Below are 288,358 nucleotides of genomic sequence, written 5' to 3'. Positions count from 1 at the left end.
ACCACAGGGCCAGGTGTGGAGGCTTAGGATGTACTCATTCCATTGGTTTTTGCATTAGTGGGGGCCCCCTAGCGGCTCAAGCGCAAGGAGGATGGTCAGACGTGGAGACCTGGCTTCTCTGACATAGAACGATAAAACTAAGGGGCCTTGAAATCTTCTGATTCAACACTCTCATCTGACACACGAGGAAACTGAGACTCAAAGGGGGCTCAGCAAGCACAATAAGCCCAGAGCTTGGCCCAGAACCCAGATCTCTGAGCCCCGGGTCGCAGCTTTGCCAGTGTCAAGCCACTTCATATATGGTGTAACCTCACTCCCGGAAACGTGTGGCAAGTTACAGTTGTCTCAAAAGCCTGACCAAATAAATCTTGCATGTACTTAGTGTCTCTAGGTTATCATCCAAGGAAAAGAGTGGACTGCTGCAAGCCCTTCCTCCCTTCATCTCTTCTCTGTCCTTAGTTTCTTTTGTGGGAGAAACAGCCTCCCTTTTGGGTGCATCTCCCCCGCCCCCCCCCCCCCCCCCAGCATAGACCAACCATGATGGGGCTGGAGTGGGGCCTGGGGATTGGAGAAACACCAGCCCTTAAAAGGCAAGGCAGCCAAAACTCAGAAAGGCACATCTGTGTTGCTCTAGCATTTCTCTATCAGGGGGCCCTAAGGGACAGCCAGCTGGTGAAAAGGCTCTGGGAAACTCTCCTGGACCTGTGTTTACATTGACAAGCACACAGCTTTAACTAAACCTCTGTTTATTTAGTTCAAAAGGTTTGTCCTGTCTCACTAACTACGGTATTGGCTTCCTGAGTACAAAAACTAGATCTGATACTTCTTTGTAGCCTTCTGGGTCTCAGCACATTGCTGCACGTTCAGTCAGCTTCTGTCTCTCTCCAAACCACTGGGGCAGATAGAATCTTTATGTCAAAATTCAGTAATTATTCTCATTTGGCAATGAGAAAGAATGAAATCTGGCCATTTGCAGCAACGTGGATGGAGCTGGAGGGTATTATGCTAAGTGAAATAAGTCAGGCAGAGAAAGACAGACACCATATGCTTTCACTCATATGTGGATCCTGAGAAACTTAACAGAAGACCAGGGGCGGCGGCGGGGGGGGGGGGGGAGGGGGAAAAAAAGTTACAGAGAGGGAGGGAGGCAAACCATAAGAGACTCTTAAATACTGAGAACAAAGTGAGGGTTGATGGGGGGTGGGGGAAAGGGGAAAGTGGGTGATGGGCACTGAGGAGGGCACCTGTTGGGATGAGCACTGGGTGCTGTATGGAAACCAATTTGAAAATAAATTATATTTAATATAAAAATAAATAAAATTCACTAATTATTCTCCTGCAATTGCATTGTTTAGTCCAATCAGTTTAATGGCTGTTGGTCTTGTCCCTCCAGTGAAATTATAAGCTCTTTACAGCAGGATTTGCATTGGGTTCCCTTCCACTGAAACTTCCTAATCATCTTGCTTTATTTACACAGGTACAATCTCACCCATTCTCACCTGCTCTCTTCCAAAGAGAGCCTAGATTCTGGGGTCTCCTCTATCAAAGAAAGGAAAGTTAATATTTTAATCTTATACCTTTGGTTTAATCTTATACCTTATACCTTTGTTAATTTCTTATTCTGATTCTCATAAAAGCCTGAGAAAATGTCATTCCCACAGTTGGGGGCAGACTTAGATTTCAAAGCTGTTTCTATTACCCAGGGAAAGGGATGAACTCTTACAAGAAAATAAGAATTTCTAGGGAGAAACCACCCCTCTCTCTTCCTTCCCTTTCCATGTCCATTTCTGGAGCCTAGAACTGGGTTCTGCTAGCATCCTCTTACTGGCTAACAAAGGGTTCAAGGATTATCAAAGCAGGAATGTGTCGTGAGTAAGAGTACTTTGAGCACTTATAGCAGAGCTGGCATGGGAGAATCCACATCTCTCAAGCCCAGGGTAGGAGACGGACTTTCCAGGGCACCACATGAGGCCTTACAACAAGCTAGGCATACCTAGAAATCCAGTCTAAGATGTATGCTTTGCTAACAAAAGATCCAATGTATGCAGGTCTACACCTTCTGGGGAATCTTTGCTTACCTGTACTGGCCCTCTTCTAATCAAAAGGCAGGAACATTCTGGATTTTATTCAGATTGTGATAGGGAGAGCACTCCAGATATGAAAATCACAATGTCTACACAGGTTGTTTCTGCCTTAGATTTTCATAGGAAGAAAAGTGGGATGATGTATACTTGAGATTGATTTACAAGCAGAAGTTCCAGTCAGGTGAACAGAAAAGTGCTTATTTCTGTGTCTAGGTAGTTTCAGGGGGGAGGGCAGAATTCTAATCTCAGCAAAATATTCATGAAACAGAGAACAGGAAGTTGCGGGGTCTGAGTCTGACCTTATGAGCAGGCTCAGACAAAAGGGGAGGTCTTTACCTGGCCTTGTCAAAGGTGAACAAAGGGTCAGGAAAGAGTGGAGCGTGAGTTTTATCTAGGTCATAGGCAGAAGAGTGGTTCTTCACAGTAAGCGGTTGCGAGATAACTGATAAGTCAGGAAGTTTCTTAACCATTGCTATTCACCAAGGGCATGGGACTCAAGTAAAGTTTAACAATGTCTTTTATCAGGGGACCTATCTGGAAGCAAAAACTTGTACTTCCTATTGTTGACCAAATGGCTTCTTAAGACGGAAACTGAGTCGTTAAAGATACAAGAAAGGAAAAAAAAAGATGCCTTGCAAGTCGGCCCTTTCAATCACGCCAGTTAGTAACGCACCAGCGCTCCCTGGGCTTTGAACTACAAGTCCCAGAAAGCAATGTGCCACTTCCTTCCCGTACTAAGGGCGGGAATCAAGCGCCTCGCTGCATGACGGGAACCCTGATTATTTGGCCGTAGGATGCAGATGTAATTGTAGCGTGTCTTCATTTTCCAAAAGCGTAACTCAGAAGATCCTGAACCAAGGCGCGCGAAAAGAGAACCAATAAAGTAACATAACATCTCAGCGGGGGACAGACCCGATCCCTCTAAAGGAAGGTATTTAACTGAAGCCAGTGCGCCCGCTCAATTTACCCAGGAGTCTCCTTTCCGGCCACGCTGTGCGTCATTACCGTTGCGTCTTTTCATTGGCCAGATGGCAGGGGACGACGCCTGCGCGCTGCATCCCTTTGAGGGTCGTGGGCAGACGCCATTTTGGCCCCAGAGGTGTTTCTGGGAAGTAGATCGCCGAACCGCACGCCTGCTGGCCTGCCGGGTGCGGCCTCTTGTGTCGCGGCTTTTAGTGTTTGCGACTGCTGCTGCTGCGGTTTTATTCTCCTCATCCTCGAAACCCTCTAGTCGAGCGGGAGCCTCTGAGCACTGGGCCGCGCCATTGGGGTTCACACCGCCAGGAAGGAGGTGACGGGGGCGGCGCGGGGCGCGGACACTCCCCGCCGAGAGCCCGCCTGCCATGGATTCGGAATATTACAGCGGCGACCAGTCAGGTGGGGCAGGGACTTGGGGGACAGGGCTGGGGGGTCGAAGTGGTTATTCCGCGGGGCTTGATCTCTCACCCCCGTGGGGTAGGGGAGGGAGGCTCTGGAGAGGTTCCCTCCCCGACGGAGCCCTCCGAGGACAGTGAGGTGAAGCTCAAAGAGGCCGTCGGTCTGCTGCGACCCCGAAGTTAGAACCTTGGAGAGGGGATTCTAGACGGAGAGCCGTCTTCTGAATCGGCGAAGGTTTTTGCTGAAACTGGGAAGCTACTTTCATACAAAAACCGCTTCTGTGTGCCTATCCTAGGGAAGGTCTCTCCTGTTAGGGGATTTTTTTTTCTTTTTTTCGGGAGTTGCGAGCGTCTTGCGAGAATTGAAGGGAGCGGTTCGTTGGGGGGTGCGGGATCTTTCCTAGACTTCTCACTTGGAGTTAGGGCTAGCTTAATCTCGCTTGCAACATTGGTTTCCAAGTAAGGAAAACGTAAGACCTTTGTTTGAGTTGTATAAGTATTTTAGGGTCAGGCGTGTACGACTGGCACTCACTGGTGATTTTGTGCCTTTACTTCACTTGAGATCTTTCCTCTTTGTCCTCACTTAAGTTTGATCTCCTTCCTCGTCCTGTTTATTCGGTAAACACTGGGCACCCCCTTTGCTAACACTGTGCTAGGCACCGGAGATCGAAAGACAAATAAGGAGTTATCTAGTGGGGAAGAACGTTATGTTTCCTTTCACTTTGCATCCAGGTTCCATTAGGTATTCTCTCTCAGGAGTGCCTGAATATCCAAATGTTAATAATCTCTTTTCTGTTTCGAGTTCGCTTCGATTCCATACGTATGATAGCGAATAGTAGTAGGACTACAAACGCCTTTCCAGGCATGCACTGCTGTTTTGCCTAAAATGTTTGCCTGGTGTTTTCAGTTCGTTCTAAATTACTTTTAAATTATTTTTCAAGTAAGGAAGTACGTGTAATACATGTATATGAACTAAGTGCTATAGAAGACTTGAAAAAAATTAACAGTTCCCTGATTTTTCATACTTTAAAAAATACTTATCTCCATATTCTTAACTTGTGCTCTTTCTTGTTGCATCATTTTTAGGTATTCCATAATGATTTCTTATTGTGCTAGGACAGGATTTTAGCCTCTTATGTGCCCTCTTCCCCACACTCTCACTAGTGTAGCCTAATTGTTCGTTACATTTCAGAATTATTGTTTGTAATTTGACTGTAAATATTCTTTACTCCTTAGCCAAGTAGAGTAGCTCATTAGTACGATAGTGATTTCATTCTTATACTTTTTTGGTTTTCCTGTAGTTGACTGTTTCATTTTTAAAGTTTTGTTTATTTTTATTAAACTTCTAACCGAGTCTTCCCATATTCTCCAACAGCCCTAAATCCCTCTCACAATACAATTTTACTTTGTTTTTAAAGTATTGGGTAAAGGTAGGTAGCAACTCATTTTTACCATTTTGCAATAGCACAGTGTATGCGTTACTTTAAGGAGTTTATACTGTTTCTGTACTGGAGTTCCTTGTGCTCTTCATTCATAAATAAATATTTACTGTACTGTACCAGGCAGTGTTCTGGGCTCCAGGGATTCAGCAGTGAACCAAAATCCTTGCTCTTTTGGCCCTTTCATTCAAGTGAGGAAAGACCCACATTAAACAAAATAACTTGGTAAGTCGTGTAGTACATTAGAAGGTGGTAAGTAAGGGCTGTGGAGAGAATAGAGTCAGTTTTTAACATAAAGTTGAAATAGTCAAAGAGCACACTGTTATTTAGAGGTTGTTGATTTGGCCCTTAGTGATGTTTCTTCAGCCTCACGTTTCTTTTATGACGTATTTTCTGCTGCCACATGCGTCACAATACACGTTCTGATGGTGTTTATGTAAGCATTATACTTTTGCTTTGTTCTCAACATTAGTCTCATTAGTTATGCTTCGTCAGTGGTAACCTTTGCTCTTACATTACTCTTGATGCATTGTGTTCATTTCGGTTGTAGATGTTCTCCATCTTACACCTTAAGTGGGTTTTTGTTTTATTTTTAAGCAGATGATGGTGGCGCTACCCCAGTACAGGATGAACGGGATTCAGGGTCAGACGTTGAGGATGATGTAAATGAGCAACACTCTGGATCAGACACTGGAAGTGTAGAACGTCATTCAGAGGTATTGGCTAAACAACATCTTTGGGGAGGCTTTTCCCTTGCATTCTGTGAGACATGTTTTATTTAGGAGTTGTAGAGCTCCTGTCACGTGGTATAGGCTTCAAACCCTGGGAGTAAAGGGTTTTAAATTAATAGAGAACTGCTTTAAAAATAAACAGGGATAGTCTGGTTTGGTAGGAAATCACAGGGAAATAATTTCTGATTGGATCCACTTTCAGATATTAGGCAGTTTTCAAATGTGCATATTGATTCAGAAAATGAGCCAGGGCCTTTGATATTTGACTAGGCCTCCCCATTCCCAAAATGATGTCTTAGGGGGGCAGTGAGCATTTACAAGCTGAAGAGATGCCAGTTGAAATAGAAAATTAATGGGGTTTTCATCACCTATTGGGATTTGACTTTCTCAATCTGAACTTTTCCAGCATAGAATGCATTTGACAAGCAAATATAATTTAAAAAGCTGTTTTTGCATAATACAGAGTTGTATTGGATCTTATTTTTAAAACTATTTAATTTGCTTCCCTGGTTATACAGTCTGGACTATACAGTGTTAATAAAGTTGAGACAGTTTACAATAAGTTTGTTATAAGTTTTTGTTAAACACAAACTGAAACTCATGGGAATGATAAGATGACCAAATTTTTTTTTTTAAGGAGTTCATTTGGCATATATTTTGCTTGATTACAGAAGAATGGAAAATTGTCCAGTTTTGAGATTGTATTATTGATTCTGTCCTTTAATAATGTCATTAGTGTATTTATATATCTAACAAATATTTATTGAGCACCCATTATGTGTCAGGCTCTTTTGACCTACCTGGGACTAAATGAGGTCTCATCATCACCAAAATGCTTCTCTTCTTAGATATATTTTTCAGTAGGGGGAGAAAGACATTAAACAGTATTCATTTTGGGAGCACCTGGGTGGCTCAGTTGGTTAAGCATCTGACTCTTGATTATGGCTCAGGTCATGATCTCATGGTTCATGGGATCGTGCCCTATGTCAAAGCTCCGTGCTGACAGTGCAGAGCCTGCTTGGGATTCTCTCTCTGCCCCTCGCCTTGTGTGTGCATGTGTGCTCTCTCTCTTTCAAAATAAAAACTTTAAACAGTATTCATTTTTTAAAAATGTGCAGTTTGTTAAGAGATGATAAGTGCTGTGGAGAAAGAAGAATGTTAGAGCAAGGTGAAGGGTGCCAGAATAGAAGGCAGGTTTTGTTGTTAAATAGGGAGGTACATGTAAGCCTTATTAAGAAAGTGACTTTCAGATCAAGGCGTGAAGGGTGGTAAAGGAATATCCACATGGCTGTGTAGAGGAACACACACACACACACACACACACACACACACACACACACACCATTCCAGGCAAAGACTCTAAGGTGTGAATGTGCTTGATGTCTTCAAGGAACACCAAGGAGCCAGAGGGGCAGGGTAAGTAGGGGGCACTCAAGATGAGAGGCTAAATGGACTGGGAGAAAGGCTTATCTTTTAGTTATGTTTAGTTTTTTAGTGGTTATGATGCCCCTCAGTTTTTTGTATGCTCCTACGCATTTAGACTAAATTCTAATAATGTATTGATTGATACGTAGAAACTACTTGATAATGTAAACGTTGTTACAGTTTATTTAGTGTGTAGCTTCTCATTAAGATTTCCACTTTGGAAACTAGCATGAGAAGATTGGCTCATGGCTTCGTGCTTTAGTTATAAGTGTAATGTAGGCTTACCTTTAAGCATCTTCAACTACTTTTTTGTAATCAACTGGATTCTAAATAAATATGCATGTTAAAAATTTGGGAACTATATTAAAGCTTAAAGAAGATCCTGAGGCAAAAGGAAAAATCGGGGGCTCCTGGGTGGCTCAGCTGGTTAAGCACCCGACTTTGGCTCAGGTCATGATCTCATGGTTCGTGGGTTTGAGCCCTGCATCAGGCTCTGCACTGACAGCTCAGCCTGGAGCCTGCTTTGGATTCTGTGTCCCTCTCTTTTCTCTCTGCCCCTCTCCCACTTGTCCTCTCTTGCTCTCTCTCTGAAAAATAAACATTAAAAAAAAAATAAAGGAAAAATCAGTAATACTTACCCTATTTTAAAAATCTTGGTATTTTGTTCATTTTGGTTTTTTCTGCATCCTCGGATCTTGAAAACTATCACTTGTCTTTTTTTAAAAACCACTTATTGAGATAAATTTACATACCATACAGTTCACCCATTCAAAATACGCACTTCAAGGGTCTTTAGTATATTCACAGTAGTGCAGCCATCACCGTAGTCCATTTTAGAGTATTTTTATCACTTGAAAATGAAACCCTATAGCTGTTACCTGCTTATCACTCCCTGCCCCCATTCTTCCCTGTTCTGGACATTTCATATGAATGAAAATATATAATATGCAGTCTTTTGTGATTGGCTCTTTTACTAAACATGGTATTTTCAAGGTTTGTTGTAAACCATATATGTTGGGTATATGTATATACCATATCCATATATATATATATATATATATATATATATATATATAGTAGCATGTATTGGTACTTTTTGTGATAACATTCCCTTATATAGATAAACCACATTTGTTTATCCATTTGTCAGTTGGTGGACATTTAAGTTTTTACCTTTTGGCTATTAGGTGAAGTGCTTCTGTAAACATTTATGTAGAAGTTTTTGTGTAGACATATGTTATTTCTCTTGGGTATGTTCCTAGGAGTGGAATTACTGGGCCATATGGTAATTTTATTCTCAGTTGAAGAACCCCTCAAGCTGTTTTCCAGGTTGGCTGAACCATTTTACATTCCCACCAGTAGTGTATGAAGGTTCTGATTTCTCTATCCTTACCAACTCTTGTTATTACCTGACTCCTTGGTAATAGACATCTTAGTGGATATGCAGTATTATCTCATTGTGGTTTTAATTTGCATTTCTCTGAAGAGTAATGATGTTCAGTGTCTATGTAGGTGGATCTTCTTGGAGAAATGTCCATTCAGATCCCTCATTCATTTTTTAGTTGAGCAATTTTTCTTCTTATTGAGCTGTAAGAGTTCTTTAAATAGTATGGATACAGTCCCTTATTAGGTGACTGATATGCACATATTTTTTCCTGTTACATGAGTTACCTTTTCACTTTAGTGTGCTTTCACACACAAAAGTTTCTTATTTTAATGAAGTTCAATTTATGGGGTTTTTTTCCTTGTATTGCTTGTGTTTTTAGTGGCATGTCTAAACATTCTTTGCCAAATCCAAGGTCATGAAGATTTACCCCTATGTTTTAAGAGTTTTATAACTTTAGCTCTTACAGACCTTTGGTTGATTTTGAGTTAATTTTTGTATATTCTATGAGGTAAGGGTCAGGTTCCATTCTTTTGTATGTGGATGTCTAGTTGTCTCAGCACTATTTGTTGAAGAGAATTTTCTTTCCTCATTGAATGGTCTTGGTGCCCTTGTCAAAAATCAGTTGGCTATAGGGGCTCCTGGGTGGCTCAGTTGGTTAAGCGTCCGACTTCGGCTCAGGTCATGATCTCGTGGTTTGTGAGTTTGAGCCCCATGTGGGGCTTGTGCTTGCAGCTTGGAGCCTGTAGCCTGCTTGCAATTCTGTGTCTCCCTCTCCTTCTGCCCCACCTCCACTCAGGCGCGCTCTCTCTCTCTCTCTCTCTCTCTGTCTCTGTCTCTGTCTCTCTCTCTCTCTCTCTCTCTCTCAAATAAACATTAAAAAAAAAAATCAGTTGGCCATGGATGTAAGGGTTTATTTCTGGATCTCCAGTTCTAATTCATTCATATCTGTGTCTGTACTTACACCAATACCATAGTACCTTGAGTAAGTTTTGAAATCAAGGAGTGTGAATGCTACTTTGTTCTTTTCTAACATTTTATCTCTTCTGGGTCCCTTGCAATTACATATGTATTTTATTTAAAAAAAATTTTTTTATTAATGTTTATTTTTGAGAGAGAGAGAGAGAGGGAAACACCAAATCTGAAGCAAGCTCCAGGCTCTAAGCTGTCAGCACAGAGCCCAACGTGGGGCTTGAACCAACGGAACTGTTAGATCATGACCTGGGCCTAAGTTGGACACTTAACCGACTGAGCCACCCAGGCTTCCCATTACATATGTATTTTAGAATCAGCTTGTCAATTTCTGCAGGGAAGGGAGCTGGGGTCCTATTAGGGATTGCATTGAGTTGATGGTTTTGGGTAGTGTTGTCATCTTGACAGTGTAGATCCATGAATATAGGGTGTTTTAAATTTCAGTTTCTTTTGACACTGCATTGTAATTTTCAGTGTACAAATGTTGTGTTTCTTTTTAAAATTTATTCCTAAGTGTGTTATTCTCTTTAATTCTTGGTAAGTGGAATTGTTTTATTTTCATATTCAGATTGCTACCATTTTTCCTACTCTGATTGCATCGTGGTATGAGAGCTACTCTGTATAATAATATCTATCTTTTTAAATTCATTGAGGTTTGTTTCGTGGCCTGGTGTATGGTTTGTCCTGGAGAATGTTTCATGTGCACTTGAGAAGAATGTACAATCTGTCTTTGATTCTACAGTGTGTCTCCTGTAGACAACATGTAGTTGGATCTTTTTTTAAATCCAGTTTCTATCTTTTGATTGGCTTGTTTAATCCGTTTACAATCTAATGTTTTTAAGGGAGTTGGAGTCTGCCATTTTACTGTGTTTTTTCTGTAGTCATGTCTTTTTTAACATATTTGTCATTCACATATTTATTTTGGTGAGTACATTTAAGTTCTACAATAGCAGATTTCAGTAACAGGATGGAGTCCTCAGTTACAGTCACCGTGTTACATGTTAGATCCCCAGATCTTATTCATCTTATAGCTGAAAGTTTGTATTCTTTTATCTCCCCATTCCACTTGCTCACTGAACCTTTGACAACTACTTTCCTACCTTGTTTCTCTGAGTATGACTTTTTTTTTTTTTTTTAAGATTCCACATACAAGTTATACCATGCAATGATTATCTTTCTCTAACTTATTTTACTTAGCATAACACCTTCAAGGGCCACCTGTGTTGTCACGAGTGGCAGTTTTTCCTTCTTTCCTGTGGCTGAATATCCCATGGTGTGTATATACATACGTATATAATATATATTTATATATATTTTCTTTATCCGTTCCTCTGTTTGTTTTTTTGAGAGCCACTAGTTAGTTGGGGAGGGCAGAAGTTGAGGCAAAGAGAATCTTCCACACTCAGTGCAGACCCCAATGCAGGGCTCAGTCTCACAACTGTGATATCAAGACCTGAGCCAAAATCAAGAGTCTGGATGGATGTTTAATCCACTGAGCCACCAGGTGCTCCGGTATCCATTTATCTGTTAATGGACACTTAGATGGTTTCCATATTTTAGCTCTAGTGAATAATGTAGCAATAAATGTAGGAGTGCAGGTATCTCTTCAGTATCTTCTTTTCTTTCATTTCTTTTGGATATATGTCCAGAGGTGGGGTTGCTAGATCATGTGGTCTGTTTTTTGAGGAACCACCATCTGTTTCCCATAGTGGCTGCACCAACTTATGTTCCCACCAGGAATGTACATCTTTGCCAGCACTTGTTATATCTTGTCTTTTTATGACATTCATTGTAATAGGTGTGAGGTGATATATCATTGTGGTTTTGATGTACATTTCCTTAATGATTAGTGATATTGAGCTCCTTTTCATGAACTTGCTGACCATTTGTATGTCTTCTTTAGAAAAATATTCAGCTCTTCTGCCTATTTTTTAATTGGATTGGGTATTTTTTGCTGTTGAGTTGTGTCAGTTCTTTGTATATATCAGATATGTGGTTTTTTATGTAGGCTCTATACCCAACAGGTAGCTTGAACTCAATGACCCCAAGATAAAGAGTCGACACCAGGCACCTCTCAGATATATGTTTTGCATGTATTTTATTCAGTTCCTTAGGTTGTCTTTTCATTTTGTTGATAGTTTTTTTTGTTATGCAGAAGCTTCTTAGTTTGATGTAGTCCCACTTGTTCATTGTTGCTCTTGGTGTCAAATCCAAAAAATCATCACAAAGGCTGATGTCAAGGAGCCTATCCTCTATTTTTTTTCTAGGAGTTTTATGGTGTACAATCTTAAATTTAAGTCTTCAATGCATTTTAAATGGAAATTTATGTATGGTGAAAGATAGGGGTCCAGTTTTCCCAGCACCATTTATTTTAATTTTTAAAAAAATGTTTATTTCTTTATTTGGGAGTCGGGGGGGGGGGAGGTGTGTGTGTGAGCAGGGGAGGGGCACAGAGAGGGGGAGAGAAAGAATACCAAACAGGCTCCAAACTGTCAGCACAGAGCCCAATGTAGGGCTCGATCTCATGAACCGAACCATGAGATCATGACCTGAGCCGAAATCAAGAGATGGACACTTAACCAACTGAGCCACCCAGGGGCCCATTCCAGTACCGTTTATTAAAGAGACTGTTATTTATTGGGTATTCTTGGTGTCTTTGTCATAAATTAATTGACCATGTATTTGTGGATTTATTGCTGGGCTCTCTTTTCTGTTCTGCTGATCTGTGTATCTGTTTTTATGCCAAAACCATACTGTTTGGATTATTGTAGCTTTGTAATACAGATTGAAGTCAGGGAGGGTGACACCTCCTGCCTTGTTTTTTCTCAAGATTGTTTTGCCTGTTTGGCTATTTTGTTCCATATAAATTTTAGGATTGTTTGTTGTATTTCTGTGAAAAATGCCATTGCAATTTTGACAGAGATTGCATTGAGTTTGTAGATTGCTTTGGGTACTATGAGCATTTTAACACTATTAACTTTTCAAATTCATGAGCACAAATCTTTCCATTTTTGTCTTCAGTTTCTTTCATCAGTGTCTAATGGTACTCAGTGTTTGGGTCTTTCATGTCTTGTGTTAAATTTATTCCTGGGTATTTTATTCATTTTGATGTATTATTAATGAGATTAGTTTTTATTTCTCCTTTTGAGGTTTTGTTGTTAGCGTACAGACATGCACCAGATTTTGTATATTGATTTTGTATCCTGCAGCTTCACTAAAATCGTTGACTAGTTTTAACAGTTTTTTGGTGGTCTTCTGTATATGTTATCTGCAAATGATGGCAGTTTTGCTTCTTCGTTTCTGATTTGGATGCTTTTATTTCTTTTTCTTACCTAATTACTGGGGCTAGGACTTGTACCACTTTGGAATAAAAGTGTCGAGAATGAGCATTCTTGTCCTGTTCCTGATCTTAGAAAAAATGCTTTCAGCTTTTCTCATTGAGTAGGATGTCATCTGTGAGCCTGTCATATATGACCTTTATTATGTTGAGATATGTTTCCTCTTTACCAGTTTGTTGAGAGTTTTTATCATAAGTGGATGTTGGATTTTGTCAAATAGTTTTTCTGCAACTACTGAGATGGCCATATGATTTTTAGCCTTCATTTTGTTAACATGGTGTAGTGTGTTGATTGATTTGTTGAACTGTCCTTGCATGTCTGGAATAAATAACCATTTGGTCATGGTGTACTGTTGAATTTGGTTTACTCGTGTTTTGTTAAGGATCTTTGCACCTGTGTTCATCAGGAATATTGGCCAGTAATTTTCTTTTCTTGTAGTATCTTTGTCTGGTTTTGGTATCAGGGTAATGCTAGCCTCTTAAAATGAGTTTGGAAGTGTTCCCTCAACCTCCTCTTTTCCTTTTTAGAGGAGTGAGAAGGATTGGTATGTATTCCTATTTAAGTGTTTGTTAGAATTCAGTTATGACTTACTAACATCTTTTTTGACTAGGTTCCTAAGAGGAATGTAAGCATCAGTGGAATTTTCATCAAGAATATTTGTTCTTTGTAGAGCACTTTGAAAACTCAGAATCTTCACCCACCTTTTGTGCTCTAGCAGATAGCAGAAAGGGGAAAGTTTAAAAAAAAAATCTCTTTGAATGGTTAACACCAAAATCACAATTTTTTAATAAAGAAATATGAGTACAAATGTGACCTAGTTATAACTAGTTGCTAGTTCTGATTTTTGTTGTTTTACTTGAATATTCTCTTGGACAACATGAAATTAGCTTTGTGGCTTGTAGTCAGCTGGTTTCTGTTCCATGAAAAGTACATTGAAGGAAATGTGTATTTTAATATCCAGAAACCTACAGATTTCATCTGTGTAGAAAGGTAGAAGAGGGTCTCACACACAGAAATAGAATGTAGGACTATTGAAGAATTTTGGAAATGGAGCCTAGCTTCTCATTGCTTTCTAACTGTAGGCAAACCATAGTGGGCCCATATCCATCTACTGTTGAAGTTGGGGGACAGCCACATTAGCCAAGTCTCATGTTGAATTGAATAAAGATGGCAGTATGCTATTGTTTGGATCCTTCCACAGAGAAGTTGTGCTAATATGAGAAAAGCATTCCTATAGGGAGTACATCAGAGCAGCTAGAAGATTCTTTTTGGCCATTGCTGTACTTGTTTACCCTGTTTCTTACCAGTTCTTTAGATTCCATCTATACTTTCCTTTCCTTTCTTTGTGTTAGTTTCAGGCTTTGTCATTTAGTCTACCAAGCTAAGGAGAAACAAATTTTGTGTTGGTTCTTTCCTGTTAAGCATTATTTTATGGGGTTTCTGTTTCATTTTGGTGAGTGTGAGTGTCTTGTGTATACTGAAAGTAAGAGATTTTTTTTTTTTAATTTTGTTTTTTTCAACGTTTATTTATTTTTGGGACAGAGAGAGACAGAGCATGAATGGGGGAGGGGCAGAGAGAGAGGGAGACACAGAATCGGAAACAGGCTCCAGGCTCTGAGCCATCAGCCCAGAGCCCGACACGGGGCTCGAACTCCCGGACCGCGAGATCGTGACCTGGCTGAAGTCGGACGCTTAACCGACTGCGCCACCCAGGCGCCCCAAGAGATTTTTTTTTTAAAAAATGGGTCTCCGATCTTAAGGTCAGTGTGTTATAAAGATAATTGTGTAAACATCATCTTTCATTGATGTAAAGGTAGAAGATGCTATGGGGGTATGAAGGAAAGAATAGCTAAGTGGCTCAGCCATTTCAGATGATCTGTTTGGGCTGAGTCTTGAAGGGTGAATATTTTGTAATTAAATAATCAGGTATTTTGATATGAATGGCTAGTAGCATTTATCGAGAGTTTAGAGGCACTGTGCTAACCACTTTTCATTCTTTTGATCCTCAAAACAGCTCTCTTAGTATAGATACCATCCTTAACTCCATCAGATTGAGAACACTGAGGCTTTGAGAAGTTAAGAAAATTCCCTAGAGGACGGAGTAGAAAATGGCCGAGCTAGGGTTTGGACCCAGATCTTTCTGACTCTGGAGTCTGTGTTCTTAACTGTTTCGTTACGTGGCACACAGCCCATTCTGTCTAGAGAGGCTTCAGGAAGAGGCTGTTTTTGCCTGGTTTTGAGGTATCATAAGGACAAGGTGGGAGGGAAGTATTCGAGGCAAGGGGAACAGTATTTGTAAAGACATGAAGGTAGCAGTAGTGAAATTAGTAGTTCCATGTGCCTGCAGAAGAATTTTAACATGCATTTACAATCACTGGGATTAGATGTCAAAATGCAGATTCTTTGACCTCTTCTTCAGACTTACTGGATTAATATCTGGAGGTGAGAAGCACAAAAATCTGTATGTTTTTCACCAAAGCTCCCCAAATGATTCTTACATACACTAAAGTTTGGGAACTGCTGGTGCAGTTGGTTGATGTTGGAGAGAGGGCAGAAGTGAGCCTGGGGAGGAAGGCAGGAGTAGGAGTTTGCTTCATCATTATGAACTTTTAAGCTTTGTGTACAATTTGCTTTTTCCACTTGTCATGAGGAGTGCTTTTGTTGATTATCTGATTCTAAGGTCAACTATCTTTTGACAGACAAAGGACACTGGTATATAGTTACATTTTATTATAATGCTAGCTGTAAAATTGGAGTTTTCTCAAAGTCAAAGCCTTGCAGCACTCCAGGAGCTACACTGGATTAACAGCATTGTGTAATTTTGTTGCCGGATTTCTTAGTTTCTTTCACACACTAATAAAGGTGATATGTATTGACAAATTCCCAAGATGGGGACTTCAGATGTATCTTCTGGAACTAAGAGCCAGTGAAACAACATGGTTTTGAAAATCTGTAGAAATTTCCTCATGATATTTTACTGTGTGACTTGGTGTTGGAATGTTTTACCAATTTATATTGGTAGTTTAGTATGCATGTTCAACAGTTTTATTTGACTCTTCCAATGGATAAGAAAGAAACAAGTATCCTCAGTTTAGTTCTTTACAAGGATTTCTATTTAACGTTTATATACTTTGAAATTTACAAATTGATATTTGCTTTATGGCAGTTTTATCATTTACTTTGTAATTTTAAAACGTTAATCATCTCTGTGCACGCGTATTGGAGTATTGTGGCCTCGGTCCATAAGGAGTGTGGTTACTATTTGTATGCTGAGACAAACGACCACATCATTCATTATGGGTAATTATTTGGATCTACAGTGTGAACGATTGTAAGCAGGAGGTATGAGGTATTATAGACATTTCTAAAGCTTCTGAGAAACCTCAGAATGGTCAGTTTCCCTGGCAATTAGCAATTAGGGAATTTTTTAAATTATTAAGAACATGGCATTTAAAATGGCAATTTCTACTATTGATTTGTTATATTCATACCTGACTTTTAAAGAACTGTATTTTGGATTTTTGAAGTTTGCAACTTAAACTAATTGTTGAAACCAGTCTAAAAATATTGAATATTGTCTTGATGACTTTTAAGCATAATTGTATCATTTCTAATGGATTCTTTTCCTAAATCCTGTGATGTCATTGCCTAAGTGAATTCTCTAACTTGAGTCTGTCGACTAGCACTTTCTTACTGCAGTAATTTCTCACTTTTTTGTCTTCACCATGTTACATATAATGAATAGACATCCAGTTTTTATGAAACTCCTCAAAAATTGATGAGAATTCATGTTTCACAAACCTTAATGTATGTAATGTCCTTGTCATGGTTGCTTATTTTAGAATGTATACACCGTGTGTCTAGAAATCCAGGGTAGAGTGCAGCAGGTAAGTTTGAGAATGACTGTCCAGTTCATGGTATCTCTTCCCTCTCTGGCATCGGCTCCCAATACTGTGTCCCTGCTGTAGCTGTAACCCAGTGAACACTGAGTCACAACATCTGATGTTGCCATGGCCAATTGGATCATCTGTCCTGGGAGGTTAAAATTTAGAGCCCAGACACAGAAGTTTGGCATGGTTAGAGTGAATCATGGTATTGATTGTGCTCTAGCAGAAAAGTCCTCAAGTTCCCTTTTCTAAGCTCTCTGAGCTGCCTTGGTTCCTACCCTTTCTGAGTCTTTAGTCAGTTGCACTTACATTCTGGGAATATTGTTCTTTTGTTCTTTTTTTCTGAAGATAAGCCAGAGATGGTTTCTGTTGCTTACAGAGAAAATAAATTGAGTCAAACACAAACAAACTGTTAGAATTCTGTCATAGGCATGTCATGGAAAGCATTTCGAAAGCCGGTTATAGTTTTCCCTTTGCCTCCTGCTTTAGTGGCCTCTTCTGGTGCCTGTATGTCTTGCTTTCCCTCAATAATCTCGTTAATTTTTTTTTTTTAACTCTGTCATTACAAACTAGTTGTAAATACTTTTGTCTGCATACTTACTAAAGCCCAGTCTCCTATAGATCACTTCCTGTAGGCTTTCACAATATTGTGCATACCTTCATGACAGCACATACTACTTTATGTTGTTATGATACATTTGGCTGGCTCATAGAAAGCAGCTTCAGGCACTGAGACATGTTCATCCTTGACTCCTACCACCTTGCACATAGTTAATTATTCCTCACTTTAAATTATAGTTGGCCCTTGGACAACATGGGTTTAAAGTGCGTGGCACCACTTGTGTGTGTGTGTGTGTTTAAAATTTTTTTTTAATGTTTATTTACCTTAGAGAGACACAGACAGAGGCACTAGTTGAGGGGGGGCGGGGAGCAGAGAGAGGGAGACACAGAATCTGAAGCAGACCCCAGGCTCTGAGCTGTCAACATAGAGCCCAGTGTGGGGCGTGAACTCATGGACCATGAGACCATGACCTGAGCTCAAGTCAGATGCTCAACGGACTAAGTCACCCAGGGACCCCTATATATGTTTTGTTATTTTTTTTTTTAATTTTTTTTAACATTTATTTATTATTGAGAGACAAAGATAGAGCATGAGCATGGGAGGGGTGGAGAGAGAGGGAGACAGAGTCTGAAGCATGCTCCAGGTTCCAGCTGTCAGCACAGAGCCCGATGTTGGACTCGGACTCTCAAACTGCGAGATCATGACCCCAGCTGAAGTCGGACACTTAACTGACTGAGCTACCCAGGCGCCCCTATGTTTTTGTTTTTAATAAATACAGTGCTTAAATGTATTTTCTCTTCCTTATGATTTTTTTTTTTTTTAGTTTTTTAGTTTTTAGTATTATTTTTTTTAAGTAAGCTTTACACCTAGTACTGTGGGGTTTGAACTAGTTGAAACTAGTTGAACCCTGATCCTGAGATCAGGGCCCAAGCTGACTGAGATCAAGAGTCAGATGCTTAACTGACTGAGCCACCCAAGCTCCCCCTTAACGATTTTCTTTAATAGCACTTTTTCTAGCTTACTTTGTTATAAGAAATAGTATACAAAATATATAACATACTAAAAATATGTGGTAATTGACAGTTTAAGTTACTAGTAAGGCTTCTAGGCAGCAGTAGGCTAATTAGTTAAGTTTTGGGAAGTCAGTAGTTACAAATTTCAACTGTGTGTGTGTGGGGGGGTGCGGTCAGCACCTCTGACATTCCTCTCCCATGTTGTTCAAGGGTCAGATGTATTCCCACTTGGTGTATATATACCAGAATCCATTCTGTGCTCTGAAGATATCTCAATGAAGAAAATAGGCCAAAAATGCCTGCCTTCTTAGGACTTAACATTCTAAATTATATTTTCATAGTTAAAGACCATTAAGATAGTTTTTCAAGTAGACTTTTAGCAATATATGGAGTATTGTACTGTAGTGCAAGAGTGTGTTACTTTTCCTGTCCTTATATCACATTTTATAAACACCTATTTTAATGGGATAATAGGATGTATGGCTGGGAAGGAATCCAGTGCTGTGCTGAATGCCCAGTGCTAAAGAAAAGTGCCTGTAGGAAACTTGAAAAGTTTATGATTTTAGAAAGTTTCCTGCACATGTTTTATTTGAATAAATATGTTCAGCAATTATTGTTTATTTGGAATGCTGTGCTGTCGAGATGGTCCTAAAATATGGACAGAAAAAAACCCCTCAAACTTAGGCTTCAAAGCTTGTTGTATAATGTTTTGTAGTCTATCACAGCGTACTTTAAATGAGCTGGAGGCAAGTTAAAGGACAAGTTTTCTGAAGACTTTTTCTTGCCATTTATCTTGTCACTGAATTATTTCATAGCATGCTGGTGGGCATAAACATTATTAAAAATTCTTTGCTCCTTGAAAACTCATCTCTGGTAATTTCAGGTAATGTCAGTCATATATTCTAAAGAGAAATATTTGGCTCAGAACATTTTTAATGGGGAAAAGTCACAGAAACACTTTCACTTTTTAAAACAGAATATTAATCACCATGTTATTGAAAGGTCAAATACTAGATGAGAAAAAATCTCCCCGATCCCAGTTACTAGTATTTTGGTGTATATATAATTTTATATCTTGTTCTTGACATTTGGAAAAATGTAGTTCTAATATACATATATCAAGTTCATACTCTCTGTCATCAGATTATTTCTCTTAACATTATGTTGCTATAGTTATATCACGTTTTTCCTAAAACTTAAACTTTTGTACCAGGATTACTAGGTGTATGACCCAGGCTGCTCCAAGCCTCAGTTTTGTTATTGTGAAAAGTACTGTTGTGAGGAGTAAATGAACTAGCAGGAGAGAGCCTCCTGGGAGTTGGGCTGTTACTAGGTGCTTAGTCGGTGTGAACTAACTACCCCTCTCCTTGTTTGTTCAGATTCTCCTGGGAGAATATGCCCTGCATATCATTTCACCCTTAAAGTTTCATAGTTTTTTTTTCTTACAATAATTTTAACTTTATAGAACCCAAGAATGTTTCTTTTAAGAAGAACTTGGGTACATGTAGGGGCGCCTGGGTGGCTCAGTTGGTTGAGCGTCTGACTTCAGTTCAGGTCTGATCTCATGGCTTGTGGGTCCAAGCCCTGCATTGGTCTCTGTGCTGACAGCTCGGAGGCTGGAGCCTGCTTCAAGGTTCTGTGTCTCCCTCTCTCTGCTGCTCACCCCTTCCCTCTCTCCCTCCCCCCACCCCTTTCTCTCTCTCTTAGTATTAAATATTTAAAAAAAAAAAAAGTTGGGTACATGTTTGCTTGTATTTCTGTGAAAAATACATTTTTAGGAGCTAGAATTATGTGGAAAAGTCAGGCTTTTTTTTTTTTTTGGCTAGCTTTTCAGGATATAAGCCTCCTGTATAGTAATCTGGTGGCATGCTTTACACGTTTGTTTTGCTGAAAACTGGTTATCTTTTCCCATTATGGGATCTAAACCATGTTAGCCATTTCACAGGTAGATGGTCTTCTTTAAAGTGGGGTGTTTCTATATAGGTGTGGAACAAGAATTTTTTTTGACGTGTGCATATTCCTGTATTTGAAAAAATGTTGAGAAATTTTAACATTTCTCTACTAAACGTTTTTCTTGCACTTTACTAATTTTTTCGCCCTTGATATTTTAGAATGAACCTAGTGATCGAGAGGATGGCCTCAACAAAAGACATCATGTGACGGATTCTGAGAATGATGACCCCTCAAACCTTAATGCCAGTGACTCTGAAAGTGAGGAGCTTCAAAGGCAAAAGGACAGTGACTCTGAATCTGAGGAGCATGCAGAGCCTGTTGCAAGTGATTCTGAAAATGAGGACACTCATCAGCGTGCGAGTGACTCTGAGAGTGAGGAGACCAGGAAGCTACCTGTCAGTGATTCGGAAAATGAGGACCTTCTTAATGGGCACGCAACCGATTCAGAAAATGAAGATGTTAGAAAGCATCCTGCCAGTGATTCAGAGATGGAAGAGCTCCCCAAAAGTCCTGCTAGTGACTCTGAAACAGAGGATGTTCTAAAACCTCAAATCAGTGACTCCGAGAGTGAGGAGCCCCCACAGCACCAGGCCAGTGATTCCGAAAACGAGGAGCTTCCCAAGCCTAGAATTAGTGATTCGGAAAGTGAGGAGCTTCCTAAGCCTCGGGTCAGTGACTCGGAGAGTGAGGAGCCTCAGAGGACTCAGGCCAGCGACTCGGAAAATGAGGAGCTTCCCAAACCCCATGTCAGTGACTCAGAAAGTGAGGACCCACCACGGCACCAAGCCAGCGACTCAGAAAATGAGGAGCTTCCCAAACCCCGTGTCAGTGACTCGGAAAGTGAGGGACCCCCACGGCACCAAGCCAGCGACTCAGAAAATGAGGAGCTTCCCAAACCCCGTGTCAGTGATTCGGAAAGTGAGGACCCCCCAAGGAACCAGGCCAGTGATTCAGAAAACGAGGAGCTTCCCAAGCCCCGAGTCAGTGACTCTGAGAGCGAGGAGCCTCAGAAGGGACCCGCCAGTGATTCCGAAACTGAGGATGCCTCCAGGCACAAAGAGAAGCCAGAGTCGGACGAGGACAGTGATGGGGAGAACAAGGGAGAGGATGCAGAAATGCAGAAGGACTCCTTTCGTTCAGATAGCCATATAGACAGAAAAAGGATCCAGAGTTCAGACAGTGAGGAGGAGGAACCCAAAAGGCCAAAAATTGACAGTGACGAAGATGAAGAAAAAGTCGGGGAAGAGGAGAAAGTAGCAAAGCGAAAAGCTGCTGTGCTTTCTGACAGTGAAGATGAAGAGAAAGCATGTAAGGATGCTTCCTTTTTTGAACTGTTTGTGCATAGTTTTCATTCTTGTCTGAGCTTGTGACTGCGAAGCTCTGTGTGTTTCTGAAATGTTAGATCTCTACTATCTCATTCAACTTGATATTCTAAAATATCACTAGGACACTAGTTTTGCTTGATTTTCAGGGGCTGATCTTAGTGTTAAATTGGCTTTGAGTTGTTTTAGGAGCATTGGTTAAGGTCTTACTGGTTCAAAACAGTAAACTAATGGAGTTTCCATGGGAACATGAAAGATAGTTTTCTGTGGGGAAGAGTAATATTTCAAAGAAATCTGTTTATGTGCAAACCCAGCTGGGTGCAGACTTGGCTGTGGATCTGACAGTTAATCCGTTAGATCCCATGTAGATAGTGACTGAGCTCCCATGGGTACCTGTCTTGTTAAACATCGTCAGATAGTTGCCAAATACAAGGAAGTTTGTGATGGACTATATTTAGAGACTTCGTGTCTCTTTCCAGTCTTTGCTAGCTGGGCCCCTATTTTCATGGATAATAGTTTTCACTTCATTACTTTTTTTTAATGTTTATTTATTTTAAGAGAGCATGAGCAGGGGAGGGGCAGAGAGAAAGGGAGGGAGAGAATCCAAAGCAGGCTCTGCACTGTCAGCGCAGAGCCTGATGTAGGACTCAACCTCACGAGTGAGAAATCATGACCTTTGAAATCATGACCTGAGCCAAAATCAAGAGTCGGACACTTAACGACTGAGCCACCCAGGCGCCCCTTGATTACTTTTTTATGAAACTTACTTTTGAGTGGGGAGAAGACATATTTCCTTATGACCTGGCAGTTATAGGAGAAGGAAAAAGAGCCTCACACATGTGCCAGCTAGTTTACTGGGGGAGATGAGAAATTCCAAACCGACCAGTGATGATCAGGAAGTAAGGGGAAAAGAATATCTAAACCTTTTCAGTGCTGCTAATACTCAGCAAAATAGAAGGGACTCTAATTCTGCATATCATTGCAGTCTTCAGTTTTTCTGTTCCCCCAAAGGAAAGGTGCCTATTGATGCCCGCTTTTATGTTGACAGTTTCATTCTTCATCTTCTGGCCCCTTTTTCCTAAACAATAACAGATAATTGTAATATGACTCTGAACTTTTTAGTACCGTTCTTTTTAAATGAAGTATTTATTTAATTTCTGCACCCAGCTTGGGGCTCCAGCTCATGACTCGGGTCAAGAGTCTCTTGCTCCTCTGACTGAGCCAGCCAGGTGCCCCTAGTTATTTTTCTTTTTAATTATTATTCTAAGCTGTGTGTTAGGAGCCCTTTGATTTTTGCTGAGTACTGCCATTTTAAAAGCACCTGTTATTCTTAGTAATACCATGATCGTGACAAATAAGATTAAGGATATTTTGAACTTTTTTTTCACAGCAACAAAGAAGAGTCGGGTTGTCTCTGATGCAGATGACTCTGACAGTGATGTTGTATCAGATAAACCAGGCAAGAGAGAGAAGACTCTAGCTTCTGACAGTGAAGAAGAAGCAGGAAAAGAAGAATTGTCTGATAAGAAGAACGAAGAGAAGGATCTGTTTGGGAGTGATAGTGAGTCGGGGAATGAAGAAGAGTAAGTGACAGCATAACGTGAGTTTTCAAGGGTTCATGTGAGGTGGTAGAGAGGGGTTTGTCTTTTAAGTTTTTTAAACTTGTATTAAAATTTTATTGGGAGGTGATACAGTATATCCTGCCCGATTGCATGATTTTGGGGGATTCAGGATTTCAGTTCCTGAACTATTGTTATGTACTATAACATAGATGAATCTCAGAATATTAAGTGAAAGAAAAAGAGGACATGTCTGATTCCACTTATGTGACGTTCAAGAGCAGGCAAAATTAATCTGTGATGACGGCAATCAGAATGGTGGTTGGCTTTAAGATGTTCATGTAGGGTATTGACTGGAAAGGGATGAACTTTCTGGAGAGATCAAGTTGTTCTATATTTTGATTAGGGTAATGGCTATGTGAATGTTGTCTTTTCTCAAAACCCACTGAAACGGACACTTAAGATCTGCACATTTTATGATACGTAAATTGTATCTTGTTAGAAAAAGATTTTGTGGTTCCTGTGTAAATGAGAAGAAAGCAAATGATTTCCTTCTCTTCTAGAAATCTTATTGCAGACATATTTGGAGAATCTGGTGATGAAGAGGAAGAAGAATTTACAGTAAGTATAAGATGGAGATATTTCTTTAAATATGCTCTTTCTATTTCTGTGACAGTGGTTCCCAAATAGGTAATTCCAATAAGTAGAAATAAACAGGTATGTAAAGGCACCTGAGTAGCTCAGTCGAGCATCGAGCATCGGACTTCAGCACAGCTCATGATCTTGAGGTTTGTGAGTTCAGGATCATTGCTGTCAGCCTGTCAATGCAGAGCCCGCTTCAGATCCCCCGTGCCCCTCTCTGCCCCTCCCCTGCTTGCGCTCTCTCAATAATGTTTTTTTTTAGGGGCGCCTGGGTGGCGCAGTCGGTTAAGCGTCCGACTTCAGCCAGGTCACGATCTCGCGGTCCGTGAGTTCGAGCCCCGTGTCAGGCTCTGGGCTGATGGCTCAGAGCCTGGAGCCTGTTTCCGATTCTGTGTCTCCCTCTCTCTCTGCCCCTCCCCCATTCATGCTCTGTCTCTCTCTGTCCCAAAAATAAATAAACGTTGAAAAAAAAAATGTTTTTTTAAAAAAAAAAAAGTGTGTATTCAGTAGAAAAATCGAGAAGAAAAGATTCAGAAAGTGGAATAAAAGTGTATACAGAGGCATAGAAGGAAAGTAACAGGCAAAATTGAATTAATTGGGAGGAACATGTTAAGAGACAACAGAAGGTACGTTATAATGCTGAAGAGAAGGATTCACAGTACTTATGGAACTTGTGATTCTAGCTATGGTAGGCTAGGTAATTTGGACCAACCTTTCTGCTAAGGACAACTAGAAAAGCTAGACAAAATACTTAAAAATCTCATCAGCAGAGGAATAAGGTAACAAAGAATTACTAAGCCCAAAGCTAGCAAAAGACAGATACCTAAACAGGTAAGCTCGGACTGGGTGTCTTACGTAAGAGATGAATCACTGGGTTCTGCTCCTGAAACCAAGACTACACTGTATGTTAACTAACTTGAGAATAAAAAAATAACAAAAAATAATTTTAAAAATCAACAGTTAAAAAAGAGATAAGCTCAGCATTTAAAATGCTTTTTCTGGGATGTTTGCCTGTTCATGCTGAGAGGCTAGTCATATTTTAAAAAGAATTTTTTTTTAATGTTTGTTTATATTTGAGAGAGAGAAAGTGGGAAAGGGCAGAGAGAGGAGGAGACACAGAATCTGAAGCAGGCTCCAGGCTCTGAACTGTCAGCAAAGAGCCCATTGTGGTCCTCAAACTCACGAATCGTGAAATCATGATCTGAGCCGAAGTTGGATGTTTAACCAACTGAGCCACCCAGGTGCCCCGAGGTTGGTCATATTTTTGACAGTTTCTGGGCTCAAGAGACAGTTTTTGGAAGTCAGAGCCTGCTGAGATTAGGAGACCCTTGAAAACCTCTTGCTCTTAACTCTTGCCTACTGCTCTCAGGCACCTGGCATATGTAAACAAATCCCTTCAGGACAAAGGTAGCATCATCACAGGCCTCATTGTTTCTGTAGTTTATCAGATATGCAATGTGGTACCTAATTGTCAATAACTTAAAAAGAAACAATGGTGACATCAGACAATAGAAATAGACCTTGAGGCTCTAGATAATAAGAATTTTAGATGTTGCCTTAAAAAAAAGCTCTTCAGGGAGGTAAAAGTTAAGAAATTTTGTCAGAGCAAACAATGAGAACTGAGTAGAAATTCTGAAACTGTAAAATTACAGTAACTGAAATTAATTCCATGGATGAGTTTAACAACAGATTAGATTTATTCAAAAAGGAGTGAACTGATGGATGATAGGTTAGAAGGAGCTATTTAGAATGAAGAATTAAGATATGTAAAAGAATAAAATGTAAATTATACATGAGAAGGTTTAACATAGGTTGAATCTTAGGAGAGGAAAAAAATATATGTGGCAGAAGCAGTAAAGGAAATGATACATAAAGCTAGAGATTCTAGAAGTACAAATTATGAGCAGGATAAATGCAATGATATGATGAAACCTACACCTAAATACATCATAGTAGAATTGCAAGAAACCAAAAAAGACTGGGAAATATTAAAAGTAGCCAGAGGGGGAAAATATTACATTCAGAGAGGCAAAGATTAGACTGTAACAGCTGACTTCTTAGTAGAAACAGTAGAATCCAATAATTTCAAACTCAGTGTTCTGTTATAGTCAGCAAAAATATTTGTCAGGAATGAAGATTCCCTCCTAGTTCATCTTACCAGGATACCAATGGAAGGAGATACGAAAGGCAGAAAATCTCAGGTGGAAGGTCAAGGACTCAGGGAGGAAAAAAGCAACAAAAGTATGTGGGTAAATCTAAATGAGTATTGATGCTACAAAAAAAAGTTCTGTCTAGTGTAGATTAAAATATGTATAAAATTTCAAACGTGTGACAGCAGTAACAAATTGCGAATGGACATGGTCTTTACAGATATGTAAAAGGATGTCAGTAGACTTTGCATTGTAATCCCTGAAGCAGCCACTAAGACGACTAATAGAATGTGTAGCCTCCAACCTAAGGAGGAAAAGATGGAATAGTAAAAGCTAATCCAAAAGAAGGCAAGAGAAAAAAAAAAAGAGGTATAGAACAGGGGACGATTGGAAAGTAGTATATGGTAAAGGTAGCAGATTTAAGCTTTGATAACATCTCTGATTATATTCAGTTGAAATGTATCAAGTGCTCCAATTAAAGCACAGAGATGGTCAGACTGGATTTTACAAAATAGCTATATACTCATTTCAAGATTCATATGAAACAGAAGATAAAAGTTGAAAATAAAAGAATGGAAAAAGATACTCTATGAACACTAATCAGAAGAAAACTGGCACAGGATATGGATATCAGAGAGACAGACCTTGATCAAGGCAGAAAAACATTTGAGATAAAGAGGGTCACTTCATAATAAAAAGTTTTTAAAATTGTGTATATATACTACGACAGCTGAAATGTATATACACAACAAAAGTTGACAGCTGCAAAGAGAAATACACAAATCTGTTTTCTGAGTGGAATGTAGCCAATAGAACAAGCAGACCAAAAAGCCACAGAAGAGTGTCTTTTTATGTAATCTGGATATGAATACAAATATAAAAGATTGATGATTGTAAAAGTTAAAATTATTTCCTATTCTTTGTCTTGCCTTTTCACATCCTTAATGGAGTCTTTTGATGAACAAGTTTTTAATTTTAATATAAATCAACTTTGCATGTCTTTTCCTTTATGGTGAAACTTTTTGAATTCCAAGAAATTTTTGCTTATCCCTAAGGTCGTAAAGATATTCTCTTTGAATTATTCTCTAGAAGCTTGTTTTAACCTTTCACATTTAGTTGTACAATTCACCTGTAATGGATAATGGGTGTGTATGAGATAGAAGTCAAGGGGTCCCTGGCTGGCTCAGTCTGTGGAGCATGCGACTCTTAATCTCGGGGTCGTAAGTTTGAGCCCCATGTTGGATATAGAGATTACTTAAAAATAAAATGTTTTAGGGGCACCTGGGTGGCTCAGTTGGTTAAGTGATTGACTTCGGCTTGGGTCATGATCTCGCAGTTTGTGAGTTTGAGCCCCGTGTTGGGCTCTGTGCTGACAGCTCAGAGCCTGGAGCCTACTTCAGATTCTGTGTTTCCCCCTCTCTCTACCCCTCTCCTACTCATGCTCTGTGTCTATCTCTCAATAATAAATAAACGTTAAAAAAATTTTTTTTAATAAATAAATAAATAAATAAATAAATAAATAAATAAAATGTTTTAAAAAAGAAAAAAGTCAAGGTATATCCCCCCCCACCCCATTTGGAATATCCAGTTGACCTAGATCATCCTTTCCTGCTCCTCTGTAGTGCTATCTTTGTCATTACATGTAGTGTCTATGATTTCCAGTCTGTCTCAGCAGTATCTTCTCTGTTTTCTTGGTCTCTTTATCCTTGTACTGTTAATATAGAACTGCTGATATTTGGTTGTATATGTCCTCTAAGCTTGTTATTCCTCAAGATTGCCTTGGCTTTTACTTTTTCCCATTCCCATATAAATTTTAAACCAAGCTTTTGCGAAAATTACAAAGTATAGCCAATGTTTTCTGAGTACAAAGCAGTGAAATTGGAACTTCATTACAAAATGAAACAAAATATCCTTGCCACCCAGAAATTTAAGATGTCCTTGTCAGGCTGCCTGGGTGGCTCAGTTGGTTGAGCATATGACTCTGGATTTCAGCTTGGATCATGATCCTAGGGTCATGGGATCGAGCCCTACATTAGGCTCCGTGCTGAGCATGGAACCTGCTTAAAAGATTCTCCCTCTCTCCCACTACCCCTCTCCTCTACTCGCAGTCACTCGCTCAAAAAAAAAAAAATTAAAGAAAAAAGACATGTTTGTTAAACAGGTCTTGCATTGAAACATCATTAATTACTAAAGTAAGAGAGTGAAACTAGATGAATTTAGAGTCTAAGATGGTAGCAGGATAGCAGAGTGAAGCTAAGGAAAATAGGAAGAATTCATTCAACAAATATTTGGGAACCTGTATGCCAGATTGTGTGGACATTGCTCTTGTGGAGCTCATACTCAGTTAAGCAGCATTTTACAAGAATAAGATGTGCTTCTCTAGTTTGGAGAGTTAACGATCAGTTTGGTTATAGGTTGAGTTCAGTGAGAAAAACAGCATACTAGGTGAACCATTGGAAAGGTCTTTCTAAGTATGACGTGAAAGTTAGAAGCTATAAAGAAAAGACTGACCGTAAAAATAAAATAAAATATTATGCCTGGAAAACATTACCATAAACAAAACAAAACTACAAATGTGAGGATTGTGCTGTCCCTGTCATTTACAGAGGGCTAATTTCCATAATTTTTATTTTATTTTTTTAAATGTTTATTTATTTTTGAGAGAGAGACAAAGACAGAGCACAAGTGGGGAAGGTGGAGAGAGAGAGAGAGAGAGAGAAGGACACAGAGATTTTGAAGCAGGCTCCAGGCTCTGCGCTATCAGCACCAAGCCCAACCTGGGGCTCAAACTCACAAACCGTGAGATCATAATCTGAGCTAAGTCAGATGGTTAACGGACTGAGCCACCCAGGTGCTAATTTCCCTAATTTTTAAAGAGCCTTTCCATACCAATAAGACAAAACTCCAACAGGAAATGGACATAGGCTATTGGGAGTTCCGTGGAGAAAGAATTACAAATGGCTTTTAAACATGAAAAAAAAAAGGCTCACCCTTATTCATGCAAAGAAAGATGCCTTTTAGTTTTCAGTCCAGATATTGGCACCTATTAATATTTGATAACCTGTAGTAGTGAGAAGCTGGGGAAACAGGTGTATTTATGCTTTGCTGGAAGGAGAGTTAATTAGTGTAACTTCTGTGGAAAGTTTGGTATTTCACAAAATTTCAAATACATATACCTAAATGTCAGTGGCAAAACGTATAAACAAATTATAGTTGCAGTCATAGGGTGAAATAGTGTAAAGCCTTAAAAATGAGAATACTTTATGCCAATATGAATTGGTCTCCAGATTGTGTTGTTAAATGTGGAAAGTGCAGAACATTTTACTGTACCCAGTGTGTAGAGTATGCTGCCATTTATATAATAAAAGGAGATAGTAAATACATATGTGTACAAATAGGTATATCAGTGTAGGCTTAGCCTATTTCTGGAAGGAGACCTAAGAAAACTAGTAACACTACCATCTAACGTGGGAGTCAGTTTTTTTGCTATATGCTTTTTGATAACCTGTTTTTGTTCTTTGTGAATGTATTACTTTAAAAAGGCAAAACATTAAAAAAAAAAAAAAAGGCAAAACATTTAAGAGCAGTTATACAGAAGAAAATCTGTAAGAAAGTTGTGATAACCCTGGCAAATTTACCTGGCCTTTAGGGTTTTAACCAAGAAGATTTGGAAGAGGAAAAAAGTGAAACCCAGGTAAAAGAAGCAGAAGATTCAGATTCTGATGATAACATAAAGAGAGGAAAACAGTAAGTTTGTTTTATTTTATTTTTTTAATTTGTTAAAGAGAACTTAAAAAATGAAGGTTAGAACCTATCAAACTTTGTTTTTTCTTATTTTGGTTCCTTATTAAGTGTAGGAAAGAACCTGTTCCATTTTTCTTTTACTTATCTATATACAGTGCTGTCTGAAAATCTGTTTACTTTTGTTATTTTTTTCATTTGCCCTGTGCTCAGCTGTCTTGATTTGTGGGGTTATATGGTGTCACCTTCACCAAGTAAGCTCTTGACTTACTGAAAAATAACCTAATAATTAGAATACATTTTTTTTTTTTTTTTTTTTTTTTTTTTGAGAGAAAAGCTGACTTTGGGATCCCAGGGGCAATAAGGTAAAGTTTTAGCTACAAAATATTAGTCGACTGAATTTCACATACTTTTGTGAGACAGTTGGACTCTGTGTTCAGAGAAGTCTGGTATCTTGAAAGGTGCCAAATTCTAATAAGTACTTGCGCTTTAGAAGAAAGCAGCATTTCATGGAGTTAGAATTAAGAAAGTTGGTGGTTATTAACTGTGACAAAAGGAAATATGTATAAAGGGGGTTTGTATTTCACTTGATTTTGTGTTGCTGCTTAGTATGGACTTTCTGTCGGATTTCGAGATGATGTTGCAGCGGAAGAAGAGCATGAGCGGCAAGCGCAGACGGAATCGTGATGGCGGTACTTTCATCAGTGACGCCGATGATGTAGTGAGTGCCATGATCGTCAAGATGAATGAAGCTGCCGAGGTGAGATGGACCCCTGCCAGCCCCCTCTTGCCTTTCCTCGCTTGATTTGTTGTGTGGCCTTTTCAGGGAAGGGAAAGAAAAAGTAGCTGGCGATCGTGTAGCTGAAATAAGACTGAACATGGGTGTTCAATTGTTGAAATAAATGTATTGATAGGAGTATATTATCTTGTTTTCCGTGTTGGTAGAATTTGAAATTTTCTGTAATTCAAATAGGAGAAAGCATCCAAGTAAACAAGAACAGTAACATTGTTCCCCTAAATTTGTAATTGGTCAGGCTAATTACTCTGATAGTTTTGTAGGTTTGACAGAATTTGGGGTTCTACAAAAAAGCGTATTATCCTTTCTTGTAGAAAAAATTGTTACCTCGTGAGATTGCTGCCTTATTTTAAAGTTTAGGGGGCACCTGGGTGGCTCAGTCAGGTAAAGCATCCAGCTCTTGATCTCAGCTCAGGTCTTGATCTCAGGGTCATGAATTCAAGCCCTGCCTTGGGCTCTATGCTAGGGGTGAAGCCAATAAATACTGCTGTTTGAAAAATCTTTTTCTTCCTGGATAGGAAGACAGACAGTTGAACAATCAAAAAAAGCCAGCACTGAAAAAATTAACATTATTGCCGACTGTGGTCATGCACCTTAAGAAGTAAGTATTGTGTTTTCTTGAAAAATTTTTTTCCTTTTAATGGAATAATATTCAAACTATGTACCAGTGTTCTAGAGATGTTAAAGAATGACAGTCTTCTATCAATTCACAGAAAAATAGTAATGAATAGAATCTCCTGAATCATGTTACTTCCTCACAGATCTTTAACCTTTGCTCCCTGATACAAACAGAAAAATGGCAAACTGATACTAAGGAAAGAAAAGCACATAAACTACTGCCTTCATTCTTTATAGACCGTCTTATCTTGAGCCTGGTAAAGTTGCATCTCCTTTACCGGTGTGACGGAGAGCAGAGCAGATTCTGAGGGACTACTTGAAACATATATTGTAGAGTCTTATATGACCAGTTATTATCATGAAGTATGTCACTGGTCCTTCTGGAATAAGGACCTTTTTATGGTAGATCCTTGTCATGAGGCTGTTCCATTGGTGTACTCATATTCCTGACTCACTTTGTTTTCTCCTTGAACCTAACCATAGCCAACAGCATAGGCTAGAACTTTCCACTAGAAAATTGCTGCCTTAATCCCAAGAAGCAGTTTTCTGTTGCAGATTTCATATATGTAATATTGTCATAATATGTCAATAGAGTAATTGATTCTGTACATAAAATGGAATTTAAATATTTGTATTTCTTTGGGATTTTTTTTTTCTAAGAGAATAATATTCTCCTTGGTGTCCTGCAAAGAATAGTACAGTTCTGGGTTCTCTATCACCTAACTAGTTTGAGAATCTCTAAACATTATTATTATTTTTTTCAGTTGTAATAATTGGAGCTTACTGTCTGTACCATTCATATCAACATTAACCTATCTTGTATAATTGATGTTTTTAACAAATGATCTTTGCCTCTCAAATCTGTTTTTAAAGTAGGAACTACATTTCATACTGCTTTTGAAATAGGATGAAATAATGTATATGAGTAACTTTAAAAGTAGTTTTTGGGGGCGCCTGGGTGGCTCAGTTGGTTAAGTGTCTGACTTCGGCTCAGGTCATGATCTCATGGTCTGTGAGTTCGAGCCCCGCGTTGGGCTCTGTGCTGCCAGCTCAGAGCCTGGAGCCTGCTTCGGATTCTGTGTCTCCCTCTCTGTCTGCCCCTCCCCTGTTCATGCTCTGTCTCTCTCTGTCTCAAAAATAAACAAACATTAAAAAAATAAATAGATAGATAGATAGATAAATAAATAAATAAATAAAGTAGGTTTTGGAAATTTCACTAAGCATATAAGAAAATCCAGAGAAAGCTATAGTGCAACCAAGGTTCATAGACTTGACTTTTTTTTTTAATTACTGCAGGCAAGACCTTAAAGAAACATTTATTGACAGCGGTGTGATGTCTGCCATCAAAGAATGGCTCTCCCCTCTACCGGATAGGAGTTTGCCAGCACTAAAGATTCGAGAGGAGCTGTTGAAGATTCTACAAGAGGTTAGAGGCGGATAATTTGACTGTATGCTCCTCTAATTGTCTGTTGTGGTTTGTATAATTACAGCCTCTGTGTTTTACCGTATGTTCTTATACATTCTCTCTGACATAGTCTGTCGGGACAGGGGTTTCATGTATATGTGTTTAGTAGGAACATATCAAATAAAATGAGCATAAAAAGGAAGGCCTTTTAAAATTTCATGTAACTATAGAATTGAAAGAAAAAGATCTTGGAGTTGCAGTTGTTTATCTGAGAGTAATCATACAGTAGTGGACATGTTCTGGGGAGGCACTTGAAGTAGAACAGGCACCAACTTCAGTCAGATAAACTTGCATGTGAGTCTTGAGCTGGGCTGCCTTTATGTGGCTGTGACACCTTGGGCAGGCTACTTAACTTCTGAAGGAATTCCCAAGGAACTTCCTTTGTGCCAGGTGTTCATACATGTTTTGGTTCATTTATTCCTCACGACAAACCTGCAAGGTAGGTGTATTGTCTTCATTCTACAGATGAGGAAATTAAGACTCGGAGAAGTTAAATGACTTGTCCAAGGTCACATAACTAGCAGATGGCTATGCTTGGGTTCAGACTGATTCAGAGGCCTGTATTGACTCTTGTTTTAAACTACTAACCTCTGAGTGTGGTTAGTATACATTTTCTCACATTAAGTTTTACTTTGACTCAGTATAATACGGAACTCTCAACTTTTGATGTGAACACAGAGTATCTTTGTGTTCAATGTCTGCAGATCCTGAAAATAGATTTTTTGTTACTCTGTTGTGAATGAACCAGACCTTGGAGGTCCTCTAGAGTAGATTGGCAGGACTCCCAGCTTCTGAGTGATTAATGTATATGTATGTGTTTATGTTCCCCAGCTACCTAGTGTGAGCCAGGAGACCCTGAAGCATAGTGGGATTGGACGAGCAGTGATGTATCTCTATAAACACCCCAAGGAATCAAGGTCCAACAAGGATATGGCAGGGAAATTAATCAGTATGTACATTTTGCTTTTTGTTTGTTGTGTTTGTGTATATCAGAAAGACATGTATATATAACTATATTTTTGTCAAGATTCATTTAAAATGAGTTCATAAAGTAGAATAGAAAATTTTTTGGTGATTTCTTATAGGTACCAGGTTTTTTTTTTAACCCTTAGACTTAAAATGTTTCTCAGCAGATTTAAGTATGCTGTCGATAATAAAGATAGCAAGTGAAAAGTTGTCTAAGCCTGGATCAAGAGCATGTATAGAGAGGGGTTAGTGTACAGGCCCTAGAGTCAGTCATACCTGGGTTCAAATCCTTACTGCATATCCTTAGGCAAGTGATTTAAGCTCTAAGCCTTGGTTTCCTCCTCTGTAAAATAATTATGTATTCACTTAAGTAAAAGTTACATGAGAGGATATATATAAAGCATGGTGCTTAGCACATAGTAAGTCCTCAAGAAATGTTAGCCACTAATGCTGTTGTTGTTAACTTTTATAATGGTCTCCAAAGCCTTTTGCATGTTCTATTTAATGATACCAGAGAAATCCAGGAGTCTGGATGAAATTCATCTAATCTGTTACCATATCATTTATGAAATCTTTCAGTTTTAAGAATGAAACCATGTGTGTTTTCATCGTTCTCCTTAACTCTTCCTGTGCTCTGTGTTGGAAAGGAATGTTTTAAACTTCAAGGGTATATCAAAAATAACTACTCCTCGGGGCGCCTGGGTGGCGCAGTCGGTTAAGCGTCCGACTTCAGCCAGGTCACGATCTCGCGGTCTGTGAGTTCGAGCCCCGCGTCGGGCTCTGGGCTGATGGCTCGGAGCCTGGAGCCTGTTTCCGATTCTGTGTCTCCCTCTCTCTCTCTGCCCCTCCCCCGTTCATGCTCTGTCTCTCTCTGTCCCAAAAATAAATAAACGTTGAAAAAAAAATTTAAAAAAAAAAAAATAACTACTCCTCTATGTGAATACAGTAATTATTTTTCTCCTCAACTTCTGAGATTATCAAAACTTTTTGAGAGAAATTTATTTTTTGTTATAAATCAGAGAAATGTTACATTTTTGATCTTGTTAATAATTTGTAGTGCGCTATTGTATGAGAACTTTTATGCATTAGTTCTCAACTCTGATTTTGCCCTCTGCTTAGAGAAACAGAGTATTTCCAGTGATACCCATGACTTACTGTAACAGTGATTCTGAATCCAGTAGTGGGGTCGGTGGGTCTGTGTATATAAAGATACATAGGCCCCCTGAGACCCCCTGCTTCCTTCTTACTTGATAACACCTATCTTCTGTGTGTGAAGTTTCCTGCTTGTTTTGATAGTGTATTAAGTGGAACATTATGTTGAGGACAAAAACGTCAGTTGGCACTTCTGGACTTTCAATGACTAAACAGTGGGCATGTAGTAGTTTTCTTCATGGTCACATCCCTGTAGCAGCTTTCTTAGATTTCATGAAATCTAGATTCTACACTGCACTATTAAAATGCAATTTTTGAAGATGTAGACCATTTGACAATTTGACTTGTTTTTGGTTAAAATAGGAACGTGGAAGAATTTGAAGATTTTCTATTTTCAGTAAATTGTTAGAAATTAGGCAATGAAATGTCAGCACTGCTAGTGATGACTATCAGAGCGAGTCAGGTGTTACTTTTTGTAAACCTCTGTAGTGGTTATAGAATGACTTTTTTACCCTGAATTTTCTGAATCAGCTGAAGCTGGTGATTATACTGGTATTATGTGCTGCATATATCCTGAAATGATCTTGAAACAATGGTATCTTTAGGGAAAGAATATTCTAAATGCCTGGAATGTTACATCACGCTGGGGTGTGACTGTTTCAGGGAATGGTAGCAGAAATGCTGTTTTGTGGTCTAAACAATCGATTTTTCCTTGTGACAGATGAATGGTCTCGGCCTATATTTGGTCTTACCTCAAACTACAAAGGTATGACAAGAGAAGAAAGAGAGCAGAGAGATCTAGAACAAATGCCTCAACGACGGAGAATGAACAGGTATGAGTAAGCAGAGTAAATATTATTGCAGTAATGCCGTTGTTTTGTAAATAAGATCAATAAGAATCCTGCAAGATGATAGCATTTTGTCTTTTCTGTCACCTTGATATGTCTGTGTAGATCACACCCTTTTAGTTTAAATGTGGTACTCTACCATGAAGGCCCACACTCCCTCCTTTTTTGGTTCCATCTGGTGGAATGTGGCATCTGCCACAGTTTCAAAGGTTGCTTGTACAAAAAAACCTTTCCCTTTCTCAGGCCCATTTTCAAATTCTTAGAAAAAAATTGTTACTGGTTCATTTTGTATCAACAAACCGGATATAGTCGCATCCAGGATGGCAGGGTTATAAGTGACAAAAATGGCAATTACTACTTACCCATGATGAAACCTGGTATACAAATGATCATTAAAAAGAGTAGTACTTCCACAAGATTAGAAGTAATCCCAGATCCGGTGTAAGGGAACTACCTGTGGTCTAAAAGTTGGCTTTGCTGTTCTTTTGTTAAATGATTCTGACCTTCCTGGTATCTCATGGATTACTTTTTTCACAGCACTGGTGGCCAGACACCCCGAAGAGACCTGGAAAAGGTGCTGACAGGAGAAGAAAAGTAAGTTTTCTTATTGTATTTTCTTCTTAGACGTCATGTAGAAAATCTTCTGCTTGCTGCTTTGTTTTAAGAAAGATTACAAAGGGGACCATGTTATGTTCACATTGGTGGGGGATGATTCTCAGTTTAGCATTTATTGAATATCCCCAAATACACTGGTACTCTGGAGGATAGAAGATTGAGAAACAGTTCATTCAGTAAAGATTTTGTTGCTGCTTGCTCCATGCTAGACTGTTAAGCTGTGGGAATACAAAATTGAATTAAAGATAGTCCATGCTCATAAAAATGTCTGCAGAGGGATTATAGGCAAAGGGCAGAGCTTACATGAAGATATGGGGTTATTGTGCAAGGCCCATTTAAGGGATGGCAAGTAAAGTGAAGTGGTTGGGTAGTAGTCTGGTGCCTGAGATGGTGGAAGATAAGGTTGGAAGTGTAGATGTGGGCCAAATTTTGAAGGTGAGGAATTTTTACTTCTGTGATTCTGTAGAAAGTGAGCAGAGACGGGAAATTGTCAGATTGGATTTGGAGTGCTGATGCTGCCGGCATCGTGGTGTAGGGTGGGTTGGAAGGCAGAGGAACTGAAGGCAGTGAAAGAGTTCAACTAAGGTGGTATTGGGGAAGCAGAAGGTTAGAAGACTTATTATTAGCAGGGACAGAATTGCCAAGAGTTTGTGACTCTGTGGGTGGGGAGTTTGGCTAGAGTTGAAGACACCAACCACAATTTTACTGCAAGTAACTGAGACAGTGATATAACCATTTGTTCAAACGGAGAGGAAGAACAGATTTTGAGGACGTAGGTGCGTTCTGGATTGGGTGTAGTTAACGTGAGATACCTAATGGGATGGATATTCCTATAAATATCATGGGTCTGAAACTTGGATTTGGAGCTGGAGACATAATAGATTTGATCGTCATCTCCACAGACAAGGTCGTTGAATCAAGAAAGTATAGGGTAGAAAATAAACCATAAACTGTGCCACTTTGGAAAGGGGTGTAGCCAGTGAAGGCAAGTGAGTACACTTGTCATGCATGTTGGAGAGGACCCTAGGGAAGGGAGGAGGCCATGCTAGAAAGGGGCAGTGGCAAGGGGCATGGGAAGTTGGCAGATGCTGCAGAGGGGCTTGTACAGTGAGTGTTGGCAGTGAGGCAGCACCCAGATTGCAAGAGGAGAGCGAGAGGGGCTGGAGGGTGCTGGCATTGTTGGTTTAGGGATAGGTTTGATGATGGGACAGACGCCAGCTTCAGGGGGTAATAGGTTATGAGAATTTTCTTTGGCTAGCCACTTAATTTATTCACGTTTTTGAAGATTGTAGAAGCTTGATGTTAAGAATAGATTAAAAAAAAAAAAAAAAAGAACAGATTATACTCCGTACAAGAGAATAGAAACAATTTAGAGTTTTTTTGTCCTTCTCTCCCACACCAACCTATCCAAACCCATTCTCCATTTACCCCTAGGGATGGACGGTTACCTAAAAGTTGAGTGATTTGAATGCCCAGACATTTACAAATAGGCCTTAGTTTTGAAGGATGCTAGTCTTAATTTAGTCTCAAATGTGTACATAAAAAGTAACTGTACGTCACACCATCAGATGCTGGCATGGCTGCTGAGAAAGTAGCTCAACTCATACATTGCTGTGGGTAAAATGATACAGCTACTCTGGGAAACAGTTTGGCAGTTTCTTATAAAGTTAAACATGCAGCCACGGTATGACCCAGCACTTACAAACTCCTGGGCATTTTCCCAGAGAAATGAACACTTGTGTTTGCACAGAAACCCGTAGATGAGCAAACAGCTTTATTCATAATAGTCAAAACTGGAAACAACCCAGATGTCCTTCAGGAAGTGAGTGGTTAAGCTGTGGTACATCCATACTATAGAATACCACCCAGCATTTAAAGGAACAAAATATTGACAGATGTAACAACTTGGATGGGTCCTCAAGGGGTTATGTTAGTGGATGAAGCTAGTTTCTAAAGATTACATAGTGTATTCCATTTATATAACATTGTTGAAATGCAAAAATCACAGAAATGAAGAGTAGATTCGTGGTCACCAGGGGTTAGAGGCTGGGCAGATGGGGTAGGGAGGTGGATGTTTTTTTATAAAAGGGCACCAGGACAGTCCCTTGTGGTGAATACATGAACCTGCACATGTGATAAAATTGTAAATACACTAACATACAAATAAGCGTAAGTAAAAATGGCAAAATGTAAATAAAAACTGGTGGACTGTATCAACATCAATACCCTAATTGTGTTCTTTTTTGTCGTTGTTGGTTTTTTTTTTTTTTAAGTATTTATTTTGAGAGAGCATGCAAGTGAGAGAGGGGCAGGGAGAGGGGGAGAGAATCCCAAACAGGCTCTGTGCCGTCAGTGCAGGGCTCAATCTCATGCCTGTGAGATTTGACCTGGGCCAAGATCAAGAGTCAGATGCCCAACCAACTGAGCCACCCAGGTGCCCCAGTTGTGTTCTCGTAGCATAGTTTTGCATGTTGTTATCATTGGGAGAGACACTAGATCCTTCTGTATTATTTCTTAAACCACATGTAAACCTATAATTATTTCAACTTTTAAAGACAAGAAACAAAAATTACTATATTGCATATACAAAACCACGTAAACTGCTTTATAGGCATACTCCATCTTGAGGGATCATTTTGGCTGTTTGAGTTTTCACGTGACAAGTGAACCTGTGAGGAGCTCCACTGGACTAGAGAATTGGAATTTAGGGTTCTGGTGTGGGAAGCAACCTTGGAAAGGAGTGAGGCTTGACTGTGAAGCTGAGGAGAGGCTAGAAGGAATCCTGAAAATGCAGAGGAATTCAGCTTTGGGAGGGAAGTGGAAGAATTCTTAGAGTAAATGTGAGTGATAGCGAGGCCAGCTTAAGACAGCAAAGAGGGCACTTTGGGTGACTTGGGGAGGCAGAGAGGTTTGAGGCACCTGTGCAGTTAAATCACCTGGGCCCAGCTGTGGGGGGTGCTGCATGACAGCATGCTCTTCTTCCTGTCCTCAGAGCTCTCAGACCTGGAGATCCTGGATTCTGTGCCCGTGCGAGGGTCCCCATGCCCTCAAACAAGGACTACGTTGTCAGACCTAAGTGGAATGTGGAAATGGAGTCATCCAGGGTAAGCAAGCAGGGAAATGGCAACCTGGATCTCAAGTGCACGTTACTGTTTTGTCTTTTTACTCCGTGTGTAATAACTCTTAACAGCTCTTAGGTTTATCTCATTTAAAGAGAGCTGTTTTCTGGCCTCTTAGCTAGCCGGATCATTCATTGCTTGTGAGCTTTACTTCAGACTTAAAGCAACATTATCCAGCCAGGAAGTTTCTTCTCATTAATCCCTTTGTTTCAACTGAATCTTGAAGCCTAGAGTGTTTTCATGCAGTCATTTTTTTAGAGCCATGAGAAACAACTCCCCTGCTTCTGTAGTCTTCCCCCACCCCCAACCCCCCTGCCCTTTCTCTTCAGCTGTTTTAAGTAATTCTGTTGTGAAATATTTAGGGCAGATACTTCCTCTGTCATCATTGTAAATACTACTCCGTGATCTACATTGCTCTTCAGTAATCTCTTTTTATTCTCCATTCAAACCACTCTTTCTAGCCTGGTATTCTTAAAAAGGGCCTAAGCCGATTGGAAAAGCATAAGAGGCGATTTGCAGAACAGAAACGACTCAGCAAAGTGCACCGTGCTGTCAAGTTCAGCATTGAAGGCAACAGGATGCCCCTGTAGTCCTGGCCCTACCAGAGTGTATCCGGGAGGTATCCCCAAGGAAGCATGCTCTGTGCATGGGCTTGAATTGTCAGCAGCTAGAGTGAAAACAAGTGTGCGTGTGCTTTCTTAACCAGAAAAGGCCTGGCCCACTTTTAGTTACTGAAGTAATGAACTTAACAAACACTTTGTGACTTTCAAGTCCTGAATGTTTAGAAATGGATATGGAAGTCCCTTCCTTTATTGGTACCCCAGGAATTCATATATAATTAAGTCCCTGATGAGCATTTGGTCTTCCTCTTACCCATTTTTATTAAAAATGCTTTTTTAGGGTCCAGGATCATAGCGGTCTGCATTACAGGCATGTGAATGTGAATGTAGCTTCTTAGTGGAAGGGAGGTGGCTTTTTCCCACATTGTCTGTGTGCATTTGAGGGCCCAGTGCATAAAGCCTTGCACTGAACACTTAGGAGATAAATTTGATTGATGGTCAGAAATGAAAGAGTTGGGACCGTTCCTGCAGCCAGACTCACTCCCTGCTGTGCTCTGAGGTTAACAGCAGTGCCTTGTGGCAGGGTGCTCTGAAGAGTCTGAGTGTGTTGCCTTCTTGTGACTTCTCTGGGACCCCTGCTTGGGCAGCTCTTTTCACGGACTACACTCACCTCTGTGCACGTTCGTTTTTGCTGTTCAGCTGCAGTCAAAACAAAGCACACCCTTTCTTTCTTACTGAGAATAGCTGGAAGATAGAAGAGCACTACTGCTTCAGAGCCAAGAACTTTTTCGTAACTTCCCTCCCCTTTTTTGTACTTTTACCCATAAAAACGTCCCCTGACCTCCCTTCTCTCCCTCAGCCACCCCTCTTTCTTTTACCTGGTTTTCACTGTCTTTCCCTCTTTCTATCCCTCTCCCTGGTAGTTTTTCCTCCCCAATATACTTACTTTTGAGAATTGAGAACCACAATCTGGCAAAGAAGTTATAATACAGAGTCTCAGTGGCCACTCTTCTTTGGAAGCCTGTCAGTGTTTTGAAGGGCATGTGCCCTCCTCTCCCAGTATGTGACGGAGAGGCGGGAAGAGAGAAGTGACCAGCAGGAGGAGAGGGAAACTTAAGCTGAATTCCTTTCCTTCATCCCACACCCCCCAGGTCATAATGTGCCAGTATTTACCTAGGCCTGAGTCTGGCTGATAGAGTTCTGTCAGAAAACAAATACGGCATGATCCCGAAAGCTGGTGGTTTCATGTTACATTTTAGGATGTTGTCCTTAAACCACCTGATACCTTTTCCCCAGTTCAGGATGAATCCTTACAGATTCACTCAGGGCTTTCACGAACCACAGAGACACGAAGAGTACTATTAGAAAACGTATTTTCCAAGAAGAAAATTGGAGTGAGTAAATGGCTTTCAAATGAAATGCTCGTTGTTTTAAATGTCATTTTTATCTTTGAAATTACATAAGTGAATATAAAAGACTATAGAATAACCCATCCCCAAAACCCTGCTCTTCCTCAGAGTCCCCACTATTAACAGTTTGATGTGTTAAATGTATTTCCAATAATGTTTCAAAGTTGGTTTTTTTCTGGTTGTAATTATAGAAAAATTTGAGATTAGAAAGGGAAATTGCCCACAATTCAAAAGCAGTTTGATACCATTTTTGCCCTTTTTTTCTATTGATACTTTCATATAATTACAATTATTCTGTATATAATTTTGGTCACTTCTCCTCGTTAAACCACCTTATAGTTTTATCACTTATAATGGATGCCTAATAGTCTATCATGTGAATATATAATTTGTTTATTTATTCCTCTGTGGTTTCTGATTTTTCACTCCTAAATAATGCAGTAACCTATACTACATTGTATGTTTATATGTTAATTTATTCCATGGAGTGCTTTTAAGATAACACTAAAATGACAAAAAGCAATGTATGTTTTTTTATAACCTTTTAAATGCAGAAAGCACAAATAAAATTACTGTCAGTTGTAATTCCACCACACCTTAATATTAACATTTTGGGTTATTTCCTTTTTGTTCTCTTTATATTGTACATAAACATTGCTGGTTTTGTGCTTTGGTATTTTTGTTTTCAAATTTTATGCAAAATTGTTATTTTATACTTTGTTGGATTTGTGTTTTACTTAACACGGTAAACATTCATTTGAGTAAACATTCTTCAGTGACTTAATATTGTGTCCAAATACAGTCGTACCATAATTTTTTAAAGCAAACCTATCTTGCTGATCTTTTAAGCTGCTTTTGGTTTTTCTCTGATAAAACAGTGCAGCATACACTTTTACTGTCCTAAGGAAGTGGTACAGAGTTGAATCAGGAGAGAGATCACTGAATTTGGCATGTTAGGTACTATATCCTGTGTGTTTCCAGGCTTGGGGAAACTAGGCATCTGCCAGCCACAAGTCTTAAAAGTTACAGGACTAGGTAGGAGTGGATTCGTGTCACCTGGGTATGTCCCATTTGAGGAGGCTAGAGGGCTCAGATTGTCAGGGTCCTGGGAGACAGTATTGGCTGGTGTGTACAGCTGCTGGGAGTTGAGTAATTGGTGCAGATCTGAGCAGGTAAGGCTTCTGATGTGGACTAACTACTAAGAATCAGGGCACATTGTCTGAAAGGAGGTCACATATCTGGGACCGTCTAGGAAATCTGGGGATTCGATAGCGTGAGAGAAGCGTAGTTGTTTCTCATCTGGTAATGAATATTTATGCTAACTCAGAGTCCTAGTGCCAAGTGTTAAATTGATACAAAATAATATTTGGATGTGGGATTGTTTCAGAAAATCTAGGGTGGATGATCTACATGGCTCCTGTTCAAGACTGACAGGAGCTCCTGTGTGAGGTACACGCTGAGTCTAGAGGTGGAGTGAGACTTGGGGGGCTCCCCAGCTCAAAGGAACACCCCCACACTGGCCCCACCCCCAGAGTGTCTTCTGGGCCCTCCCTTCTTTTAGCAGTCTCAGAATTGAGCTGCACAGATGATTCAGTAGTAAACATCTGGGGAGAAGAATTAGAAAAACTCCTCTCTTTATAAACCACTCAACATTCTTAAAGATCAGAATTGTCAGTAACACTAGTCAACAAGAAGAATTGGCTCTGATCTTTGATAGAAGTGGCAGACCTTCTCAGCATTTCTAACAGTATCGATTTCTGGAGACTGCATCTCTTCAAGACGCGTAGTTGTTTCAAATTATGAAAAAAATAACCAAAACCAAATCTTAAAACTAAGAGGCTAGCAGGAACAGATGCAAGAAGTGGTAAGCCCCTTGGATCCAAGGCTTAATTTATTTTTCTTCTTGTATCCAGTATACTTATCATAAATCTGATCCATCCCAAAGTAGTGGTAATGATGGTAACAGCTGATACTTATTTTGAGCACTGACTGTGTGCTAGTATTTGACGGTATTACCTCATTTACCTCTCCTGGCGGTCCCGAAAGTACAGACCAGGGGCCAGATTTGCCCAGGGCTACAGAACCTGCTGAGGCCAAGCAGAGATTCACTTCAAGTCTGAAACAAGAGCTCCACAGCCTGACGGGTTCGCTTTACTCATCCTCTAACCTCGTTCATCAGGCTTCATGCTTTTTCTCAGGTGACTTTCCTTGCCTCAGAAGATCAGTCATTCTTCATGCCGGCACTGTTTGAAGGTGAATATGACAAGCTGTCAGCTCCATGCTGACCTTTGAAAGGGAAAAGCATACAGTCAGAATCTAATTTGATGGAATTGCAGGGGGGATCACAGTTTAAATCGTCCCTCTTCCATCTAGATATCTATGGACTGAGGCAAAATTTTAAAATAAGGCACAGTTTGTTACTCTTCATTGAGAGAGTTTAACGTGTACATTGCTAACGCTTGCTCTATTCCTGAGGTCACCAAAGCAGATTATGATTATTCCAGAGATAAGAGCCCTTTTTAACTTTCAGACAAATGGAGGTGAAAGGCAAAACTGGATTTGTGTATTTCAATAATTTGCTCTTTAATTTTTACCCCACTCTTAGTTTCAGGGGACCTCCAAGAAGGGTATCAGTCGACTGGATAAACAGATGAGAAAGTTCACAGATATCAGGAAAAAAAGCAGATCTGCACACGCAGTGAAAATCAGCATCGAGGGCAATAAAATGCCATTGTGACCTTGCCTGGGATGTGTCCCCATCTCTAAGAAATGCGCAATGGACTCTTTGGAGAAAGAAGAGGATATTTTAAATTTTTTTTTTTTTAGTGTTTCTGTAAATGCTTCTGCTTGTATCAAATGTCATAGGACTTGCATTTCTCTCACTTGTATTTAAAACTGTTTGTTGTGTACTTTGTACAGAAGACTACTACTCATACTTCTATAAACTTTACACAATAAAGTTCCATTCTGGTTTTGGGGGGCTGTCTCTTCATTGTCTTAGAGGATCCATTCTCAGTGGGGGGTGAAAATTGGTTTTTGGTGAGGGAAAAAAGTCTTAAATATTACAGTGGTTTGTAAACTGTCCATGTTCAGCCTACCTGACTGTGGCATAATAAGGAATTTAAGGAATTTGTCTGGTCTCCATCTTGGGTTCCTAACAAGGAACCGTGTGGGTGGTAGGAATGTCTTTGTGACGCTAATGAGGTGGCTCATGGTAGGCCCCTAGATAGCTTTAGGGTGGGGGCTGTTACCAGAAAGATCCACCATGTAATTTGAGGGTTGAGACCTTTGGTCAGGCCTGATGCATGATTGGCATGAGGGGATTGAGTCCAGTCACGTGCCCAATCATGTCATCGATCATGCCTGCGTAGTGAAACCCCAGTTAAGAACTCTTGACCCGGAAGCTCACTGGGGGTTCCTGATGGGTGAGCACACTGAGCTGAGATGGTGATGTGCCTTCATTCCACAAGGAGAGTGTGTGTAAGCTGTCTCCTCCCAGAACTTGCCCTGTGTGTCTTCATTTCGTTGGTCTTCCTTTGTAATAAAAATGATCATAAACATAGTGCTTTCCTGAGTTCTGGTGGTCATTTTAGCAAATTTTTGAACCTGAGGGGTTCATGGAAACCCCCAGATTTGTAACCAGTTAGTTAAAAGTGGGCATGGACCCACTTGCTGCTGGCATCCAAAATGGGGGCAGTATTGTGGAAGACTGAGCCCTTAAACCTTGGGGAGTGCAGTGCTAACTCCCAAGTGGTTAGCGTCAGAATTGAATCGCAGTACCCTAGTTGGGGTTGAAAGGAAATACCAACAAAATCTTATTTCTTACTGTTTGTCTTGTTAGGGAAACTTTAATTACTTGATTTTAATTAATTTACATAGATGTTTTCTCCTGGGAAGGGTGCTATAATGAAAAACAGGGTGAGAAATACTGCCGTTAGAGGAAATGTGGATATAACTGAAAATTACTGTGCCAGTTACTGATGGCAGTTGGGCAGTTGGGATAGATAATTATAGTTTGTGGCTGTATTTTGTTTTTGTGATACTTTGAACTTACTTTAGTAGTCTCTAGATTTAATTATGAAGAATCTTTAGTCAAAATGACTAAACCCAAGAACCAGTAATTCTTTTTTATTTTTTACATTTTATTTATTTTTGAGAGAGAGAACACAAGTGGGGGAGAGGCAGAGAGAGAGGGAGACACGGAATCCGAAGCAGGCTCCAGCTCTGAGCTATCAGCACAGGGCCTAATGTGGGCTCGAACTCCCAAACCCTGAGATCGTGACCTGAGCTGAAGTTGGACGCTTAACCGACTGAGCCACCCAGGCGCCCCACCAGTAATTCATTTTAATTGTAGAAATTCTACTCATACAAATTGGAATAGGGTTTCTGACAACCTGGATTTTCAAAAAAAAACCATGAAAACCTCACCATAAAAGCTTTTGAACAGACAAAATAGCATGCAGTGTATGCATTTTACTCAGAAGAATCTCTCAGAATCTCTGCATTTGCTTTCAACAAGCTTAGAAGCACAGATGGAATAGTGAGCTATAAAAGGCAGGTACGTAAAGATATTACTACGTGCTTGCTAACCACTAGATGGAAACAATTGCTTTCTACACTATCCATTTGCTTCATATAAATGGCCTCAAAAAAACTTGTGAGAGCAAAAAAAAAAAAGCACAGCCACCTATTGAAGCCCATGTTGATGACCCTGGTCATTAAAAATTCTAAACAAGAAAGGTAAGAGTCATACTTTCTAAATTTTTTTTTTTCAACGTTTATTTATTTTTGGGACAAAGAGAGACAGAGCATGAACGGGGGAGGGGCAGAGAGAGAGGGAGACACAGAATTGGAAACAGGCTCCAGGCTCTGAGCCATCAGCCCAGAGCCTGACACGGGGCTCGAACTCCCGGACCGCGAGATCGTGACCTGGCTGAAGTCGGACGCTCAACCGACTGTGCCACCCAGGCGCCCCAGAGTCATACTTTCTAAAAAAAAAAAGATTTAAAGTTTACCAATATAGCATTTTGCCATTTGATGGGGTAAGCTCCAGTTACCTGATGGTTTCTCCCATGTAGGGTAAAACTGTTGGTGCCAGGTGTAAAGTGACAATCATGCCTGAGGAATTCAAAATGATGCGGAATTTGTCTTATATGGAAGAAGATTGTTTCTGTGTAAATAAGCCTTGGTCAATGGGTTATTTTAGAAATTGCCAAACCTGGCCTAACTGGCTTTTTTTTTTTTTAATGTTGGAAATATTTCCAGCTAATTATTATGTGGCAAGATTGGCAAAATAAACTCCCAGTATGCCCTTCACCTATATTTAACCAATTGTGAACATTTGTAACATTAATTTATACATATGAGTAACTTGCTGACAGCTTGCTTCTTGCTTCCCAAATAGTTAAGCATATTTCTCTCCACAGGACCTTGAGTTTGTCCCAGTGTTTGGTGGTGGTAACTTTGACCATTTGAATGGAGTGAAACAATCATTTTGTTTCCAGTTAAAAGAATTGTTGACTAATTATAATTATTCTAAGTTAATTGTAAATATGTAAAATACACATAAAATCTGACATCTTAAAGGACCATCTTAAGTGTACAGTTAGTGACATTGTTCACTCTTGTTTGCAATAACCACTTCCTTTCATCTCCAGAAATCTTTTCATGTTAATAAAGTGAAACTACCCATTGAATAGTAACTCCACATTCTCTCCCTTAACCACCCCCCGCCCCCCCCCCCGCCCAGCACTGGCAATCACTGTTCTACTTTGTCTATGATTTTGACTATGACTCTTATATAAATGGAATCATACATTATTTATCCTTTTTGACTGGTGTATTCACTTAGCACAATGTTCTCAAGGTTCATTCATGTTGAAATGTATCAGCATTTTCTCCCATTTTAAGGCTACATAATACTCTTGTATGTAGATACCATGGTTAGCTTATCCATTCATCATCTGTTCATGGACATTTGGGTTGCTTTTACCTTTTGTTGTTAATAATGCTGCCATGAACATGGGTGTGCAAATATTTCTTTGAGACTCTGCTTTCAATTCTTTGAAGTAATTCTACCCAGAGATAGAATTGTTGGATCTTACGGTAATTCTAATCTTAAGGAACTGCCATTATGTTTTCCATAATGGCTGCACCATTTTACATTCCTACCAATAGTGCAAAGGATTCCAATTTGTCCACCACCACACCAACACTTATTTTTGGTGTGTGTGTGTGTGTGTGTGTGTGTGTGTGTGTGTGTGTGTGTTTTAATAGTAGCCATCCTAATGGGTGTGAGGTGGTACGTCATTGTGTTTTTGATTTGTATTCTGATGATTAGTGATATTGAACATCTTATTTTAGTGCTTTTGATACCTTCTTTGGAGAACTACTTATTCAAATATTTTGCCCATTTTTAAAATAAGCTGTTGAGTTGTTGGAATTCCTTATATATTGTGGATAATAACTCTTTATCAGATAAATAATTTGCAAATATTTTCCCCATTTCATTCTTTATTCTTTTTTTAATTTTTTTTCAATATATGAAGTTTATTGTCAAATTGGTTTCCATACAACACCCAATGCTCATCCCAAAAGGTGCCCTCCTCAATACCCATCACCCACCCACCCCCTCCCACCCCCCATCAGTCATTCTTTATTCTCATTGAATGGCCTTGGTTCCCTTGTCAAAAGTCATTTCTGGGCTCAATTCCATCAGGCTATGTCTGTCTTTGTGCCAGAGTGACACTTTTTTGTGGCGTTTTTTGCAACAAGAACCAAGTTTTGTTTTTTTTCTCACATTTGAAGTATCCCTTGATGACATCCTTGGCCTGCAACTGTTTGCCATAGTCCTTAAGCACCACAGAACAGCAACCAACCACTTAATGGGGTTTTCCCTCTGTCAGTTTTATAGAGGCCTACCCATTCCCCTAATTTCTTATAACCTTAATTAGGTTGATTTTGGTGTTCAGCACAAAGGGCCTCCACCAACTTGACACACATGGGCTCATCACAGTTAGATATAAGCACACAAAGGTGGGTTTGGCCCTTGTCTAAGGCTTTGGCAGCTTCACGAATTCCACATGCTAGGCCGTCATGGATGAGGGTGGTCTTCAGCACCTCTTGTAAAACAGTGTTAACCTCCATTACACTTCCAGCAGCAATGACTTCCTCAGTCATGGAGGTGGGTTATGGGTGGAGCCCAATTTTGAGTGCACCCAATCCTCTTGCCTCCACATGACTGAGGGAAAGAGAGCATGGCACTGTTGTGATTACTATAGGTTTGTAGCAAATCCTAAAGTGTGAGTCTTCTAAATTTGTTCTTCAAGATTGTTTTGACTATTTGGGGTCTCTTGAGATTTCATATGAAACTTAGGATGGATTATTCTATTTCTTCGATAAACGTCATTGGGGTGTTCATAGGGACTGCACTGGTTCCATAGATCACTTTGGGTAGTGCTGGACGTTTTAACAATATTAAGTCTTCCAGTCTATGAACACAAGATCTGTATATTCTCTTTCATTTCTTTGAGCAACATTTTGTAGTTTTCAGTGTGTAGGGATGTGTTTATAGACATTTTCTTTGTAGTTATGGTAGTTACGTATAACATACTAAGCTACAAATATTTTTAAACTGTAATTTCAATCACATACAAAAGCTACTTTATAGTCTAGCCCTTTTTATGTTACTGAAATCATAAATCACATTTATATATATTGTGTACCCACTAACAGACTTCTAGTTATTTTTTATGCTTTTATATTTTAAATCCTGTAAAAGAAGTTATGATAATTATAAAACTAAGTTTTATATTTATCTGTGTAATTAGCTCTACAGGAAAGATTTACATTTTTGTATGGCTTCGAATTACTTACTAGTATCCTTTCAATTTGGAGAACCACCTTAAGCATTTCTTGTGGAGCTTGTCTATTGGTAGTGAATTTCCACAGCGCTTGTTTGTCTGGGAATGTGTTAATTTCTCCCTCATTTTGGAAGGATAGTTTTTGCCAGAAACAGAATTCTCGGTTGATGGGGGTTTTTTCTTGCAGCATTTTAATTATATCATCCGACTGCCTTCTGGCCTGCCAAGATTGTGCCCTGGGAGCCAGAGAGGGACCCCTTTACTAGTAAAATGCTCTGCAATTTTGTTTTGTTTTGTTTTGTTTTGTTTTGTTTTGTTTTGTTTTGTTTTGGAGGGCATTAGATTAACCATTGTTTCCAAATTGACTTCTCACCCACCTGCATACTACTCTTCCTCTTAGAGATTGTCAGGCCAGGCTCCATATGGTCTCTGTTATGATCTTCCCCTCCTGCCGTAGAGGTAGCCGCTTTCCCATCTCATGCACTGTGGAACAGGTACGTGTAGTGTGGAGTTAAGTGAGGTCGGTTACCTGTATATAAAAGGATTGCTGAGATGTTCGAGAAGTCCTGAGAGGTGGAATTGCCTAGTGTAGACATGGGCTAGAAATGTTACAAAAATGCATGTGTCTCAAGTTGGCTGATTTTGGTATGTTGAGCTACAGATAGGCATTTCACATGTTCATTGTTTTTTTTTAAAGAAAGTGGTGGGCTGTATCACAGTATTACTAGTATGCCTCATTTTAAGCAAGCTCAGTACATAAATGTAAAGATTTGACCAAAACTTGGAGATGACCGTTTGTAAAAGGATTTACTATAAGATTTTTAAAAAACATTCTTGCTGCCTCAAAGCAAGATTTGAATTAAAAGAAGGATATGAAGGAACAACTAGGGAAAACACCACTCACTCAGGGGGAGGAGGGTTTGGATCTGTGCTCCCCAGGACTAGCTCAGTTCTTACAAAGACTTGTGTCTGAAGGTTCTTTCCATGATGGATGCACGGAGGGAGGCTCAAAGCTTATCAGGCCCTAGGGCAGCGAGTCATCCTTAGGTTTATTTGACTAGAGAGCAATGAGTGAGGCTTTAAATAAAACTTCATAAATGTTTTATGATGACATGTTAAAAAGTGGATTGAAAGTAAAGGAACATGGAGTTTGGTCTCTAATATGTGAGGATCTCCGTGGGTGAGGGAAATCAGTGCTCATGGTTTGAGAGTCAGGAGAGAAAAGGAGAGAGGTTTATTTGATTGCCCGCCCTTTGAGTTTTGAGAAGTGATTTCTTTGTAATTATCTCGTTTCTTGTATGTTTTGAACAAGAAGTTACTTTTTTTGGCTAGAGATAGCAGAGAAATAGAGTTCCCCAGACCAGTTCTGTGTGAGACCAGCACAGGTCAGGGAAGCACTGGTCTCTCGAAGAACTTACCTGTGGATGACCAGTGTAGTTACGGACAGCCATTCCAAGCTGACGTCTTTTGAAACCCATGTCAGGGGGAAGGAGGACCAAGTCAAAGAGGCCATGGGGTCCCAGGGGACAAGAACCATGTCCATATTGTTGTTACCATTCGGTGTGTTGAGCTGAACTAATATATGGCACTTCACATTTTGACATCAATGGTACTTAATTCTTTGAGATGATATTGTCCCTATTTTACAGATGAATAAAATGGTGTTCTGGCCAGCTTCCCTTTATTCATATGCACCCAGCTGTTCTCTGTCTGCATCACACTTTCTTGCCCTGTCTCCTCAAATATCCACCAACCTTGCTCCCTGACTTCCTTTGATCTCTGTTAAAATGTCATCTTATTGATGACACCTTGCCTAACTTTTCTTATAGGAGAAAGCACCTGCCCCTCGCTTTATTTTCCCGGGAGCGCTTTGCACCATCCAACTTACTATGTATTGACTTGTTTGTTGTTGAGTATATCCTCCTCCTTAGAGTGGGAGCTCCATGAGGGCAGGAACTCCATCCGTTCTATTTACTGATGTATCCCCAGCAACCAGAACAAAGTCTGTCATGAAGTACACAGTAAATTTGGCTAATGAATAGTCCCTACTTCCTCTTTTCTTCATTCGTTAACCAATTCATTCAACAAACACTGAGCCCTATAGGTGCCAGATTCTCTCAATAGCAGAGGACCAAAGATGAACCAGCTAGCTTCTGCCCTTAATTAGGTCACAATGTGAGGAGGGACCCAGGAAAGCAAACTTAATTATAAATGCATTATGGTGGGTTTACTGGGGGCACAACTAGAAGAGATCAAGAAAAACTTCATGCAGGAGATGGTGTGGAGTTGACTTCTGAGGGGCAAGGATGATTATGATGGATAACATTTATTGAGTGCTTACTGTGTGCCATGCCTCTCCACTAAACAATTTGAGTAATATCATTTAAGGCTGTTAACAGTTTTATGACATAAATGCTGATATGACCTTTATATTAGGGATGCAGAAAGAGGCTCAGGACGAAGGTCATAGAGCTAGTAGTTGGAGCTGAGGTTCAAATCTGGCTTTTTCTGGTTCCAGATCTCAGGCTTTAACTACGTGCTGGGCAGACAAGCAAGGAAGACATCGTGAGCAGAAGAAGCAATGTATCACAAGGATTGGAACTCCCCCAGGTGTATCCAGGAAATTACAATGATTCCGGGAAATGTGAAACAAGATGAGGTAGGAGTGTGCCACAGTTTGAAGGTGGACTTATAGGCCACAGGTTTTCTTACCTGGGCCTCCCGATTCCTTTCTCTTTCCTCCTTCCAGAGTAACTTGCTCTTGCTACTGTATTAGTCTTCTGAATATGCTGTGATCTGAAGGATGAATTGCATGGTTGAAGCAGGGGATCAACCATGTGGTCATAGTAGCGCTGATGGGAGACGGGAGTCTCTGAGTTGGATAGTAACTGAGAACAAAGGGGACACAACAGATTAAAACATCTTTGGAGAGAGAACTGTTAGAACTTGTTCTGTTTGGCCATTAGAGTTGGAGAAGGAAGAGGCTAAGCCTGGATGGATAGGAGGGTAGGGAACCATTAATGAGGACAGAGCGTAGACGGGCAAGCCCAACGGGAGTGGCGAAAATGGCGAGTGAGGGTGATCTGAAGTTCCCGGGGCTCCCTGAGCAAGGAGATGCGCAATGTCACTCTGGATGTATGTGGCTGGTGCTCTGAGTGGAGTGGAGTCACAAAGCTGGCAGACATCAGCTACGGGGTATTTCTTTAAGTGCCAAGAAAGAGAGGCAGGAGACTTGGAGTGGGACCTTTGGGAACACCAGCCATGAATGCTAGGCATTGTCTCAGTACTTGACATCTTTGGGTGGGTATCTACATTGTTTTCAGATCCTCTCTTGTGAAATCATCAGACACATGTCTAAACCATTCACGGAAGCCTTTGAAATTTTCTTGGCTTAAAAAAAAAAAGTGTCTGAGAGCATGGAGTCTCCTTACAGCATTTTTTTCTATAGATGTCTGAGCAAGATGGCAGGTTAGAAGCCCCTTCAGTCAACCCAGCTGTTTTTTTTTTCTAGTGGCTTCCACAACCCCACCTGGATTCATAGCCACAGTGAGCTCCCTTATCCATCAAATGTGACTGGAAGCTTGATATGGACCCATTTCAGCCCAGCTGTGCCTGCAGCTCACAGCACTCGCTAAGTGTCCAGGTGAATCTGGCCAGGTCTCCTGACCATCACCCCTGCGGGAGGCCTTCCTTCTCTTCAGAGTGGTAGCTAGCACAAAGCACCTTGGCCAAGTGCCCATGTGCACACAGGAGGACCCAGGGGAGAGGGCCAAGGTCAGACGGAGAGCCCCAGCCACTCACTATCTTTGATTTTTTTTTCAACGTTTTTAATTTATTTTTGGGACAGAGAGAGACAGAGCATGAACGGGGGAGGGGCAGAGAGAGAGGGAGACACAGAATCTGAAACAGGCTCCAGGCTCCGAGCCATCAGCCCAGAGCCCGACGCGGGGCTCGAACTCATGGACCGCGAGATCGTGACCTGGCTGAAGTCGGACGCTTAACCGACTGCGCCACCCAGGCGTCCCGCCACTCACTATCTTTGTTCTCCCCTCCTTGGTCAGCAGTGTCCCAGGTTCTGGTTGGGAAGGCAGAGGGGAAGAATGACTTTGCCTCAGACCACCTCCCAGCTCAGGCAGTGTAGGGCCGTGTGTTATTGAGGTGGGATTCTTCATGGTGGTTTTCTTGTCATTCAGGAATTGTCATTCATCTGCTCATTCAGGAATTTGTTGAGATCACTTTCAGTGGAGGAACGGGAACAAGGATGGATGTGCCAAGAGAGGGTGCTTTGGGGTCATATGACCCCAAGTCCTATTCCCCTTATGCCACCTGTGGGCTATGTGGTCTAGGGCAAAAGTCACTTTAGCTCACTAAGCTTTGGTTTCCTCCTCCTGAGGGCATCGATGCCCACTGCACAGAGAGGTCATAGGTGCGCAAGTGCTCAGAAGGATGCCCAGCACACAGTAGGTAGCTTAATAGGTAGGGCTACCTCATTGTGATTTTTCAGTTTCCTCTGTGTTTCAGTCTCACTGCTTAATTTAACATTGGATTTGGTGATATGTGGCTTCACATTTCCTTTACCTCAGCTAGCAGCTGAGGATTACGTGCTCAGGCTCTGGAGTTTGCCTAGACCTAGTCTCAAATCCTGGCTCTGCCAGCACACTCACTGTTTGACTTCACCTGAGTAACTCTACCGATTGGTCCCTGTGGGGATGATGGTGGCACACCCCACCCCCTCGTAGAGAGGTTGTTAGAAGGAAATAGGATCGTGCATGGGCATTGCTTGGTACATGGGAAATGCTCAAGTATCGGTGTTCATCTTGTGAATATTGCCACCCTGAGAAGGCACATTCTTATTCCAAAATTGGGCACTTGCCATTGTTCAAACTATTCAACAAATCTTGACATTAGCTTCTGAGTCTTTTGAATGCCCATAATGGTAAGAAACTTTCAAGAAAGAGCAGGTTTGGGGGAAGTCTGAGAAGGTATTCAGAGGCAAATCTGCTGATTGACATGGCTGGTGAATTAAGATAATTATCTTTCCAGTCAAAAACATTGTGTTTCTTGTAACCCATGCAAATGCATGCACAAGAGGCCTTCCAGCAGTGTGGGCAGAGGCCTCCAGAGGCCCAACTTGGTTCATTACCACTCACTCGTTACTGTTATTTTTTAATTGGAAAGTGAAACCTGCCCATGCTTAAAAAAGAAACATCTCAAAGAATAAAAGTGAAAAAATCTCCCTACCACACAGAGGCAGTCTACAGTTTCCAACTCTCCTCAAGGAGAGTGGAATGTGGCTATATATGGTCCCTTTCAAAACAGCAAATGGGGGCCCAGCAGGCACACTGTTCTGCACCTTTTTCTTCCCTCTCATGAAGCTCTCCTGAGGGTATGGCTTTCAAGGACTTCCCTCTACAGAGAGGCACAGACTATTGAAGAAATGCCCAGGGAAGGCCTTTGGGACTCCCCAGATTCTTAAACACTGTGGTGGCCGGTAACTGGCCCTGCTCCTCGCTCTGACGTGCCTATTTGTCAGCTCTCTCACTTTAAATCATTTTCCATTCACTTCCTTAGCCAGCGCTAATAGTTGGACTTCTGGAGGGAGAGAGAGGGAGGAAGGGAAGGAGAGAGGGAGAAGATAAATTGAGGGAGAAAGAAAGGGAAGAGAGGAGAGGGAGAGGAAAGGTGGGGCAGGGAGGGTCTTTCACCCATGGCCATCTGGTTGTTATGAATTGAACTGTGTTCCGGGAATGCAAGCTGGTAGAGCCACTCTGGAAAACAGTATGATGTTCCTCAAAAAACTAAAAATAGAACTACCCTACGACCCAGCAATTGCACTACTAGGCATTTATCAATGGGATACAGGTGTGCTGTTTCGAAGGGACACATGCACCCCCATGTTTATAACAGCACTATCAACAATAGTCAAAGTATGGAAAGAGCCCAAATGTCCATCGATGGATGAATGGATAAAGAAGATGTGGTATATACATACAATGAAGTATTACTTGGCAATCAAAAAGAATGAAATCTTGCCATTTGCAACTACGTGGATGGAACTGGAGGGCATTATGCTGAGTGAAATTAGTCAGAGAAAGACAAAAATCATATGACTTCACTCATATGAGGACTTTGATGAACATAAGGGAAGAGAAACAAAAATAATATAAAAACAGGGAGGAGGACAAAACAGAAGACACTCATAAATATGGAGAACAAACTGAGGGTTACGGGAGGGGTTGTGGGAGGGGGGGATGGGCTAAATGGGTAAGGGGCACTAAGGAATCTACTCCTGAAATCATTGTTGCACTTTATGCTAACTAATTTGGATGTAAACTTAAAAAAAATAAAATATAAAATTAAAAAAAAAAATGAACTGTGTTCCCTCCAAATTCATACATTGAAGTTCTAACCCCCAGGACTCCACAATGTGACCTTTTTTGGAAATAAGGGTTATTGCTGGTGTAATTAGTTAAGATTAGGTCATACTAAAGTAGGGTGGGTCCTTATTTTAGTGGGACTGGTGTCCTCACAAAAAGGGGAAATTGGGAAACAGATGCACACACAGGGAGAACACCCTGTGAAGATGAAGACAAAAATGAGGGTGACACCAATGCTTGCCAGCAAAGCTTCAGGAAGTAGGAGAGAAGCACGAACAGAACCAGCCCTGCTGACCCCTTGATCTTGGATTTCCAGCCTCCAGAACGGTGAGACGATAAATGTCTGTTGTTTAAGCCGCCCAACTCATGTACTTTGTTAGGGCAGCCTTCGCTGACTAACAAATACCCTGGGAAGAGACAGGCTGCCAGCCCTGAAACCTCCCATGTCAGAAAAGGAGAACCAACATGTTCCTCGCCTTCAGTATTTGCTGGCCCCCATCTATGCAGTTGTCCATAGCTTTCCATTTTCCACTGGAGACCTGAGCCATAATAACAAGCACTATAAACTGAAGGCAAGACTTAAAACTAGAAGCTTTGGCCACCCCAAAATTTGCCTCCTGAAGTCTCTAGACCAAATGAACAGGTCCATGCTTACCCATGGGCTTTTAGTGCCAGCAGCTTCCAGACTCAACCTACAGGTGTTTGCCCCTAGAGAGGCAACATGGGTGGCATACTGGGTACTCACCAGAATGGAAGCCCACGCTGGAGCAGAGCCAGATATTTATGGGGGGAGATTCTTGTTATGTTCTGGACAGTGGAAAAAAGCTTCCTGTAAAGTTAAAGCTGCAACTTTATTAAGATGGAAATGCTACTACGGGATCAAACTTAACCTGGCCCTATGGGGTGTCGTGACTCCATGAGGACATGGCCACATACCCTGCCACTAGATTAACATGCCAAAGTCCCCAGTGATGTCTCATCCCTTGCTCAATGGGGATAAGAGGTAGGGCAGCCCCACTCACAAAACGAGAAAGTCAATGATCTCTTTACCAATGGAGTGAGCACAGGGCATAAAAAGGCCAAACAGTGGGCAATCTCAGCCTATGGCCCATATTCAGACACTCCAAATTCTGTATGGGGGAGAGACCAAAGCATCCAATGGGCCGAGCCGAGTGCAATACTTCTAGCCATAGCATATGCCCTTGACAAACATTTGCCTAAGATTTCTATTTTTACCAACTCCTGGTTGGGAACTAAAAGGCTAACTATTTGATCAGGACTTCAGGATGAGAACCTGACATGAACCAGCTCTGTGACTGTCCTGAGCCTGTGCCCACTTATCATCTAGCATTTAGCTACCACCATCTGGAGAGAAAGGCACTGTCATCTGCCACTCAAGTACTTTGCTCCACGAAAGACACTGAGGACAAGTCTGGATCTGTAACTGACACCCATCAGATGGAACTCTTACTGCCAGAGTGGGCAACACCATTTGGACAATACCCAGAAGACCGTCAGATTCCTCTACTGCTGGGTGCAGATGACCCCTGACTTTAACCCCTACTGTATTGCTGTGTACTTTCCTTACCTAAGTTCCTGGCAAGGACAGGTATATATCAACACATAGTCCTAGATGACTTATTGGCTGCTGAGGGGAGTGATGTCTGCATATTTAGCACATCTTGCTACGTGTTTTAAAGATAGCCAGAGGCATGCATCAAAGAGGCCATAATAACACTCTATGGACTAAACAAATGGAACAAGTCAAAATCTCCTTTTCTGACCTTATTCTCCTTACAGACTAGCTGCAAACAGGCTTTGAAATTCTAGTTTTTACTCTCACAGGATTCTGGGGCTTTAAAATCTTTATTATGGGCTCCAAACTCAGGCATTATTAATTAACATACAACTAAAATTATAAAGCAACATGGGTCTGAGGGATGGATTGTTATATTATGAGCCAAAGATAACCTCTTGTATATTGGCCTTACGTTTTTAGCTTATTCATAGTGGCCTAGGACCTGTTAGCTCAAAAGCCTGCTGATGGAAAACTCAAATTTTACACATACAGTAGTTTTAAAAATAGCTCAGACAAGCAGATTTTTTAGCCATTTGCAGTCTGTCTGCTTTGCATACCCCAGGAAAGTACACCTAACATCTGCTAGCCATAGATAAAATAAACCCAGTAGTTATAAAAGACTCCACACTGGTGCTGCCCTTCAGAGCTTCATGTCCCAGAGGCTCTCAGTGTTGTGACTGACATCCTCTAGACACACAAGCTTGCTCCCTGCTCTCCCTCCCCTTCTGGATGGACAGTTTCATGCTCTGAGGGATTTCCTTCATCATGCCAACCTGGCCAGATGTCATCCAAATAAAGCTCATTGTGTGCTACTGCCACCTAGTGGTCATATCGTTTTCTGTGATCAACCCCCAAATGCCTAGGCATTTATACATTTATCAACCAGTTTTGGGTTTTATTTTTCTCTATGGTTTTTCTGTTTTCTATTTAGTTTCTGCTCTAATATTTATTATTTCCTTTATTCTTCTTAATTTGTATTTCATTTGCCCTTCTTTATCTAGTTTTCTCAGGTGAAACAGCAATCGTAGATTTGAGATCTTTCTTCTTTTCCATCTATTTATTGGATGGAAACCTCTGTGGTATTTAGTGTTATAAATTTCCCTCTAAACACTGCTTCCGACGCATTCCACAAATTTGGTATATTTTGTTTCCATTTTCATTCAAGTCTAAATACTTTCTCTTGGGGCGCCTGGGTGGCGCAGTCGGTTAAGCGTCCGACTTCAGCCAGGTCACGATCTCGCGGTCCGTGAGTTCGAGCCCCGCGTCAGGCTCTGGGCTGATGGCTCAGAGTCTGGAGCCTGTTTCCAATTCTGTGTCTCCCTCTCTTTCTGCCCCTCCCCCGTTCATGCTCTGTCTCTCTCTGTCTCAAAAATAAATAAAACGTTGAAAAAAAATTTAATAAATACTTTCTCTTTTCCCTTTGAATTCATTTTTTTAACTCACATATTATTTAGAACTGTGTTATTTAGTTTTCAATATTTGGGAATTTTATACATTTCTGTCATTGACTTATAATGCCATTGTAGTCAGAGAACACACTTTGTATGAGATGAATAACTTTACAATTTTTAGCTGCTTTGTGGCCATGGACTAGGGTCTATTATGGTGTTTTTTTTCTTTTTTTAATGTTTATTTATTTTGATGGAGAGAAAGAGAGAGTACATGAAAGCAGGGGAAGGAGCAGAGAGAGAGAGAGAGAGAGAGAGGAGAGGGAGAGAATCCAAGCAGGCTCTATGCTGACAGCTGATAATGTGGAGCTTGATCTTAACCAACTGTGAGGTCATGACCTGAGCCAAAATCAAGAGTCAGACACTTAACCAACTGGGCCACCCAGGCACCCCTATTATGGTAAGTATTTTGTGTGCACTTGAATACAATGTGTATTTTGCTGAATTTAGAAGAGTATTCCACAAATCAATTAGGTCAATTCGTACTATTGTAGGATTCTAGTTTTGTATATCTGCTGATTTTTATTCTACTTGTTCTGTCAAACATTGAGAAAGGGTATTGAAATCTGACTGTAATTATGGATGTGTTTATTACTCCTTTCAGTTCTATAAATGTTTGTTTCATGTATTTTGAAGCTCTATTATTAGGTGAATTTATGTTCAGGATTATTATGTCCTCTTGAGAAATTGGCTTTTCTCTTTATCATTATGAAGTGGTTCTTTTTATTCCTGGTTATATTCTTTGCTTTGAAAACTACTTGTTCTGGGGGCGCCGGGGTGGCTCAGTCGGTTAAGCGGCCGACTTCAGCTCAGGTCATGATCTCGCGGTCTGTGAGTTCGAGCCCGTGTCGGGCTCTGTGCTGACAGCTCGGAGCCTGGAGCCTGTTTCAGATTCTGTGTCTCCCTCTCTCTGACCCTCCCCCGTTCATGCTCTGTCTCTCTCTGTCTCAAAAATAAATAAAACATTTAAAAAAAAACAAAAAAACTACTTGTTCTGTTATTAATATAGCCACCTGGAGTGTCTGGTGGCTAACTTGAGAATGAATGAATGAATGAATAAATAAACAAACAAATAAATAAATAAATAAAGTAGGCTTCTTGTAGGCAATTTGAGCCTTGTTTTTTATCTAATCTGACAATCTCTGTCTTTTTAATTTGAATATTTAGACCTTCATGTTTAATGTGATGCTTGATATGACTAGATTTAAATCTATATTGCTATTTATTATGTAACTGTTTATCTCATCCGTTATTTTTCCTCTTTGAGGGGAGCTTGTTGTAGATTAATTGAATATATTTTTGTAATTGCATTTTTTAAAATGTTTATTCATTTTTGAGAGAGAGCATGAGCAGGGGAGGGGCAGAGAGAGCAGGGGACAGAGGATCCGAAGCAGACTCTGGGCTGACAGCAGCGAGCCTGATGTGGGGTTCAAGCTCACAAACTGTAAGATCCTGACCTGAGACCAAGTGAGACACTCAACCAAGCCACCCAGGTGCCCCTTGTAATTCCATTTTATCCCCTTTGTTGATTTATCAGCCATAACCTTTTTAAGGCACTTCTTTACGCTTTAAAGTATATATCCTTAATTTGTGACAGTCTGCTGATGCATGGCACTCTAACCATATACTTCTATTTCTCTTCCTTCAGCCTTTGTGCTATTGTTGTCATATATTTTATTTTTATGTGTTTTTAAGTCCATATATCAGTTTAGTAAGATTGCCATAACAAAGTACTACAAACTGAGTGGCTTAAACCACAGAAATTTATCATTTCACAGTTCTGGAGGCTAGAAGTCAAGATGAAAGTGTGGACAGGGCCATACTCCTTCTGAAGGTGCTAGGGAAGGATCTGGTCCAGGCCTCTCTCCCAGCTTTCAGTAGTACCTTCACTCTGGCGTGTCTTCTCCCTGTATGTGTGCCTTTGTCTAAATTTCCCCTTTTTATAGGGATGCCAGTTATATTGGATTAAAGACCCACCCTAGGGATTAGGGACCCACTCCATCCAGTAAGACCTCATCCTAACTTAACTAATTGCATCTGCAATGATCTTATTTCCAGATAAGGTTAGATTTGGAGGTATTAGGGGTTAGCACTTCAAGATATGAGTTTGAGGAATGTAATTCTCAACCCATAACAGCACACAATATATTATTATTATACTGCCTTAAATAACTCATTATCTTTTTTAAAATATTTATTTTTAGAGAGGGGGCCGGCAGAGAGAGAGGGGAGAAGATCCCAAGCAAGCTCTGTGCTCTCAGCACAGAGCCCGACGTGGGGCCCAGTCCCAGGAACCATGAGATCATGATCTAAGCTGCAATCAAGAGTTGGACACTTAACCAATGAGCCACCAGGCACCTCTCATTATCTTCTAAAGAAACTTAAAAATAAGAAATAAAATCTTTTATACTCACAAGTGTCAACACTTCATTTCTGTTAAATGGGTATATCACGTTTTATTTATTCAAGAGTGTATGGATATTTTGGTTGTTTCCACTGTTTGGCTATTATGAATAATATTGTTATGAACATTTGTATACAGGTTTTTGTGTGGACTTGTACTTTTATGTCTCTTGGATAGATAACATAGGAGTAGAATTGCTAGATCATATAATTTATTGAGGAACTACCAGATTGTTTTCTACAGTGGCTGTACAATTTCACATTCCCACCAACAATGTATGAGGACTTCAAATTTTCCATATCCTTGCCAAGAGTTGTTATTATCTGTCTTTTTAATGCTTTTGATTTGCATTTTCCTGATAGCTAATAATATTGAAAATCTTTTCAATATTTGAGACTCGTTGACCATTTGTATATCTTCTTTGGAGAAATGTCTATTCAGATCATTTGCACATTTTTAATTGGGTTGTTTGTCTTTCTATGGAGTTATAATAGTTCTTTATACACTCTAGATATCAGTTGCTTATCAGATATGTGATTTACAAAAATGTTCTATGTATTGTCTTTTAATTTTAAAGCATACAAGTTTTTAATTTTGATGGAATCCAGTTTATTTTTTTCTTTTGTTTCTTGTGCTTTTGGTGTCATTTTGCTTTCTGTACAGCACAATACTGAGTTTTACTTTGTAATCTGAAATTTTTCTTTTAATTAATTAAATTCACTTATCTTTATTGTTTTGACAGATATTTCCTGTTATTAATGGAGTTCTTTTGATACTACTAAAAGTTGTGTTATTGTTCTATTTGCTTCCCTTATATTAAAGCTTTATATAATACCCTCGTCTCCCTTGAAAGTTCCATTATATTTTGGATACTACATTTTTCTTGTTCTTGGGTTATTTTGCCAGAGTATAGAAACTTCTTTAAGAAAAGGTCATGGAAAGAAAACTTTGAGACCTGCACATCTTTAATTTGCCGCGAGAGAGGGGGACAGAGAGGATCTGAAGCGGGCCCTGCGCTGACAGCAAAGAGCCCAATGCAGGGCTCGAACACAGGAACCATGAAATCATGATGTGAGTCGAAGGCAGGCACTTAACCAACTGAGCCACCAAGGTGCCCCAGTTTGCCTTCAAATTTGGTTCATTATTTGGCAAGTTTTAGAATTCAAGATACAAAATTATTTTCCCTCAAATTTTTGAAGACCATATCAATCTTTTCTAGTATCCAGTGCTGCTGAAAAGAAACTTGCTTATTTCTTTTTTTAAAGGTGACCTTTAAAAAAACTCTCTAGAAGTTTTCTAGATTATTTGTCTTTGATCTCAAAGTTCACAAAGGTGTGTATAGATGTGGGTCCTTTTCTGTTCATTTGCTTGTCACTTGAAAGACTCTTTCAATTTGAAGACTATCTCCTCATTTCTGGAACATTTTCTTCTATTATTTCTTCAGTGACTTACACTCTTTAATTTTTTTTTTTCTGTTCTCTCTGGTATGCCTGTTAGATGCTGGACATTATGTTTATGCATTTTATCTCCTTATGAATGTTGAGATTTCCTCAACTTTATTTTTCAACTCTTTACTCTTGGTAATTATTTTTTATTTCTAATATCTTTTTCTTGTTCTCTATTTTATTTTTGTAAGTAAACTATTTTCAAAAACCATTTTAGATTTACAGAAAAACTGAGAAGATAGTACAGACAGTTCCTGCATACTCCACACTCAGTTTATTGACGTCTTACATTAGTGTGGCACATTTGTTACATTTAATGAACCAATTTTGATACATTATCCTTAACCACTAAAGTCCATACTTTATTCAGATTTCCTTAGTTTTTATCCAATGTCCTTTCCTGCTCCAGGATCCCATCCAGGATACCACATGGCTTTTAGTCATCATGTGTCCTTAGGCTCCTCTTGACTGATACCGTTTCTCAAGCTTTCCTGGTTTTTGATGACCTTGTCAGTTTTGAGGAATGCTGGTCAGGTGTTTTGTAAACTGCTCCTGTATTGGAATTTGGTGTTTTCTTCGTGGTTAGACTGTTGTTACTGGTTTGCGGGAGGAAGGCCATGGAACAAAAGCACATTTTCATCCCATCATATCAAGGCAATATATTATCATTTTGGTCACCTGGCTGCTATAGTGTTTGTCAGATTTCTCCACTGTGAAGTTATTCTCCCCCCCCCCCCCCCGCCCCGCCCCGTTCTAAAAGTACACTTACTTTTGGGCAGGAAAAGACCATCTCCAGCCTGTCCTTAAGGAGTAGGGAATTATACTCCATTTTCTGAGGGCAGAGTATGTACAGAAATTATTTGTGATTTTTCTGCACAGGAGATTTGTATCCCCTATTTTTAAATTTATCTAACCATTTATTAATGTCAGTGTAGACTCCAGAGTATTTATTTTATATTTTGGGTTGTAATCTAGTACTTCTTTATTTATTTTGTTGTTCATATTGATCCAGTTTGGGCCATTGGGAGCTCTTTTAGTTGGCTCCTGTGTCCCTTTGACATAGCCCCATCAGTATGTGGCGTGGTGTGGTGTGGTGTGGTGTGGTGTGGGTCTGTGTGTGTGTGTTATTTGTTAAACAATTCCTTCCTTTCTGGAACTATAAGATGTTCCAGGGTCTTCTTGTGTATTTTCTTCCCCAATCATAGACTCATTCATTTCTCCAAGGATCCCTGGTGCTTATTATTGGAGGATGGTATTAGAAACCAAGACCTGGGCACTAGGTATGCTTGTTGCTACTGGGGTGTTGTTGCGTCTGGGTCTTCTCTGCTGTCAGAGCAAGGATTATGTGTGTGTGTGTGTGTGTGTGTGTGTGTCTACTGGCCTGTGTATATAAACACATCTCTAAATATTTCTGTATGTAACCATCTGTATCTGTGTTAAGTTCATACATGAGTTCATACTGGTGTTTTTGACTCTATTACCATATGGATTATTCTAGCCTCTCCCCTTCCTTATCTGTAAACTCACACTGCACCAGTGAGAAACCTGGCTTCTACCCTCTGCCATCCATTTACTATTCAATTCTAGACACACAGAACCATATCAGAATTGCTAACTCACTTACCTATATGAAACAATTTTATCAACAAGAGTATGGTACTTATATGCAGTCCTTTTTGCCTTTAGTCTTACAGACTCCACTCATTTCCAAAGACGTAGATCAGCACCTTTACCCCACCCCCACTTCAGTGAGGTTGTTTCATACATTAGTAATACATAAGATTTTTTTTTTGTCACACTCTACATTCCATCATAGGATTTTCCCCACCACTCTTTGTACTGTAAAGCCCTATGGGGTTTTGACAAATGAATAATATCATGTATCCATCATTTCAGTATTATATAGACTAGTTTCATAGCCCTAAAAAATCCCTTGTGTTTCATCCATTTAACCTCCTTAGTTGGACTCGTTCAGTAAGTAGCATTTCAGACTGATTTCAATTAGCACTATGCACTTAAGATTCATCCATATCTTCTGGGGGCTTGATAGCTCATTTTTAAAACACCAAATAATATATCATTTATGGACATAGCATAATTTGTTTATTTGTTTACCCATTAAAGGATGTCTTAGTTGTTTCTACTTTTTGGCAGTTATAAATAAAGGTGCTATAAACATTTTTGTCTAGGTTTTGTTTGGACATAACAAATCAGTTGGGTAAATATCTAGGAGCACAGTTGCTAGATCGTGTGATAAGGCTATGGTTAGCTTTGTAAAAAACTGCCAATCTACCTTCCACAGCTGCTGCACTATTTTGCATTCCATCCAGCAGTGAATGAAATTTCCTGTTCCTCCACATCCTTGACAGCATTTGGTATGGTCAGTGCTTTGGATTCTAGCTATTCTAATAGGACTGTAATGGCATCTCGTTTTATTATTTTTTTAATTTTTAAAAAGTTTATTTACTTATTTTGAGAGAGACAGAGAGCACATGTGAAGGAGGGGCAGGGAGAGAAGAAGAGAGAAAATCCCAAACAGGCTCCGCACTGTCAGCACAGAGCCTGACACGGGGCTCGATCCCACACACCATGAGATCATGACCTGACCTGAACTGAAGTCAAGAGCCAGGCACTTAACTGACTGAGCCACCCAGGCGCCCCTTCACTGTTGTTTGAATTTGAAATTCCCCAATGGCGTATGATGTTAGTCCCTTCATATGCTTATCTGCCACCTGTATGTCTTCTTTGGTGAGGTGTCTATTTAGATATTTTGTCTATTTTTGGGTCTCTATGTCATTTTTTATTACATTTTGTTCTTGTTTGAGGATGTAATTTTTCAAAGAATTTCTTTGACCAAATTAACTTTTTCTTTTTAAGTTCTCTTCATTTCCTGAATTTCTCTTTCCTCTGGAGTCTGATTTTCTCTTTATTTGGGTTTTTTTACTTTCATATTAAGGGTTTTCTTCAAATACTCAGTGAGTCTTAGTTCACATTTTTTTCCTTTAAATTTTCTTATTGTGGAAAATAAATAACGCATGTACAAAAAAAAAAAGTATGAAGCACAAATGTTCAGCTAAATGAATTTTTGTCCAGATCAAGAAATAGAGCATTGCCAGGACCCTAGAAGACTTCTGTATGCCTCTTGCCCATCAGAATACTCTAGCTCTCTTCCTTTCCACCAGCTTATCGCTATCCCAACTCACCATAAAAAAAAATACTTTTAACACCATGCAAATATGCATGTATAAATAGTGTAGTTCAGTATTCAGTCATCTTTTAAAGTTTAAGAATGAGGTAATTTTTTTTTTAATACAGTGAGAACCTGAGTGGCTCAGTCAGTTGAGCATTTGGACTCTTGATTTTGGCTCAGGTCATGATCTCACAGTTCTTAGATTCAAGCCCTGTGTCAGGCTCAAGGCTGACAGTGTGGAGCCTGCTTGGGATTTTCTCTCTCTCTTTCTCGCTCTCAAAATAAATAAACTTAAAAAAAGAAATAAAAAATTAAATCCAGGGAAAGCTATATGCATTGGCAAAGTCCATTGATTGGTCATGAGGCAAAAGCCAGCCTTTACATTGGGAATACCAGGATGAGGATTACTTAACTCTGAGATGCCAACATCTCCACTAACTGCCCTAATCCTCCCCAGATAGTTTATTTGGTTCCTTTTTGACTATCATGGTGGTATTGTGCTGCCTTTTCCTCTAGGGGGCACCAGTCATCTTCTCCAGAATCCTCCCTTAGCTCCTCTCCCTTGGAGTTCCAGCTCCTGCCTATCTGGCCAGTGGCATTCTGAAGAAACAGTGTACCCATGAAAAGCAGCAGCAGAGCCCAAGTGTCTTGCCTCATGGTTTGGAGCACCTAGGACAACCACCTACTTTGGAGTCCCGGGAGGGGCAGGAATATAAACTTCCTTGCATTTTGTCATGTTAAGTAATGCTCTAGCCAGCTCAGCCTACTGGTTGGCCATTGCAGACAGGAGCAGCAGATGCACGCTAGCTCTTTACAAAGGTGTATCCCCGCCATGTACAAAGGAGACCAGCCTCACCCTGACACCTTGATCTCATCCACTTTTACCTGTCTCTCTCCCATCTCAGGAGTTCCCTAAATCACTAGCCTGCTATGGGGAGCCCCTCTTGCTACAGCCTGTTGTGGAGTCAGAATTAGCCCACCCTTTCTCCAGAGGCTGTGTTCCAACTTTTTTTTTAATTATTCAGGCCCAAAAGTCTTATATTGTCCAGTGCTTGCCTAGGGGAAGACCAGCTGGGTGGCCTGACCTCCCTCTTGGGGCCGCTCAGGGCCTCTGGCCCCAAAAGTCTGTTCCAATGCCACAAGATCACTCAAATATCGGTGGTACGATTTGTCCAAGATGAGGCACTGGGAGAGAGTACAAAAAATATAGAGTACAATATGACACAGCAATGCCACACCAAATTGATGTGGAGCTGTTCCAAATTTTGACTCCCAAGCATCTAATGCTGTCCATGATCTTTTTGCCAATTGATTGTCCTACTGACTGGGTAGACCCCATATCAATTTTTTGATTTCCAAAATTCTCTCCCCTCATTTTTTTTAAGTTTATTTGTTTATTTTGAGAATGAAAGAAACAGAGCACATGAGAGAGAGAGAGAGAGGGAGAGAATTCCAAGCAGGCTTCTCACCGGCAATGCAGAGCCTGATGCAGGACTTGATCCCACGAATTGTGAGATCAGACCTGAGCCAAAACCAAGAGCTGGACACTCAACTGATTGAGCCACCCAGGCCCCCCTCCCCCTTTTAAATCACCACTTGTAGGGGCGCCTGGGTGGCGCAGTCAGTTGAGCGTCCGACTTCAGCCAGATCACGATCTCGCGGTCCGTGAGTTCGAGCCCCGCGTCGGGCTCTGGGCTGATGGCTCAGAGCCTGGAGCCTGTTTCCGATTCTGTGTCTCCCTCTCTCTCTGCCCCTCCCCCGTTCATGCTCTGTCTCTCTGTGTCCCAAAAATAAATAAACGTTGGGAAAAAAAATTTTAAAAAAATGTTTACTTTAAAAATAAATAAATAAATAAATAAATCACCACTTGTAGTGAGTTCAAGAGACTTGGAGGTTAAAGAAGAAAAAAGAAATGACCATGAAGTAGCAATAGCACACAATGAGCTTTATTTGGACAACTGACAGGGTGGTTTATGGGGAATTTCCTCACCACATGAGGCCATCCAGAGTCTTCTGTACATGGAGCACCTCCCAGAAAGGGGGAGGTCAAGAAAATTCCTGAGGAAGAAGAGGATGGAAGAGAGGATTTAGGTGTCTAGAGGGTGTTGCTCAGCAGCACAATGGAGGGTATCTGGATCAGAGACTTTCAGGAGTATTTTATCTGTGGCTAGCAGATGCTGGGTGCTGTATCCTGGGGTATGCAAAGCAGACAGGCTCTAAAGAGGTAAAAATCTGTTCATTTGGTCTATATTTAAAACAACTGGATGTGTAGAGGCACCTGCGTGGCTCAGTTGGTTAAGCATCTGAGTTCCACTCAGGTCATGATCTCAAGGTCCATGAGTTTGAGCCCCACATAGGGCTCTGTGCTGACAGCTCAGAGCCTGGAGCCTGCTTCAGATTCTGTGTCTCCCTCTCTCTCTCTCTGCCTCTCCCCCACTTGCCTTCTGTTTCTCTCTCAACAATAAATAAAAACAAAAAACACAACCAAATGTATAAAATTTGAGTTTGGCACCAGGAGAATTTTGAGCTAACAGGTCCCAGCCTGCTACAGTAAAGAATATAGGGTTAATCTATAGAAGTTATCTTTGGCTCATTTATGTAGAACAGCCTGATCAGGAAACAGAAAAGACACAGATCAACAATGTCAGAAATGACAGAGGGAACAGCACTATTTTATATATATTAAAAGAATATAAAGGGAATATTATGAACAACTTTATACCAATAAATTCAACAACTTAGACAAATTCCTTATAAAATAAAAACCACCAAAACGAACTCAAGAAGAAATAGACAACCTGAATAGCCCTATAGCTGTTTTTTAAATTGAATTTATAGCTAAAAACCTTCCCACAGAGAAAAATCCAGGCTCAAAATCTAGTAAACATTTAAGGAAAGAAATAATGTTAATTCTACACATACTTTATCAGAAAATTGAAGGGGAAGGAACACTTGCAAACTTATTATGTGACATAGCATTATGCTGTTACTAAAACCAGAAAGAAAGACACGAAAAGAAGACAAAATTGAAAATCACCTCTCATGAACTATCAAAGTTTTAATAAATTGAATCTAACAATGTGTAGGAAGATAGTACATTATGTAATTTATCCCAGGAATGCAAGGATGGTTGGCATTTCAAAATCGATGTAAATCACCATATTAAAATAGACTAAAATAGAACAACCATGATATTCTCATGTATGCAGAAAAAACATTTGACAAAATCCACCATCCATTCCCAATAACCTCTCATCAAATTAGGAAAAAGAAGGGAAAAATTTTAACCTGATAAAGAACATCTATTAAAAAACCTATAGCTGACACCCTACTTAACGGTGAAAGACTGAATACTTTTCACTAAGATTAACAACAAGGCAAGGATGTTTGCTCTTACCATTTCTATTCAACATTGTGCTGGAGATCCTAGTCAGTGTAGTAAGTTAAGATTTTTAGTCACTTATATGGTATGGAAAAGAAGGATAAATGGTCTTCATTCAAAACCAATGTGATTATTTATGTAGAACGTTTCATGGAATCTACAGAAAAGCTTTTAGAACTAATGAGCAAGTTTGGCACTTCCTTGGTGTCATCTGTGCAAGTGGCAGCCAACTACTACCAGGATTATGGCCACCCTCAGACCTCTGATGAAGCAGAAGATAGTTAAAAAGAGTTATGGGAGCAACAAGAAAACAAAACGCATGCTGCCCAGTGGCTTCCAGAAGTTTCTAGTCCACAACGTCAAGGAGTTTGAAGTGTTGCTGATGTGCAGCAAATCTTACTGTGCAGGGATTTCTCACAATGTCTCCTCTAAGAATCACAAAGCTACTGTAGAAAGAGCAGTGCAGCTGGCCATCAGAATCACCAATCCCCATGTCAGGCTATGCAGTGAAGAAAATGAATAGATAGCTAATGTGCATGTCATATTTGAGTTAATAAAACCATAGAACTAAAAAATAAAAAAAAAACACAACTAATGAGTAAGTTTAGCATAGTTGCAGGACCCAATATCAAAATCAAAATTCAATCATATATCTTCATAGTAGGAACAAACACTTAGGAATTGAGGGGCTGGCCGGGGCGGGGGGGGGGGGGGCGGGGGGGGAGGCAGAGAGAGAGAGAAAGAGAGAGAGAATCCCTCATGAAGCGTGAGATCATGACCCCAGCCAAAATCAAGAGTCGCACATTTAACCGACTCAACCACCCAGGTGCCCCTGGAAATTGAGTTTTTAAATGCATTTTTAAAATAGCATTGAAATTATTGAATGTTTATGAATAACTTTGACAAAAGATGTGTAAATCTTATACATTGAAAGCTACAATTGATAGGAGAAACGAAGACCTAAATAAATTGAGCGATCTATGTTCACGTTTTAGAAGACTCACTGTTTCTAAGGTATAAACTCTTCAAATTGATCTGTAAATTTATTACAATACCAATAAAAATATCAGCAGACTTTTTTGCAAAATTTGACAAGTGGATTCTAAAATTTATATAGAAATGAAAAAGACCTAGACTAGCCAAAACAACTTTGCAAAGGAGTGTTGAATTTTGGATAACTTACATTAATTACACCGTTTAAGGACTTATTATAAAGCTCCAGAATCAAAGCCATGGTACAGACACAAAGAGAGACAAAGAGATCACGGGGACAGTCTGTAGACTCACACACACATGACTTTTGCCAAAGATGCTTGAGACACTTCAGTGAGAAAGGATAATCTTTTCAAAAAAGAAATTTTTACAAGAAATCTTTTCAACAACTGGATATGCAAAAAAATGAAGCCTCTAACCTTACCTCACACCATATGCAAAAAATAACTCAAAACAGATTAAAACTATTAAAACTTCTAGGAGAAAATCTTAGCGAACTTGAGTTTGGCAAAGATTAAAAAAAAAATTTTTTTTTTAATGTTTATATTTGAGAGAGAGAGAGTGTGTGTGTGTGAGCGAGAGAGGGGCAGAGAGACAGAGAATCCAAAGCAGGCTCCAGGCTCTGAGCTGTCATGTCAGCACAGAGCCTGATGCAGGACTTGAACTCACGAGTTGTGAGATCATGACCTGAGCTGACGTTGGACCCTTAACAAACTGAGCCACCCAGGTGCCCCGCCAAAGGTTTTTTTTTAATGTTTATTTTATTTATTTTGAGAAAGAGAAAGAGAGAGCAAGTGGGGGGAAGGCAGAGAAAGAAAGAGGGAGAGAGAGAGTCCTAAGCAGGCTCCACACTGTCAGCACAGAGCCCGATGTGGGGCCCAGTCCCACAAACTGTGAGATCATGACCTCAGCTGAAATCAAGAGTTGGATACTTAACAAACTGAGCCACTCAGGTGCCCCAGCAAAGATTTTTAGACATGACATAAAAATCAGATTATGAAAGAAAAAAAATCAATAAATTTGACTTCGTCAGAATTAAAAACTTTTGCTCTTCAAAAACACTGTCATGTTTCAGTCTGGCATGTAAGGAGCTTGAAAGAGTCATCACTACCGACCTCACCACAAGAAAAAAAGGTGAGCAACTGAAAATCAACAACTGTTCTTAGATGTATCAGAGTTTCAAAATCACAAGTGCTGCCCCCAAAATTCGAGAGGCAAAGAGGCAGATAAAGACAATCACACCTATAGGAGAAGAGACTCCATGGAAAAGAGTACCAGGGTGGGAAACCTAAACTAGGCTAGAAGCTTGGTGTGGACAAGTTTGACAGTTAAAAACTCCAAGAAGAACAGTCTTTCAAGGTCCCCCATACTTATATGAGTTTTATCCCCAGAAGAGCTACCAAGTTCTCACAATTAGAGTCAGACAAAAATCCCTTCATGCTTCTGGCACGGGGAGAGGGAAAACAGCCATTCTGAAATACACTCAGAGCATTCTTTTCATCTTAAGGCCTGCCTTCTGTTTTACCAGAGCTTAACCAACCTGAGGGAAGGGAAATGTCCAACTCCAGCCTCCTCTAGCCTTCCTGTCTCATCTAAGAAGGAAACAAACAACTGAAAAGCACTCGTGAAGGTGATAGCCCAGGGGCTCAGGCTTATGAAAAGATTGAGACTTAATCATGGACTGTAGAACACTTCCCTGTCACACCTCACACCTCACACCCATGTCAATAAGGCTCCTGTATAATAACAGGGGGACACAACTAAAAAAGCTACATGTCTCAGACCTATTATTTATTTATTTATTTATTTGAGAGAGCTTATGTGTGTGTGTGTGTGTGTGTGGTGGGGGGGAAGGACAGAGAGAGAGGGAGAGAGAGAGAATCCCAAGCAGGCTCCATGCTTAGCACTCAGCCTGGAGCCCAACGTGGGGTTTGATCTCACGACTGTGAGATCATGACCTGAGACAAAATCAAAGAGTCAGATACTTAACTTACTGAGCCACCCAGGTGCCCCTCAGACCTAATTTAAAAGGAAGGCTCTAGAGAAGCTCAAAGACAGCAGAGGACAAAAGCAAAGACACCAGAAGAAATGTTATCCTTTGATATCCATAACAAACAATAAATACAGCCTAACCTATAGCCACATATATGTAAAACCTCACATAAAACCCTACTTAGCCTCAGTTCATTTTTTTTTTAACCTCAGTTCATTTTTACCCAATACATCATGTTGGCTTCCAACACACAAAAAAATTACAAGTTGTACTAAAAGACAAGAAACACATTTTGAAGAGACAGAGCAAGGATCAGAACAAGACTCCGTTATAGTAGAGATACTGAAACTGCCAAACTGGGAATTTAAGGCAACTATGGCTCATACACTATGATCTTGAAAGGAAAAAGTGGACAACATGCAAGAATAAACGGGCAAAACAAGCAGATAGATGGAAACAAGTGGATGTACTAGAAATCAAAAAACACTATAACAGATGGGGTGCCTGGGTGGTTCAGTTGGTTAAGCAGCCGACTTGGGCTCAGGTCATGATCTCATGGCCCAAAGGCTCCTGAGTTCGAGCCCCACATCAGGCTCTGTGCTGACAGCTCAGAAACTAGAGCCTGCTTCTGATTCTGTGTCTCCCTCTCTCTCTGCCCCTCCCCTGCTCACGTTCTTTCTCTTTCTCTCTCAAAAAAATATAAACATTAAAAATTTTTTTTAAAAAACAGTATAACAGAAATGAAGAATGCCTTCAATGAACTCATCAATACACTGGACACTAACCCAGAAAAGATTCAGTCAGCTTAAAGATATGTCAATAGAAACTTGCAAAACTGAAATGCAAAGAGAAACAAGAATGAAAAATACGGAACAGAATATCCAAGAGCTGTGGGAAAATTCCAGAAGGGGTAAAATATGCATCATGGGAATACCAAAATAAGAAAGAAACAAGACATAGTTGAAATAATAATGATTGAGAATTTTCTAAAATTAATCTCAGGCATCAAATCTCAGATACAGAACATCAAGGATGATAAATACCAGAAAATCTACATCTAGGCATAACATTTCAAACTGCAGAAGTCAAACACAAGGAGACAATCTTGAAAGAAACCAGAGGGGGAAAACACCTTGCCTACACCGAAACGAGGGTAGGAATTACATCAAACTTCTCTTCAGAAACCATGCAAGCAGGAAGAGAGTGGTATGAAATATTTAAACTGTTGAAGGAGAAGAGCTGCCAACCTAGAACTCTGTACTCAGCAAATCGTCCTTGTAAGATGAAGGAGAAATAAAGACTTCCTCAGAGAAGAAACAGACAGAAATTGTCACCAGGAGACTTGCCTCACGAGAAATGTTAAGTGAAATTCTTCAGCAAGAAGGAAAACTATGTAAGTCAGAAACTCAAATCTGCATAAAGGGAGGGAAGAGATAAATCAAGGTAAAGTGAAATCTTTCATTTTATTTTTAAAATTGGAGTATGGTTGACATACAGTGTTATATTAGTTTCAGGTGTCCAGCATAGTGACTTGACAAGTCTATACGTTCATTGCACAGTGCTTGCCCTGATGCGTGTAGTTACCATCAGTCACTGTACAGTTATTTCGGTGTTATTTGTCACCGACTATATTGCCCATGCTGTACTGTTCATCCTCATGACCTATTTATTTCATAACTGGGTGTTTGTGCCTCTTAATCCTCTTCACCTATTTTGCCCATCCCTGACCTCCTCCCCTCCAGCAACCCCCACCAGTTTGTTCCCTGCATTTATGAGACTATTTCTGTTTCATGTATGTGTTTCTTTGTTTTTTAGATTCCACATATAAGTGAAGCCATATGGTATTTGTCTTTCTCTGACTTATTTCGTTAGAATAATACACTCTAGGTCCATCCATGTTGTTATGAATGACAATATTTCATTCTTTTTTGTGGCTAACATTCCATTGTATATATACACCAAATCTACTTTATCCATTCATCTATCAGTGGACAGCTAGGTTGCTTGCACGTGTTGGCTGTTGTAAATACTGCTGCAATAGGAGTGCATGTATCTTTGCAAATGACTGTTTTTGTTCTCTTGGTAAGTACCCAGCAGTGGAATTACTGGATCGTCCGGTATTTCTATTTTTAATTTTTTGAGGAACCTCCATACTGGTTTCCAGAGTGGCTGTACTAATTTACATTCCCAACAGTAGTGCACACGGGTTCCCTTTTTTCCACATCCTTGCCAACACTTGTTATTTCTTATCTATATTAAAAGATTAAAATCATTTAATTTTTTTATTCTCAACTGATCTAACAGGTAACAGTTTGTTCCAAATAATAATAGTGATCAAAGCTTATGGATAAGTGAAACAAATAACTAAAATGGTATAAAAGATGAGAGATGAATTGGTAAAGTAATTGCACTTTCCATGATATGCTATAGTAATATTTGAAAGAGGATTTGGATTAGATGTAAAGGCATATTACAAACTCAAGGGAAACACGATAAAAAAGCTTTCCCAGACAAATAAAAACTAAAGTTGTTTGTGACCACTAAACCAGCCCTGCAAGAAATATTAAAGGGGACTCTTTGAGTGGAAAGGAAAAAACAAAAGTGACAAAGACAAGAAAGGATCAGAGAAAATCTCCAGACTCGAGGGCAAAACAAATAGTAAAACGGCAATAAATATATATATCTTTCCAAGAAAGTCTAATTGATATGCAAAGAGAGGAGGAAAAGGGGGAATCATGTAAAATGTTCAATTAAAACTACAGAAGACAAAAAAAATATTTTAAAGGAAAAAGAAACAGAGAACTAAGGGCAATGAATAGAAAACAATGTCTACTTTACAAATAAAAACACAGATTAAAAGTAAAGGGATGAGGAAAGACATACTATGTCAAGACTAATCCAAAGAAAGCTGGAGTAGCTATATTAATTTTAGATAAAACAGACCTTAAAGCAAAAAAAAAAAAATTATAAGGGATAAAGAGAGGCTTACTTAATGATACAGGAGTCAATTCTTTAAAAAGACATGACAATAGTTAACATGTTTGCACCTAACAACAGAGCATCAAAATATGTGAAGGAAAAACTGATATACATGCAAAGAGAAATAGAGGAATTCACTCTTACTCACTTTTCAAATTCCTTCTATTCATTATTGACAGATCCAGCAGGCATAAAATCAGTAAGGGCATGAATAGTACCATTAATTAACTGGACCTAATTGACATCTATAGAATACTTATCCAATGACAGCAGAGTACACATTCTCCTCAAGCTCACCTGGGATTTTCACTAAGATCAATCGCATTCTTGGCCATAAAACACCCCTTAAGAATAGAATTTGAAAGAATAGAAATCATACAATGCCTGCTCTCAGACCATGAGGGAATTAAACTAGAAATTAATAACAGAAAGATATCTGGAAAACCCCAAATTATTTGGATATTAACAGCACACTTCTAAATACCACATAAATTTCAAGAGAAATTACAAATATTTTCAATTAAATGAAAATGAAAATTCAACTCATCAAAATTTGTAGGATACAGCAAAAATGGTATTAGAGGGAAATTTACAGCACTGAATGCACATATTAGAAAATAAGAAAGATCTAAAATTGGGGCACCTGGGTGGCTCAGTTGGTTGAGCAACCCACTTTGGCTCAGGTCATGACCTCATGGTTTGTGGGTTCGAGCCCTGCATCAGGTTTGCTGCTGTCAGTGCGGAGTCACTTTAGATCTTCTGTTCCATTGTCTCTGCCCCTCCCTGGCTCATGCTCTCTCTCTCTCAAAAATAAATAAAATAAAAATTAAAAAAAAGGAAGACCTAAAATCAATGTTTCCAAACCTTACAAAACTAGAAAAAGGAGAACAAATTAAATAAAAAGTAAGCAGAAGGAAAGAAATAATAAAAATTGGAGCAGAAATCAATGAAATTGATTGAAATTGATGAAATAGAAAGTCCATAGAAAAAATCAACAAAATCAAAACCTTGTTCTTAGAAGATCAATAAAATTGATAAATATCTAGCCAGGTTAACATAGGGAGACCGAGAGAAGCCACATATAACTAATATCATAAATGAAAGAGGAGCCATACTTACTGATCCCAAGGTCATTAAAAGGGTAATGAAGAAATGTTAGGAACAGCTCTATGCTCACAAATTTGACAACCTAGATGAAATGGACCAATTAAGACACAATCTTCCATAACTCACACAAAGAGAAATATATAATCCAAATAGGACAATATTTAAAAGAAATTGAATTAGTAATTACTATCCTTCCAAAACAGAAAGCACCAAACCCACATGGGTTCACTGTTGAATTCTACCATACATTTAAGAAACAAATTACATCATTTGTATATAATATATTCCAAAAATAGAAGAGGATGGAATGTTTCCCAAGTTGTTTTATGAGATAGAAGATATTACAAGAATAGAAAACTACAGACCAATATTTCCCATGAAATAGATGCAAAAATTCTCGACGAAATATTAGTAAGTCAAATCCAACAATGCATAAAAAGAATTACACATCACAACTAACAGGGATTGATTCTGGGTATGCAAACCAGCTCCAACATTGCAAAATCAATTAATGCTATTCATCACATCAGCATTCTAAAGAAGAAAAATCACATGATCATATCACTATATGAGGGAATACTTTACAAAATCCAATACCCACTTATGATAAAAACTCCCAGTAAACCAGCAGTAGAGGAGAACTTACTCAGCTTGATAAAGAATATCTACAAAAAACCTAAGCTAACATTACATTTAGTTTTGGGAAATGATGCTTTCTCATTAAGATCAGAAACAAGGCAAAGATGTCTAACCTCACTACTGGTATTCAGCATCATACTGGAAGTCCTAGTTACTGCAATAAGACAAGAAAAGAAAATACAGATTGGGAAGAAAGAAGTAAAATTTTCTTTGTTCACAGATGACGTGACTCTCTCTAGAAAATTCCAAGGAATCAACAACAACAAAAACCCTCCTTGAATGAATAAAGGTCATAGGATACAAAGTTAATATACAAAAGTCAATTGCTTTCTTTTATACCAGCACTGAACAACTGGGATTGCAAATTTAAAACACAGTTGTCATTGACATTAACACCTCCCAAAATGAAACATTTATGTATACATCTAACATGTAGGTATGTATAAGATCTGTATGAGAAAAACTATAAAATTCTCATGAAAGAAATGAAGAGGCATTCCATTACACAAATAGGAAGACTCAATATTGTCAAGATGTCGGTTCTTACCAACTTGGTCTGTACCTTAAGCACAATCCTAATAAAAATCCCAGCAAGACATTTTATGGATATTGGCAAAAGGATTCTAAAATTTATATGGAGAGGCAAAAAACTCAGAATAGCCTATACAATACTGAAAGAAAAAAACAAAATTGGAGGTCATCACTATTTGGCTTTAATAATTACTATAAAGCTATAAAGTGTGGTAGTGAACAAACAAGCAATGGAAGAGAGCCAAGAGTCCAGAAATAGACCCACACAAATACAGTCTACTTATTGCTGACAAAGGAGCAAAGGGAGTTGGATGGGTAAAGGATAATCTTTTTCAATAAATGGTCCTGGAACAACTGGACATCCATATTTTTAAAAAATGAACCTAGACATAAACCATACATCTTTTATGAAAATTAATCAAAATGGACCATAAACCAAAATGAGAAACTCAAAACTGTAAGACTTTTAGAAGATAATTTAGGAGACAATGTAGGTGAACTTGGGTTTGGGATGAATTTTAATATACAATGCCAAAAGCATACTCCATGAAAAAAATAACCAATAACTTAGACTGCATTAAAATGAAAGACTGCTCTACAAGAGACACTGCTGACAAAATGAAACAGTAATCCACGGCCTGGGAGAAAATCTTTGAAAGACACATATTCAATAAAAGGCAGGTATCATAGATAGATTGATAGATAGATGATAGATGATAGATGATAGATAGATGATAGATGATAGATAGATAGATAATAGATGATAGATGATATATAGATAGATCAATAGATGATAGATAGATGATAGGTAATAGATGATAGATAGATAATAGGTGATAGATAGATAGATAGATAGATATAAACTCAACAATCCAAGTTTTAAAATGGGCAAAAGATCAACCTGGGTGGCTCAGTCGGTTAAGCATCCGACTTCAGCTCAGGTCCTGATCTCGCGGTTTGTGAGTTCGAGCCCCACATTGGGCTCTGTGCTGACAGCTCAGAGCCTGGAGCCTGCTTCAGATTTTGTGTCCCCCTCTTTCTGCCCCTCCCCTGCTCATACTCTGTCTCTATAAAAAATAAATAAATGTAAAAAAAATTTTTTTAATAGGCAAAAGATCTGAACAGACACCCCATCAAAGAAGATACACAGATGGCAAATAAGCGTTTGAAAGCTGCACAACATTACATGTAAATAGGGAATTGCAAACTAAAATAACAGCAAGATACCACTATACACTTACTAGAATGGCAAAAATCTAAAACACTGAGAACACCAATTGCTGATGAGGATGTGCAGCAACAGGAATTCTCATTTATGGTTGGTGGGAATGTGAACTGGTATGGCCACTTTGTGAAACGGTTCAGCAGTTCCTTGTAAACTAAACATAATCTCACCATATAATTCAGCAATTGTGTTCCTTGGTATTTTCCCAAACATTAATTTATATTCACACAGAAATGTGCACACAGATTTTTTGGCAGCTTTATTTATAATTACCAAAACTTGGAAGCAACCAAGAAGTCCTTCAGTAGGTGAATGAATAAACAAACCATGGGACTTCCAGATAGTCGAATATCCTTCATTAACAAAAAGAAATGAGCTACCAAGAAATGCATATTGCTTAGTGAAAGAAGCCAATTTGAAAAGGTTGCATACTGTATGATTCCAAGTGTATGACATTTTGGGAGAGGCAAAAATATGGAGACAGTAAAAACATTAGTGGTTGCTAAGGCCTGGAGGAAAGGAGGGAGGGATGAGTTGGTGAACCACGGGGGAATTTTAGGGCAGTGAAACGATTTTCTAGGATACTGTAATGTTGAATACATGTCATTATACATTTGTCTAGACCCATACAATGTACAACAACAAAGACTGAACTTTAAGGTAAACTATGGACTTTAGTTAATAATACTGTATCAATATTGATTCATCAGTTGCAACAAATGTACCACACCAATGCAAGATGTTAATAAGAGGGGAAACTGGAGGAGGGGGGAGGAATATACGGGAACTCCCTGTGTCTTCTATTCAATTTTTCTGTAAAATTGAACTCCTTACAAAGTCTATTAATGTTTTTATTTTTATTTTTTTTAGTTTTTGCTTTAATTCCTGTTAGTTGACACACAATGTTATATGAATTTCAGGTGTACAATATAGTGATTCGTTAATTCCATACATCACCTAGTGCTCATCACAAGTGCATCCTTAATCCCCATCACCTATTTCACCCATCCCCCCACCAACCTCCCCTCTGGAACCATCAGTTTGTTCTCTATAGTTGTTTCTTGGGTTGCCTCTCTTTTTTGTTCCCTTTTTCTCATTTGTTTTGTTTCTTAAATTCCACATCTGAGTAAAATAATATGGTATTTGTCTTTCTCTGACTGACTTATTTCACATAGCATAATACTCTATACAAATTTTATAATTATTTGCTTTAGTTCTGTGAAAAATGCTCTTTGTATTGATAGGGATTGCACTGATCTGTAGATTGCTTTGGGTATGGACAATGTATGGACATTTTAATTATATTAATTATTCCAACCCATGGTCATGGCATACCTTTTTAATTTGTTCTGGTCATCTTCAGTTTCTTTCCTCAATGTCTTACAGTTTTCAGAGTATAGGTGTTTCACCTCCTTCATTTACTTTCTTCTTAGGTGGGTTGGGTTTTTTTTTTTTTTTTGGTATAATTTTAAATGGAATTGTTTTCTTAATTTCTCTGTTACCTCATTATTAGCGTATGGAAATGGAACAGATTTCTGTACATTAATTTTTTATCCTGAAACTTTACTGAACTCGTTGATCAGTTCTAATAGATTTTTGGTGGAGTCTTTAGGGCTTTCTATATATAGTATCCTGTAATCTGCAAATAGTAACAGTTTTACTCCTTCTTTACCAATATGGATGCCTTTATAATTTTTTTTCATCTAATTGCTGCAGCCAAGACTTCTAATACTATACTGAATAAAAGTGTTGAGTGTGGACATCCTTGTCTTATTCCTGACCTTAGAGGAAAGGATTTCACTTTTTCACCATTAAGTATGTTGTTAGCTATGGGTTTTTCATATATGGCCATTATTTTAATTTTTTTTAATATTTTTTATTATCTTTTTAAAGTTTTTTTTTTTGAGAGAGAGAGGGAGCATGCACAAGAGGGGCAGAGAGAGAGGGAGAGAGAGACAAGCCCAAGCACTGAGAGTGCAGATCTCTATGAGGGGCTTGAACTCACAAACCATGAGATCATGACCTGAGCCAAAATCAAGAGTCGAATACTTGACCATCTAAGCCACCCAGGCGCCCCTTTGCGACTATTATTATATTGAGAGGTTTTTTTTTTAAATCATGAATGTATATTGTATTTTGTCAAATATTTCTTTTGAATTTATTGAGATGATCATATGGTTTTTTTCCCTTCTCTTATTTTTTTCAATGTTTTATCCATTTATTTTTGAGGGAGGGAGGGAGAAAAAGAGAGAGAGAGAGAGAGAGAAAGGGGCAGAGAGAGAGGGAGACACAGAATCCGAAGCAGGCTCCAGGATCTGAGCTGTCATCACAGAGCCCGAACCCATGAACTGCGAGATCATGACCTGAGCTGAAGTCAGACGCTTAACTGACTGAGCCACCCAGGCACCCCTCCCCGTTGTCTTATTAATGTGATGTATCACATTAATTGATTTGTGAATATTGAACCACTCTTGTAACCTTGAATAAATCCCATTTGTTTGTAGTGGATGACTTTTTAAATGTATTATTGAATTTGGTTTGCAAATATTTTGTTGAGGATGTTTGCATCTATGTTAATCAGAGATGTTGGCCTGTGGTTTTCCTTTTCTGTAGTGTCTTTTTCTGGTTTTCATATTAGGGTAAGTCTGGTCTCAGAATGAATTTGGAAGATTTCCTTCCTCTGCTATTTTTCAGAATAGTTTGAGAAGAATAGGTATAAATTCTTCTTTAAATGTTGGTAAAATTCATCAGTAAAGCCCTCTGGTCCTCGACTTTTGTTTGTTGGGAGTTTTTTTTATTATTACTATTTCAATTTCATTACTAGTAATTGGTCTGTTCAAATTTTCTATTTCTTCCTGATTGGGTTTTGGAAGATGGTATGTTTCTAGGAATTTATCCATTTCTTCTAGGTTGTCCAATTTGTTGGCATATAATTTTTCATACTATTCTCTTATAATCTTTTGTGTTTCTGTGGTGTCCATTATTTTTCCTCTTTTATTTCTGATTTTATTTGTTTGAGTACCCTCTTTTTCTTCATGAATCTAGCTAAAAGTTATCAATTCTGTTTATCTTTCCAAAAAACAGCTCTTGGTTTTTCATTGGTCTTTTCTACTGTGTTTTTCATCTTTATTTCATTATTTCTGGCCTAATATTTATTGTTCCCTTCTTTCTACTAGCTTTGGGCTTTGTTTATTCTTCTTTTTCTAGCTCCTTTAGGTGTAAGATTAGGTTGTTTATTTGAGATTTTTCTTGTTTCTTGAGGTAGACCTGTATTGCTTCCCTCTTAGAACTTTACTTTTGCTCTGTCCCAAAGATACTGGACTGTTGTGTTTTTATTTTCAGTTGTCTCCATGTATTTGTTGGTTTCCTCTTTGATTTCTTAGCTGACACATTCATCATTTATTAGCATGTTATTTAGCCCATGTTTTTTTTATTCTTTCCAGATTATTTTTGGTATTCAATTTCTAGTTTCATACTGTTGTGGTTGGAAAAGATACTTCTTCTTAAATACAGTCTTCTTAAATTTATGGAGACTTGTTTTGTGGGTTAATGTGGTAAATCCTGCGGAATGTTTCATGTGTACTTGAAAATAATGTGTATTTTATTTGTTTTGGGTGGGATATTCTGTATGTATCTGTCAGGTTTATTTGGTATAATATGCTATTCGTTTTTTTAAAAATATAACTTATTTTCAAATTGGTTTCCATACAACACCCAGTGCTCATCCCAACAAGTGCCCTCCTCCCTGCCCATCACCCACTTTCCCCTCTCCCCCACCCCCCATCTACCCTTAGTTTGTCCTCAGTCCTTAAGAGTCTCTTATGGTTTGCCTCCCTCCCTCTCTGTAACTTCTTTTTTCCCCCTTCCCCTCCCCCATGGTCTTGTGTTAAGTTTCTTAAGATCCACATATGAGTGAAAACATATGGTAGCTGTCTTTCTCTGCCTGATTATTTCACTTAGCATAATACCCTCCAATTCCATCCATGTCGTTGGAAATGGCAGGATTGCATTCTTTCTCATTGCCACGTAGTATTCCGTTGTATATATAAACCACATCTTCTTTATCCATTAGTCAGTTGATGGACATTTAGGCTCTTTCCATAATTTAGCTATTGTTGAAAGTGCTGCTATAAACATTGGGGTACATGTGCCCCTATGCATCAGCACTCCTGTATCCTTTGGGTAGATTGCTAGCAGTACTATTGCTTGGTCATAGGGTAGTTCTATTTTTAAGTTTTTGAGGAACCTCTACACTGTTTTCCAGAGTGGCTGCACCAGTTTGCATTTACACCAACAGTGAAAGAGGGTTTCCATTTCTCCACATCCTTTCCAGCATCTATAGTCTCCTGATTTGTTCATTTTGGCCACTCTGACTGGTGTGAGGTGATATCTCATTGTACTTTTGATTTGTATTTCCCTGATGATGAGTGATGTTGAGCATCTTTTCATGTGTCTGTTAGCCATCTGGATATCTTCTTTGGAAAAGTGTCTATTCATGTCTTCAGCCCATTTCTTCACTGGAGTATTTGTTTTTCACGTGTGGAGTTTGGTGAGTTCTTTAGAGATTTTAGATACTAGCCCTTTATCCAATATGTCATTTGCAAATATCTTCTCCGATTCCATCAGTTGCCTTTTAGTTTTGTTGTTTCCTTTGCAGTGCAGAAGCTTTTTATCTTGATGAGGTCCCAATAGTTCATTTTTGCCTTTAATTCCCTTGCCTTTGGAGATGTGTCGAGTAAGAAATTGCTGCAGCTGAGGTCAAAGAGATTTTTTTCCTGCTTTCTCTTCTAGGGTTTTGATGGTTTCCTGTCTCACATTCAGGTCCTTTATCCATTTTGAGTTTATTTTTGTGAATGGTGTGAGAAAGTGGTCTAGTTTCAATCTTCTGCATGTTGCTGTCCAGTTCTCCCAACACCATTTGTTAAAGAGACTGTCTTTTTTCCATTGGATGTTCTTTCCTGCTTTGTCAAAGATTAGTTGGCCATACTTTTGTGGGTCCAATTCTGGGGTCTCTATTCTATTCCATTGGTCTATGTTTCTGTTTTTGTGCCAATACCATACTGTCTTGATGATTATAGCTTTGTAGTAGAGGCTAAAGTCTGGGATTGTAATGCCTCCCATTTTGGTTTTCTTCTTTAATATTACTTTGGCTATTTGGGGTCTTTTGTGGTTCCATACAAATTTTAGGATTGTTTTTTCTAGCTTTGAGAAGAATGCTGGTGCAATTTTGATTGGGATTGCATTGAATGTGTAGATTGATTTGGGTAGTATTGACATTTTGACAATATTTATTCTTCCAATCCATGAGCATGGAATGTTTTTCCATTTCTTTGTATCTTCTTCAATTTCCTTCATAAGCTTTCTATAGTTTTCAGCATACAGATCTTTTACATCTTTGGTTAGGTTTATTCCTAGGTATTTTATGATTCTCAAGAAAGCTGGGATAGAAGGAACATACTTAAACATCATAAAAGCCATATGTGAAAAGCCCACAGCTAATAGCATTTTCAATGGGGAAAAACTGAGAGCTTTCCCCCTGAGATTAGGAACATGACAGGGATGTCCACTCTTACCACTGTTGTTTAACATAGTACTGGAAGTCCTAGCATCAGCAATCAGACAACATAATGAAATAAAAGGCATCAAAATTGGCAAAGAGGAAGTCACACTTTCACTTTTCACAGACGACATGATACTCTACATGGAAAACCCAACAGACTCCACCAAAGGTCTGCTAGAACTGATACATGAATTCAGAAAAGTCGCAGGGTACAAAATTAATGTACAGAAATCGGTTGCATTTTTATACACCAATAATGAAGCAACAGAAAGAGAAATAAAGAAACTTATCCCATTCACAACTGTAACATGCTATTCAAAACCACTGTTTTTTTGTTGTTGTTGTTGATTTTCTGTCTGGATAATCTATCCATTGATACAAGTGGGGTGTTAAAGTCCCCTAGTACACTGTATTACTGTCAATTTCTTCCTTTATGTCTGTTAATATTTGCTTTATGTATTTATTTGTATTTGCTTTATGTATTCAGGTGCTCTTATAGATAGATAGGAGTGTATAGATATTTACAATAGTTATTATTTTCTTGGTGGATTGACCCCTTTATCATTATGTATTGTCCTTCTTTATCTCTTGCTATAGTCTTTATTTTAAAGTCTATCTTGTCCAACATAAGTATTGCTACCCCAGTTTTTTTTTTCTTTTTTGCTTCCATCTGTATGGTATATATTTTTCTATTGTAGTTTGTACTGTCTAGGTCTGAAGTGAGTCTCTTGAAGGTCACAAATATGTGGGTCTTGTTTACTTTTTAAAATCCATTTAGTCACCCTATGTCTTTTGATTTGAGCATTTAGTCGATTTACATTTTTTTAAGTTTATTTATTCGAGAGAGAAAGAGCATGGAGCAAGAGAGGGTGACAGGAGAGAGACATACAGGGACAGAGAGACAGAGACAGAGAGACAGAGACAGAGAGAGAGAGTGAGAGAGAGAGAGAGAGAGAGAGAGAGAGAGTCCCAAGCAGGCTCCACGCTCAACATGGAGCCTGACGCGGTTCAAACCCATGAACCGTGAGACATGATCTGAGCTGAAGTCAAGAGCTGGGCGCTTAACCAACTGAACCACCCAGGTGTCCCTAGTCCATTTACACTTAAAGGATTTATTGCCATTTTGTTCATTGTTTTTCTGGTTATGTTTGTAGTTCTTCTCTGTTTCTTCTTCTCTTGCTCTCTTCTCTTGTGGCTTGATGGCTTTCTTTAGTGTTATTGCTTGGATTCGTTTCTCTTTATTTTTTGTGTGTCTATTGTAGGTTTTTTATTTGTGGTTACCATTGGTTTCATATACAACATTTTATGTGTGTAACAGTCTATATTAAGTTGATGGTCCCTTAAGTTCAAGGACACTCTAAAATCACTAAATTTTGCTGATCAAAAAGGATTTAAATAATATAACAGAAAGTGAATTTAGAATAATAGTCATAAAATTAATCGCTGGGCTTGAAAACAGTATACAGGACAGCAGAGAATCTCTTGCTACAGAGATCAAGGGACTAAGGAATAGTCACGAGGAGCTGAAAAACGCTTTAAACGAAATGCATAACAAAATGGAAACCACCACAGCTCGGCTTGAAGAGGCAGAGGAGAGAATAGGTGAACTAGAAGATAAAGTTATGGAAAAAGAGGAAGCTGAGAAAAAGAGAGATAAAAAAATCCAGGAGTATGAGGGGAAAATTAGAGAACTAAGTGATACACTAAAAAGAAATAATATACGCATAATTGGTATCCCAGAGGAGGAAGAGAGAGGGAAAGGTGCTGAAGGGGTACTTGAAGAAATCATAGCTGAGAACTTCCCTGAACTGGGGAAGGAAAAAGGCATTGAAATCCAAGAGGCACAGAGAACTCCCTTCAGACGTAACTTGAATCGATCTTCTGCACGACATATCATAGTGAAACTGGCAAAATACAAGGATAAAGAGAAAATTCTGAAAGCAGCAAGGGGTAAGCGTGCCCTCACATATAAAGGGAGACCTATAAGACTCGTGACTGATCTCTCTTTTGAAACTTGGCAGGCCAGAAAGAATTGGCACGAGATTTTCAGGGTGCTAGACAGAAAAAATATGCAGCCGAGAATCCTTTATCCAGCAAGTCTGTCATTTAGAATAGAAGGAGAGATAAAGGTCTTCCCAAACAAACAAAAACTGAAGGAATTTGTCACCACTAAACCAGCCCTACAAGAGATCCTAAGGGGGACCCTGTGAGACAAAGTCCCAGAGACATCACTACAAGCATAAAACATACAGACATCACAATGACTCTAAACCCGTATCTTTCTATAATAACACTGAATGTAAATGGATTAAATGCGCCAACCAAAAGACATAGGTATCAGAATGGATAAAAAAACAAGACCCATCTATTTGCTGTCTACAAGAGACTCATTTTAGACCTGAGGACACCTTTAGATTGAGAGTGAGGGGATGGAGAACTATTTATCATGCGACTGGAAGCCAAAAGAAAGCTGGAGTAGCCATACTTATATCAGACAAACTAGACTTTAAATTAAAGGCTGTAACAAGAGATGAAGAAGGACATTATATAATAGTTACAGGGTCTATCCATCAGGAAGAGCTAACAATTATAAATGTCTATGCACCGAATACCGGAGCCCCCAAATATATAAAACAATTACTCATAAACATAAGCAACCTTATTGATAAGAATGTGGTAATTGCAGGGGACTTTAATACACCACTTACAGAAATGGATAGATCATCTAGACACACGGTCAATAAAGAAACAAGGGCCCTGAATGAGACATTGGATCAGATGGACTTGACAGATATATTTAGAACTCTGCATCCCAAAGCAACAGAATATACTTTCTTCTCGAGTGCACATGGAACATTCTCCAAGATAGATCATATACTGGGTCACAAAACAGCCCTTCATAAGTTTACAAGAATTGAAATTATACCATGCTTACTTTCAGACCACAATGCTATGAAGCTTGAAATCAACCACAGAAAAAAGTCTGGAAAACCTCCAAAAGCATGGAGGTTAAAGAACACCCTACTAACGAATGAGTGGGTCAACCAGGCAATTAGAGAAGAAATTAAAAAATATATGGAAACAAATGAAAATGAAAATACAACAATCCAAATGCTTTGGGATGCAGCAAAGGCAGTCCTGAGAGGAAAATACATTGCAATCCAGGCCTATCTCCAGAAACAAGAAAAATCCCAAATACAAAATCTAACAGCACACCTAAAGGAACTAGAAGCAGAACAGCAAAGGCAGCCTAAGCCCAGCAGAAGAAGAGAAATAATAAAGATCAGGGCAGAAATAAACAATATAGAAACTAAAAAAACTGTAGAGCAGATCAACGAAACCAAGAGTTGGTTTTTTGAAAAAATAAACAAAATTGACAAACCTCTAGCCAGGCTTCTCAAAAAGAAAAGGGAGATGACCCAAATAGATAAAATCATGAATGAAAATGGAATTATTACAACCAATCCCTCAGAGATACAAACAATTATCAGGGAATACTATGAAAAATTATATGCCAACAAACTGGACAACCTGGAAGAAATGGACAAATTCCTGAACAACCACACTCTTCCAAAACTCAATCAGGAGGAAATAGAAAGCTTGAACAGACCCATAACCAGCGAAGAAATTGAATCGGTTATCAAAAATCTCCCAACAAATAAGAGTCCAGGACCAGATGGCTTCCCAGGGGAGTTCTACCAGACGTTTAAAGCAGAGATAATACCTATCCTTCTCAAGCTATTCCAAGAAATAGAAAGGGAAGGAAAACTTCCAGACTCATTCTATGAAGCCAGTATTACTTTGATTCCTAAACCAGACAGAGACCCAGTAAAAAAAGAGAACTACAGGCCAATATCCCTGATGAATATGGATGCAAAAATTCTCAATAAGGTACTAGCAAATCGAATTCAACGGCATATAAAAAGAATTATTCACCATGATCAAGTGGGATTCATTCCTGGGATGCAGGGCTGGTTCAACATTCGCAAATCAATCAACGTGATACATCACATTAACAAAAAAAAAGAGAAGAACCATATGATCCTGTCAATCGATGCAGAAAAGGCCTTCGACAAAATCCAGCACCCTTTCTTAATAAAAACCCTTGAGAAAGTCGGGATAGAAGGAACATACTTAAAGATCATAAAAGCCATTTATGAAAAGCCCACAGCTAACATCATCCTCAACGGGGAAAAACTGAGAGCTTTTTCCCTGAGATCAGGAACACGACAAGGATGCCCACTCTCACCGCTGCTGTTTAACATAGTGCTGGAAGTTCTAGCATCAGCAATCAGACAACAAAAGGAGATCAAAGGCATCAAAATTGGCAAAGATGAACTCAAGCTTTCGCTTTTTTCAGATGACATGATATTATACATGGAAAATCCGATAGACTCCACCAAAAGTCTGCTAGAACTGATACAGGAATTCAGCAAAGTTGCAGGATACAAAATCAATGTACAGAAATCAGTTGCATTCTTATACACTAACAATGAAGCAACAGAAAGACAAATAAAGAAACTGATCCCATTCACAATTGCACAAAGAAGTATAAAATACCTAGGAATAAATCTAACCAAAGATGTAAAGGATCTGTATGCTGAAAATTATAGAAAGCTTCTGAAGGAAATTGAAGAAGATTTAAAGAAATGGAAAGACATCCCCTGCTCATGGATTGGAAAAATAAATATTGTCAAAATGTCAATACTACCCAAAGCTATCTACACATTCAATGCAATCCCAATCAAAATTGCACCAGCATTCTTCTCGAAACTAGAACAAGCAATCCTAAAATTCATATGGAACCACAAAAGGCCCCGAATAGCCAAAGGAATTTTGAAGAAGAAGACCAAAGCAGGAGGCATCACAATCCCAGACTTTAGCCTCTACTACAAAGCTGTCATCATCAAGACAGCATGGTATTGGCACCAAAACAGACACATAGACCAATGGAATAGAATAGAAACCCCAGAACTAGACCCACAAACGTATGGCCAACTCATCTTTGACAAAGCAGGAAAGAACATCCAATGGAAAAAAGACAGCCTCTTTAACAAATGGTGCTGGGAGAACTGGACAGCAACATGCAGAAGGTTGAAACTAGACCACTTTCTCACACCATTCACAAAAATAAACTCAAAATGGATAAAGGACCTAAATGTGAGACAGGAAACCATCAAAACCTTAGAGGAGAAAGCAGGAAAAGACCTCTCTGACCTCAGCCGTAGCAATCTCTTACTGGACACATCCCCAAAGGCAAGGGAATTAAAAGCAAAAGTGAATTACTGGGACCTTATGAAGATAAAAAGCTTCTGCACAGCCAAGGAAACAACCAACAAAACTAAAAGGCAACCAACGGAATGGGAAAAGATATTCGCAAATGACATATCGGACAAAGGGCTAGTATCCAAAATCTATAAAGAGCTCACCAAACTCCACACCCGAAAAACAAATAACCCAGTGAAGAAATGGGCAGAAAACATGAATAGACACTTCTCTAAAGAAGACATCCGGATGGCCAACAGGCACATGAAAAGATGTTCAGCGTCGCTCCTTATCAGGGAAATACAAATCAAAACCACACTCAGGTATCACCTCACGCCAGTCAGAGTGGCCAAAATGAACAAATCCGGAGACTATAGATGCTGGCGAGGATGTGGAGAAACGGGAACCCTCTTGCACTGTTGGTGGGAATGCAAATTGGTGCAGCCGCTCTGGAAAGCAGTGTGGAGGTTCCTCAGAAAATTAAAAATAGACCTACCCTATGACCCAGCAATAGCACTGCTAGGAATTTATCCAAGTGATACAGGAGCACTGATGCATAGGGCCACGTGTACCCCAATGTTCATAGCAGCACTCTCAACAATAGCCAAATTATGGAAAGAGCCTAAATGTCCATCCACTGATGAATGGATAAAGAAACTGTGGTTTATATACACAATGGAATATTACGTGGCAATGAGAAAAAATGAAATATGGCCTTTCGTAGCAACGTGGATGGAACTGGAGAGTGTGATGCTAAGTGAAATAAGCCATACAGAGAAAGACAGATACCATATGGTTTCACTCTTATGTGGATCCTGAGAAACTTCACAGGAACCCATGGGGGAGGGGAAGGAAAAAAAAAAAAAAAGAGGTTAGAATGGGAGAGAGCCAAAGCATAAGAGACTTAAAAACTGAGAACAAACTGAGGGTTGATGGGGGGTGGGAGGGAGGAGAGGGTGGGTGATGGGTATTGAGGAGGGCACCTTTTGGGATGAGCACTGGGTGTTGTATGGAAACCAATTTGTCAATAAATTTCATAAAAAAAAAAATAAATAAAAATAAAAAAAAAAAATAAAATAAAATCACTAAATTTTTACACACACACACACACACACACACACACACACACACACATTTTATGTGTATGGTATCATGCTTTACATCTTTTTATTTTGTGTATCCCATGACTAATTTTTTAATTAATCTTACTACTTTTGTGTTTTAACCTCCATACTGGCTTTTATAAGTGATTAACCTACCATCTTTACTGTACGTTTACTTTTACCTGTGAAATTTTTTCCTTTTTTCCTTTCCTCTTACTTCTAGTGTAACAGCCTTTTTCTTCCACTTAAAGAATTCCCTTTAACATTTCTTATGAGACTGGTTTAGTGGTGATCAACTTCTTTAACTTTCATTTGACAGGGAAGCTATCTCTCCTTCTATTCTGAATGATAACCTTGCTAGATAGAGTATTCTTGGTTGTAATTTTTTTCCCTTTCAGTACTTTTAATGTATCATGCACTCTTTTCTAGCCTGTGGTTTCTGCTGAAAAACCAGCTGTTACCAACTAAGTTCTTGATTGAACCAGAAAGAGGAAACATTTTCTGGTAGGAAAAAATATATAATCTTTGGCTGCTCTAATTCCTTTTTAAATGAGTTTCTGCATTCTATAAAAATTATAAGACAAAGAAGAAAAAAATGTAACCAATAATCAAGAAGAAAAGAGCCAATATTTGCACACCCACAATGTATTAAAGAAGACAGAGAACACAGTGGGCCAAATGGGTGGAAAGGTGGAGATTTTCTCGGAGAATATGCAAAGACAAATCATGTGGACCCTCTGGAACTGAAACTTTGATATCTGAAATTAATAACTCACTGCACAGCTTTCACAGAGATTGGCCACAGGAGAAGACACATTAGTGAACTTGAAGACAGATTGATAGAAACTCCTCAAATCAGCATAGAGAGAAAGCAAGAAAGAAATGTGGAGAGAGGGGATGGCCGACTGACTACTCATATGAGGTCCTCTGTACCATGTGATTGTTTAACCACATGCATGAATTTTGTAAACGTGTGCAACGCTCTCCTGCTGATGAAGGGTTCTGTGGGACCATTAGTGCCCACACTCTGACCCTTGTGCACATTGCATGGCAGGGCGGGGGGTGGTGGGTGCAGGGGAAAGGACTAGAAACCAGAGGACCTGGGCTTCAGGCCTAGCTCTCCCACCAGCTTGCTGTGTGATCTGGGTTTGCTTGCCTTCCAAATGAGGGACAGCTAATGAGTACTGTGGCCTAATGGGCTGAGGTAACTGGCCCCCAAATAGCATAGATTCTCTGGAGCCGGGTTAGGCTTGTTACTATCCAGTTACTGCAAACCAGCTCTAGCACCTGCACCTTGTGTTGGGAGAGCTGCTGTCCCTCCATCTGCATCCCACTTGGTAACAGAAGCAGGGGTCTGTGGAGACCCCACAACAGCGATGTGTCAGTCTTTAGAACCCCGTGTTGCCATAGCCAGCCCCATTCAGCTCCAGCCTCTGCCAGAACCTGGGAACACCCTCACTTGCTCTCTCACCCTGTTAATTCCTGGCTCTGCTGAGGTCTCTCTAGGACTGACATTAAGTAAGAATCCTTGCCTGGAGGCCAACAAACTTAGGGGCAGATCCTCATTCTCTCCATACTCACCATATGTGTTTGGGAAGAAGTTTTATCTCTCTGAGCTTCAGTTTTCCTCATCTGAGTAAAGTGGGAGAACGACAGCATGCATCTTTTAAGAGCGTTTAGAGGATTAAATCAAACAGTGCATATAAAGGGGCTAGAAAAATCCCTGGTCCTTAGCACAGGTCCAGGTAAACAGAGTCTGATTTAAGAACTTCTGAGAACTAGAAAGATTATGGTGTGTTCCTCCTCCCCACGTACATAATTTAAAGTAAAAATCATGCTGAACCACAAAATAAGTGCAATAAAGTCCATCACAATTCTGACTTTCCCATGATGACTACATTCTTTTTTTTTTTTAAAGATTTTATTTTTAAGTAATCTCCACACCTAACGTGGGGCTCAAACTTATAACCCTGAGATCAAGAGTCGCACGCTCTACCAACTAAGCCAGCCAGACGCCCCCATGATGACTACGTTCAATGTCTTTTTTCTTTCTTGATAGATTCTTTTAAAACTCACTTCAACTATTTCAGTGACCTAAGTGTCTGTTTGGCCCCAGAGACCGAACTGCAGCCCCGTTTGGGAACAGGTGAGGAACCACCTACCATGGGAAACATCCTGAGCAGAGAGGGTAGGCGCTGCCCCCTGCCTGCCCTGCCATATCCAATCCTGGCTGAGCCCCCTGGAGTTTCCAGCAGGGCTGCAGCCTGGGCCAGGCCTAGCCCTGCACCTGCTCCAGTGGAGACTGCCAAGGGACAAGGCTGAAGTTGGCTAATGATTGACCTATCCAAATATTGACAGAGCCTAGGTCCTGCCATTGCCCAACTGTACCTGACTCCTCTCCCTCACCTGCAACCTCGCTCCTTGTCTCAGAGGACAGAACAGGGACTTTGAAGCCTACCACAAATTCCACCCAACTCTTCCATTAGGGACAACTGAGGGAGTCCCTCTGAGCCTCTTTCCTTCTCATCAATATGGAGACAGTAGCTCCCACCTCTAGTTGCTGTGAGACAACCACCATCACATGGTCAGCTGAGTGAGGATGATCAATACGACCACTCTTATCCCTGCTCTCAGCCTTCAGCCTCCCTGAGACAGAGGGGTCTGGCCAGCCATCTCTTCCCTGGAGCCCAGCTCCCTTCTTAGCCTCTCCTGGCATTCCCTGGGACTTGGCCCAGCTACTCCTGAACCTGTGCCCACCAGCTCACCAGCCCCACCACCCCATGACCTCCCCCCCCACCCCCCACCAGCTCTCCCTGGTCCTCTTGGCCTCAGTTTAGTTAGCAGTTTCCCGTCTGTCCTTCCACCCCTGCTCTGCCCCCTGTGTCAGCTGGGTGGAGGGCTCTTCAGGAGGCAGAAACCCCAACCCCTTACCCCAGCAGCCCCAGAGCCAGAAGTCTGTGTACATGGCTGCTTCTTCCACTGGAGAACTGAACTTTTCCACTTTCATAGACGACTCTAGCCTGTACAGCTCTCTCCCATCTCTGAGGAGGTATTAATTACTGTGACCCTCAGTCCTGGACTTTGTGTGAAGGAGTAAGGAAAGAAGGAGAGGGAGGAACTCACTGAGGACTTTACTTCCAGGCTGCAGGCACTGCCTGTTTTTATTTTGTTTGATCCTCACAACCACTAGGGATGTAGTGAATATGAACCCAAGTTCTTAGACGAGGAAATCAAAGTTCAGGGTCAGGCAGCAAGCCTTAGGCATCAACTGGGAGCTATCCATGGCAATAAATATAAAATGAGCTGGGCAGCTGTTGCTGTGTTTTGTTCTTTTTGTTCATTTCGTAGGAGAAACTTGTTTAAGATGGGAACTGCCTGTTCTTTACGAGTTTGGTAGAACTCACACAAACAACATGTGGCTGAGGCTTTGGAAGGGGACAAGGGATGGTTTTCAGTACCACTTCAGTTTTCTGCTGTGTTTTCAGGAATGTTTTTTTTTATTGTTTTTACATTTTTATTCAAAGAGAGACAGAACGCTAGCCAGGATGGGAGCGTGCAGAAACAGAGGGAGACACAGAATTTGAAACAGGCTCCAGGCTCTGAACTGTCGGCACAGAGCCTGACACAGGGCTCAAACTCACGAACTTTGAGATCGTGACCTGAGCCAAAGTCAGATGCTGAGCCACCCAGGCGCCCCAGGAATGTATCTATTTCATTTATGTTTTCAAATTTATTAGCTTATGACAAAACAGTTCCTAATTCCCTCTCCTTTCTGTTTTATTATGTGATTTTATTTTTTTGAGATATAATTGACATTTAATATTATATTTGTTTCAGATATACAAGATAACAATTTAATATTTGTATATATTTTAAAATAATCACCCCAATAAGTCTAGTTAACATCCATCACCACACTTAGTTACAAATGTTGCTTTTTTGTGTGATGACAACATTCAAGATTTACTTTCTTAGCAGCTTTCAAATATACAATACAGTATTATTAACTATAGTCACCATGTTGAACATTACATCCTCAAGACTTACTTATTTTATAACTGGAAGTTTGTGCCTTTTGAACCCCTTCACCCATTTTTCCCACTCCCAAATCTTCTGTGGCAGCCACCAATCTTTTCTCGGGGTCTATGAGTTTGGTGTTTTGGTTTGTTGGTTAATTAGTTTTTTTAGATTCCACATATAATTGAGAAACTATGGTATTTATATTTCTCTGTCTGACTTATTTCACTTAGCATAGTAACCTCAGAGTTCATTCAGGTTGCACAAGTGGCAAGATTTCCTTCTTTTTATAGCTGAATAATATCCCAGTGTGTGTGTGTGTGTGTGTGTGTGTGTGTATCATGTCTTCTTTATCCATTCATCCATTGAGGGACATTAAGATTGCTTCTGGATCTTGGCTGTTATAAATAATGCTGCAAAAAACATGGTGGTGTAGACATCTTTTCAAGATGGTGTTTTCTTTCCTTCAGATAAATACCCATAAGTGAAATTATTGGAGCATATGGTATTTCTGTTTTTAATTTTTTGAGGAAACTCCATACTGTATTCCACAGTGGCTGCACTAGTTTGCATTCCCACCAACGGTACACGAGGGTTCCCTTTTCTCTACGTGTTTGCCAACACTTACTATTTCTTGTCTCTTTGATACTGGCCATTCTAACAGGTATGAGATGTTATCTCATTGTGGTTTTGATTTGTATTTCCCTGATGATTAGGGATGTTGAGCACCTTTTCACAAACCTGTTGGCCATCAGTATGTCTTCTATGGGAAAAGGTCTTGTCGGAGCCTCTGCCTATTTTTAATCAGATTGGGTTTTTTGCTGTTGAATTATATGAACTCTTTATATATTTTGGCCATTGATCACTAATCAGATATGTAATTAGCAAGTATTTTCTCCCATTCAGTGGTTGTCTTTTCATTTTGTTGGTTTCCTTTGCTGTGCAGATGCTTTTAGTTTTATGTAGTCTCTCTCACTTGTTTATTTTTGGTTTTGCTACCTTTACTTTTGGTGTCGAATTTGAAATATCATCACTAAGACTCAGGTCAAGTAATTTACTATGTTTTCTTCTGGGAGATTTATGGTTTCAGGTCTTACATTTAAGACTTTAATCCATTGTTGGCACAAAGACACTGAGATCAATGGAACTGAATAGAGAACCCAGAAATGGACTCACAAATATATGCCCAACTAATCTTTGACAAAGCAGGAAGGACTATCCAATGGAATAAAAACAGTCTCTTCAGCAAGTGGTGTTGGGAAAACTGGACAGCGACATGCAGAAAAATGAACCTGGACTACTTTCTTACGCCACACACAAAAATAAACTCAAAATGGATGAAAGACCTAAACGTAAGACAGGAAGCCATCAAAATCCTCGAGGAGAAAAGAGGTAAAAACCTCTTTGACTCTGGCCACAGCAACTTCTTACTCAACATGTCTCCAGACACAAAGGAAACAAAAGCAAAAATGAACTATTGGGACCTCATCAAAATAAAAAGCTTCTGCACAGCAAAGGAAACAATCAGCAAAACTAAAAGGCAACTGACAGAATGGGAGAAGATATTTGCAAATGACATATCAGATAAAGGGTTAGTATCCAAAATCTATAAAGAACTTATCAAACTCAACACCCAAAGAACAAATAATCCAGTGAAGAAACGGGCAAAAGACATGAATAGACACTTCTCTAAAGAAGACATCCAGATGGCCAACCGACACATGAAAAAATGTTCCACATCACTCATCATTAGGAAAATACAAATCAAAACCACAATGAGATACCACCTCACACCTGTCAGAATGGCTAACATTAATGACTCAGGCAACAACAGATGGTGAGGATGTAGAGAAAGAGGCTCTCTTTTGCACTGCTGGTGGGAATGCAAACTGGTTAGCCACTCTGGAAAACAGTATGGAGGTTCCTCAAAAAATTAAAAATAGAACTACCCTACGACCCAGCAATTGCACTACTAGGTATTTATACAAGGGACACAGGTGTGCTATTTCGAAGGGGCACATGCACCCCAGTGTTTATAGCAGCACTATCAACAATAGCCAAAGTATGGAGAGACCCCAGATTTCCATCGACGGATGAATGGATAAAGAAGATGTGGAGATATATATATATATACATATATATATATATGTATATATATATACACAATGGAGTATTACTCGGCAATCAAAAAGAATGAAATCTTACCATTTGCAACTATGTGGATGGAACTGGAGGGTATTATGCTAGGTGAAATTAGTCAGAGAAAGACAAATATCATATGACTTCACTCATATGAGGACTTTAAGACACAGAACAGATGAACACAAGGGAAGGGAAACAAAAATAATATAAAAACAGGGAGGGGGACAAAACAGAAGAGACTCATAAATATGGAGAACAAACTGAAGGTTACAGGAGGGGTTGTGGGAGGGGGGATGGGCTAACTGGGTAAGGGGCATTAAAGAATCTACCCATGAAATCATTGTTGTACTATATGCTAACTTGGATGTAAATTCAAAAAATTAAAATTAAAAAAAGACTGTAATCTATTGTGCATTAATATCGGTGTATAGTGTAAGATAGTGGTCCAGTTTCATTCTTGTGCTTGTGGGTCTCCAATTTTCTCAGTACAATTTATTGAAGAGACTGTCCTTTCTCCACTGCATACTCTAGCCTCCTTGTAAATTAATCATGTATGCATGGTTTTATTTCTGGGCTCTCTATTCTGTTCCACTGACATTTTTTTTTATGACAGATATGTACTTTTTTGATTATATAGCTTTGTAATGTAGTTTGAAATCAGAAAGTATGATGTCTCCAGATTTGTTCTTCTTCCTCAAGATTGCTTTGGCAATTTGAGGTCTTCTGTTGTTCCATACAAATTTTAGAATTGTTTTTTTTTTCTATTTCTGTGAAAAAATGCCATTGGAATTTGATAGGAATTGCATTGAATCTGGAGATTTCCTTGGGTAATATGGACATTTTAACAATATTAATTCTTTAAATCAATTCATTTAAATCATTGAACAGCCTTCCATTTATTTGTATCTTCTTCACTTTTTTTGTCAATGTCTTATCATTTTCAGTGTACAGGTCTTTCAGCTCCTTGGTTATATTTATCCTGAGAAATATTCTTTGGGGTATAATTGTAAATGGGGTTGTTTTCTTAATTTCTCTTTCTGGTAGTTCACTGTAATATATAGAAATGCAATACATTTTTGTATATTGATTTTGTATTGTGCAAATTTACTGATTTGTTGATTAGTTCTAACATTTTTTTGGTGGAGTCTTCAGCATTTTCTATGTATATCATGTCACCTGGATATAGTGGCAGGTTTACTTCTTCCTTTGCAAAATTGGATGACTTTTATTTCTTTTTATTACTTCATTCTGTGGCTAGGACTTCCAGTATTACACTGAATAAAAGTGGAGAGAGTGGATATGTGTGTCTTTTTCCTGATCTTAGAGGAAAAGCTCTCAGGTTTTTATCACTGAGTGTGATGTTAGCTGTGGGCTTGTCATATATGTTCTTTATTACATTGAGATACATTTCCTCCATACCCACTTTGATGAGAATTTTTACAATAAATGGATGTTGAATTTTGTCAAATGTTCTTTTCTTTTGTGTCTATTGAGATGGTCATATGATTTTGATCCTTCATTTTGCTAATGTGATGTATCACATTGATTGATTTGCAGAGGTCGAAACTTCCTTACATTTCTGGCATAAATCCTACTTGATCGCTGTATGTGATCCTTTTAATGTATTGTTGAATTTGATTTGCTAGTATTTTCTTGAATATTTTTGCATCTATGTTAATCAGGGATACTGGCCTATAATTTTCTTCTTGTCCCTGTCTGGTTTTAGTATCAGGATAATGCTGGCCTCATAAAATGAGTTTGGAAGTATTTTTTCCTCTTCTAGTTTTTGGAAGTTTGAGAAGGATTGGTATTGATTCTTCTTTGAATGTTTGGTAGAATTCACTGGTGAAGCCATCTGGTCCTAAACCTTGTTGGGACTTGTTTTGTTTTGTTTTTGTTTTTCTTTTTAAGTAGGCTCCCTGCCCAGCATGGAGCCCAATGCAGGGATTGAACTCACAACCCAGAGATTAAGACCTCAGCTGAGATCAAGAGTCAGACGCTTAACCGTCTGAGCCACCCAGACTCAGGGAGGTTTTTGAGTACTGACTCAAATTTCTTCCTCTTTTTTAAATGTTTATTTTATTTTTTGAGAGAGACAGAACATGAGCGGGGAAGGGGCAGAGAAAGAGGGAGACGCAGAATTAGAAGCACACTCCAGGCTCTGTCAGCACAGAGCCTGACGCGGGGATAGAACTCAGGAACCGTGAGATCATGACCTGAGCTGAAGTCGGATGTTTAACCAACTGAACCACCCAGGCGCCCCTTCTTTTTTTTTTTTTTTTAATGTTTATTTATTTTTCAGAGAGAGAGCCAGCATGAGCAGGGGAGGGGCAGAGAGAGACTGGATAGAGGATCTGAAGCAGGCTCCATGCTCACAGCAGTGAGCCGGATGCAAGGCTCAAACTCATGAACCGTGAGGTCATGACCTGAGCTGAAGTCAGACACTCAACTGACTAGTCATCCGAGTGCCCCCTGACTCAATCTTCTTATGGGTAATTGGTCTGTTCAGTCTTTCTGGGGTGCTTGGGTGGCTCAGCAGTTGAGCATCTGACTTTGGCCCAGGTCATGATCCCGCGGTTCCCGGATTTGAGCCCCACATCAGGCTCATTGCTGTCAGCACAGAGCCTGCTTCCGATCCTCTGTCCCCATCCCCCAACTACTCTGCCCCTCCCCCACTTGTGTTCTCTGTCTCTCTCAAAATAAATAAATAAACTTTAAAAAAATTGGTCTGTTCAGACTTTCTATTTCTTCATGATTCAGTCTTTGGAAGTTGTGTGTTTCCAGGAATTTATACACTTCTTCTAGATTGTCCAATTTGCTGGCATCTAATTGTTCACAGTAGTCTCTTATCCTTTGTATTTCTGTGGTATTGGTTGTAATGTCTTCTCTTTCATTTCTGTTTGTATTTATTTGAGTCCTCTCTTTTTCTTTGGCAGTCTAGCTAAATATTTGTTGAATTTATCTTTTCAAAGACATAGTTCTTAGTTTCATTTACCCTTTCAATAGTCTTTTTACTCTCTTTTATTTATTTCCTTTCTGATCTTTGTTATTTCCTTCCTTCTACTAACTTTGGGCTTAGTTCTTTTTTTAGTTTTTAAGGTGTAAAGTTAGGTTGGTTGAGCTCTTTCTTGTTTGCTGAGGTAGGTATTTATCACTGTGAACTTCCCTCTTAAGACTGTTTTTTCTGCATTCCATAAGTTTTGGTATGTTGTATTTCCATTTTCATTCGAGTCAAGGTATTTTTTTCTTTCTCTTGATTTCTTCTTTGACTCCTTGGTTGTTCAGTATCACATTGTTTAATCTCCACATTTTTGTGAATTTTCCAGACCTCTTCTTATAGTTGATTCCTAGTCTTCTACCATTGTGGTCAAAAAAGATGCTTGATATGATTTCAATCTTCTTAAATTTATTAAGATTTATTTTGAGTCCTAGCATATAATCTATCCTGGATAATGTACCATGTGCACTTGAGAAGAATGTGTATTCTGTTGCATTTGGATGGAATGTTCTACATATGTCTGTTAAATTCATCTGGTTTAACATTTCATTTAAGGCCAATGTTTTCTTACTGACATTCTATTGGGAGGATCTATCACATCGATGAAAGTGGGGTATTAAAGTTCTCTACTATTATTGCATTGCTGTCTATTTCTCCCTTTAGTTCTATTAATTTTTGCTATTATATATACATATATATACTTTTTTTAATGTTTATTTATTTTTGAGAGAGAGAGACAGAGCATGAGCTGGGGAGGGGCCGAGAGAGAAGGAGACACAGAATCTGAAGCAGGCTCCAGGTTCTAAACTGTCAGCACAGAGCCCGATGCGGGGCTCACACTCACAAACAGTAAGATCATTACCTGAGCTGAAGTCAGACACTTAACCAACTAAGCCACCCAGGCGCTCCTTTGCTTTATATATTTAGGTGCTCTGATGCTGGTGAATAAATATTTACAAATGTTATATCCTCTTGTTGGATTGACTCCTTTATTTTTATGTAATTTTTTTTGTCTCTTAATACAGTCTTTATCCTAGAGTCTATTTTGTCTGATAAAACTACCCCAGCTTTCTTTTGGTTTCCATTTGTGTAGAATATGTTTTTCCAGCTCTTCACTTTCAGTCTATGTGTGTGCCCCTAAAGCTGAAATGAATTTCTTGTAGACAGCATAGATATTGGTCTGGTTTTTTAAGTCATTCGGTCATTTTATGTCTTTTTATTGGAGAATTTAGTTCATTTATGTTTAAAGTAATTAATGAAAGGTATGTACTTACTTTCATTTTGTTAATTGTTTTCTGGCTGGTTTGTAATTCCTTTGTTCCTTTCTTCTTTTTTCTTTTCCTTTGTAACTTGATCATTTTCTGTAGTGGTATGCTTAGATTCTTTTCTCTTTACCTTTTGTGTATCTACTGTAGGTTTGAGTTTTGTGGTTACCATAAGGCTTACATAAAACAAATTGTATTTGTTACAACATATTTTAAGTTGATAACAACTTGAGGTTGAATGCATTCTAAAGCTCTACTTTTTTACTCACCCATCCACCACATTTTATGTTGGGGGGTGGTCACAATTCACATCTTTTTTTATCTTGTATATCCATTAACTATTGAAATTATATTTTTACTACTTTTGTCTTTTAACCTTTAGAGTAGCTTTAAGTGATTAACTCACCACTTTTACATTATTCCAAATTTTACTATAATATTTAACTTTACCAGTGAGATTTTTACCTTTATATGCTTTCCTGTTACTAACTAGTGCCCTTTTGTTCCAGCTTAAAGAAATCCTTTTCACCTAAAAAATGTCCCTATAAGGCTAGTCTAATGGGATGAATTCCTTTAGCTTTTGCATGTGTGGAAAACTATCTCTCCTTCAATTGTGAAGGACAACTTTTCCAAATAGAGTATTCTTGGTTGGCAGTGTTTTTTTTTTAAGTTTATTTACTTATTTAGAGAGAGAGAGAGTGAGTGCAAGTGTCGGAAGGAGCAGAGAGAGAGAGGGAGGGAGAGAATCCCAAGCAGGCTCTGCAATGTCAGCGCAGAGCCTGATGTGGGGCTCAAACTAACAAACCATGAGATCATGACCTGAGCCAAAGTCAGATGCTTAACTGACTGAGCCACCCAGGCACCCCTCTTGGTTGGCAGTTTTTAACGCTCAGCACTTTGAATATATCGTGCCACTGCCATGTGGCCTGCAATGTTTCTAATGAAAAATCTGCTTGTAGTTTTATAGGGGTTCCATTATACTTAACAAGTTGTTTTTCTCTTACTGCTCTTAAGATTCTCTCTCTATTGTTAACTTTTGACACTTTAATTGTAATATGTCTTGTTGTGGATCTTTTTGGATTTATCTTCTTTTGAAGTTCTAGGCTTCCTGGACCTGGATGTCTGTTTCTTCTCCCAGATTAGGAAACTTTTCAGCCTTTATTTCTTCAAATATGTTTTCTGCCTCATTCTCTCTCTGTCTCTCTCTCTCTCTTCTCCTTCTGGGACCCCTGTAATGCAAATTTTGTTCCTCTTGATGTTGTCCCATAGGTCCCTTACGCTGTCTTTGTTCTTTTTCACTCTTTCTTCTTTTTCCTGTTTGGATTGGCTGAGTTCCTTACCTTGTCTTTGATTCATTGACCCTTTCTTCTGCATCATCCAGTTTGCTGTTGAGCTCCTGTAGTGTATTTTTCAGGATGGTTATTGTATTCTGTAGCTCTATGACTTCTGTTTGGTACTTTTTAAAAATTTCTCTCTTTCTTGAAGTTCTCACTTTGTTCTTCTACTTTTGTCGCAAGTTCAGTGAGAATCTTTATGACCATTATTTTGAACTCTTTATCAGATAAATCACTTATCTCCATTTCATTAATGTATTTTTCTGAGGTTTTATCTTGTCCTTTCATTTAGAACATATTCCTATTTCTTTTTTCTTTTTTTTAAGTTTATTTATTTATTTATTTTGAGAGAAAGAGAGAAAGAGAACAAGCCAGGGAGGGGCAGAGAGAGAGGGGGACAGCAGAGAGCCTGATGCTGGGCTCAAACTCATAAACCGTGAGATCATGACCTGAGCCAAATTTGGGCACTTAAATGACTGAGCCACCCAGGCACCCCCCTCTGTTTCTTCATTTTACTTTGCTATTTGTTGGTTTTTTACTTCACTCTTTGTTGGCTTTTATGCATTAAACATAACAGCTGCCTCTCCCAGCCTTGAAGGAGTGGCTTTGTGTGGGAGATGAACCTTATCATTTGACCCTGCCCTAGATATTAGTTGTCTCTCAAACCTCTGTAATTATCTAAGCAGCCTTTATTTTTAGTGGCTCCCAGTAGTTGAGGGTGTACCAAGACTGTCAGAGTCCCAAAGGCAAGGATTTCAGTCAGCACATAGATTCAGGTTGTTGGAAGCCAGACCCACAGGAAGCAGCTTTTAATGTTTGCAAATATGCCTTTTTTCAGGGGAAGACTAGGAAATGGTCATTTCTATCTGCTTCCTTTGTGCTGAGCCCTGGGGTGATAGCCAGTTAAGAGCTTTTCTTTTTTTGCTACTATCCCATTGAACCCATGAACACAAGCCCCACTGCCCACCAGAGAGCCATGCTGTCGAGGGATATATCTTCTGGGTAGCAGACACAAAAGCCAGGACATCTGACTTGTACACAAGTTCCTTTCTCAAAGACATGTACAACCCAAGGCTGAACAGAGGGAAAGCATAAAGAAGAGACATGTTGTCTTCCTTTGTCTCTGGAAAGGATTGCATTCAGCCCCTAGATATATGTTTAATTAAAAGCCTACGCATCAGGATACATCCATAGAAGTAAGCAGTTAGGACTTTCACAGATACCAACAGCCCAGAATGAGACAGAAGCAAAGCAAGAAGATGGTACCCACCAGCCTCTGTCCTCAGAGAACACCTCAGTAGGCTCCTTGATATGTGCCAAACCAGAAGCCTGACCTTTAGGCTGAAGCTTCGACACCTGTAATGGTCCTCTTTCACAGAAAGGCTGGGTATGTGTTTCATTCTAGTGTCTCTATGCTGTGCCCTGGGGGAGGACACTAGCCGAGAACTCTCTGTAGGACCCATGAGCATAAGCCCCACTGGCCATCAGAGCCAGGTGATCTAGAGGTGTCTTCTGGGTAGCAGCTGCAAAAATCAGGGTGCCAGATGAGGGTACAGGCTCCTTTTGGGGAGACAATGGTGAGCTGGAGCAAGGCAGAGGGAGAGTACAAAGACGGTGCCCATTGGCCTCTGTCTTTGGAAAGTATTTCAGCAAGCCCCTAGGCATGTGTTAAATTAGACATCTGCCCCTCAGGCCAGTGCTTTATAATAGGCAAATACACCTCTTTTACAGAAAGTCTGGGCATTTTTCAGTCAGCTGCCTTTGTGCTGGGCTCTGGGGTGGATGAATCAGTGCATGAGAGCCCTTTAAGAATGGTTTCGTAGTTTGCTATAGCCTTGTGAGTCTTATGGACCCAAGCCACATTGGCTTTCAAAGCTAGATGTTTTGGAGGCTTATCTCTCAAGGGCTGGTCCTAAATGTTGGGATGCCTGGCGTGGAGTTCAGACCCTTCAGTCCTCAGGGAGAAGCTCAGGGTTTTGAGTTCCCTCCCGATTGTGAGTTGTTGCACCAGGGGTGGGATTAATGGCAAGACTGTGTCTCAGCTTCTCCTACCCACTTTGATGTGGATTTTTTTTTTCTTATTTGGGTGATGCACCAGGTCATTCAGCTAGTTTTGGTTTGTTTTGTGTGTGTGTGTTTGTTTATTTTTCCCAGAGGAAATTTTTCCATAGGTAGCTATAGATTCAGGGAATACATGGAAAAGTGACTTCAGTATCTTCCTCCATGCCATCTTGAAATGGAACCCCTGGTCCTCTCTCTTCATTCTTATCTTTTTGATGTGCACTTTCCACATCTACCTTGCTAGAGGTAGTCTTTTCAGGGCTGCAGTTTCACTTTTGTTTCCCATCTCCTTTTCTCCATTTCTCCTTGTTACTACACTGATTTCTGCTCCTTTATCCATATTTCCTTCCCTCTTATTCCTTTGGGTTTGTGTTCCTTTTTCCAGCTCTATCTCAAGTAGAATTCTTGTGTCACTTGCTATATTAGTTTGCCAAGGCTACTGAAACAAAGTACCACAAACCAAGCTGCCTAAGCACAGAAATGCACTGTCTCACAGTTTAGAGCCTAGAAGTCCCAGATCCAAGTGTCTGTGGGGTTGGTTCCTTCTGTTGGCTATGAGGAGAATCTATGCTTCTCCCCTAGCTTCTGGTGGCTTGCTGGCAATCTTTGGGGTTCCTTGGCTTGTACGCACATCACCCTGATGTCTGACTTTGTGTTCACCTGGCATTCTCCTTGTGTGATCACATTGTTTTCCCTCTTGGTGTGTCTATATTCAAATTTCTCTCTTTTTATAGTAACACCAGTCATATCAAGGGTCCACCCTATCCCTATATTGCCTCACCTTAATTACATCTGCAATGACCCTGTTTTCAAATAAGGTTACCTTCAGAGGTTGTGGGGAATTATGATTTCAACATTTGAATTTCAGGGTCAGGGGCCCAGTTCAACCTTTTGTTGGTGGTTAATTTTATGGGTCAACCTGGCTGGACCATAGTGCTCAGATATTTAGTCAAACATCATTCTGAATATTTTCTTTGAAGGGCATTTTTAGATGCAAGTAACATTTAAATTGGTAGATTGAGTAAAGCAGATTACCCTCCATAATGTGGGTGAGCCTCATTCAATCAGTCAAAGGCCTTAAAAGGACCAAGACTGACCTCTCCTGTGCAAAAAGGAATTCTGCCAGCAGATGGTCCTTGGACTAGATCTGCAATTCTTGGGGCGCCTGGGTGGCTCAGTTGGTTGAGCAGCTGACTTCAGCTCAGGTTGTGATCTCAAAGCTTGTGAGTTCAAGCCCCACATCAGGCTCTGTGCTGACAGCTCAGAGCCTGGAGCCTGCTTTGGATTCTGTGTCTCTCTCTCTCTCTGCCTCTCCGCCACTCACACTGTCTCTCTCTGTCTCAAAAATAAATAAACATTAAAAAAAAAATTTCGATCTGCAATTTTTCCCTGAGCCTCCAGCCTGCAGTCTGTCCCATCAGATTTTGGACCAGCCAGGCCTCCATAATCACACAAGGCGATTTGTTAAAATCTCTCTGTTAACGTTTGTTTCTTGATAAGTATATTTGAAGATATAATTTCCCTCTATGCCTTGCTTTAGCTGTGTCCCACAATTTGGCATTCAATCTTACTATTTCTTCATTTTTTTAATGATTTTTTTTTACTAATATGTTAGTTTGAAAATGTACAAGATTTTAAAACATTTTTTGTGAATTTATATTTGCATTGCCTTTTGGCTAAAGGGGAGGTTCTAGATCATAGTGAGCCCTTGGAATTTAGTCAGGTTTCCTTCTGGCCCAGTATATTTTTATAAGTGTTTCTCATATGCTAAAAAAGAATCACTCAAACTTATTAATTTTATTGCCCAGATATTCTACATAGCCACTTATTTTTTAATCTGTTTAATTTATTGGTTTCTGAGAGAGTTTTAAAAATCTCCAATACAATTGTTTCTTTTTTCCTGAACTTCTGTCAGTTGTTGGTTTATATATTTTGAGGTTATATTGTTAGAGGCACATACTATGATGATTACACGATTGATTCTTTCATCAGTATTTAATGTTCATCATTGGTGTTTAAGATAGTTTCCCCTTGGTTTCCATTTTATCCATTACGAAAATCACTATCTTAGCTTTTTGTTCAAAATCATATGACTTTCTATTATTATATATGTTCAGTCTTTCAGTGTTTTTAAGTTGTGTGTAAATAATATATGGTCAGATTGATTTTTTTTTAATTTGAGAGTTCTCTCTTTTACTTGATAAGTTTAACCTAATTACACTTATCGTTATTTCCATCTTATTCCATAGTTTCCATTTACTATACTTTCTTCTTGTCTCACTTTATAGTTCATGTCCATTTTGAGTTAGTTTTCGTACAAGGTGTGAAACTCAGATTCAGTTTCATTTTTTGGCCTATGGATGCCCCACTGTACCAGCTTCCTGTGAAAAGGCTCTTCTTCCTCAATCGAATTGCTTTTGCAGCTTTGTCAAAAGTCAGGTGGCCATAGTTGTATGTTTAACTTATATCGAAGTACTTCATTTTTTTTAGGGTGCTTGGAAGTGGTATTGTGGTTTTAATTTTGATTTTCACATAGTCATTGTTATTACACAGAAATGCAATGGATTTATGTGTGCTGCTTATTTATTTTTATTCTCCTTTGCTTTCTGTTGGACAGATCAAGTTTTCTCGCATTGATTTAAAAGCTGTATCTTTGTTCTTGTTTTGTTTGCCCTTAGGACCATTCCCAGAGATTTTAGATATTTGTTTTTATAATTTTCACGAGTTTCACTAGGGAGCAGGTCAGTAGAGCTCCTCGGGTCATACCAGAGCTTCCTCACCCAAGCTACCATACTAGTTAACTGGCTTCACCGGAAGCTTGCCTGGGGCAAAGACGTCCAGCATGCTGTCACTCCCAATCCATTACATCCCACTGTGAGTGTCAGGGATGCTGGCTCAATGCATTCATCAGGAGGTGGTTCCAGCCCTGGGCCTGGCTTCCTCCCACTCCCTAGATGTCCCATCTACTACCCCTTTGCTGTATCTGTTAGGAGATGGATCCTACAGGCCCCTTCTCAGGCACGCCTCCTGGGGTCTCTGGTCTATAATAAGCAGCTGTGGCTCTGACAAGCTGGGTATAACCACAAGTCAGGGCCTCCTTCACTATTGACTCACTTGTGCTGTCCTTTTTCAGATTGCTGGTCTTCATTGTCATTGGTACTGAGGCTCAGAACTAGGGCCTATCCAAGCAAAAATGGCCCTTAAAGGCCATCTGGTCCAGTGGCTTTCAACCCCAGCTATACTTTTAAATAAGCTGGGGAGTTTTTAAATTATCAATGTCAGGGTCCCCCACTCTAAATCAGTTAAACCAGAATCCCTGAGGGGGCAACTGGATGTTTGTAAAAATTCCCCAGGAGGCTCAAACGTACAGCCAGGATTGAGAACCATTTAATGTTGCCATTTAATCCCTTTATTTTACCGATGCCCAGAGAAGAGAATAGCTTGGCCACAGCTACACAAAGAGTTAGATTCGTTGTATGACTTTAGGCCAATTGTCTCAGCTTCATCTCACCTCTGTCCCTCTTTATCAAGTACATCCTTATTTCTCTGTCTCATCCAGTTATGCCTATAAGGCTGGCTCAACACAGAGCCGCCTACTTACTGCTATTCATGCTCATGTGAATTTTTTTTTTTTTTTTGAGGGAAAGAAAGTGCACGCACACAAGTAGGGTAGAGGGGCAGAGGGGGAGAGAGAGAGAGAGAGAGAGAGAATCTTAAGCAGGCTCCACACTCAGTGCAGAGCCTGATACAGGGATGGATCCCACGACCCCGGGATCATGACCTGAACTGAAATCAAAAACCAGACACTCAACCAACTGAGCCACCCAGGCGCCCCTTTGCGAAATTGTTCTTAAACAGCTTCCTCAGCTGTGAGCTCATTCTGAGCTGAACCAACACCTTCTGAGTCTCTGGCTACTTCCCCCACTGGGCTGATAATGGCCTCCATACCCAGCAAGTGCTCAACACAGCTGCCCTCCAAGAACAGTGGAGAACACACAGGGGCACAGGAGGGTTGGGAGTCAGGCCTAGATCTGAATCCTGATTCCACCATGTAACCCCTCCTAAACTTCAGTTTTCCCCTCTGTAATATGAGCTTAAAACCTCTACCTTCATTGTTGGGTGTACTGTAAAGCTCTGACTTCTAGATCTCTGCTTTGTGCAGTCTCCTTCCAAGGCCCTGGGAGGGGCTCCCACAGTTTTATGGTCACATTTTTTATTCTTTTTCATAAAGAGAGCTCCTCCCCCAAATGTTATCAGCCTCAGACCCCACCAAATTTGGCTCAGCTCTTCCCCGCCCCACAGAGCTGAAAAAGACTGTGTTCATAAAGTGTGGGACATGCAGTAGATGTTCCACAAATGTTACTTCCTTCAGAACAGCCCAGAAAAGGGACGCAAAGAGAGACAGAACTATAGCTGGTGTGCTTGTTACATGTCCCCTTTAATGTCTCAACTGTTGCATTCAGCCATCCAGCCCCCCCACCCACCCCGTTCCACGAGTGGCCTCTGGGCTCCAGACACAAGCCTGAGGGAAGCTAAGGCACCTGGCCCTCAAGCGAGGCCTCCTCAGCTCTAATGTGGCTGTGGATCCAGTCAAGGTAGCGGCTGACTTTAGTGTAAACGCCATAATTGTGGAGGCGCCCACAGCCCTCGCCCCAGCTCACCAAGCCCACCAGGAATGAGGTGCCGCGGAAGGATGCAACCATAGGCCCCCCACTGTCACCCTCACAGGCATCCTGTGAGTCCCCAAGGATGCCCGCGCACAGCATGTTCTCAGAGATCATGTTGTGCATGGCATTGATGCACTCGTTTTGAGGGACCACGGGGACCTTGATGAAGTTGAGGACGAAGGTGCGGTTTCTCTTGGCCTCGCTGCGATGGCCCCAGCCAGTCACCACCGTCTCCTGGCCAGCCTGGGTGAGCTCGCGCTCTGCAAGGCCACTGTCAGGGAGGCAGATGGGCACGATGGTCTGTGAGAGGATGGCGGGCTGGGCCAGGCGGAGCAGTGCGATGTCATTGTCTGAGGTGCTTCTGCTGTAGTTGGGATGCATGAGGACCTCCTTGATGTCCAGATCCAACTCCCACTTCTCCCTGCGCCGCAGGTCATACTCCCCTATGGGGCAAGGGGGGCAGTTGGAGTGGTTGGGGGCAGCACCAGGGTCCACAGCTGGAGCGGATGTCACGCATCCCAGGCACTGCCATGGGCGCCACAAATCTCACATCCCTGCCAGGTGTCGTCTTAAAGGGGTGGAAGGCTGGTTGGAATTGAGGCCTCACTCGATGGGGCAGGGAGGCCTGGCAGCCATGGGCAGTGAGCAGGGAGGCCAGGGACACAGAGAGGAGCCACAAAGGGTGTGTGGAGCTACTGTGGTGCAGAGACACGCCTCTCCTGCCAGCACTGCCGGCCTGAGAGCAACGCAGTGACAAGCAACTGGGGGGGGAGCTGACAGGGCAAGAACAGCAAGACCCAAGACCCAGAGGGAAGAACCAACAGGACACAGGCTCTGCCGGGATCACACACCAGAGATAAGATCCTCCCCAGCAAGGCTGATGGCTCCTGGAGGGGCAGGGGCAGGGGAGTTGGAGATTCTAAGCCCAGTGCCACTGGAGGCCACTGGCCATTGGTTGTGTGGCAGATTATTGCAGGGAATGTGAATTGGTCATTCTCAATACAGCTTTTCCTTCTTTTTTCCGCATGGACAGTGGAGAGCCCCTTCAGAAACTGGTACAGAGTGGGGCCCGGACTCAGGGCCCTGGGGACCACTGCAGCTGCCTTGCTGTGGCAGATGCCAGAGTCTCTGCCACTCAACTCCATCAGCTTATCAGTCTGTGTGAAGCATGGCCCTGGAGCCAGTCCATGTAGATCCCTTGTGGGTGTCTGTACCCGACAGCACTGGACGTCCACACAGCCTGCTCCATGTGAGTGGGAGTGAAGAGGCGTGTGTGTGTGTGTATGTGTGTGTGAGACGCCTCCCTCACTTTGCAAACACATGTGTGTAAGCACCTGGGCACCAGATTTGAAGAGAATCCCCACCTGCCATATACCAGGTGTCACTGCGTCTCAAATCCCACCAGGGGAGTGGCTTGGTCAGGGGAGCACTGAGGTCTCTTCTCCCCAGACACCTTCCGTAGAGCTCAAGCAGCCTCTTGTTCAAGCACCCCGAGGATCAGGGTCCCCAAACCTGGCCAGGCTGCTGGCACCACCCCTCCTGGAGGCCTCCGAGGCCCCTCCTGCCCAGCCCCAGTCCGTACCGAGCCTGACCATGAGCTTCTTAGAGTCCTCCATGCAGTGGGCCGCTGTCAGCACCCAGGATGTGTGGATGAGCACTGCCCCGCAGGCCAGCTTCTTCTTTGAGTCCAGCAGGATCACCTGGAATGGGAGTGGGCAGTGACATCACCACAACTACCCCTGACAGCTCCAGGCCAGGGCCCATGGCGCGCAGCACAGCCGTGGTTCTCAAGCCTGAGGTGCTGGCTGCAAAAGTGGATCTTTCCTGTTCCCTGGTCACACAGGCACAGACCCACGGCCCTTTGCTGGCATTTTCTATTTCTGCCTGTTTTACAGAGTTGGCCTGTTGTAGGGCCTCTCCCCACCTTTGCCCATGCTGTTGCTGTAGTTATTCTCCACAGCACCCAGAGAGTTCTACTCACCCTTGGGGCTCAGGCTGGGACTCAAGTCCCCTGAGGAGCCTTTGAAGCCTGAATGGGGATCCCTTGGGGTTCCATCAGGTCCTGTCCCACTGGCCATCCTGGCTTTGGTCCCATTGAGTCGCTGTGTTTAGGAGCCTGACCCTCCCAGAATCTTTGAGCTCCCCAAGGCCTGCCAATCCCCTGCTTATTGATTTCTGTACCATCCAATGCCTGGGACCAAGTAAGTGTTAGCACCCATGGTGAGGCTGGAGCGGTATTCAGGGTCAACCATCCCTCCCACCTCTCTCCCAAGCAGAACACCTCTCTCACCTCTCCCACCTCTCACCTCTCCAAGCAAAACACCCTGGGCCTCTGCCTAAAATGCCACTGGCAGTGCATTATCTTTCTGGCTTTTTAGTAAAATGATGGCTTGCCTTCCTGTACGTCCACCACATGCCCCTGTGCTCAGCCCATCCAGCCCTGGCTGCTATCCCCCATCAAGTACCTCCAGCTTTCCCCCCAGCTTTCCCTGAAATGGCTCCGCCATTAGCACAGCCTCCCACCCCAAGCGAAAGCAGCATTTCCCCTCCCCATCTGGGCATCCTGAGTGGGGGAACTCCCAGCAGGGGATCTGTGATTCCTCACCCAAGAGGCTGCTTTTCCTCTCACCTGCCAGGGGCTCTCCCCCCATCCGGATAGCTTCCCATTGACGAGCCTTGGATCTATTTGGTCAGCTTGGCTTGTGTCACGTTTCACAGTCTTGCGCTTCTTCTCCATTCGCCTCCCTGGCCTCCCACAGGGGAACTTCACTGAAGTAGGGGAAGCTGGTGAGCTCCTGCTGGGTACTGCTCCCTGAGACTGCTCCCCCACCTTTGTCAACTTCCTGCCTGCAGCCTAGTTTGCCCCATTGTAGGGGTAAAGGCATATGTGATGCTTAGAGACCCAGTTACAGTAACTTGAAAATCCCCTCTGTTTGACTCTGGCAAGAGTCAGATCAAGCAGCATCACTACCCATCCGTGTGTCCTTGGTCAGGTTGTTAAACTTCTCAGAATTCCCAGGGCCACTGGGAGTAATCCCTGAGATACATAAGTAAAGTCTCATGCTGGGATGCCACCAAGCTCTTAACACAGGTAAGAGATTATGGGGAGGAAGTGGTGGGCGTTCCTGGAGAGCCCCCAAAGTAGCTCTGAGCACAGTCGTGAGGTCCTCTGCCAAGGGGAGAAAGCATGTGATGGAGCATGGAGGGCTGGGAGGGCTGCCAGAGTCTGCTCATGATGGACCATGCATGCCAGGCTGAGAGATTTAGACTTGTAGGAGCAATGGGCAACCATCAGCAGGGGGATTGCATAGTGGCAGAGAATGGAGACAGCAGCAACAAAATTCCAGAAGCCAGACATGGTAGCTGACTTGGCTATCTGAGAAAGCAAAAATCTCAGCCAGTAATAGGGGATTCTAGGAGCTGACTGCTTTTATTACCAAACACCACCGCCCCCTGCCTCAGTGCTTCCGAATAACACAGTATAGGTAGGACTGCAGACAGAAATGCTGAGTTTGGAAAGGAAACTACTAAAGCCTTAGACTCTGTGCCAACCCCCCAGTGGCTTGACTCTCTTCTCCAAGCCTGCAGAAGTCCATAGGGGTATTCTCTGCACAGGGGGAACCAGAGACTGTGCAGAGCCACAAGAAAGAGTGATGTGCCAGACTGACCAGAGGGAGTTACCCAGACATCTGCAGCTTCCCTGCTCCATTCCAGGGGGCTGGACTCTTCCCTGCTCTACTCCAGGGGGCTGGACAGCAGGCTGGACCCACCAAAACATGAACCCTGGGGGATTCCTCTCAGGAAATAGCCTAAACACCTGAGGGGCTGGACAGTAGGGATTCTGCCAGGTGACCTGGGCTTTCCAATGGCCTCACAGGAACACCCACAGGCCACCAGGTCCACCAGGCATTTCCTTGTAAGCTCCTGTGAATCTCTATTTCAAAATAAAAAGTGAGACATTTCTTCTAAGTAAATGGATTGGAATATAATGTTGTGGAACACTCCCTGAAAGAACACAAAGTCAAAGAAATGGAAAATAGAAGGATAATAAAATGAAAAGAGCAACCCAGAGGAAAAAGACCTGAATAATAGGATGTCCAAAAAGAGAGAACAGAGAAAGCAGCAGGGAGATTATCAAAGAAATAACTAAGGAAATGTGCCCTGAGGCCGAAGATATGGGTGCACCTAGGGCACTGTAGGTCGAATGACACAAGACCCATGGTGAGGAGCAACCTGCTGGAATTCATTATACCAGTTGTAAAACTCTCACTTCCTTGTACATATACAAAGTTGATAAAATGTATAAGAAGGAGAAGCCAGAGGTATAAGGGGAAATGGGATGCCAGACTGGACAAGGTGTCTTTAGAAAATAAAGCCAGTGGGACCTCATCAAAATAAAAAGCTTCTGCACAGTAAAGGAAAAAATCAGCAAAACTAAAAGGCAACTGACAGAATGGGAGAAGATATTTGCAAACAACATATCAGATAAAGGGTTAGTATCCAAAAATCTATAAAGAATTTATCAAACCCAACACCCAAAAAACAAATAATCCAGTGAAGAAATGGGCAAAAGACATGAATAGACACTTCTCCAAAGAAGACATCCAGATGGCCAGCCGACACATGAAAACATGCTCAACATCACTCATCATCAGGGAAATACAAATCAAAACCACAATGAGTTGCCACCTCACACCTGTCAGAATGCTAACATTAACAACTCAGGAAACGACAGATGTTCGTGAGGATGTGGAGAAAGGGGAACTCTTTTGCACTTCTGGTGGGAATGCAAACTGGTGCAGCCACTCTGGAAAACAGTATGGAGGTTCCTCAAAAAATTAGAACTACCCTATGACGCAGCCATTGCACTACTAGGTATTTATCCTAGGGATACAGGAGTGCTGTTTTGAAGCGGCACATGCACCCCAATGTTTATAGCAGCGCTATTGACAATAGCCAAAGTATGGAAAGAGTCCAAATATCCATCAATGGATGAATGGATAAAGAAGATGTGGTATATATACACAAAGGAGAATTACTCAACAATCAAAAAGAATGAAATCTTGCCATTTGCAACAACATGGATGGAATTAGAGGGTATTATGCTAAACGAAATAAGTCAGAGAAAGACAAATATATGACTTCACTCTATGAGGACTTTAAGATACAAAACAGAACATAAAGGAAGGGAAGCAAAAATAATATAAAAAGAGGGAGGGAGACAAAACATAAGAGACTCTTAAATATGGAGAACAGAGGGTTACTGGAGGGGTTGTGGGAAGGGGGATGGGCTAAATGGGTAAGGGGCATTAAAGGAATCTACTCCTGAAATCATTGTTGCACTACCTGAAATCATTGTTGCACTATATGCTAAGTAACGTGGATGTAAATTAAAAAAATAAATTAAAAGAAAGAAAGAAAGAAAGAAAGAAAAAGAAAAAAAGAAAGAAAGGAAGGAAGGAAGGAAGGAAGGAAAGAAGGAAGGAAGAAAAAGAAAATAAAGCTAGCAGGAGTAGTGGAGGAAGATGCCAGAGGCCTGGCCCCCTACATCCGCTCACAGTTTGGGAGATGAGTGACTTATGGGCTCATGCTCCTCCAGGAAATTGTCCCCAAGGTGAGCAGGGGTACCTGGAGGGAGGCAGGTAAGTGAGGAAAAGAGCAGGTGGGGGCACCCCCCCAAATCTGGGACGGACCCCAGGACCGAGCACCCGGAGCAGGGGTGGCTCATTTCCTCGCTGGCTCCCCCGAAGCCTCCCCGGGCCGCCCCCTCCCCGGTTTGGGGGGCTCACCCGTGGGCTCGCACTGCAGGTGGTCGTCCCCCAGCTTGTAGCCCGGCGCGCAGCTGCAGCGGCGCCCGCCCTCCTCCTCCAGGCAGTAGTGAGCGCAGCCGCCGTTGTCCAGCGAGCAGTTGGAGAAGCTCACCTCTGCGCGGACAAGGGAGGGGGCGCCGGGAGGGCACGGTGGCGCGGCGCGACCGGCCCCCCAGCTCCGCGGGGGCCCCTTCCCTTTTCCCGCCCCCACCCTCTCCCCGCCCCGCGGGGCCCGACAGCTCGCCTATACCCCCGCCCCCCCTCCCCGCCCCCTACCGCGGCCGGCCCTCTCACCGTATAGGCAGAAGCGGCCCTCCCAGCCCGGGTCGCAGTCACAGCGGAAGGCGCTGATGCCGTCGATGCAATTGCCGTGCCCGCAACACGGGCTGTCGCACGGGTGATCAGGGGGTGGGGCTGCGCACTGGTCCTCGTCTGCGACACGGCGAAGGGGTGTCACTGGTGCCGCCAGCCCGTCCCCGTCCCTCCTGCGGCCCAAAGAACCCGAGGGGGCACGGGCACAGCGGCCTGGGATGGAGAGCGCACTCACCGATGTACTTGGCCCAGAAGGCCAGCTGTGGAGAGAAGGAGCAGCATGAGGGGCCGTCAGCCCGTGTGTGCCTGGGGAGCCCGCGGGTCCCCTCCCGGGTCCCACCCAGGTGGGGCAGGGGAGGGAAAGGCTTGTCGGGCCGGTGGCCAGCCAGGGTAGGGCCACACTCCTCCTTGCCTGCACCTCCTTTGCCATCTCCACCCCACCTCCCATTCACCCCACCCTACCCCCTTTGCGTCTGGAAGCCTGCTCTCTGGACTGTCTGCTACCACAACAGCCTCTGTAGGGGAAGGGACCCCAAATCCCTCAGCAGGCTGCTCAGCCTCCTTCCTGCCCCCATCACTCCTTTAGGCTTTTCTGGACTTCTCATGCTCATGGTCTTTCCCTAAGCCAGCTTCTCAAAGTTGAGACCTTCTGGGTTAGATGCTGATTGCTGGTTTGGAAGGTCTGCTGGTCTAACCAAGTCCCTGCTGCTGGTCTGGGGCCACCACACCTGAGATCCACTGCAGGATGCCTAACACCAGCAGGCCCCTGCAGCAGTGGCTGTGCTCTGTGGGGCCTGGGAGATCTTAGGGTGAGGTGGGAGAGCCATGGGAGGGATGTGATCTGCTCAGATGGTGGCTGCAGAGAGTCCTTTGGGCGTCAGCCGAGGAAGCCATTTGGGAAAAGAGGCCGTGGGGATCTAGGCCACGAGGTAGCAGCCAAAGGGGCAGACCAGAGCTCCCCCTCAGCCTGGGAAGGCCCTACAGACAGCTCAGAAGGGGCCCCCTGGTGGCAGCACAACTCTTTGTCCTAGTAGTTCAAGTAGGCCGTTGGGGATGGAGGGTCTGAGTCCTGTATCAGAGAGCCACCTCTCTTACCAATCCATCCTTCTACCTTAGGGCCACCACAGAGCCCTGGGAGCCAGAGAGGACATGGGCTCTTCCCTCAGATCCCCTGAGCAATCAGATTTAGCCCCTTGAGAATTTGAACTGAGGCACAGAGCAAGTGCATGTGAACAGACATCAGAACAGACACCCTGATGGGCAGGTGCGTGGCTGGAAGCAGAGAAGGTGGCATTTTGGCCACAGAGAACAGGCGAGGCAGTAGTGGCCAGTGGCGAGTGGCCAGAGAGCGGGCTGAACTTCCTGCAGTGGGACTGTTGTCCCAGCCTAAGGCTTCCCCGACTCCCAAGAGGGCCTCAGCAGTGGAGCCCCAGCTTGCTCATACTGCAGGCCCCCGCCGGCCACCAGCCTACCCGCCCTCTTCAGCCAGCGCTGCAGCCTTACTGTGTCATCCACATTTTGGAAAATCTCCTGGGCCTCCTCCAAGTCACAGATCTCCTCCACGCACTCCCGCTCCAGGCTGCCGGCCCGGAGCTCCTCCAGGAAAGTGTTGGCTCGCTTGCGGATCCGCAGCACCCGGTGGGAGAGCTCTCTGCTGGAGAACACTGAGTCTGGTTTGGGAGGAGGGGGAGCTCACTTTGGTGGAGGGGCCAGAGGTGGGTGGGTGCTGGGGTAGGGGCCGCACTGCAGGGAGCCCAGTGAAGCCAGGAGGGGTTTTGTCTCGGACCCTCCAGACTTAAGACCCCTTCTCCTCTGCCCTCTTCCTCCACAGGCAGCAGATGGCCGGCCTTGGAGGACAGAGGACTTGGCCACTCGTGTGCTGAGCCAGGCAGCCCTCCCTTGGGACCCAGCCTGAGCTCCATGTGTGACCTTGAGCGGGTGGCTTTGCCTCTCTAACCCTCAGTTTATTCATGCAAACATGAGGAATAATGGTGTCAGATGGCACAGGGCCTGACACAGAACTGAGCACCCAGTGCTACATGCTGCTGTTATTACCAAGACTGCAAAGTTCAGTCGGTGGCATTGCTCTCTGAGTACCCCTGTGCAACCCTGTGTTGATGCTGTCCCTCCTCCCTCCCTGCTCCTCCTTGACCTCCCTAGCAGGGAGGAGCACTTCCCAGCCTTCCCCTCAGGCAGGCACCACTGGAGGACTGCAGACCTGTCTCCAGAGCTCTGAGAGGTGTCTGTTGGGGACAGCTGGGATGGAAGGACCAGGTCAGGGAAGTGAGGAAGAGAGGCCGGAGGGGCTGATGCAAAGGCCAGGAAAGGAAGGCATCAGAGTCTGGATAGAGAAGCCAAGTGGACCACAGGTGGGAGTGAACCCTCCCCGCCCCCCCCCCCCCCCCCCCGACCCAGGCAGATGAGCAGCTCAAGAACAGGCACAAATGCCAACAGTAGCTGGTGTGCCTGGGGCGAGGGCGACACTGGCAACTCATTCCCTCTCAGGCCTCAGGAGGTGCCCTGGTTTCCTCCTGTTGGCTGTGGGGGCTGAAGGAGGGGTGGGGCAGGGCTGTCACCTCTCAGGTCACTGCCTTGGAGGAGAGGCCGCCCTGCAGCTGGGTGGGGTGGTGGCCAGGCCTGGCTTTGGCTGTTGAGGGAGCAAGTACTTGGGTGGAGGGGAAAGGCCCCGGGGGACTCTGTGGTCTACTCCCAGGCTGGAGGAAGGAGCTTTGGGACATGACCCCCAGGGCTAACTGCGTCACAACAGTAGTCTGCTGTCACAGCTCCCCCCCACACCCCGCAGCCTCCACCTGCCAGGGAGTAGCTGCTGGGTTCCAACAGCTGGCCTGCAGGGGACTGTCAGTCACTTCCTCCCCATGTGTGCCTCTCACCTCCCCATGAGGCCCAGAGGAGATGCTGTGCGGTGTGAGGGCCTTGTGCGGCCCAAGAGGGCCTATGAAGACCCAGAGGGTCCCAGGGAGGGAGTAGCGTGGCCTTACCAGGAGGAGCTGGTGTGGCGGAAGTTCCCCAGATGGTCACCAACAGGAAGAGGCTTGAGAGTTGCCACATTCTGAAGTTGCTGACACCTGTCTGAGGAGGACTCCTGAGCTTCCAGAAGCCCCACCAGCCCTGCTCTGCCTGCTGGCCGGCCCCCCAAATGGCAGCTGAATGCAAGGACTGAGGCTGGGGGGGTGGGTCCCTGTTCCCTAGACAGAGAACCACTGGCACCTCAGTGTCCTTGCCTATGTGGGGCTAAGGTAACAGCATTTCCACAGAGTCTGAGGGATGAAGAGAAAAGGAAGAAAGGGCATGGAGTCCTGGGGAAGATCAAAGGTGACTCAGCACAAAAGGGCCACGGCAGCTGAGCCCAGAATGTTTCTGCCCTTCCTTGTCCTGTTCTTTGGTGAGGGTTAGGGGGTGGTGCCGTTGCTGATCTGATGGCCAGGCTAACATTTATTGGACATTCGTGGTGTTTTCCCAGCAATTGGTACATGGTTCAGAAGCCAGGCCACCAAGTCAGACCACTTGGTGCAAATCCCAGCTCCGGGACAGCAATACTGGGCAGGATACCTAACTGCTCCTTTTCTCAGTTTCCTCATTTGTAAAATGGTTAGAAAAGCTGTCATTTCTGCCTTATTGGGGTTACTGTGAGAATTAAATACAATGCTCTAAAGACAGGGTTTGTACACAGCAAACGCTCAGTAAATATCGGCTTAGACGAGTGAAGTAGCTTACTAAAAACCCACAGCCAGGACACAGCAGAGCTAGGACCTAGCCCCAGGCCTAGAATCCTAGCCCCTGCCCCAAACTACCGGCTGCCCTACAAAGCCCCAGAAGTAGCCCTGCCAGCTGGAAACCTAGGAGCGAGCCCTCCACTGCCTCCAAGCCCCAGGGGTAGGCCTGCCTGCCCCATCCGCAACCTCCCCCACTCCCTAGGTTTAGAGGTGGGGGTGAGGTGGGGGAGGACAGCTCCTGGGCTCCAAGCTGCCCCTGATGATGTCCTTCGTCCCTGGAGGCCCTCTGACGACTTCTCCTTGCCTCAGAGTCTGGGAAGAAGGCCCCTTGGAACTGTGGCACCCAGGCCTGAGGAATGCCAGCAAGCACCCAGGCCGGCCTTGTGGCAGAGCCCTGATTTCCCATTAGCCCAAGCTCTAGCCAGCCTCTCGAACCCTGGCTGGAGGATTCAGACTTCACATCTGCCCATCCCTCCTCCACCCCCCTCACAGACCTGCCTCGAAGGGGACTTACTGGGGTGGGCCAGGGAGAAATTGCAAGGTCGCCGTCCTGCCGCCATGACAGTCTGGACCTCGAGTTAATCCATAACCGCAAATATTTGCTTGGCCCTCAGTGCTGAGGCCACCCCCTCCACAGATAAACAAACAGGCTCCCAGCTCAGGATGGCCTGGTTTGCCCAAAGCCCACCTTTGTCCACCAATTGGTGCCAACCAGGAGGGAGGGAGCACTTGTCAAGCTGTCTCCAGATGTGGTCTCATTTTGGCCTCACAGTGGCTGCCTAAAGGAGGGACCTTGTCCTTATGTTGCAGATGGGGACATTTTTACCCAGATATATTGCAGTTTTCCCCAGACCAGCGCAATTGGTAATGATCCCATATTTCACCAAATCTAGGATGCCATTAACTGTAAGATGCACCTATTTTATGTGCTAGTATAAAAGGGGGAAAAAAACACTGTCAATTACATAGTGATACACTATCCCAATTTCCAATTTTCGTGCTGAAAAGATAAGCCTCTCAGGGTCCCTACCATGTGAGTGCCAGGCACTGGGCTAGACCCTCAGCTCCAGTCACCCCTATAGCTGCCCCCTACAATGGCACATGGCTACTCTTATAATCTCTCCTTTGCAGATGAGGACACTCAGAAATCTCTTATTCGTTGCCCAAATTCACCAAGCTGCTAAGTGGCAGACCTGGAGTAGACTCAGGTCTTCCTGGCACCTCTTGGCTGCTTTTGTAAACAAGTGAGAAAAACAGACTGGGTCCCAGAAAGGCTGTTAGGATGCTGGGAAAGAGCCCTGGTGCTGGTCTTTAAGCCTTCCAACATTTATTAGGCATCTTGCTTCCCTGCATGCACCATATGGGACATGCACCCATTTTTCCCATATCCAACTGGCTACCGGAGGACTTGACCACACCCCTCAAAGCTGGAGCCCCTGCAGGGGGCATGTGACCCTGCCCCCGTTGACCTCTGGGACTGCACAGGAAAGTCACCTGACCCGGGGGTCGATCAGATTCTCTACCTCGGTCCCAGGAGTAGGGCCTCCGAACTCTCGTTCCACTGTGAGCACTGGCCTGGGCGTCTGTGTCTGGGCCTAAAGCAGAGGAAGCTGAGGAGGAGGAAGATACAGATGAGTGAGAGAGGCAGAGACAGGAGACCTTAGACACCCGGGAAGCTGAGGGAGCAGCAAGGCGAGGCCCCTACCTCCTGAGTGGGCACATCCTGGCTTTAGGCTCTTGAGGGTCCTCTCCTCTCCTAGGAAAACCCCCTTTTTCCTTAACTTCCCTTAAATTGACTGGGGCAGCTCTGGATCCTACCATGGGAGGCCACCTAGGCGGGTGCAGCACCATGCCTGGGCTGTGGGGCTACAAGCCCTCATGCTGCCCACACAGCCACTTGAGAAGGCAAAGAACGGGGTGAGGGGAAACCGGCACAAGCTGGGGTGGCCAGGGAAGGCTGCTGGAAGAGGTGGGAATTCAGCTGGAGGTCACAGGACTGGCAGGACCCTGGTAATGGAGGAAGGGCCCTCAGGAGGAGAGGGAGAGGGGGCAAGGAGACAAACAGCAGGGGAGGTGCTGGCATGGGGAGGGGTGGAAGGGAGGGGGAGGAGGAGGAGGAGGGAGTAGAACTTGGAAGGGAACCTGTGGGAGTGGAGAGCCAGTGGCCATGTGGGAGGGTCTGTGGCAGCTGCTTTGAGAAGGGGACACACGGTCCTCAGGACTCAGCAGGAAGCACGGAGACCATATGCTTGACCACATGAGAGGGTGGAGCGCGCCCCATCCTTGCTCTGGTGTAGCCCTTCTAAGTGCACACTGTTCTAGGCTGGCCTTTCCTCCACTCCGCTTCCTGCTGCCCCCCAGCGCCAGGCACAGTGGGTGTTCACTGAGACCCCCCCTCCTTCCCTGCCCCACCAGACTCCTCACCTGCCACTTGTCCCCCCCCCCCCCCCCCCCCGCCCCAGCTAGCTAGCGAAGATGGTCATTGCCGGGTGAAGCCTACCTAGGGCGCCCACGCTGGTCCTGAACGTGGATAAGGGCCCCTGCCTGCTGTGCTCACGGCCCCACCCACCCGGAGGCCCAAAGCCCTGGCTCCCGGGAGAGCCAAGGCAGCTGCGGTGGGACAAGTGAAGGATGCAGGGACCTGCGGAGGCCCCGAAAGCTGCCCAGAGAAGGGCAGGAGGTGCTTCACGCTTGTCCGCCTGCTGGGGCACCACGGTGGGGGAGCCTGCCTCCTGGGCTCCTCGCTGGCTGGCAGCGCAGGGGACCCGGACGACCTCCCTGGAGGGAGGAGGGTCCCCACCATCAGCTAGTCCCTGAGTTGTGCTGGCTGAAAGGCCGCCATCACTTGAGGAGTGCTGCCGCGAAGCCAGGGGTCAGTGCTCCAGGAAACCGGTTTCCATCCGGGCCGCTCCTCTGGTCCCTAGGGAGGGTCCAGGCCGCTGTTCCAAGGGGCCGCCTGGCCTGGCTTGGGGGGCACTGCCGATTTGCCTTGTCGCCACCGGGGTGTTCCTTCCCAGGTGTGAGTCACTCTTGTTGGCCGGAAGTCAGGCTGACTCCAGATGCCACAGCATCACAGCCGTGAATCAGAGAGCGAGGAAGGACCTCCGTTGGCAGGGTATTCGCTGCATTTGTGAGGACACAGGCAGAGACATGAGAAGCAAAGGTGTGTGGGGCGGGGCGGGGCAGGGCGGGATGGCGGCGGGGGGGGGGGGGTGGCGCAAAACCATGAGATGGCCTCCACCATGGTCATCCTCGGGGTCAGGCGCATACGGCTTTAAACTTCATCTTGGCTCCCTCAGCCTCAATTTCCACATCCGTAAAATGAGGCCAAGACTAGTGTGCACCTCAGGTGGTTGGTATGAGGATTGAATTAAATATTTTCTACAAGGTGGACAGAGACTTTGGTGATCAGTCAACACCAATGTCCTCTCTTGGCTCCCCCCAGTATCCTAGAGAGACAGCGAGGTGTCACGTGAAGCTTGTGAGGATCAGAACCCTGGGGAAAGTGGGTGTCCCTGTTGATAAGTGCCTGTGAAGGTGTGCAGGAGGTGGGGCAGGAGAGGCAGGACAGGGAGAGGCAGGGACAGCTGCCCTGTGTGGGGCAGCTCAGCAGCAATGGGCTCAGAGCATCCAGAGGCCCCAATCTCCCCTGGGCTGGGGTGTACTCTTCCAGAGCACTGGCTCTGACTCTCTGACCTGCATGGGTGGCAGAACCCAACCTGAGCTACCCCTCCTGACCAGAGGGGCGGGATGGAGGCTCATGGAGCTGCTGCAGGCTCTCGCCAGCTCCCCGGCGTCTTATCCCTTCCCTCCTGCAGGAAAGCCTTGGAGCTGCTCAGGGCTCAGCCCAGGTCAGGCAGGGAAGAAAGAAACTGGACAGGCCCTGGGGAGCTCCCCTTTAACAAGTGGAGATGGACGGATGCAGCCTGATGTCAATGGCACAATGACTCACAGATTCTTTAAAAAAAAAAAAAAAAAGTTTGAGGAATAATTTTCATACAATAAAGTTAGCTTTTTATAATTTTTTTAAACATTTATTTATTTTTGAGAGAGAGACAGTGCAAGTGGGGAAGGGGCAAGGAGATGGGGAGACACAGAATCCGAAGCAGGCTCCAGGCTCTGAGCTGTCTGCACAGATCCCGGCAAAGGCCTTGACCTCACGAATCGCAAGATCATGACCTGAGCCGAAGTCGGTCGCTTAACCGACTGAACCTCCCAGGCACCCCCGTTCTGTTTGTTTTGACAAATGTATGTAATAGTGTAACCACCACAATTATGATATGGGACATTTCTGTCACCCTGAAAATTCCCCTGTGCCCCACCAGCAGCCTCTGGCAACCCCTGATCTGGACTCTGTTGTTTTTTCTAGAATGGCATATAAATGGAGTCCTACAGTATGTAGACTTTACGACTGGCTTCTATCACTCAACATAAAATAAAGCTTTTGAGACTCTTCCATGTGGATATGGGTATCACTAGTTTCTGTAGCTGAGTAGTTTCCATTATATGGATATACCACAGTTGGTTACCCATTCACCACTTCTTGGCTATTATTTATTTTTCTTAATTTACATCCAAATTCGTTAGCATATAGTGCAACAATGATTTCAGGAGTAGATTCCTTAGTGAGTTCTTAGCTATTATTAATAAAACTTCTAGAACATTCATGTAGAGGACTTAGTGTGGCTATGTTTGCGTTTTTCTTGGGCAAATATGTATAAATGGGACTGCTGAGTTGTTTGCATTTTTCTTGGGCAAATATGTATAAATGGGACCGCTGAGTTATGTGTAAGTACATGTTTACTTTTACTAAAAAACAAAAACAGGAGCACCTGGGCGGCTCAGTTGGTTACGTTTGACTCTTGATTTCCGCTCAGGTCAGGATCTCCTAGTTTGTGAGTTCAAGCCCCGCGTTGGGCTCCACAGAGCCTGCTTGGGATTTTCTCTCTCTCTCTCCCTCTGCCCCTCCCTCCCATCTCTCTCAAGAATAAATAAATACATTTAAAAAATACTGTTAAATAAAGTGGCCATACCATTTCGTGTTCCCACAAGCAAAATATGAGTGTTCTAGTTGTTCTGCATCCTTCCCAGAACTTGGCGTGGTCAGCTTTTGGTTTAATTTTGTTATTTTTAGTCATTCTACTGGTGTGTGGTAGTATTTCATTTCATTTCCCCGATCACTAATGATGCTAAGCATTAAAAAAAATAATTAAAAAAAATAGCTTGCTGGGATTTTGAATGGATTGAGTTGATTCTATAGAACAATCCGGGGAGAACAGACATCTTAAGAATGGTCTTCTGATCTACTAGTGTCGTATTTGTCCCCATTTACTTAGGTCTTTGTTAATTTCTCTCACCAGTGTTTGGTAGCTTTTAGCATATAGACCCTGAACATATTTTGTTAAATTTATCACTACTTATTTTGTGTTTTTAAAAATGCTATCATAAATGGCATTTTACATATTTCAATTTAAAACTGTGTGCTACTGGCATATAGAAATACAATTGATTTTTTTTATTGAGACTTTGTTCAGTTTTATTGAGATAAAACTAACATATAACATTATATTAGATAAAGGCATACAATATGATTTAATATATGTATACATTGCAAAATGATCACCACAGTAAGTTTAGTTGATGTCCATCACCTCACATGGATATAATTTTTTTTCTTGTGATGAGAATTTTTTAAACCTACTGCCTTCGTGACTTTCATAAATACAATACAGAATGATTAGCTATGGTTACCATGTTGCACATTACATCCCCAGAACTTATTTATAGCTGGAAGTTTGTACCATTTGACCACTGTACCCCTCACCCCCACCTCTGGTAACCAATAATCTGTTTTTTTAATCTTTGAGTTCAGTTTTTTTAGATTCTACATGTAAGTGAGATCATACAGTATTTATCTTAGACTTATTTCCTGATTCAACAAGCATGTGCTGGGGTGACCAGCCATCCCAGTTTGTCTGGGACTGTCCCGATTTTAGCACCAGAAGTCCTACATCTGGTAAACTCTTCCCTGGGATGAGAAAAGTCCCAGTTTTTAGTGACAGATACAGAAGGTTAGGGAAAAGGTACAAAATGCAAAGGTGACCACAAAAAAGAGGGGCTGAAGGTGATACTGGTTGTTGTACCAAATGGACCCAGGACTCCCCCAGTATCTGCTGCTGACGAGGACAACCGTGACCTCCGCGACCTGCGGTTAATGATCACGCATCACCTATTATCACACCACCCTGGTGATGACCTAAGTGCACTGTAACTGGGAGCACAGACATCTGCTCTGCCTGTGAGTTAACTATCATGCTGTGTATCTAGACAGTGCTAGTTTGATCTTGACGTGGTGAATATCGTGACCATATATTTTTTTAAGAGTTCAGATAATGAAAATGAGAATGATTACAATATCAATGCCAGCATGAACCAGACGCCACGGTTATTTGGAAAGCTAAGAGATTGTGTTATTTTAATGGCAGCTGGATAAGGGAGGTAAATCATCAAAAAGGGCATACTGCACCAAATGGAGAGAAGAATTTGGGAGTGAGCATGGTGGACAAAGGAATGTAAAAGATGATTCTCACAGGTCCTCAAGGAAACAGGCAAGTAATTCTAAATTAATCAAAAGAGGTTTTTTGGGTTTTTTTTTTTTTTTTGGTCTCCCCCAAAGACCTCAATTCTCAATTGAAAATAGTGGCTGCTTGGGGCACCTGGGTGGCTCAGTCGGTTGAGCATCCAACTCGTGGTTTCAGCTTAGGTCATGATCCCAGGGTTGTGGGATGGAGCCCTGGATCAGGCTCTGAGCTGAGTGTGGAGCCTGCTTGGGATTCTCTCTTTCTCTCCCTCTGCCCCCTCTCCCCCTCAAATTAAAAAAAAAAAAAATAGTGGCTGCTGAATTAGCATGGGCGTACCATATGAATGAATATATTGCTCCTTTGATTGTTCTATGACACCGAGTAAAGTTACATTTCCTCATTCAGAGGCTGTACCTGAAATATCCTGTGGGTGAACCACAGATACAATTTTGATAACAGATGTGTTGCCCCTTTACAGGGCAACAATCATGCTTTCCATAGTATACAGAGGACTGAGTCCAACCATGGCAATAAAGAAAGGTTCTCCTACCTCTTAAGCACTTTGATTTGAAAAGTGGAGTTTCAAATGGTCTTTTTGATTTCCGGGAAGATTTTAATGAAACTTCAGGAAAAAAATTTTAAATGTTGATGATATACAAAGGAAGCACTGCTTCCCTGCACATTTGACAGACGGTGCGAATGTCAATTTTTGCAAATTCTGTTCAGGCTATGAACCATTACCAAAGAAAATGAAAAGGTCTTACCTGCTGAATGTCCTGCACACATGGGTAATGGAGTGTGGTTTGCTTCCTGTGATATTGAGGCTTTCCCAATGAAAGGTTTGGTTATTTCTCAGTTTCTTCAAAATATGCAAAAGCACTTAATGAGCTATTTGATGTTCTAGAAGTGGAAGGAGACGGTCTCCTTTACACATATGTGCCTATGAGAGGGCTGTCATCGCCGCCAGTCATGGAAGAGATCTTAAAAAGTTAGGCTACCATCAAATCATATTTTCAAAGTGTAGGACAAGAAGAATGTCCTCTAATCTGAAAACATATTGAGAATGAGAATGGAGAAAAGGATTGCATTCAAGTGGAAATTTACAAATGGTTCTTTCCAAAACTGATGATCTTTGAAGAGGCCAGAAGGATCCTGAAAAAGGATGAACTGACAGCACCTGAGGTGTTCAATGTTCTGTGTAGGAAATAACAAAAACTCATGTAATAAAAAATGACTCAGTTTTGGGGAAGTAAAACAAAATGTCACTGGAAGAGGACAACCAATTTAAACAGGACTTTCTCACTTCTTTACTAAGACTGGAATTTGTAATCCAACTTTAATATCATAAGCTCAAATATCTCTGCTTTAAAACCATTTTCACACACAGAGAAGGAGAGAGAGATTACAAAATTACATTTTGTAATTGTATGACACGCAGGGTGCTTCAAAAATGTTTAAAAAGGATGCAACTTTAGGTGTTGAATTTATTGATGCAAAGGGGCTGACAGAACAGCTGGTCTACAAAACCAGCCTACAGATACAAAGAGGATGGGCATTTTTGGAGAGCTGGAAGCTAATCCCTATAAGTCTAAAAACCTGCTGTTGTTAGTAAGATCTAAAGTATTCCATGCTCAAATAATTTCGTTGAGAGGATCGGTACCTTGATGCCATCACACTGGACTGACAGCACGCATTAGTGTAATGTGGGCTTAATAAATGCAGCACTACAAGTCAAAGCATATGATGTTTGGCCATACCTAGTTAGACCACTACATAAAAGAAGGGTTTCCTAAAGGCTGCCGCAAGAAAACAGAAAGAGGTAAAAATATCCACTGCATCATAGGACAGAAATATCATTGCTATTTTTAGTTAAATATTGGTAATATGTTTAATTAGTCCTACTGTACTTACATTCTCCTCTTAAAAAGTCTTACATGCATGTATCTTTTTTTTTTAATACTTTATTTTTGTCGAGTAGTTTTAGGTTCATAGCAAAATTGAAGGGAAAGTACTGAGATTTCCCATATACCCCCCCCAACTCTCCACCCCCACTGCATAGCCTTCCTGCCCCCCCATCACCATCTCCACCAGAGTGTACATTTGTTAAACTAACGAACCTACCTTAACACATCATAATCAGCCAAAGTCCTTAGTTTACATTTGTGTTTCCTCTTGATGTGGTACATTCTAGGGGTTTGGACAAACGCATAATGACATGTGTCCATCGTTATAGTATCACACATGGTATTTCCACTGCCTGAAAATCATCTCTGCTTCATCTATTTCTCCCTGCCCCGCCCCCCACCCCACCCCCAACTCCTGGCAGGCGTTTTTTACTGTCTCCATACTTCTGCCTTTTATAAATTATCATAGAAGAATGCCCTGGAATCGTACCATATGCAGCCTTTTACATGTATGTATCTTAATACAAATTTTAAGTATCCAATAATGAGTTAAAATAAATTGCTGTATCAGAGAATAAAAACATTATATAACTATTTTTGTATTTCTCACAAAGTAGTCCTACTACTATTAATTGCCATTAATAATCCTATTGTTCTGTCTAAATAATAGCATTTATGTAACAAAAGTAATATAGGATATATCATTTCCAGTAAATACCGATTTTTCATATTTCATATTTATGATTCTAATAAATGATTTCAAATAAGCTATTTTTCATATTTCTATGTTAAAGTAATACATACACACGTATAATTATTTTTTACAGATTATCACGGGTTGAGGAGTCTGGTACGGCTGGGCCCCAACGTGGCTCTCTAAAACTGCTCACGAGAACACACATCCCACCTCCTCCTCGCCTGAGTTCCGTTTAACGCTAGCGATGCAGAGCCTACCAAGACCCGGCCGCCATCCCCAAGAGGCTCACAGTGGCGAGGAAGCCAGACCCGTAACAGGCCGGCCGAGAGCCAGGCCGAAGGTGCCAGGACGGAGGTGGCCCAGGTAACTCGGCCCCAAAGAGGCCCTCTGGGAAGGCTGCCTGGAGGTGGCGGGGCCGGACCTTGGGTCGCGGGCGTGGGAGGAGCGGAGGAGCGCGGCACCCCGGCCTCTCCGGGCGGGAGGGCGGCCCGAACGGACTCGCGCGGCCGGGTCTCCCTCCCCGCCCTGCCATCCCCCGGCGCCCCGGGTCCCTCGGGCCATCCTTTGCCGGGCTCCGCGCGGGTCGGAAGCCAAAGCCGGAAGGGCCGTCCTGCGGCGGGGCGTCCTCTCCCGTCGCCAGCGCGGCCGCCGACCTCGTCGCCAGCAAGCCCGGGGCCCCGCCGCCCTCCCGCTGAGTCAGCCGGTGAGTCAGCGCCCCCTGACCGCGCCGCGTCTGGGCCGGGGTGAGGGCCGCAGGGCGGGGGCGGGGAGGGGAGGGAGGTAGAGAGGAGGCGGGAAGGAGGGCGGCGGGGAGGGGAGGGAGGGGGGAGGAGGGCGGCGGGGGAGGAGGGAGGGGGGAGGAAGGTGGCGGGAGGGGAAGGGGGGAGAGGGAGGGAGGGGAAGGGAGGAGAAGAGGATGGGGAGGAGGAAGGAGGGGGAAAGGGTGGAGGGAAGGAGGAAAGGAGGGAGAGAGGGAAGGGAGGAAGGGCAATGTCCAAAGCAAGGGTTCGCCACCTTTGGCCTGCCGGCCAAATCTGGCCTGCCTTGTTCTCGTTCAGCTCAGGAACCAAGAATGGATTGTACATTTTGTTATTGTTGAAAAATACCACCAGATTAGTATTTTGTAACAAGTGAAAATTATATAAAATTCAAATGTCAAATTTCAGCGTCCATGAAAAGTTGTACTGGAACAGCAACGCTCATGTGTTACATCTGTCCATGACTGCTTTCAGGACATTGGTACTGGGCAATTATGACAGACTGTATGGCCCCCAAAGCCTTAAGTGTTTACTAGGTCTACCTTTACACGCTTGCGGTCCACATTCCAGGGGTGCTCAAGGCCCTGGCTGTTAATTAAGGCAACACTGTCCTTTGAGAGCACATTCTGGGGCGGGGGTGGGGGATTCCCACCCTGGGGAGCCATTCCAGCCCTCTAAGCCTTACCCCAGTGTTTGTCCACCCAGCAGGAGAGCCTTTCACCGGCCTCAGGCCACCTTCTGTCCTCGCTGAACTTGCTGTGCCCTGGGGCAGGGGCCTCCTCCCTGCAGCCTGGGGACCCAGGATTCTTCTGTACAGTCTTTCAGAGCTCTACCCTATGTGGTGTGATGGGGTCCCCTGGGACCACACGCTTGCTTGGAGCTAAGCCTTGTGCTCCTGGTTACCCATTAACCAGCTTAGTCCTTACACAAGGTTTCAGGGAAGTCAGGCCTGCACATTTATTGCCTTGTTGCTCCCAGGAACTCTGACAAGCCCCATCACCTTCAGCCTGCGGCTGACTGTCTTGGTGATCCAGGTTCTGGCTTTAGGCCAGTTGTGGCTTAAGGCAGTGTTTTTGCAATTTTTTTTTTTTTTTAAACCTCCGTCCTCAGTAAGAAATACATTTTACATTGCAGCAAAGTTTCACAAAAAGGTTAAGTTTCACCTATTACAGGTGATTACTCCTACCATCGTCTGTTCCTCTCTTCTGTTTTTTTACAAATGACGATCATCATGGGGTGCCTGGGTGGCGCAGTCAGCCAAGTGTCCAACTCTTGATTTCGGCTCAGGTCATGATCATGCTGTTGGCAGGTTCAAGCCCCACATCAGGCTCTGTGCTGACAGCAAAGCCTGCTTGGGATTCTGTCTCCTGTCTCCCTCTCTCTCTCTCTGCCCCTCCCCTGCTTTCTCTCTTTCTCTCTCAAAAATAAATAAACATTTAAATAATAAATTAAAAAATAAAAACGAGCATGAAACACTAAACTGATTTTATGACTCACTCATAGGGTGCAAGCTGCAATACGAAAGACGTGTTTGATGGTATCCAGACATAGCTGTCTTTTCTCTTTTTCAGCACAAAGCACAGCAGCAGAAAAGGCCTCCTTCACCTGTTGGCAGAGGCTTCCTGGCTCTCAGTCTTCATGACTCCCCTAGATGCCCTTGACCTAAGAGAGAGCTCTCAACTTCCATCTATTGAACAATAAATACACATATCTGTTTGTTTCTACCTGACGTGCATTTACCTGGGGGTGGGAGAGGAGGGGAGGAATGGGGACAAGGACTTGCTCTTCACTCTACCTGAGTGCTGTTTGAATTCTGTCACATATGTATTAATTTAAATTTTTTATTTAAAATCATTTCAAGTTGGGGCACCTGGGTGGCTCAGTCAGTTAAGCCGTGGCTCTTAATTTTGGCTTAGAAATGTCACGTTTTCAGATCAAGCCCCTTGTGTCGGGCTGTGTGCTGATAGGGGAGCCTGCTTGGGATTCTCTCTGTCCCTCCCCTACTCTTGACCAAGGGCTCTTGAGCAAGTGGGGTCTTTCTCTCTCTCTCAAAATAAACAAAAAGAAAATAAAACTACATTAAAAAAAATAACATTTCAAAATAAAAATAAAAACATTTCAAGCCTACAAAAAGGTGTCCGGAACACATGTAACAGTGCTGTACTCACCACCAAGTTCATGCATTCTATCTTCCTCTCACTCCATCCTCCCCCCCCACCCCCCCACCCCCCACCTGAGGAGGGTGACCTGAGGAGGGTAACCTCCTCAGGTCACCCTCAGCATTCCACCCCCCCCACCCCCCCCAACCCCCCCAGTGAAGGAAGCCTCAGAATACTTAACATTCCCAGCAGTGGGCAGTGCTGACAACTGATCATGTCAGAAGTTTAGTTGGAAGTTATTTGCAATTCTGTAGTCTGTCCCCTCTTGACAGTGGCTACCAGCATGCAGTCTTTTCTATTTTGAAAATTTAGACTTACAAAAAAAAGTTGCCAGTATAGCACCCTTTGCTCAGACTGCCCTCATGTTAACGTCTCATCTAACCACAGTGGAAGGACCAGAGCCAGGGGGTTAATGGTGATCTAATACTAGGAATTCATCTACTAATCTGACTTGAATTTTGCCAAGTGTCCCATGAGCATCCCGTTTCTAGTCCAGGATCCCATTCAGAATCCCACATGGCATATAGCAGTCCTGTCACCTTCATCTTCAATCTGGAATAGTTCCTCAATCTTTCCTTGCCACTGCAACACTCTGGCGGGTTATTTTGTAGGACAAACCTCACTGTTTTCTCCTTACTAGACTGAAGTTAAGCATTTTTAGGAAAAAATACCGCAGAAGTGATGTCCCCTTCTCAGGATGCCATATCTGCTGGTGTTGATGTGTCTAATTACTGGTCATAATAATTTTGATCATTTGGTAAAACTGGTGTCTTCCTGAGGTTTCTCTGTTACAAAGTTACTGTTTTCCTTTGTAATTAATCAACATCCTGGGGGGAGATACTCTATGAGCATATAAATACCCTGTCCTCTTCATCCTTTTTCTTTTTATAAATTTTTTTTAACGTTTATTTATTTTTGAGACAGAGAGACAGAGCGTGAACGGGGGAGGGTCAGAGAGAGGGAGACACAGAATCTGAAACAGGCTCCAGGCTCTGAGTGGTCAGCACAGAGCCCGACGCGGGGCTCGAACTCACGGACCGTGAGATCATGACCTGAGCTGAAGTCGGACGCTTAACCGACTGAGCCACCCAGGCGCCCCACTTCATCCTTTTTCCTACTAACTTTAGTATCCCCTGATTCTTGTTTGCAGTGGCTATTACTGTGGTTTTTACCAAATAGTGATTTTTCTATTTCCACTGTTCTTTCTACATTAATGGGAATTCTGCTGTAAAAAGGAACTGTAGCTTTCCCCCATTTATGTAGTCCATTATTATTATTTTTTTTAATTGCAAGCCAAACTGTATCCAGCTTTATTAAAGACACCTTTCATAAACAACCATGGTATTTCAGGCAGGACGTGGGGAGACAGTCATTAACAGCATACAACATTCAGACTCCCTTCTTCAATGGACTACCCAAATCAGAACGCCTCTCTGCAACCCTGTGAAGTCTTCATCTGGTGCTCTGAACATCAGAGTGAGGGCTGACATTTCACATCTAGCATGTTGTTTAACAACTTTTCACAAGCCGACCCCGACTTTCAGGAAATGAAATGAAAATGACAGAATTATCAATCTTAAGACCCACAAACTAAAAAAGGAACTCTTTTAATGGATACCATCTCCATGGTAATACTGGAAAGTCCAGATTGCCTGACACACTGGGAACCATTGCTTGGGGTCCCATTGAAGTTGAAGGTGGAGAGGGGGAAGAGGGCATAAAAAATGAATTTTATTTATTTAAAAAAATTTTTTTTCAACGTTTATTTATTTTTGGGACAGAAAGAGACAGAGCATGAACGGGGGAGGGGCAGAGAGAGAGGGAGACACAGAATCGGAAACAGGCTCCAGGCTCTGAGCCATCAGCCCAGAGCCCGACGCGGGGCTCGAACTCACGGACCGCGAGATCGTGACCTGGCTGAAGTCGGACGCTCAACCGACTGCCCCACCCAGGCACCCCTGAATTTTAGTTTTTCCACACCACAAGGCGTCTGTGCCAAGGTGGCTTACATGTGTCAACATCAAGGAATCCCTCCTCCCGGGAACCAAGAGGAAGTTTCTCAAAACTAAAAGGGAAAAGTGTTTTTCTTCCTGTATCAATCTAATTTTGGAGGTATTTATTACTGACATAAGCCTTTCCCCCAAAACAACAATGACGTGTTCTGTGTGCTAACAACATAGCTTTAAAAAAAATAAGCAAAATTCTGCATTTTTATAAAACTTGGTAAAAAATAGTATTTCAAACTATAGTCGCCAGAAGTACACAGTAATAAAAAATGCACACACGTCACTTGGCATCTCCTAATCCATTATTTTTATAGCTTTAGGGATAGTGTCTTGAATTTTCATTTCATTCTGTGGGTTATAATCCATTATTACTATTTTTCGCTCAAATTGTACCAGGTCTGGCTATAGAGAGCTCCTCTGAGTTGGCCCCTGTGTTCTTTGATCTATCTCCATCCTTCTTTGAGCACTTCCTTACTGCTTGGCACAACATGTTCCAGGCTCATTGGGGACTTTTCCTGCCATAGCCCTAGAATCTCTAGGAGCCCCGGTTTGTTACACTGAAGAATGGTATTCAGAAAGCAGGATCTAGGCACAAATCAGATTTAACTTGGTTAAATGAAAATGCAAACCTGAACTGGCCTTTGGAACAGCTTCGGAAGGAGAGGGCAAACCGTGCAGGGTCGAGGGGAGAAGGGGGGACACAAACAGATACTGAGGTTGAGAGAGAGCCCAGAGCAGAGTCAGCCAAGGCAGGGAGCTCAATCCTTGGCTGGGAGCACCTGTGGGAAGCATGGCCTCGATGCAAATAAAAGGAAGGATTCAGAAGGACACCATCAACAAAACAAGAAAAGGCAACCTGCTGAATGGGAGAAGATAGTTGCAAATGATATATCCGATAAAGGATTAATATTCAAAGTATATGAGGAACTTATATAACCCAACACCAAAAACCTAAATCATCTGATTAGAAATATACAGAGAACCTGAACAGACATTTCTCCAAAGAAAAATACAGATGACTAACAGACACATGAAAAAGTGTTCAACATCACTCATTATCAGGGAAATGCAAATCAAAACCACAGTGAGCTATCACCGCCTTTCTGAGGCTAAAATCAAAAACACAAGAGACAACAAGTGTTGGCAAAGATGTGGAGAAAAAGGAAGCCTCATGCACGGTTGGTGGAAAGGAAATTGGTGCAGCCGTTGTGGAAAACAGTGTGGAGTTTCCTCAAAAAACTAAAATAGGATTACCAGGGGCATCTGGGTGGCTCAGTCTGTTAAGTGTCTGATTCTTGGTTTCAGCTCGGGCCATAATCTTACATTTCGTGGATTCAAGCCCTCCATCGGGCTCTGCACTGTGAGTGTAGAGCCTGCTTGGGATTCTCTCTCTCCCTCTTCCTCACTCTGTCTCTCTCAAAATGAATAAACTTAAAAAAATTTTTTTTTAAATAGGATTATCATATGCTCCAGTATTTCCACTACTGGGTATTTACCCAAAGAAAACGAAAACACTAATTCAAAAAGATACATGCATCCCTATGTTTATTGTAGCATTATTTACAATAGCCAAGATATGGAAGCATCCCAAGTGTCCATGGATAGATGAATGGATAAAGAAGATGGGGTATATACACAATGGAATATTAGTCAGCCATAAAAAAGAATGAAATCTTGCCATTTGCAACAACATGGATGGATCTAAAGGGTATTATGCCAAGTGAAGGAAGTCAGAGAAAGACAAATAAGATAGATTTTACTTATGTGTGGAATCTAAAAAAACAAACCAAAATACAGGGAACAACTTTATGGTTGCTGGGGGTGGGGTGGGCAAAATGGGTGAAGAGGAGTGGGAGATACAGACTTCCACTTATGAAATGAATAAGTCATGGGAATAACAGGTACAGCGTAGAGAATATCCTCAATGGTCCTGTAACGGTGTGCATGGTGATGGATGGCAGCTACACTTGTGAGCATACATGGGGACTTACAGAATCACCATGTTGTACATCTGAAACTAAAGTAACATGTGTATCAACTACACGCCAATTAAAAACAAGGAACAGTGAGTTCCAGGCAGAGCTTGTACACCTGGGGCCTGGAGTTGGGAGGGAGAGGATGACTTTTATTTTCTCCCTTGCATCAGTACTCTTATGAATTTTTTAAAAAGTAGTATAGAAAAGACCTACTTTCCATTTTTTTTTCTTTACCAGAGGCTATATGCATCTATTTTCTCACATTGAAGAACAATGCAGGGGATGTGGTTGGACCGTTGCAGTGGGGTTCACCCAGCCGCAAATGGGTCTTTGCGGGGGGGCCAGCTGCGTTGGCGGTCCCAAATCCTTGGGGCTCAGAGGGAGTGCGGATTATTTTTTTAAGTTTATTTACTTATTTTGAGAGAAAAGGCATGCCCATGTTTGGGAGGGGCAGAGAGAGACAGAGAGAGAGGGGGTGGGGGAGAGAATCACAAGCAGGCTCCACACTGTCAGCGCAGAGCCCAATGTAGGGCTTGAACCCTACGAACTGTGAGGCCATGATCTGAGCTGAAATCAAGAGTCAGATGCTTAACTGCTTAACCGACTGAGCCACCGGGGCACTGTGGGAGTGTGGCTTTTAAACTCTGTTGCATGTTACCCACTATAAGAAGTACAGTTTACAACATGTCCTAACATATAGACACATATGCAACCTGAAATTTCATGACGCAATATCCATTCCTTGTTATGGATGACGCAAGCTGCTTTCAATTCCTTGCAGGTTATTTCCCCGCTAGTTTGATTTCACAACGTACTAAAGAATGGATTGGGACCTGCAGTTTGAAAACCACCCCTCCAGGCCAACCTCTTATCATGTAAATGGGGAAACTTGGCCCTAAGAAGGGAACTGAGTGCCCCAAATGCTATGGCTTTTCAAGATGAACTTTTTACTTATGACATTTACTTATGACTTGTCACACAACGCTACATTTTTATAGCTATTGAGGAAAACAGGTCTGAGTAATGAGAGCAGATTTTTTAAGTGTCAAGAGCTGGATGAAATTAGACTAAGGGTCTTGAACCAGAGACTTCCTGCCCTTATTCAATAGCCCCCAATTCCTAACGTTGGAGACCATAGGCTCTTTGCAATAAAATAAATGTTTTGTCCTTCATCAGTCCATTCACCACTGACTCAGCAAAAGCTCTGAGAAGGTAGTAGGCAGAGGCGGGCATGCAAGATGAAGGTGTGAGTGCCTTGTGCTCAGGGTGCTCTCAGTTTCGCTGGGCGGCAGATAGACGAACAGCCCAGCTGAGCAGACAGAGAGGACCTTGCAGTAAGAAGTGTACCCGGGGTGGGTGGGGCTACTGAGGACAGCATGGGAGCTGTCAGTCTGGTTGGAGGGGGTTGTGACCTAGGAGAGTCACCTTCCTAGGCCTCAGCATCCTCCCCTGTATGGGGAAGGCACGACCTGCATCACCTGCATCGGTGAGCTGTAGTGGGCCCTGGGAGCTCCCAGCACGGGCAGGCCAGGAGGGCCTTAGCAGAGCATGGCAGGGAGGCTGGCAGAATGAGTAGGAGGAGGGGAGAAGGCACTCTTTGGTGGACCCACAGGCCTGAGAGGACCTGCCATGACCCCGAGGTGGGGCAGGTTGAGGATATGGGGCCTGGAGTGCAGGGTGTGACGGGAATGACGAGGAGGGGCCCCATGATGGAGGCTTTTTCTGTCTGCCACCCATTGGAGTCAAAATTTCATCCTATGGCCAACAGGGGCCAGGGATGTGCTCTGAGAAGCGGTATTTGTATGGCGAGATTTGTATCCTTTACACTGACTCCTGTAACCATAGGAGACTGGTGGTGCTTGGAAGATCCTGTAACCACAGAATCTGACACTGTGGTGCTTGGAAGACACGCTGTGAGGTGACCCAGGTATAGAAAAGGGAAGCTGCAGTTTCTATTGCACTGCTGACAGCAAGAGCAGGTGGGCCGAGGCACGAAGGTGGCTTTGTACCCCCCCACACCCACTTGGGGTGCAGGGACTGTGGGCGCTTTTCTAACTAAAGACATGGCCCTGACATCAGAGAGAGTTCTCCAACCCTCTGTGCTGAGAAACTGCCCTGGAGAATCTCACTGGCCTGAGCCTGGGAACTAAGTCCCTGACACTGTCAAGGCACTTGAGCACGACGTGAGGTGCCACGGTGAAAAGACATATAGCACACTGAACTGCACACACCTGGGTTCGAATTGCACCTCCCCCATGTACAAATTAAGTGACTTTAGGAAAGTTGGTTAACTTTGCCCTGGACTACATATAGTTTCCTCATTGTCCAGTGGAGAGAGGACATAAGTGTGGATGAGTTAACGTGTTTGAAATCTGTTGTAAATCCCCAATGAGCAGTCACTCTTTTTTTTTTAAGTTTATTTTGAGAGCGCGAGCACACACACATACATGCGTGTGGGGGGGAGGGGCAGACAGCAAGAGAAAGAATCCCAAGTAGGCTCCACACTGTCAGCACAGACCCCGACACGGGGCTCGAACTCATGAACTGTGAGATCATGCCCTGAACTGAAACCAAGAGTTGGACACTCAACCAGCTGAGCCCCCCAGGTGCCCCAGAAGTCACTCTTAATGTCTTCTTTTACTTTTTAAATTTGTTTTAGAGAGAGAGAGGGCAAGCAGGAGAGGGGGCAGAGGGACACAGAGAGAGAGAATCTTAAGCAGGCTCCACGCTCAGTGCGTGGAGCCCAATGCAGGGCTCAATCCCACGACCCTGGGATCATGACCTAAACAGAAATCAAGAGTCAGATGCTCAACCAATTGAGCCACCCAGGGGCCCCTCATAGTCTCCTTAAAGATGAAGAGGTTGAGGTGGGAAGAGTTAAGTGACTTGCCCAAGCATACCCAGCTAGCGGAACCAGGAGCCCCGTGGTGGTCTGGCTGCTGCCCACATTCCTTTGAGGAGCTGGTGCTGCTCCAAGCTTTGATTCCACAGCAAGCAGAGCCCTGCCACCTGCACCCAGCCTGAAACCACGTTGCCTGTTAACCTAGTCCTAGGGGCCAGAGCACGGAGAGATGAGTCACTGCAAGCAGCTCCAACAAAGAGACCCCCTCTTCCCTAGCCAGCACACGGGCTGAGCCCTGGTTGCCAAGCAACAAGACATAACATATCTAAATACAACTAGGTCTCTTGCTGTAACAGTGAGGCCTGTTTCTTGCTTCTCCCTTTCACCCCTCCGCCTTCCTTCCAGTGTCTCCTGGGGCAGTAGGTTTGGTCCTCACGCTAACAGCTTCCAGACCAGAGTGAACGTGGACTACAGAGTGGATTCCTAGGGGTGGATGCTCTGCCTGGGCGATGAATTGGACAAGGCTGTGCAAGGCAGGGGGGAGGGAGGTGCAGAAGGTGTGGGCGATGGCAGCAGACAGGATGGGCTTTTACCATTCCAGCCAGGTAAGGGCGGTGGTGGTGCCAGGACATGACTTCCTGACACCGAACCAGGAGGATGGCAGAGGGAGGCTCCTCAGATGGGGGTGCGTGTCCATTTCCTTGGGGCTTCAGCTGTTCCAGGGCCCCCAGGGTGGTGACAGCCTCCTGTGTGGGTCTCGTGGCATCTCTTCTCGAACCTGTGCTTTTTTAATTCCATCTGGTTACTCGGTTTAGCTGCAGAATGTCTTAAGAGGGTGGCTCCCCTGGGAGGGCCTCTTGCCTACACACTGGCCTTGCTTATGCCAAAGACTGTGGACAGGGTAATAGTTATAATTTTAGGACTCCTCTTGTGGTCAGGCAATGAACTTGGTCTTTGTGTATATATCATCCTATTAACCCTTACAATGACAATGTAATGTATTATTTTTTATCAGTTTTATTAGGTTTGATTTACACACAATAAAAGACACCAATTTTACCTGTACAATTTGGTGAGTTCTGACTAAAGTATAACAATGTTGTGGGGCGCCTGGGTGGCGCAGTCGGTTAGGCGTCCGACTTCAGCCAGGTCACGATCTCGCGGTCCGGGAGTTCGAGCCCCGCATCGGGCTCTGGGCTGATGGCTCAGAGCCTGGAGCCTGTTTCCGATTCTGTGTGTCCCTCTCTCTCTGCCCCTCCCCCGTTCATGCTGTGTCTCTCTCTGTCCCAAAAATAAATAAACGTTGAAAAAAAAAAAAACATTTTAAAGTATAACAATGTTGTAACCAACATCACAGTGTTCACCACAGAACATTTCTGTCACCACTCTGCAGCCAATCCTCTACCCTTGACCTCTGGCAACCACTGACCACTATAGTCTTACCTTTCCTAGACTTTATTTCATTCATTCATTCATTCATTCATTCATTATTTGAGGGGGGGAGGAATGGGGGGGAGGGACAGGGAGGGAGAGGTAGAGAAAGAGAGGGAAAAAGGGGGAGAGGGAGGGAGAGGGAGAGGAGAAGGGGGAGGGAGAAGGGGAGGGAGAATCTTAAGCAGTCTTCATGCTCAGCATGGAGACCAAGTCAGGGCTTGATCCCAGGACCCTGAGATCACGACCTGAGCCAAAATCAAGAGTCAGATGTTCAACCAACTGAACCAGCAGACTCCCCTCTTAGACTTTCATTTACACGGAATAACAGAACATATAGTCCTTTGGTGACAGCCTTCTTTCACTTAGCATAATGCTTTTGAAACATTATCATTGTTCTGCTAACCAGTTAATGAATATTTGGGCTGTTTCCATTTTGGAGCTATTATGAAAAAAGCAGTAATGAACATATATGTACAAGACTTTGTGTGGACATGTGTGTTCATTTCTCCAGGAATGGAACTGCTGGTTCATTAAACAGATGAAAGATTGAAGCTCAGAGGGGTTAAGAAACTTGCTTGAGCTCATGCACCTTGGCAGAAATTCACAGCCAACGGCAGGTGGTCGCCCATAGGAAATATGTTTTGTTTTTTAATTTTTATATTTTAATTTTTTATTTTTTAGTTGAAAGTTCTTTGGCCAGTAATTACTGTAGTAGTGTGTATCTGGGCTGGATCCAGGTGTATTCAGGCTCCTGGCATAGGTAGACAGACACTAAGCACAAGTTGCTGAGTACACAGGGGCGTAGGTCACTCTCAGAAAGCATTAGCAGGTGACTTCCAGAAGCCTAAGTGGCAGGGTTGCAGGGTTTTTGTTTTGTAAAGATGTTTGCCAGGCTTCTCCACTGTAAAATTACTATTTTCTCTTTCTAATTAATTACTCGAGAGGGGAGACTTTGAGAGGAAGCATCCTGCTCTTCATCAAGCTTTCATCCACTGGTCTGAATATCCATTATGAATTTCTTGACTCCACCATTCCTTTTACATTTGTCATTGGCATTTTCCTATTAGGGAGAGCTTTCCCTTCTTCCCCATTTATGTTTAGATCAGTATGCCTCGTGGATTATTTTATTATATGGGAGATAATCCATAATTATCACTGTTTTAATGTTTAACATGTCCCAGATTTGACCAAATTCAGTCTCTTGAAGCTGGCTCCTATGTCCTTTTAACACATGCACAATGTCCCAGGCTTTCGTACTTCTGTGGCAGCCCCGGTCCCTTTTAGTGGAGAATGGCATTCAGAAACCAAGAATGGGGTGCTAGAGATACTCGTTATTGCTGGGCTGTCCCACTTACAGGCCTCCTCAGGCTACAGGGTTTCAAGGCAGTGGGGCTGGGTCAAAGGCAGGGCCATGACACTGGACTTGTAAGTGAGAGCTCAGCAAAACTGGGCAACATCAAGGGAATCTACAGTAGGTGCCAGGATGGGGAAACCCAGCCAAGTCAACCAGTCAATCAGTTTCTCTGCTCAGAAATATGTCTATAAATTTCATAAATTTAAAAACCTCTGGGGCAGGGGGAGGTAACACCTTTCAGCTTTTCTTCCTTTGGTGTGAATAACTTCCAGGGCAGAGAACACGAGAAGCTGGTTCTTAAGGAAGGTGGTGGAGGGTCAGGGAGAATGAGGGCAGGCATGGCAGGGGAAGAGTCTAGGGACTCCGGATGGTACACTGTGTCTCCAGTGGTGACAGAAAATTGCCCAAGTTCTCCTGCCACAAACCCTGTGCTATGCCCAAGGCTGATGGACCAGCTGGCTCACAAGAATCTGAGCCTTGAGTGAACTCCAGAATTAGAGGTGGGGGCTCATAACGTGGGACCACCATCTCAGAATTGGTCTCCCTGAAAATAACTACCTTCTGGTTGTTTTGGGGTACCCTCCATTCTGAAGTGGCTGCTGGTCTTACTGGGCAGGTGCGGTGCTAGGCCTCTCATGGGCAGCAGGTGGGGACAAGCCTGCCTGTTTGCAGTGGCTTTCTTTTCTTTTCTTTTTTGAGAGAGAAGGAGCATGTGTGCAGGTACACAAGAGGGGTGGGGGAGCACAAGTTGGGGAGGGTCAGAGAGAGAGGGAGAGAGAATCCTAAGCAAGACCAACATGGGGCTCGATCTCACAACCATGAGGTCATGACCTGAACCAAATCTAAGAGGCAGACTCTTAACTGACCAAGCCACCCAGGTGTCCCTCCAATGGTCTCCACATGCCTTGTCCCACTGGTGTCTCTCAGAATCCTGGGGCAGGATGCTCTTTTCTGTCTTCTAGATGAGGACACTGAGCAAGCCAGGCCAAGAGGAGCAGGCATCAGTCCCTGCCAACTCTAGTATTCATAATTTAGCCTGACCAGAGCCACCAGACCTGGCCATAGCAGGGTGGCCACTGAGGGCACAGGGAACCCCACGGAGACCGGTCTGAGCAACCTCAGCAGTCTGGAGGGGCTGAGGAGTCAGTGGCACTGCTGCCTTTCAGGATGCTGAACCTTCTCCAGTGCAGCTTCAGACAGGGTGGCCTATGGTGAAGAACCAGACCTTCAGATGAAGGACGTCAACCGTTTGAGCAGACTTGCAGGAACCAGCTGTGGAAGGAGCTAAACCACACTGGACTGATGGGTGTGGTGAGCCAGAAGGATGAAGGTGACTAACTCCTCACCGGTGTCTGCCGGTGAGTACCTGGGGGAGGGGCGGGTCCTGGAAACCAGTTCTGAGAGCAGACTGGGAAGGCCTGGAGGGAAGGAAGCCAGTGGTGTCACCACTGGTCAGGCTGAACCTGGAGGGCAGAGCCCCAGTGCTGGGAGGGGCAGCTGAAGGAAAGGCAGGGAGTGGTGCCCTGTGGCATTAGGCAATCAGGGAGGGGCTCTGGGACCTGGCTTTAGGGAGGGATCCTGAGACACCAGGCACTCGGCAGGGGTGGACGCATGACCTCCACTCAGGCCTGCTCCATGAGGAGTCCCAGCAGCCTGGTGACAGCAATCCCACCTTTCTTTGCTACTTTTTCCTTATATGCAGATGAGAATAATAATTCTGCTGACCTGTCTTTCTCAGGATGTTTGTGAAAAACACCTAATAAAACATGGTGCAGAGAGACAAGGAAAAAGAGGAATGGGAAGAGAAGAAAATATAAACAGGATAAAGGGAAGAAACAAGACACAAAGATCAGAAGCAAAGGTTGACCATTAGGGGGTGCTGCAGGGGGTAGAGGTCACCAGGAGGCCCCAAGCAAAAGGCCAACTTCTAAAAAACTGATTATTGTCAACAATTTGATATTTTAAAGGTGTATCTTTACTATAGTCTTAGAACGCACTAATTTAGTAAACCCATGTGATTTAAACATCTCTTGGTCCTTTTCCAAAACACGAAGTTCTCCCCCAATGGCAACCCATAATTTCCCCATATCATGGAAAGTGAGCTGGGACAAGGGCTAAGGGAATGTGAAAGGAATGAGTTGCACTTCTCAGATTTCCCTTAGCATCGGTATCTCATGTGATCTCTCATCCTGCCATAAACACCACGGGCAAAAAGAAATCCCTAACTGTTCTCTTGCAGCCAAGAAGCTGTCCTTAGCTCTCTATCCATTATATGAACATCTTTCACTGAAAAAAAAAAAAATTAGAGGGGTGCCTGGGTGGCTCAATCGGTTAAGTGTCTGACTCTTGATTTTGGCTCAGGTCATGATCTCACAGTTTGTGAGACTGAGCCCCATGTCCAGCTCTGTGCTGATGGCACGGAGCCTGCCTGGTATTCTCTCCCCCATCTCTCTCTGCCCCTCCCCCGGTCATGCTCGCTCACGCTCTCTCTCTCTCTCTCTCTCTCTCTCTCTCTCTCGGAAATAAATAAACTTAAAAAAATTAGAACAAGTTAAAATTTAAGTATACATACCAGCTATCAAATTTATGTTTGTAATTCAAGCAGAAAATAAAGTCAAACTACCATAAAATCTATCTAAAAACTTACCTAAAAACAAAAAAATACCAGCACAACAAAGATCTATGCAGGGAGGAAAGACTGAAGGAAACAGCTATAGAAGGAACAAGAGGGTTTTCTTCCTTGTGTTTTCCACATTTTCCATTAATATGTGTAACATAATGAGAAAATATATGACAAACGTAATTTTAAAGAAATATACCCAATAGCAACTGATAAAGGAAAGAATTAGGGATGACCAAGATCACAGAAAATTCAAGACCAACCTCTGTGGGAAATCTTATCATAGGACCTCTTTCCAAGGCTTTTGGAAAGCTTTTTGGGCAATCCCCAACAGCTGAAATCCCAGAAATGACTTTTCTTTGCTTGCAGAAGCACTGTGGACTTTTTATCAGGAGATTTACTTTACTAATATTACATTTTGCTTTTTGACAGAGCAAAGTGAGTGTCCACCCCAGGGGATCATGATGACAATAATAAAAATTAAAAAAAAAAAATAACAGACTTACCATGGATCATTTATATAGCCCACGGTCCTTCTCTGGCTCCCTAAATCCCAACTTTTCATGTGCTTCTCAGGGAAGACATGATTAGCTGCTATGCAACAGCCATCCATCCCTCAGCTCCCTGGTAACCTCTAGCCTGGGTTTGTGGCCAGACATGGTCTGGCAGTGTGCCCAGCCCTGGGGCACACCTCATGTGGGCTGTCCACATTATGGTAATGCTGACTCCTTTGCAGACACAGAAATGGAGCTGGCTCAGCTCTGGTCAATGAGATGCTCCTAGGACTAGGTTCAGCTACCAGTGACAGTGACTTACCCCTTTCTTATGTGAAAGTACAGAGTCCTGTGGTTCAGACCAGGATGGGGGTTCTGCTTCCACCAGTTCTTTGCACGGCCCCCTTGTTCTCCTTCTTCAAGATGATCTGTAAGGTATTCCAGGATGGAGAAAGGGATGAAGGCAGAGGGATCAAAGGGGTCAAAGCACTAGACTCTTGAGGAAGGGTCTCTCAAGAAGGTTCTTGGATGGACACTTCCACTGATTTCCCTTTTACTAGTATTTAGTTATATGACCACATTTAGTTGCAAGGGAGGTTGGGAAATAAACCCTTTATTATTGGGGGGGGGGCGTCTATTGCTCAGCTAAAATTCAATTGCCATGGAAAGAGGAGAATGAACTTGGGGGCACCATTAGCAGATTGTTAGCAAGAACAAAAGGGGTACTCTGCTGGAGGGCTGACGTGAGATTGTTCTTGATGAAGAGAATCCCAAACACATCTAGCCTCAGATTTTGGTTTCTAATGTTATTCTCCAATAGAAGGAAACAGGGCTCCTCGGAGAATGGCTGATTCTAGGACTGGGGCAAGAAACATTCAGGATGAGTCTGGCACATCTGGTAATGCCAGAAAGTTAGGAAGTACTAAAAAAGTAGGGGGAAAAAAAAGAAAGAAAAAAAGAAAATCTCATAATGATGAGACCCTCAGAGGATCACAGGAACCAGTGGAAAGAGCTCCTAATGGCCAAATCTGGAACAATTTGAGCAAAAAAAAAAAATAATGTTATATTGGATTACAACCTAAAGTATAAAATAAACATCTGTGAGCCCATATTAATATAAATAAATGATAGAATAGGTAATAACTGAGGGAGAAGAGACACATTTTCCATGGAGAATTCCAAGGAATTTACGTAGATATTCTGCACTCTAGGAGGTGAAGCATAACTCTCCACTCCTTAGGTGGGAGCACAGTGATTTCATTTCAGAGAATACAATATAGAAGTTGGGGGGGGGGAGAATAGAGAAACCTGGAAATGAGGCTTCAAACAGGCAATCAAGGTCAACCTTAACCTTTATAAATCACGTTGATGACAGGCTGTGATGAGAAGGGCACTTTACCCCTGTGATCTTCATCCCCAAATTCAAACCTTACTTTAATCATAAGAAACACATAAGACAAACCACAGTGGAGAAATATTCTACAAAATATCTGGCCACTACTTCTCAGAACTGTGAAGGTCATCAAAAACAAGGGACATTGTAACCAAGCGGAGCCTAAGGAGACAGGAGGACTAAGTGTAATGGGGGATCCTGGATGGCATTCTGACACAGAAAAGGGACATTAGGTAAAAATTATGGAAATCTGAATAAAGTATGGATTTTAGTTAATGATAAGGTATTAATATTGGTTCCCTAATCTGAAAAATGTATCAAATATTAATAATTGGGGAAATTGGGTGGGGCATATCTGGGAGCTGTCTGTACTATCCGCTCAATCTGTCTGTAAATCTAAACCTGTTTCCAAAGTTAAAAGCTGAGAGAGAAAGAGGGAGAGAGAATATGAATCCTTTCCCTTTCCTGAGTAGGAGGCCAAGATATTTGGAGGTGAGGGAGTCATCTTATGACTGTAGACATGACAATCACAGCCATAACCAATTATGGACCACTCTATTGGGTTTTTGTTATATAAAAAAATAAACTTCACTGTTGAAGCTGTTTTGGGCCAGGTGTCTGTCTTGTTCCTTGCAGCTGAATGCATCCCAACTGACACTCCTCAGGTCACTTTCACAGCCACCGCTGTAGTTTAGACCTTTATCTCCTTACTTAGGATTGTTAGCCTGCTTGAGCACTCTTCCTTCCTCATTTGGTTGCTCTCTTCCTCCTCTGGATTTACCCACTGGCTGCATCTCTCCAAACACCCTGAGGCCAGCAATTCTTGCCCTTTCCAGGACAAGGGCTGTTCTTCCAAGCTTGTGCAGACTTGAGTCCTGCCCGGAATGCCCATTCCTCCCTCCTCCATTCCAGCAAATAGCTACCCAGATGCAAGTTTCAGCTCACCGTGTGTGATGGGCAGGATTCTCCTATGTCCCTGAAGATCCACAGGTAAACATGGCCTGCGTGGTAAACATGGCCTGATACTGTGACTATAATGAGCCGTACCCCTATGATTAGATTGATTTCTAAGAACAGATTATCTTGCAGGGCCTGACCGAATCATATGAACTTTTAAAAAGCACAGAGTTTTCTCTGGCTGGTAACAAAAGAGGAAGTCAGAGATTCAACACGTGAGGGGGATTTGATTTTCAAGAAATTCTCTGTTGCTGGTGTTGAGGATGGAGGGGTCCCATGGCAAGGAATGCTGGTGGGCTCTAGAAGCTGATAGCAGGCCCTGGATGAATGCCTGGGAGGAAATGGGGGCCTCAATCCCACAACCACAAGGAACTGACTTCTGACAACAAGAATGAAGATGGAAACAGGTCTTCCTCCAGAGCCTCCAGATAAGAACTCAGCCCAGCTGATATCCTGATTTCAGCCTCATGATACCAAACACAGAACCCAGCCATGATGCTGTGCAAACTCTGACCTAGAGAGCTGTGAACTAATAGTAAATAGGTGCCACTAAGTCTGAGGCAGTTTATTATGCAGCAGTAGAAAATGAACACACCATGCCTCTTCTCTGAAGTCTTCCCTCATTCCTTATATACACCTGTGATGTCCTCCTCTCTGCTGCTGGGGCACCTCATACACAGCTCTGCTACAGGGCAAGTCGCTAAGTATTATACTGATCCACTTAGGGGTCTGCCCTCATCACACAATTCCAGAGTTCCCAAGAAGTGGTGGAAACTACAACTTTATCACTGCAATCTCAGGCACAGAGCAGAAAGGCAAAAAATACTGATTCAATGAGGATTTCATCAAGAAAAAAAAACCCCAGGATCCCTAATTTGTAATCATATACACTAAAATTGCCAAAGGTACCAAAGATTTATTGTCTAAGCCAGAGAAAAACTCACCAATGTAAAGAGAGAATGGAGAAAAAAGGTTAATATTCATGTAGGGTGTTTCTAAGGAACCAGATGTGAATGAAGTCCCCAGGTAAGTAGGTGAGGGAAGAAGTAAGCAGAAGTATGAGGAAAAATCTCTACATTACTTAGTAAACAGGTATTTATTGAATGTCTGCTATGTGGTCAGGCCAGGAAGTGTGGAAAACAATACAGGATTTAAACCCTGCTCTCAAAAATACTGAAAGCCTCCTTTCTGTGGCATACCATGCTTAGAATGTTAGAACCAAAACGAATTTTAAAGACCTTGATTTTATGCATACTTAAGCTTAAAAATCCTCTACTTTTTTTTAATGTTTATTTTTGAGAGGGGAGGGGGCAGAGAGAGAGGGAGACACAGAATCCGAAGCAGGCTCCAGGCTCTGAGCAATCAGCACAGAGCCCGATGCAGGGCTCCAACACAGGAACCGTGAGATCATGACCTGAGCTGAAGTCTGACATTTAACTGACTGAGCCACCCAGGCGCCCCCAGAATCCTCTACTTTTTAAACAAGTGGGAGCAAATGGATTTTCTATTGAGCTCCGTAGTTTTGAGGCCTTTTGGTATTGGCCCTTCTTTGCGTTGGCTGCCTAATTCTCTGCAGGACAGACGAACCATTCATTATCAGCTTAGCCTGATAGTCATTTAGGTTGTTCGGAGGTTTTCACTATTACAAACATCTGTCCAGTAGCAACTAAGCTCCCGCGCCTTTTACATCTCTGTGAAAGGGTCTATAATGACAATTCCAGGAAGGGGACCCAGATATTTTATGACACCACACCCTCTCCCGCAGTCCCTGCCCCACGGAAGCAGACTCCCTTGAGCAGCTAGGGCCTCCTGAGTTGGGGCAGTTGCCTACCTCTGGGCCTGGCGGGTGCAGCTCCCATCTCTCTCCGGGAGTGGAAATGTGGTCTGGAATAGGCAGGAAGGAGGTGGACTCCATAATGTACCCAGAAGCCAAGTAGATGCAGAGCGAGGTTAAAAAAAAAAAAAAAAAAAAGGCACAGGAAGTTGTTAAGGGGTACTTGAGAAAGAAGAGAGGGGGTGGAAAAGATACTTTCTGGTTTAGGGTGGCGTAGGCTAAAATCAGTCGGAATACATACAGGTTATTCACTCGCGATTAATTTGTTTTATCCTGTGGGCGATGGGGAACGAGGGAAGGATTCAGTGAAACAGAGTTAGGTTTCAGATTCTGCCACTTGATCTAGGGATGAGTGTCAATTCATCTCTCTGGGTTGTTTCCACATCTGTTAAAACTGGGGAAGTAGTATTTGCTGGGCCGACCCTAGAACGGTGACAGGAACTAAACAGAGAACGGCTGTAAAACTTAAAAGGCCGATCTGCGGGGAGGGGGTGGTGGTGGTGGTGGTTTACAGTTAGCTAACAAGCCGACAGTAATATCTAAAGTGCTTCAGAAAACAATTCTGCAGTGAAGTCCGAAAATTAAGAGGCTTTTCGCCTGCAGACGACATGCCACAGACTGAGTCGGTCGCAGCCTCTCCTTGCTCTGCTGCTCAGCGCCTGGCTCAAAGCCGACGCAGGAAACCCTCGCCCGGGTTTGCTTGGAAGTCTCGGGCGCCGAGGACTCCCGGAGGCGGAGGATGACGGTGCGCGTGCGCGTGCGCGTGCGCGTGCGCGTGCGCGTGCGCGTGCGCGTGCGCGTGCGCGTGCGCGTGCGCGTGCGCGTGCCACTCGGAGAAGGCGGCGGTGATCTAGGGGCGGGGCTGGCGCTGGGGCTGACCCGGACTGGGAATCCCCGCAATGCCTAACGGGTGGGGGCAGCGGAGCGTGCGTGGGCGCAGCCAGCCAGTGCGCAGGCGCGGGCACGCTCCCCTTGGCCTCCGCGCGGCGCTGTAGGCTGGGCGCGCGCCCGCGGCGGGTTCCGTTCCCGGCGGGCGGAGGGTTGTGCGCGCAGGAGCGAGCCGGCCGTGACGTGCGCCGCGCTACGCCCGACGTCACGGGTCCGTGTGTAGTGGCGGCCCGGCTGCCCTCAACGGCGGCGCCTGACGAAGGTGGTGCGGTCGCTGGGTGCGGCGTTCAGGGGTCGCGCGGCGTGCGGCGACAACCACGATTAGGACGACGATCGGGAGGCCGGGCACTTCCAGCCGCGGAGTCGCCGCTCCCGCCCCTTCTCCGGCCTCTGGCGGCGCCCGGCCCACGGCTTCCTCCTTTCCAGCCCAGCTTCGCGCGGGCCTCGGGGCCGCGGCGGCGAGAAGTACCTAAGGGCGCCGAGAGGCCCCGGCCGGCCGCGACGTTCCACGCGCCCGCCATCCCGCCCGGCGCGGGCTCCATGTGAAGGAGAGACTCGGCCCGCACCACACTCCTCGCGCGCCCCTCCGGCCCCCGGGGGCCCGCGGCCTCCCCCGACCGGGGGGGGGCGCGGTGACAGGCCGCGCGGGGGCGGAGGGGCGGGCTCGGAGGCAGCGGCGGCCCCTCCTCGGGCCTGCGGCTCCCTACGTCCCCGCGGAGCGGCCGGTACGTGCCTGTGTATGTGTGGGGCGGGGGCCGCGGGAAGGGGGCCGCAGCCCGCCTGTGAGCAGCTCCCCGGGCGGGGGGTTTCGCTGGGTGGTGGTCCCGCTCCAATTGGGCAGATCTCGGGGTCCCTGTATCCTGTCCTGGATCCCAGATCTGAGCGAAGTAGACTGCTGAGCTGGGTAGCTGTCAGACATGTACTCTGCAGGGATTTTAGAAGCAAGAGTGCATCTGGTCCCTTGGGAGAATCAGATATGTGCAGTAAGCGAAAAAGTGCTTGCCTTTGCACTGTCACATTGTGATTCTCTTTTGATTGGGGTTGATTCTTCCTTCTCGCTTTAGCTAGCACTAACTGCGCCGGGCAGTTGTCTTGCATTGTCTGACTTGGTCTTCTCAGCACAATGAGGTTGGTAGTGTCTCCCCATTTTACAGATAAAAGAATTGAGTCTCAGGGAGCTAGGGAATTTGCCCAAGGTCATGCAACTGGTAATCTGGGAAGCCTTGATTCCACTATGATGTCTTTTCCGTAGGAGTGTATTTTTGTGTCTTGAAAAAAAAATATGTGAGGAAAATGAGAAGAGCTGGAGAGTTTCTTCCTGGGAGTAATGTAGTTTACTTGCCTCTAACGTAGGCTGTTCGATGTGTTTTGCTGCAACCTAGCCAAATCGTTTTATTGCTTTTAAATAATTTTAAAAAGGCGCTGGGCACCTTCCCCTTTTTTTGCGGTAGGATTGAACAGAAAACAAATTTCACTCTTCTTAAGAGGAAATATAGTGAAGACTATTTGATACATATTAGAAGATGATAATTAAAAAAAGAAAATTGGTAACACTGCATGTTTCTTGAAAAGTTACAATGTTACTTGTGCAGTTTGTTCTTGACAAATACGGGGAACTCGCACTTGGGTTATTAGCTTGAGATTTCCTTATTGCAAAACTTGTTGCTGAATTATGTGGCAATGGCTGAACATACTTAGTAATTGGTGCAGTCTTATGCAATATTTCTGAGTTGAGTGTCAAAATTCAGTGTGTAGAATATCATAGAAACTTGTAATGGTGTGATTTTTTTCCCCCTTTCCTTTGTATGTGGTGACTGATCAATGTTTATAAACTAAAAATTCTCATTTTAGCTTTGGCCTGTATTATTTCTTTGATTATGGTTGGTGAATAAGAAAAGAGCCTTTACGTTTCTCTTTACAGAGCAAATATTGATAAATTCCTTTGAGTAGGTGAAGCTTCACGCACAGTTGCGAATGTTTGAGAAATGTACTGATGCCCAATTACAGTACTGTGTAATTTTATCCAGTGTATTTTCAGTTTGAAAAAATTTGTAGTTGAATGATTTTGTATTGTCTGTAGAGAAAAAGTTAAATTATAGAGTTGACAGTGGTTGGTTCATAGATTGAATTGTTATTTGGTTAAAATATAAACTATGTTGAGTCCTGTTGAATTATGTTGAGTGTGAGATCATTATAGAATCGTTATCTAGCTGTGATATCCATGTGTCTCTTTTGAAAGACTAGTTGTTAAAGGCTTATTTTTAAAAATTGGATTACATTATGTACTCAATCTTTTAAGCAGTGGTTTAGGTGAATCTTTCATTTTTAGTTCACCTTACTGCTACCAAAGCGGTAAACTATTTAATAGTTGCTGTATTAAACTGCAGTCATGTTTGATTCTTGACAGTTGCCACAGCTTTGATTTCAGGTTGATCTTTTCTCCCCTTCTAGAATTGGAGTTCACTGGGCTCCTCAACACACTCCCTCAACCTTTTATTATGAAAGTTTCAAGCATATGAGAAATTGCTAATCGTGAACATCCATACCATGACCCTTTAGATTCAATATTTGTTGACATCTTGCTGTATTTGCTTTATCTATAAATATGTGTGTATTATTTTTGGCTCAGCCATTTGAAACTAAGCTGTAAACATTATGGCACTTTCCCCCTAAATATGTCAGCATACATTTCCAAAGATGGACATTTCCTTACATAGCCAAAATACTATTACTGTCACTTTTTTTAGTTCATATTTTCTAATCAATAATTAGTTGATAGTTTCTTATTGGTAGTTCCTTAATGTAATCTAACATCATCCATACTTAAATCTATTTATACTGACTGGTCTTTTATGGTGTTTTACACCTAGCCACACCAAACCAAGATCCTATCAAGGTTTATTCACTGCATTTGGTTGTTAAGTCTCTTTGAGCTCTTCGAATCTAGAACAGTCTCACCTCTCCCTTTTAAAATGAGGTTGCTTTTTAAAAAGAGATCAAGCCAGTTGTCTTATAAAATGAGTCACATTTTCTTTGTCTGATTTTCCCCCCCTCTTATGGTGTCATTTAGTGTATTCAGTTTCCCTGTATTAGTTAACTGTAAGCTAGGTTTAAAGGCTTGATTAATTTAAAATTAAATATTTTGGGCAAGAATAACCCCTCAGTGATCCCGTGTACTGCATATTGCTTCCCATCAGGTCATATGTTGTCAGGTCCCATCATTTGTGATGCTGAGTTTGATCACTTGGTTATGGGGGTGAAGGTAAGGTCTATCTATTTTCCCCACTGCAGTTAGCAGTCTGTGTTTTAGCTTTTCTTAGCCAATATTTGTTGCACAGAAGTAAGCAGAAATATAATAAAGGAAGAATGGATTTATTAAAAAACATTTTGAGGGGTGCCTGGATGGCTCAGTCGGGCATCTGACTTCGGCTCAGGTCATGGTCTCATGGTTTGTGAGTTCGAGCCCCGCGTCAGGCTCTGGGTTGACAGCTCACAGCCTCGAGTCTGCTTTGGATTCTGTGTCTCCTCTCTCTCTCTCTCTATCCCTCCCCTGCTCTTGCTCTGTCTTTCTCTCTGTCTCTCTCAAAAATAGAACATTGAAAAATATTTAAAAAAACATTTTGAGAAAACTGTCTATTTTTATGGTGTAATGCAAGGAGCACTGGATTAAGTGTCAGAAGATCTAAATTCTAGTCCTAATACTACCACTATGTGAAGTTCAAGAATTATAATAGAATTATATGTTTTTTTAAAACTTCACTCAGTGTTCTCATTTCATAATGATCAAGTTAGTAAACATTTGTGAATTTCTGTTTTTTTAATTGAAGTATAATTGACATAGTATCCTATTAGTTTTAGGTGTATACCATAGTTATTTGATATTTTTATACATTACAGAATGTTCCCCACAGTAAGTCTAGTTACCATCTGTCGCCTTACAAAGTTATATTATTGGCTGTACTCTCTATGCTGTATATTACATTTCTATGACTTACTTTATGAATACTGTAATTTCTGATAATAAGGAGTGTTGGTTACATTTAGAGGGGAACCTCATTTTAATTAAGCCAGGTAGAAATAAATCAAGTGTATGTAATATGAGATTGAATTTATTTCCCAACTAATTGACATTTAGTGGGTTATTGGTTTATTTATTTTTAGGTTATTGTTTTAAAGAAGGTTTCATAATAGGATTTACTTAAGTAACACATTTTCTCATTAGAAATACGATTTAATTCATTAAACAGTTTATGTGAAGTTTTTCCACACGTAGGATGAACTATATATGGAAATAAAGAATCCTTTCCCTTATTCTCAAGGTGTTGTGTGAGGTATATCTCTGTATCTAGACACACATATACTTTTATAAGAAATGTGGCTGGGGGCGCCTGGGTGGCTGGGTTTAGTGTCCGACTTCAGCTCAGGTCATGGTCTCACAGTTTGTGGGTTTGAGCCCCACATGGGGCTTTGTGCTGACCGCCCAGAGCCTGCTTCGGATTCTGTTTTCCTCTCTCTCTCTCTCTCTCTCTCTCTGCCCCTGCCCCGCTCTCTTGCAAAAAGAAATAAACATTTAAAAAAAAAAAAAAGAAAGAAAGAAATGTGGCTGTATAATTTTGTGGTTTTTTTGCCTTGTATATCTCTGGGATTTATTGGGAACATTTGTTGACTGCATTTTTTTAAGGTGGTTAATCACGTATATGCTTTGTAACATATCTTGTTGTCTTTATAGTTACTTAACCCTTAGATTATTGCTTAATTTTGTTTGTTTGTTTGTTACACTTTGTCTTCCCAACTAACAGGTAGAATCTTTGGGAGCCCTTCCTCTAACTAACACATTGCCTTTCTTATAAGTGCTCAAGAGTGTTTTGTTTGAGATTCATAGTACCGTAAATTTTATAAGCACTATGTGGTTTATAAACTTCGGGAGTTTTTTCTAAAGGTAATTTTTCCCATTTGTGCAGTTAGTAATTTGTGTGGACTTTAGTAATTAATAATGACAAAGTAAAATAATTGTTTAAGATACGATTTTATCGGTATTCTTTGGATAATTCCCAGATTAGGTCCCCTCATCACTACTACTTCAGAATGCTTCTCAAGCCCACTGCACCTGCCTCTCTCTACCATCATACTCACCACATTGCTCTAGAATTATGTCTGTGTCCTCCACTGGGAAGTTAGCTCTTCAAGAACAGAGGCATTGTTGTGTTGATTTTGGGGCACCCAGCACCATGCCTGGAGCCAAATATTTATTGAAAGAGACTTGACAGAAGGGACCTCCTTTTTCAGTGTCCTAAGATTCTTAAAAGGTGGTGCCTACCAAATCGCTGATCATTCACAGAATGTTTCTTCTTTATTTATTGGTTGAGTTTTCTTTGTTCTCTTTTGTGGTATTGTTTATTTAGCAAACGTAAGCTATTTCTATATTCTATGCACTGATTTAGGTGCTACTTTAAAGATACTTATTCCCTATTAACAACCTAAGGAAGTAGTTATTATTATGCCCATATTACAGATTAGGAAATTGAACCACAGAGACAATAAGTAACTACCCATATTCACACTTTTTGTGCATGGTGGAGCTGGAACTTTAATGCAGGTAGTCTGACTTCACAATATGTGCTCTTAAGAATCGCACCATGCTGCCTCTCTGCTTTATCAGGGCAACCAGAAAATTGGAATTGCTTTACCAGAGTACTATTGGTACCTTTCATGGAGACCCAACTGTGTATCAGGATGGGGAAGGCACTTCAGAAGGCCTTGAAGAAGAGGTAGTACTTGAACTAAGTTAACAAAATTGGTAAACTTTACAGGTAAACTGATTGTGATTATAATATATTGAAAAAATTAAATATAGAAAAGATAAGGAAGCAAAAATTAGTAATCAGTTAAGAGTATATATTTGGGAGTCAGACCTGAATGGGAGTCCCAGCTGTGCTGTTCATCCTATCTATGCTTCACTTATCTGTAAAATAGCGAGAATAGTATGTAACTCATTGGTTTGTCATTAGGTTTAATGAAATAATATGTTTAGTACAGTGCTTCGCATATAAAAAGTGTTCAGTAAACATTGTCAGGTATTGTAAAAATTTCCCATAGTTCACTTAGGTCATGCCTATTTTGATGTTATAGAAGCCCTTCTATTTAATGTGATTAAGATTGGTGGGTCAGTTTAATTAAAAAAAATTAATATAAGGGGAATTAAGTGATACATTATTACTTTAATTTTTTTTTTTTTGAACACAGAGATGTAAACTAGTCTGAGTTAAAGTGATCCATCTGGAGTTGTATGGTTATTTCTCCGAGTCTTACAGCTTGTTCACCTATGCCCACTTTAACAACACTTTCTTTTTTTAAAAACTAGCCTTTGAGTCTTTCTAAACACTCAACTTCATTCTCATAGAGACAGTTTTCACATTCACAATTTCTTTGGGTTATATCATATTTAAACTGTATAACGAGCACGTAAACACATTTGATTCTTGGTAAATTGATGGGTGCAGAAATGTACTGGTTTGGTAAAAGATAAATTTAACATTGCATGTTCAACATTTTATCCGAAGGCTTTATTTATTTATTTATTTATTTATTTATTTATTTTCAGAGGGAGCAAGCCAGGGAGGGTCAGAGAGAGAGAAATCCCAAGCAGGTTCCGCACTGTCAGCGTAGAGCCCGACATGGAGGCTCGAACTCACATTGTGAGATCATGACCTGAGCTGAAACCAAGAGTTGGATGTTTGACTGAGCCACCCAGGCGCCCCTTATCAAAAGGTTTTATAGGGAGAGTGGAGTGTTGGTTAATTTGCCAAGTTGGTTTGTTAAGGAGGTTAGATAAGAGAAATTATTGATACCTTGCCTTCTGAGTTTATGGATGTAGGTATTATGTAGATATTTAAACAAATAGCGAATGTAGATTGAAAGCTAAGAGTCATAATATCTCAATTTTATTTCAGTTCATTCTTTTTTTTTTATCTGTCCTTTGGTTTTTCTTTGTATTATGGTTCTTTGGCAATGTGTATAGTTTTTAGATTTCCATTCTCCATCTTACATATTTGTCATCATCTTTTAATGTTTTCATCTCTGTTATTTTACTTTGTGTTCCAGGAGAGCTGCTTGTGTTTGATCTCCATAGCCATATTGGCGGTTCTGCTCTTTTGCCCTCTACTGTGTTTTAAAAAAAATATTTTTCATCTCATGAATATTTTAATTCTGCAGTTGACTTCCTATTATCTTGGTAATCCTTGGTCTTTCCCATTTCTTTTTTTCCTCTTATCCTTGTTTTGCATTTCAGCCAGATCTCTCCTTTAGTTTTCTGTTTTTGTTTCATAAAGGTATATCTTCTGGCATTGAGGATATCACACATTAATTATATCTTGGGAGGAAGAAGTAATATTTGAGTGTTTGTTACATGTCAGAAGCTTTACATACATTACTTTTACGTGACTGGGGTAGACCATAGTATCCTGGTTTTGAGCTAGGAAATTGAGGCCCTGAAGTATTAAGAGGCTTGTTGATAGTCACATAGTATAGATGGGGATTTTTTTTTTTTTAATTTTTTTTTTCAACGTTTATTTTTTTGGGGACAGAGAGAGACAGAGCATGAACGGAGGAGGGGCAGAGAGAGAGGGAGACACAGAATCGGAAACAGTCTCCAGGCTCTGAGCCACCAGCCCAGAGCCTGATGCGGGGCTCGAACTCACTGACCGCGAGATCGTGACCTGGCTGAAGTCGGACGCTTAACCGACTGCGCCACCCAGGCGCCCCAAGATGGGGATTTTAAATGGCTCTTTTAGAGCAAGAGTTCCTTAGCCTTCTCTCTGCCTCCACATTGTTTACATGAAGCCTTCTCCTTGGAAATGTGTGCGCTGGAATCTTCTGGGGGTAGGGCCAACATGATTTTTGAAAAGTGCCCACAAATATAGATATTATTCTTACCTCTCATTCTTCGTAATTGTAGAGAATTAAATCAGAGAGTTCTGATAAATATTTGGGTAAACCTGAATGATTTCTGTGTTTGAAGTAAATACACTTTTCAGTGGAATGAGAATAACCTGGCCTATTTTAAGTAAATGGTATGGGAAGTATGTTAATTTTTCTGATATTTAGGAGAAGTGATAGGAGTGATTTTAATGTACGTGGTCAGAGAAGGGATAAAATTTCTTGAAATGATGGGGCGCCTGGGTGGCTCAGTCAGTTGAGTGTCCAACTTCGGCTCAGGTCATGATCTTGCAGTCTGTGAGTTCGAGCCCCGCGTCGGGCTCTGTGCTGACAGCTCAGAGCCTGGAGCCTGTTTCAGATTCTGTGTCTCCCTTTTCTCTGCCCCTCCCCTACTCATGCTCTGTCTCTCTGTCTCTCTCTCTGTCAAAAATAAACATAAAAAAAAATAAAAAACAATTCTTGAATTGAGTAGAATGAACATGAGGAATTTTTAGTGTGTTTAAAATTAAATTTTAGGGGCGCCTGGGTGGCTCAGTCGGTTGAGCGTTCAACTTCAGCTCAGGTCACGATCTCACGGTTCGTGAGTTTGAGCCCCGCGTCGGGCTCTGGGCTGATGGCTCAGAGCCTGGAGCCTGCTTCCGATTCTGTGTCTCCCTCTCTCTGCCCCTCCCCCATTCATGCTCTGTCTCTCTCTGTCTCAAAAATAAATAAACATTAAAAAAAAATTAAAAAGAAATAAAATTAAATTTTAGACTATCATCCTGAATAGGCTATGAACAATAAGTCTCCAACTCAGGGCCTTAAAACAACAAAGATTTAGTTTTTGCTCATGCCAGGTGTTCATTGAGGGTCAGTTGACGTGCTTCTGCTCAACATTGTCATTCTTACTTTGAATCCCACTTTGGGACCTCCCTTGGGAGCAGTCATTATCTGGAACATTACTGGCTGCCATAGGTAAAAGAAAAAAAACACTCTAGGTTTTTCTTTTGTATTGTGCTTTCTGGGAAGGAAAATTTTTTCTTTACCCTTCTTGGTTATTTGGTAGATTGACTTAAGATTGATAAACAGGAGAAAAACAAATTTAATTATATATGTACAGAAGCCCCATAAGGATGGGAGACCCACAGGCAGACTGGCAATTGAGGCTTATATGCCATCCTGAGCAGAGAAAGGGTAGGTTTTTGGGACTTCAAAGGGAGGGGAGGAAGACAGTTTATGGGAAGATGGGAAGAACAAATGTTTGGTAAACATGTTTGCCATGTTTTGTGGAGAAGGTGGGACACTGAGGAATTTGATCTCCAGGCCCTGTCAGCTTCCCCCACCCAGTTTACCATACTTGCCCCATATTCTTTGTAGTTATTTTAGGTGATAGTTCAGATAGACCAGACCTATCTAAATTCTTTTTTTTTTTTTCTATGTTTATATTTGAGGGAGAGAGTGCGAGCAGGGGAGGAGCAGAGAGAGAGGGAGACACAGAATCTGAAGCAGGCTCCAGGCTCTGAGCTGTCAGCACAGAGCCCGATCGATGCAGGGCTTGAACTCTGGAGCCTTGAGATCATGACTTGAGCTGAAGTCTGATGCTTAAGTGCGATTGAGCCACCCAGGCACCCTCCCCCTCACCCCAATCTAAATTCTTTAGGCTGTTAAAGGGGAGGTAAAAAGCTCTTCCTGAGTCTTTTGGACCTTGATTGACTTCAGTTCAAAGTAATCTATAAGCCAAAGTGGCATATTTGAAGGAGGCTCATTCTGAACCTCTTCACACTCAATACTTTTGACACTTCTGATCACCAAATATGTATGTGTGGGAGGCATTTCCATACCTTAAACAATTTTGTAATAGCAGCCAGACATAAGGTCATATCCCACAGGTTAAGAGCTCCATTGCAGGGGACTGTCCGCCCTTCAGGCTCAGTGGCATGGTAGGTAGTTGCCTGTGCTTCAGACCAATTGGCTGTAAATCAGAGGTTCCCATTCTTTGGGAATCTTTAGGTTCAGTTAATTTGCTAGAGCAACTCCCAGAATTCTGGAAAACACTTTACTTACTAGATTACTGGTTTGTTATAAAAGGACATAACCCAGGAACAGGCAGGTGGAAGAGATACATAGGGCAAGGTTTGGGGAAAGGAAGTGGCTGTGGAGTTTCCATGCTCTCTCCCAGTGTACCACTCTTCCAGCACCTCCAGGTGTCTGCCACCCCAGAAGCTCCCCAGGACCCATCTTCTTGGGTTTTAAATGGAGGTTTCTTACCTAGGCATGACTGATTAAATAATTGGCCATTGGTGGTTGAGCTTAATCTCTAGCCCTTCTCCCCTCCCTAAAAGCCATGGGAAGGAGCTCAAAGTTCCAACCCTCTAATCACATGGTTCCGGTGGCAACCAGCTTCCCTGGATCAGTGCTTTTCAAAAGTCATCCATTAACATAAACTGAGGTGTGGCTTAAAGAGATTCCTTATGAATAACAAAAGACACCGACTTGTCCTAGCTACACCTGTGATGAGCATATCATAAAGTGTAAACTTGTTGAATCACTATATTGTACACCTGAAACCAAGGTAACATTCTGTGTCAACTATACTTCAATTAAAAAAAGAAAAAAGACACCTGGTTTTTCTGAGCTCTTTGCCAGAAATGAGGACAAAGACCAGATATGTGTTTATTGTAAATCATACTCTCACACCAGGATAGAATGAAAATAGAATGTGTGAAAGTACACTCAGACTTTTAAAGCTTTTACCTGGAAGAAATATTCACCACTTCTATCCATGTGTATTGGCCGGAGGAAGTCTCATGGCTGTAACTAAATTGAACAGGGTGGGGAAGTTCAGTATTTCCAAATACCAGAAGAAGAACATCAAGTATTGGTGAACAGCCCTACGACCAAAGCAATGCTGTGGAAAACTGTTTGAAAATTATTATTTAAAAAAAATTTTTTTTTAATGTTTATTTATTATTGAGAGACACAGAGAGAGCATGAGCTTGGGAGGGGCAGAGAGGAGGAGACACAGAATCCGAAGCAGGTCCCAGGCACCAAGCTGTTAGCACAGAGCCCCACGTGGGGCTTGAACTCACAAGCCGTGAGATCATGGCCTAAGCCGAAGTTGGACACTTAACCGACTGAGCCACCCAGGCAACCTGAAAATTATTTTTGAAAATTAATAGGAGCCAATGAGAAAAATGTGAATCGATACTTTATAAGCCACTGGGAACAGATCTATAGCCTAAAGAAGTCAGTTTGTAATTGTTTTTGTGCTGTTACTATCTCTAAATGTTTTCTTTTTTTTTTTTTTTTTTTTTAAACTTTTTTTAACGTTTATTTATTTTTGAGACAGAGAGAGACAGAGCATGAACAGGGGAGGGGCAGAGAGAGAGGGAGACACAGAATCTGAAACGGGCTCCAGGCTCTGAGCTGTCAGCACAGAACCCGATGCAGGGCTCGAACTCACAGACCGCGAGATCATGACCTGAGCCGAAGTCAGACGTTTAACCGACCAAGCCACCCAGGCGCCCCTCTCTAAATGTTTTCAAGTCATATTTTAGATTTGACATAAAAGTGCTTATTTCTCATTATTTGATGAGTTTGTGATTATTCTAATTAGGTTTGACTTGTTACATTCTAATGGTATTTGTGGAGTTTTAAGACAAAATGTTTTTGTTTTTTGTTTTAATACAGTAAGGTAATGAGATTAATGTCCCTGATTTAATTTAAGTTGAGATTGTCATGATTTATGTGATGGCTTTAATGTATTTGAAATCAGTTTAGGCATTTAAACATAGCCTGTTGATTCCTTTTAAAATTACTAATATTGTGCAATATGACCAGTATGTCAAACTATATATAAAATTTCTGAGTTGCTTAGACACTATAAGGAAACAAAAGGTGTAGAAGTAGCTCTGCCTTACTGTTGATAAAAATCTACTTTGAGAGATGGTATGTTAACCATCTAGTCTGTAAATAGTAGATGACCGCATTCTAATGACTTTACCCCCAAACCACCATGTCTCTGCTTATATAAACTTGTCTCGTGATTTGGGAAAGAGTAGATTAGTGATGTGGTCTGAGATCATGTAATCCATGTTATTAATCAGCATTGCAGTTAATGTCTCGTAGCCATGAACTGTTGCATACTTCCTTACTGTTGAGAGTTTTACTTAGGGATGTGCCAAGGGGATTTCTTGCCTAGAGTTTTCCTCAAGAGAGTACCACAAACTGTATTCCATTCTGTTTGTTTAATATTGATGGTAGGTAGGAAAGCCTGAGTTCAGTCTTAAATCTGACATTAATTAGAAATAGACTGTGACAGAGGGACTTCAACATTTCTGAATTTGAAAAAGTTGCCCCAGGTGATTTCTTAAGGACTAGCCTGTCTAGTCTGTGATTCTGTGAGACCCACAACATAACAGAATATAGTAAAGACTCAAAAGAAATGGAAGTTTTCTTGCTTGGGGGGTTGAGATGACAGTAGTCCAGGGAATATTTGTTATAGGGCAGCATTTGGAAGATAAATAGCTGTGTTTAAGTGTGACTAATTTGTTAGAATGACATCTCTTAAAGGTATTTCATAACCAGATACCTTGCATTGTGCTTGACATGTAGGCTTTCAGTAAAATGCTTGTTGAAAGAGTGGAAGAGTAACTTCAGAATAATGTGATAGAAACCAGAATCATCTGTGGACAGTTTAGTGATAAAATCCAGTAAACATTGAGCCCTAGAAAATAACAGAACTGAATTATTCTCATGTTATGAATGAGGAACCAAGACTAGTGGAATGTGTTTTTGGAAATACTTTCGCCAAAAAGAGAGGGAAGATCTTTTTGGAAAAAGGTGAAAGGTATTGGAAAAATTGTACATGCACTCTTTTATGTCCACTAGAAAATTTTAAATAATTTAGGGATATGCTTGGATAAGCCCAAAATGATTACATAAAAAAATGAAGCTTCTGGGGCACCTGGGTAGCTCAGTGGGTTAAGCGTCCAACTCTTGATTTCGGTGTGGGTCATAATCTCGCAGTCGTGAGATCGAGTCCCGCATTAGACTCCATACTGAGCATGGTGCCTGCTTGAGATTCTCTCTCTCCTCCTGTCTCTCTCCCCTTCCCCCATTCACTCTACCTCCACCCCCTCAAAATAAATAAACTTAAAAAAAATGAAGCTACCCTATTTCGCAGTGGACAAACCACACATCAGCAAATATTTTTCTTCTCAGAATCCTTCTATATCTTTGTTTTTTGTTCTTCCATCTTCACATGTCAAAACAGAACATGGAAGTGCCCGAAGTGTTCTTAGCTTACTTTGTTCTTAGTTAATAAATTAATATTGACATGCTAATCTGATGCCTGCTCTAGTGCTTTCTGTCACTTAAATCTTCCTTTTTTGGAAACAGGAGGATCAAGTAGGGAGATACTGTTTCTTTAGAATAAGGGACACTTCAGCCTGTTTGGAAGCAAGGATAGGCTGTGCAGAACTATAATAGAAGGCTTGAATGGAGGCTATGAAAGGACCAAGTGGCCTAGATTTGGTTTTGCAGGAAGATCTCAGAAGGAAGGTTTGCAGAGACTTATTGGTCATTAGATTGGGAGGAGGCTTGAGTAGTTACATTAGTTAGGGTTCAATTAGGGAAGGAGAAGTGCTGTGATATTATGGGATAAGGAATTTATGTAAGGTGTAAGAGCTTCTACAGTTGTGGGAGAAACTCAGAAATCAGAGTCTGTAAGGGGGAATTGGCAGATCAAAGTCAGTAATCAGCCTTCCTAAAACAGTGGTACTTTGGGCCGAAGTTTGTAGATAAATCTGAGGAGTCTGGTATGCCCAGCTGCTGGAGTAGAATCAGACAGTAGAGCTGGTAGAAGGTCTATGGAAGGCTGTTGCCTCTGCATAGCCTCTCCTGTGGTTTCTAGTCAAGCGTTTGGTGGTAGCCCTGAGGTTGCTGTTTTGTCAGCAAGGTGCAATCAGGAAAAGGCTGTATGCACAAGGGGAGAGCAGAGACATGGAATTTGCTGGCAACTGCACCTGTCTATCTAACCCTGATCTTCGGAGTAATTTCCTCCTTTGGCTAACTCTAACCTGGAACCATATGGGAAGAGGATTCTGGGAAATGTAGTTTAAACTCAATCAAGTTGACATAGTACAGGCTGGCACAGTAGGTGAGCGTGGGGTGGGTGGGGAACTACAGATGTGATTGTGATGAGAATGGTATTTTATAGATCTAGGTTCATTCTGTGAGAGAGCATGTCTTTAAATTCAAGGCTTTTCCCACCTCTCTGAGATGGGGAGATAATATCTTCCATATGGGAGTGTTCTGAATATTAAATAAAATGTTTGTAAAGCATTTAGCAGAGTATAAGCACAGTGCAAGCTGTTATAAATAGTAGCTTTATTAATAGTAGTAATTAGTAGTAATGAGAAAGGAAGAGTACATATTTTGAAAGGGGAGGAGAGAAGTGTACGGAAGAGAGATGGATAATGAGGGGAACAAAGTAGAAGGCATGGTTCCTAATATGTGAGAATGCTGTGGTCTACCTGCAGGGAACACATGTAAACATAGAATGGGAAGGTAGTGTAGGAGGTAATATCTTTTAAGAAAGGTGATTCTTTGTCATGGTGAGTGGAGAGACAGTATGTGCTGTCATTCTAGTGTAATTAAGGTTAAGTGGTAGTGTATGTGAAATGCCTTAGCACGCTGGCAGTGCACAGTGGATAGTTATTTGCTACTTCTGTCAGTTACCCTCATGACCAGGTGAGGGGAATAGGGAAGGCTTAAGCCAAGACCTTTTTTTTTAATTAAAAAAAATTTTTTTTTAATTTTACACTTATTTATTTTTGAGAAACAGAGTGAGACAAAGCGTGAGTGAGGGAGGGACAGAGAGAAGGAGACACAGAATCTGAAGCAGGCTCCAGGCTCTAGGCAAGCAGTCAGCACAGAGCCTGATATGGGGCTCGAACCCACAAACTGTGAGATCATGACCTAAGCTGAACAAAGTCAGACGCTCAACGGACTGAGCTACCCAGATGCCCCTAAGCCAAGTCCTTAAAAGGTGGTTTGGTCAAGTAGCAAAAAGAGAGGAAGCCTTTCAGACATAGAGAAGAAATAAAAGGTAGGCATCAGCAAGACACGTAGCACTTGATTAGTACTGCTCAGTACCTATTTATTCCTCCTCTTTGCTTTTGGTTATCTATTTGTAATTTCTAGAGATTGTCTGTGTTTGCTTCTGCTTGGGTCACTTGCCTACCTCTGGGCCATCAGTATGGCGAGGGATGTGGGACCACACTGTGCTAGTTTGGTGATATTAGGTAATCAAGTGGGTGGTTGGAGGTGGGGATGGTCAAAGGGACATATTTCCAGAAGAAGGCCACTATGGGTGAATAACTTTAATCACTCCCTTTGTTATAGTTGTTCAGTTTTGTAATTCTACCTTGTTCTTTTCAGTTCCTTGAATTAAGCATTTTTTTTTAACGTTTATTTAAAACGTTTTTTAATTTAAAAGCTGAAGTCAGATGCTTAGCCAACTGAACCACCCAGGTGCCCCTCGAATTAAGCATTTTAATCTTGTTTCATACAATTAATATTTGTTTAGGTTTATCATGTTTGCCAGATTTTTGCTAACATTTGTTCTCCTGGAATCACTTTCCTTTTTCTTTTTCTTTTTTTTTTTTGAGAGCAGGAGTGTGCAAGTAAGTGAGGGGCAGAGGGGTTGTGAGAGAGAGTGAATCCCACAAGGGGTGGGGGGAGGGCAGAGAGAGAGAGAGGAGGAGAGAGGGAGAGAAGGAGGGAGGGAGGACTTGAACTCAGGAACCATGAGATCATGACCTGAGTTGAGGTCAGAGGGGCCACGCAAGTGCTCCTCACTTTCTTTTTTCTTGAAGTATATCCTTTAGAAGTTTCTCAATTAAGGGTCTTTGGTGATAAATTACAATTTTTATTTGTTGGAAATCTTTAGCTCTTGTTTTTGTTTTTTTTTTTTAAGTTTATTTATTTATTTTGAGAGAGAGAGAGAGAGAGAGCATGAACAAGAGAGGGGCAGAAAGAGGGAGAGACAGAGAATCCCAAGCAGGCTTCTCACTGTCTATGCAGAGCCAGCTTCAGTCTCTAACTCATAAACCGTGAGACCATGGCCCAAGCTGAAATCAAGAGTTGGATGTTTAACTGACTGAGCTACCCTGGTGTCTCATTGTTTTTTTTTGTTTTTGTTTTTTTAAGTTTATTTATTTGTTTATTTGAAAGAGAGAGGAGTGCCTGTGTGGCTCAGTTGGTTAAGCGTCTGCCTTCGGTTCAGGTCATGATCTCATGGTTCTTGAGTTTAAGCCCTGCATTGGGCTCTCTGCTGTCCACACAGAGCCCACTTCAGATCCTCTGTCACCCTCTCTCTCTGTTCCTCCCCCACTTGTGTGCATGCATTCTCTCTCTCTCTCTCTCTCTCTCTCTCTCAATAAATAAACAAATAACTTTGAAAGAGAGAGAGTGTGCAACATGCCAGGGAGGGGCAGAGAGAGGAGAGAGAAAATTCCAAGCAGGCTCCATGCTGTCAGCGCGGAACCTAATGCAGGACTCGAACTGACGAGCCCTGAGATCATACCTAAGCTGAAATCAAGGGTTGACACTTAACTGACTGAGCTATCCAGGCACCCCTAGCTTTTGTTCTTGAATGATATTTTAGTTGCAAGTGAAAATCTACATTGGCAGTATTTTTCCCTCAGCATTTCAAAGATATTATTCCATTCAGTTTTCTGCCATATAATCAGATATAAAGGGCTATGTGGATGTTTTATAAATGATGATGTATTTTATTGTGCCGTTAGTATATAATTAAGCTTTTGAATGGAAATATTCATATTGGTTTTTATTTTAATTTTAAAATTCAGTGAATATTTATTGAAAACCTTAGGAATGTCACAGGGAATGAGTAAAATAGGCCTTTAAAAAATCTAATACATTTTGTTCACATGCACAATATTTCTAAAATGTTTAATTACCTTTTCTGCATTAGCACTGAAGATAAACAGATAAACTGGTCATTCTTTTTTTTTAAGTTTATTTATTCTGAGAGAGCGAGTGGGGGAGGGGCAGAGAGCGAGGGAGAAAAGAGTCACAAGCAGGCTCTGCGCTACTGGGACAGAGCCCCATGCAGGGCTAGAACTCCCAAACCATGAGGTCATGACCTGAGCCAAAGTCAAGAGTTAGTTGGATGCTTAACCGACTGAGCCATCCAGGCTCCCCAGCTGGTCATTATTTCTATAATTATAAAACTTCATTCTGGTGAAAGGGAGAGAGACACATTAGGGTGACTGTATAATTTATTACCCAGAGTGGGCTACTTTGGAGAGTGGAAGGAGACTGTCTTAATAATTATCCTGGGTCAAAAAAAATAAACTGGTACTGTGCTTCGTAAACTGGGACATATGGTTACCCTTCCTATGTGCATATGAATATATTACAGTAAAATATGTACAAAATACCATGGGCACATTATAAGTAATATAAAATTGACTATAAAAGTATAAGTAGTATATGTAAATATCCAAATACTGAAGCTATATTTAATTAGCGATAGCAGTAATACTTTGATTTACTAGGAATGAAACATACCTAGATGTCAGCTTAACCTAATGAAAATATGTCAAAAACCACATTTGGCAAAAAAGCTTAAGAAATCTACAAATTGGATACCCAGAAATAGGGAAAATTGTGTGCAAAGTGCTCGTAGTGGCAATTTAGTTAACTGGAGTAGGTTTTCTGAATAAGTTGTTCTGATATGGATGTTAAGAGTAAGAATTCCTAAAGAGGAGGGAGAGATGAGCATTCAAAGGACAGGCAGAAGTCAAGGACCAGGAGGTGGGATCTGTTAAGTCCTTTGGGAAAGGCAGGTGGGTTGGATTGACTAAACAGATGTGTGCTGTGTAATGTTGTGGTTGTAAGGAGACTCAGATTTGAGATTGCTTTATTTTAAGGTATTTGTTCATGGACTTGCCAGGTACAATTGGGTGCTGTGGGATATATGAGTATGGGCGTCGAGGTGGCCTACTTGGTTAAGTGTCGGACTTTGGCTCACGTCATGATCTCATGGTTTGTGAGTTCAGGTTCCACATCTGGCTCTGTGCTGACAGCGTGGAGCCTGCTTGGGATTCTCTCCCTTTCTCCCTGTCCCTCTCCCACTCCCATTCTTTCTCTCTCTCTCTCTCTCTCTCTCTCAAAAAAACAAATAAACATTAAAAAAAAAGATATGTAAGTAATATTTCTTGTCCTCAAGGAGCTTACAGTAATGAAGACACAGCCAGGTGCCCATATACAACCTTTTTACAAAGCATGAAATGAAAGGGTTTATGGGAATTGGTTTGATGAAAATGGCTAGCCTTGGGGTTTTATGTTGGAGTTTGAGATTCTGACAATGTATACTGACTTCAGAATTCTGACGGAGGAGTACTGTGTTTGATATTATTTGGGAGTTTTGATTTATGTGATAAGCAACAGAAAGTGTTCAGCGCCTACCAGCAGAATGAGTATATTCAATATAATCCTGTTTTGACCATAAACCTGGTCATGATTTTATTTTACCAGTATTAAAGTATAAGTATTTGCCTTTCTATGCTTTGGAAAGACTTTAGAATTTTAAAAGACATTATTAGTATTATATAATTTGGTATTTCATCATTTAAAAAGTTCAGGTGACTAGTGAAGGGAGCATACACAATAGGCAGGTGTTACATGTTGATGGAACAGATAAACCAATGAGAGTATAATGTAGACTGTAAGAGTGGGTGCTGAACAGGATTGTCTGGGCTTCGATGCTGAACTTAGTAAATGTTAGTTGCTGTTTTTTGAGTATTCACTAAGCTCTAGTATTCTAATAAGTGCTTTACAAATACTTGATTCAAATGTTATAATAATCATACGAAGTGGGTACTGTACCCATTTTACATTATAAGGAAATGGGCACCGAGAGCCATTATTATTAATTATTATCAGTGAACCATTGACTAATGTTTTTGGCAAACCAATTACAATCTTTTATTTCTAGTGGCTGATAGAAATACCGGGGAATGATAACCACGGTGCAAATATCGTATCTACATCAGCCTACAGTGATTTGAGAGTTTTTGACAAGCTTAGATTCGTTAGAGTATTGATTTAGGAGCTACCCTCTTCTTCAGGATAATCTAATTCAGGAAAAAGTTAAGATTCATACACATTTAAAATAGATTTCCTAGTATTCTCAGTATGGTTTAAGAGTAAGAAAAAAAAACCCCTTAAGTATATCAAATTAATTTTAACAAACATTTGTATAATTATTATTGTATGCCAGGCTCCTTCTAAGCACTTTATAAACATTAACTTGTTTAATTCCCATGGCAATCCAGTGATGGTATTACATCTAATACACCAATAAAAATCTTTGTATTACAGATAAGGAAACTAAGACAAAGAGAGATTGCGTCATTTGCCTAACATCACACAACTAGTGAGTGGCGGATGTGGATTTCAAACCCAGGCAGTTTGGCTGCACAGTTTGAGTGTTAGCCACTGTGCTTGCTGTTTTTCTGTTTGTTGTTGTTGTTGTTGTTGTTGTTTAGTTTCAAGTTTTTATAAATAACATAAAGTGTAATATTAGTTTCAGGAGTAGAATTTAATGATTCATCACTTACATACAACACCCAGTGCTCGCACAAGTGCCTACCTTGATATCCACCAAACATTTAACCCATCCCCTGACCCGCCCTCCTTCTAGCATCTTTGTTTGTTCTCTATAGTTAAGAGTCTGTTTCATGGTTTGTCTCCTTTTTCCCCCCTATGTTCATCTGTTTTGTTTCTTAAATTCCACATAAGTGTGAAATCATATGGTGTGTGTTTCTCTCTGACTGACTTCACTCAGCATAGTACTTTCTAGCTTCATCCATGTCTTTCCAAATGGCAAGATTTCATTCTTTTTTATGGCTGAGTAATACTCCACTTGTGTGTTTTTGTGTGTGTGTGTGTGTGTGTGTGTGTGTGTGTGTGTGTGTATGTGTATGTGTATGTTTGTGTGTATGTGTGTATACGTTACCTTAATTCATTTGTCAGTTGCTGGACATTTGGACTCTTTCCATAATTTGGCTATTGCTGATAATATTGCTATAAACATTGGGGTGCATGTATCCTTTTGAATCAGTATTTTTGTATCCTTTGGATAAATACCTAGTAGTGCAATTGCTGGACTCTAGAGTAGTTCTATTTTTTTTTTTAATTTTTTTTTTTAACGTTTATTTATTTTTGAGACAGAGAGAGACAGAGAATGAAAGGGGGGAGGGTCAGAGAGAGAGGGAGACACAGAATCGGAAGCAGGCTCCAGGCTCCAAGCTGTCAGCACAGAGCCTGATGCCCGGCTTGAACTCGTGAACCACAAGATCGTGACCTGAGCCGAAGTCGGACACTTAACCTACTGAGCCACCCAGGTGCCCCTAGAGTAGTTCTGTTCTTAACTTCCATACTGTTCATACTGTTTTCCACCCTGGAAGTGCAGTTTGCATTCCCACTAACAGTGTAAGAGGGTTCTGCTTTCTTCACATCCTCCCCAGCATCTTTTGTTTTTTGTGTTGTTAATTTTAGCCATTCTGACAGGTGTGAGGGTGATATCTCATTGTAGTTTTGATTTGTATTTCCCTGATGTTGAGCATCTTTTCATGTGTCTATTAGCCATCTATATGTCTTTGGAAAAATGTCTTTTCATGTGTTCTGCCCATTTTTAAACTGGATTATTTGTTTTTTGGGTATTGTGTTTGGTAAGTTCTTTATAGATTTTGGATGCTAACCCTTTATCAGATATGTCATTTGCAGATATCTTGTCCCATTCTGAAGGTGGCCTTTTAGTTTTGTTGATTGTTTTCTTTGCTGTGCAGAAGCTTTTTATCTTGATGATGTCCCAACAGTTCATTTTTGCTTTTGTTCCTCTTATTTCCAGAGATGTATCTAGTAAGAAGTTGCTATGGACAACGTCAAAGAGGTTATTGCCTGTGTTCTCTAGGATTTTGATGGTTTTCTGCTTCACATTTAGGTCTTTAGTCCATTTTGATTTTATTTTTGTGTATGGTGTAAGAACCATTTCATTCTTTTGCATTGGTTTGATTTCATTCTTTTACAGTGTTGCTGTGCAGTTTTCAAAATACCATTTGTTGAAGAGACTGTCTTTTTCTCCATTGGGTATTCTTTCCTGCTATGTTGAAGATTAGTTGACCATATAGTTGTGGGTCCACTTTTGGGTTTTCTATTGTATTCCATTGATCTATGCTGGTTTTTTTGTTTGTTTGTTTGTTTGCTTCCAAATGTTTGTTTAGTTTTGAGAGAGAGAGAGCAAGCAGGGAGGGACAGAGAGAGAGGGAGACAGAGGATCCGAAGTGGGCTCTGTGCTGAGAGTAGGAGCCCAATGCAGGGTTGAACCCACAAACTGTGAGATCATGACCTGAGCCAAAGTCGGACACTCAAATTACTGAGCCCCCTGATCTATGCTGTTTTTATTTTTGTAGGGAGCATAACCTACTGAGAGATAAAATGTGAGTGAGTGTGAAGTAATGTTACAGATGATAAATACATTCGGTTTCTGTATAATACTTTACAAGAAAAATCAGAATTTAGTAATTTCATAAAAATGGATGCTCTGCATTTAGAATGGTCAGATTTTGAATTCAGATCCCTCTATGACTCTAAAACATTCTATGATCATATTCTGCTTCCCAAGGAAATGTGAAAACTCAAATTTGGTTTGCCAAATAAAGCACATATTCTTTTGAAATATCAGTCAAGAAATGATAAAACATTTTAACTAAAAAATCTTTTAGGACTTAATAGGAGGAAGGCAGCAAATCCTAAATAATGATGATTATCGTGTCAACAGGGACCACTTGATGGACATTAGACTTTGTCTTCTAAGTATGTGCAGCCCTGTTTACAAATGATTACCACTTTATATGAGGTGTGATCATTCAACCAATTTGAAATAACTATGAGTTGTGACTAATAAGTTATTAAGAATTAACCAAATTTATTGCATCTAGGTAAACATTTAATCATTCTGGGAGGCTGTGTATTGTCTTTATTTGTATTATTACTTAAAATGTTTTGGGAACACTTTTAAAATTCTCTTTAAATTTGAATTTTGTATGGTTTTGAGTAGATAATATGGTACAAAGCTCAAAAAGTATGAAAAGATACACAATGAAAGTCTTCTTCTCCAGCCATCCAGTTCTTCTTAACCAGAGGTGACTGATATTATTAGAGAAAATTCTTTGAAATCAGCTTCAGAATTTTTGAATACTTGCAATTAGGATATATCTGACCAACAATGCCAAATTTTATTTTTTAGAATCTGAGTTCATTTACAGCCTGGCAAATTAAAGGGGCTATCAGCTGAGTAATATTTTTGAAAATCAAAGGAGGGGTAAGGTAGTGAGATTTGTGGTGTGACATAAATTGGCTTAGTCATGGTCATAGTCACAGTGCTTGTAGTGTTATGGAATAAGATTTTTGTAGCTTGACTGAAATATTGACATAAACTCACATTTAAAAATGGAATTCGGTAAATTTGGACATATGTATATACCTGTGAAATTGTTGCTCTTGTTAAGATTATGAAGATTAAGATCCATCACCCCCAAAAGTTTCTTCATGCCTTTTTGTAATCCAATCACTATCTTGCTTCTATCCATTGTCCCTAGATAACCAGTGATCTGATTTTTGTCACTTGTTGATAGACATTTGAAGTTCCAGTTTCAGGCTATTATACATAAAGCTGCTGCGAACGTTTGTATACAAGTATTTACGTAGACAGTGCATTCATTTTTCTTGAGTAAATACAATTTCTTGAGTGGAATGGGTGGAACTAAAGTCTGTAGTTTGTATTAGCGTTCACTCTTTGTGTTGATTATTATGTGGGTCTTGACAAGTGTACCTACCGTTATACAATATCATGTCACAATGTGAACAGTTTCACTGCCCTGAAAATCTCCTGTGGTCCACCTATTTATCCCTCCCTCCCTCCTTCCTGAAACTCTGGCTGCCACTGACCTTTTTACTGTCTCTGTAGTTTTGCCTTTTTCAGAATGTCATATTCTTGAAATCAGTCACCCTCATTGGCTTCTTTCACTTAGCAATATGTGTTTGAGGTTCCTCCATGTCTTTTTGTGGTTTGATAGTTCTTTTCTTTTCTTTCACTTTTTCCTTTTCTTTTTAAAATCACTAAATAATATTCCATTGTTTGGAGATGCCACAGTTTGTTTATCCATGTACCTATTGAGGGACATCTTGGTTGCTTCTAGGTTTTGGCAGTTATGAATCAAGTTGCTGTAAACGTCCATGTGCAGGTTTTTGTGTGAACATAATTTTCAGCTCCTTTGGGTAAACACCAAGAAGCATGATTACTCGATAGTATGGTAAGAGTATGTTTACTTTTGTAAGAAACTGCCGGACTGTTTCCAAAGTGATTTTACCATTTGATGTTCTCAACAGCAGTGTTGTGAGCATTTTAGTTGCACAGCATCTTTGCCAACACCTCACATGGCCAGTTTTAGGAATCTCATTGTGGTTTTGATTTGTATTTCCATAATGACTAATGATTTGGAGCATCTTTCATGTGTTTATTTGCCATATTTCTGTCTTTTTTGGTGAAATGTTATGTCCTAATCTCCAGTTGTTTCTGCATTTGGTTGTTTGTGTTTCTTTAATGGGTTGTAAGAGTATTTTACGTATTCTAGATACAAATCCTTTGTTGGATATGTTTTGCACATATATTCTCTTAGTCTGTGTCTTGCATTTTCATTTTCTTCATGTCTTTTGAAGATCAGGGGTTTCTAATTTTGATTAAGTTTAGTGCATTTTTTCCTTTAAAATTTGTACTGGGGATACCTGGGTGGCTGAGTTGGTTAAGTGTCTGACTCTTGATTTTGGTTGAGGTCATGATCTCATGATTTGTCAGTTTGAGTCTCATGTCTGCACTGTCAGTGCAGAGCCTGCTTGGGATTCTCTGTTTCCCTCTCTCTCTCTGCCCCTCCCCTGCTCGTGCTCCCCCTCTCTTTCTCTTTCCCTCTTTCTTTCTCAAAAATAAGTTAGAAAACTTTAAAATTGTACTGTTGCTCTTCAAAAGATACTATTAAGAAAATGAAATCTTTGCCAAACTCAAGGTCACAAAGTTTTTTTTCTAATAGTTTTGTACTTTTAGCTCTTATATTTCAGATATATGATCCATTCTGAGTTAATTTTTGTATATGAGATAAGGGCCGAGATATCCTATTTGTTCTGCCACCATTTATGGAGATTTTTCTTTGCGTGTGGCATCTTGTCATTGGCCTGTAATTCACATATACAATACACCCGTTAGTAATATTTACAGAGCTGTGCAACCAGCATTGCAATGAATTTTAGAACATTTTCTTCACAACAAAAAGATACTCTGTACCCTTTCACCATTTTCCCCAATCTTCCCTTCTTCTCAGCCCTCAGCAACCACTGGTTTACTTTGTGACTCTATAGATTTGCCTATTCTGGGCATTTCATCATAAGTGAAGTCATACAATTTGTGTTTTTTTGTGATTGGTTTCTTTCACTCAGCATAATGTTTTCAAGATTCATCCATGTTGTCTGATGTATCAGTACTCCATTTCTTCTTATGGCTGTATAATACTGCATTTTGTGGATATACTATATTTGTTTACTCGTCAGTGATAGGCATTTGGGATGGAACATTTCTGTACACATTTTTGTATGGACATATGTTTTCAGTTCTCTTGGGTAGTAGAATTGCTGGGCTCTATGTTTAACCTCTCAAGCAACTGTCAGTCTGTTTTCCAAAGTGTTTGCACCTATTTAGCAATTCTTCCAGAAGTGTGTGAAGGTTCCAGTTTTCTCACATCCTTGTCGACACTTGTATTGATTTTTATTATAACCATCCTAGGGTATGTGAAGTGGCATCTCATTGCATTTTTGATTTGCACCTCCTCAATACTTAGTGATGTTGAGCATGTTCTCACATATTTATTGTTCATATCTGTATCTTCTTTAAAGAAATACCTGTTCAGATCCTTTGCACATTAAAAACATGGGTTGTCTTTTTATTAATGAATTATAAGTGTTCTTTATATATTTTAAATACAAGTTATTTACGAGGTGCTTTGCAAAAATTTTTTTAAGTGCTTTGTAAAATTTTTGTCCTATTCTTTGGATTTTGTTTTTATTTTATGTTTTTAATTTTTAAAAAGTTTATTTTGAGAGAGAGAGTGTATGCAAACAGGGAGAGGAGCAGGGGGGGAAGAGAGAGAATTCTAAGAGAGAATCCCAAGCGGGCTCTATGCTGTCAGCTCAGAGCCTGACACTGGGCTTGATCCCACAAACGGTGAGATCATGACTGAGCTGAAATCAAAGAGTAGGAGGTTTAGCCGACTGAGCCACCCAGTGGCTTTTTACTTTACTTTACAAAAAATTGTTTATTTTTACTTTACAAAAAATTGTTTATTTTAGGTGTTTCAGAGGAGAGTTACAAGTTTCCTAATTTATGTTTTCAGTAAGAGAAGTTTATTTCGAATGTTAGGCCAGTTTGGGGACACCTTTTTCTCTCTCTCTCTGTCTCTCTCTCTCTGTCTCTCTTTCTCTCTGTTTCTCTCTCAAATAAGTAAACTTTTAAAAGAAGAGCAAGCTTTAAAAAATAATGTTATGCCAGTTTTAATCAAATGCATTAACTCTATGGTAAAAGTTTAAGTTTTATTAATAGGTTAGATAAGCATTTTCAAAATATGTCTGTAGGAGATGGTATAGCATTGTAATAAAGGATAAGGATGTATTGTGGGGTTTGATTTCAATTTCCCCACTGATAGCTGCAGGACCCCAGGCACATATCTTAACTTTTATACATTGCTGTTTTCTTTTCCTTGTTTTTTATATTATTTTTAATTGAGATATAATGGACATATACCATTATATTAGTTTCAGATATACAACTTAATTTAATGATTTGATATTTGTAAATATTGTGAAATGATCACCAGAAAATCTAGTTAACATCCATAAACACAGTTACACATATTTTTTTCTTGTGATGCACACTTGAAAAAAATGTTTATTTAGAGAGAGAGAGAAAGAGAGAGAGAGAAAGTGTGAGTGCGAGCAGAGAGAGGGAGAGAGAGAATTCTAAGCAGGCTCTGCACTGACAGTGGAGCTTGATCTCACCAACCATGAATCATGACCTAAGTCAAAATCAAGAGTTGGACACTTAAGTGACTGAGCTGCCTAGGCACCCCTTGTGATGAGCACTTTTAAGATCCATTCTCAACAACTTCCTAATATACAATACAGTATTATTAATTGTGGTCACCGTGTGATATCTTCCATCCCCAAGACTTATTTGGGGATGGGATCCCCAATAAGTGGGGAATTCCCACTGGAATTTTATACTTTTTGACCATTTTTACCCATTTCACTTACCCTTCAACTTCCAGCCTCTGGCATCTACTGATTTGTTTTCTGTATTTATGAGTTTGGTTTGTTTGTTTGTTGGATTTTTTAGTTTCCACATATAGGTAAGATCATATGTATTTGTCTTTCTCTGACCTGTTTCATATAGGATAATGCCCTCAAGGTCCATTCATGTTGTTGCAAATGGCAAGATTTCATTCTTAATGGATGAGTAATTTGTGTGTGTGTGTGTGTGTGTGTGTGTGTGCGCGTGCGCACGCGTGTGCGCACATTTGCATGCATCACATTTTCTTTATCCGTTCATCTGTGGGCACTTAGGTTGCTTCTGTATCTTGGCTATTACAAGTAAATAATGCTGCATTAAACAAAAGAATACATATATCTTTTCAAATTAGGGTTTTTATTTTCTTCAAGTAAATTCCTAGAAGCAGAATTACTGGATCATATGGTATTTCTAACTTTGTGTTTTTCAAAGAACTTTCATATTTCCCGTAGTGGCTACACCAGTTTTACATTCCCATCAACAGTGCACCAGTGTTCCCTTTTCTCCACATCCTTGCCAACACTGTTATACCTTGTCTTTTTTTTTTTCTTTAAGTTTATTTTAAGAGAGGGAGAGAGAAAGAAAACTCCAGCGGGGGGGGGGGGGGTGGGGGGGTGGGGGCAGAGAGAGAGAGAGAGAGAAATAGGGAGAGAGAGAATCCCAAGGAGGCTCTTTGCCACCAGTGCAGAGCCCAGTGGGGGCTTGAACCCATGAACTGCAAGATCATGTCCTGAGCCGAAACCAAGAGTCAGATGCTTAACTGACTGAACCACCTAGGCATCCCTATTTCTTGTCTTTTTGATGATACCCATTGTAACAGGTGTGAGTTGATATCTCACTGTGGTTTTGATTTGCATTTTCTTGCTAATTAGTAATGTTGAACATCTTTTCATGTGTCAGTTGGTAATCTGTATTTCTTTGGAAAAATGTCCACTCAGTTTTGGATATTAATCTCTTACCAGTATATGATTTGCAAATATTTTCTCTCATTTGGTAGTTTGCCTTTTCATTTTATTGGCTTCCTTTGCTGTGCATCTTTTCACTTACCTGAGGTATCCATTGGAGCTCAAACGTTTTTACTTTTGATAACTTATTTATCTAGTTTTTCATTTGTAGATTGTGCTTTTGGTGTCATATCTAAGAAACCTTTACTCAGCCCAAGGTCATAAAAATTTATTGCTGTGTTTTTTTTAATGAGAATTTTCCTGGTTTAGCTCTTATGTTTATGTCTTTGATCCATCTGGGGTTAATTTTTGTGTTTGGTAATGTAGGGACTCAACGTCATTCTTTTGTATGTGTCTGTCCAGTTGTCCCAGCACCATGTGTTGAAAAGACTATTCTTTTCTCATTGAGTCGTTTAGGTACCTTTGTCATTTGCCTTTTTTTTTTTTGATCTTAAAGAAAGCATTCAGTCTTTCATCAGTGAAAAAAACCGGCTGTTTTTCCTAGATGCCTTTATCAAGTTGAGCATGGTTCTATTCTTTGCTAGGACTCTTTTTTTTTTTTTTTTTTTTTAATCAGAAATGGATGTTCAGTGTTGTCAAATGCATTTTTCTGTGTCTGTTGAGATGATTGTATGTTTTTTCCCCTTAGTTTGCTAATATAATGAATTACATTAGTTTATTTTCCAGTTTAAACCAACTCTGCATTCCTGCAATAAATACTACTTGTCTTTTTTTTTTTTTATAAGTAATGTCTACACACAATGTGGGGCTTGAACCCACAATCAAGAGTCTCATGCTCTTCTGACTGAGCCATCTAGGAGCCCCAAATACTACTTGTCTTGATATAGTATTGTTTTCAAAAGTTCTTGGATCCAATTTGCTAAAATTGATTTATCTATTTTTGTAACTATGATAGTGTGGCATATCAGTGTTAGGGTTGTTTTGTTTTTGTTTTGTTTCCTTATTATGTCTTTGATTTTAGGTTAGATCAGATGCTGTCTTCACAGGATGGGTTGGGAAATACTTCCTCCTCTTTAATATCCTGCAAAGGAGGGGTGCCTAGGTGGCTCAGTAAGTTAAGCATCTGACTTAATTTCAGCTTAGGTCATGATCGAATCCCATTTTGGGCTCTGCACTGATGGTGCAGAGCCTGCTTGGGAATTTCTCTCTCCCTCTCTCTCTGTCTCTGTCTCTCGGAATAAATAAACTTTAAAAAAAAGATTGAAAAAATATTCTGCAAAGGTGCATGTAAAATTGGTATTATTTCATCCTTAATTATTTGTAGACTTCACCAGTGAAGCCTTGTTGGCCTGAAGTTGTCTTTGTTGGAAAATTTTTAACTACAGATTAAGTTTCTTTAATGGATACAGTACCATTCAGGTTATCTTTTTGAATGAGTTTTGGTTGTTTGGTGCTTTTAAGAAATGTATCCATTTCATCTAAGTTGTTTTAATTTATTGATATAAATATCATAGTATTTTGTTATTTTAATATTTGTAGAATCTATCTATAGTCACCTCTTTTCTGATAATTGGAATTGTGTCTTCTGTCTTTTTTAAATGTTTATTTATTTTGAGAAAGAGAGAGAGTGAGCATATACAAGCAGGGGAGGGGCAGAGAGAGAGAGAGAGAGGGAGAATCCAAAGCAGGTTCCACACTGTCAGCACGGAGCCTGATGCAGGACTCTATCTCACAAACTGGAAGATCATGACCTGAGCTGTTATCAAGAGTTGGACGCTTAACCAATTGAGCCACCCAGGCATCCCTCTTCTTTTTTTTAACTGATCATTCTGACCAGTAGTTTAAGAATTTTATTGATCTTTTCAAATAACCAACTGTTTTATTTCCTTTCCCTTATGTCTTTCTGTACTGTTTCATTTATTTGCACTCTGATTTTTATTTATTCTCTTATTTTGGCTTTAATGTACTATTCTTTTAAAAATCTATTTAAACAGAGGTCATTGAGACCTTTCTTTTCTCTAATATAGGAAATTTTTGTGCTAAAAGTTTTCTTCTAAGAATTGCTTTAGGTGCAGTCTCCAAGTTTTCATTTATAAAATTTTCTTTCAGAAAGCTCAAAATACTTTCTTTTTAATGTTTATTTTTGAGAGAAAGGGAGAGACAGCGTGAACATGAGAGGAGCAGAGAGATAGGGAGACAGAATCAGAAGCAGGCTCCAGGCTCCAAGCTGTCATCACAGAGCCCAATGAGGGGCTCGAACTCACAAGCCGAGAGATCACGACCTGAGCCAAAGTTGGACACTTAACCGGCTGAGCCACCCAGGTTCTAAATACTTTCTAATTTTCTTTTTGATTTTTTTCCCTGACCCATGGGTTAATTTGAATGTATGTTAGTGTCCAAATACTTGGGATTTTCCTGGTCTTCGATTAATTTTATTTGTGGTCAGAGAACATACTTTGTCCTATGTTAAAGAAATTATATCAAGATATTTAGTAAATTATAGTATCTGTCATGATAAAATTATTTTATTAATGTTTTAACTATATTGAGACTTGTTTCATGACCCAGACATAGGTCTGTCTTGTTAAATCTTCCATGTAAACTTGAAAAGGAATGTTCTAAAAATATCAAGTTGGTTAATAGTGCTCTTCAGGTCTTCTATAGCCTTATTAATTTTTGTCTGTTCTATCAATATTTAGAGAGGGATGTTAAAAATTTCCCACTATAATTAGGGAATTGTCTGTTTTCCCTTTAATTTCTTTTGGATTTGAATTCATGTATTTTGAAGCTCTTTTAAATTCACAGTTGTGTAGTATTGTTATATTCTCTTGGTAAATTGACTCCTTCATAATAAATGCCTTTATTCCTGCTAATATTCATTGCTCTAAGATCCATTTTGGTATTAACATAGCCATTTCAGCTTTATTTTGTTTGTGTGTTTTTTTTACTTTCATTTTACTTCTAACCAACTTTCATCATTATATTTGAAGTCAGTATATTGTCATCAACAAACAATTGAATCTTGCTTTCTTTAGAAGCCAATTTCACAACCTCTGTCTTTTAATTCTGGTATTTAGACTATATTTAATGAGATTATCGCTATGGTTAAGATTTAACCCACTATTTTGCAGTTTTGTTTGTGTGTGTGTGTGTGTGTGTGTGTACTATTGGTTCTTTTTTTTCTCCTTTTTTGAGTTGTTTTGGAATGAATTTTTTTTTGTTGCATTTTATCTTTTTTGTTGACGAATCAGCTTTAACTTTTTAAAACTGTTCTAGTGTTTGACCTGGAGTTTATGGTATGTATATTTAAATGATCATAGTCTGCCTTTAAGAAATACATATCATTTAATGTAGACTGTAAGAAACTTATAGTAGTATACTTCCATTGTCCACTCCCCTCCTTTTCTAGCTTTTGTTCTACTGTTGTGATGCCTTTAATTTACCTTTTTGTTTTTTAAGTAGGCTCCATGCCCAGTGTGGGGCTTGAACTCAACAATCCTGAGATCAAGAGTCACATATACAGACTGAGCCAGCTAGGCACCCCACACATTTACGGTTTTTGTTTTTGTTTTTAAAGTTTATGTATTTATTTTGAGAGAGAGAGAATGAATGGGAGGGGCAGAGAGAGAAAGAGAGGGAGAATCCCAAGCAGGCTCTGTGCTGTCAGTGTAGAGCTTGATGTGGACCTTGATCTCACAAACTGTGGAATCATGACCTGAGCCAAAATCAAGAATCAGACACTTAACCAACTGAGCCACACAGGTGCTCCCACATTTACCTTTTTAAAGAGAAAGGAAAAAAAATTCTTTTATGTATATCTACAAATTTACCATTTCTTGTGCTCTTCATTTCTTTGTGTTATGCCTAACTTACATTCGATGGCATTTTCCTTCTCTCTGAAAGACTTCCATTAACATTTTTTTGTCTTTTGGAGCAGTCTTGGGATGATTTCCTTCTGATTTTTTTTTTTTTTTATTTAATATCTGCAAACGTCTTTTTTCTCTTTTATTTTTGAAAGATATGTTTTGGGTTCTAGAATTCTAGTTGATAGTTTTTTTTTTCCTTTCAGTACAGATTGTCCCTAACTTAGGATATTTTGGCTTTTGGGTGGTTTGAAAATGATACACATTCAGTAGAAACTGTAGTTTGATATTTGAATTGTCATGTTTTCCCAGGCTAGCTATATGTGGTACGATACTCTCTTGATACCAGGCAGCGAGCCACAACTCCTGGTCAGCCACACGACTATGAGAGAAAACAACTGAAATGCTTACAACCATTGTGTACGCATAAAGCCATCTGGTTTTTACTTTCAGTACATTATTTAATAAATTACCTGAGATACGGAACACTTTAATATAAAATAGGCTTTGTGTTAGATGATTTTATCCAGCTGTGGCTAATGTAAGTATTCTGAGCATATTTAAGGTACACCAGACTAAGCTTTGATGTTCAGTAGGTTAGGTACAGTAAATGCATTTTTGACTTACAATATTTTCAACTTACAATGGATTTATAGGAACATAACCCCATTGTAAGTTGAGTATGATCTGTATTTTAAAGATGTTGTTCCCTTGTCTTCTGGGCTTACATTGTTCTTGATAAGAAGCCTGCTGTCATTCTTCTTGTTTCATGTATATATATAATGTGTCTTTTAAGTAATTTGTGATTTACTTTGATATAGTACTCTTCATATTTCTTGTGCTTGGAGTTCTTCAGGATTTATGGAACTGTAGGTTTATAGTTTCTATTAAATTTGGAACAATTTTGGTATTTCTTCAAATATACTTTCTGTCTTGCCTTGTTCTCGTCTGAGGATATCAGTTACATGTTTATTAAGCTGCTTCAAATTTTCTTATTCATTGATGATATGTTCATTTTTTACCCACTCTTTTTACTCTTTCATTAATTAAATCATCTTTTGGTTATGTGTTTACCAATTTTTTCTCCATTGTTTGATTTACTGTTGTTAATCTTATCCAGTATATTTTTTGTCTTAGACATTGTATATTTTTTATCTGTAAAAAATCCATTAAAAAAGTATCTTCCTTGTGTCTACTTAACATCTGTCCTCTACTTCCTTGAACATATGGTATGTAACTATGACAGCTGTATTAATGAGTTTATCATAGTGTTGTTTCTGTGTCTGTATTGACTGAGTTATGTTTTTCTCCTTTTCATACCTGGTACTTTTGGATTTGATACCACATATTATGAATTTTACATTCTTGGGCCCTGCATTTTTGTGTTTCTGTAAATACTCTTTGTTCTGGGATTTAGGTAAGTTACTTGGAAACAGATTCTTTTGTGTTTTGTTTTTTTTTAATTTTTTTTTAACGTTTTAATTTATTTTTGAGATAGAGAGACAGAGCATGAATGGGGGAGGGTTAGAGAGAGGGAGACACAGAATCCGAAACAGGCACCAGGCTCTGAGCTGTCAGCACAGAGCCCGACGTGGGGCTCGAACTCACGGACCGCGAGATCATGACCTGAGCCGAAGTCGGCCGCCCGACCGACTAAGCCACCCAGGTGCCCCTTTTGTGTTTTGTTTTTAATTTTAAGCTTAGTTAGGTGGAACCAGAGCAGCAATTAGTCTATCACAAAACTTTTTCCACTGTTGAGGCCAAACCCTTCAAAATGGTTTGTCCAATGCCATGTGAATTATGAGCTTTTCCAATCTGACAGTTTTATGAGGGAATCCCATATGTAAAAGATAAAATCAGGGAATGATTGCTGAGAGCTTCATCTTCTCAGTATCTCACTATATCAGGGAATATATTTGGATTTGTGTAATAAATACGAGAGGTTATCAAATTCATTTTTTCATATAATCAGTCTAGAGACTGAAGGAAGTAATCATGTGCCCATTTTAGCTTATTGCTTTGCGATCCTTAGCATGTGGCCCTGGATGGAAATTTGAGATTTTTTTCTGTAATTTGAAATGTGGAGGTGAGCTACAGACTGAATGTATAGATTTGAGGGTTATCAATTAGCTTGTAGGTAGTGGTGGTTATAATCATAGGAAAGTTTGCTCTTGCTCCAAATGAACCAATAGAATAAGAGCAGTAGTGTAAGAATGGAACCTCAAAAAACACCATTTTTAACATCCAGATAGTGGAGGAAGGGATTCTAAAGAAGATAGGTGAAATGTGTGGGATGGGGGAGGGGATGGAGATCATGAGAGTGCATTACTGTGGATGTTTGTGTTTTAGTTACCAGCATCTAAACAGCCTTCTTTTTGGAGAGGAATCATCCAGCAGTGTCATCCCCTCCCCCCACCCCCAGTATAACCTTTACTATACTATAACATAATGTCAAGAAGTAGGGAAGTTAGTTATATCTCAATAAAACCAGGGTGGGGGGGGGCGTGCAGATTAGGAAGACAAGGTTATATATGGACATGTAAGCCTTGGCAAGGACATGTAAGCCTTGGCAAACTTGGCAAGCCTTGAGTTTATTCAGTGTTTGATGGAAAACTACCAAAAAGTTCTGAGCAAAGAAAGAATTAACATGGTCTGACTTTATTTTTCCCTCTGTTTTTTTTTTTTAATTAGTTAGCATATAGTGCAACAATACTTTCAGAGGTAGATTCCTTAATGCCCCTTAGCCCATCTCCCCTCCCAAAACCCTTCCAGCAACCCTCTGTTTTCTATATTTAAGAGTCTCTTATGTTTGTCCTTCTCCCTGTTTTTATATTACTTTTGCTTCCCTTCCCTTATGTGCATCTGTTTTATATCTTAAAGTCCTCATATGAGTGAAGTCATATATTTGTCTTTCTCTGACTAATTTTGCTTAGCATAATACCCTCTAGTTCCATCCACGTAGTTGCAAATGACAAGATTTCATTCTTTTTGATTGCCGAGTAATACTCCATTGCATATGTATAGCACATCTTCTTTATCCATTCATCCATTAATGGACCATACTTTATATGGACTTTTCCATACTTTGGCTATTGTCAGTAGCGCTGCTATAAACATTGGGGTGCACTTGCCCCTTCGAAACAGCACACCTGTGTCCCTTGGATAAATACCTAGTAGTGCAATTGCTGGGACGTAGGGTAGTTCTATTTTTAATTTTTTGAGGAACCTCCATACTGTTGTCCAGAGTGATTGCACCAGTTTGTATTCCCACCAGCAGTGCAAAAGAGAGTCTCTTTCTCTACATCCTCACCAACATCTGTTGTTGCCTGAGTCATTAATGTTAGCCATTCTGACAGGTGTGAGGTGGTATCTCATTGTGGTTTTGATTTGTATTTCCCTAATGATGAGTGATGTGGAGCATTTTTTCATGTGTTGGTTGGCCATCTGGATGTCTTCTTTAGAGAAGTGTCTATTCATGTCTTTTGCCTATTTCCTCACTGGATTATTTGTTCTTTGGGTGTTGAGTTTGGTAAGTTCTTTATAGATTTTGGATGCTAACCCTTTATCTGATATGTCATTTGCAAATATCTTCTTCCATTCTGTCAGTTGCCTTTTAGTTTTGCTGATTATTTCCTTTGCTGTGCAGAAGCTTTTTATTTTGATGAAGTCCCAATAGTTCATTGTTGCTTTTGTTTCCCTTGTGTCTGGAGACATGTTGAGTAAGAAGTTGCTGTGGCCAGAGTCAAAGAGGTTTTTACCTGTTTTCTCCTTGAGGATTTTGATGGCTTCCTGTCTGACATTTAGGTCTTTCATCCATTTTGAGTTTATTTTTGTGTATGGTGTAAGAAAGTGGTCCAGGTTCATTTTTCTGCATGTCACTGTCCAGTTTTCCCAACACCACTTGCTGAAGAGACTGTTTTTATTCCATTGGATATTCTTTCCTGCTTTGTGAAAGGTTAGCTGGCCATACATTTGTGAGTCCATTTCTGGGTTCTGTATTCTGTTCCATTGATCTGAATGTCTGTTTTTGTGTCATGATTTGGTTTTCAATTAAGGCTTTTTTTTTTAGACCAGGTTTAGCCTCATAGCCAAATTGAAGAGAAGGTACAGAGATTTCACACATACTTTCTGTCCTATGCATATTCTCTTCCATTATCAACATCTCCAACCACTGTGGTGTATTTGTTATAATTGATGAACTTAGATTGATACATTATAATCACCCATGTTCATACTTCACTTTAGGTTTCACTCATATTGTACATTCTTTGGATTTGCACAAATGTATAATGACATGTATCCATTATGATGGCTCTTCATACACATCCCTATCTCTCCCCCTGCCCAACCCTGGCGACCACTCATCGTTTTTTTGTTTGTTTGTTTGTTTTTGTTTTGTTTTTTTTTTTTTGCTGCCACTCATTTAAAGAAAGATTGTTTTAAGTTTATTTATTTTGAGAGGGAGAGAGAGAGAGAGAGAGGCAACAAGCAGGGGAGGGACAGAGAGAAGGAAAGACAGAATCCCAAGCAATCTCCTGCACCATCAGCATAGAGCTTGATACAGGGCTCAAACCCACGAACCGTGAGATCATGACCTGAGCCAAGATCAAGAGTCAGATGCTCAACCAACTGAGCCACCCAGGCACCCCATGCTACCACTAATTTTTCTCAAAAAAAAATTTTTTTTTTTTTTTTACTGTCTTCAGAGTTCTGCCTTTTTCAGAATATCATATAGTTGTACTCACGCAATAGCCTTTCAGATTGGCTTCTTTTACTTAGTAATATAAGTCTAAGGTTCCTTCATGTCTTTTCATGGCTTGATTGCTTATTTCTTTTAGGACTGAATAATATTCCATTGTCTGAATGTATTACATTGGGTTTTTAAAAAGGGTAACTCTCATCGCTGTATGGAAAATAAATTGTATGAATGATTCAAATGAAAACATTTTGGGTTGATAGGAAGCTTTTGCAGTAGTCTGTGCAAGAGATGATCATGCCAATTCATTGGAATGAAGTGGTAGTGACAGAGATATATTTTTAAGGAAAAGCTAACAGGATTTGGAATGTAGAGTGAGAGAATGAAAAGAATCAAGGATACTCCAAAATTTTTGTTTTGAGCAATTGGAAAAATAGTTTAGTTTTGTTTTTCCTGTTTTTGGTGAGATGGAAAAGACTGGAAAGGAATAGGTAATGTTTATGTTTTTTCAACTTTTTTCTCACTTTGAATTTTTTTTTCTTTAGAAATAACTTTAAGTTCCAGAAGTTACAAAAATGGTTCTAAAGAAGTTTCTGATCAATTGAGAGTGTGTTGCCAACATGAGGCCCCATCACCTCAGAGTACTAATTTGTAATTGTTGTCAACAAGGACATTTTCTTACATATCCAGAATACAACCATCAAAAGTTAACATTGATAGAATAGTGTCATCTAATCCACCGTAGCCATTCAAAGTTGGGTGGTCTCAGTAATATTCTTTATAGCAAAATAATTCAATCTAGGGTCATATTTGTATGTTGTTGTTGTGACTAGTGTTTTTTCATCTGGAACAATTCCTCCATGATTCCTTGACTTTCATGATCTTGACAGTTTTGAAGTTTATAGAGCAGTTAACTTTTAGAATATTTCTCAGTTGGAGTTTGTCTAATGATGCTTCCCCATGTTTCAGTTTATTTTATTTTGGCAGAAACATCACAAAGTGATGTGATATTTTTCTCAGTGCATCCTGTCAGGTGGTGAATGATTTTAATTCCCCCATTACTGGTGATCTTAATATTGATCAGTTGACTAAGCTTTCTGACAAGTTGCTATGCTAATAAAAAAGGTAGTTTTTTTTTTTCTTTATAGTTGATGAATATTGGGGGGGAAGGTATTTTGAGACTATTTTATTCATTCTTCATCACATTTTTACATGAGTTTTAGCACTTACTGATTTTTCTTGGCTGAATTACTATTAGTGGTGCCAAATGGTGATTTCATAATTTTATTAAATTATTATAATTTATGAGTGCCAAAAAAACCCTTCTTTTCCCATTTATTGACTTATTTTTAAAATAATGTGTCTGTGGACTCATAGATTCCTTTTTTTATTCAGTGGTTGTAATCTGTCATTTATTTTGATGTTCAAACTGTCTCATATTTGGCTAATGAGAGTCCCTTCTGTCTGGTTCCTGTGTCCTTTTGACATGTTTCGTGACTTTTTGTGTCCTTTCTTTCTGACACAGTAAGTCAGATGTTCCAGGCTCATCTTGCAGTTACCTGATTCATACCTGGAAATAACTCATATTTTCAAGGAGCCTTGGTACTTCTTAGTGGAGATTAGAATCTTCTTAATGGAGATTAGAAACCAACATCTAGCAGGTGTACTCATTGTGAGTAGGATGTCACTGCTCCTAGATTGCAGTAGACAAAACTATAACACGTATATATAGGTACAACCATGTTTGTGTTCATGTGTGTGCATACATATACACAAACATGCATATACATCTGTATTTACATCTGTTTCTTTATCTGTACATATTTAGAACAAAAACATTATTTCATAATGAAACTTCCAATCCCAGCCCAGCACCGTAGGGTTCATTCCTGCTCTTACCTGTTTGCATATTTGCAAGAGCCCAAAGGATGTTAGGTAGGGCATCTGTTGGGAGAAGGGGGTGTGGTGCAGTAGCAGTGCAGCATGATACTGTAATTTTTCCCCCTACATAGTTTTACATGTTTTAGTTCCATTTAATTCTATATGCTAAAAAAACTATTTGAGAATTTGTGTCTTAGCTGTTGATTATTTTGAAGTATGTTGTTTTATTTGCAGATATTTGGAGATTTTCCTGTTGCCATTCTATTGTTTCTGTATTGCTTATATTGTGATGAGAAAACATAGTTTGTATAATTTCAGTTCTTTCTTTTTTTAAGTTTTTTTTAACATTTGTTTTTGAGACAGAGAGAGAGCATGAACGGGGGAGCGTCAGAGAGAGAGGGAGACAAGAATCTGAAGCAGGCTCCAGGCTCTGAGTGGGCTCGAACTCATGGACCGTGAGATCATGACCTGAGCCGCAGTCAGGTGCTTAACCGACTGAGCCACCCTGGCGCCCCTAATTTCAGTTCTTTCAAATGTGCTGAGACTTATTTTGTGGCCAGGATATGGCCCAGGTCCATCTTGGTGAATGTTCTGTGGGTGCTTTAAAAGAATATATATTTTTTTATTGGGTGGAATGGCATGTGGCTGTGTGTGTATGTGTGTGTTAGCTTTATATAGTCATGTTTTTTTAAGAAGCTTAAGAGAAGAAAAAAATGTTAATAATTTTTTAAACATTTTTATTTAGCATTTCTAGTGTTTTTAATTTTGTCTGTTGGATTTGACCTTACCCCATCTGATGTCACTTCTTCTCAGTTTAAAGACTTTCCTTAATATTCTGTCAGCCTTTGTTTATCAAGGAATGTGGGTTTTCTGTTTTTTTAACTTTTGAGAGGGGCAGAGAGAGGGAAGGGGACAGAGAATCCAAAGTGGGCTGTGTTGACAGCAGAGAGCCCAATGTGGGGCTTGAACTCATGAACCATGAGATCATGACCTGAGCCAAAGTCAGATGCTTAATCGACTGAGCCACCCAGGCGCGCAGAATGCGTTTTTTTAAAACTTAAAAAAATTTTTTTTAAGTTTATTTATTTTGAGAGAGAAAGAGAGAGAGAGCGAGAGGGGAAGGGGCAGAGAGAGAGGGAGAGAGAGAATCCCAGGCAGGCTCTCTTCTGTCAGTGTGGAGCCCAATGCACAGGGCTCGAACCCACGAGCTGAACCCATGACCTGAGCTGAAACCAGGAGCTGGTCACTCAGCCACCCCAAGAATGTGTTTAATTCACCTTGCTATTTTGTAAAGCACAGTCTTGGTGAATATCTGATTCATGCTCTACATTTTTGGGTTTTTGGTTTTTTTTTTTTTTTTTTTTGTCATTTAATAAGTCACTTCACCTTCTGCTTCTGTTATTTCTCTTAGAAGTCAGTTAATTGTATTGTTCTCTTATACAAGAGAGATCTTTTCTCTTTCTGCTTTTAAGATTTTTTTTAGCTTTCTGTAGTTTGAGAATGATATGTCTATTTGTAGATCTCTTGTATTCATTGTATTTAGGGATTATTGAGCTTCTTAGATTTGTAGATTCATGTTTTTTGTGAAATTTGGGAAGCTTTTAGCCTGTTTCTTCAAATATTTTTCAGGCCCATTTTTCTTTTCCTCTCCTTTTGAGACACCCATTAAAAAATTTACCTTGCTTAATGTCTCACAGGCCTCTGAGACTTTTTTCATTTTCTTTCAGTCTTTTTTCCCCCCTGTGTTATTCAGATTCTTTCTCTTGATCTTTTTGTTTAGTTCTTCTGCAGTCTCAGATTGAGTTCATCTAATACATTTTACATTTGGATATTGTACTTTTCAAGTCTAGAATTTCCACTTTAGTTCTTTTTTTTGAGTTTCTGTTTTTTGTTGAGATTTCCTGTTTGTGGAATAATTTTCATCAGATTTTCCTTTAATTCTTCTGTTTATTTAATTTAAATTGCTGGTTTGAAGTGTTGGCTAATTCCAACATTAGGGCCTACCCAGAGTCAGTTTCTATTTTTTTTTTTAACATTTATTTAATTTTGAGAGAGAGAGAGTGCGTGTGCGTGAGTGGGGGAGGAGAGCAGAAAGAGAGGGAGACACATAATCTGAAGCAGGCTCCAGCCTCTGAGCTATTGGCACAGAGTCTGACACGGGGCTTGAACCCATGAACTGTGAGATCATGACCTGAGCTGAAGTTGGAAGCTCAACCGACTAAGCCATCCAGGCGCCCCATGAGTCAGTTTCTATTGACTGTTCTTTATCTTGAGTATGGGTCACACTTTACTCTGTTTGCATGCCTTGTAATTTTGTGTGTGTGTGTGTTTGTTTTATTGTTTTTTGAGAACTAGACATATCATATACTATATTGTAGCAACTCTGGAATCAGATTTTTTTTTAATTTTTAAAAAATTAAAAAAAATTTTTTTTAGTGTTTTATTTATTCTTGAGAGAGAGAGAGAGAGAGCGGGCACACACTCTCACAAGTTGGGGAGGGGCAGAGAGAGAGGGAGACAGAACGGGAAGCAGCCTCCAGGCTCCGAGATGTCAGCACAGAGCCCGATGCGACAGCACAGAGCCTGATGCGGGGCTTGAACTCACGAACCGTGAGACCATGACCTGAGCTGAAGTTGGACGCTTAACCGACTGAGCCACCCAGGCGCCCCCAGATTTTTTTTTTTTTAAACCAATTTGCTTCTCCTTATTTGGTAGAATATCTTATTCCCCGTGCTTGTTTCCTTGCTATTGTGTTTGCTTATTTTTCTTTGTTTTTTTGTTTGTATTTTTTAAGCTAGACTTCTTAAGGGTTGCCCTGTGACCACATAACTTAGTGGTCAGTTATTGGTTTGGTAGAGGTTACATTCAAATACTTCAAGGCTGTAAGGCTTTGACCATCTTCTGGTGGATGTATATGAGTTGGAGAGCACAAATTTAAGGCAGTTTCCAGGTGTGGCTTAATTTTTACTTTGTACCTGGCCCTCTTGGGTCTCGTCTACACATGCCCATACTTTTCTAGTCAGCCTGGGATTTTTAGAAAGTTCATCTAGCACTTTTATGGCTTTAATTTTCAAGGTCTTCCCATTAAATTTCTGGCAGGCTTGCCCCTGTCCCCATCTGAGACACCGTTCTCTTCCTAGCAGAGCCACTGGTTTTCCCCATTTGTTTTACCCTATTTTTCTTTTTATTTACAGTGTTATTCAGTGTAGGTTTTCATCTTTCACTCCAAATTAAGTCAGCACCTTAGCAACAGAGCTGCTGGATTTCAAGCCTGTCTTGTTTAAAGCTTTTATGTAGGGGTGCCTGGGTGGCTCAGTCGGTTAAGTGTCCGACTTTCGGCTCAGGTCATGATCTCATGGTTTGTGAGTTTAAGCCCCGCGTCGGGCTCTGTGCTGACAGCTCAGAACCTGGAGCCTGCTTCAGATTCTGTGTCTCCCTCTGTCTCTGCCCCTCTCCTGCTCATGCTCTATCTCTCTCTGTCTCAGAAATAAATCAAACATTTTTTAAAAATTAAAAAAAATAAAGTTTTTATGCAGACCAACCTGGGCTAGTGATGGGAGTATCTCCAAGTAGGAAGTCTGTAGACTCCCACTCCTTCCCTAAAGTTCTGGTAGTTTTCCATGAATAAATAATTCTCAATTTGTTGTTTACCTTTTGGCAAGTTCTAAATCCTTAAAATAGTTATTTTTGACAGTCTGTCCAGTTTAGTTCTTATTTTTGAAGGAGAGGATTTGCTGACCTTTTTATTCTATACTAGCTGGAAATCTAACCAGAAAGTTCTTTTTATCCTGTCTTACAAAATATACCTTGAATCCAACTCTTGTCTCCCATCTTCTGTGCTACCATCTTATGACACTTTAATACATCATTATCTCTTCCTGGATGTTAAGTGACCTTATAACTACCTTTTGCTTCTTTTGTTGCCCTCTTGCAATTCATTCTTTTTTTAAAATAAGTGTTTTAGTTTAGGAAAGTTGTAGATTTACATAAAACTTCCACAGAGTACAGAACTTTCTCAGTTTCCTGAGAACCAGTTTCCCTGTTATTAACATCTTACATTATTGGGGCACCTGGGTGTCTCATTCAGCATCCCAACTCTTGATTTCAGCTCAGTTCATGATCCCATCGTTGTGGGATTGAGCCCCACGTTGGGCTCTGTGCTAAGCATGGAGCCTGCTTGAGATTTTCTCTTTCCCTTTCCCTCTGCCCCTCCCCTGTGTTTGTACATGCATGCTCTCAAAAATATTTTTGAAAAAAACCTTATATTATTATGATTGTGATAATTAATGAATCAGTATTGATACCTCATTATTAACTGAACTCCATATTTTATTTGGATTTTATTGTCTTTTTTCTGTGTCCCAGGATTCCATCCAGGATGCTACATCACATTTAGTTTTCATATTCCTTTCATTCCTCTAGGTTGTGACAGTTTCTCAAACATTCCTTGTTTTTAATGACCTTGACAGTTTCAAGGAATATTGGTGAGGTATTTCATGTCTCTTAAATTTTATTTTGGCATATGTTTTTCTCATGTTACTCGGTTTATGAGTTTTGGGAGGAAGACCAATAGGTAAAGTGTCATTGTGTATTAACCACATAATCCTTCCTATAGTTCCTGGAACATGCCAAGGTTTTTCGGCATTTGTAACTGCCATTCTTCAACCTTGAGAGTTTTCCCTTGACTCTTTACGGCTGGTGCCTTCTCAGTTTTTGAAGATTTTATTTACTTATTTACTCATTCACTGGGTTTGTTTCTTCATTTGATACTTTGTAGTTACTTGTATATCTTTGTCATTAAAGTATAAACCCAAGAGTACAAGGACTTTGTTTTCTTTACTACTGTATACATGACACATAGTAGGCAGACACTGAAGTTTTCTTTTTAGAAATTATGAAGTGGCTGTCCTTTTTAGAAAATTTTTTAATGTTTATTTTTGAGGGAGAGAAAGAAAGCGTGCGCATGTGTGTGCGAGTAGGGGAGGGGCAGAGAAAGAGGGAGATAGAATCCCAAGTAGGCTCTGTGCTGACAGCACAGAGCCCCACGTGGGGCTCAAACTCAAACCATGAGATCATGATCTGAACTGAAAGCAAGTTGGATGCTTAACTAAGTCACCCAGGCACCCCAGTTAAGTGGTGGTCCTTAAAGCACATGAAGTGGAAGTATGTACAATGTAGATGACTCTTGAACATCATGAGTTTGAACTACATGAATCTACTTGTAGGTGGATTTTTTCCATACAATACTGTAAATGTATTTTCCTTATGATTTTCTTTTTTTATTGTCATTTTTGTTTATTTTTTTTATTTGAGAGAGAGCGAGAGCACAAGAGCAGGGAAGAGGGGCAGAAAGAGAGAGAGAGAGAGAGAGAGAGAGAGAGAGAGAGAGAGAGAGAGAAAATGAATGAATCTCAAGCAGGCTTCACGCTTAGCGTGGAACCTGACTCCAGGCTAGATCCCATTACCCTGGGATCATGACCTGAGCCAAAATCAAGAGTCAGACCCTCAACCGACTGAACCACCCAGGTGCCCCCTTTCTGATTTTTTCTTTTCTCTAGCTTACTTTATTATAAGAATATAACATATAGTGTATGTAACATAGAAAATATGTGTTAATCTACTGTTCATGTTATTGGTAAGGCTTCTCTAGTCAACAGTAGGCTATTAGTAGTTTTTAGGGAGCCAAAAGTTATAACACAGATTTTTGACTGCATGGGGAGGGGTCAGTGCCCATAGCCCCATGTTGTTCATGGGTCAGCTGTAGATCATGTAAAGGACAAAGTGAAGAACACCTATATTTTAAAAGTAAATGGTTGCACTTGAAGTAAAGCACAGTGTAGTGTCGGTAAATTCTAGATTTGTCTTGTTTGGATTTTGCAAAAACTGAGGGTTTTTTTTTTTTTTTGTATTTTTAGAATTGTTATAAAATTTACCATTTTAATTATTTTTAAGTGCACAGTTAAGTGACATTAAGTACATTTGCATTGTCATGCAGTTATCACCATTAGCCATCTCCTGGCCTCTTCTTATATTGTAAAGCTACAACTGCATACCCATTAAGCAACAACTCCTCCTTTTCCCCCAGTCCCTGGCAACCACCTTCTACTTTGTCTCTATGAATTGGACTTTTCTAGGTACCTTTTATAAGTAGAATTATACTTTTTGTTGGCTGGATTATTTCACTTAGCAAAATGTCCTTATATTTCATCCAAGTTATAGCATATGTCAAAATCTTTTTTTTTAAACTGCTGAATCATATTCCTTGTATGTATATACCATGTTTTATTTATCCATTCATCTGCCTCTAGACACTTGAGTTGCTTTTACTTTTTGCCTCATGTGAATAATGCTCTTATGTGAACGTGGGTATACAAATACCTGTTTGAGTCCCCACTTTCAATTCTTTTGGGCATATACCCAGAAGTTAATTTCTGGATTTGTGGGAGTGAAATTGCTAAATAATATGGTAACTTAATTTTTAAATTCTTTTAAGTTTATTTACTTATTTTTTTTAGTTTACATCCAAGTTAGTTAGAATATAGTGCAATAATGATTTAAGGAGTAGACTCCAGTTATTAATCCCCTATGTATAACACCCACTGCTCATTCCAAGTGTCTTCCTTAATGCCCCTTATCCATTTATTCCATCCCACTACCCACAACCCCTCCAGCAACCCTCAGTTTGTTCTCTGTATTTAAGAGTCTCTTATGTTTTGTTCCCCTCCTTGTTTTTTATATTATTTTTGTTTCCCTTCCCTTATGTTTATCTGTTTTGTCTCTTAAAGTCCTCATTTGAGTGAAGTCATATGATATTTGTCCTTCTCTGACTGACTGACTTCGCTTAGCATAATACCCTCTAGTTCCATCCATGTTGTTGCAAATGGCAAGATTTCATTCTTTTTGATTGCCAATACTCCATTGTATGTATATACCACATCTTTATCCATTCATCCATTGATGGACATTTGGTCTCTTTCCATACTTTGGCTATTATTGATAGTGCTGCTATAAACATTGGGGTGCATGTGTCCTTTCATAGCAGCATACCTGTATCCCTTGGATAAATAACCTAGTAGTGCAGTTGCTGGGTCGTAGGGTAGTTCTATTTTTAATTTTTTGAGGAACCTCCATACTGTTGTCCAGAGTGATTGCACCAGTTTGCATTCCCACCAGCAGTGCAAAAGAGAGCCTCTTTCTCCACATCCTCGCCAACATCTGTTGTTGCCTGAGTTGTTAATGTTAGCCATTCTGACAGGTGTAAGGTGGTATCTCATTGTGGTTTTGATGTGTATTTCCCTGATGATGAGTGATGTTGAGCATTTTCATATGCCTGTTGGCATCTGGATGTCTTCTTTGGAGAAGTGTCTATTCATGTCTTTTGCCCGTTTCTTCACTGGATTATTTGGTTTTTGGGTGTTGAGTTTGATAAGTTCTTTTTTTTTTTTTAATGTTTATTTATCTTTGAGACAGAGACAGACAGAACATGAATGGGGGAGGGTCAGAGAGAGAGGGAGACACAGAATCCGAAGCAGGCTCCAGGCTCTGAGCTGTCAGCACAGAGCCCAACACGGGGCTTGAACCCACGAACCATGAGATCATGACCTGAGCCAAAGTTGGAGGCTCAACTGACTGAGCCACCCAGGCACCCCTGATAAGTTCTTTGTAGATTTTGGATACTAACCCTTTATCTGATATGTTGTTTGCAAATATCTTCTCCCATTCTGTCAGTTGCCTTTTAGTTTTGCTGATTGTTTCCTTCGCTGTGCAGAAGCTTTTTATTTTTGATGAGGTCCCAGTAGTTCATTTTTGCTTTTGTTTCTCTTGCTTCCAGAGACATGTTGAGTAAGAAGTTGCTGTGGCCAAGATCAAAGAGGTTTTGTCTGCTTTCCCCTAGGGATTTTGATGGCTTCCTGTCTTACATTTAGGTCTTTCATACATTTGAGTTTATTTTTGTGTATGGTGTAAGAAAGAGGTCCAGATTCGTTTTTCTGCATGTCGCTGTCCAGTTTTCCCAGCACCACTTGCTGAAGAGACTGTTTTTATTCCATTGGATATTCTTTCCTGCTTTGTGAAAGATTAGCTGCCCATACGTTTGTGGGTCCATTTCTGGATTCTCTATTCTGTTCCATTGATGTGAGTGTCTGTTCTTGTGCCAGTGCCATACTGTGTCGATCATTACAGCTTTGTAATACATCTTGAGGTCCAGGATGGTGATGCCCCCAGCTTTAGTTTTCTTTCTCAGGATTGCTTTGGCTATTCAGAGTCTTTTCTGGTTCCATACAAATTTTAGGATTGTTCTAGCTCTGTGAAGAATGCTGGTGTTATTTTGATAGGGAAGTTGATTTATTTTTGAGAGAGTGAAGGAGGGAGAGAGGGAGAGGGAGAGGGAAGGAAGGGAGAGAGAGAGTGAGTGAGCGAGAGAGAATGAATCCCAAGCAGGATCTGCTCTATCAGCACAGAGCCCGATGTGGAGCTCATCGTCACGAACTGTGAGATCGTGACCTGAGCCAAAATCCAGATTTGGATGCTGAATTGACTGAGCCACCTAGGTGCCCCTTAATTTTTTATTTTTTGAAGAACTGCCATAATGTTTTTCTAAGTGACTGCACCATTTTACATTCCCACCAGTAGTGCAGAAGAGTTTCAATTACTTCACATCTTTGCCAACCTTTATTATGTTTTGCTTTAAGTTTATTTGTTTATTTTAAGGAGAAAGAATATGTGCACCACATTCACATGCAAGCAGAGGAGGGACAGAGAGAGAGGGAGAGAGCAAATCCTAAGCAGGGTCTGCACTGTCAGCCCAGAGGCAGATGCGGGTCTTGGCTTGATCCTGTGGCCTCATGACTCTGGGATCATGACCTGCACCAAAATCAAGAGTTGGATGCTGAACTAACTGAGCCACCCAGGTGCCCCTTGATAGTAGTTATCGTAATGAGTGTGATATGGTATTTCATTATGGTTTTAGTTGGAATTTATTTCCCTAATGATTTGTGATGTTAAGCATCTTTTCATATTCTATTGGCCATTTGTATATCATCTTTGGAGAAATGTCTATTCAAGTCTTGTGCTCATTTTTTATTTTTTTATTTTTTATTATTTATTTATTTATTTAGTGTTTATTTTTGAGACAGAGACAGCATGAGCAGGGGAGGGGCAGAGAGAGAGGGAGACAGAATCTGAAGCAGGCTCTAGGCTCTGAGCCGTCAGCACAGAGCCTGACGTGGGGCTTGAATTCACAGACCGCAAGATCATGACCTGAGCAAAGTCAGACACTTAACCGACTGAGCCACCCAGGCGCCCTGTTGTGCTTATTTTTTAATAACATTATTTGTTTTTTGTTGTTGAATTGTGAGAATTTATTCTGGACATTAACCTCTTCTCAGATCAATGATTTTTAAATATTTTCTCCCATTCTGTGGATTGCCTTTTAATTGTTGACTGTGTCTTTTGATGCACAGAAGTTTTAAAATTTTTTAACTGCTTTAATGAGGTATAATGGATATAAAAAAACTATCTATTTGGTGTTGTATAATTTTATTAGTTTGGACATATACAGGTACCCGTGCTACTACCACAATTAAGGTGATAGACATATCCAGCACTTTCCAAAGATTCCTTATGTCTCCTTTCTTTGGTAGTGGAAGGAATACTTAAGGTTATAATACCATATCATTAGCTATAGGAACTGTGTTGTACAACAGATCTCTAGAACGTAGGCGTGTAGAATAACTGACACTTTATACCCATTAAATAACAACTTCCCATTTTTCCCACCTATCAGTCGTTGGAAACCACTATTTTATTCTCTGCTTCTATGAATTTGACTGTTTTAGATACCTTATAAAAATAGAATCGTGTAGTATTCTACATGACTGGATTATGTTACTTAACATAATACCTTCCAGGTTCATCCATGAGAAGTTTTAAATTTTGATGAACTCCAATTAATCTATCTTTTTGTTGACAGTGCTTTTGGTGTCACATCTAAGGCATTGTTGCAAAAATTCTATGTCATGAAGCTTCTCCTTTCTATTTTCTTTGAAGAGTTTTATGGTTTTCACTATTACATTTAGGTTTGTGATCTATTTTGAGGTAATTTTTGTGTTTGGTGTAAGGTTCAGTCTACATTTTTTTGCATAAGGATATCCAGTTTTCCCATCACCATATGTTTACAAAACTGTCCTTCTCTATTAAATAGTCTTGTCATCCTTGTCAAAAATCATTTGACCATATATATGCAAGGGATTAATTCTGAACTCTTTTTCATTGGTCTGTGTGTCTTTTACACCAGTACCACACTGTTTTAATTACTGTAACTTTGTAGTCAGTTTTGAAATCAGAAAGTGTACATTCTCTGGTTTGCTCTTTTTCAGGATTGCTTAGGTTATTTGGAGTCCCTTGAGATTTCTATATGAGCTTTTGGGTGGATTTTTCTTTTCTGCAAAAAATGTCATGGAGATTTTGATAAGGATTGCATTGAATCTGTAGGTCACGTTGGTATTATCAACATATTAATGGTGTTAAGTCTTCTAATCCATGAGCATGGGATATGTTTCCATTTATTTATATATTTTAAATTTCTTTTGGCAGCGTTTCTGGCAGTGTGTCATTGTACAGGTTTTTCACCTCTTTGGTTAGGTTAATTCCGAGATATCTTACTCTTTTTGATGCTGTTGTAAGTGGAATTATTTTCTTAATTTCATTTTCAGATTATTCATTATGTAATGAGATGTAACTGATTTTTGTGTATTGATTTTGTATCCTGCAACTTTGGTGAATTTGTTTGTATGTGTGTAATCTTTAGACATTTCTATATATAAGATCGTGTCATCTCAAACAGATATTTTACTTCTTTCATTCCTATCTGGATGCTCATCATTTATTTTCTTGCCTAATTGCTCTCACTGGAACTTCCAGTATTGTGTTGAACTGAGGTGGCAAAGTGGGCATTTATGTCTTGTTCCTAATCTGAAGATGGTAAATCTTAGAGGAAAAGTCTTTCATCAGTAAGTGTGATGTTAGGTGTAGGCTTTTCTTATATGCTCTTTATTGCGTTTAGGAAGTTTCCTCCTATTGGTAGTTTGTTGAGTGTTTTTTATCATGAAAGGGTATTGAATTTTGTCAGATGCTTTTTCTGCATCAATTGAGTGTATCTTGTGTTTTTTGCCCTCTTCATTATGCTAATGTGACCTGTTACATTGATTTTTTCATATATTGAACTATCTTTGCCTTTCAGCAATAAATCCCACTGTGTTATGGTGTATAATCCTTTTAATATGCTGCTGAATTTGGTCTGCTAGTACTTTGTTGAGGAATTTTGCATCAATATTCATAAGAGAGAATTGTCCAATAGTTTTCTTTTAAATGTCTTTGTTTGGCTTTGGTATTAGGGTAATGTTGTCCTCGTCCAATGAGTTAGGAAATGCTCCTTACTCTTCAATTTTTTTGGAATGTTTCAGAATTTGGAAGAATTGTTTCAGAAGAAACCATGTGTTGATGTTTGATAAAATTCATTAGTGCAACCATCTGGTCCTGGGCTTTTCTTGTCAGGAACTTTATGATTACTGGTTCATTATCTTTACTAATCATAGGTCTGTTTAGGTTTCCTAATCATTATTCATTCTTGGTAGGTTTTATGTTTCTAGAAATTTTTCCATTTCACCTCTGCTATATAGTTTTTCATATGCAGTTGTTCATGCTGCTCTGATATGGTCCTTTTTATTCCTGTAATGTTCTCTTTCTGATTTTAATTTATTTGAATCTTTTCTGTTTTTCTTATTCTAACTAATGGTTTATCTTTTCAAAGAGCCAGCTCTTGGTCTTATTGATTTTATTTATTGTTTTTCTCTTCTCTCTTTAATCTCTGGTCTAACCTTTATTATTTCTTTCCTTCTGTAAGCTTTTGGCTTAGTTTGTTTTTGCTTTACTAATTAAGATGTAGAGTTAGGTTGTTTGAAAATTTTTTTGACATAAATATTTATAGCTCTAAATTTCTCTTAGCATCGTTTTTGCCATATCCTATGAGTTTTGGTGTGTTGTGTTTTCATTTTCATCTTTTTCAAGATATTTTCTAATTTCCCCTGTGATTTCTTCTTTGAAACATTGGTTAAGAATTTACTGTATGATTGCCACATCTTTGTGACTTTTCCAGTTTTCCTTTTGCTGTTAATTTCTAGTTTCATTCCACTATGATTGGAAAAATACTTTGTCTGATTTTAATCTTATTAAATTATTAAGATTTTTTTTGTGTGTGGCCTAACATATGATCTATTCAGAAAAATGTTCCATGTGGACTTGAGAAGACTATGTATTGTACTGTTTTTGGACTTGAGAAGACTATGTATTGTACTGTTTTTGGATTGAGTGTTCTGTATCGGTCTGGTAGGTCCAGTTGGCCTATAGTGTTCAAGTCCTGTATTTCCTTACTGATCTGAATGGTTGCTCTGTTATTGAAAGTGGAGTATTGAGTTTTCTATTGTTACTGTGTAGGTATGTATTTCTCTTTTTTAATTCTGTTCATGCTTCATATATTTTGGAGCTCTGCTGTTTGGTGTATGTATGTTTATAATTGTTATATCTTCTTAATGAATTGACCATTTTCTCAATATTTAATGTCTTTTTTGTGTCTTATAACAGTTTTGACTTCTAGTCTGTTTTGTCTGATATTAGTGTAGCCACTCTAGCTCTCTCCTGGTTACTATTTGCATGGGATATCTTTCTGTCCTTTTACTTTTAGCCTATCATGTCCTTAGATCTTATAGACGCTGTATAATAGGATCATGCTTTTTAAATTCATTATGCCATTCTGAAATGATACTCAACATTATTGGCCATGAGGTAAGTGTAAATTAAAACTAGTGAGATATTACATCGTCACCAGAATGACTAATAGGGTTGGTGAGGAGGTGGAAGAACTGGAACTCTCAAACGTTGCTGGTGGGAGGATATAGATTGACAGCTACTCTAAGAAAGTGTTTGGCCATATATGCTAAAGTTAACTATGTGTGTGTCTTAGTGACCTAGCAATTCCTTCTGTTGGTATATATCCAACTGAAATATGTGTTTATGTTCACTAAAAGTTATGTTCAAGGGGGTTTGTAGAGCCTATGTTTGTAATAGTCAAAAACTGGAAACTTTTATGTCCATCAATAGTAGAGTAGGTGAATTAATTGAGATATAGTCACATAATGGAGTATTACACAGCAATGAAAATGAGCAAAATACTCATACAGATGATGTGGAAGAATCTCAGAGCTGTAACAGATATTGAATGAAAATAAATACAAAAGCGTATGTCTTCTGTGAATTAATATGAAAAGCTGGCAAAATCAGTCTATGGTAATAAATGTCAAAATGACAAAAATTAAAATAGGTTGTAGATAAGAACTTTCAGGTACAGATGTGATTCACCTTTGTTTAACTTTTCCTACTAACTTGTACCTTTAATTTTATATATTTTGATGTTTTTGCCAATTTCAACCTCAGAATATTGGTAAAAGTACTGAACTGTTTGTTTATTTATTGACTGTTTTATTTATTTGGGAGAGAGAGTGTGAGCAGGGGAGGGGTAGAGAGAGAGAGAGGGAGAGAAAGAATCCCAAGTAGTCTCCTCGCTGTCAGTGCAGAGCCTGAAGCAGGGCTTGAACCCACAAACCATGAGATCATGACTTGAGCAGAAATTAAGAGTAGGATGCTTAACATACTGAACCACCCAGGCATCCCCATAGTTGTTTTTATAAATGCAGCCTTGAACTGCTTTTTCATTAGACTGATGCCTTTTTTATTTAATTTGTGGTTTGGGGAATTAACTGTTTTTCCTGAAAGAGATGTTATTGATTTAAATGGAAAAAATTTTGTTTTCAGAATACTTTATTTTGGAGGTTAGTCAAGATTTGTCTTCAACATTTTAATTTAAAAATTGAAAAAGGCAGTTGAGAATTTAAATTTGTAGAAAGACAATATACTGAATAAATTCTTCTCGACCATTTTATGACATTCTCTGTGTCTATATGTATGGTAGGAGAATTTCCTATGCTAGCCATTTTCTTGAAAGGTGAACTGGAGTGACACATAGTATTCTAGAAAGTTTAAGTGAGACATAAGAAGTGGGTATTCGGGTCCTAACTTTGCCCAGCTTTATGATCTTGAGTAAATTACATTATCTTTTTGTCTCTTCTAAGTAATGCTGCATTGAATATTAGTGTCAACATTTTTGTGTGGTTATATGTTTTTAGTATTCTTGGATATATACCTAAGAATTGAAATAGTGATTCATATAGTTTCAGTGCTTCCACATTTTCACCAACACTTGTCATTGTCTGTCATTTTGGTTATAGCCATACTACTGGGTGTGAATTAGTAGGATGCCATTGTGGTTTTGATTTGCATTTCCCTGATGACTGTTAATATTAAGCATCTTCTCAAGTGCTTATTGGCCATTTTATATCTGGGAGAAATGTCTTTTGAAATCTGTTGCCCATTTTATAATTGGGTTAGTTGTTTTATTATTAAGACCTTATATATTTTGTATCCTAGACCCTTATCAAGTATATAATTAGCAAATATTTTCTCCCAGTCTGTGAGTTGTCTTTTCACTATCTTGAGAGTGTCCTTTGATGCACAAAAATGTTTAATTTTGAGGAAGTCCAAAATTGTTGCTTGTGCTTGTAGGGTCACATTTAAGAAACTATTGCCTAATCCAAGGTCATGAAAATTTATACCTTTGTTTCCTTCTGAGAGTTTTTTTGGATTTAGCTTTTACATTTATGTATTTGACCGATTTTGAATTAATTTTTTGCATACTATATGAGGTGGGAGTCCAACTTAAGGCTTTGGCGTGTGGATATCCAGTTGTTCAGTGCCAGTGAACTGCCAGAACTGGGTTGCTCAGTCAGTTGAGCGTCCGACTTTGGCTCAGGTCGTGATCTCTCGGTCTGTGAGTTTGAGCCCCGCATTGGGCTCTGTGCTGACAGCTCAGAGCCTGGAGCCTGCTTCGGATTCTGTGCCTCCCTCTCTCTCTGCCCCTCCCCCGCTCATGTTCTGTCTCTGTCTCTCTCTCTCTCTCTCTCTCTCTGTCAAAAATAAACATTAAAAAAATTTTTTTATAAAGACTGTTCTTTCACTGTTATCTTGGCAACCTTGTCAAAAATCATTTGACTGTAGATGTTTGGGTTTATTTCTGGATTCAGTTCTATTCCACCAGTCTCTATTCTTATGTCAGTATTACCATTGTTTTGATTGCTATAGCTTTGTAGTAAGCTTTGAAATCAGGGTATGTGAATATTCTAACTTTATTTTTCTTTTGCAATATTGTTTTGGCTCTTCAGGGCCTCTTGTACTTCCAAATTTAAGGATCAGCTTTTCTGGGGATTGTGCAAATTTAGGGATCAGCTTTTCTGGGGGCGCCTGGGTGGCTCAGTTAAGTGTCTGACTTCTGCTCAGGTAACGATCTTGCAGTTTGTGAGTTCAAGTCCCATGTTGGGCTCTGTGCTGACAGCTCAGAGCCTGAAGCCTGCTTTGGATTCTGTGTCTGCCTCTCTCTCTGCCCTTCCCCTTCTCACCCTCTGTCTGTCTCTCTCAAAAATAAATAAACATTAAAAACATTTTTTTAAAAAGAATTAGCTTTTCTATTTCTGCAAAAAAAAAAAAAAGGCCAATGGAATTTTGATACAGATTGCGTGGAATCTGTAGATCACTTTGGGAATATTCCCATCTTAACAATATTGTCTTTCATCTATGACCATGGGATGCCTTTCCATACATTTAGATCTTCAATTTTTTTCAATAATGTTTTATAGTTTTCAGTGTATACAAGACTTATTTTTCTTAAGTATATTCCTAAGTAATTTATTCTTTTTGATACTATAAATGAATTTATTTTATTTTTTTATGTGACTTTTAAAAAATCTTATTTAAGTTCCAGTATAGTTAACATGCAGTGTTAAATGAGTTTCAGGTGTACGGTGTAATGATTGAACAATTCTGTATATTTCTTTGCTTATCAAGAGAAGTATACTCTTGGGGTGCCTTGGTGGCTCATTTGCTTAAGCATCTGACTCTTGATTTCCGCTCAGATCATGATCTCACAGTTTGTGAGTTCAAGTCCCATGTCTGGCTCTGTGCTGATAGTGCAGAGCCTGCTGGGGATTCTCTCTCTCCCTCTTTCTCTGTCCCTCCCCCACTTGCACACTCTCTCTCAAAAACAAATAAATAAACATTAAAAAAAAAGAATTTAAAGTGTACTCTTAGTTCCCTTCACCTATTTCATCCATCCCCTCCCACTTCCCCTCTGGTAACCATCTGTTTGTTCTCTGTAGTCTTTTTTGGTTTGTCTCTCTTTTTTTCCTTTGTTCATTTGTTTTGCTTATTAACTTCCACATATGAGTAAAATTATGTGTTATTTGTTTTTCTATAAAAACAGGAGTGCTTTTAGTCCTGTATCCAGTACAGTATTAAAAAGGAGTAGTAAGACTGGCCATCTGTTTCTAATCTTAAGGGGGCATGCATCTGGTCTTTCGCCATTAAGTATGATGTTAGCTGTGAGGTTTTTCATGGATGACCTTTATCACCTTGATGAAATTCCCTTATCTTTCTAGTCTTTCAAGTATTTAAGGTAGTTAGATTTTGGCAGATGCATTTTCTGTGTCTATTGAGATGATGTTTTGGTCCTTTTTTAATGTTATTTATTACATTGATTTTTGTATGCTGAACCCTACCTTTTGTGGAATATATCCCACATGTTTGCAGTGTGTAATCCCCCCCCCTTTTTTTTTAATGTTCTGGATTAGGTTTGCTAGTATTTTCTTGAGGATTTTTATATCTGTTCACTTGGGGATCTAGTTGTCTTGTAATGTTTTTGTCTGGTTTATCAGTAATCAGTAATACTGGCTTCAGTTCTCTCTTTCTTTCTCTAGTTCTCTCTCTTTTAATAGTGGTAGTTTTTTCATAAATGTTTGAAGGCATGTGGTTTGGACTTTTATTTGCAGAAAGATTTTCATTTCTAATTCAGTCTCATTAATTTTTATATTGAATTCAGATCCTTCTTGAGTTGGTTTAGGTAGTTTCTAGTAATTTGTGTCATCCAGGTGGCCCAATTTATTGGAAATACAGTTGTTCATAGTATTATCTTATTCTTTTCATTTCTGTAAGGTTGGTAATAATGCTCTATCTTTAATACCTCAGTTTAGTTATTTGTGTCTTTTTTTTTTCTTGGGTAGTCTAGCTAAATGTTTGCTAATTTTCCACTCTAATCCTTATTGTTTCTTTCCTTCTGCTTGTTTGGGTTTCAAATGCTCTTCTTTCTCTAGGGTCTTAAGGTAGAAGTTTAGGTTACTAATTTGAGATCCTTCTCATTTTCAATATGAACATTTACAGTTAGAAATTTATCTCTAAGTTGTACTTCAGGAGCATCTAGTAAGTGTCAGTATATTTTGTTTTCATTTGCATTTATCTCAAAGCATTTTCTAATTTCCTCATGATTTCTTTTTTGATCCATTGATTCTTAAGGAGTGTGGTGTTTTATTTTCACATATTTGTGAATTTCCCAAATTTCCTTCTGTTTCTGATTTCATTGCATTGTTGTCAGGGAACAGACTTCATATAACTTCAGTCCATTTATACTTACTGAGATTAGTTTTATTGACTAACATGGTGTGTTTTGGAAAATGTTCTGTGTGCATTTCTGAAGAATGTGTTTTGGGGTTGAGTTTCCGTGGAAGTTTTATAGTGTTATTCAAATCTTGTTTTCTCACTGATTTTTCTGTTTATCTATTGTTGAAAATTGGGCATTGAAATCTGCAGCAATTATTTTTGAATGATCTATTTCTCCTTTCAATTCTGTAATTTTCTTCTTCCTGTATATTGAGTTTATTGTTACGTGCATACATATTTATAATTACTATAATATAGTATATACTATATTATAGTAATTGTAATTGATGAACTGGCCATGTTTTCATTATAAGTGTTCTCCTTTGTCTCTAACAATTTTTGTATTCTCTTTTGTCTTCTATTAGTATAGCACTGTAGATCTTTTCTGACTACTGCTTGCGTGGTATATCTTTTTCCATCTTTTTACTTTCAGTTTTGTCTTTGAATCTAAAGTTGTGGACAGCATATGGTTGGATCATGTTATTATTTTTTTTAAGTTTATTTATATGTTAGTGCTGATGGGAGAGGGGCAGAGAGAGAGGGAGAGAGAGAATCTCAAGCAAGCTCTGCACTGCCAGCACAGATCCCAACATGGGGTTCCAACCCACAAAACCATGAGATCATGACCTGAGCTGAAACCAAGAGTTGACACTTAACCGACTGAGCCACCCAGGCGCCCCGCCCCGATGATGTTTTTTCTTTTCTTTTCTTTTCTTTTCTTTTCTTTTCTTTTCTTTTCTTTTCTCTTCTCTTCTCTTCTCTTCTCTTCTCTTCTCTTTCCTTTTTAATTTTTTTAATGTTTATTTTAGAGAGAGAGACAGAGTACAAGCTGGGAGGGACAGAGAGAGAGGGAGACACAGAATCTGAAGCAGGCTTCAGCCTCTGAGCTGTACAGAGCCCGATGCAGGGCTCAAACTCACGAACTGTAAGATCATGACCTGAGCTGAAGTTAGATGCTCAACTGACTGAGCCACCCAGGCGTCCCACCTGATCATGTTTTTTTAATCTACTGTGCGAATCTCTATCCTTTAAATGGTTTGTTCATTCCACTTATATTTAATGTAATTACATATGGGTAGAATTACATCTGCTACTTTGTTTATATTTGTGTTTTATGTGTTGTATCCATTTTGTACCACGTTTTTCTATTACTGCTTTCTTTTGTGTTAGATATTTTCTAGTATGCTAATTTAATTTTATTTCTTTTGACGCTTTTATAAAGTTTATTTTTACCAGTTGCTCTGGATATTAAAATTAATAACTTAAAACAATGTAGTTTGGGGGCACCTGGGTAGCTCAGTGGATTAAGCATCTTATTGTTGATCTCAGTTTAGGTCAGGATCTCATAGTTCATGGGATTGAGCCTTATATCAGGCTGTGTGCTGACAGTGTGGAGCCTGCTTGGGATTCTCTCTCCCCACCCCCCCTGCCCTCCCCTGCCCTTGCATGCTTTCTCTCTCTCCTTCTCTCTCTCAAAATAAATAAACTTAAAAAAAAATAACAAAAACCAAAAAATCATTATAGTTTGAGTTGATACCATCTTAATTACTGTGGTATGCAAACACTTTTATATAACACCATTCTTCCCCTTTGTGCTGTTACTGTTATATGTTATATTATTGTATCTTGTGTGCCCAACAAAACACTTCATATTATTGCTTTGTGCAGTTTCTTTAAACCTGTGTATTTCTTGTTGTTGCTTGTGGAGAAGAGTTAACATGGTAGGCCTCACTGCATATCCTTAGAAAGAACTGCTTAAAAGATCCACCCTTGGCTAGCATCTGAGAACTTACCAGGGTCCATACGTGCCTAACTCATAAGAATGCTCGCTGTGCCTAAACTGCTTATACAAACAGTATAGTTTGTGCTGAACAGCTGCTTTTCTTCTGGGAGTTAGGAATTTTGGTGTATGCTAGGCAGAGGGTATGTATTGATCAGTCCCTAATAAAAACTCTCAGTGCAGAGTTTCCAGTTTTTCCTGGTGATGTCATAACTGATTTCTGGGGTTGGGGGGAATTAAAGGTCTCATATGACTTTATTAAAAAAAGATCCTTAGGAGCTAGCCCTCACCTTCCCTGGTCTTTGCCCCGTTTGCCCTTTCCTTTAGCTTATTTTGCTTTGTGCCCTTTTGCTATAGTAAATTATAGCTGTCAGTACTACTGTGTCACTGAGTCTGTTGAGTTCTCTAGCAAGCTCTTGAAACTGGGTGTTCCATTACATACTGCTATAATAGATTACCACAAATTTGGTGGCTTAAAACAACATAAATTTATCATCTTACAGTTTGGGAAGTCAGAAGTCTAAAATGAGTCTAACTGGGCCAAAATCAAGGTGTCAGCATTGCTATGGTTCTTCTGGAGGCTGTAGAGAAAAATGCATTTTTCTTGCCTTTCCCACATCCTAGCAGCTGCCTGTATTCATTGGCTCATGGCTGTCCCATTCCATCTTTAAAGCCAACAATGAGTGGTCAAGCTATTCTTTTGCAGTACCACTCTGACACTTTCCTGCTGATTGTTTATTTATAAGGATCCCTGTGATTATGTTAGGTCCAGCCAAATAACCCAGGATAATCCTCTTATCTTAAATTTGTTAATTTATCATATCTGCAGAGTTCCTTTTGCCATGTATATATATATATATATATTTTTTTTAACGATTAAATGTGTTTATCTTTTTTTCTCCTCAGGCAGTAAAGAATGCTGATGGAAGAACCATTTTCCTAATTTTCAAATTGTTGAGCTGGTTGCCATGATGGGTGAGTTCAGACTAAAGGCAATTTTCATCTATAATTAAAGGATAAAATGGGGAAGAAAAATTTTTCTCTGTGTGTATGACCAAACATTTTTATAAAGAAGTTTTATGATGTAATAGACTTCTGTAATGTTTTGTATTTAATAGATTTTAGATTAAAGCACTTTTTCAGTTAACTTACGTATTTGGAATGACCATTTCATGCAGGATATCCTAGTAGGGACATTCAAAATAAACTACTAAAATGGATTGAGATTTACTTAGAGTCTAATGGCCAGAGAGAATACTAGATAAGGAAACCTGACTTGTAAAGATTGAATAAATGCTGAAGAATGAATTGTTGTAACTACCCAACTATGTAATGTGGTATCATAATGTTAATGGCAAGGGAGGCTTTCCTAAAGTATGGGAGTGGGTTATAGGTTATTTACTTTTTTTCTTCCCCTTTTCCCCTTGTTGAAGTTTCCAACATGAGGCAAGGATTGGAGAGGGAAACACTAGAAATAAATGGACCAAATGGCACCCACCCCATTCTAAATGGGGAAAAAATGGACTGAGTAGTTGGAAGCTAAGTTTTTAAATCTAGACTGATCCCATTTTCTTAATTCTGACATATACTTGTTCATGTTTATCTTTGTCACATTTTTCTTATCACTTGTTTAACAAACGTTATTATTCACTCTTACATGCATGTATGTGACAGTATAGGCTAAAGAGCTTAAATTTGTCAGTGTTCTTTAGTGGAGGGTCTGTACATTTTCAGTGTGTCTCCTTGTGGCAAGTGTGTAAGCTGAAGCTTCACCTTCCTGCTTTTTAAATTTCTCTTCATTTCTCTTTTTGTAACCATGTGTGTAGTGCCATCATGTGGCCCAAATTCTCCGCCCAGCTTCACCTCCAGTTCCAAATTGGATATCTTTTACTGAACTCCTATCATCTTTTCATTTTGGTTGTTCTCACTTGCAGTCTTAGCTGTGTATTAATCAAATCCAGTTGTACCATCCTTCTCAAATAACACTTCACTATAGTAAGCAACAACACAAAGAATAGTCATTGCTTAAAAACTTATACAAAGGTATTCACAGAAAACTGAATATTTAAAAGTATGAATCATAGGTATTTGAATTTTAGATTGAGGATGTTCTCCTGTAGTTATTTTACAAGCATAATGAATAAGCATAGAAGGAATCTAAACCTTTCTGATAAAAGATTTTATTGAAATTATTTCCCAAATAATTTGTTTTTGTGTTCAGGTAAATGTCTTTTCAGCATGTCAGAAACCCACTGCTTCATCTGTGTGCCTTTGGTCAGACTGTGGCCTCCTCCTGTAGGCATCCTCATTGCCTGTTTGATCAACTCATGATCTTTAAGAAATTTATAACCTGTCATATCTGCCTAGTACCAATGACCACCACAGAGATTCTTGATAGAGTAAAGCAGCCTAAGAATTGTTACAAGAGTGCTTATAGTGGATGTTCACCACTTTGCATGATCTTTTGTGAATTTGTTAGTTTACATCTTGTCAGCGTCCTCAAAGTAAGTTTCTTATTGGGTACTTAGGTATATCATGTGATTCTTCTTCAAGCCGGAAAAAGAAGGAACTCAGTTAAATTGCCCTTTATTTGCATATCATCTCACTGTGAAGTTACTTTTATTCAAATGGTCCTCCTTTTTTACATCTACGATAGGAAGCCGTACTTGTTTTTTTTTTTACTTTTATTTATTAAAAAAATTTTTTTTCTTAACATTTATTCATTTTTTGGGAGACAGAGACAGTGCGAATGGAAGAGGGGGAGAGAGAGACCCACATAATCCGAAGTAGGCCCCAAGCTCTGAGCTGTCAGCACACAGCCCGATGTGGGGCTCAAACTCACAAACTGTGAGATCATGACCTGAGTGAGCTGAAGTCAGATGTTTAACCAGCTGAGCCACTCAGGCACCCCCATACTCATTTTTTTTAAACAAGGAAATTAGTATATGTAAATATGATAAGAGATTTAAGCCAGGCATCTGTTCATTTTGGTATTGTGATATTAAACATGGGAAAATATCTAAATTCAAGTGTTTAAGTTTTCTCTAATGAAGAAAATAATTAGAACATATATATGTACTTTTAAGTTTTCAAGTTCTTCTCTCTCGAATACTTAAAAGTATTACTTAAATACTTAAAAATCCAGTTAGGATTAAAGAGCTTACCTTTCTCGAGAAGGTTACATGAGAATATTTTATTCCAGTTGAGATCATTCTCAGCTTATTTTTTTCCTAAGGGCAGATTTATTTTTATCAATAAATGACATGTTCTGGCTTGGACCTGTGGACAGAACACACTTTGTGATTACATTATACCTGGCTGGCTCAGTTGCTTGTTTGGCTAAGGTGACATGATGAAATTGTATTTTACAAAGAATATTTTGTGAAGGATTATAAAATTTTCTCTAAACCTGGAATTTACTGATAACACCTTTGGCAGCATTAATTTTAATTTTAATTTCAATTTAATATGCAAGCAGTCTCATTATAGAGCAGAATATATTGAGTATTATAAAAAATTAATACATTAGGAAAGTCAGCTATTTTGTGTGTTTGAAAGGCTGATGAAGCCACTGAATTGCCACATTCTTTTTAATGATTTCTCTTTACAGGGTAAAGCATGTTTTAATTATTACTACTCTGAAACATAAATTATTGCTCACCAAAATGGTTACATCTTAAAATGTAATCTGTAAAAGTCCTTCAATTCCTTTATTGATTATTTGCTGATTATCATTAGTAGAATTGGTTTAATTCTAGTGATTTACTAGTGAAAATCAATTAAATTATCTCCAAACTTTCCCAGAGAGCATATAATTGGTATTACTAGGAGACTCAGACTTACAGTCTTAGAAAGAAATTTTTTATTTGTTTGGAAGAAATTAAAAGTTCATGATCCTTTCACTCAGTTTTATGGATTCACCCCCTTTTTTTTTTTAAAGGAATGCATTTTTCTTATATTGTTACATTTTAAGTCATTACTGGCTGAGATCCTTAAGCAGCCTATTAAATATAGTCTTGTTGAACTTTATGGTGAGGAAGTACTTACAAATATCAGTAGGTCATTTATTATTCACAGATAAAGCCTTTTGTTTCTGACTTGAAATACTGATGAAAATCTCTAAAATGAATTCTGTACTTTGAACATAAATGCCAAATAATGATGAAAGTCATTTATTTTTTCCCTACTAGCTTTAATTAAAATTTTAGCTATTCTATTGATGTTTTATTTAGGAATCACAGGAAGTAATTTGTCATGATGGGGCTGTTTTCACCCATACACTAGGATGTTACATTATTAGAAGAATCAGAATGAGTTTATCTTGCCTATAAATGTCTCATGTGTAAACATCTAGTATGATGCTAGTGCTTGAGTCTAGTGCAGTTTTAATGTTACTTGTATTCAGTTTTTAAATAATGGAAATTTTTTTTCACCAAAATAATAGAAGTATAGGCATTGAAAATGTTCTAGATGCATTTTTGCGTTAAATTAACGCATTTTGCATTAAATTTAATGATCAAATTTGTGTTTGATGTCTATGATAAATACATATTGAAATTATGATTCTTTGCATCTATTATTTTAAAAATACCCAGATGATCAGCAAGCTTTGAACTCAATCATGCAAGATTTGGCTGTTCTTCATAAAGCCAGTAGACCGGCATTATCTTTACAGGAAACCAGAAAAACAAAATCGTCATCACCAAAAAAGCAGGTATTCTAATAAACACATATTTTTATTGTATGAATTATTTGCCTTGAATATCCTAATCTTATAGAGGGTTTGTTTAAAGCGTTTGTCTTTTACATTTTTGAATCAAATATTTTTTGTCATACATTTTTCCTAATGGGTGTGCATTTTTAAAAATGGTAGTTTTCATTGAATGTAGTAACTGCCCTCTAATACTGATATTTCATCCATTCTTAAAGCACTTAAGATAAACAAATTGTTTTTATTTGAAGTAGTCTGTTCTGTTTACAAATGAGCATCATTTTCATTTTTGTAACTCAAATTTCTTTGAGATGTCCAACACAAAAAGTGGGAATCCAATGCTCTGTATTTCCCTCTCATAGGTTTAGCAAGGGTCTCATAGGCATGATCACTAAGAGATTTTGGTGCTCTTTGCTTTCAGCCCAGAGTCAGCAACACAGTTCTCAACTCAGCTCTTTGACAGACATTATGAATTGATTGGAGTTCACACTGAAAATGAAACCTCCTTTCCCCCTGCTTTTTTTTTTTAAATGAGTGACTAAGGGGGAAAAAAAATGAGTGACTAAGAAAAAATATCTAGAAATTGTAGAAATTTTATCTGATTTCTGAAATGATTTATCATTTCATTACAGAATGATGTGCGAGTCAAATTTGAACACAGAGGGGAGAAAAGGTAAGCAAAGAAACACTACATGCCAGTTTATTGATTTAATCAAATAAGTCATAAAAACCATTAAAAGTTTTTTCTGGACTTTAGTGAAAGTTGATGGCTTACAAATTGAGAATGGAATAGTCCTTTGGTAATGTGTAACATGTACTTAGACTTAAAATAGAGTCTGTCAAAATTTAGGCTAAAGTTTAGTAACAATTATTAATGTTTTTATTTTAGGAAATAAAAAAATCTTGGATAATACAGCCTTTAAATATTACTATTTCCTTTTATTTTTACTCAGTGGAAATCAAATATATTTCTCCTTATCATAATTGTATTGTCCCTTCAGATATTATATAAAGCTTATGTACATGGATTTAACATTCATAATTTTGATTATTCTCAAGAGACCTCAGTCATATGACATATATTTGATTAGTAACATTGAGGAAGATGATTGGAATGGTGGCTGTAAATTAATTAGCAGAGGGATAAGCCTAGCCTTCCATTGGGTGTCTGTATCTTAGTGCAGTGGTAGAGGTGGTGGTGGTGGTGGTGGTTGACAACAAAATTGTTAACAAGGCCTAATAGGAGATAGAGAAGATGGGATTTCACTTCTGTTATTGGTGTCTCATTAAATCCAGTTAGTGAAAGAGCATCCATTTTAAGGGCTTTAAACAGGCTCATGAGTCATATAACCTGAAGATGTAAAAATGTTTTATACAGAGATGTCAACAAAATTGGATATACCACATATACCATCCACTTGTCCAACGTGCTTTTTTCCTATTGTTCTTTTATGGATATTTTCTCAATTCTTTCCACTCATTGAGCATTATTTATTAAGTACTGTAAGTATTGGACCATAAAGGAATAAAGTGAGCAGAACAAACATGGTCCCTCCCCCATACTACAGTCTAATATAGTAATTTCCAAGCTTAGGTGCTTGCTTCCAGGGTCAGCATAGGCTAATCTTTTGAGACACAGGAAGAAAATACTAGAATTAAAAAGTTTTAATTTTATAAAAATACTTATTTTGGGGATATGCTTACATGATATATAGGTCCTCAGAAATGTTGAGTTGATAAAGGTACAGAAATCAAAATTTGAATCTCCAAAGAACAAACAACTTTATTCGTTTAATAGTTTTGTTGGATTCCATTATACAGAGGTCATATAGTTAAGTTTAATTTTAATCACTTTTTTCAGTGAACATTTTACAGCTGCTCTTTAATAATCTTAAAATTCTGTCCACATAGAATCCTTCAGTTCCCCAGACCAGTTAAACTGGAAGATCTGAGATCTAAGGCTAAAACTGCCTTTGGACAATCTATGGATCTCCATTATACCAATAATGAGGTAAACATGTACAATTTAACTTTCAATAGCTCTTATTTTGGAAAGTAGTATGTTCATTTAAGAGATTGTTTTAGGAATATTTATTTAGAAATTGATAAGGATATGGTATACTAGAGAAACAAAACACGTAAATTTGTAAATTTTAACTAACTGAACTGTGTGTTTTCCATTGTGGAAAGATTTAAAGACACTACTGTGCAAGTAATTGAATGAGAACATATTGAGGGAGGAAACATACGTATTACTTAGAAGTTTGCTGCTTATTTATGTTTTATTTTCACTCTGTGTACTTTTTTTTTTTTAATTATCCTCAAGTTAACATACAGTATAGTGTTGGCTTCAGGAGTAGTAGAATTCAGTGATTCATCTCTTACATATGACACCCAGTGCTTAATCCTGAAGAGTGCCTTCCTTAATGCCCCCATCACCCATTTAACCCACTCCTCCCAACGCTCAGTTTGTTCTCTGTATTTAAGTCTCTTATGGTTTGTGTCCCTCTCCTATTTTTATCTTCTTTTTCCTTCTCTTCCCCTATGTTCATTGTTAAATTTTCTCAAATTCCACAATGAGTGGAATAGCTATAAACACTGAGGTGCATGTGCCCCCTCAAGTCAACATTTTTGTATCTTTTAGATAAATTCCTAGTAGTGCAATTGCTGGGTTGTAGGGTAGTTCTGTTTTTAATGTTTTGAGGAACCTCCACACTTTTCCAGAGTGGCTGTAACAATTTGCATTCCCACCAACAGTGCAATAGGGTTCCCCTTTCTCCACATCCTCGCCAACATTTGTTGTTTCCTGAGTTGTTAATTTTAGCCATTCTGACAGGTTTGAGGTGGCATCTCATTGTGGTTTGGGTTTGCATTTTCCTGATGATGAGCGATGTTGAGTATCTTTTCATGTGTCTGTTTGCCATCTGGATGTCTTCTTTGGAAATTGTGTACACTCTACTTTTTGATGAACTGTCTTTTTTTCTCATACTCTACATTTGGGTGTATAGACAATAGAGCTTTGGTAGTCAGACAGTTTAGCTAAAACTTTAAAGGATTATTTTCAAGTTGCTTAGGATATGATTAGATCATTATGTTTGTGTGTCGGTACATGTGATTTTAAGGGCTTCATCTGGCACTGAGGAGCTCTGTGTTCTGGACCACCCCCCTTTTTTTAATGTTTATTTATTTTTGAGAGAGAGAGACAGAGAGAATACAAGCAGGGGAGGGCAGAAAGAGAGGGAGACAAAGAATGTGAAGCAGGCTCCATCCAGGCTGTGAGCTGTCAGCACAGAGCCCGATGCAGGGCTCAAACCCATGAACTGTGAGATCACGACCTGAGCCGAAGTCGGACACTTAACTGACTGAACCACCCAGGCGCCCCTGGAAAATCCCCCTTTGAACCTTCTTAAAATTCAGATTGGATTAGATAATCCCTGAGGTTTCTTTAAGATCCTATGCAATCTCAAGATCTTGAATCTTAAAAATTTCAGGGACAATTTAATTGGTTAATTTGTTGTTTTCTCAGAAAATACTTGCTGAATTTGCCAGGCATAATGCCATGATTCATGAATTGCAGTGCTTCATGGAGTTTATAGGCTTGTGTTTGTGGTAGAAGCAGACAACTAAATAATGAGTTGTTCAAATATATTAAGTTCTTTGAAGGACAGGCATAAAATATCATGAAAAACAATGAAGGCAAGGGCAGGCAGTACCTGTTCTGTTTAGGTGGTACTAAGGAAGAACTAAGGTGGTAATATTTAATTACTGTCACTTGAAGTATGAAAAGCCAAACTTGCAAAAAGTTTGAGGGCAAGAACATTCTTGGTAGAGAGCCATTGAGAAGCATACCTACAGAGATCCTAAGATGGAAAAGACTAGTTATGTTTCAGGAATAGGAAAGTGCTAGTGCGAATGGAGTAATGGTGGAGAGCTTACTAAAAATTAACTTGAGAGAACATGTAAAAGTGCTTTGCAAATGTTAAAACATTGAGCAAATAAAAATATTTGAAAATACTAGATTTTCAAATGAGTCATTAATTTAAAACAAAAACTATGTTAATGTAGTTTGTCTGAAGAAACCACTTACAACTGAAAGCAGAACATATTTTGAGAAAGCAAAAATCCATATTCAAACAAATAGTATCCCTGAACAAAGTGATGAGTATTATACTATAGTAATACCTTAATATTTTATTTTTTAATAATTTTTGGGTTTTCATTTAGCCACGAACACCTCTTGTTGCCTGGCCCTGTCTTGGCACTTACTATTTCTTTTTCTGATTTCTACCTGCCAGTCTGAGGGCTTTTTAGAGGTATAGCCATAGGGTCTAGGCAGAAATACAGATAGGGGTACCAGGGGGTGATGGGAGAATGAGACTCAAGGATGGTGTGGGAGGTGGGGATAGGTAGGTTCCACTTAACAACAATGGTAACTTGCTGGATAACACATCCTTTATAGGCCCCTTTCCTGTCTTCCCCATTCCTCTGTACCAGTGTTTCCTGGTACATTTTCCCACATACAAAGGTTTGAACTTGAGTCTTTATTTTGTGGTATGATTTTAGGGGAATCCAGATATATATTTGTTTTTGATTTTAGGGGAATCCTGATATATCTTTGTTTTTGTTTGGCCTAAAATTGTATGATGGAAAGCTTTCAAATGCCAAGATACATTAAGTCTACAATATTGTCTTGGTCTAGCAGTCTAGTAGGTCTATCAAGAAAAATGAGGTCAGTTTGACATAATTGGCTCATATTGTACCTGTTCTAGGTCCTAGAATTGCTGTTTCATCCCCCTGAGTTCTCCAATTTGTTTATATAATTTTTTCTAGAGTTTTCTTAAGGATTGACACCAAGCTAATCTGTAGTTTCAAGAATGTTCTCCCTTTTTCTAAAAGTTGGAAAATTTCTCCCATTTTCAGTTTCTTTTTCTCATGCTTTCTGAGGATTTCTGTGAGTGGTTCTGCCATTATATCTGGGTGGCCTCTTGGCAGGAATGTGGTAGAAGAGACATTAAGTAGGGTGAGATCACATTTAAAATTTCTCACAACTAAGAGATTCTTTTGAGACTGTGATTCTGTGAGTTAACCATGTCCTGATTCACATCATGACAAACCCAATGCATGCCCTTCAATACTGAGGGTACTAGGGAAAAGCTTATAAGGTCTGTTAGTTTTGTGGACATATGGACAAGCAAAAAACTCAGTCTATAGATATTTTTTTCTAGTATAAATCCCTGTGTTCTAAAAGAACCATTATTCTGTAAACTTCTAGTTTGCCAGACTCAAAACAATGAGATTTAAGCTGTGATTGGTTGGCTCTGTTAGTTGGGCTCCTCTTTATCTAATAGTGTCAAGCATGTGTGTTGTCGTGTGTGTGTGTGTGTGTGTGTGTGTGTGTGTGTGTGTGTGTGTGTGTGTGTATTGCCACGGGAGATAGATGTGAAGGTGTGCAGGCAAGGAAAGTGGATTTTCTAAGATCTTTCTCTCTCTCTTTTTTAAGTGTTTATTTTGAGAAAGTGCTGTGGAGGGGCAGAAAGAGAGAGTAGAGAGAGAATCCCAAGCAGGCTGTGCGCTGCCAGTGCAGAGCCTGATGAGGGGCTTGATCTTGAACAAACCATGAGATCATGATCTGAGTTGAAATCAAGAGGCGGAAGCTTAACCAGCTGAGCCACCCATGTGCCCCAGATCTTTCCCATTTTAGATGGTTAGAGGAAGAAAACCTTTCTGTGGACTATTATCATGTGTCACTGTGCAAAGTCAGGCAAATAAATCACTTCTTTTAAATTTAGGTTCTATTGCATGGGCTTCAGGACCTAATTTTGAGTTTTTGGGAAGGATTCACATTAACCCACAACTGATGTATCAGTATTAAGACAGAGGGAAGTAGATTTCATGACTGAGGCTGAAATGAATTCACTAAGCAGGAAAACATTGTGTAATGTATTTAATATAATTTAGATAAGGTGGGATTTGTTATTAACTCTTAGTCCTCATTTTAAAATTGGTAATAGGTGACTTTAGAACATACAAGGGATCACATGAGAACCATAGGCAGTAGCCCAAGCTGCCAATATATATACTCCTCCACAATGCCCAGATTTCACATTAGTAAACTGAAGAACAACAAAATCATTTATGTTAATATTTTGTTATTGTGATTTAAATAGTGTCTTTTCTCCCCAGAAGCAACAGTGTCTTAGAGAAGTAAGCGATCCAATTATCAATAAATGTATAGTAAAAGTAAATATTCAGGTTTTCCCCTCAAATGAAAAACTGGAAAAAAAATCATCTTTGCTTTAAAATGTTTTCTAGTGCTTAAAATATAATTAAAAAGAATACAAAAGATAGGAACAAGATGTACCAATATGGTTCAAAATCAATAGGAAAATAAAAGGATATTCTTTTTCATTTATGCTTATTCTGTGATACCAAACAGTTAATATTCTTTTCTTATTAGAAAAAAAAATTCTCATAGAGGAAAAAAAGGCCTGGTTATAGTAGGTAAGTTGGAATAGTACAAAACTACTAAAGTAGCTACAAACAGATATTGGGAATATAATTTCAAGTACCTATTAAGTAAATTTAAGTGGATTGTACGGTGGAAATCACGTTAGTCTGGAATCCACATTATTTGTGTTTGGAAGCCTTTATTAAAACAATGGCTTTTTTCCATAAAGAAATCTGCAGAGAATGCACACCATGCCAGCTTGTGGGTTTGGGTACAGATGATGCTTTTGCCATATGATATGCATTAAACAGTATTTACCAAGTAGTTGACATGCATTCTCTGTGTCAGTTATTAGTGCCTCTGTCCTCAAGGCATTCATACTGTAGAGGACCCCAAACTAACTAGGCCTTTACATTTGAATGGCTTCTATACTGTACTTAATTAGAGCAAGGTAACAAGTGTGCAATAGGTTCATTTATTTTTATTCTGTCCTTTCAGTGAAATGGAATATACTTTGAAGATTATTGACAGTTGTCCTAAGCGATTAAGTTTACATTTTTTTAAAAAAAGAAAAGAGTATTTGATTTTCTTAAGTTGTGTGAGTCATGCTTTCTCATAGACCTTTCAGAGGCTTTTTGTCCTTTATAATGTCTGATCCATAAGAGGATCCAATCTGCTAATGAAAGCAGATTTCCACATTTAGAGTTTACTATGGATGGCTGACCCATTTAGCTGATTTATTGCTGGTGTAGTCACCAGGAGCAGAGGGAGCCCCAGGTGGACTGTAGATTGCGGGTACATTGTTAGTGGTCCCTCCATGGCAGCTGCTACAGATGCTCATTGTATTTGGGATGGTGATACTCACTGTAGGTATGCAAATCTGGAGAATGCAAATTCGTGGTAGTATTACTATAGAGAAAAACCTGAGAGTTTCATCAATGCAGATGAAGGATAGTATTGTATGTAGTTTTTGTGTGTACTCCTTAATGCTGTTTTGAGGTAAAGATACTATACTTTACATTTTGCAACATTATGGAAATATCCTAGAAAATTAATCTTTAACCTTTAAATGTGTTTTTTAGAAGAATTTAATGATGATTAAAGCAAAAAAAATTTTTGTCCATATTCAGTCTTATGATTTTAGTGGTGGCAGGATGGGAAGAGTGAAACAATTTAGATACATCTATTCATTCAGAATTTCATTATACTGACAAAGAGCCAGGGTATTTTGAAATTTATAATTCCATAGTAATGAAGATGGTCCTGAAAGGACTTTACCTGGTGAGATGGTTGCATGATTCATTATGTTCCCTTCTGTTCAGTTGGTAATTCCATTAACTACCCAAGATGACTTGGACAAAGCTGTGGAGCTGCTGGATCGTAGTATTCATATGAAGAGCCTCAAGATATTACTTGTAATAAACGGAAGTACACAGGTATGCATTGAGACATCTTTCAGTAAGGATTATAGGATTTGTGCCTGTGAAATATGAAACATAGTTACATTCTATAATCATTGATATATTTTCAATATAATGAAATGTAAACTTACATAATGTAATTGCTATAGTTTTATATCCTTGCTCCTCAAAACCATGTAGCCAAAATTAAAGTAAGTATAATATACTGTACATATGGAACTAATAGAAATACTGAGAACTTGGGAAAATTTATGCTGGAAATAAAGTTTCAAAGAACAGATTTGATAAGACCTACAAACAGTGTAGAATATCTAGGTTGTATTTGGTGGGGGGAAGGATTCTGTTTAAAGCCCCAAAAGGGGAAGAATAGTATTAATCATCCCCTTTCCTTATAGGCTGCTAATTTAGAACCATTGCCATCACTAGAAGATTTGGATAACACAGTATTTGGAGCAGAGAGGAAAAAACGGCTTTCTATAATAGGTAAGAATGATAGTGTCCAAACCATAAAATGGACAATTTCTCAGTTTCTTCTTCATCCTTTAATGTAGGCCAGCACCTAAACATAACCCTGATAAATAGCAGCCTGTCTCTGTACTCTGTAATTTTTCCCAGGTACCTGTGTTCTAGTTTCTTATGTCCCTTCAAAAGTTACATCAAGTGTTGTAAGATTAGCAATCTCAAGCTTAAATATTTTTTCTTTATATACTTAGGATATTTTAATATTTAACAAATTTAAATAAAACCTCTAGTTATTTTAATTATAAAAATAACCAGAGAGAAGAAATTAAAAGAAGTAATTCCAATATATTAAAATTAATGGATGGACTAAGTTCATAAGCCTTTCTCTAAGTTTTAGTTATTGCAGTACTATCAAATGCATTGCTAAGAGTTTCCAGATTGTTTTTTTTTAGTATTCATTATTCATCATTAATAATAGACTATTAAAATTAAGCTTGTGGTACAAAGCAGAATGGATCCCGTGTGCTGTTTGAAGGAGGCCTATTAGAGAGGCAAGGGTGAGGCAGAGGTGCTCTGAACTCCCCAGTTCTGTGGATCTTCTTCAGGTAGCATAAAATGTTAATAATAATCTGCATTTTTATATGATAAAAGCATTACATTGCTCAAAAACCACTGGTATAAATATATTTTAACAGGGCAGTGAATGTGACAACATGAAAACGTATGTGAGGTATGGACTTGAAAGGGAAAAGTAGAGGAGGAAGTGAAACAGATGAATGGAGAGGGAGGAAGCAGGAGGGTGGGACAAAATGAGAGATATGGTTGGGACTCCAAGACTGGTAACAGAAAAGGATTGTTAATAACACAAGAAGAGATTAAATTGGCATATGGGCCAACCCCCATATATCCGTTAGTGATCTTTTGTTTTGGCCCCCCCGGAAGAAGCTACTTAACTACTTCTTTCTAAGTATCTGTCTTACATAAGTCCTACTTTTGGTTTCAGAAATGCTGGAAATGTGAGCAGCAGCGATAATATACAAGCAAAATAGAAATTGTTTATCTTTATTCAGATATATTTTTATATGGTTTAGAATTTGGGTGAAGGAACATTAGGAACACCTGAATTCAGATTCCATCTCTCTAATTAACTTGAGACCAATAATGTTCTTCTCATCTTTAAATCATGGGATTCTTGTGGCAATAGGTTGAGAAAACACTTTTAAGAACATTTTGCTTTTCAAACTAGAAAACATGACTGTTATTAAACCTACATTTCTTTCTTCATTCCCTTTTCTTATCACATTACAGTATGTATCATTTTAAAGTAAAAATTGCCAGTCACTGTAGTTGCATTACAACAAGCTGAATGCTCTACTTAAATTGACATTTTAAGTTCATTTTGAATTAAAACTCTACTGAGTACCTCAATCTTGTCCTACTAGTAAATATTTGAGTTCAGTGCTAGCATAAGAAGAAGCTGGAAATTATAATGTAGAAAATTGTTGGTTTTTATTGGTACCTCTTTAAACCTAGAATAGCTTTGATAGATATGACCACCATCTTTTTTCCTTATTTATTGATAATTATTCTCTTTAATTATTTTCATAAAAGATATCTAGAGGAAAAACTACCTTTGGGATGAGTATATTCTAGTGTGGAGGTCTCAACCAAGAGTGCGTTGGCATACCCATTACCAATAAAAGTTAAGAAAAAAGGGTTTTCTTTGGGTATAAATACCCAGTAGTGGAATTACTGGGTCATATGGTAGTTCTGTTTTTAATTTTTTTGCTGGACCTCCATACTGTTTCCAAGGTATCAATTTATATTTCCACTGACAGTTGATGAGGGTTCCTTTTTCTCCACATCCTCATCAATACCTCTTGTTTCTTAGGTTGTTGATTTAGCCATTCTGACAGGTATAAGGTAGTATGTCATCATGGTTTGATTTTCATTTCCCTGATCATGAGTGATGTTGAGCATCTTTTCATGTGTCTGCTGGTAAAATGAAATTCAAAGAAATTTGAAGAAAAGCTAATTCAAAACAATATATGCATCCCTATGTTTATTATACTAGTATTTACAAAGCCAAGATATGGATGCAACCTAAGTGTCCATGGATAGATGAAGGATAAAGAAGATGTGGATATGTATATATAGAGTGCTGTATTACTCAGCCACCAAAAAGAATGAGATCACGCCATTTGTGAGAACACAGTGGACCTAGAGGGTGTTATGTTAAGTGAAATAACTTAGAGAAAGATACCATATGATTTCATTTATATGTAGAATCTGAAAAGCAGAGCAAATGAATAAACAAAAAATCAGACTCTTAAATACAGAGAACAAACTGGTGATTGTCAGGGGATTGGGAGGGTGGCCAAATAGGTGAAGGGGATTAAGGGGCACAAACTTGCAGTTATAAAATAGATAAGTCATGGAGATGAAAAGCCCAGTATGGAGAATATAGTCAATAATATTGTAATAATATATGGTGGCAGATACTGACTATACTTAGAGTGGTGAGCATGAGAACTGTCAGATCATTATGTTGTACACCTGAAACTGTTACAACGTTGTGTGTCAACTAGACTTTAATAAAAATAAATAAATAAAAAGAAAAATGAATTATCTAGTAAGGAGATGAAGAGACTTTCATAGCATTTTTTTCTTCCCTATCTCCTTTTAGTAATGAGTATATTGATCTTTTATAAACAAGAGTATATGGAGGGAGTAAAAATATTAGGGATAATGTCATTGTACCTATTACAAAGCCTAAATAACCCTTGGCTCAAAGTTCAGTTACTGATTATTTTAGAGTCAAGCAGAGAGTTATCTGTTCTGTTCAAATCTTTTGGTAATCACTTTGTTCTTTTTCTCCCTATCTCCTCACTCACAAATGCTAGCATATACTTACAGTGACCCCTTTTTATAAGGCAAAGCCTTTTGCTTTCAATCTGACCAAAACTTAAATGCCCACATGACCTCCCCATATCTTTTTTTAAAATAGTTTAATTTCAGAATATTTGGAGGAAAAGAGAGCTGTGTTAATAAACATAGCATTATTTCTATAAAACCAGGTAAAAATAAAATGGATTATTATCTCATAAGAAATGATGTGATTAACTAGGTGAACTATATTAGATTTTCTGCTTTTCTGAATTATGAAGAAATTTAAATGCCAGGAATATGGCTTGTGATAAAACCTAATTTTAAAGTACCTGAGAATAAAATTCAGGATTCTAATTTGAAAATACTCTAATATGGCTTAAGTGACTTAGAAAGTAATCTCACTTTAGGTTTTTAAAGATTAAGGAGAGGGAATGGAAAGAACATTATGGAACCAGATGTGCCTAGCACATACTCAGTGTGAATAATTTTATCATTACAACACCCTTGCAGAGGAGGGATTTTGTCTTTTTTTTTTCTTTGTTTATCTTACGTGCTGGCTTTATTCAGTTCTTCAACCTATTTTTAAAATTCAAGTATAATTAACATACAGTGTTAGGTTAGTTTCAGGTGTATGATAGAATGATTCAGCAGTTCTCTGTGTTTCTTAGTGCTCATGAAGATAAGTGTACTCTTGACCCTCTTCACCTATTTCACCCATCCCTCTGCCCACCTCCCCTATGGCAACCACCAGTCTGTTCCCTAAGAGAGGAGGGATTTAGTCTTATTTTGACAGGTGAGGAACCAGGTTTGTGGGGGTTGGATAATTTTACCAAAGACAATACAGTTGGTAAATAACTAGAACTGAGATTTTAAACTGAGGTATAAAGTCCACATTCTTTCCACGACATTATGATGCCTTCCATAAGTTATGTTAAAGGGTAACATATATCTAGGTACAAATGACCCTTGGAAGTTCAGAAGCAATGGCATCTAAAAATCTTTATTATCAGCCCCATAACGCAGTTGTCAGCAGTTAGAAGAACATACCATCTAATAAGAATAAATGAATATTACAGTGAGGTTAATAATTATAATAGGGTGGGAGTTTAGAAAGGTATAAAACATTTGAAGATTTATAGAAATGAATGTTCTTGTAAGTTTTAAAAACTGGATTTCAGTAGTTACTGAAATCCTGTATTTATATTTAATTGAAACAAAAATTAGTTCCCAGTTGATATTTATAAAATCATGTAACTTTTTTTCCTTTGAGGTCCCACTAGTAGAGATAGAAGCTCCCCTCCCCCAGGATACATTCCAGATGAATTACACCAGGTTGCCCGGAATGGGTCATTCACCAGTATCAACAGTGAAGGAGAATTCATTCCAGAGAGCATGGACCAAGTAAGCAAAAGTTGGATGTGGTTTTTCATTTCACTTAAAGGGATGTTGTCAGGATTTGTGTGGTTTGGCAGGTATCCTGTGTTTGTGTGTGTGTGTGTGTGTGTGTGTGTGTGTGTGTGTGTGAGAGAGAGAGAGAGAGAGAGAGAGAAAGAGAGAGAGGGAGAGAGGGAGAGAGAGAGAGGGAGGGAGAGACCTCTTCTCCCATGTCTTCCTTAAGTGAACAAAATGGTAAAAGAATATAGGATAATGCCCACTAACTTACATGTGCCTGTGTGCATTCATGTATAAACAAAGCTGGAATAAAGCTGGTTTTCTTATTTTGTCCATCCATAAATAAATGAATGCATTTGTTTGTAATCCTGGGATTGACATTCAGATTTTTTAATTAACATTTGAAAGATATAGTGAAGGGTGCCTGGGTGGCTCAGTTAGTTAAGTGTCTGACTTCCAGCTCAGGTCACAATCTCACAGTTCATGAGTTCAAGCCCCGTGTCAGGCTCTGTGCTGACAGCTCAGAGCCTGGATAGAGCCTGTTTCAGATTCTGTGTCTCCCTCTCTCTCTGTTCCTCCCCTGCTCATGCTCTGTCTCTCTCAAAAATAAACAAACATAAAAAAAATTTAAAAAGAAGAAAGATATAGTGAAACTAAAGATATTTAACTTTGTGAAGCTGAGGTTTATCAACTTTTTAAAACATTGTAAATGTTTTAATAATGTAGCAGCCACAATATCATTATTTTCCATTTGAGTGGGGCTTTAGTCAGTGTTCAGTAAGCAAAATTATGTGAAATCTTTCAGCTTTTATTTATTTAGCTAGTAATCTTATAGAGAAAATATTTTTCCCTTAGGATATTTTGAAGTTGTAGCCTACCTACAAGGGACCACTACATTTAAAATATTAAAAAATTAGTAACTCTGGGGAGAGGTGACTGCTGTTGGATATGGGGTCTTCTTGTGGGTACTGAAAGTGTTCTGCGACAGTGGTGAGGGTTGCACAACTCTCAGTATACTGAAAACCATTAAATTGTACACTTTAAATAGGTGAATTTTATGTTACATGAATTATATCTCAATAAAGCTGTTTAAAAACCCAGTAACTTCTGGTTGTACACATTGAATCATGGAGGAACTCTTTATTTTTCTAGATGCTGGACCCATTGTCTTTAAGCAGCCCTGAAAATTCTGGCTCTGGAAGTTGTCCGTCACTTGATAGTCCTCTGGATGGGTAATATGGATTGTAGTTTTTATTTTTTAATGTATGTGGGTACATATGCATATATATAGCATGTCAGAGGAATGTAATTGATACTCGTCCATACTTAGGCCAAATGAATTTTTTTAGTTTGAACAAATCCCTTAACCTCATGGGGCTCAGTATCTTTATTGGGTAAAATGATACCTGATTATAATATTATCAGTATTTCTGCTTGCCAAAACTGTGTTTGAAGCTAAATGCAAACTTAGAATGTACATTTACTTATAAAACTATGTTGGTGAAACTTCTATCAAATTTCTCATTTGAGGTTTCTTGAGTTGTTTTCACCTGTTTAGGATTATGTTCATTCTGGCACCAGGTTATAGATAACTTACTTTTTTGGTAATTGTGGCCCAGAATGTTGGCTGTCATTTAAAATTTAAGTAGTGTACATTTCTTTTGTGTGAAATGGCTGTTCAGAAATATAAGCTGGGTGAAGTTGCAACTGTGGATTTTTAGTTACAAGTGTTCCTTCTCTTCTGGTCTCAATAAGACAGTGTTCACATGTAGCAGGCAAAGTCATCCTGTAGCACACAGTCTGTAAAATCTTTACCTATTTGATCTCCTCTGGGATTTCTTTTTAGAAGCAAATTCTGAAAATAATAATGAATACTGTATGGAAATACACATTTAATTTTCTTTTACCTGTATGGATAAAACCTTTGTGCCCATGTCTACCTCAAGATAGATATCTGAAACATTTAAGAAATTCAGGAAAATAGTAATGTGGAAGCTATATATTGAGCATTTAATATTTGAAAGACACTGTCCTAAGCAATATATGTACACACCATTGATGAGTTGGAAACTATTATCTCATTTTTATAGATGTGGAAAATCTCAGAAAGGTGATTTGCCAAGATTGCAATTGCTGATTAAATGGTAGAGCTACGATTAAAACACAGGTGTTTGCCAACATCTGTAATTCCAAAACTTACCATTTTTACTGCCATACCCTATAGGTTAATATATTTTAAAAATTTTTTTATGTTTATTTATTTCTGAGACAGACAGAGCATGAATGGGGGAGGGGCAGAGAGAGAGAGAGACACACAGAATCCGAAGCAGGCTCCAGGCTCTGAGCTGTCAGCACAGAGCCTGATGCAGGGCTCGAACTCACAAACCATGAGATCATGACCTGAGCCGGAGTTGGTTGCTCAACTGACTGAGCCACCCAGGCTCCCCTATCGGTTAATTTTTAAAGCTAGGCTTTTGCCTCCCTGCACCAAGTAAGTGTTTAAAAAGAAGTCTCTCTTTTTCAGTTATGTTGACATTTCAGAGTGAGCTTCTTTATTCATATATTTATATATATATACACCTCATATATATGTATAATTTCCACACATACAGATACTGATATTGCATGAAGATATTTTAAATGTCTTATTTACATACTTTCTCTTCATTTAACATGACATTGTCTGTTTTTAGAGAGAGCTATCCAAAATCACGAATGCCTAGGGCACAGAGCTACCCAGATAATCATCAGGAATTTTCAGGTTAGACTCTCTGTATTCTAAATGTTTAAATATTTGTGTCATTAAACAATGCTTTGGCTGGGAGGGAGAGGGGAGGTTTTTTTTTTTTTTTAATGAATAAAAATGTGTAAATGTGTATTTTTTATTATTAGAGATATTTGACTTTTTTATAACCCATAACTTTCTTATGTCTCAATAGACTATGACAACCCTATCTTTGAGAAATTTGGAAAAGGAGGCACATACCCAAGAAGGTATCATGTTTCATATCACCATCAAGACTATAATGATGGTAAGCTTCTGTAACTAGACTACAAGAACAGCTTGTTAAAAATCTCAAAAATAATCAAAATCAAAATCACATTTTTAAAATCTCATATTTAAACCATTAGAGATAATTTTTTTCCTGAATCACTTAGTTTTTCTGCTTAAAACCATTTTTGAAGGGTACCTGTGTGACTCAGTTGAGCGGCTGACTGGCTCAGGTCACAATCTCATGGTTCATGAGTTTGAGCCCTGCCTCAGGCTCTGTGCTGACAGCTCAGAGCCTAGAGACTGGAGCCTGCTTTGGATTCTGTGTCTCCCTCTGTCTCTGCCCCTCCCCCATTCTGTCTCTCTGTCTCTCTGTCTCTCTTTCTCTGTCTCTCTCAAAATAAACATTAAAAACACCCAATTTTTGGTTTTTTTCCCCCAATATATGAAATTTATTGTCAAATTGGTTTCCATACAACACCCAGTGCTCATCCCAAAAGGTGCCCCTCCTCAATACCCATCACCCACCCTCCCCTCCCTCCCACCCCCCCATCAACAAAAAAAACCCAATTTTTGAAAGAAATTAGGTAACTAAAACGATAACAGGTTTATGCCAGCTTACCACATAGTACTTATCTTTCCCTTAAAAGAAAAACTGTAATTAAAAAATGATATTGGGGGTGCCTGGGTGGCTCAGTTGGTTAAGCGTCCGACTCTCTTAGTTTCGGCTCAGGGCATGATCTCATGGTTTGTGGGATCAAGCCCTGTGTCAGGTTGCATGCTGACAGCACAGAGCCTGCTTGGGATTGTCTCCCCCTCTCTCTGCCCCTCCCCCACTCATACATGCACACATACTATGTCAAAATAAATAAACTTAGAAAAAATTGATATTAACTAGAAAATTATTCCTTGATGATGGAATTCATACTTGCATTGTCCTTTTCAAAGAAAAAAAATACTTCTAAATTTTCTAACTTTTGTTCTTATAACTGGAAATGAGAATAAAGTACGTTTTTTTTTCTTTTTATCCAGAAATGAGAGAGTGCAGTGATTTTATGAATGTGGGGGGGGGGGTGTTTTTACAAAAGACATTGAATTTGTATTCAGATCCTGTTTTTGCCCCACTTTTCTCATTTCTGCTTCTTCCCCCCCTTTTCTCTTGATTTTCATTTTTTATTTAATGATTCATTGTTCAAAAGGCTATTTCCTTGAACTTAAAAAAAAAATACTACTCTTAAGTTTCAAACATGTAAACAAGGGGCACCTGGGTGGCTCAGTCAGTTAAGCATCTGACTTCAGCTGAGGTCATGATCTCCCAGTTCATGGGTTCGAGCTCCGCATTGGGCTCTGTACTGACTGCTTAAGAGCCTTCAGAGCCTGGAGTCTGCTTTGGATTCTGTGTCTCCCTCTCTCTCTGCCCCTCCCCTGCTTGTGCGCGCTCTCTCTCTCTCTCTCTCTCCCCCAAAAATAAACATTAAAAACAAAAGTTAAAAAGGTAATCAAATAATCATTGCTATTTTAGTTTCTTAGCCTACTCACAGGACAGACTTCTATTTCTCATGTTACAAATTTTAAATACTTTGAATTACAGCATATGAATAAAAGTTGTAAGGTAATCCTGTTTTGATTTTGTAGGTCGTAAAACTTTTCCAAGAGCTAGAAGGACCCAGGGGACCAGCTTCCGGTCTCCTGTGAGTTTCAGTCCTACTGATCACTCTTTAAGCACTAGTAGTGGAAGCAGTATCTTTACCCCAGAATATGATGATAGTCGAGTAAGAAGAAGGGGAAGTGACATAGACAATCCTACTTTGACTGTAATGGACATCAGCCCACCCAGCCGTTGTAAGTAAAAGAAATTGGCACAGTGAATGTTTAGCAGAACCTTTGCAGAACTTTACAGTATTAAAAGGAATAAATACCAAACGAGTCCTCAGGGTGAGACCCAACTTCTCAAAAAAAGGTAAAAAGGGTATTTCTAAAAGTGGTTGGAATATAAGGTGTAAGTACAGTGTTACTGCTAATTACTTTAGCTGATTCTTTCCTTCTCTTTAGTTAGTAAGATTGTTACCAGTCTGTCATTTATTCGTTCATTCCACATATCCTTGTTGAGTACCCAACTGAGATTCCAAATATGACCTCTAAAATGTAGTCTAACGGGGAGAATGTTGTGTGGAGAAATGATTATTGTATAGTATTTAATCTAGATCTTGAATGTGAGTAGGAATTCACTAGCTCGGAAGGTGATATGTGTAGGAGGTCATGGCATGCTCTGAGAATGGGGAATAGTTCATTTTTGGCTAAAGTGAAGGGTATCTTACTTGAAACAGTAGGAAAAGGACTAGAATGGTAACTAAGGCCAGATTGTGGAATATTTGGACTTTATCACATAAGCAGTGCATACCAAGATTTGTGCTCAAAGGTATTTATTGCAGCAGCATTTGAATATTTCACATTCATCCCTTTTGTTCTAGTGTTGTCATATTTTACTTTTACATCTGTGACCTTACACTACATTGTTGCTATTTGTCCTTTAGACAGCTATTGTTTTTGAATTGATAAAAAATAAGAGAAGAATATCTTTCATATATCCATCACTTTATTTCTGTAAATCCAGGATTTTGTAGACTATAGGTTATATAGATTCCGGATTCTGTTGGGTATCACATTCCTTCTGCCTGAAGAATTGCTTTAAACCATTCTTGTAATGTAAGTCTGCTGGCAATGAATTCTTTCAGAGTTTGTTTGAAAAAGGTCTTTTTTCTCCTTTACTTCTGACATATATATATATTTATATATATATATATATATATATATATATTTTTTTTTTTTTTTTTTTTTTTTTTTGATACAGAATGCTGGGCAGTTTTTTTTTCCTTTTAGCACTTTAAAGCTATTTTTTTCCGTTGTCTTCTGACTTGTATACTTATTGAAGGAAGGTCTGCTGTCCTTCTTATCTTTAATCTTCTGTAGTATTCCCACCCTTGCTCCTGCTCCAGCTGCTTGCTGCTCTCAGGATTTTCTCTTGTTAGAATGAGAGTGATACTCTGTCCAGCTTTCTACATCGTAAGCAGGTGGAAGACTAATTACAAATATTGCTGCAATAAAGCTTAGGAATGGTGCATCTGACAGTCCACAGTACCTTAGATTGAGTGAAAGATACTATTATATTTTTAATTGAGGGAAAAATAATCTGTTTGGAAAACATAAGGCATGGGGATATATGAACCTTGTTTGGGTTTAGAATCTTAGAAAACTGAGGAGAAAAATTTTCAAAGATGATCATTATGAATTTGGATGATAATGATTTTCCCTTATATCCACACATACTCAATTAAGGATGTCACTAATGCAGTTTACTCATTTAGTCCTTAACCATTTGTGTGCCATCTGGGTATTCCATTTTAAGAAAATATTCTTTTTTAGCACCTCGTGCTCCAACCAACTGGAGATTGGGCAAACTTCTTGGCCAGGGAGCATTTGGCAGGGTCTACCTCTGTTATGATGTCGATACAGGAAGAGAATTGGCTGTTAAGCAAGTTCAGTTTGACCCTGATAGCCCTGAGACCAGCAAGGTAAGAATCACTGCAAGCTACTTTGTCACATTTATAAGAAGCATTTTTACTAAATAAATGTAACGCAATAGAATATTTTGTTTTCCCTTAATACAAATTATTTGTGAAACAAATCAATAATTTATCTACTTTGTACTGTGACTTTTTTTTCTCTTTAGTACTCAGTTATATTCCTGATCGGATTTAGTATTGCTTTAGTATACCTTCAAGGTCTATTACTGTTTAGAGACTTTAAAATGTTTATTCCTTGGGAAGTAAAAATTTCAGAATGAAATCACCTTGATGGTCCATGAAGTTTGAATGTTTTGCTTTCACTAGCAATGCTGTAAAGACTTAAAAGTGAGTTTTGTCTTTCAGGAAGTAAATGCACTTGAGTGTGAAATTCAGTTGTTGAAAAACTTGCTGCATGAGCGAATTGTTCAGTATTATGGCTGTTTGAGGGATCCCCAGGAAAAAACCCTTTCCATATTTATGGAATATATGCCAGGGGTAAGTTAGTACATCTTATGAAAATAAACATATTCTCTTTCACGTCTTCAATAAGGAAAGAAAAACTAAAACTTTGATTATAATATGTTAAACTACTTTAGAAAATTTTGAAAGTTTTAAATTATTGCTGGGTAATGTAATTTTATTTTGTTTTCATTTATTAACTCATTTTTTTTTTCAACATTTATTTATTTTTGGGACAGAGAGAGACAGAGCATGACCGGGGGAGGGGCAGAGAGAGGGAGACACAGAATCGGAAGCAGGCTCCAGGCTCTGAGCCATCAGCCCAGAGCCCGACGCGGGGCTCGAACTCACGGACCGCGAGATCATGACCTGGCTGAAGTCGGACGCTTAACCGACTGCGCCACCCAGGCGCCCCTATTAACTCATTTTTTTAGACAGTGCTGAGGTATACTAAAATAGGTTTACAGGTACCATAGCAGTCCACACTCAGATTTCCCTAAATGATCTTAAAATAACCATAATAGCTGGTTTATACAAACCAGGATCCAGCCCAGGACTGCACATTACATTGAACTGTTATGCCCCTTACTTCTTTTTTAATCTAGAACATTTTTACATGACATAGGTTTGACAAAGAGACTAGGTGCTCTGTTGACAGTCTCACCTCCTAGATTTCTCTAATTGTATCCACATAGTGGTGTTTAATTTGTTCCTTTATCTTCTTATTTCCTGTAAGTTAGATTTAGTATCTAAATTAGGTTTAAGATGTGGCATTTTTTATTAGAATGCATCATAGATGATACTGTGCATTTCATGTTGCATCCCATTAGGAGACCTACAATTTCTGGTTGTTCCTCTATTAATGATGCTAAGATTGAGTGTTAGATTAGGATGATTGACATCCAGATTTCTCTGGTGTAAGATTTTGTTTATTCCTGAAGACCAGAAAGTAACTTGAGCTATTAGCAATGGCGCATAAGAATATCCAGTTCCTGGGGTGCGTGGGTGGTTCAGTCAGTTGACTGTCCAACTCTTGGTTTCAGCTCAGGTCATGATCTCACAATTGGTGAGCGCAAGTCTCATGTGGGGCTCCTCAGTGCCTGTGCAGAGCCTGCTTGGGGATTCTCTCTCTCTCTCCCTTTCTCTGTCCCTCCCCCACTCGTGCTCATGTGCTCTCTCAAAATAAACTAAAAAATAAAAATAACATCCAGTTCCTTTTCAGTCATCTACCTAATGTTTTTAACATAGATTGGTAATCATTGCCTGAGTCAGTAGTTTCAATAGAAATTGCAAAATGTGACTTACAAACTGTTATTCCTTGTATGTAATTTTTAATATTTGTAGTGTTGTAGGGCACATTTTAATATTAATGTTTTTCAAGATGGTGGTACATTTACTCTTTTAAAAATACATGCATTCAGGGCGCCTGGGTGGCTCAGTTAGTTGAGCGTCTGACTTTGGCTCAGGTAATGATCTCAGAGTTCATGGGTTTGAGCCCCGTGTTGGGCTCTGGGCTGACAGCTCAGAGCCTGGAACCTGCTTTGGATTCTGTATCTCCCTCTCTCTTTGCCCCTCCCCTGTTTGTGTTCTGTCTCTGTCTCTCTTAAAAATGAATAAACATTTAAAAAGTTTTTTTAAACACATGCTTTCGTGTACTTTAACAGGTAATATATATTAGGAAAAACATTTGATTTATGGGTCTCTAAGTGGATTGTTTATTAGAAGTGTATATGTTTAATGTACAAATTTACAGTTTGAGCTTATGGATCAGTAAAACTGTTGACCAGTATCTAATAGTAATGGTTTTAATCATCCTGTTTCACAAGATCAGCAGTAAACTTTACTTTCTTATCATCATGAATAACTGTTTATAGAGACACTGTTGTTACTCATCATTGCTACTTTGTATTTTCAAAGATTCTGTTGATAGTATAAATTAGTTGGGTTTTTTTTTTTAATTCCTTTGGAAAACAAATTGGTGGGATGTATTTAAATGCCATAGAAATCTTCAAGACTTTGAAGACTTTTGGACTGGTAATTTCACAGAAATTCATTCTACAGAAGTAATCCAAAAGAAGGAAAAAGTTGTGTATATTTATTTTAGTATTGTCTGTGATGGAAAATGAGTGCCCACGGTAGAATTAAATTACGATGGTGCTGTCAAGAGAATATGTTAAAATTGTGAAGGCTATGTTGCAAAGTTGGAGGAAGTACTTACAGTAAGAGAAAAAGAATATAAAATACTTTTTAATAATGATGATGGTGTTTTAAGAGTACCTGTATTTGGACAAGGATAGGAGAAACTTAAAAAATGAAAATGTGTCATGTTGTAATTGTGATAGATTTTTCTCTTTTATTCACATTTCGATTGCTGTTTGTATAATTATTTAAATTGGAAATAGAAAATTCTGAATAAGCATGAATAGAGGTCCTGATTGTTGAAGATAAGATTAAATGGTTGGGGCTCTTGGGTGGCTCAGCTGGCTGAGCGTCCGACTCTTGATTTCGGCTTAGGTCATGATCTTATGGTTCCTGAGCTTGAGCTCCAAGTCCGGCTCTGCACGACAGTGCAGATTCTCTGCCCCTCCCCCACACATGTGTTTGTGAGCACTCTCTCAGAATAGATAAACTTTAAATTAACCATTTAATTGGCTGGGACTGATTTACATCGCAAGTGGAGACAGGTGATCCTTATATGTTTAGCAATCTTAAGACTAAACCAGGACCATTCAGGAAGAGGTGTTAGATTCTGCTTCTCATTAACTTCACTTGGTTTTGTAAGGGCAGCTATCTCTTCAAAGTATAGGTTGTCAGTGAAATCATGTTACCAAATTAATCATAGTTCATCAGCAGTCTTAAATGAATTACACATATGCCAAGCCCATGGCATATAATGGTCTGGACATATATGATTTTATTAGACTTAACTGAATCTCCAAGTTTGTGAAAGATGCTATATAATTCTCTCATTAAATTTGCCATGATGATCTCTTTGTGTCCTCGATTCACACTTTGCCAAGATTGTCATCCCATTTTTCAGTTTTCCCAAATGTAGCCTTCTGTTTCTTAGTTGATCTAGAACTGCTTTTGGAATAGAACCATAACTTTATTCTCAGTATCTGGACTAGCAGCTAGCTGTTGATTTCTCTGTTACACACACGTGCATGCACACACACACACACACACACACACACACAGTTTTTATCTCACAGTACTTTGCAACTCATTCCACTTGTTCACATCGAAGAAGATAACTGTGTTTTTGGTACACAGGAGTAAATAGACTACACTGATGGAGCTGTTAGCAGCTATAGGCTACTGGCCTAGCTGCCCAAGGCCCAGAAGAGCCTTAAGTCCATCACTTGTTTGCAGCCTACAAGTAATTTGGGGGCTTATTATTTGGACAGCTCAGTTCTAGCTATGTTATTTTGGGTATTACTACAAGTAGAGACACAATAAGTAGACTGAACAAAAAGCCAAGTTGACTTGTAGGTGTAGGTACTTGGCTGCCTAAGGCTTTCCACAAATGTGTTTGCAAATTTGGGTCAGCAGAATTGCATCTTGCGGTCCCCCCAGATGTTGTTGATGAATAGTGGAAACAAGCAAATGGTTAAACCTGTGAAGTCTAAGAATCTATTTTCCTATGGCAAAGTATACCATTGGCCAAAACTCAAGGAAAGGCAGAAACATTTGGATATAGAATAGATTTTATCCTTCAAGAAACATTTTATTCCTATCTTTTAAAGTGGTGATTAGGGGCGCCTGGGTGGCGCAGTCGGTTAAGCGTCCGACTTCAGCCAGGTCACGATCTCGCGGTCCGTGAGTTCGAGCCCCGCATCGGGCTCTGGGCTGATGGCTCAGAGCCTGGAGCCTGTTTCCGATTCTGTGTCTCCCTCTCTCTCTGCCCCTCCCCCGTTCATGCTCTGTCTCTCTCCGTCCCAAAATAAATAAAAAACGTTGAAAAAAAAATTTAAAGTGGTGATTAGTCATCAAATTTGCACATTGGAATCAATCAGTAGGGAAGCTTTTTCAGAATTCAAGTGCCAGTGTCTCACCTCAGTGATTCAGCATTCTCAGAAATGGCACCTCATCTTGCTTTAAAAAGCATATAAGAAAATTTGAAATTCTTCTTTAGTATATTTTCACATATTTTGAACTAGAATGTTGAGTATGTATACAAAGGAAAACTTACCCATTCTTTCTCCTGAGAAGTAAATTAGCAGATATCAAACAAATAAGATTCAAGTAGAGCATATAGAAAAGAGCAAGTGAGAAAAACAAAAGTATATTCAGGGCAAAGAGTGCAAGATTTTATTATTTATTTATTTATTTACTTATTTATTTATTGTTTTTAATTTAGAGCATGATTGGGGGAGGAACAGAGAGAGAGGGAGAGAGAGAATCCCAAGAGGTTCTGCACAGTGAGTGTAGAGCCCAATGCAGGGCTCAATCCAGCAGACTGTGAGATCATGACCTGAGCTGAAATCAAGAGTCAGAAGCTTAACCAACTGAGTTAGCCAGGCACCCTGCCCTCCCAAAAAAGGAAGATTCTAAAAAACACAATTGCAAGAACAGGAGATCGTTAGAACCAACATAGTCATGGAAACAAGGGCATCAGTCAAAAAATACTTTTAAAAGGCTTCTTTCAGCTCTGACCATACTCTTCCAGGGTTTGAGTCAGGAAATGTAGTAGAATTTATGTTAATTAGATGGCATATAATGTCCTTAATGTACTCTCCAACTAAAGCCTCCTAGTCATGAACTAAAGATCCTTTTAAAAATATTTAATAGTGGTTTTCATTTCAAACCATACCATAGTTTTTTTTGTTTTTTTTTGTTTTTTTCCCTTTTAGGGTTCAATTAAGGACCAACTAAAAGCATATGGAGCTCTTACTGAGAATGTGACTAGGAAATACACCCGTCAGATTCTGGAGGGCGTACACTATTTGCACAGTAATATGATTGTTCATAGAGATATCAAAGGTAAGTGATGAAGTATTTTTTAAGCATACAGTTATTTTTTTTGTGAATCTAAATGAAACAGGTGATATGATTTAAGAAATTTAACATTTAAATTAATACATCTACCTTTAAAATATCTTAGGAAAGCAATTCTGCTTTTTTGCGGACTCTGTCGATATTCTGACCGATGTTCAGGTCTTCACAAGTGGGTAGCTCATCTGTCATGGTTCCAGAATCAATAAAGTTCAAATGATCATAAAAATGAGACCTTTCATACAGGGGAACATACATATATAGAACATAGGCATTAGAGTATAGCAGTTGAGAGTAGGGGCTCTGACACCAGATGGCCTGGTGCAAATTTGGGCATCATTGTGACCTTGGTCAAGACATATAATCTCTCTGTGCCTTAGTTCCTCATTTTTAAGGAGGATAATAATAGTGTCCAACTCATAGGAATTTTGTAAGAATTATAAATGAGTTACTTTATATAATATGCTTAAGACATATATTTAGGAAACACTCAGATTAGCTGTGATGGTGATATGCTTTATGTTGAGATCATATTTAAAGCCATGGGGGTAGGTGTCACTATCTAGGGAGAGCGTAAGAAGAGGGAAGAAGAGAGCCCAAGATGAGCTTTGATAATCTGTAACTCAGTTAAACTCTCTTTTTAAAACTCAGAAACCCAACTGTTTTCAGGGAGCAGGTACGTAAAGGAAGTGCATGATGTGAGACAAAAGCAGTTGGCAGAGATGTTTCAAATTATGAGAGTGCCTACAGCTTTGTACTGCATAGCGTATCCAGAGGTCTGATTCTGTAAACACTGGGTTGTGGCCCACATTTAAAGATCACTTTATTTAATCGGTCAGTAAGAAACACACACACATGTGCAGTTGATCCTTGAACAACACAGGTTTGAACTGTGTGGGTCCACCTATTCATGAATTTCTTTTTATAAACTGTGGTACTGTGAATGTATTTTACTTATGATTTTCTTAACATTTTCTTTTCTGTAGTTTACTTTATTGTAAGAATACAGTATATAATACATTTAATATGCAGAATATGTGTTAACTCTTCATGTTATCAGTAAGGTTTCCAGTCAACAGTAGGCTGTTAGTAGTTAAATTTTGGAGGAATCAAAAGTTTTACGTGGATGTTCAACTGTGCTGGTGCAAGGGGTGCCCCTAACCCTTGTGTAGTTCAAAGGTCAACTGTGAATAATAAAAACACATTTTTATTGGTTTTTCTGGGGACTTTTTTGAGCTATCGGGTATTTAGTTTCTTTCTGGTATATGATACATCATAAATATGGCCATATTCAGGCCAAACGGAACATTCCTAACACGTTTCTGGTGACAGAGTAGAATCTGCTTCAGAATGCCCGAGCCAGATCGCTGGTATGGAGTGGAGCTTGCTAGTGTGTCTGGGAGGACGAGTACCTGCCTACTGATCTAAAAAGAAATAGTCTTTCACCTCAGTTGTCAAGTACAAAACCTGATAGCTTCAAGAACCACGTAGGGAGATTCTTTGATTGCAAATTTTCTATTAGGAATCACTTCTATTCAAGCCAGTTTCTCTTTAGTTTTCATAATGAGGAAAGGTAGAGGACCTGAGGGCAGCTACCCCTCAGTGGGTCCTCTTCTAACCTTGCCATTCCGGTAAATGAGGAGGCTGGAAGCAAGCAGATTTAAAAGTATTACAGGGCAAATAGGTTGATAAGAGAAAAGCAAGATCTAAAATTGGATATGCAATGTGATCTCAAGTTTGCAAGATTAAAGTACAACCCAGGAGAACAATTTCCATATAATTAATAGTGATTATTTCAAAATGGGAGGATGAGTGATAGTTGTTTTCTTTTCATACGTTTTACTTTCTGTATTTCCCAAGTTTTTATAATGTGCAGTTTTTATTTTTACTTTTATTTTTTTTAATTGTGCAATTTTTAAATTTTGTTTTTTTCAACGTTTATTTATTTTTGGGACAGAGAGAGACAGAGCATGAACGGGGGAGGGGCAGAGAGAGAGGGAGACACAGAATCGGAATAATTGTGCAATTTTTAAATGATGAGGGAAAAGGAAAGATAGTTGGTTGCTCTTAAAGTTTAAATCCATGAGTTCATAATGAAACTTAGGATAAAAACGAATTGATCATTGTTGCTAGGAACCAGCTCATTATTTTATAATCGGGTTCCTTTATTCTGCTTTTCTGTTACAAACTATACTACAGAGGACCAAATAGTGGATGAAAAGAAACATCTTTATAGAAGTGTGTTGGCTAACAAATGAGAAAAGAATAATAGAATAGTATCATTTTGCAACCACTAAGGAATTAATAGATGTAAGCACTAAATATGAACAGTTGCTGACATCACTAAAACAAAGCCAGTCCAGCATTATGTACTTCCTATTTGTAGAATAATACATCATCATCCATGTAGGTGGTTCTGCAAAAAAAAAAAAAAAAAAAGCAAAACTGAACCTGAATCTGATCAAGCCTCTAGATTCAGCTACGAATTATAGAACACATATAGCACAGATGCATATGTAGAATGACTCCTTGGGATGGAGACAGCAAGATCTGGACCATAAGGAAGCTATAGGCAAACAGTTCAGATTGTTCATAAATTACAAAGGAAAAAAAGGGATTGGAGGGAACTTTAGATTAGGAAAGACTTAAAAGATAGATCAGTGAGTCTCAATGTATGGACCTTATTTGGATTCTGATTTTTTTTAATGTTAAAAATAGCATATATTTAATAATATTAAAGAGTTACTGTCCATCCTCTTAGGTGTGATGAGAGTTTATATTTTAAAGATAGGTACTAAACTATTTGTTGATCCTGGTGTGTTGAATTTGCTTCAGATAATATGAGGGGGAGTAGCTAGCAGTATACATACTGGTGGGGAAAGATTGTGGGTACTATATTCTTGTGTATGCTTTTGTGTGTTTGAAAAGTCTCCTTAAAAGCCTACTTCTAATGTACTTAAAATTAGCTTTAAAAAGTTGCAAAGTTATTTTGGTAGCTTGGCTACACAGTTTCTCCTCAGCGTTCATAAGAATGGACATTGGTTCGTCATTGGTGATTACTCCATGGCTTTCCCAGTCTGTGTCCATGGCTCCCCCAGTCTGTGACCTGCCTAGGATTGTTCTTCCCATCTCATTGACAGTAAAAGCTGGCTGGTTTGTTGTCCTTCCTCTGGCTAAGCATTTTATAGGGAGTGGCTTTTTTGACAGAATATCTCTGCAAGTTTTGAGCGGTGGGAGATGTTAAATAGGCAGTGTGCTGTTTTTGAGGATCACTGGTGTCCTTATAGCATGCTTAGTCTCATGGCATATAGAGAATGGATCCTGGACCCTCCCCTGGAGAGAGGCTCTGGGGAGTCATTGCTGACTAGCTGGGGAGTTTGCTGGGAGAACAGAAAGACAAGTACAGAAGTCCATGGTGGGGAATGCACAGTTTACATTCTCTCTCTTCTATAATGCATATTTTCTCTACTGTTCACTCTCCTTCTTAGAGGCCATTAAAAAAAAAGGATAAAAGGACAAATAAGGAGGTTTTTTTTTTTAATATAAAATATAGTTAAGGTAATGGAAGACTTAAAAAATGAAAATTGAAGTAAAGCTTAAAGATTAGAACAGATATGTTAATATAATAAATTGCTTATTTAAGAACATGTTATGGGGGTGCCTGGGTGGCTCAGTCGGTTAAGTGTCTGACTTCAGCTCAGGTCATGATCTCACGGTTTGTTAGTTTGAGCCTCGCATCAGACCCTGTGCTGACAGCTCAGATCCTAGAGCCTTCTTCAGATTCTGTGTCTCCCTCTCTCTCTGCCCCTTCTCTGCTCATGCTTTGTCTCTCTTTCACGAACATTAAAAAAAAAAAATTAACAACAAAAAGAACATGTGTATTGAAGAAGCTAAAAATGAGAATAGAAATAATTTATATAAGACAGAAACCAGATCTACAATCCCCGAAGAAAGATTGAATTTTAAAATGATAAAGGGAAGAATAAAGAATAAGAATAAATTAACATAGCACCTAGATCTTGATTTCTGATACCATTCTCCACTAAAAGGAACCAGGGCTCCTTGGAGGAATGACTGATTCTAGGACTGGTGTGGGAAATACACAAGTTGAGCCGGGAGCACCTTTTAGTGCCAGAAAGTAAGAAAATGCTTTTAAATACCCACAAAACCCAAAACAAACAAGAACACAGTGATTCAGGGTATGGCCAAGGGACACAGGAGCCAATACAAAGAGTTCCCAATGGTCAAAGCTGGAACAACTTGAGGAAAAACATGATGCCATATTTGAGTATAACTCAGAGTATAAAATAAATATGTGTATTTATACACAAAAGAAAATATGTGTATTTATATAAATGAAGGGTTGAATGAATAAATGGGAGAGAGGAGACAAATGTCCCTTGCAGAATAATTACAAATAATTTATGTAGCTGGTCAGCCTTGAGCACCTTAACTGGGGATTGTGCATAGTGAGCTTCTTCCAAAGAGTGTGGTATGGAAACGGGGGAAGAGTAACTTTCAGTGTGGAACTCAGCAAACACTATCTCACGCCCCATGAGCAAGAGCAATTTATAGTAAATACAATTAAAAGTTTATTGTAAAAGTGAAATTTTAAAACAGCTCAAAGCTAACTTATAGAAATTGAGAAATAAAATTAGTATAAAACAAAACCCAGTAAGTACTAAGAAAAACTGTAAAATGTGAGACAACTAACATTAAATTATAGTAGTGGGGAAAGTGCTAGAAATTGTTGATTATGAAGGTCCCCCAGGAAGTCCCCGAGGAGGAGCTAGCTCCTCAGGGAAAGAAGCTGTAGCATGGGCTTCTCGCTTTGTTTCAGAGAAATGGGCCAAAAGCCTGCTGTTGCTTTCTGCATCCTTCTCTGAGCTTCACATTCTTAACTCTTTCCCCCTTTTTCTTTGTCATCCTCGCCTCCCACACACTCCAGTCCTTTTCAGTGGGCGAAGCTTTTTAGTTCCTGAAGTGTACAGAGCTGACTCTAAAAATTCAGTGTTTGTGCAGTAAGTCCTTAATGAGCCCTGGCTGTGTGACTGGCATCATGCCAGGTACTGCTCGGAAGACGAAAAGCAGCCTAATTTTGGAGACAGACTGAAGAGTCTACTAAGTAATTCTCTACCATTGTTTTTTTAAAATTTTTAGGGGCGCCGAAGTGGCTCAGTCGGTTAAGTGTCCGACTTCGGCTCGGGTTATGATCTCACGGTTTGTGAGTTTGAGCCCCGCGTCCAGCTCTGAGCTGACAGCTCAGGGCGTGGAGCCCGTTTCGGATTCTGTGTCTCCCTCTGTCTGCCCCTCTGCTGCTTGCACCCTGTCTCTCGCATTGTCTCAAAAATAAATAAACCTTAAAAAAAAAAAATGAAAAAAAAATTTTAAACAGCCAATAAAAATAATGAATTGAGGATGTTTTTGTATTTTTAGGTGCAAATATTCTGCGAGATTCAACAGGCAACGTCAAACTGGGAGATTTTGGGGCCAGCAAACGCCTTCAAACCATTTGTCTTTCGGGGACAGGGATGAAGTCTGTCACAGGCACACCATACTGGATGAGCCCTGAAGTAATTAGTGGAGAAGGCTATGGCAGAAAAGCAGACATCTGGTAGGTTTTGATGCTAGTTTTGCCTGAAAACACTTACCTTCTTACATAATTCCACCTCAAATGGAAATTACTGAGCCAGACTTAGATAATCTTTTGTACTTTTAAATCAGATGTCAGGAAGGGTGCCTGGGTGACTCAATCGTTAAGCGCTGGACTTCGGCTCAGGTCATGATCGCACTGTTTGTGGGTTCAAGCCCCACATCGGGCTCTGTGCTCACAGCTCAGAGCCTGGAACCTGCTTTGGATTCTGTGTCTCCCCCTCTCTTGGCCCTTCCCATGCTCATGCTCTGTCTCTGTCTCTCAATAATAAAGAAACGTTAAAATTTTTTTTTAAAAATCAGATGTCAGGATTACAAGGATTACTATCATTTTCATTTTGCTTTTTTTTTTTTTTAATGTTTATTTATTTTTGAAGGAGAGAGACAGAGTGTGAGCGGGGGAGGGGCAGAGAGAGAGAGAGAGAGAGAGGGAGACACAGAATCTGAAGCAGGCTCCAGGCTCTGGGCTGTCAGCACGGAGCCCAATGCGGGGGCTCAAACTCACAAGCTATGAGATCATGACCTGAGCCGAAGCTGGACACCCAACTGACTGAGCCACCCAGGTGCCCCTTCATTTTGCTTCTTTGTGGCTTAATAATTAAACAAAAGGAGTTTTTGAACCTGTTTTCCTTTCTTTAGACAGGATTTCATCTAAAGCAGATTTCAGCATTAGAAAACTACCTTCATTTTATTTCCCTGAAGATCTTTGAAAGTTATTAACCTTTTTTGCTAGTATCTTGTAATTCAGTTAATCTTTAGTTTTTTAATAATTTTAAGTGAGAACATAAAATGGTTATTTTCTATTTCTCACTGAGAAAAGTGTTTAATAGATTAATCATTTTAGGCACCTAAAGGCAAATAGTTTCTTTTTTTTTTTTATTCTTTTTATTTTTATTAAAAAGATTTTTTTTAATGTATGTTTATTTTTGAGAGACAGAGCACAAGTGAGGGAGGGGCAGAGAGAGAGGGAGGCATGGAATCCAAATCAGGCTCCAGGCTCTGAGCCGTCAGCACAGAGTCTGATGTGGTGCTCAAACTCATGAACTGTGAGATCATGACCTGAACTGAAGTCCAGCGCTTAACCAACTGAGCCACCCAGGTGCCCCAAGGCAAACAGAATTTCTAATGTTTGTGTCCTTTGTAAGACAGAAGTAATATTTAATAATCAGGTTAGAGAATTACATAATATCAAGCAAAAATTATAAAATTAATAATGTTCTCTGCCTAACCATTTGAATTAGCCCTTATTGTGGTTTATTTTCATTGATTTTACCTTTAAATTTTAGTTTTATATAATTATAATCCTTCAATGAAACTTTAAACTTGAAGTCAAGTTGTATTTAAATGTATATGGACTTCAGTCCTGTTTCTCGTGTCATTAAGTGACTTTCCTTCATGGTGATACTGTTTGTGTAATTTTTTTTTCTAGGAGTGTGGGCTGTACTGTGGTGGAAATGCTAACTGAAAAGCCTCCTTGGGCAGAATTTGAAGCTATGGCTGCCATCTTTAAAATTGCCACTCAGCCAACAAACCCAAAGCTGCCACCTCATGTCTCAGACTATACTCGAGATTTCCTCAAACGGATCTTTATAGAGGCCAAACTGAGACCTTCAGCTGATGAACTATTAAGGCACATGTTTGTGCATTATCACTAGCAGCCGGTACCTCTACTGTGCCTCTACCCAGCTCCCATCAATTCATTCACCTTCTCTCTGACTGCACTTTTCTTTTTTATAAAAAAGAGAGATGGGGAGAAAAAGACAAGAGGGAAAGTATTTCTCTTGATTCTTGGTTAAGTTTGTTTAATAATAGTAACCTAAATTTTTTATATTTAATCTTTTTTTTCCCTTTCAAGAACTTGAAACTCCTTTTATTTTTTTTTTAATTTTTTATAATGTACTGATGTGGTTCAGAGAGATAAAAGCACTTTAGTACATAGTCACTCTTTTTAGTACAAACAAATCATTTAAAATACCTAAAGATTGTAGAGTCTTTCCCTGCGTCACTGACCGATTGATTCGTGGTGATGGGGAGACATGAAAAACAAGGAGAAGAAAATGATGTATGATTTGTAGTTTTTAGTGATAGTATTTAAAATAGATCCTCATTTGTGGGGTTGAGCCCTAAACTTGAGTTTAGGGTAGGTACTCAAAGAATATAGGTTCCTTCTTATATCTGTATTCTTTAGATCCTAACCTCTGTCTACCAAGCTTTTTGCTCAGTAGGAATCTCGATAGAAAATATGAATCTCTAAGAGGTATGTTTATTCCTTAATTCTAACCAGTATAATAAGCAAATACACTATAATAGATCCATGTTACTGGAATCTGTAAACCTTGAGGGATAGCTTTCTGCTTAAAAAAAAACAAAAAAACAAAAAAACACAAAAAAAAACGGTACTATTTTAGTTTAAAGCAGATATGGGAAGTCAGTGAGCAAATCCAAATTAAACGGCAAAAAAAGATTGTTCTATATCAGCATGCGAGCAGATGAAACCACATTTGCCAGTCAAAAGAAATAAGGAAAAGAAGAACTAAATATTGTTGAGTATATTTGCAACTGTGTTCTTTATCAGAGGTAGACAGTCCCAAAATTAAGGGAAAAAAGAAATAATCAAAATCATGTATACTGTATTTCCCTATTTCTAGCTCCTGATTCCCCATGGATAACATTCTTTGGGAACTAAGAATTTAACTTGGAGTATCATGTGTTACAGCTAGTGTCATGAGATAAAATCCTTGTTCTTGGGATCACAGAATACTAAAGCACCAAAAAATAGTTACCATGTTAAATAGTGGTTCTCACGTGTCAGATGAGGTTACTTTTGCTTTGCATTTGGCAGTGCCCAGAGATGATTTTTCCTGTCACAACTAGAAGGATGTTAGTGGCACCTGGTGTCCCAAAGCCAGGGACGCTGCCAAACAAACTACACTGTACAATACAAGTACATTAACCCTGTTCCCCAAGTAAAGAACTATCCTGCCCAAAATGTTAAAAGTGCTGAAGTTGAGAACCCTGATGCAAAGACCAGCCCCAGTTATAAACTGAAAACAGCCATTTGCAGAGCAGGGTCCTTGCAAAAAGTAAATTTCAGAGAGAAAGTGATGCACAGTGCATAATGAGGGTTTTACAAGAGCAGATACCACTACTTTAAGTCAAGGGTGAGCGATCTCAACAAACATCAGATAGCAATCCTTTCCTTACCAGCTGCATATTACACCAAAACCAGTACCTTCCATTGTAGAAACAAAATGAATTTAAACACAGAACCTGTTAAACCCAGCCATCTGTATGTATTCTTTCCTCAAAAGTCAGTTCATAATTGTGAGAAAAGCAAAGCATATCAGAAAAGAGTATTAACTATTTTATGGGAAGGTTTAAGGTATTTCTAGTACAGCGTATTCCCTAAGAGCAAGGGCATCCAGTGGAAAGAGGCAGCTGAGAAACTCCCATTAGCTCTAATGGACTTATGCTACTGAAAAATATCAATAACATCAGTATTTTGGCTACTTGCGATTTTTTCAGCATATTAAAGCAAGTGCTAAGTGCTTTATTTTTAAAGGTTAGAAAATAGTCTTTTTGGAGGCCCTAAATGTGTTGCCTTTTATAGGGTTCATAAGGAGCTCTGGTATTTTATTTTCTGCTTAAAGGTATGCTCTTCTAGGGACTCTTTTAAATTACTTTGTTTCTGAAGATAGGTAGATCTTGGTTTCCTATATCAAGGTCCTATCTGGCATTTTCTGTAGGAATATTTGAAATACCACTAGCTAGGCTGAGAAAAAAGTCAAAGCACAAATATGCTTGTCAAAGTTTCTTCCATACGCTCATAATCAAAGGAAGCAGCTTACAAAGAAGAATATGAATTAGTGGCCCTTCCCCTGGAAAATCAACTGCCAAATCTTGTGCTATAAACATAGTAACCAAGGATGTGGATCTATTATAATTTCTTTATCTTTTATGAGTGAAGGCATCTCTTCTGCTTGAGCAAGATGGTATCTGGACTAGTGGGCTTTTCCTTCATTCCTTTGTCTTGTGTAGTCTTGATTTCCTTTGGGTTCATTTTTGGTCTGTCAGGGTAACCAGCAGTGTAGAATATGAGACAGATGCTCTTTAGAGAGAAATCTTGGGGGACTGTGAAACCCAAAGCAAAATCATTTGCTTTCTTCAGTCTCTTTTTTCTTCTCTAAGTGCCATAGAAAATAAATTCACCTGAAAAGAAATTACTGCTTTAACACTGCTGCAGAAGACCTTTGTTTTATAAGGAAAATGTGGGAAAGTATCGTTCTTTATGTAAAGACTTTAAAATAGACTAATAGTTTACAGAATTGCTATATAAAATGTGATGTGAATTTATTTCAAACAAGTTGTAAAGGTACCAAAACCACAATAAAAGTTAATATATTATACAAAAACTACTAGAACAAAAAAGCTTGAAGTGGGATGAGGTGTGAAAGACCAAAAGTAAATTAAAAAAAAAAAAATTGAAAAGAACCTCGCCCCCCCCCCCCCCCCCCATTAGGGGCAGTTAAATATAACACTCCAATTTTTTCTTTCTAATAATGGTATGGATCAACAAATGAAATTTGAACTTTTAAAGATGACTCAATGTATTTTGTTTTTTAAATGCACAACTGATTCTTCTATACTGTAATATTTCTTTGCTGAGGCTGGAAAATGGCCAGACTGCTGACTTTGTGCCTTTAAAATGTGTTCTGCTTTGATAGTGGCAGACTTTTTGGTGCTGGAGAAGATTCACTAGCAGTCTTATATGTGCTTTTCAGGAAATATCTTTCTACGTAGGCCTTGAGAGATTCAAAATGGCATGACTTAGGCTTGGACCAAATACAAGATCTTTTACATTGCAAACAAACTGTACTGAATAAAAGGGTTAAAAAACATCACAATGACTAATGGAAATTTTGATGGTAATTCTTTAAAATGTATTTAAAAGTATACAGACTTTGAAATTTTCAGTATGAATATCTTGAAAATTTTTCAATTTTTCTCATTTATAAAACATGTTTCTAACTTGAAAATGCCTTAGAAAGTTCTCAAAGGCAGTCAACCTTACATAATTTCTATGAGATTGGAATGTTAATGCATAGACAGAAATATAAAAGAAAATGAAAACTTGAATTGGCTTTCATATGAGGGAGGCTTTATTTTATTACCAATAGAAAGTACATGAAGAAGGTGGAATTATTTCGTTAATAGCTCTCTGCTGCTTTAGCTTTTATATATGTCAGGTGTGGTCTGTAGTACTTCTGAGATGGAATTGTTATAAGATATGTGAAGACACTAAGAAAATCAAATCTGAATAGTTTATAGGGATGACCAAGCTTGGGTGCAAAAGCCAAGATGTTCGTCAGATGCAGATTGACCCACAGAAGAGCTCTGTGCCAATGGTTTCATTTGGGGTCTAGAGACCAGTAGCTGGATACACAGTCACCTGGTGTCAATCAAATATAGGAATCTATCAATTTCTTTTAAAGAGGGTGAGTCTTTTTCACTTGCTTATTCAATAATTGTGGTTTATTATGTCAAGTACTAGATTAACTTATCCCTTAAGTAGGTCACAGTCTAGGAGGAAACATGGGCAAATGGATTCTTATTTTATGGCATACCCTAACTCTGAAAGTTTAGCACTGATTTTTTTAAATTCTTTTTTCTTTAAATGTTTACTTATTTATTTTGAGAGAGAGGGAGTGGGAGAGGGGCAGAGAGAGGAGAGAGCAAGCTTCCCAAGCGGGCTCCGCACTGTCAGTGCGTAGCCCATTGTGGGGCTGGAACTCACAAACTATGAGATCACGGCCTGAGTTGAAATCGAATCGGAAATCAAGAGTTGGACACTTTACCAGCTAACCCACCCAGGTGCCCCCAGCAGTGATGTTTTAAAATGCTGTTGTTTTTTATGAAATGAGGGGAAAGCAATTTTGGGTAATCTGGCTGTTACAAACTAAAATGTCATTAACAGAGATTAAAAGTATCCCCAAATTGGAGGGACCCTCTGGGGTCAGGTGGCCTCTTTCTCAGAACTCCCTCTTATATAAAAGTTCAGTACCTACTCAATTCCTGTGATGAGGGGCATAAATTCCATAGGTTTTTTTCCCTGCTTTTTCTTTCAAAGAGAAAATAATTTTTTTTTTTAGTCTAAACTATTAAAATGCCCAAAACATTTGATAGAAATTGAATCCTGTCAACAGTGTTACATATGCCAGGATCAGGACAGTGTCTTGAGACCTCATTATTTTATATTAAGTTTGGCCTTTTTACAGATGTAATGTTCATATTTATTTGAATTTTAAGATTGATTAATTGTTAATGAAAAGCAATTTAATTGTTCATTTTTGGTAGTGCCTTTTTCTCTGTATGCCTTAATTTTATTTTATATCAATAATAATTCAAGTTACCCACCGAAATGAAGGTTTTTCCAAAATCAGTAGGCTTCAAGAGTTCATTTGGCCTTGGGACTGTATATTGACCCTTAAATCTTTCTTAATGCCTGCTTCCTCCTACCCTTTTCTACCTCTTTTTATTTTACATATATATATGTACATATTTTACATCTATATATGTTAGAAGAGAAACATTAGCGTTAGTCTATGATAGACAAAGTGCAGTCTCCACTAGACCTGAATGCCTACGATAAGGATAGAAAGAGGTATTCTAATTCTAAAGAGACATAGCAAATTTTTTTGCAGGTTGGTAACTTGACTGTCAGTCACATTGGCACTGTCCAAATTCTTTGTATATCATGGTTCAGTGATGATTTTCATAGCAGGGCTAGAATAGTTGATTTTGCCCTAAAGAGGTGATTTAAATGGTTTACAAATGTTAAGGCAATGAGACTTAGGGCAATGTGCAAGGAATCCAGGGATAGCAGTTCTGATCCTTACTTTTAATTAACATTTTGACTAAAAACTCTTACTTTTCTGTGAAGAGAGAGACTGTGTGTGTGTGTGTGTGTGTGTGTGTGTGTGTGTGTGTGTGTGTCTGTGTGCACGTGGGAGTTGGGGCAGGGCTGGGAAGGAGGGAAAGGTATGAATGTTCAACTAGATTAGTCTCCGTTCTTAGAAGAACAACTGAAAAGTGTATGACCTACTGATGTGGGTGAGTGTAATTGTCTTCAGGTAGGAACGCCAGCATATTTTCCACAAGTAGCTAGTACAAGTGATTGTTTAATAAAGATATTTATTGTAAATTTCCAAGCTTTTGGTTGGTAAAAGTAGATTAAAATTGAATTTGTGTGTGTGTATAATAGCTTATATATAATTCTGAAATAGAAAATAATTGATTTTGCATAGTTCTTCATGAGCTCTTTGGAATAGAAATTCTTCCAGACATTATGAAAACAAGCTTCCTTAGCTTACCAAGTATTCAAAAGGAAATTGTCTTATACCTCTTTTTGGTTGGCTGAGAAGGCGTGCTGTGAAGCCACTGTTCCTACTTCATAGTTGCTTTAGCTTTGCTTTGACTTCTGCCATGGTCTGGACGGTATGCCATAATAGAGGTGGAAAGTATCAGGGCCAACCATCTCTCCATACTCACCTGTCAGAGCTGTAGATGGTGATGAGCTCTCAGGGGAGTCTAGAGAATCTTCTCTTGGTGATAGAGCAGACATGGTTCAGTCTCAGAAAGTTGAAGGAGGAGTCATAGCTAGAGTAAAGAAAAGAATACATTTTTATTTGTTGCCTGTATACAGTCTCATGTAAGTCTTCATATTTTTCATAATTATGCATTTTAATTGATAGTAGTATGATACTTTAGTTTATAATGGCAAAGGCATCTAGTCAGTGAGTACTGTTATTCCCTATGCCTGATGACTCCTTGTTTGTATTCACAATCTGTATTATCAGAATCACTTTAAACCAAAGCTTTTATATTCCCTGCACACATAGCCAAAATGATGATCACTGTTACTTCTGCCCACCTGTAAGCTAATAGTATAATTGTGATAAAGCAGGTACTTGTAGAATTTGTATCTCAATCTATCCTTCAAGTAAAAAGACAGGTGCTCAGTATTTGCATTTAGACATACAGAACTTACTTCAACTATTATGGAACTATATAAACATTACAAACTTGAGCTTGTACATGTGCCAATCTTATTGTCATTTGACCATAGATGCATATACGTATACGTTGACATGTGATGCCTCAGGTTGGTGGCATACTTTCTTCCTTGTGTCTTAACATTTATGAACTTGTGTTTGACTTGAGGGGCTTTTAAGAAAGCTGTGAAGAAAAGTAGGTTATGGGCTGACGTCTGCTTTGTGCCATAGACATTTTGGAACATAAGGAAGAGCCTGCTCTCCAGTATACGTGCAGAATTCGTCCCCAGATAAGGATTTCTTAGTCCCTTTATGCCAGTCGAGAATGGTAAAGTTTGTGACTAAACTGAAAAGCACTTTTGTGTTCCTTTATATTTTTTTAGAATTAAAAAGAAAAAGAAAAGAAAACATGTAACTAGTGGTGATTTTAGCATATGTATTACTTGGAGGGGAGAGAGAAGTAACAGAGTCCCATCTTAAGCTCTATTAGATACTTAGGCTCCAAAATGGATTTGACATATTCTAATTTTTCCAAAGACTTTTCCACCTGGAATAGGAAGAGAGAGCTAGTGGAAACATTTGAGCTGGAAAGGCTTATGGGCAAAGGAAAGTGGGCCAAACCCTTGCAATATACCCTGTTCAAGTGCAAGTACAGTGTCTACAGATAAGAATACTTCTTTAAAAACAAACAGTTGTTTGTAATACAATCTTAATTAGTAAGTAAAAGGTTTACATTTTTTCTATTGCTATTGGTTTTAAAATTTGCTAGCCTGCATTCTGAAATATTATAAGAGTTAATACCAAAAATACTTTTAATGTCTGACATCTCTTACATTTCACATGGTTCTTTTTATTCAAGTATCATTGTAAATAAAAGTAAACTTGGATAAATTTGAGAATAAACTTTTAATTGTTGCAAACTATGATTATCAATTTGTAAATTTACCCTTTGACCTAATGTACATTTTTTAACGTAGCCATTAAATTGTCTATATTTAATCTATTAGTTTCTCTCTGTAAACGTTTTTAATCTCAGTTGAATGCTGGGCAGTTTATAATTATGTACAAAGGTGTTTTTTTCCTATCAAAGTTGACTTTTGCACATTTTTGGAAATGTTTAATTTGTACACTGATTTACTACTCTGACCAATAATTGTTGATGGGTGTATGAGTATCACGAATGCGTGCATTGAACTACTGTCTGTGTCTTTTATGTTTTAACTTCTTTCAAGATGTAGCCATCAGTAACTGCACTGCTATTACTGACTTAAATGGACTTTCTTGCTTTTACAAAGTATACTTATCTATGGTTCTATCTTTGTTGGAGAACTCAGGAGTTCAACATCGCTTTCTGATTTTATATGTATTCTAAAATCATGACTAAGTTGAAAGTATGCTTGTAACTCTGTGTATCAGGGGATGTGTGTGTGGAGATGTCTTTTTCTGTCTGTAGGCACATGTATATATCCCAGTAATTTCTTATTTTCATTTTATTTCTACATTTTTATGAACTTGTTTTATATGCGTACTGTTTAGTTAGAATAATTAAATATATATAAAAGCTTTCTGAGAGATTATTTACTATATGAATATATTTTCAGCTGGCTGATCAAAAATATTTTTTTAATTTTGTTTTTAACCATTTAAAATGTATTTGTATTTCCAGAATTGGATGCAAATTTACTTAGATATCAATTAAAATACTCTTGCAAGGAAGGGAATAGAATTCTCCTGTGAGAATTCTGTGAAATGCAAATTAAGAGGAAAACTAGGTTTTAAAGCAGTAGCAAGAACACACTGTCCACAAAATGGCCTTTGAATCCTCAAAGCTATGAAAAAATGTGAGAAACTAAATTGTCTTGAAGAGATGTCAAGATTTTTTATAGCTGCAGTTGCTGTTGGCCTGTCCTGTTGTTTTTGGGTATTTTCCTATATTCTACCCTAAAGATTTAAACTTTTAGTTTTTCTCTTACTGGGCAAAATCAGACCGCATTTATAAAACAGTACATTGACATATTGTGATCCTCTGTAATTGACTATAAATTGGTTTAGAAAAGTTTGAACATACATTGTTGTGTCTTTAGTGTACTGTGTATTTTAAGTAACTGGCAGAAAAAGAATTGGAAATTAAATTTCCAATCTGACAATGTTATTGTACTTAAGGAAAGCCTTGTTTTTAATATGCGGTACCACGTAAAAATTATTTGTATTAGGAATAAAGTCCACTGTTGAAGTTGAATGTCACTAAACGTATTATGTTACAAGGAGCCGGTATGATTAGAAAAACCTACCAGAAGCCAGATACAGTGTGGTATGTGCCACATTTCATGCACATTTTGACTTTGTGTTGTTCATTTGAAATTGTACTTGTAAAAATGTATAAAATTTCTGAGTTTTACAATTTTTATGTACTTATTTTTTCTTGCTGGTAAATAGCTTTTTTTTTGAAATCTAATGTGAAAGGAAACCATGTTTATATTTTGTTAGTGATCAATGACTTTGTTTATATGGAAATTTGTATATTGTTGGCTCACATCTTTGTTTAGATTTCTTGTGCATGAAGGCCTGCAATAATTAGCACAATGAAAATTGCTTTTTCTTACATGTTAGTTCATTTTTTTGAAAGATTGTGGTGCAAAGGCTTACTCTGAGTAACCTTCTGGACTTTGGAATGAATATAAATGAATGGCACTTTGAGTGTTAATAAAGCTGATATTTATTTCCACTGTGATTGATTTGTCCAGATCTGTTCTTGACACAGTGTGTTCTCAATTGTCCCTCCTTTGCCTGAGTTGATCACTCTCTAGGACACCAACCACAGACTGACCTGGAAAACATTGCAATTAATCTTCCCCTGGATAGATCTGTAATGTCCTACCCAACATGCTCTGGCATGTCTTTTAATGGACACTTCAATTCTCGAAATCAGAAATTAACAGTGATTAAAAACAAAAACAAAGCTTACTACCAGAGTGTAAGGAATGGACACTCCCACAGTATTAAAGATCATTTACATTAATACCTTCATATAGAGGCAACTTAGTGATGCAAGTCAAAAACCTCAGAATCTTGTATATCCTCTCACCCAGCAATTTTCTAAGAATTAATCCTGTGGAAATGGTTGCAGATGGGCCAAGATTTGTCTATAAAAGCCCAAAATTGAGGCTTTACATGTCCCAACAATAGAGGCTATTGTAACAAAGTATCACAGAGTGGGTGACTTATAACAGATGTATTGTCTCAGCTCTGGAGGCTAGAAGCCTGGAATCAGGGTGTCAGCAGGACCGTTCTCCCTCTGAAACCTGTAGGGGAATCTTTCCTTGCTTCTCCCTAGCTTCTGGTAGCCCCAGGCATTCCTTGGCTTATGGCAATGTAACTAGTATCTTCATGTGATGTCCTCCCTGGGTATATGTATGTTTCCCTCTTTTAGAAGGACACTGGTCCTGTTGGTTTAGGGTCCACCCTAATGCCCTTATTTTAACTTGACTACCTTTTGTAAAGATCTGTTTCTGTATAAGGTCACATTCTGAGGTACTGGAGATTAGGACTTCAACATATCTTTTTGTTGGGCGGGGGCAGGGGGTGTGGATACAAACCCATTATAGTCTGCCCTGTGGCCCCTAAAAATGTATACCTGCCCCACATGCAAAATACATCCAGCCAATCCCAACATCCCCCAAAGTCTTCATCATTCTAGCATCACCTCTAAGCCCAGCATTTCATCTAAACACCACCAACTCAAATCTCATCATCTAAATCACCCGGATCAGTTATGGAGAAGACCCCAGGTAAGGGTTCATGCTGGAGCAAGATTCCTTTCCATGTGTGAACCTCTCTGAAACCAGACTAGTGATCTGCTTTCAGAGCACAATGGTGGGACAGGCAGAGGAGGGACATTGCCATTCCAGAAGAGCGAGGTCAAAAGGGAAAAGGGGACATGGGTCCCAAGCAAGTATGAAACCTAGCAGAGCAAGTTCCACTAGATTTTAAGACTGGAGAATAATCGTCGATATCTCCATGCTCTGTCCTGAGGAGCCCAGTGGCTGGTGACACTGACACCTCACAACCAATGAGGTGGTCCATAGACTCAGATTTGTAGTACCCTGGGCCTGCCCGTTCTGGGGGCCCTCTGCGCTGCCCTCCAGTCATTCTTCCCTCTTTGTTTTTGCTTCACAATTCTTTCTTCAATTTATCTTTTTCTCTCACGTTTTACTATTAGCAGCAAGAAGAAACCAGGACACACCTTCGACCTTTTCATCCAACTTCATTCATAGTTTCCAAGTTCTATTTTCCACCCAACAGAACACAATCCAGCCAAATCCTCTGCCACTTTATAGCAGGGATCACCTTTCCTATAATTTCCGATAACATAATCCTCATTTCCCTCTGAGTCTCACTAGAGTCACATGTAATGTCTATGTTTCTATCAACAGTCTCTTCAAGGCATTCTAGTTTTTTTCTATCCTGCATCTCAAGATTCCCCCATCCTCTACCCATTACCTAATTCTAAAGCTACCCCCATATTTTTGTTAAAAAAATTTAATTGAAGTATAGTTGACAAAATATATATATTTTTAAATTAAAAAAATTTTAAAGTAGGCTCCATGCCCAATGTGAGGCTTGAACTCACAACTCTGAGATCAAGAGTCACATGCTCTACCAACCAAGCCAGCCAGGCACCCCGACATAATATATTTATATTAGTTTCAGGTGTACAACAGTGATTCAACAATTCTGTACATTACAAAATGCTCACCATGATAAGTGTAGTTACCATCTGTCAACATACAAAGTTATTACGATGTTGACTGTATTCCCTATTGACTTTTCATCCTTGTGGCTTATTTATTTTATAAGTGGAAATTTGTACCTCTTAATGCCCTTCACTATGTTGCCCCCCCCCCCCCCCCCCGCTTTGGCAATCACTAGTTTGTTCTTTGTATTTATGAGTCTGTTTCTATTTTGGTTGGTTCAATTGTTTTGTTTTTTAAACTCTGCATATAAGTAAAATAAGGGATTTGTCTTTTTCTGTCTGACTTATTTCACTTAGCACAACACCCTCCAGGTCGCATATTTGGGTTATTTGTTACAGCAGCACCCCATTTCCCTTTAGCAAAATCTGTATTAGGGTCCTCCAGAGAGGCAAAACTGTTTTGCTGTCTGGAGGCAGAATTCCTTTTTCCTTGGGAAACCTGTCTTTGCTCTTGGGGTCTTCAACTGAATGGATGCAGCCCACCTGTGTTATTGAGGATATTCTGCTTTACTTAAAGTCTACTGCTTGTAAATGTTAATTATATCTAACAAAAAAAAAAATACCTTAGTAGCAACATCTAGGCTGGTGTTTGACCAAACAACTGGATACCATAACCCAGCCAAGTTGACACACATAATGAACCATCACAGATATTGAGCAAATAAACTAGTATATTCATACAATGGAACTCTCCACCATGTATTACTGACTGAAAGAAAGCAAGTTATATGAGATATATAGTATGATCCCACTTTTTGCTTAAAAACAGAAAAAATATCGGGAGGATATATGTGTTACTCAAGTGGTGGGTGAGTTATGAGTGGTTATTATTTTTGCTTCCACATAATTTTTTAAACTTTTATGATAAATGTAGGTGTTTTTGCCTATTACCAAATATTTTTCCCCAGCTTTATTGAGATATAATTTACATACAACATTGTGTAAGTTTGAGGTATACAATCTGTTGACTTGATACACTTATATATTGCAATATGATTACACCACAGCAGTATCTATCATGTCACATGATTTCTATTCTTTTGTGTGTGGTGAGAACATTAAGATCTAATGTCTAGCAACTTTTAAGCATGTAATACAGTATTATCAACTATAATTGCCATCTTACACATTAACTCCTTAGAACTTACTTATCTCTAGCTGAAAATTTTACTCCTTGACCAAAATCTCCCTATTTCCTCCACCCTTCAGTCCCTGGTAACCACCGCTCTACTCTGTTTCTATGAGTTCAGTTTTTTTTTTTTTTTTTTTTTTTAGATTTTACTTATAAGTGATACCATACAGTATTTGTCTTTCTCTGTCTGACTTCACTTAGCATAATGCCCTCAAAGTCCATCCATATTATTGCAAATGTGAGGATTTCCCTTTTTCTCATGACTGAATATTTCATTTTGTATATATATATGCACCACATCTTCTTTATTTATACATTGCCAGATGCTTAGGTTGTTTCCATATCTTGGCTACAGTGAATACTGCTGCAATGAACATGGGAGTGCAGATAATTTTTTGAGACCCTGTTTTCATTTCCTTAGGATGGATACCCAGAAGTGAGATTCCTGGATCATATGGGAGTTCTATTTTTAATTTTTGAGGAACCTCCATACTGTTTTACATACTGGCGGTACCAATTTATATTCCCACCAACAGTACACCAGCGTTCCCTGTTCTCCACGTTTGCCAACATCTGTTGTCTCTCTTTTTTTTTAAGTTTATTTATTTTGAGAGCGGGGTAGGGGCAGAGAGAGAGGGAGAGATAGAATCCTAAGCAGACTCCACGCTGTCAGTGCTGAGCCTGATTCAAGGCTCCATCGCATGAACCATGATATTGTGACATGAGCCAATATCAAGAGTCAGACGCTTAACCAACTGAGCCACCCAGACGCCCTAACATCTGTTATATCTTATAGTGTTCGAACAGGTGTGGAGGTGATAGCTCATTGTGGTTTTGATTTGTATTTCCCTGATGATTAGTGATGTTGAGCATCTTTTCATGTGTCTGTTGGCCACTTGTATGTCTTCTTTGGAAAAATACTCAGTTCGTCTGCCCATTTTTATTTATTTATTTTTTAATGTTTATTTCTGAGGGGGGAGAGAGAGAGAGAGAGAGAGAGAGAGAGAGAGAGAGACAGCCAGAGAGAACATGAGCAGGGAGGGCCAGAGAAAGAGGGAGACACAGAATCTGAAGCAGGCTCCAGGCTCCGAGCTGTCAGCACAGAGCCCAACGTGGGGCTGGAACTCAAAAACCACGAGATCATGACCTGAGCTGAAGTTGGATGCTTAACCGACTTAACACACCACCCAGGTGCTCCTCGACTGCCCATTTTTAAATTGGATTATTTATTTTTGAGCTATTGAGTTCTTTATATTTTTTGGAATATTAACCCTTTATCAGATAAATAGTTTGAAATTATTTTCTCCCATTTCATAAGTTGCCTTTTCATTTGGTTATTTCTTTTGCCATGCAGAAACTTTTTAGTTTATTGTAATCCCACTTATTTCTTTTTGCTTTTGTTACTTGTGCTTTTGGTGTCACATCCAAAAAATTGTTGCCAAGAGCAATGTCAAGGAGTTTTCCCCCTATGTTTTCTTTTAGGAGTTATAAGGTCTCAGATTTTACATTTAAGTCTTTAAATTTAGACTTAGAGCTGATTTTTATGAGTAGTGTTCCTCTGCACGTGGTTATCCAGTTTCCCCAACACCATTTCTTGGAGAGATTAAGCTTCCCCCATTGAATATTTTTGTCAAATATTAGTTCACAAAATATTTTCTTAATTATGAAAATGTTAGATTGGCCATTCTTCCCCATCACCTCCTTCAGTAAAATTAAGCAGGTTTGGCAGTAAGAGCTTTTAAAAAGTCCGTATGTTTAACCCAATATTTCTATTTCTCTGAATTTGACTTAGGAAAACAATCCCAGATAGAGTTAAAGATTTATATCTGATGATGTTCATTACAGGACTATTTATATAATAGGATAAATTGTAACTATTCTGATGCTCCCAAATTAGGGTTTCGTTAAATAAATCATGATAAAGTGATAACATGAAAAATTAAATAGTCATTAAACATTCATTCTAACAAAGGGTGAAAAGGCTTAGTTTTTAGGAGGATATACAATCATATGTCCATGTAACATCTTCGTAGTATAAAAACACCTACTCACAGAAAAAAAAAATGCCTGGAAGAAAATAAACCAAAATGTAAATAGCTATGAGTGGCATTGTATATGATTTAAATAGCTTTCCCTATGCTTTTCCTTTTTTTCAAGATTTTTACATGGCATGTAGTACTGTAATCAGATGAAAACTAGAGAAGCAGAAAATCCAGCGTAGGGTGTGGTTCCTCCACTTCTTGAGTGAAACTCTTTCAGAGCAGGGACCAAAAAAATCTTCGATTTACTGAAAGCCATTTAGCTGAGAACTGATCTCTCCATTACAAATCCGGTGGCTGAATCTCAGTCTTCAATTTGCTCAACTGATTGGCAGCGTCTAACACAGCTGATCACTTGCTCCACCTTGAAATGCCATGAAATGAAAGCAGGACTTCCAGGACTCCCCATTTCCCTACTTCTCTGAGCGCTCCTTGATTGGTGTTGCCCCGGTTCTCTACCTTCCAGCCTCTTCACTGTGAAATGTTCCTAGAACTTTTCTTTACCTACATTCATTCCCTAGGCAGCCACAATCAGTTTTATAGCTTCAGTACCGTATGCTGGCAATTCCCCAACTTCTGTTTCTAGGTCCCTGAACTTCAGGCTTACATCCAACTGCCTTCAATTGTCTATTAGAACACTGCCATAGACTGAATTGTGTTCTCCTTAAAATCTGTATGTCGCAGCCCTAACTGCTAATGTGAACTGTATTCAGAGATAGAACCTGTAGGGAAGTGATAAAATTAAATGAAGTCATACACGTGGGGCTCTAATCTGGAAAGGCTGTTGTTCTTATGTGAAGAGGAAGAGGCATCAGAGTTTTTGCCCTTCCCTCAACCCCACGGTGAGGTCACAGTGAGAAAGGAGGAAGGTGGTAATCTGCAAGCCAGGAAGAGAGCAGAACTATGATCTTGGACTTCCAACCTCCAGAATTGTGAGAAAATAAGTTTCTGTTGTTTAAGTCATACAGCCTGGGGTATTTTATTATGGCTCTCAAACAGACACATTCAATATGTCCAATCCCCCCCCCCCCCTTCAAACCTGTGCCTTCTTTCTTCTGAGAGAGCAGGGGTGGGGGAGTGGGGTGGAGAGAGGAGCAAAGGGAAACAGAGAATCCTAAGCAGGCTTCATGCTCAGCACGGAGCCCCATGGGGCTTGATCCCATGACCCTGGGACCATGACCTGAGCCGAAATCAAAAGTCACTCAACTGACTGAGCCTTCCAGGCACTCCAAACCTGTACCTTCTTTAAGGTTCCTCAATTTTGAAGTTGCTGCAGCCAAAAATCTTGGAGTTATCCTTTACTCCTCTGTCACTTTCAATACCCAGTCTGTCAGCAAATCCTGCTCTATCTTCAAAATACATTCAGACTGGAACCACTGTTTCTCATCTTTATCCCCACCACCCTAGTAAAGCCAGCAATTTCTCAACTGGAGTACTGCAGTCATTGCCCTTGACCTCGTAAAGGCTATCTTCAACACAGCAGCTAGTGTAGACTGACTTTTTAATATTAAATCAGATTGTCATTTCTCTGCTCAACACTCTCCAGTAGTTTCCTATTTTGTAATAAAATCTGTAAGTTTTCGCAATGGCCTATAAGGCTCTATATCAGTGGTTCTCATCTTGTGGATGACAAGACTGCTGTGCCCCTAGAGTTTTACCATTCAATAGGTCTGGGGTGGGGCCGGATACTTTGCATCTGTGCCTCTCTCATCAGTTTGAACCAATTTCCGTCTGACGGCGATGCAGCCAGGAGACCCCACTTTGAGAACCACTACCTACATGTACAGTAGTGGGTCCTCCCTCTCTCCTTCTTCCAGCCACACTACTCCCCTCTCGTCTTCCTCTTAGACGCCAAACTTGTGTGGCCGAGTCCTAGGCTCGGACTGCTCCTCTCTTGGGGGACAGCGTCTGGCTGTTCCAGATCTTTTGCTCAAGTAATGACACTTCAGAGGGGCATTGGGGGGGGGGGGGTCCTCTCTGTTTGGAATGGCGCTGTTACTCTGAGCCCTGTTTTCTTCTTAGAGTACAGAACGCCGTATGCGTTTACTGCCCACATCCCTGTCAGAATTTAGGGCCTTTACTTTGTTCACTATCCTACCGCAAGACTAAGACAGTGGCTGGACGCTTTATGCGCCTGGACGCATAAACATGCTCAATAAATATTTCATTGACTGACTACAGGAAAGAACGGCTGGGGAAAAAGGGCCTGCAACACGGGAACACAACAGACGCCCCTTAGTCTCCCGGCTAGCTCGCCCACCCAACGACCCGGCGCCCAGAGGCGGGACTTCCTGTGCGTTTGCCGGAAGAGCGTCCGGTGTGAACCGGAAGCCCCGTTGGGAGCAGCCGCCGCGGAGACTCGGCGGCACCGGCTGTGTGGTGCTGTTGCTGCCATGGGCAAAAGAGACCGGGGAGACCGCGGTGAGAGGTGGCGCGGGCGCTCTGGGGCCTGCCTGCGCTCGCCTTCCCCGTCGTCCTGTGTCGTAGCCGCTCCGGGCTTCTCAGCGGCTGCCGGCCCCGCAGTGTCTCGCAGCCTGTTCATGCTGTCGCGACAAGCTGCTGGGCAGGGGGCGATCCCTGACCTTTGGGCCGCCTTGCGTCGTTGGCCGGGTGGGAAGCGTTGGAGGGAGAGGACGCCAGCGGCACGCAGGTGGCTCTTGGCTAGGGGTGCATGGCGTTGGTGAATGAAGTACGGCTGCTGCCAGGTTCCTTCGAAATGTCACTCAACAGTGCGGAGGGAACCTTAGGCTCCTGCTGCGCTCACTTCTGTGTCCATATCTGCAGATAAGAAGAAGTCTAAGAAGCGGCACTACGAGGATGAAGAAGAAGATGACGACGACGTCCCCGGGAACGACTCTCAGGAAGCGGTCCCCTCGGCGGCTGGGAAGCAGGTGGATGAGTCCGGCACCAAGGTTGATGAATATGGAGCCAAGGACTACAGGCTGCAGATGCCGCTGAAGGACGACCACACCTCGAGGCCCCTCTGGGTGGTAAGCATACCCTCCGCCAGGGCAGAGCCAAGTTGGTTCGGTTTTTGGACCCCAAATGGAAATGCAGGGTACTGCCCTCCAGAGCTGGCTGGGAGACGGCTTTCACACATGCTGTTTGAGCAGTCTGAGAAGGAGCAGGTACCCAGGGCACACTAGCCTTCGTTTCTAGCCCCTCCTTCTCCCCTTCCCTTCAGTTCTACCACATGCGTGGAAATACTTTTTTATTTACTGAGCAAATGCTGTTTATTGTGTAACATTTTAATTACCCATCTACAAAAAGTAATGGAAGCTATATATTTGCTAGGCCACTCTGTTGCTCAGCTTGAAGTAGGTAATAGTCTACGTTCGTTTGAAAACTAACCTAAAGGTACATTGAAGATAGCCAATAACGTGGGCTTTCCCTGTGAAGAAGAGTGGAAACCGACTTCGGAAACCTGCTCTTCTAATCTCTCCATTCCTTGGATCTGATTAAAGTAACAGGCCCACAGTTGGCTGAAGGAGGGCTTACAAAAATATCCTTGGTGTTAAAGATCCCTTTTTGGGCAGCTTATCTTTTCTGGGTAATGGTGTGGGAAAGAGTCTAATAGTCTCTACACTTCATTTGGTTTTCTTGTTTTTTGTTTTGTCTGTCATGTCCATTTGGTGTTTCTTAGGCTCCTGATGGCCACATCTTCTTAGAAGCCTTCTCTCCGGTTTACAAATATGCTCAAGACTTCCTGGTGGCTATTGCAGAGCCAGTGTGCCGACCAACCCACGTGCATGAGTACAAACTAACTGCCTACTCCCTGTATGCAGCTGTCAGTGTTGGGCTACAAACTAGTGACATCACTGAATACCTCAGGAAGCTCAGCAAGACGGGAGTCCCTGATGGAATTATTCAGTTTATTAAGGCAAGTGGGGAGCTAAGGCCAGCGCTTTTGCCTTCCTTGTGAATGTGTTAATAGTGGACAGGTACTACCCATTGTCAACCTGTGGCCATCATGAAGATGCCATTCAGATCTCGTGTGGAGAGACATAACTGATTCCCACAGCTGCTTCTCTTCTGGATCTCTTCTTGCTGAGGCCACACTTCTCATGAGCGCTCTGATACAATGAACACTAACACATTGGGGATACTAATTCAGGCCCATTCTGGCCAGGGTTATTTGGGAATGCAGCCAGAAGTGAATGGTGTTTTGGACTGAATTGTGTCCCCTCCAAAATTCATATGAAGCTGTAACCCCTAATGTGATTATATTTGTAATGAGGAAGTAATTAAGGTCAAATGGGATCATAAGAGTGAGGCCCAGATCCAATAGGATTAGCATCCTTTTAAGAATAGTCATCCAGAAAGCTCAGGTGCTCTCTTTGCATGTACACAAGGAAGAGGTCATATGGGCACATAGTGAAAATGTAGTCAGGAAGAGAGCCTTAACTAAAAACTAATCACTGGCACCTTGATGGAGGACTTCTAGAAATGTTTCTGTTGTTAAATCACCCAGTCTGTGGTGTTTTGAACAGCAGCTGAGCAGACTAATATAAGTGGTAAACTCTGTCTAAGGCTGAATTCCTGCACGGGACCAATAGTCAACACTTTCCATTAGGGAAAATCAAAAAGAACTTGCAAATGTTGAAGTGGATAGGGTTCCATATGAAGAGCATTGGACATGCTTGGGTTTGTCCTGAGAGACAGGTCAATGCCATTCAGAATAGATGACAGTGGCTTTTGTCACCTTCAGCTGATCTAAGGGAGTTGGATTCAGACCCCCAGATCTGGTGAGTGCCACAGACCGTCAGTACAGTGATGCATCCGATCTCAGGGAAGCTGACAGGAGCCCTGGTAGGAGTTCTGTCTTCTTGTGATATGGAAAGGTGCCCAGGGAGAAGGGCCTCACCTTGCTGGAATGAACCCTGCATTAGCACACTGGCTGTGCTCAGTCTTGGCCTGGAACCGCCTGCAGGAATGTAGGTGTTGGTATAATGCAGCAGGGGATCCAGAAGGGCAGCAGCAGGGGCTGGTCACAGCCTGAGAGCTGAGCGGCAGATCTCCACGGCCACCATACAACCTCTGCTGCTTTCCATCCTGAAGATTGCTGGGAACCTAGAAGATTTCAGCTGTAGTCTCTTCTGTCAAGAAGCTTCCATTCTGTTTTTTTAATTGTTATTTTTAAGTAGGCTTCATGTCCAGCACAGAGCCCAGTGTGAGACTTGAACTCCTGACCGTGAGATCAAGACCTGAGCTGAGATCGAGAGTCGGACGCTTAACTGAATGAGCCACCCAGGCACTCCAAAGCTTACATTCTAGTTGGGAGAAATAGGAACATTGGTGAGGAGGCCAGGGGGTTTTGCATTTAATTTACACAGCAATTACTAAATACATGCTCTGTGCGAGTTTTGTGCTGGGACCTGTAATAATGCTGGTGTGGCTGGATGAACCATTGGATTAGGTTGGGGCCTGTGGGAATGGAGAAGAAAAGGGAAGGGAAAATAAAAGAAAGATTTTACGTAGCATTTTATAAATTAAGATGTGCATCAGAAAGAGCCAGGCAAAAGCAAGGTTTTACTCTCAAGAGTAGAGTTTAATAAGAAAAAGGTCACCTTTGGCAGACCTGACTTCTTTAGGATTGCACATTGGGTAAACTGAAGTCTTCACTTGGTAGGTAGTAAGACATACCCACTAATGAATGTGTCCCTAGTGAGCCGAGTATTGCTAATTGTGCCTGTTGGATGTTGTCACTCTTTGCAGCTGTGTACTGTCAGCTACGGAAAAGTCAAGCTGGTCCTGAAGCACAACAGGTAAGGGATCCTGTGACAAGCCCCCCAAGGCACTTGTGCCCTGTGCAGAGCAGGTGGCAAGGAGCTGATGTCTGTGGGCTGTCTGTCTGCACCAGCACCTGCTCCCCTGAGTAAGGGGATAGAAGGGATGAGCGAAGGGAAGTGACCAAAACTGGGAATTCATTTACTGGCCACCGTGTTCCCCACTCCTGAGCAGTGACGCTGAGGCTCAGGCCACTCCTTATTTGACCTCAAAGCCAGATTTTGTCCACAACCTCACTTGTTATATCTTGGCCAGTAGCTCGCAGCTCAGATCTGGCCAAGGGTATGGGAGACTAAGAGATTGAGAGAAGCACAGAGCCACTATTTCCAGCCCATCTGATCAAATGAGCCACAGAACCTTCTGGAAATGGTGTACTGCTCAGTAGTCACCTCCTTCCCTCCCCTCTTTTAGGTACTTTGTTGAAAGCTCCCACCCTGATGTCATCCAGCATCTTCTCCAGGATCCGGTGATCCGGGAGTGCCGCCTGCGGAACTCTGACGGGGAGGCCACGGAGCTCATCACAGAGACGTTCACGAGCAAGTCGGCTGTAAGTGGGCTCCTGGGTCACCCTTGGTAGTGGGAGCATTGGGACATTCAGTTCAGCATTTGCATCTTGGGACCCTGCTGTCTTACTGTTTTTTTTTTTAATGTTTATTTATTTTTGACAGAAAGAGAGAGACAGAGCATGAGTGGGGGAGGGGCAGAGAGAGGGAGACACAGAATCTGAAGCAGGCTCCAGGCTCTGAGCTGTCAGCACAGGGCCTGATGCGGGGCTCAAACTCACAGACCACGAGATCATGACCTGAGCTGAAGTCGGATGCTCAACCAACTGAGCCACCCAGGCACCCCTCCCGTCTTCTTACAGCTGCAGTTGCTTGTTCAACTTTGGCTCTTGCTTGGTGGCATGAGGTTTCATTGTTGCACAGAGGTTCAGATCCTGCCTTTCTTACAGATCGCCAAGACTGCTGAGGGCAGTGGTGGGCCTTCCACTTCCCGGGTGACAGACCCACAGGGAAAATCTGATATCCCCACAGACCTGTTTGACTTCTACGAACAAATGGACAAGGATGAGGAAGAAGAAGAAGAGACCCAGACAGTATCTTTTGAAGTCAAGCAGGTTAGTGAACGTACCCCTCTCCAAGCATCCCAGCCCTGCATGGACTCTGCGGTCTGTGTGAGAGGAAGGGATCCCTGTGTCTTCCTGAAATTGCTTTCTCCTTTATGGTGTCTGTGAGCTGTGGCATCGTTCCTCCTGATGGGGTTAGATCTGAGTGTCCTGTGACTCTGGCTGCTGGGTCAGTCTTCACAAGTTCCTGGGAGATGTGGGAAGTGTCTGAGGGGCATTTTGGTGGTTTTGGTGGCATTTTGGTGATTGGATTTAATTTTGTCTGTGTCCTTAACTTGAGTTGCTTTTCTGTGCTTTAACCCAGCTGTTATCAAGAAGATATCTACTTGATATCAAGCAGATCAAGATCTGAAATTGTAAAAGCCTACATAAAATGCTGTCTTCTTGACCATTAACCCCCTTGGATTATGCATAGTTTATGAGCATGCTTAGGATTTAACAAGATTATAAATGTCTTCCATGCTCACTCCCCAGGAAATGATTGAAGAGCTCCAGAAACGTTGTATCCACCTGGAGTACCCCCTGTTGGCAGAGTATGACTTCCGGAATGATTCTGTTAACCCTGATATCAACATTGACCTGAAACCCACAGCCGTCCTTAGACCTTATCAGGAAAAGAGTTTACGGAAGATGTTTGGGAATGGACGTGCCCGCTCAGGGGTCATCGTTCTTCCTTGTGGTAAGTGACACCTGAATGAAGAAGGTGGCCAGACTCTTCTGTCATGGTCTGCCAGCTTTCTGTCGCTCTCCTTTGTGTGCCCTTCTCTAAATCATACCTGGCCAGGGAGCAGCTGAGGTCAGATGACGCCCTGATCCGTGACCTAACAGTTATTTGAGTGCCTGCTGTGTGCAGGGCTTTGACCTCAGCAGTGGGGATACAGTGGTGGATAGAACAACACTTCGACCTCGGGGAGCTCATTTTGGTTGTAGAGAGACAGATGGTAAACACATCAACTAAGCATTGTGTAAGATCTTGGGCAGTGACAGTGATGTGGGGCAGGTGCTGTCTTTTTTTTTTCATTTTATTTTTTATTTTTAAAAATTTACATCCAAATTAGTTAGCATATAGTGCAACAATGATTTCAGGAGTAGATTCCTTAGTGCCCTTTCCCCATTTAGCCCATCCCCCCTCCCACAACCCCTCCGGTAACCCTCAGTTTGTTCTCCATATTTATGAGTCTCTTCTGTTTTTATGTTATTTTTGTTTCCCTTTCCTTATGTTCATCTGTTTTGTCTCTTAATGTCCTCATATGAGTGAAGTCATATGATTTTTGTCTTTCTCTAACTATTTTCGCTTAGCATAATACCCTCCAGTTTCATCCACATAGTTGCAAATGGCAAGATTTCATTGTTTTTGATTGCCGAGTAATACTCCATTGTATATATACACCACATTTTCTTTATCCATTCATCCATCGATGGACATTTGGGCTCTTTCCATACTTTGGCTATTGTTGAAAGTGCTGCTATAAACGTGGGGGTGCATGTGTCCCTTTGAAACAGCACCCTTGTATCCCATGGATAAATGCCTAGTAGGGCAATTGCTGGGTCATAGGGTAGTTCTATTTTTAGTTTTTTGAGGAACCTCCATACTGTTTTCCAGAGTGGCTACACCAGCTTGCACTTGCAGGGGCAGGTGATATCTTATACACTGGAGTTAGGGTCTCATCCTTTGCAATCAGCTTGTGAGTGTGTGTATTTGGAGACTTCATAGCAGAGAAGCTTTGCTCGTTCCTGGATGGCTTATTACAGTGTGCACATCCAAGAAAGGAGAGTATAGCCTCCTTGGCACCTGTCTGATATCATTTGTCCTAAGTCATGTCAGGTCCTGGCTGAGGTTCTTGGCCAGAGGTCACAGCACATTCACCTGGGGGCCCTACCTCAGACTTGAGGAGGTTAGAATCTCCAGGGGAGAGGCCTGTGCCTCCACATTCTTTTTTTTTTTTTTTTTTTTAATCTCCCTGGGTGATTTTGATGCACATGTCTGGTGAAGGAGGAAATGCTGTTTAAAGGAATAGCTTGATTTTTATCTTGATCTTTAAATGGTGGAAGATAGTAACTTGGAAGCCCTGGAATTTCGCCTGTCTTTGCCAGTAGTGTACACATCTCCTGTATGCCTGAATTCTCAGCCCAGCACGTTGTGCAGTCTAAGAGCTGCCTTCTACTGGGCCCTCGGTGTGGTCTGTGTGCCGGGCACACTTTTCCTCCGAGGCACCACCTTCCCGTGGCGGGGGCCACATGTACCTCCGCTTTCGTTTCCTCGTGTTCACAATTTCACCAATAAGAGGGTCTCTTATCCAAAATTCATGGAAAATGCCACAGGAGGGCCTGGTGCCTGTCTCTCTTAATTGTCACATTTGTGCGTGAGCTGGACGTGTCTCCTTTTTATAGAGAAGAAAACAGACCTTGGAGCAAGAAGTGCCTCATGGTATCGGCTGTGAGGGTTATTGCAAGTAATTCACCCAGATTTGTGTGTGGATTCTGTCTGTGTCCTTCAAAAAATTTTTTTTAAATGTTTACTTTTGAGAGAGAGAGAGAGACCAGCATGAGCAGGGGAGGGGCAGAGAGAGAGGGAGGCACAGAATCCGAAGCAGGCTCCAGGCTCTGAGCTGTCAGCACAGAGCCCGATGCGGGGCTCGAACTCACGAATTGTGAGATCATGACCTGAGCCAAAGTTGGACGCTTAATCGACTGAGCCATTCAGGCACCCCTGTCTTTGTCTTTCATTGCAACCTGGCCTTGGGTGGCATTGCCCTTTGGTTTCATATAGGTGCCGGCAAGTCCCTGGTTGGTGTGACAGCTGCCTGCACTGTGAGAAAGCGCTGTCTGGTACTGGGCAACTCAGCTGTGTCTGTGGAGCAGTGGAAAGCCCAGTTCAAGATGTGGTCCACCATTGATGACAGCCAGATCTGCCGCTTCACCTCCGATGCCAAGGACAAGCCCATCGGCTGCTCCATTGCAATTAGCACCTACTCCATGCTGGGCCACACCACCAAAAGGTCCTGGGAGGCTGAGCGAGTCATGGAATGGCTCAAAACTCAGGAGTGGGGCCTCATGATCCTGGATGAAGTACATACCATACCAGGTAAGCAGGCTGAGAGCCGAGCTACCTGCTCATTGCAGAGACAAAAATTGATTTCTATTCGTTGGGTGGAGGGAAGACTGCTGTGTAGTTCATCTGTCTTGCTAGAAAGGTCTGCTGGGTAAAGTTTTAAAGTAAGTCCGAAGCATGTGGGGGGGTGGGCATGAGGGTGGGTGGCAGACAGCTTCGTGAATCACTGGCCCACAGTAGTCATTCAGAAAATGGCTTTTCCCTTCTTCCTCAATCTTACTGTTTTGGTTCAGTTTACCCCTTAACCGGTTGGCTTATGGTGCTGTGAAAACTGGACCAGCAGCACTGAAGTCCTTGCCGTAATGGTGTTTGTTTTATTTGAAGGCTGAATTGAAGTATTGATCCTTGATACGTTACAGAAGCCCAACTTCTCCAAGTGTTGCAGGCAGTCTTTTTTTAAAAAAAAAAATAGCTATATTGATACAATTTCCACCAGTAAAAACTACCTATTATAAATGTACAATTCAAGATTTTTCACAGGTTTATGGAGTTGTGCAGCCGTGACCATGATCCAGTTTTAGAACCTCTCCCTCATACTCATTTACAGTCAGTGTTTTCAGCTCCAGCCCCAGAGAACCATGGAAGTGCTTCCTGTCTCTATAGTTGACCTGCCTTTTCGAGAAATACCATAATGTGAATCATATGATATATAATTCATATATGTTTTAAGGAATGTATGTTATATATAATAGTAAATATTTCATTTATTTTCCAGACTCATATAATATATATTTTCTTAGATGTGGCTGTTTTTACTTTGCATGATGGTTGACCCATATAACATTGTATTGGTAGTATCTGCCCTTTTATTGCCACATAGTATTCCAGTATTCATTGATAAAACAAATGAAGGGGAAGCTCTGGTAAGTTAAATGTAAATTAGGGATTTCTCTGCATGAAATGAAATCAGAGGCATTTTCACGTAGTGTTCAAAATACTGCCTAGGTGGCCCTAGCATCATTCTTTTCAGTTAATGAGAACCCCTCCAGCCCTCCTGCATGTCTGAGGGTACCTATCGATGTTCACAGCAAGCCACGTAGGGATTGGGGGTCGTTCAGGTTGAAGGAACAGGGCAGCATTAGTCCCAAGGTGGGAGAGTACTTGACACGGTCCGACAGCAGCAAGATGACTATGTGGCAGGAGGGACATAGAGGAGAGCAGCCAAAGCCAAGGTTAGAGAGGGCCAGGCAGGATAGAGTGTGGGCCAAATCCTATACGTAGGTCACTGTAGGGTGTTGGGCTTGTACTATATGAGTGGGTGGGAAGCCATTTGAGGGATTTGAGCAAAGGGTGACATGATCTGATTGTCATGTACTATGAAAGTACCACCCTGGCTGCTGTGCTGAGAATAAACGGAAGGAGGCAAGGGTGGAAGCAGCTGGATGGGCCCAACCAAGAGGCTTGAACCAGTAAGAATAAAGGTAATCTACTTCTGGATGTGTTGTGAGGGCAGAGCTGACAGGCTGGCCATGAGACCTGAAAGAAAGAGAAATCAAGGATGACCATATGGGTTTTTGCTTGAGCAACTGGAAGGAAAGCTACAGAACTGGGGAAAGCTGTAGAAGGAACAGGTTTGCAGAGTGCAGGGGTTCGGCTTTAGGCACGTTCATTTGATTGCCAGTTAGACATTCTGGCGGTGGCAGAGATGTTAGAAAATGGGCAAAAGACAAGAGTAGACATTTCACCAAAGAGAATATACAGATGCCTAGGAGCCTTTGAAAAGATATTCTGCGTCATTAGCCCTGAGGGAAGTGCACATTAATACCATGTGACGAGATGCTGCCACACACCCATCAGAGTGGCCACGATGGAAAATACTGACAATAACTGACGAGAGTACAGAGCAGCTGGCATGCACTGCCAGAGGAATCACAAAATGTACAGTCACTGTGGAAAGTTGGGCAGTTTCTTAGAAAATTGCCATGTGACTCATCAGGCCCACCCCTGGGCATCTGTCCTAGAGAATGAAAACTCAGGTTCACACAAAAACCTGTACATGAATGTTCATAGGGGCTTTAGTCAGAGTCTCCAAAACCTGGAAACAACCAAAATGCCCAACAGCGGGTGACTGGATAGACAAATGGGAAGGTCCCTCCCCTGGAACTCTTTTCAGCCACAAAACAACACACTGTTGCTACATGCAACAACTTGGAGAAATCTCAGAGGTACTTGCTGAGCGAAATCAGCCCATCTTGGAAGGTTATATGGTGTATAGTGCCTTTGAAAAGACAAAACTAGTGATGGAGAACAGATCAGTGGGTGCCAGGGTGTGGCTGTAAAGGGAGAACAGGAGGGAGTGTTTTGGGGGTAATGGGTTTGTCTGTATCCTGATTGTGGTGGTGGTTACACAGATCTTCACATGTGTTAAAATTTAGAGAACCAATCCCATCCACCCACAGCAAAAGGTCACTTTTTACTGTGTGCTAATTTAAAAACTCCAAAAAAAAATTTAAGGAGCAGGAGGTTACTGGCTCTGATTGGATTGGAAATCGATGACCTAGAGAATCACATCCTACAAATGAGTTTGGAAGTGCTGTGCAGTGGTTCATTTGGAGTCTGTGTTTGAAACTTGGGAAACCTGAGTATGTACTTTGTTTATGTTGATGTTCGTTTTTAGCCTAGGTTCCAGGTTTCAGAGGGCGGCAGCCAGGCTTGAGATTGGTTGTCTGGTGATGAGGATACAGGGTGTACCCCACAAAATTTCATGCTTGCCATCTGTGTGTTTTCTCTTCCTGATTCACTGGGTCAGTTTGTCTCTGGCTGGGTAGGAGAGTAAAACCAAACAGCTCTAAATAGAATTCTGAGTTCAGTTGTGTTCTTGTGAGCTCCTTGGCCTGGCCATGCTCACTGGGCCAGAGAGCCAATGTTAAATTAGGGAATTCTAACAAATCACAGCAAGATTCTTGATTGTTAAACAAGTATACCACGTTGGATAAGGTAGAATGATAAATCTTTGAGATTTATCTCAAGAGGTAAAGATGGCTGTTTTCTTTTAGACATCGTCCAAAAAGAGTCCTATTGTGTCACTCACTGTATTGATAAAATATCGGTAACTGCAGACTTGCATGTATTAAGTGTTTACTGCACTGTGCCACTTTCATTATTTTAGGAAGTATTTATTAAGAACCCACTATGTATCAAGCACTGTGCTTGGACTAGGGACGAAGTGGGAGACAACTGACACCTGTGACATGTACAGCAAAACAAATCACATCCACAGAATATGTATTGTGATTCTATTAATACAAAGTTTGGATGACAAGTGAGATGGTGATTCCTTTGAGGGGGGAGTGTTGGTATTGACAGGCGGGGTCAGAGGAGAGGCTTCTAGGTGCTAGGAACACTTGTCTTGACCTGGGTGATTTCACAGGGACATAGCTGTGTAAAAACTTAACCATCTGTACACTGTGTCATATGTGGGTTCCTCCTCCTGACAGCCCTATGGCTGTTGGAGAATGTGGTAGTGGGACGTGGCTGGTCTGTAGGGCAGATGCCACAGCGGGGGCTTCTTTCTGGCTGCAGAGTATCCAGGCAGGGAGCGGACTCATGCTTCCCTTGGGTTGATAGCATCTCTGGGCTGTCCCCAGCGCTGCCTCCCTGGCACTCGCATGAGGTTGCTGTCTCCATTGCCTTGGCTGCCATGCCCTTCTGACACGAGGAGCCTGGTCTGCAGTCCTTGGCTCCCCTTTTTTTCGAGCAGCACAGTCCTTGGAGATAACTATGCTGCTGGTCTTTGTCTTCAAGTCTATGTGCAAACCACCTTAAGCTTGGAAGACCTGGACACTTACTAGGGGCCCAGACAGTCCTCTGCTATCTCACTGTTCTTACGTTTTTGGTTTGTGTTCTGGTGCAGTCTGACCCTTCCTTCCTCAGATTGTTAACCTCTGTTTCTGCAGTATCACTAACCTCACTTTTAATTGTATTATAAGCAAAACACAAACATTTTAACCTTTTTTTGGAATATTAGTATTTTTAAAAAATTTTTAATGTTTTATTACTTATTTTTGAGAGAGAGAGAGACAAATTGCAAGCAGAGGAGGGTCAGAGAGAGAGGGAGACACAGAATCTGAAGCAAGTTCTAGGCTCTGAGCTGTCAGCACAGAGCCTGACCTTGGGGCTCGAACTCAGGAACCGTGAGATCATGACCTTAGCCGAAGTCAGATGCTTAACTGACTGAGCCACCCAGGCGCCCCCGGAGTATTAGTATTTTTAAAGGATGAGCCCATGGAAACCCATTAATTGGTTCTTTTTGAAATTAGTATCTTAATCCCATTTATGTGTTTATTTAATTTGATAAACTAGAATTAGAACATTCCAAACAGAGACAGGAGGTTGCTCGTGGACCAGATGAATCTAATTGGAAAGCTCAGAGAAGGGAGTTTCCTAAGGAGGGTGCCTGGGGTTTCATGTCTCCCTGTTGTCTCCTGCTTTCTGGGAAGATGGTAGGAAGTCCAGCAGACCAGGCTCCTTTTGTTTCTCTGATCCCATGGTCACCCAGCCATCTTCCTGGTATCCTGGGTACAAGTTTTGGGATGAATACATTCCTTGCATCATTTGGAGCTCACTGGTGTTTTAAGTGTTACATCGTGTTTCAGATCGCCATTTGCACTCCTGTTGGTAGCTTAGCTGTTACAAGGAAGGATCCTGGGGCTCACTGATTTGGAGCTTCCCTAAAGCCATTTCTCCCTTTTGTTCTCTTTTTCTTCCTTCTTTTGGACAGGTCTGAAAGTGATGATTAAGTGTTCTTGCCTAGTCATTCTGGTCTAGAGCCAGGTTCCTATGATTCAGAAACCCGGGGTTAGCCCACTTAGTGTCACAGGCCCGTGTAAAGTCGCAAGGCTGTGTGTGGTACTTGAGCATTTAAAAAAGTGACAGTGTTGAGGCACCTGGGTGGCTCAGTCGGTTAAACCTCTGGCTGTTGATTTTGGCCCAAGTCATGATCTCATGATTTGTGAGATGGAGCCCCACATTGGACTTTGTGCTGACAGTGCAGAGCCTGCTTGGGTTTCTCTCTCTCCGTCTCTCTCTACTTCTCCTCTGCTTGTGCTCTTTTTCAAAGTAAATAAGTAAACATTTAAAAAAATGTTAAAAAAAGTGACAGTGTGAATGCATTGATTGTTTCCCTAGCCAGGATGTTCCGACGGGTGCTTACCATCGTGCAGGCCCACTGCAAGCTGGGTTTGACCGCCACCCTCGTCCGGGAAGATGACAAAATTGTCGACTTAAATTTTCTGATTGGCCCCAAGCTCTACGAAGCCAATTGGATGGAGCTGCAGAACAGTGGCTACATCGCCAAAGTCCAGTGTGCCGAGGTAGCTTTCCCCTTCCTGGTATGGCCTTGAGAGAGGGATTCCACCCATGGTTAAGGGGAAATGGTCAGGTCCCCTCCCCATGGGCAGATACACAGTCAGGACTTGAGCAGAAGTGTTGCCACTTTATACTGTTCCCTCAGTCCCCCTGTGAGGTGGGCAGTGTTCTACCCACTCCAAAGACTTGTGAAACAAAACCCCTTTCCAGGGGCACACAGTCAGTAAGTGCTCAAGTCGGGATGGTAATCCAGGCTAGTTTGACCTCCAAATCCACTCCTCCTTTTCCCTGGGAGTGAGCACCTCTGGATGGTCCTGCCCACCCTCATCTTTGAGGAGTTCCTGGGTGCTCCTGTGTGGGCCACCGTCCAGGCCACCCCAGGGTCAAAGCCTCTTGGTTTTGGTGTCCCCAGAAGGCACCTGTGGCCTACATCATTTCTAAACACATTGGGAAACACATTGTCCCAGTCTTGTTCCACAGTGAATACCTGCACAGGTAAATGTTGAAAATACGCATTCAAAGGTAAGTCTTCTCAGAAGGAACAATTGTAAACATCCTTCCTGGCAACTTGAAATGACTGTCACTCATTGGCTAGGGTCAGGTGGCCTCTGTCCCACAAGGGCAGAAGGGGACCTCTTGGGTAACGGTGAGTGTGAGGAACCTGTGCAGGTAGACTTGCTCTGCTGAAAACTTCCTTACCCTGTAGTTGCCTCTTCATAATCAACACGCATCCTACGAAACAGAGCATTGCCGGAATCTCTGAGGGCCCTAATCCTCTCCAGTTGTGTCTCCCCTCCCCCGCCAGGGGATTCACTGTCCCACGACAGAACTTGTCATCCTCTCCCTTTATTATTTTACCTCTTGTGTATATTTCCATCACCTACTTTGTTTAGCGTTGCCTTCAAAAAAGGTCTTCCTGTATATGAAAATAGAACCTAGTTTTGTGTGTTCTCGTATGACTTCTGTCCCTTGCTTGGTACTTTTATCCCTTGCGTAATGTATTACTTTTTTGATGATGCAGGTAGCTGTGCTCTGCAGTATTCCATTGTACAAATATACCACAACAGGATATATGATGAAATACTACACAACACTAAAAATAATGTTGACAGACACTTGGGTTGCTAAGTTTGTCTTTGTAACAGCTTTATTGAGGTGTTAAGTTGATGTTTCATAACATCCACCTGTTGTAAGTAAGTAAATTCTGTGATTTTAGTCAGTGTAAGGAATTATGTAGCTGTCCTCACCCTCCAGTTTCGAATTGCATTTCCCACCACCCCGTCACCACCCCAGAAATTTCCCTCATGCCCATTTGCCATGAATCCCTGCTTCTGCTCCCAGCCCTAGGAAGCCACTGATTTATTCTTCATAAATTTGGAGCTTAGTGTTTTGTTTTTGTTTCTGTTTTTTTTTGCTGTTGTGATAGTGTTGCTGCAAATATTTTTATATCTGTTTTCTGGGGCCTTGGGTCATTTTTTTCTAAAGCAGTGTTGTTTGTACTGTGGACTGTGGTCCCATAGTAGGCGGTGACATTACTTTATTGGGTCATTATCAGGAAAGAATAGAATCTGCCAAAATGCATAAGTACATTAACGGTAGACGTTGTTTTTTGTTTTTGTTCTTGAGTATATGTTGTTTAATACAACTGTGTTCACGCATATGAATGTTTAGTTTGTGGCCTAAAATGATTCAACTGTGAAGGCCACTGCTCTGGCAGATACACCCAGAGGTAGCATATCTGGGTCAAAGGCTGTGTGGCTGTTCTCTTCACTAGTTGTGTCCTAGAAAACACTGTTTTCCAAAGTATTGGACCGGCTGACACTCTCATCACGGGTGAGTGAGATTACTCCACATCTTCTCTAGTACATAATACTGAGTTTTATTTTCTTTTAATTGTTTGCTGACATACTAAGTATGAAAATGGTATTCCTTATGATCTTAATTTGTATTTTCCTGTTTACTAATGACCTTGAGTATTGCTTTCTATGTCTGTGGACCATTCATGTTCTGTGAAATGCACGATTTTAAAGATTTTACTGTGGAAAAAGAATTGCTTTGGCTATAAAGAACTAGAAATCCTAACAGAGTCATAACAGTACACAGCCCAGGGGGGAACCAGAAGACAGTGGCAGCAAAACCTATGAATTCGAGTTCAGGCCAGTGGTAGGCATGGAGCGACAGCAGCTGAGTCCACAGTGGTTGCAGCATGAAGAAATGGTCTGTGGTGATCACACAGAAGTGGCACTGGTCACACCCCAGAATTCAGAGCCTGTCAGGATAGGCTTTGTGGCCTGTTCAGTGCAAAGTTTCCAGAGGGTCATTTTTCCGTGTTCACAGCCTTGAGACCTTTAAAACCCATGGCACTTGAGTATATTTGTCTGAGTTTCCTTAAGCTTGCCAGTAGCCCATGCACAAGGGCCTAGCACAGAGGAGGCCCCAAAGAGTGTTCCTGTCATTCTTATTTGAAGGATCTAATTGTCTCAGATGTGACCAGTGGGACCCCTTCAGCCTGGCTCCTGTATCCATTTGACATGTCCCCATTCTTTGAGCACTTCCTTGCTTTCTGGCACAGCAAGTTATTTTAGGTTTATCTGGTACTTTCCCTACCTATTCTGGCCCTGGAAATCAGCCATTTCTCCAAGGTGCCCTTTTAGCAAAGAATGGAATTTACAAACCAAGATCTAGGTGCTAGGTGTGTTCATTACTCCTAGGATGTCATTGCTAGGCTAATTCAACAGACAGAGCTAGGAGGTATGTGTGCGCTTCTCCATAGCAGTGCTGTGTGTAGACTTGTGTGTGGAGGTGTGGTCTAAACGGGAGGGATTACTTGGACCACTGGTTGAGAATCTGGTTTCCTTTACTTACTTGGAGCTGGTGTGAAAGTAATTCCCCAGATATCGATGCATTTAAAAGTCCATTTGTTTGGGGTGCCTGGGTGGCTCAGTCGGTTGAACATCTGACCAGCTCAGGTCATGATCTCGAGGTTTGTGAGTTCAAGCCTCACATTGGGCTTGCTGCTGTCAGTGCACAGCCTGCTTCAGATCCTCTGTCCCTCTCTCTCTCTGCCCCTGCCCTGCTGTGCTCTCTCGAAAATAAAACATTAATAATAATAGTAATAATAATAATAATTATTATATCTATGTGTTAAGAGATAAATATGAGAGTGTCCTTGTTCAACATTAGGTACTTAATTTTGTTTTGATTTGTTTTAAAGCTAGTTCTGCTAAATTAATGGTCTTTAAAAATTTCCAGTTGTGTGATGTTTAAATTTGCAAACTGACCCTTGATTCTTACTGTGTCGCAGGTTTGGTGCCCGATGTCTCCTGAGTTTTACCGGGAGTATGTGGCAATCAAAACCAAGAAACGAATCTTGCTGTATACCATGAACCCCAACAAATTCAGAGCTTGCCAGTTTCTGATCAAGTTTCATGAAAGGAGGAATGACAAGATTATTGTCTTTGCTGACAATGTGTTTGCCCTGAAAGAATATGCCATTAGGCTGAACAAGTAAGAAGTGAAGAGTTGGAGTTGCCCCAAGGCAGCTTAATCTTCCCCCAAACCCAAGTGCAGAAGGTGCCTGGTTTTCCTTTTTTGCCTCTCAAAGTTCTCTTAGGGTCTGAAGGTCTGGTTCTGCAGCAGCCTGGTCACCCTCAGCCCAGGGGTCAGGGGCCAGAGTCATGCTGCTTTGGTGGGGCTCCATCTATGAGCTGGGCTCCGAAGGTGGGCACAAGTTGGTATCTGGAATGGCAGGCCGAGTGAGCACTCTGGTGGAGCTGAGGTCAGACTGTACAGGGGACAGGAAGGCAAGGCTGGCTGGGCCAGCATCCCAGCCAGCCCTGCATCTAGACAGAGCTTCTCAGGAAACACCAGCGGTGTCCTCAGTGGCCCCTAGTCCCACCTGGATGCTGTGTTAGCACTGCTTGTGTAGACACTAAGCTTAGATTGAGGGACATGGATTCAGGAAAAAGCACAGTCCAGAAACAAGGAAAAAAGTGAAGGAGGAAATCCTGAAGAGAGTGGTGACCAGAACCTTGGCTGAGGGTCTATAGCCCCTCATTTTTATGGGCCTCCCTCTGATATTCTTGCATGGTGGAGGGCTTCCCGGGAGGGAGCAACCTTGCAAGAATTCCTTTTCCCACTGATGTTAATTGGGGGGTGATTCTGTGGTCCTCCTAACACACCTCATTCTTCTTTAGACCCTATATCTATGGTCCTACATCCCAGGGAGAGAGGATGCAGATTCTCCAGAATTTCAAGCACAACCCCAAAATCAACACCATCTTCATATCCAAGGTCTGTGTGCCCTGCAGGGTGGTGGTGAGGCCTCAGCACCCTCAGGGCTAGAGGGGACACTGGGTGATTGCGAGGGCCATGAATTCATGTTTGTTGAAGGGACGTCATGTGTCACTTCTCATTCCCATGTTTCCAGTGTCTGGTGACAGGAATGCTTTCTGATGGGTAGCAGAAGGAGCACTTGTGGGGTTGAATGTGTTGTGGACAATTTATAAAGTCTCTTTACTTGACTGAGGTTTTCCCCACTTCTTTTGGGGATATAGGAATTTTAAATTGTATTTTCTCTATCCCAGGGGAAAATTTCCATTACCTATTCTGGCAGAAGTGGACATTTAGATGAGGTTCTCTTTGTGGAGTTTTTGCTTCCTGTGGAATGTGGGCAACCTTCATCCTGGCTGTTCGTGTGCCGTGGTGTGGTGGGCGGTGGATGTAGGCACGGTGCGAATGCACAAAGGCCCAGCTCGGTGATACTGTTGGAAGCTGTGGCCGAACAGTGTAGAGCAGGCATTCAGATTAGAACAGGCCCAAAGCTCAAAATAAATGCGGTTTGCCAATAAAGTTGATCACAGCTGGGTTAGTAAGTACCACACTTAGATATGTGCTGGGAACCTCCATGGTTGGAACCCTCAAGCCAAGGCCGCTACCCTGACCAGATCTAGCCTGGTGTGGGCAGTGGGCCCTGACAGGTCCTGTGTCCCACATGTGCTGATGGTTTCATTGGCCTCCAGTCACGAGTGTAGATGGTTTTGTGCAGACGTGTTTCTGTAGCAAAAAAGAAGAGTAATCCTTTACAAAGAATCTCTGTCGATAGGCCCTCTTGTCTCTGGTCCCTACCAGCCTGGCCTGGGAGCATAAATGAGATGGCCGGTGGGGACTGGGAGTCCTGACCCGCTTCTTTAGGACAGCTCTCAGGAGAGTTCACAGAAGGTCCTAGAGGCCTGCCTGCATCCGCAGGACCCTGGTGCAGAGGGAAGAGGATGGGTTTGTCTCTCTCAATTATCTTTAGAGCTTATTTAAATTCCAGGTCAACTGATTGTTTTCTTTTTGTCCCAGATAAAAAACAAAAAAAAAAAAATTTGTCAAACTCAACGCTGTTTCATTTCTGTAGGTGGGTGACACATCGTTTGATCTGCCAGAAGCAAATGTTCTCATTCAGATCTCATCTCATGGTGGCTCCCGGCGGCAGGAGGCCCAGAGGCTGGGGCGAGTGCTCCGAGCCAAAAAAGGTAAAGGCGGCCTTACGCCTTCTGCTCCAGCAAGTCTTTCCTTTTGAGCCACTTAGACTCGGAAGAGGGTAGGGCTGTGCTGCCTGCGTGCCCGTGGTGGTGAGGAGGCACCCCGGGACGCCGGGACCCCGGCTAAGTAGATACTGCAGGGAGGGGTCTCAAAGCAACGACCAAGATCAGCGTGGCTCGTGTTCTTTCTCTGGCCTCGGAGTTCCTATGTGGGCGTTCTCCGTGGCAGCTGCCTGCTCCGCGTTGGGTGTCCTCAAAGCCGAGCTGTCGCGTTGGTAGGCCATCAGGGGCCAGGGAAGCGGTGTGAGTGTGCAGTGCTGTGGACATAAAAGGCAGGAAGCAGAGCTGGGCCGCCAGTGCCATGTGGGAGCTGGAACTGAACCCTGGGCCTTGAGTCAGGAGTTGGGGAGGGCTTTGGAAAGAGCAGCTCGGGCAGCCACACGGGGATACTTTGCGCGCACCCTGTGAAGAGTCCTGCCTTGGGCGGCAGCTCGCAGCAGGGGTGTCGTGCTTAGTGAATGAGGGTGCGAGGCCGGAGTCTCTGCTTGTTACCTGTGGTGAGAGGGCCCTGACCCTAATGGTGGGTGTGGCAGGGACTGACGCTTAGAGTGGCCGCGTCTCTCCTCCTGGGACCAGGCAGGCCCTAAGACCAGGACACAGGCCCTGTCCTCAGGGAATTCGCTTTCCTTAGGGGCAGCTGGACTGCTAGGGTGACTGGAAACAAGGGTAGGGGCATATGTTGGAATCGTACTGTTGTAGAATGTGTTTAAGAGGCGGCTGATTGTATTTAAACTGGAGACAGGGCATGTTAGTAGAAATAGCATGAACTTGAGCACCAGACCACCCTGGTGACCTTGGGCAGGTAGTTTGCCGGTCTGAGCCTTGCTTTCCCGTCCAGAGTGGGAGTGACAGTCCTCTTGAAGGACTCTTGAAGGACTCTTGTGAGGAGGGAGCCATATATAATAGAACAGTGTAAAAGGCTGCTAGAGAAACGATAGCTTTTATAAATTGACAGGAATATCATCTGGCTAGTATATGTGAATGTATCTCATTAACTTATGCCTTACCCATTACCTCCCCCCAAAAGAAACAAATCTAATTTTAAAGCCCCTTTGAATTTGAGTAGAATTTGTTTTTTTAAAAATACTATTTGATGTAACGTATTTGGCTGCTATCTTTGCGTCTGTGAGCTCTTGTAAGACTAAGAAACAATTGAATTCAGAGGCGGTACACAGATATTGAACCTGCTGACATTTGGACTGTGAAGCAAAATGTGCAGATTTTCCAGAAGGATCAGGTTTTACAGGCTTCAGTATTTTCTGTCCTAGTTTCTGTGATCATTCTTCTGCTCTAGGTTTTTATTCTGACCTGGGTTTTTGTTTTTTTGGGTTTTTTTTTCTTTTTTTTTTTTCAAGCAACTTTATTGAGACAGAATTCACATACCATATAGTCGGTCCACTGGAAGTCTATAGTTCATTAATTTGTTGTTTCTTAATATTTATTCTTGAGAGAGAGATACAGAGAGCGAATGAGAGCAGGGAAGGGGTAGAGAGAGAAGGGGACAGAGGATCCGAAGTGGGCTCTGAGCTAACAGCAGAGAGTCCAACGTGGAACTCGAACTCACAAACTGTGAGATCATGACCTGAGCTGAAGTCAGACACTTTAACTGACTGAGCCACCCAGGTGCCCCAGTTCATTGGTTCTTTTTTTTTTTTAAACGTTTATTTTTGAGGAAGAGACAGAGTGTGAGTGGGCAAGGGGCAGAGAGAGATGGAGACACAGAATCTGAAGCAGGTTCCAGGTTCTGAGCTGTCAGCACAGAGCCTGACACAGGGCTTGAGCCCACGAACCTTGAGATCACGACCTGAGCTGAAGTTGTACGCTTAACCAACTGAGCCACCCAGGCGCCCCCATTGGTTCTTAATATAATTGCAAAGTGTATAACCATCACCACAGTCTGTGTTGAGAATATTCTCATCGCTGCAGGAAAGAAACCCTTTCCCATTGGCAGTAACTCTTCCTTTCTTCTTGCCTCCCAGCCCCACCTACAGGCAATCACGACTATTTTTACCTTGATAATTGTGCTCATTCTAGACATTTCATATGTATGGAATCATGCAGTCTGGGTCTTCTGTGACTGCCTTTTTCACTAGCATGATGTTTTCACAAGAATCATCTTTATTGTAGTATGTATCAGTATTTCCTTCCTTTTTAATGCTGAATAATATTCCATTGTATGTCTTATTTATTCGTTCTTCTATTGACAGACACTTGGGTTGTTTCCACTTTTGGCTCTTAGGAATACTGCTGCTGTGAAAGTCATGTGCAAATTTGTGTGGGCGTATGTTTTCAGGTCTGTTGGGTATAACTAGGAGTAGATTGTTGAGTCATGTGGTAACTCTGTTGAACATCTTAATAAACTACCAGACTATCCTCCAGAACGGCTGCACCATTTGACACTCAGCAGCAATGTGTGAGGAATCCAGTTTCTCTACATCCTTGACAATAGCTGTAATAACCTTTCTTTAAAACTTTTTTTTATTTAAATGTTTGTTTATTTTTGAGAGAGAGAGGGAGAGAGAGAGAGCATGTGCAAGTTGGGGAGGGGCAGAGAGAGGGAGACAGAATCGCAAGCAGGCCCCAGGCTCCAAGCTGTCAGCACAGAGCCCAACGTGGGGCTCGAACTCATGAACCATGAGATCATGACCTGAGCCAAGTCAGACGCTTAAACCTTCTGAGCCACACAGGCACCCTGATCTTTTTTGATTCTAGCCATCCTAGGGAGTGGCAGGTGGTACCTCATTGTGGTTGTGGTTTGCATTTTCCTGATGACTAATATGTTCAATGCTTTTCATGGGCTCATTGGTCATTTGTATATTTTCTTTGGAGAAAGTTCTGTTCAGGGGCATGTGGGTGGCTTAGTTAAGCCTCCAACTCTTAATTCACCTCAAGTAACGATCTTATGGTTCATGGGTTCAAGCCCCACATCAGGCTCTCTGCTATCAGTGCGGAGTCTGCTTAGGATTCTCTCTCCCTCTCTCTCTGCCCCTCCCCTGCTTGAACTCTTTCTCTCTCTCTCTCAAAATAAATAAATAAACAATTAAAATTTCTTTAAAAAGAAATGTCAGTTCAGATCCTTTGCTCTTCTTATAATTGGGTCATTTATCTTTTCATTATTGGCTTGTAATAGTTCTTTATATAGTCCAGATATAAATTCCTTATCAGATACATGCTCTGTAAATATTTTCTCCCATTCTGTGGGTTGTTTTTTCACTTTCTTAATGGTGTTCTTTAACCAAACATTTTTAATTTTGATGAAGTAAGTGCCCACACAGAGTCCAGGCCATTAGCCCCTTGACTGCAAAGCTCTCCCACTGCATTGTGGTTGACCCTTGAACTGTAGTTTGAGCTGTGGGGGTTTTTTTGGATAACTACAGTACTGGGAGTGTACTTTGGTTCACGATTTTCTTAATAATGTGTTCTGTTCTCTGGTTTACTTTATACTAAAAATAGTATGTAATATGTATAACATGCAAAATATGTATTCATCAAGTATTCCATATTACTGGTAAGCCTTCTGGTCATCAGTAGGCTATTAGTAGTTAAGTTTTGGGGGAATTAGACATTATGTGGGTTTTCAGCTCTGCAGGGTTAGGGGTTCAGCGCCCTAACTCTCACATTGTGCGGGGTCAGTGTACTTTTGAGCCCTGGAGCCTTGCTTCCAGGCATCGTAACAGCTAATGTTGTCCTTTTTCCTTCCCTCTCTCTTTTTATATATGTTACATATGTGCGTGTGTGTGTGTGTATGAAATAATAATATATATAAATAGTATTAATTATAAGAAATATATTTTATTTATGTTTATATATAACATATATATAATATTAATTATTATATATATATTTTATTAATTACATCCAAGTTAGCTAGCATATAGTGCAAAAATGATTTCAGGAGTAGATTCCAGTGATTCATCCCCTATGTATAACCCCAGTGCTCATCCCAACAAGTGTCCTCCTTAATGCCCCTTATCCATTTAGCCCATCGCCCCTCCCACAGCCCCTCCAGCAACCTTCTGTGTGTTCTGTATATTTAATAATCTTTTATGTTTTGTCCCCCTCCCTGTTTTTATTTTTGCTTCCCTTCCCTTATGTTCACCTGTTTTGTATCTTAAATTCCACATGAGTGAAGTCATATGATGTTTGTCTTTTCCTTGCCTCCCTTAAGGAATGGTGGCAGAGGAGTACAATGCCTTCTTCTACTCGTTGGTGTCCCAGGACACACAGGAAATGGCTTACTCAACCAAGCGGCAGAGGTTCTTGGTAGACCAGGGTTATAGCTTTAAGGTATGTATTCATTAAATGCGTGGTGAGAATAGAACCGAGGCTTGCTTTGTGCCCGCACCTCCAGGAGAAGGGGGAGCCGCCATCGGCACCACTGGGGGACAGCTTAGGCAGGCACAGAGCATGAGGGCATTGGAAACCCCGCCTCATGTTCCCTGTATCTCTGCACGAATTGCCGGGGACTTTGAGGGAAAATATTGTGCAGGATCCCTTCCTGCCCCGGGCTTCCCACAGTGAATGGGTAAAGAATGGGGCCTCCGAAGTGAGGGGTCTGGAGTGTCTACTTGTTCAGATTTTACAGTTGTCTTGGAAGAAGAATGTTAGCTGTCAGCAGGAAGATGTGCTTCCTGGCAGGACTCGAGACACCTCAGAGCTACGGCCGTCACTGTGCCACCCTGAGCCCCTTGGGATTACTTTCCTGCACCAGCAGTGGCTGTCCACTGGAGCTCAGGGTTTCCCAGGTTGTTCACACACCTGATTTGTGATACAAGGTCAGCTCCAGTGGGGCGCCCCACCGGGTGCTGGGCGAGCTGTGCCGTCAGTCAGCCTCAGGGGCCTCACGGCACAGGTGTCCATGCGCTATGAACCCACAGTTGTGCAGTTTGGGAGGTGCTAACGTTTTGGCTGACTTCTACCGGCTGCCATGTTTGTGTTCTCTTCTGTTGACACAAGTGGAAAGGTTATGTCACGATTTTGTGCCCCTAAAGGTTTTTGTTTGTGGGGGTGGATGGAGGGTGCTGGAAGCTGGGGACTAAAAGGACACCCCTAGAACATGTAGGTTCCCAGATTCTTGGTTCTCAGAAGACTGCAGGCTGCCTTTTCAGATCCTTTCGCTTGTGTCTTTTTCAGGTTGGCCAGTTTCTGTCATTAACCGTAGATAAGAGGTCAGGGCTGTCTGACCCCTCCTTTTTTAGCTGGAAGCAGTGACAATTTCAGATTTCTCATGCTGGGCTAGAGGACAGGATGCTTGACCGTATTTTGAAGGATTTGCATTATGACCTTTTTATGTGTCTGTGAAAAGTAGGTGGTGATAGTAACGTTCATATGTCCTGATCCCTGGAGAGTCCAGTGAGAGAACATGTGCCAAATCAGGTCACGTCCTGGGCTTTTTGGAAGGTGCCCTTGGCAGAAAGGCACCTGGACCTGCGATTGTCTGCTGGTTGGAGGGGCCTTTGCCCCGCTTGCCTTCAGAGCTGCCTGCTGAGAGCAGCCCGGTTAGAGCTCCTGTGATCATGACCCTGGACTTTCCAGAGGGGTGGTCAGGCCAGGGCAGAAACGCCCGATGTTTATGCTCTGGGCCTGTGGCCCCCTGAAGGGCTCAGCCAGATCCCTACTTCTAGGCCTTTTTTTCTCATTAAAATTATGAGAAGATTTAGAGGGGCGGGGGGGAAGATTTCTCTACGTCATCAGTCCTGGCTTTCTTCAGGAATTGGTAGGCCTCATAGTGAATCACCTCCAAAGAAGGGAAAACCACATCTCTACATGCTGTTCTCTTGCTGTCTTAGAAGAAAGTGCTGCAAACCCACCTTGACATGCTCTCATTTCTTTTTTTTTTTTTTTTTAATGTTTTTACTTATTTTTGAGACAGAGACAGAGCATGAGCAGGGGAGGGGCAGAGAGAGAGGGAGACACAGAATCTGAAGCAGGCTCCAGGCTCTGAGCTGTCAGCACAGAGCCTGACACGGAACTCGAACTCACAGACTGAGATCATGACCTGAGCCGAAGTCAGAGGCTCAATCAACTAAGCCACCCAGGCGCCCCGACATGCTCTCATTTCTAAGTGCTGTCCTGCTGGAAGTCCTATGGGCCAAGCCCAGGGGGCTGAAGACCCTTCCTGAGGGCGGCAGGCTGTGCCCTCCATCTTTGGTCCCTTCCTTTACCTGGTGCAAGGTGGAATACTGCCACAGGGGCGCATTAGAGTTGTCAAGGTCCCGTTGGTCATCTGTAAGTGATTATGGATTTGCTGTTCTGGGAGGAGGTGTCTCTGGAATTTCCTTCCCATCTCCTGCCCCGCAGTCATCAGTTAAGCTCCCTGTTACAGATGGCTCTGAAGCTGGTCTCTGCCAGAGAGGAGCTCTCCGTTTTTAGCCACCTGCTCAGCTGGGTCCGAGGGAGGCAAAACAGAAGGGGCCATGTGGCCTGCTGATTTCGGCTTTATAGGTGATCACAAAGCTGGCTGGTATGGAGGACGAAGAGCTGGCGTTTTCCACGAGGGAAGAGCAACAACAGCTCCTACAGAAGGTCCTGGCAGCCACTGACCTGGATGCAGAGGAAGAGGTGGTGGCAGGAGAATTTGGCTCCAGGTCCAGCCAGGTGAGTGAGCGGGTGAGGCCCCACCTGCCAGTTCTCCCAAAGGACAGAGTTCTTATGCGCCCGCATGCACTGCGTCCCCTGTGCATGTGCAGGTGCACGTGCACACCTGTGTGACCTCCATAAAGACTTGGAAAGACCAGGACGCTGTGGAGAAGAAAATAACAGAAATTGCCCCTGTTAACCTTTCGGTGCATCCTTCCTTCTGGACACGCTGTTTCATGTGGCCACGCCCATAGTCTGTGGCTGGCCCCCTGCTCTGTGCACAGAATGGGGGAGTCCAGGATGGCAAATGTGGCTCCAGGCCGGCTCCCAGGTGGCTGCAGGAGGGGGTGTTGCAGGCCTGGGCCCGCTGTCCAGGGCCTTGCACAGGCCAATTCAACTCTGGCTTCCTCCTCAGTAATAGAGCTAAGCTGTCAGCTTAGGTGGGTCTAGTCCAGTAAGCTGTCCAGTAAGGTGGGTCTAAGGATCCTCTCCCAGCTAGTTTCAGTATTTATCTTGAAAAATGTAGAGTTCTGTCTCTCTCTCTCTCTCTCTCTCTCTCACATTATAAAAAGAAAATTTAAATTAAAAAAAATTAAAAAGGAGCACCTGGGTGGCTGGGTTGGTTGAGCATCTGACTTTTAATTTTAGCTCAAGTCAAAGCCCCATAGAGGCTTCACGCTGAGCATGGAGCCTGCTTGAGATTCTCTGTCCCCCCCCCCCCCCGCCCCTCTCCTCAGCTAGTGCTCTGTCTCTGCCTCTAAAATAAAATTAATTAAAATATGTAGAGTTCTCTGAAAATAGTGAACTTTCCATTTATTCTACAAATAGTTACTGAATGCCTGCCTGTGCCCAGCCCTATATAATATGGTATAACTAATGAAAGTACCTTTATGGGGAGTTCTTATCCGGCTCTTCCAAGAGAAAAGTACGGTGTAGTCAGGTGCATTGGAAACTATATTGATATTAGAGCTAAGAGGTAAGCAGTGGTTGGGGTAAAGGAAGAAATACACTGTCCCCCGGGAGGTGCTGCCCTTCCTCTAGCCTGAGACTGGGGGACCAGACCAGCTCAGAGGTGTCTGAGCCTTCCCTCATGGATGCTTCAGGGAAACTTCTTGCCTCTCACTGTGTCCTTGGAATGCCTGGTCAATCCCACCAACCAGGGAGTCACCTAAGGTCAGGCTGGCATTGCTTGGTGCCTGTATGTCCCCAGGCTTGTAATCTGGTGCAAGTGGTGTGCAAGGCTGTGGGTCAAACCCTGCCTGTATGATTTCTGTTCACACCATGTATGTCAAGACAGATGTGGCTGTCCCCATTTTATAGATGAGTTCATTGAGGTGCAGACATTCAGTATTTGTCCACAGTGAGAGGTAGATCCAAGATTCAAGCCCAGGGCTTTCTGGCTTTCCACTTGATTCAAAACCTTATGGTGGAGTCTTGAGCTGTTGGGGGACCACTCTTCTCACTGTTGAAAAATTCTGTTCATAAATTGTTAGTAAGAGAGGCAGAATAGCATTATGGTTAAGAATAGGGAATCTGAAGCTGGCTGCGAGAGTTGAAATCCCGTCTCTTTAAGAGCTGTGTAGTCTTGGACAAGTTACTTAATCTCTCTGTGCCTCAGTTTCTTCATCTGTAAAATGAGGATTATAATGATTGGGAGGATTGGATGAGTTAATAACATGTAAATGCATGTGAACTGTTTAGTATAATGCCTGAGACATAGTAAGTAGTCAATAAATGTTCTAAAAAAAATATTAAAAACTTTGAAAAACTTACTACAATTATAAATGTTCTAAAAGGAGTGTCTTTCTCCTTGTAAACTAACCTTGGGCTGGGTCCTCCCGCAGGTGTCTCGGCGCTTTGGCACAATGAGCTCTATGTCTGGGGCCGACGACACCGTGTACATGGAGTACCACTCGTCACGGGGCAAGACTTCCACGAAGCACGTGCACCCACTCTTCAAGCGATTCAGGAAATGATGGCCACACGGTCACCCAGGTCAAGCCAGGGTGCTCAGCACCAACGCTGGAGAGGGATTTTCTGTATCATAATCTTTCTTCTGGCATTGGCCAACATGATCTAGATGCAGTGTTTGTTAACTGTATTGAGGAAAATGCATCGAGAGCTTGGCTCTTTGTGAATCATCCAGGGCTTTTTGAAAAAGTTGGTAGACTATATTTTTGGGGGTTCCTAGACCATTTTTCAATCTTGGGGAGTGGTCATTCCTGTATATAAATCTTTGTAATGTTTAAGGTGTATAAATGGAACATTTAACAACTCTTTTTTTTTTTTTTGACGTTTATTTATTTTGAGAGAGTGCATGAGCGAGAGCAGGGGAGGGGCAGAGAGAGAGAGAGAGAGAGAGAGAGAGAGAGAGAGAGAGAGAGAGAAAGGAGAGGAGAGAGAGAATCCCAAGCAGGCTCCATGCTGTCAGTGCAGAGCCCAGTGCAGGGCTCAGTCTCCCGGTTGGTGAGATCATGACCTGAGCCGAAATCAGGAGTCAGATGCTTGACCGACTCAGCCACCCAGGTGCCCCAAGCATTCTTTATTACAGGTGTTCTTATGCCTTGTCACAGGCAGGGGCTACGTCTAGGTGACAAACCTCCATCAAGGCCCCCTTTGTAGTGGGCACCAGGGAGTAAAATGGGGCGCATCCCTGAGGAGCTACTGGGAGACACATCCCAAGATACAGAAGACTTGTTACTTAGTGTTGAGGTGTTGACAGGGGAGAGGCCCAGAGAGAGGGAGGAGCTCACGTGGGCTGCAGTGCTGCCTGGTCACTCTTTGGCCTCTGTGCCTTCCACGCTTGGCACCCCTGTGTGCAGGTCCTCTAGGTCACCCGGGGGCCATCACATGTTTAGGGAGCCACCGTGCACACAGCTTCTCTGGTGGGTCTCTTATTTCTTTCCCAGATCCACTTTTGATATTGTTGGTAGGCTGGATTCCTCTTCTAATAGCAGTTTTAATTTTAATTTTAATTTAATTTAATTTTATTATTTTTATGTTATGTTATGTTGCTATTTTTAATTTACATCCAGGTTAGCATACAGTACAATAACAATTTCAGGAGTAGTTCCAGTGATTCATTCCCTATGTGTAACACCCAGTGCCCATCCCAACAAGTGCCCTCCTTAATGCCCCTTGTCCATTTAGCTCATCCCCCCACCCACACCCCCTCCAGTAGCCCTCAGTTTTGCATTTTAAGAGTGTCTTAAGGAGGGTTTGTCCCCCTCCTTATTTTTATACCTCTTCTTATAGCAGTTTAATGCCCTTGGGTCTTTAATTGCTAGTTCCTTTCTTCCGAGAAATGTCTTGTCTCTTGTTCCTGGTATGAAGGAAAAGCAGGAAGGACAAAAAAAGCAGGATTGTTCCATTAAAAAGACACACACACAAGGCATGCATAGGTCATGAAGAAAAACTTGTTAATTTGAGAAGGAGGCTCATCCTAATAGGTGACAGTGCTCACCTCTGGGAAGTGTTGAAACCCTGTGCTACAAAAGGCTCTAAATTAGGAGTCCCTGTCCCACCTCTGGCTCAGCAGCAGCACTCTTTGCTGTGGCTGCTCTGTGAAGCGGCTGCAGGCCGGGCCTGGGAAGACCGTACGTCTTTGGTCAGGAGGGCTTTGAAGCGAGAGCCACCTTTCCGGAGTTCCACTTTTCTGAGCTGACCTTTTGGGGACAAACACTCATAGTCTGGTCAGCAGCCAGCTGCTCTGCGCAAACCCCAGAAATGGCCCATAGCAGCCAGACATGAGGCCTGCGCTCAGGCCTGTGTGTGCTGAGGCCTGTACATCTGCTAATTACTCACCCTGATGGGCTGGCACCCAGATGTCTCAAACCTGATCATCAAACCTGACTGCCTATTTCCAAATTCTTCTCTCTGGTCACACCTTTATGCTTGAGATACTCAACTGATACCAAGCACTTCTTGTATTTGCACATTTCTGTCCTTGGTGCTCACTGTTTTCTTGTTCCGTAACATGTCTACTGGTAATGTGGACCTTGACCCCAAGCCCTGTGATCCTGGAAAACGGGGACTGTTAAAGAAATCCATCCTTTATGTTCTGGAAAACTGCTTACAGTAGAGAACCACCCTTACACACATGATGTAGACAAGACTTGTCTTGTTTACCCGTGACAAGGCCAGACACATCTTCCCCACTCCTATTTTTTGCCACCGCTGTGCTATGTCCTTTATGGTGGTGTTTTTCTTTGTTTTTTACATGTCTGAACTCTGTTCCTCCGTAACTGGTGTATGGCAGGTGCCCAGGGAGTACTGA

General features: G+C 40.7%; 4 protein-coding genes, 2 long non-coding RNA genes and 1 pseudogene across 11 annotated transcripts; 4 read left to right on the top strand and 3 right to left on the bottom strand.

Annotated features, from left to right (window-relative positions):
* Positions 1–3,158: 3,158 nt before the first annotated feature.
* IWS1 (interacts with SUPT6H, CTD assembly factor 1) lies at positions 3,159–44,688 on the top strand. 5 transcript variants are annotated; one of them, XM_047871387.1, is made up of 15 exons: positions 3,160–3,461; positions 5,497–5,615; positions 20,323–21,472; positions 22,877–23,069; positions 23,609–23,666; positions 29,487–29,584; positions 30,188–30,338; positions 30,893–30,975; positions 32,289–32,418; positions 33,289–33,406; positions 35,297–35,408; positions 35,961–36,017; positions 39,031–39,142; positions 43,325–43,379; positions 43,732–44,688. In XM_047871387.1, exons 1-15 carry the CDS (start codon positions 3,428–3,430, stop codon positions 43,770–43,772), a joined length of 2,511 nt encoding a protein of 836 aa, XP_047727343.1. In that variant the 5' UTR covers positions 3,160–3,427; the 3' UTR covers positions 43,773–44,688. The 5 variants fall into 5 exon arrangements, 4 of the variants coding, with proteins under 4 accessions (XP_047727343.1, XP_047727342.1, XP_047727341.1 ...); XM_047871386.1 differs by lacking the exons at positions 43,325–43,379; positions 43,732–44,688 and adding an exon at positions 39,619–43,318; XM_047871385.1 differs by lacking the exon at positions 43,325–43,379 and having other exon boundaries at positions 3,161–3,461; positions 5,500–5,615.
* A 3,157-nt stretch (positions 44,689–47,845) lies between these two features.
* On the bottom strand, positions 47,846–48,354 carry LOC125171664 (40S ribosomal protein S12-like; annotated as a pseudogene).
* Positions 48,355–108,557: 60,203 nt separating this feature from the next.
* PROC (protein C, inactivator of coagulation factors Va and VIIIa) lies at positions 108,558–119,108 on the bottom strand. Its single transcript, XM_047872063.1, has 9 exons — positions 119,047–119,108; positions 117,814–117,884; positions 116,318–116,484; positions 115,050–115,074; positions 114,797–114,934; positions 114,482–114,616; positions 111,322–111,461; positions 110,275–110,392; positions 108,558–109,135 (listed from the first exon to the last, which is right to left on the bottom strand). The coding sequence occupies exons 1-9, from the start codon at positions 119,106–119,108 to the stop codon at positions 108,558–108,560; spliced, it is 1,434 nt and encodes a 477-aa protein (XP_047728019.1).
* Positions 119,109–127,492: 8,384 nt separating this feature from the next.
* Positions 127,493–130,212, top strand: LOC125171803 (uncharacterized). Its single transcript, XR_007154423.1, has 3 exons — positions 127,493–127,542; positions 127,861–128,433; positions 130,060–130,212. It is a non-coding gene; the product is annotated as an uncharacterized LOC125171803 (long non-coding RNA).
* An 8,481-nt stretch (positions 130,213–138,693) lies between these two features.
* LOC125173041 (uncharacterized) lies at positions 138,694–147,640 on the bottom strand. The gene is made up of 3 exons (XR_007154902.1): positions 147,555–147,640; positions 143,696–143,801; positions 138,694–138,752 (listed from the first exon to the last, which is right to left on the bottom strand). It is a non-coding gene; the product is annotated as an uncharacterized LOC125173041 (long non-coding RNA).
* A 960-nt stretch (positions 147,641–148,600) lies between these two features.
* On the top strand, positions 148,601–246,377 carry MAP3K2 (mitogen-activated protein kinase kinase kinase 2). 2 transcript variants are annotated; one of them, XM_047869445.1, is made up of 17 exons: positions 148,601–149,170; positions 206,528–206,596; positions 210,217–210,335; positions 210,965–211,005; positions 212,244–212,343; positions 218,103–218,216; positions 218,597–218,684; positions 222,823–222,953; positions 224,097–224,176; positions 225,638–225,705; positions 225,884–225,976; positions 227,572–227,778; positions 229,360–229,508; positions 229,866–229,997; positions 234,815–234,944; positions 240,393–240,570; positions 245,930–246,377. In XM_047869445.1, the coding sequence occupies exons 2-17, from the start codon at positions 206,590–206,592 to the stop codon at positions 245,934–245,936; spliced, it is 1,644 nt and encodes a 547-aa protein (XP_047725401.1). In that variant the 5' UTR covers positions 148,601–149,170; positions 206,528–206,589; the 3' UTR covers positions 245,937–246,377. The 2 variants fall into 2 exon arrangements, with proteins under 2 accessions (XP_047725401.1, XP_047725400.1); XM_047869444.1 differs by having other exon boundaries at positions 148,602–149,170; positions 242,038–246,377.
* Positions 246,378–258,914: 12,537 nt separating this feature from the next.
* ERCC3 (ERCC excision repair 3, TFIIH core complex helicase subunit) lies at positions 258,915–286,356 on the top strand. The gene is made up of 15 exons (XM_047869443.1): positions 258,915–259,004; positions 259,368–259,573; positions 260,227–260,463; positions 262,299–262,348; positions 262,782–262,917; positions 263,323–263,487; positions 263,971–264,175; positions 266,267–266,581; positions 271,736–271,920; positions 275,220–275,422; positions 276,112–276,208; positions 277,317–277,434; positions 281,672–281,790; positions 283,948–284,100; positions 285,927–286,356. Exons 1-15 carry the CDS (start codon positions 258,977–258,979, stop codon positions 286,056–286,058), a joined length of 2,349 nt encoding a protein of 782 aa, XP_047725399.1. The 5' UTR covers positions 258,915–258,976; the 3' UTR covers positions 286,059–286,356.
* Positions 286,357–288,358: the final 2,002 nt, after the last annotated feature.

Source organism: Prionailurus viverrinus, chromosome C1 (assembly GCF_022837055.1).
Source record: "Prionailurus viverrinus isolate Anna chromosome C1, UM_Priviv_1.0, whole genome shotgun sequence".
In the NCBI taxonomy this organism is placed as follows: Eukaryota; Metazoa; Chordata; class Mammalia; order Carnivora; family Felidae; genus Prionailurus; species Prionailurus viverrinus.
This window is presented reverse-complemented; position numbering and strand designations above follow the sequence as displayed.

Coding starts and splice junctions, on each gene's coding strand:
- PROC (XM_047872063.1), bottom strand. CDS start 119,108: ATGGCGGCAGGACGGCGACCTTGCAATTTCTCCCTGGCCCACCCCAGT. Junction 114,617..114,796: donor GGGCCGCTTCTGCCTATACG/GTGAGAGGGCCG, acceptor TTGTCCGCGCAG/AGGTGAGCTTCTCCAACTGC. Junction 110,393..111,321: donor GGGGGGAGAGCCCCTGGCAG/GTGAGAGGAAAA, acceptor CTCCCATTCCAG/GTGATCCTGCTGGACTCAAA.
- IWS1 (XM_047871384.1), top strand. CDS start 3,428: ATGGATTCGGAATATTACAGCGGCGACCAGTCAG. Junction 23,667..29,486: donor AAGAGGAAGAAGAATTTACA/GTAAGTATAAGA, acceptor CCTGGCCTTTAG/GGTTTTAACCAAGAAGATTT. Junction 33,407..35,296: donor TATGGCAGGGAAATTAATCA/GTATGTACATTT, acceptor TCCTTGTGACAG/ATGAATGGTCTCGGCCTATA.
- ERCC3 (XM_047869443.1), top strand. CDS start 258,977: ATGGGCAAAAGAGACCGGGGAGACCGCG. Junction 262,918..263,322: donor CGTTCACGAGCAAGTCGGCT/GTAAGTGGGCTC, acceptor CCTTTCTTACAG/ATCGCCAAGACTGCTGAGGG. Junction 271,921..275,219: donor CCAAAGTCCAGTGTGCCGAG/GTAGCTTTCCCC, acceptor ACTGTGTCGCAG/GTTTGGTGCCCGATGTCTCC.
- MAP3K2 (XM_047869444.1), top strand. Junction 224,177..225,637: donor CTTGATAGTCCTCTGGATGG/GTAATATGGATT, acceptor GTCTGTTTTTAG/AGAGAGCTATCCAAAATCAC. Junction 227,779..229,359: donor CATCAGCCCACCCAGCCGTT/GTAAGTAAAAGA, acceptor ATTCTTTTTTAG/CACCTCGTGCTCCAACCAAC.